Source organism: Archocentrus centrarchus, chromosome 5 (genome assembly GCF_007364275.1).
Source record: "Archocentrus centrarchus isolate MPI-CPG fArcCen1 chromosome 5, fArcCen1, whole genome shotgun sequence".
Classification (NCBI taxonomy): domain Eukaryota; kingdom Metazoa; phylum Chordata; class Actinopteri; order Cichliformes; family Cichlidae; genus Archocentrus; species Archocentrus centrarchus.
In genome coordinates, this window is record NC_044350.1 from 759,312 (window position 1) to 1,047,669 (window position 288,358).

General features: G+C 39.9%; 5 protein-coding genes and 1 pseudogene across 8 annotated transcripts in view; all 6 read left to right on the forward strand.

Annotated features, from left to right (window-relative positions):
- Positions 1–20,886: 20,886 nt before the first annotated feature.
- On the forward strand, positions 20,887–141,301 carry nfasca (neurofascin homolog (chicken) a). 3 transcript variants are annotated; one of them, XM_030729716.1, is made up of 36 exons: positions 20,887–20,970; positions 21,104–21,175; positions 44,284–44,354; positions 52,316–52,490; positions 63,639–63,656; positions 65,597–65,702; positions 70,887–71,083; positions 72,043–72,165; positions 73,671–73,841; positions 74,271–74,318; positions 80,320–80,431; positions 80,683–80,867; positions 80,944–81,075; positions 81,307–81,450; positions 84,445–84,556; positions 84,719–84,885; positions 86,750–86,897; positions 94,005–94,129; positions 95,785–95,823; positions 96,172–96,273; positions 96,688–96,885; positions 97,225–97,295; positions 98,566–98,788; positions 98,970–99,085; positions 99,258–99,468; positions 100,036–100,158; positions 101,100–101,273; positions 102,810–102,836; positions 107,219–107,449; positions 108,053–108,175; positions 114,927–115,076; positions 116,591–116,719; positions 121,040–121,075; positions 121,736–121,805; positions 123,634–123,675; positions 134,915–141,301. In XM_030729716.1, exons 4-36 carry the CDS (start codon positions 52,397–52,399, stop codon positions 135,141–135,143), a joined length of 4,176 nt encoding a protein of 1,391 aa, XP_030585576.1. In that variant the 5' UTR covers positions 20,887–20,970; positions 21,104–21,175; positions 44,284–44,354; positions 52,316–52,396; the 3' UTR covers positions 135,144–141,301. The 3 variants fall into 3 exon arrangements, with proteins under 3 accessions (XP_030585576.1, XP_030585574.1, XP_030585575.1); XM_030729714.1 differs by lacking the exons at positions 102,810–102,836; positions 107,219–107,449; positions 108,053–108,175; ... (1 more) ...; positions 121,040–121,075; positions 123,634–123,675; XM_030729715.1 differs by lacking the exons at positions 95,785–95,823; positions 102,810–102,836; positions 107,219–107,449; ... (2 more) ...; positions 121,040–121,075; positions 123,634–123,675.
- Positions 141,302–152,963: 11,662 nt separating this feature from the next.
- cntn2 (contactin 2) lies at positions 152,964–230,304 on the forward strand. The gene is made up of 23 exons (XM_030729641.1): positions 152,964–153,240; positions 186,683–186,753; positions 189,116–189,257; positions 189,438–189,610; positions 189,832–189,927; positions 190,363–190,575; positions 193,168–193,270; positions 193,513–193,694; positions 193,803–193,939; positions 199,170–199,299; positions 200,737–200,887; positions 205,829–205,956; positions 207,727–207,902; positions 209,224–209,344; positions 210,799–210,957; positions 212,809–212,958; positions 214,365–214,435; positions 216,986–217,220; positions 219,091–219,206; positions 219,788–219,974; positions 220,953–221,065; positions 221,873–222,041; positions 227,052–230,304. Exons 2-23 carry the CDS (start codon positions 186,693–186,695, stop codon positions 227,159–227,161), a joined length of 3,123 nt encoding a protein of 1,040 aa, XP_030585501.1. The 5' UTR covers positions 152,964–153,240; positions 186,683–186,692; the 3' UTR covers positions 227,162–230,304.
- Positions 230,305–235,170: 4,866 nt separating this feature from the next.
- On the forward strand, positions 235,171–235,286 carry LOC115781049 (uncharacterized; annotated as a pseudogene).
- A 1,199-nt stretch (positions 235,287–236,485) lies between these two features.
- On the forward strand, positions 236,486–241,054 carry LOC115780293 (acidic mammalian chitinase-like). The gene is made up of 11 exons (XM_030729409.1): positions 236,486–236,504; positions 236,629–236,658; positions 236,752–236,956; positions 237,254–237,310; positions 237,417–237,582; positions 238,555–238,679; positions 238,897–239,020; positions 240,055–240,237; positions 240,377–240,493; positions 240,611–240,737; positions 240,846–241,054. The coding sequence occupies exons 1-11, from the start codon at positions 236,486–236,488 to the stop codon at positions 241,052–241,054; spliced, it is 1,362 nt and encodes a 453-aa protein (XP_030585269.1).
- Positions 241,055–263,634: 22,580 nt separating this feature from the next.
- LOC115780296 (acidic mammalian chitinase-like) lies at positions 263,635–278,183 on the forward strand. Its single transcript, XM_030729415.1, has 11 exons — positions 263,635–263,653; positions 264,700–264,729; positions 264,813–265,017; positions 269,855–269,911; positions 270,024–270,189; positions 274,110–274,234; positions 275,117–275,240; positions 276,743–276,925; positions 277,089–277,205; positions 277,742–277,868; positions 277,975–278,183. Exons 1-11 carry the CDS (start codon positions 263,635–263,637, stop codon positions 278,181–278,183), a joined length of 1,362 nt encoding a protein of 453 aa, XP_030585275.1.
- Positions 278,184–286,002: 7,819 nt separating this feature from the next.
- LOC115780182 (acidic mammalian chitinase-like) overlaps positions 286,003–288,358 on the forward strand; it is a 2,961-nt gene continuing 605 nt past the window's right edge. The window contains exons 1-10 of one of the 2 annotated variants that reach the window (XM_030729225.1): positions 286,003–286,027; positions 286,119–286,145; positions 286,249–286,453; positions 286,585–286,641; positions 286,833–286,998; positions 287,101–287,225; positions 287,338–287,461; positions 287,552–287,734; positions 287,852–287,968; positions 288,064–288,205. In XM_030729225.1, coding sequence (XP_030585085.1) covers positions 286,003–286,027; positions 286,119–286,145; positions 286,249–286,453; positions 286,585–286,641; positions 286,833–286,998; positions 287,101–287,225; positions 287,338–287,461; positions 287,552–287,734; positions 287,852–287,968; positions 288,064–288,205 — 1,171 coding nt within the window. The remainder of the gene's footprint in view (positions 286,028–286,118; positions 286,146–286,248; positions 286,454–286,584; positions 286,642–286,832; positions 286,999–287,100; positions 287,226–287,337; positions 287,462–287,551; positions 287,735–287,851; positions 287,969–288,063; positions 288,206–288,358) is intronic. The other variant, XM_030729224.1, reaches the window with a different exon arrangement.

Here is a 288,358-nt window from a genome sequence, read left to right on the forward strand (position 1 = left end):
ATTGCTTCATGGTACGAGAGGACCATTTCCTGCTTTTCCTCTGTTACCACAAGAGCAACCTTGATGATAATGTGGTGGAGTACCGGTTAAAGGATCACATCTTTGGAAATAGCCCATCGCCATTTGTGGCCACTGAAGAGGGAGAGTATGGAATGGAAGCAAGGCAGTTTGTTGAGAGAAACTTTTATCTTGACAATGGTCTGGATTCCCTCCCAACAGAAAAGGAAGCAATTTCTCTTCTTCGGAACACTCAAGACATGCAAGCCCTCTCCAACTTGCATCTTCATAAAATATTGTCAACAGAACAGTGGTTATAAGAGCCTTTCCAGAAGACTAAAGGGGTGAAACACCTGGATCTCAACATGGATTTCCCCCCATGCAGAGATCACTAGGAGTGACTTGGGCCATCTCTGAAGACTTGTTCACCTTCCAAGTGTCAGTGGCAGAGAAGCCCTATACTAGGCAAGGTGTCCTGTCTACCATCAACAACTGTTTGACCCACTAGGATTTGGGCCTGTGGATTGTTGGTGGAAAACAACGAGTTAGCAGCATCATTTGTCACTATGTCAGATGCCGACAACTACGTGGGACAATTGAGACTCAGAAGATGTCGGACTTACCTGTTGACTGCCTCAGTACCAACCCACCCTTCTCCTTTGTAGGTTTGGATGCCTTTGGACCATGGATAGTCATGACACGTCAGACTAGAGGAGCATTAGTGAGCAGCAAATGGTGGGCAGTGCTTTTTACATGTATGAGCACTACGGCCATACATATCTGGTTCTTCTCTATTAGAGGACCAGCCAAACAAATAAGCTCTGATTGTACGAATTTTGTGGGGGCCTGTAAAGAGTTGCAGATAGATTGTCTGCCGAGTGATAAGGGAGTGCTTCCTCCGCCCCTAAGTGAATTTGATGCAAAGGATCTCTACTGCAAGCAGTGGAGGCAGGTACAGTCTCACCAACACCTTTGTTGGAGGACAGAGTAGCTTCCTACCCTACAGAGATGCAAGAAATGGCAAAAGGAATAATGTAATCTTCACCAGGGGGACATTGTCATACTGAAAGACAGCAAAGTCAGAAGAAACGAATGGCCCATGGGCAATATAGTCAAGATGTTTCCAGGTGCAGATGGGTGAGTTAGGAAGGAGGAAGTAAGACAACAAGGGAGGGTTCATGAAAGACCTCAGAGAGGGTGAAGTCTTACTCTTCTCCCCAGAGGCTGATTAAAGTTTAGTTTCTCCCTGCCATGTATCGTTAGTGGTGGTATCCCTTCAGATACCAGGTGGGAAGCGTTTTGTCCTGAGGAAAGGGAGGTTTATTTCATTTTGTGGCCACTAGGTGGTGCTTATTCTATTTTTGAATTATTTCTATTATTTGAATCCTGCTCATGGTTTTAGTTTGTTCATATTTAAGTCCATGAGTTTTTAGTTTATTTTAATTTCCTTGTGTTTGTATACTGTTTTCAAGTCTTAGTCTATGTAGTAGGTCTTGTTACTTCCTGCTTTGTGGTTTAGTTTTTCTTCCCCATGTTATGTTATTTGATTTGGTTCAGCTGTGTCTCCCAGATGTCTCCACTCTGTCCTAGTCAACCCTGTGTATATTTACAGTCAATATCTCCCTTTGTTCTTTGTCAGACTGTCTATTTTTCCAGCCTGGTAGCACTTACTGTTGTTCTCCATGTTACTTTGGATTCTGCAGTAGCTCTTCTGTTTTGGGTTTTTAATGACTTCCTGCTCCACTTGAATAAAGATTAATTTTTTGCTTATCAATTTCAGTTTTATTTTGTCAGTACTACTGTAATCCATCACATTTTAATTGATCCTAAAACAAACAAAAAGATTCTACTGCTGCTGTAAGACCACTTCAACACTACATAATTTTTCACCTGAAACTATACTTACAAATTATAGACTGATAGTTTTACAGTGACAACTCTTAAACAGTTAGGACACACTTCCTGTGCCTCAAAATTGAATTCTGTTAATAAATCACAACAGAAAACGTAACTACTTGTTATGAAACTAAAGGTACAAAAATGGCTTTTAAGGAGCCATAGAAAAAGAACAAAAATAAAATAAAATAAAAACATATGTCAACTTAAAGCACTCAGAGAGCGCAAACCTCCGCCAAGGCCATAGGGTCACTGACACTGTAATACATGTATCTAAATACTGTGAAATAATCTTTCATCTTTCCCAGACAACAATAACCCCCTATCCCGCAATAGTGAAGAATCCTTAAAAAAATTCCTGGATCCAGATCGTGATCCGGATCACCGCTAAAATTTAATCACTTCTTCCTCTTGTCATTTCCAACCACTCCACAAAATTTCATCGAAATCCGTTCATAACTTTTGGAGTAATCCTGCTGACAAACAGACAAACAAACCAATGCGACCGAAAACATAACCTCCTTGGCGGAGGTAATTAAACCGTAAATTTAGAGACACACTAAACATGCCAAGTTTCTCTGGTGCTGCAGACACCTGAAAATGTTTGGACACTTGTAGACAGCAAGGTTATATTTCAGTCCAGGTGCAGTTGACAACATGTAGTTTCGATTTGCTGTGAAACACAATGAAACATTTTTTTTCACTACTGGTAGCATGAGAGGGTACAGGCAAGTCATTTGGATTACACAGGTAATCCAGCTCAACCAGGATGGCACATCCATAGGTGCAGTTGCAAAAAGGTTTGCTGTCTCTGAGCATAGTCTCAAGTGTGTGGTAGAGATACCAGGAAAGAGGCTATTACACAAGGAGAGCAGGACAGGCCTGTAGAAGGGCATCAGTCGCAGGACCAGTGTCTGTCTTGTTTATCTAATTAGGAACAGAACAAACACGGCCAGTCCTTAAGTGGGGCTCACTCACAGCCAGCACCATGCAGTTTTCCCAGAGAATACCAGAACTGGCTGGTCTCCAATAGGCGTCCAATTCTCCTTACTGAGAACACATAAGTTTCATGGAAAGATGGCCTTCTGTTTTTAATCTTTTGCTGGAATTTCTCTTGAAGAGAGAATTGAATTAAATACAGAGAATTGTAATAAGTAACTGAAAAATAATTGTTTGTTCACAGGTGCGGGAAGGTTTTTCATGTTTTACATTAGACATGTTAATTCAATGTAATTGTTGTAATTGTTATTGATATTTCACATTTAATTTACTTTTCTTTTGTCACAGAACTGACTTCAGTAATAGAAAATTCAGTGGGATGGTGTTTGTTCTCTCTGACACTTTTGCATTGCTGGTGTATTGTTCTGGCAGATTTCAATCATTATTGTCTAGCAGCTTTAAAATTGAAACCTTGTTTAGTTCACTTCCTTTAATGTTATTTGACTACAGCTTCCAAATCAAACATGCAGTAGTCTATATTCATTTGCACAGCCTGTCACTCATGATTAAAAAGCCATTATCATTACAGGAACTTGTGAATAATTGCTGGATTATCATCAGTCATAAGAGAGTGAGACCTGAAGCACGCATGATGATTAATTAAAGCAGATAAGCAGTATCTATGGGGATTTGTATGTTTGAGAGAGATGGTGCTTGCTAATTGGTTAAGGTGTATGTAAACATGTGTGTATGGCTACAGGTGTTTCCCAGAAGTGGGTGTGTGTGTACTTTTTGCATGGATATGAAAGATGTACTTAACATTCCATATTAACTTGAACATTTGTTCAAAAACAGCAGAAACTGGACTGTGATATGCTTGGTTTTGTTAAAAATTATTAATCTCAAAGCAGCTGTGTTACTTCAATTCACCCCAGGCACCTTCAGAGGTCTTCTACTGTTAATACTTGACACCTGGGAACTGTTTTGCCAGTGCATAAAGGACCAGTAGCAAATAAAGCAGGTTTTCATGTTTTGGCCCAACAGTATCAAATACATGTAAGCTACTGAAACAAAAGTTCAGTAGCTTAAAGGTCCCGATCATCACTGCCTATCAAAAACAGCTGTCTAGCATTCCTGAGAATGGGTTGTGCAGTCATAGTTTAGCAGCTGCAGCAGACATGCAATAATAATCATACTGATATAGTGCAGATATGGTATTAAGATCAGCACGTGGCTTATGAATTGTGGTTCACTTTTTTATTGTTCATTTGAACCAATAAATCTGGTACTAAAAGGATAGTCTCTGGAGCTTGAAAAAGGCGACTGGACTTCTTTTTGTTTCTTGAAGACGTTTCACCTCTCATCCGAAAGGCTTCTTCAGTTCTCAACCAAACCCACGCCCCCTTCACACCTGGGCACATGTGTTCAAGCACATGATCAATAGAGGGTCATAACCACCTCCAGGGGACTACGCCCACAGGGGTTTAAATACCTGGGTCTCTCCACCATTTGGTTGAGAACTGAAGAAGCCTTTCGGATGAGAGGTGAAACGTCTTCAAGAAACAAAAAGAAGTCCAGTCGCCTTTTTCAAGCTCCAGAGACTACTATGACCTGGATAACTGAGAATCTACACAGACATACTAAAAGGATAGAGAATTTTGCAGAAATATAACTTAATCTAAAGACAGGATAAATTTGTATGTACCTTAGCACATTCATGTGCAAAACTGTGAGACTGTTATTGATTAGCACAGATGCTCAACATGGCATCTAAGCCACAGATGGTCAGTCAAGCCATCTTTTGTTTTTGCATTGTCTTGGCATGTCATTAGACATGCAGGAACCTTGTACATATTTCATGTTTGTGTCTATGTGACTCATGGGTACTGCTGACCAGCTGCTACCAGAAGCTATTGTCTCCACATGCCAGGACTATACATGGCTGTGTGTTTGAACATGATGAAAGCATTTTAAGTGTGTATGTGTGTTGTACTCGTATCATATAAAAATGTAGGGCTTTTGCATGTGAATGTGGAATTTCCTTTCAATTAACCATCACCAAAATCAGTGCTCCTCTGTACTGTGTACTATCTTTGTATGTGTTTTTACAAAGAGGGACGTGGGAAGAAGGCTTAAAGGGCCAAATGAGTCTCTGTTTGGCCCTTGTGGCCCCACCAGTTCATTAACTGAAGAAATTGACAGCACCGGTCGGGACACATGTGATGACAGCCTTTGTTTGACTTGACAACCAGTGAAGAAGTGTTTAAGGCCTGCTGGACAAACAGACCACTGATGATATGCTGTCACACTCTGGTCTGCTGTGTACTCGGTTATCCCCCTCCCCCCTTATCTTTCAGTTCTCCAGGATTTCATGACATTGTTTTTGGATTTCAGCAACTGCCAGCACTCGGTTGTTAATGGTCACCTGTTTTACCGGGTGTTTACCACAAGGACAGTAATTACACCTGTTTCACCTGTTGCCACAATTTTTTGATTGGTTGATCTGCATTTTTCCATCAATAGAAAAAGGGTGTGTTGTGTGGGGGTTTTTTGTGGGTTTTTCATTTTCTTTCTGTTCTGCTGTTGTTACTTTTTGCAGTTATAATTTTATTGTAAGATCCTTTTATGCTTCCTTAATTAACTAATGTTGTCAAAGTAAGATAGAGTTTAGCCAAGTTTGTTACTGATATATATATATATATATATATACAGTATTTTTCGGACTATACGTCGCTCCGGAGTATAGGTCGCACCAGCCAAAAAATGCATAATAAAGAAGAAAAAAACATATATAGGTCGCACTGGACTATAAGTCGCACTTTTTTTTGGGGGGGGGGGGGGTTGATAGAATCCGAGACCCAGAGCAGAAATTCCATCTTGAACGGCAATTTAAAATAATAATGGATTAAAGAACAGGACGAACACGGTTACGCCTACGTTATGCTAACGTAGCACATTCAGCTACATGACGCACAACGAACACGTGTTCGGTATGTTAACGTAAAATTAAGTTATTCAGATAACCATAGCATAAAGAACATACTAACAAGTTAACCAAACCATCAATCCATTGAATTCTTCATCCTCGGTGTCACTTCTAAACAATTCCGTACACTCTGTAGACGAAGCGCCGCTTCCTCTTCTGTGTCGCGTTAGTCAGACTCGTCGTCAGCTGCAGTTCCAATTATTCCAGCCTTTCTGAATCCCAACAGGATGGTTTGGTTGTCACTGAAGCCCATGTTTTCTTGATCCATCCAGTGACTTCCAGGAAAGTTGGGTGGCGCATTCTCCCAGTTGCCGTTAAGCTGTGCTCTCCATCCATCATCCACTGCGCCCTCAGATTACGCAAGACTGCCTTAAAGCTCCGGTTCACGGAGATGTCAAGTGGCTGGAGTATTTTGGTTCATGTGTTATAAATGTCACATATACGTCGCTCCGGAGTATAGATCGCACCCCCAGCCAAACTATGAAAAAAAGTGCGACTTATACTCCGGAAAATACGGTATATATATATATATATATATATATATATATATATATATATATATATATATATATATAAATATGTGTGTGTGTGTGTGTGTGTGTGTGTGTGTGTGTGTGTGTGTGTGTGTGAACGTGTGTTCAATAAAGTTAAAAAAAATCATTTAAAAAAGACAACAAACCACCAAATCACAACAGTCACCTCAAGGCACTTTATATTGTAAGGTATACAATAATTACAGAGAGAACCCAACAGTCAAAATGTCCTGCTTTGAGCAGCACTTGGCAACAGTGGGAAGGAAAAACTCCCCTTTTAACAGGAAGAAACCTCCAGCAGAACCAGGCTCAGGGAGGGGCAGTCATCTGCTACATTTGGGCTGAGGGGAGAGAGACAGGACAAAAGACATGCTGTGGAAGAGAGCCAGAGATTAATAATAACAATTGATTAAATGAGTGGTTTACAACATAAGTGAAAAGAGTTTAATGAAAAAGAAACACTCTATATGCATATCTATATGGGAACCCCCCAGCAGCCTAGGGCTATTGCAGCATAACTAAGGGGTGGTCCAAGATCACCTGATCCAGCCCTAACTATAAGCTCGATCAAAAAGGTAAGTTTTAAGTTTAATCTTAAAAATAGAGAGGGTATCAGTCTCCCAAATCCAAGCTGGTTCCACAGAAGAGGGGCCTGAAAGCTGAAGGCTCTGCCTCCCATTCTACTTTTAAATATCCTAGGAACCACAAGTAAGCCAGCAGTCTGAGAGCAATGTTCTCTATTGATGTGATATGATCCTATGAGGTCTGTAAGATAAGATGGGGTCTGATCAGACCTTATATGTAAGAAGAAAGATTTAAAATTTAATTCAGCATTCTGGGTAAGCTGAAGGCTTTTCAGGGCGCTTTTAGGACAGCCTGATAGTAGTGACTTACAACAGTCCAGCTTAGAAGTAATAAATATATTAATTAGCTTTTCAGCATTACTCTGAGACAGGATGTTTCTCATTAAGCATATGCAAAAAAAACCAGTCCTATACATTTTTTTAATATGTGCATTGAAGGACTGGTCAAAAATGACTCCAACATTCCACAGTGTTACTGGAGTCCAACGTAATGCCTTCTAAAGTATCTGGTTGGACACTCTGTTTCTAAGATTTGTGGGGCTGAATACAATAACTTCAGTTTTATCTGAAATGCTTTCTAATAATACTACTTAAGGGGAGCATGTGTAGTGTAAATGAAATTGGTCCTAACACAGAACCCTGTGGAACTCCATAATTAACCTAAGTGTGTGAGGAACACTTCCCATTTACATGAACAAATTGCAGTCTGTTAGATAGATATGGTTCAAACCACTGTGCAGTACCCTAAGGCATGCACTAATCTCTGTAATAAAATGTTATGGTCAACAGTATCAAAAGCTGCACTGAGATCTAGCAGGACAAGCACAGAGATTAATCCACTGTCAGAGGCTGTAAGAAGATAATTTCAACCTTCACTAATGCTGTTTCTGTACTGTGATAAATTCTGAAATAACTGTTATTTCTATTATTCACAGTTGTGTCATAATTTAGCAAGTATTCAAAATATTGCTAAATATTCAAACAATCTAATATGGAGTAAGTGTCAGAAATTTGAATATCCCACATACAATTTAAACCCTCTCTTATCTTTCCAAACAGGTGGAAATACATGTAAAAATTTCTTGTTTGTATTTTGAGCCATTTTCTCCGTGCTGTATGTTGCTGATGGTTTGTGTAGTGTTGAAAGGAAAGTGAAAATGAAAGCAGATGTCTCGTCTGCCTCCAAGTTGTTTTCACTTATCCACCTTCTATGAAAGTGCAGGATTAAATCTAATTGTTCTGTGTATGTCTTTGTGTCTAGGACTGAGCATGAGTGGTAGCCATGGTTACAATTGCTCAATTACCAGTGTGTCTTGTTTACCTTCAGACAGCCTCTCTCTTCCTCAGCAACAGCTGCTCCCTCACCACTCTACTTTACACTTTGGTGTTTTCATTCAGATGGGCTTTGATGGCTTTGTGTGCTTTACTCCTCCTTTCTTTCTTTTTTATTTTTAAGAAAAACCTGTAGGAAGATTAAAAATGCTTTTCTTTATTACATTATATACATTAACCATATCAGCATAATTAATTTAAGCAGAACATACATGTATCTTGCTGTTATGTGACTTCAAACCCATATGTTGTTCACAAAACAACACAGAAAACGAATCAAATGTTTAAAATGAGAAAACGATCCATCTAGAAAAGAAAAGCTCATTTTAAATTTGATGGCAGCAAGATGTCTCAAATTTGGGACAGGGCCATGTTTACCACTGTGTAGCATCCATTTACTTTTAACAGCAGTCCATAAACATCTGGGAACTGAGACCAGTTGATGGACTTTTGGGAGAGGAATGTTATTCCATTTCTGTCTAATATAATATTCTAGCTGCTCATTTTTTTTCATATTTTCTAGGTCTTCATTAGTTAGTTAAATAGTTTTCATTTTGCTTTCAATTGGTGAAAGGTCTGGACTGCAGGCACCTGAGTCTTCTACTACAAAGTCATGCTGTTGTAATGGATGCAGTATGTGGTTTAGCATTGTCTTGCTGAAATGTGTGAGGCCTACCAGGAAAAAAATAAATGTCATCTGGATGGGAGCATATGCTGATGTAAAACCTGTATATCCACCTTTTAACACTGCACACCTAGAAAGGCACCATCAAACTGCCAGTTCCATACACACTGCTGCACCCCAATACCATCAGAGATGCAGGTTTTGATAACAAGCCAGGTGGCCCCTCTTTGCTTTAGTTCAAGCGTGCAGTGTACACGTTTTCAGAAAGAATTTAAAATTCTGATTCATCTGACACAGAATAGTTTTGCTGCTGCATCTGTCCCTTTTTAAATAGGTTATGGCCTAGAGAAGGCAGTGGGGATTCTGGATCATGCTCACATATGGCTTCTTCTTTGAATGTAAGACTCTTATCTTGCATTTGTGGATGGCATGGTGAACTATTTTCAGACATTGAACATGGAAAGTGCTACCAAACCCATGCAGTAACTTCCACGACTGCTGCAATCCAGTGTGGATTTTCAGCCTTGTGCTTTTGCACAGAGATTTCTCCAGATTCTGACACTTTTGTTGATATTATGAAGAGTAGATGAGTTTTTTTAAAGTTTGTGCAATTTTAGGTTGAGGAACATTAATCTGAAATTAAAAAAATTGTGGATGCTATTTTTTTGCAGATTGGTGAACCATCTTTACTTCTGGAAAAACTCTAAGATGCTCTTTTTATAAGAAGTTACTGACCTGCTGCCAATTAACCATATTAGTTGCTAAATGTTTCATTTTAGCACCACTTACTTTTCCACGCTTTTGTTATTCCAACCCAACTTTTGACATGTTTTTGCCATCAACTTCAGAATGAGCTAGCACTTTTCATGAAATAGTCTATTTAGATATTTAATATTTTTTTGTTCTATTGTGAAGAAAATATGGGTCTGGGATTTATAAATCACTGTATTCTGTTTTATTTACATTTTACATAATGTCCCAACTCTTTTCAATTTGGGGTTGTAATTCACACTACCTGAAGTTCCAGGCAGAGATTTTTATTTAATTATTACCTTTTTAAGTAGCCTTTTTAATTACTGCCACCTTGAAGGCCTGTGGGGTACGTAGCCAGCTAATAAAGACAGATTGATCATATTTAAGATTGAAGCATCAATTAATGGAAGGACTTCTTTGAGCAGTCTAGTAGGAATGGGATCTAATAAACACATTAATGGTTTGGAGGAAGTAACTATTGAAGTTAACTCGAAAGATCGAAAGATCAATTGGAACGAGAGAGTCTAAACCAGGGGTGCCCAAACTCCCAGCCAGCAGCTGCTTCTGGTCCTTGAATTGATGTCAAAAATAACATATAATTTGGCCCTTTAAGTTACTTTTTGACATTTTGCTTAACCCTCTTAATTGGAGGGGAAGGCGGAATGTCAAAAAAGTAACTTAAAGGGCCAAATTGTATGTTATTTTTGACATCAATTCGCGGACTGGAAGTAGGGGCAGGGCCAGGAGTGGCCCGCGGGCCGGGAGTTTGGGCACCCCTGGTCTAAACACATACCAGCAGTGCTGAAAGCAGCTGAATATTATAACCCTAGCAGGGCCTGCTGTGTTTTTGACCTAGTAGGTATGTCTTACTCTTTCTCCAGCTTTACTGCATTAACTGTTTTGGAATTACAGGCATTTTTATATATAGTACCCTGTAGTAATTGGACAATTGAAAGACAGTTGAAAGTTCCATGGTCAGGTAAGGCCTGCTTCCTTATTGTACTATAACAAGTTAAACAGATAAAACATCTGAAGTTGATTCCAAGTGTTAAACTTGAATTTGGTACCTGTTCACTGGAACTCTCAATACTGGGTACAAAGAATTGTTGATACAAGTGAAGAAGGCCTTAATTAGGCTGAAAAGTCAAAGGATTGGCCAAATCAACAATCTGGTACATTCAAGATCAAGAAGGTCAGGTGACAGTTTGTCAGAAAACATCTAAAAGAGTCTGCAAAGTTCTGGAAAAATGGCTTTAGACAGATGAATCCACTTGTCGCACAATGATGGGAAACAAAAAGTATAGCGAAGGAAAGGAACAGCTTGTGCATTCCACATCATCTGGCAAGCATTTTGGGGGAAATGGTATGGCATCAATAATTTGTGGATGGTAGGAACCACATCACTATCGTTTAGTGATGCGACTACTGATCGAAGCAGCAGGTTCAGTTCTGATGTGTATAGGGCTGTATGAGACCCTATGAGCGGAAAATCAAGGGCACGTGGCCAGTGGCTTAGTTTGTGTTTATGTGCTGGATGACAATGCAGGGTACACAGCCTTCTAAGATTTGCTGGGTGGGGTGCTTGAGGGTGTTCCATCTGTGGACTCTTGCTGGGAGACTTTAATGCTCATGTGACAGTGAGACATGGATTGGAATGCGATTGGAAGGAATGGCCAAACCCAACTGGTGTTCTGTTATTGGACTTTTGTGCAAATCACAGTTTGTCCGCCATGTTCCAAAATAAGAGTGCCCGTAAGTGCACGTGGTACCAGGACACCCTAGGTTGCAGGTCAATGATCAATAAATCTGCGGCTGCATGTTCTTGACACTCAGGTTAAGAGAGGAGTTGAGCTGTCAACTGATCACCACCTGGTGGTGAGTTGGATAAGATGGTGGGGAGGATGCTGCACAGACCTGCCACACCTAAATGTATTTTGAGGGTGCGCTGGGAATGCCTGGCAGAGGCCACGGTCCATGAGATCTTCAACTCCTACCTCTGGCATAGTTTTGACATCATTCCAAGAGAGTCCGAATGGGCCATGTTTCACACCTCCATTGTTAAGGCTGCTGCACGGAGCTGTGCCTGCAAGGAGGGTGGTGTCTGTCATGGTGGAAATCCTCAAATCAGATGGTGGATACTCAAAGTGAAGGGAGACATTAAGCTGATTGAGGAGTCCAATCAGGTTTGGTTAGCCCAGGGGTCAGCAACCTGCGGCTCCTGCGGCACAGCTTAAGCTGTGGCTTTGTGCGGCTTGCGGAAGTAAATTATAAGTATCCAATTGAAGTGCATTTTATTTTTGTCAGTTCGTTTTTTGTTGTAGTTCTAAATTGGAACACTATTGTGATCTTGAAATATTAAAATAATACTAAAATAATACTGTGGCCCAGGAATCGGAAAAACGACTCCTCTGGGGTCATTCCGGGCTCCGGGGAAACGTCTCTTCGCTTCCTCCGGTGTCTCGTCCTCCGTGGCTGCGGCGACGGCTGAGGAAGGGAGGGGCCAGTGAGCGGAGTGACGGGTGAGCGATGGTGAGGGGGACTGTTCCGAAACGCTGGGCCCCCCAGCGCCAGACGAGTGCCGTTGTAGCAGCCAGAGCTTGCGGGGTCTTTAGTATGGTCGCGTTGTTCTGTCATGGCCGGGGAGGAAACGGGCGAGGATGGACCAACACGAGGGACTCCAGAGAATGGCATAACTCAAAAATGTTTATTGGGACCGGGAGAAATGAAATACAAAAACCTTTTGGGAGGGAGACGAAGGGAGCACAGGAAGCACAGGAGACACTGGAACACGGGGACACGTAGGTACACAACATCACATGCAGGCTGGGGTGACTGTCTCCGCGGCGTTATACCGCTCTGCTCCCGCGGCGATTCTCTCCGATGCTGCCGGAAGCTTGGGCTTCCTCCGTCAGCAGCCGGCAGCGGTGATGCGGAAGTGGTGGGAGGCCAGGGACCCCTGTGGCCCAGGAATCGGACAAACGACTCCTCTGGGGTCATTAACCACACTGGCAAAATAATACAGGAAGTGATAAACCAAGGAACACGCAGACAAGTCACAACACTGGGAACAAGACATCAAACATACTGGGAGGACAAGCACAGGAAATAAACTATAAACACAAAACGCTGGGCAAACGGCCCAGGACATGACAGTTGTGTTGTCAGTGTTTTTGTTTTTTTGAGAAACTGGGGGCTGCATAATCTTAATGTTGCAATGCTTTGTATTCACATGCATCTTCCTAAATATGTTTCTATTGCAAGTCTATTTTTAGTGGCTAACAAAAAATATTTTGATGGAGCCCCTTGACGGGTGATGGGGGGGCAACGGTGACTAGTGTTAATGGCGGCACTGGCAAACTGTGGTTATAGTGATTTGTTCCAATAGCTGACAGTTGAAATTCTCAGCCCAGTGAGCATGAAACACACACACACACACACACACACACACACACACGCACACACACACACACACACACACACACACACACACACACACACACATGGGTGTAGAGAGCAATGGAGGCGTGGAAAAACGTGTTAGCCACGATACACTTGGTGTTAAAGGTCGTTTTTCCAAATGACAGAAATCCGTTCCAGTGACAGAGAACTTTATTGCTGCTAATGTGCACTGTTGCCAACTCCTCAGCAAGGAAAGTAGCTATTGGCTATCCTAAAAGTCACTATATGACATCATCACCTAATTTGCATAATTAGTCATTTGCATGTAGTTGTAATCCAGGCTGTAGGAGAGAAGAATAACATCTTTGGAGAGAAAAAAGGGAAGGAAAAACACCCTAAATATGTTTATAACTGCAAATTAACTTTATGAAATAACTTAATGACTTTAATGCTTTGCCTAGACCTACATTACATAAATCAGTTTTGTCCTTTATTATTTAATGTTAGAATGTCAAATTAAAACACTTATGTGGGGTGTGATTGCTAGGTCTAGCTCTATATTCAACCCTCATCCTTTACTTTTATATCAATTTTTATGTCAAGATTAATTTGACATGAATTTGAAAATAAGTATTTTTCCATATACATGACTTCCGTGACACTCCGACCACTGTTTTTTAATGAGTCATGCAACAGAGTGTGTGTGTGTGTGTGTGTGTGTGTGTGTGTGTGTGTGTGTGTGTGTGTGTGTGTGTGTGTGTGTGTGTGTGTGTGTGTGTGTTGGGGATGGGGATTAGAATATGAAACTCTGTCAGTGCCCAGGGTGAGATCTGCCCCCATAACTGTTTACAGAACATCGTTGTGCATCTGTGTCTGTGTGAGTGTATGTGTGTAGGGGTCAACAGCAGAGTTATTAAAGCATTCCCTTCACCCACCCCCCACCCTCCCGGCATACAGTGCAAAGAGTCCAGTTGTTGTCTGTAGCTAAGGTTACTTTTCCTTCGCTCCTTAGTCACTGCCAAGTTGTGTTCTGTTTTTGCAATATAAAAGGCAAGAATTTGAAATTGAATATTTTTATTCAGACACTTTTTTTTGTTGATGAAAGCAACAAAAACGTACAGGGCTTGGGACTGGGAGATTCAAATCATGTGTGTATAAGAGGGGGCCTCAAGTGTGCTTGCCTCTGTGTCTGTCTGTCTTTTTGTTTGTCTGCTGCAGATATGAGCAGAGATCAACTGACTGCAATCCATCTGGGCACGCGTGTGTGTGTGTGTGTGTGTGTGTGTGTGTGTGTGTGTGTGTGTGTGTGTGTGTGTGTGTGTGTGTGTGTGTGTGGTTGGCTGAATGTCTTGGTGCGTCTTTTAAGAAACAGCAGTGGGGGAAGATGATATTCTATTGTTGTCAGGGCATATTTTTAATGATATGCGAGGGTCATTTACATGTCACTGCTAGCAGCGGTAGGGATGGGGGCTTATTGATTGTTTTGGGGTGTGGCGGCAGACAGACGGGAGCTGTAAATACAGGCTGAGGTCAGGAGGCCAAGCCTAGACAGACACACACAAACACTAAAACACACAGCCCTCAGGTCAGTTTAAACTTCATTGGAGGGTAGGGGAGTTGGGTGGGGGGTTTAACAAACCCTGAAGAGCCCACCTTCTCTTTTGTCCAATGCGATCCCTCTTCCTCTCTCTGATCTCTCGTCATGTTGAGATTGTGTGCTCTAGTTTGCTTCTTCTGTTCCATTAGATACGTACTGTACTAATTTAGAATTTGCTAATAAAATGATCCAAAGGAAGGACAGCACCATGGTGGACTGGTTAGCACTGTCATCTTATGGTATTTTTCTTGTGATGTTCTAGCGTTTGGCAGTGTGGTGGTGCAGTGGTTAGTACTGTTACCTTACAGCAAGAAGACCCTGGGTTTCCACCTTGGCTGGAACCTTTCCATGTGGAGTTTGTATACTCTCCCTGTGTTTGTGTGGGTTTTCACTGGGTGTTTTGGCGTCCTCCCACAGTCCAAAGACATTAACTTAGTGTGGCTAAGTTAATTTGATATTCTAAATTATCCATAGGTGTAAATGGTTGTCTGTCTCTCTGGGTTAGCTCTGTGCTGTGACAGGCTGGCGAGCTGTCCGGGGTGTACCTTACCTCTTGCCCTATGACAGCTGGGATAGACTCCAGCCCCCCCGCAACTCTGAAAAGGATAAGTGGAAGGAAATGGATGGGTCATTTTAAATTTTCAGCAGTTGTTAGCACAAATGGGAGACTCCGCTTGTCCTGTGGTGGACTAGTGACGTGTGTAGGGTGTCTTTCATCAATGAAAGTAGACAGATATGAAACCAAATGACGGGAGAAATTTTTGTAGTTTTTTGGTGTATGAGCCAGGTTACGGTTTCACCAATTTTATTCTAGAATTTATTGTAGGGGACTGTGCACATTAACAGATATTGACATTAGCATCATTATTAATAGCAGTGTTTTTGTCTGTAGTCAAAAATGAGCAAAAGCATTTATGACACAGAGTTACAATGAAATTAAGAGAAATGTAAGGCACGCAAGACTTTTTCTAGTGCTTATTAAGAAGCCAGTTATTACTAGCACAGTATACAAAGTAATATTAAGTAAAATTAATAATGTGTGCATCTCTGAGTAGATCCCACATTTAAAGTGACAAGAGATAACTTGCAAATCTAGCTTTTCTAGATGGTATTACAGCTGGCACAGAGGTCACAAAGACACCACATTAGGTTTTTCTGAGAGTTGCCAAGCAAGAAGCAACAATACAGCACACTAAAGCCACAGAAGAAACATGGCAGCTCACTGGATAGGTAAAATTGTTTTTTAATGGGTAATAACTTATTTTGTAGACAGTTGATGTAAATAAGTTATTACAGCTGGGGCTGGTGTCAGCGAGTTGATTAATCTAATTTAGCGAGGAGAAAATTACTGCCCAGTGGCAGGCAATGAAAGAAAGATTTATAAACAATCATAAATCGTGGTAAATATTGTTGTCACCAACATTGCTGATAAACATTTGCCTGGATAAAGTAATGCATTAAAGTTTATTCACATTCCATTTAAGGGGCATCTATACAGACTCGTAGCTAACAGTGAATTACTTGCAGACATTGCAGGCTCTAAATGCATTTACCTACCTATTATATGACAGTCAATAGTAACCTTGACTCTCATTGATAGTAACTTCCACCACTGACCTCAAACCTGAGTCAGCATTTCATCCATTATTGCTTGAAGTCACTAATGTCACAGACCTTTTGTGGTCTCTGGTTGCCACATCACTGCTAGTGGCTTTCTGTGTGAACGCCCCTTAAGTCACCTACTGTATATTCACATTGTTATTTCATTCTATTGAGGTAGCTGCATGTAATGTTGGCTAACATAATTTTAGTTGCTAATTTATCGTTAAACTACTAATGTTATTTGGCCAATTCTACAATGAAATAACTACAGTAATGTTATCTATAGTCAAAACAATCATAAAGACAAAATACTTAAAACAGGGATAATACTGATAGTATACATAAAACAACAGACAGGGAAACTGGCACTAACTGAAAGATGAGACAGAGGGAGACAGTGAGGGAAACACAAACGAATGGGAATCTATGATAGAAATAAAAAATCAAGACATTAATCAAAATTAGGGCTGCAACGATTCATCGATTAACTCGATTAATTCGATTCTAAAAAATTATCGAACCAAATTTACTGTGTCGATGCTTCGTGTAAGCATCAAAATATTTTTTATACTTTAATCCCTTATTAGTGACCTGCAGTAGAAACTTATTTTCGAGAATGCTTGTGAATACAAAGCATTACAACATTACTCACACATGCGCCATGGCTCCCACAGCCACTAGTTTTTCAAAAACACTCATAGCAGGCAGTGGTTTTAACTGCACAAGTGCAAAGAGGCGAAGCTGTGACGGTGAGCTCAAGTAGTGCAAAAGGAAACGTTTTTCCAGCGTCCAAAACAGCAGCTTTTTCTTTTAGTAACCACCATTAAATCTGTGAAACAGCTGGAGGTCCTTCATCAACCACCTGATCAGCAAGTGTTAAGGTGAAGAAAAGAGAATTTTGTAGCTGTTTGTTCACAAGGCGAAAAAGTGCAGTATGGAGCTTAAAATATGCAGATAAACTATTAATAAAAAAAAGTATTTCTTATCCAATTACTCGATTAATCGATGGAATAATTGATAGAATACTCGATTACTAAATAATCGATTTATGCAGCCCTAATCAAAACACAGGATTGTAGAGCTGAAACTCTTCACTACAAAGTAAACACATTAAGTAAAGTAAAAATATGACTTAAGATCATCATAAGAATAACAATAAACAAGAGACAAAACCTTAATTAGATAACCAAAAAATAAAATAAAATAAAATAAAAAAATAACCAAATCCAGAGGCCATAACCCAGAGTAAGGATAAAGTAGGGACTGGCCTTATTCCAGGAAGCATGTTCAACAAACTCTGAGTTTAAAAGCCTACTCAGTTTTAAGTTTGCCACAACACTCAGAGTTGACCAACTCTGAGATCGGCAACTGTGATTTTCCCGTTCCAGAACAGCTGATCAGAGTTAGTTCAATCCGCTCTGAGTATGTTCACCCTGAGTTAGTATGTGTGCGAGTAACGAAAGAAATCCATCATCAATGGACTGCCGACACCAGGATTCACCATGGCAACGGGTAAATAAAGAGTGGAGCCTCCATTTAATCTGATGGATGGAGGATCGCAAGTCAGTGTGGAGCATGACGAGTCACTTTAATCACCTTGACACACTCTTTCATCATCACAGACAGAATAAAAGTTTGTTATAAAATGTATAATTTCTTTAATAATGTCTGCTGTCATCATTTACACAACTTGAAACTTCATCAGATGAAGCTGAATCCTAAATAGGCCCAAGCCGAAGGGAACGTTGAGGAGCCTATAGGATACCTTAGGCAAAAGGCTCAGAAATGCACAACAAAGGTCAATGTCACGCAGTATGCGGTCAGAATTGACCACGGACCCCATGAGGACGTGGGTCAGGTCGAATGGTTTCCGACATAATATGAGGGTGACTGGAAAAACACCTTATTGAAATCATTAGCATTCTTCATTCTTCTTCTTCTTCTTCTTTCTTCTTCTTATTTTTTTTACATTTGATTTATAAAATCTAATAATTCAGCTGCAGCCTGACGGACAAAATGCAGGAGACAGAAAGTGAAGATAAACATGTGGAGAAAGAGCTCAGACTGAGTTTACTGACCGACCTGTGTGTTAGAGACTGAGACAGCAGCAGACCCCGGGGGTGGAGCTGACCTCACGTCAGTTTTCATTTAATAAAAACTGTTTTTGCTGCGGTTTATGACAGTTTAGTTTATGACCATTTAATTGTTTAAATAATTATTCAGTAAAAATGGAATCTATTGATGGAATAGCAAACTCACTGTATTCATTTTTTAATTGGAGAAGTTCATGATTTCTGGCATTTCTGGATAAAAGTGCTTCTGCTTTAATGTTTCTAATCTGATCTAAGATCAGCTTCACTAATAGATGATGGCTCTCTGACAGCCACAGCAGAGATGTTTCACTGAGTTACTGTTAAAGGTCAGAGGTCAGTCATAGTTTCATATTTAGCTGAAAACATTCAGAGCAGCTTTCCAAGTCTGTAATGAATGTAAAGTTTTACCAATAAAAGCAAACATGTTATAATGAATGTCTCATCTTTATAAGTTTGAAATATTTCAGTACAGTTTGGGAGGATGAGACATTTTAATTAAAGAATGCAGATCGTGTCAGGAAAATGAATCCATTATGAACAGATCCAGACTGGATGAGCTGGGAAATGACTGGAGCCTGAACTGGATCTGGACCTTATCTGGTCTGAATCAGTGATCCTGATCTGTTTGGATCCTCCTGCTGTGAAGGTGGACTCCGACACAGTTTGCGGATCCGTTATAGAGCCCGTGATCACCGATTGAGGTGATTCTCAGTGGAAAATATGTTGAGATTCATATTTCAGACATCATAACTTTCAAAATGTTGATTTAAGTCACTTTAAATCCGTTCAGTTCAGTTTTCAAGTCTTAAAATCATTTCAGCCTCATCTTCACTCAAACATCATCTCCAGGATGCAGACATTTTTCCATCCACAGTGTGTTCAGTGTCTAAAGCTTCATCCAGATCAGTGTGATGTAACAGTGATGCTGCAGTAACTACAGTAAATGTTTCAGAGGAACTGACTGACAGTCTGACAGCTGCAGCTGCTTCATTATAAATCTGTGACATCATCGCTGTCTCCGTCCTTACAGCCTGTTGACGAGTGAACGACTGTAAAAGCTTCACATACAAAAATAACAAACTAACGTCTAACTGGGATTTCAGAGCTTGTAGAAACATAAACGTCTGCAGATGAATTCACTCCTCTCATCCTCTGACAGCCACTTCATGAACAAGCAAATGAATTGCAGTGTCAGACAGGTGGAGCAGAAGGGGAGGAGTCAGAGAGACATTCAGAGTTTGTTGGGTAAAACCTGCTCCCAGAGTTGGAGTTAGCTCTCTTTCTGGAACTGAAAACCCGAGTTTCCCTCATTTTAGGGTTAACAAACCCAGAGTTGTAGCTAAACCTGCTTCCTGGAAACGGGTTTCCAATCTCAGAGTTGGTCAACTCAGAGTATGTTTTTAAACTCAGAGTTTGTTGAACCTGCTTCCTGGAATAGGGCCCAGCTCTAAAAAACAAACAAACAAACAAACAAACAAACAAACAAACAAACAAACAAACAAACAAACAAACAAACAAACAAACAAACAAACAAACAAACAAACACATTCTGATCTGACTCAGACCAAGACAGCAGGAACACATTTCAGTGATAATAGGTTAGCATTCTTTAACGGTAGTGTTCAGTGCTTTTATCTGCATCTTTCCATATATTTTTGCTGGTTTTCCTTCCAACCACACTCACATGTTCTTATTGACCTTTCTTTGAGCCGTATTTCATCCATGAGAAAACTCAGCCTACAGCTGAAGGGGGTCCTTGCCTGCACTGTATGCATGGGCAACTGTGTGTGTGTGTGTGTGTGTGTGTGTGTGTGTGTGTGTGTGTGTGTGTGTGTGTGTGTGTGTGTGTGTGTGTGTGTGTGTGTGCGTGCGCATGTGTGCATTAATGCATGATGGGCCCTGTGTTTTCTGTGACCAGTGTGCGTTTTGTGTGTGAATTGTGTTCATGCATGGCTTACCTGTCTGTTCCAGCTTTCATAGGTTATTTGTAAGACAGTTGGTAGAACCAAATTTTTTATTTTGTCAAACTGATCTTTGGTGTCTTCTATTTTCCTGTTGAAAAACAAAATGAAACCTAAAGATAAACAGAAAACCTTAAAGACAATACAAAATTGCCTGTTTTATTAATAGTTTACCATAAACAATTTATTCTTACGATGCTGCTTGATCGAAGCTTGAAGAAAGTGCAAAATATTAATTCTCTTGCAACACTGGCTGCCAATTTCCCCATCTTTCATTCACAGTAAATCAACATTATCAGGTGTCATCAGTCTCAAGTCAGATTTGGTAACTTAAAGTTGACCAGAAGTTGCATATTAATAAACAGAATATCAGGCTGGGACATTCACAACACAGAGTGAAACACAGAGCCTCAGATCTGTGTGTGTGTGTGTGTGTGTGTGTGTGTGTGTGTGTGTGTGTGTGTGTGTGTGTGTGTCTGTGTGTGTGTGTGTGTGTGTGTGTGTCAGGCTCATTAATAATGTATGAGGTGGGATGGGAGAAGGAGAGGGGGCGGTGACAGATGGGGAATCAGTGTGTGTGTGTAAGACAGAGAGGGAGAGAGAAACTGCACGCTCAGAGAGAATGAGAGAAAGGAATAGTGCGAGAAAGAAGTAAATAGATTGAAAGAGATGGGTAGAGTACAGCGTTTTCCCCCATTTTAAAAATAGTAGCATCTGTTATCTTTGTGCCTTTACTCTGTATTTGACTGACAATTGATTAGTCTTTGTTTTCTCTGCTGCCTCTTTTTTCCTCTTGGATGCTGAAGGATTGATGAAGATGGAGATAGAACACAGTCACCCAGCACTGCTGTACACCTGGACACAAGAACTGCACTGAGGTACCCATATATGTCTGTACTGTTGTGTGTTTGTGCAGGTGAGATAAACCAAGTTTCTTTCAGATGTTCAGTTTTACATAGTTTAGTAATAATTTAAAAAAGATCAGAATATCATAGTCATAACAACCATTGTGAAATAAATGGTCTTCTACATCGTGTAGACAATAACCCATATTTAATCATGAGCTTTATAGAAAGACAAATCTTTGCTGAGAGCTGTACTGTAGTACTACTATTACTATTTCAAAGACAGTGGTCTATTTTACACTTGTGGATGAACTGCTCTGCTCTGCTTTTGAGTCTGCTCTCACCTCTTCATTAATTATCACTCTGAAAACAGAAATGTCTAAAATATTGAGCTTGCATCCTGTGTGCAAGTGAATGCTGAAATGAAACTTGAATTCTTTCTTGAGTCTTTCTTTTTGCATAGCAAGAGCCTAGGTAGCCTAGCGTAGCAAAGAAAATTTTTGTCCAGTAGACATTATTATTCCACATTGTTTGATATTGTTTCATTTTATTTTTTAAAGGGTGTTTATTTTTAAATGTTGGATAGTAGTTGTTTAAATGATTATTCAGGCTGATGAAGTTGAAATGAGGAGAGAACTATGTTGGTACAGGGGTCTGTGCTGCTTGACCCCACACACACACACACACACACACACACACACACACACACACACACACACACACACACACACACACACACAAACACACGCACACACACCATCTGTTAATTAGAGTTAATTAGAAAAATATCGATTATGTCTTGTGTACATGTTACCTCATTAGCCACAATTACGCTTAGAGCTTCCTGCCTGTCTGGCTTTTTATCTTCCTTTCTAATTTTCTTCCTTGTTTTTTTTATACTTAAACATATTTACCGAGATCTGTCTCAGTTACACAAGGTATGCTTTGATGTGAAAGCCTGGTGTGGTCACTGCTGCAGGCTTTCATCAGGAATTTAATGTGACATTGGCATGACTTATGCCAGTTCTTACCTGGCTACTATTTGACTTTAACTAGTACTGAAGCACTATTTAGATTAAGTATGCTTCATGAACACTGCTGCAAATATTGCAGCTGACCAGTAAGCTAGATCATATTCATCCAACAGATCACTTCTCAAGATGAAAATTTGCAATATAGAATGCAGAAACCCGTGACTATTCACAATTTTGTCAAGCGCTTGTGTTTGTTGACAATAAAGGCTTTCTGATTTTGACTATCATATTCTATGTCATGGATGCGTACTGTCAGAGATTAAGTGTACTGGACAATTGCTTCATCACCGAATGGCTAGCACCAGTCTTTATTGCTAAAAGTCTGCTCTGGATAAGGTCAGTTAACCTGATATTAGATAGAAATGTAATCTGGAATGTCCGTTTCCATTTGCAGGTATGACATTGTATCCACTTGAAGTGGTAGCTTTGAATTTTCCAAACGAATCAATACAGTGCTTTATATCCAACACCATTTTTGTCATCATACATATAAGTAACATTTAGTTGTGAACTCTTTTCATTCCTGATTAGCCGGAACAACTTTTCTATGTAGTTGAATTGTGATTGATTTATTTCTAATACAGAGTGCTGATGCATAGGAGTATGGAATCAGTGCAACTCCACTGTATGAAGGACTACTTCTTAGTGCTTAGTGTTTGAATGTAATAAAACACAAACACAGCCTTTGTCTCATACTCATGACCCTAGGTTTGATAACCCCCAAATTCAACTAATCATCTGGATTTTTCATGATTTGCTGTTGCACTTTAGTTGAATACTAATAATTTTTGGAGGCCGGGTTGGTTGAACACTGGTTGGTACTCTACTGGAGTTTCCAGATTCCTAACAGGTAAAAGCTATTCAGGAAGGTTCTTTATAATCGTACCCCCCACCCCCACCCCCGTTCCGATCATATCCGCAATCTTGTCCTTTTGGTTACCTTGGTTACCCGCCGCTTCACACTTAGCTGTGAACCTGTGTGAGCTGGAGGCCACCATCTGAGCTGGAAGCTCCTCCACTTGGGGAACTCGTTCCTAACCCGGAATGGGCACTCCACCCTTTTCCAGCTGAAGCCCACAGCCTCTGACTTGGAGGTGCTAATTCTCATTCCCACCACTTCACAACTGGCTGCTCCAGTGTGAGCTAGAGGGCACTAACTGATGAACCAGCAGAACCACATCATCCACAAAAGGCAGAGATAAGATTCTGAGGCCACCAAAACGGAAGCCTTCTGCCCCTTGGCTCACTTAGAAATTCTATCCATGAAAATTATGAACAGAATCAGTTAAAAAGGGCAGCCCTGGTGGAGTCCAACAGCCACCAGAAACGAGTCTGACTTATTGCTGGCAATGTGGAGAAAGAGCTGGTCCACCGTTTCACGACCAGAATGAAAATTGCTGAAATCCTCTGAAATCCAAGGTTCAACTAACAGATGAGCTCACCTTTCCAGCACCCTGGCATAGACCTTCCTGCGGAAGCTGAAGAGTGTGATCCTCTGATAGTTGGAGCACACCCTCTGCTTCCCCTTCTTGAATATGAGTACCACCACCCCTGTCTGGCAATCTAGCAACACCACCCCAGATCTCCGTGTGACATTGCAGAGGTGTGTCGACCAAGACAGCCCTACAACATCCAGACCCCTCGTCCCAACTCTGCTTCCTCTACAGAAGGTGTGTAAGTGCAATTAAGGAGGTCCTCAAAGTGTTCCTTCCACTGCACAACTATATCCTCAGTTGAAGTCAGCAGCACATCTCCCACACTATATACCATGTGAGTAAAGCACCGTGTTCCACTCCTGAGTTGCCTGAATCACTTTGAGGCAGTCTGAAAGTCTTTTTTCATGGCCTCACTGAACTCCTTCCACACCTGAGGTTGTGCTTCAGCCATTGCCCAAGCTGCATTCCACTTGGCTTACCAAGCCTGATATTCTCCTTCTTCGGGCGTGATGGCTCCCTTCACCTCCGGTGTCCACCATCTGGTTTGGGCATTACCACCACAACAGGCACCAACCACCTTGCAGCTGCAGCTCCAGCTCAGTGCAGCAGCCTCAGCAGTGGAGGTGTGAAACATGGTCCATTCAGACTCATTGTCCTCAGCCTCCCTCGGAATCCTGTCAAAGTTCTGCCAGACTTGGGAATTGAAGATCCCACAGACAGGAGCACCCTCATTACACGTTTAGGGGTGGCAGGTCTGTCCAGCATCCTCCCTGACCACCTTATCCAGCTCACCACCAGGTGGTGATCAGTGGTGATCAGCTGACATCTCAGCTTCTCTCTTCACCTGAGTGTCCAGAACATGCAGCCGCAGATCTGATGATACAATTACAAAATTGATCATCAATATGATTCTTTACACTGGTATAACAAATGTTTATAACATTTGTTATATTCAAAATTGATCCATTAAGAAGAGGTGTTCTGCTTTTTTTGAATCATAACTTCCCTTTATCTTATAGCTTGACTGCATTGCACTGGGTGTGACTGAGTGTGTGTGTGTGTGTGCGTGTGTCCACCTGCATGTGGACGTTCTAAGTGGCTGTGGTGATGCAGTGAAAACACTGTGCCTTTGTCATGTGACTCACACATTGGACAGCTCTCTCACAGATGTTTATTTTCTGTGTTTTTGTGTGACATATGCAAGTGGGAGGATTATTGCGTTAATATATTCCAAGTGTTTATTTATTATTTGCAGGTGTGTGTAGGTGTGTTTGTTCAGCTATTATTGTGAGGATTAGTGTTTTTAACCTGAAGAGTGAGGACTTTTGCCAAGTGAGAACATTTGGGGCCTGTGTGTGTGTGTGTGTGTGTGTGTGTGTGTGTGTGTGTGTGTGTGTGTGTGTGTGTGTGTGTGTGTGTGTGTGTGTGTCTTTTGTGATTTGGATACATGTTTTTGAGGGATGGAGGGTGGACAGTGTGTGGGAGTGGCAGAGAATCAAATGCGCACACAGACACACACACACACACATAAACAGATACAGTACTTCCTTTGTTCGGGAGCATTGCTGAAGACGAGGTTAATGCACCCAGAAAAGAGAAAAAGAGAGAAAGTCTAATGGACAATGACGGGCCTTTCACTGCAAATATTTGGTTGGGAGGTCTCATACTAACCATCCCATCCCCCTTCTCTCTTTCTTCTCTCTCTTCCTCTCTTTCCACCCCCTCTTTCTCTGGGCAAAGGGAAAAGATCAGAACAAATTGTCACAATGTGATCTGCCCACAAAAGAACAATGCTCAAGGGCATGCATCTGATGCCAATCATGCTTTTAATGGGATGCAGAAAAAATGCTTTGAATGAAATTTAAAGTTGCTGTGTAGTAATATAAACCTTGTTTCACTTTAGTAGTGTAGGCTCTTGTTCTTTGTACATCACAAACAAGATACATTCCATTTAGGCAATGTAATGAGTCTTTGTTGCATTATCTAACAGAAGCCTATGCAAGAAAGAAGGCTAATTTCTGCTGCTCCCCTGTCACATTGGTCACCACAACGGGTAACGCCACATTTTGAAATTCTTTTATTTGGCAGTTTTGCAACAGATGAAACCCCAGAAGCGATTTGTATTTCCACCTGGATTTGAAACCGCAACCTTTCACTGGAGCCACTGACAGAAAGTATTTCCTTATTTAACTAATACTAAAGACAAGACACAAGTCCTGCATGATAAAATGCAGTGAGATGTAGTATGTCTTTACTATTAAAAAAAAAAGCATCACTGTCAGTATCAATCATGAGCTATAGGCTAAAAAACAAACAAACAAACAAACAAACAAAAAAACAGATAAACATTTAAAAAGTTAAAAAGGTAAGCCCTTTCTGTCAACAAAAAGATTTCCAGTTTTCTCACTGGGAAGGGCTTTTTAACAAATGGCATGTGGTGAACTGCCCCTTTACAACCTTACAGTTTTATTATGGGGGATACTATTAGAACTAGAACTGGTTTATATTAAAAATACAATAGATTTTAATACTATGTCAGTGTGAGCACATAAAGTAGGAAAGAAACAAACAGATGTAACATTAGCTAAATGCTTACGGCATTCCCTGTTGTTGTGGGAACATCGTTTTTGAAAATGAACCATTATCCACTTAATCCTCAGTTCCTCTGATACCAGAAGTTCAAGATTTGGACCTATGAAAATTAAGTGAAAGAGGCAGTTAAGTTGTGCTTCTTGTACAACCCCAATTCCAAAAACAATGTATGTTTACTGTGTAAAATGCAAGTAAAAACAATGCAATGATTTACAGTTCTCATAAACCCATATTTTATTCACAATAAAATAGAAAATATATCCAATGTTTAAACTGGGACATTTACTGCTTTCTAAAAAATATAGCTATAGTCTCAAGAAGTTGGAGCAGGGTCACATTTACCCACCCATTACATCACAGTATGCTTGAATAATTAATAGATGTTTATGTTCTATACTTCTGCCGAATTGGCACCATATTTCTTGTGCTGATCACATACAGGTGTTAAGGTAGACGGCTACTGTTTCTGTCTAGTTGCTGGTAGACCTCTCAGCTTCAAGGCTAAGGGAAACACATGCTTACTTACTCTGTTGCTCTCTCTCTCTCTCTCTCTCTCTCTGACACACACACACACACACACGCACACACACACACACACACACACGCACACACACACACACACACAGCATTAGCATAAGCGCTGCTACTTGTTCCTCTACAGTGCAGATTGGGTCTTTCAACAGCTGGTGCACTCACTTGTTCACTTAAATACTGTGTACAGCGTATCTAGAAGAGGAGTGATTAGTTTTACCAAGCAGGAGTTGTTGGGTACACACTGTCTTTTCAGCATTTTGCTTTTAAAGCTGTAACAGGTTCATTTCATTTTATCACATTACTGGCTAGTTTATATGTATTAACAGTGTAATACATGGTGGAATTACAGATGTGCTGCCCGTAAGATAGGTGGTTAACTGACATTACTACACACACCTTTGTTTTGTTTTTTAAAAGGGTTGTTTGTGGCATTTAGTGTTTCATAGACAGGATAGTGGAGAAAGTAGACAGGAAAGCAGGGAAATAGTGTGGGGGAATGACACACAGGAAACCACCTGGGGCAGGCTCGAACCAAGGCATAAGGGTCACCTGCTAACTAGGTGAGCCATAGTGGCACCCAGACCTTTGTCTGTTTGAGTGAGTGACATGAAGCCACTGGAATAGTTTTGTGCCTTATAAAGAAACACTTTCAAGGCGCAACATTCAAAAAGAGTGCTGTGGAGTAACAAGCAATAAACTATCAAAACAGCAGTACTGCTGGGAGTGTATCCTGCCAGGTTATGGCTGTGTGCTGCTTAATGTATTTGAATGCGGCCTCTGAGCTTTTGCTGAACATTTTCTATTTCAAAAATATGAACAATATAACAGTATAGTCTACTGTTTTTTTTTTCTCCTTATCCTCCTATTTTCATATTTTTCATATTTCTACTTAAATACCAAGCCAAGCCCCAGACTATTTAGCTCGGCTACTTCTTAAACACACTGCCACGCACTGCCTTCACTCAAAATCTTTTAGTTGTCTCCCGTATAAGACTGAAAATTAGGGGGAACTGAACTTTTCAAGCAGTGGCACCAAAGCACTGGGACAGTTTACCACTTCAGCTCCATTTAGCTGACTGTGGACAAAAATGGTTAAAAAACCTTTTTGTTTAATCAGGCTTTCTATTGACATTCTTTTTTATCTATATTTTTTTTAAATTGTGTTTTAAGATGGTTCTTTTTTTGATATTGTATTTTAATTGTCACTCAGCACTTTCTGACTTTTATTTTAGCTTTGGCAGATACCAAAAATTGCTGTTTGGCAGACGATCATTTTGGCACAACACCGGCAGATGTTGAATGTAACTAATAAAGTAACTTGTAATCTAACTTAGTTACTTCTAAAATTAAGTAATCAGTAAAGCAACTAAGTTACTTTTTAAAAGAGTAATCAGAAATCAGATTACATTTTCAAGGTAACTATGCCACTCGAACTGGAAATAAGTGTGTGTAACTCTGATAAACAATTTGGGCTGAGTCTTGTGGGGACAGGGATGAGGTCTTTGGAAATCTGCAACAAGACTGAGCAGCACTACAAACTCCATGGTGCCTTCTTCACGTTGCCTTCCAGAAAGCGGGACATTTGAAGACTACCCAAAAAACTGGTGTCTAGATTACCATGTGCATTCCTTAAATTTAAGGTTTTCCAACTTGCTGTTTGATGTTGGTTTGTTTTTTTGCTGTTGAAACTGGTAATTCCCCCTGAGGAAAGTCCATGCTCTTACTATTGTCCCAACATAACAAGAGTGATATTCTGATGTCAGAGTTTTCATGAATGTAGCTCTACAAAGCTGTCAGCCTGGAAACTGTTTTCTCTGACTGATTGGACCATTCCATCAAGTGGAAATTTTGCATATTTTTAAGTTGCACTTTATTATAAATTCTGCATGATGTCACAGAATTTGCAGATGTCTTAACACAAATTTTATTGATATACTCTGAGTTGCATACTTTTAAAAATGGGATTTTAACAGTAATCTAAAAATCAGACAAATATGTTATAAAAAATTATATTAAAGATATAACAATGGCATTCACTGAGAAATTTTAAAAGACAGGCAGAGTGGGTTCTTATTACAAGATGATTAATCATACAGGATTATTAAGAGGTGACTAAAATTTCACTGTAATGCAAATAATGCATGACAGCTGAACAACAAATTCTAAAATGATAAAAGCAAAAATCCCTCATTTTTACATCATCCAACAGTTCGTGAAAATACAATCAGGAGGATTGTTTTTATGACAGTGTTCTGTAAATACTTTGTCAATGATTCCTTCAAAGAGGACCAGGTATTGTGTTACACTCACACTGGGCATGATTTGGGGGGATTTGGAAGTTATTGTCCTGTGGGGGTGGAAAATTTGAATGATCACCTATTGTGCGACAAAAGAATCTGCAGTAATGCTAACGATAGTTGGGGCTCTCTTACCTGTGTGCAAAGGTAGTTTCTTGCCCTTAAACATTACTGTATCTTTTTACCAGCGATGTGCAGTATTCGTTTATTAATTACACTTTTGAAACACCCCTTTCAGAGCAGGCTTTTTATATTTAAAAAGAATAACACACAGTGGTTTGAGGCAGGCAGTTTACTGCATTTTAAAATTATGCACTTCATACATTATTTCTAAAGCTAGTATTACAACATCTATGCACTACCTTTTATACATCATGTTATCAATGTGTTTATCTTGAGTCTCAACAGCAGAAGCGCCAGGAAATTTCCACTATCCTAGACGAAAACAATGAACATCCATGAATATATCAGGAAGATGGCCACAAAGGATCATGTGCTTAGTAAGTACCTCAGGCAGCAGAAACCTGAGAAAGACAGGAAGGACAGGCTTCTGCACGGCATGTACCACCGGCAGATAGAAGAAGTGGCTGACATAGAAAAATCCTACCAATGCTGGACAAGGCTGGACTGACAGACAGCACAGAGGCACCAATCATGGCAGCACAGGAACAAGCTCTAAGCACAAGATTGATAGAGTCTGGGGTCTACCACACCAGGCAAGACCCCAGGTGCAAGGCTGTGCAGAGATGCCCCTGAGACAATCCAGCACATAACAGCAGGGTGCAAGATGCTAGCAGGAAGGGCATACATGGAATGCAATAACCAAGTGGCTGGCATAGTATACAGGAACATCTGTGCCGAGTATGACCTGGAAGTCTCGAGGTCAAAATGGGACACGCCCCCACAGGTGGTTGAGAACAACAGAGCTAAGATCCTGTGGGACTTCCAGATACAAACTTGTGATGGCTAACCAACCAGACATTGTAGTGGTGGACAAACAGAGGAAGAAGGTGGTAGTAAAACACATTGCAATACCAAGTGACGGCAAGAAGGAACACGAGAAGCTCGATAAATACCAAGGGCTCAGAGAGGAGCTGGAAAGGATGTGGAAGATGAAGGTAACAGTGGTCCCCGTGGTAATCGAAACACTCGGGGCAGTGACCCCCAAACTGGGAGAGTGGCTCCAGCAGATTCCTGGAGTGACATCAGAGTGCAGAGGCCTGTCCTTCCATGAGATAGATATATATATATGCAGCTTTTTGCAGCTTCTACTACCTTGGAACAGCAATGTTAATTCTGACTTGAAGTCATTCACAAGAGATGTGTTTGACAAATTATTGGCCAACAAGTCATTTACAAAAGTTTAAACACCAAAAATCACTTTTTGGTACAACCCATTCAGTCCAGTGAGGTGTTCCGGGCATGTCCCACTGGGAGGAGGCCCTGGGGTAGTCCCAGGACACGCTGGAGAGATTATATCTCTCGGCTGGCCTGGGAATGCCTTGGGGTCCCTCTGGATGAGCTGGTGGAGGTGGCTGGGGAGAGGGAAATCTGGGCTTCTCCGCTTGGGCTGCTGCACCCATGACTCAGCCCTGATGATCGATGGATGGACGTTCAGTCCTGCAGTAATTATTCATGTTTTATCTAAATATAGCCCACTACATCAATCACATCTGGGTGGCTGTGGCCAAGGAGGTAGCACAGGTCATCTACTGATCGGAAGGTCTGTGGTTCGATCTGTTGCTGCTCCAGTCTGTATGTGAAAGTATCCCTGGGCAAGATGCTGAACCTGGAGTTCACACTGGAGCGTGATTGTGTATGAATGTTAAATAGAAAGTGCTCATGTGGAGTAGATATCAGTCCAAGCTCATGTTACAAGCAAAATATGTGTGAACGAGTGTATCTAGGCAACCCAGCATGCTGCAATAGTGGTTTATGTTTATTTCTATAGGGTCAAAATGATGTCCTCGGTAGTTCTAGATACAAGTGGTCCTAATTTTTTTTCACTCCACCCCCCAAAATTCCCTATTTGATGAATAAGCCCACTTTAGGAAAAGGCATGAAATATGAAATGATGGGATCTATTTTCACAGAGTTACATGACTGTCAAAATGCCAATCCCTGATGGTTCTAATGTTAAGAAAAACCAAGGAGAGTTTCAGACAGTTCCTGGATTTTAAGACACAGTTGCCCATAAATTTTGCATGGTTTATTTCCTACATTCAGGTTGAGGGGTCACATGATGATACTCTACAAGCTGATGTCATTTTGACTACACAATCACAAGAAATTATATAGATCATGTATAAAATACAGATCAGTCATTAATGATGTCTTGATTGCATAGTTAAAAAACACAATTTCTTTTTATCCTCCAAATGTCTCACAGTGTCTATACAGCAAATAAGACAAATATACTGTGATCAAAAAATATATTATATACTCTTATTAAAGATCTTTAGAGCGTTTGTAAAGTAGTAATAGTTGTAAAATAGTGGTTTCAAATACTAAGGACAAAACACAAAAACAGTTACATTAACTAATCAAGTTGGTTTTTCCTTCTTGTCTGCAGGTAAAAGGAAAGCTCTCATTTCACACTGCATCATTAAGAGATGACAAAAGTGTAGAAATGATGTGCATCAGTGAACAACAAGCAGTAAAATGGGAAAAGCAACAGTTCCTCATTTTATGTCACCCTGTCTGGAAAATCCAAAACAAGTCATTTTAAAGTATCATTTTGATGCTAGCAGACTCAAAATAATTTCTGTCCATTTTTCTCTCTAATTGAAAATCATGTCTGTGTGTCTTCATTGTCATTGCACAATACAGTGAAATTTTGTTGGAGCCATCCTCCAGGTGCTGAAATAATAAATACAAGATAGAAATAAGAAATATAAATAAAATAAAAAAGGATCTGGTATTTACAGTGAGCAGTATGATGCAATATTTACAGTAAGCAGCAGTATAAATGGTCATAAATGGTTTATTTACAACTGAGTGCAGTGTGCTAAAGTGGCTCAATGGATGTGCAAGTGGATGTGGAGCTATAGTCTGTTGGGTCTGATATTGTCAGTGTTCTGTAATGTGACAGCTCTGTGGTAAAAGTTGTCTTGAGGTTCGGGTGTACATAGCACCTTGCAGAAGGCAGGGGAGTGAAGAGGCAGTGTCCGGGATGTGCGCTGTCCCTGATTGTGGCTGTAATCATGGCTGTGCAGCCTGGTGCAGCGGGTCCTGTATATGTCCTCTAGTCTGGGAAGCTGGGTGCCGGTGATCCTCTCGGCAGTTTTGATGATATGATGGAGAGCTTTCCTGTTGTCTGCTGTGCAGCCAGAGTACCATACTGAGATACAGTATGTGAGGTCAGACGTGATGGCTGACCTGTAGAAGCTCAGCAGCAGCTGTTGTGGGAGTCACGCTCTCTTCAAGCACCTCAGGAAGTGAAGCCTCTGGAGACCTTTCTTGACTGTTGCTGTGGTGTTGACTTGATACTTGATACTTGATATGTGAGCTACATGCAGTTTTTCCACCAGTACATTGCACCCTGTCTTGCCTGGAGAGAGGTATTTTCAGGGCATATTAGCACAACAAACACTCTTTGATAAACTGCCCATTAAAGAATGGCTTACTGTTTTTTATGACTGGTGCAGAGCAGGAATGCATAGCTGAACCTTTGCTTGCAACAACCAAACTTTTTGGATGTTGCTTTTTACCAAGCTTTTATCATAGCACAGGCACGTAGAATTAGGCAGGCACCAATATCAAATAACGTCTTTGAGTGTAGATGAAGTCTAGAAAAATGGACAAATTTTTTTAACCAACTGGATGGAAAGCTTCAAGACTTCATGAGCCTTCATCTGGCTATCACTACTCAAAAGACAAGACGTAAACTCAAAAACAGCTTTATTGCTGAGCACTTACTAAATGCAAATTAAAGGAGCAAATATTTCAAAACTCAGACTCTTTGAGATAAACACACTACAAGGTAGAACGCAACAAAGGATGAGGGGAGACTGAGGATTATGAGAGAACAGGAAACAGGTGGGAGAGCAGCTAAAACCAATCTCAGAAGTAGAACATTAGAGAAGAGAGTTTCAAAATAAGTAACACTGCGACCAGGACTAAGATATACAGACTTGACACAGAGACATATTATAAGCAAACATGGAGACAAGCTTGGAGGAACAGAATGGGAAGACAAAAGGGGATTAACAACCTATCAATGAAAGCAGTCATGGAACTAAAGGTACGGACTACAGGAACATCATAAGTGTCAGGAATGTAAAACATAAACAGAAGGCTATGGAACTCAAATATAAATCCCATCTCAAAATGCCAAATGAACCTAAAAGACCTAAAAGACCAAACAGCAAGAATTACCACAAGGAACTCATATAAGAAGACATGTAAACTAAAAAAAAAAAAAAAATAGAAAACTAGATGTTAAGAATACAAAATGCAGAACTATAATACAAAGATAGACAAACAAGACAAACCCTAAACATCCCCAAAAAACTCAAACCCCTGAGTCCAAGACCCTGGGACCATGACACCCATTGACCTCAGGATGGCTGGTCAGAGGCTACCAGATGTGGCCTGTGGGCCATACAATTTCCAGGTCTGGTTTAATGTAATGAAAAGAAAGTCTTTTTCTCTCTTTCTACTATCATTTTAATGCAAATACATATGCCATATGTGTCTGAGTATGAAATGTGCTAATACAGTTCTTTTAAACCACTGTAAATTATTTAGCAATGTGCTTAATATCATTTCAATTATATGCAGCCTTAAGTCAGTCTTAAGTTGCCCGTACATGCTTTTACTGTGCAGTATTAGCTCCAAATGATCAAAAGAGATTTAACAATATAAAGCTGAAAGGTCTGCATTAAAAGACACATTTTAGACTAATGCCCATCCAAACAAGATTTTTCATACCCAAGACAAAATGTTTTAAGAAACAAGCTGGATAGTGAATAAATGTAGAGATAAAGCTGCACATTTATTTTAATGCAGTTCAGAGAACAGAAAATTGCTTGAAAACAGGTCAGGCATAGCAAAGGCACAACTTTCGATGGGGCAGCTGGGGCAGTGTCCCAGGGCCCAGAGGGTACAGGGGGCTCAGTCAACATGACTAACAAATAGACCCCTTCCTCCACATGCATGCATTTGTTTGCTGCATAAAATTAAAGTTGGAGAAGTTATAAAACTTCCACTATGTATTTAAGTCATGGTTCTATCTTGTGAAGCAAAGCCTAATGTTATTTATGCATACATTTTCCTTAAGTATAGAATAAGATAGAGTTCCGATGGGTGAGGAGTTTGCCTTTGCATTTTTGTAACAGACTGAAACTTTGTTACCACTTATAGCTTGAAAATATGCTTTCAGATTATGAACTCACATAGTTCGTGTGATACATCTACAAGCTGGTTCACTGGAAATGATTGTTGAATGACAAATTCTATAATTAAGTGTGCTTGGCTGGTGACACTATCCAGTCAATCTGTGAGGACCTGTGGTTAATGGGCTTCTCTCATTTGTTTCACACTTATAGACACTATAGTTGTCTTTATTTTCTTTAGCAAGACTCAATGAGTTTTGGGTTTGTGGTAGTATAGTTGAAGAAAATGGTGTGAGTATAAGCTTGAATAAATATGTCCATTGCCCTAACCTGAGTGCAGTTGCTGGCCATGGTGCTCATTAGGAGCTAGAATTATGCTATTGATATTATTGATTACAGCTATATCATATTATTTTTGTCCTCACAGTGTGTGTGTGTGTGTGTGTGTGTATGTGTGTGTGTGTTTCCCGTGATAGAATTCTTCATAGTATTATTATAAAAATAGAATAATAATATCAAGAGTAAAATAGAATAATAAAAACACAAACAGAATAATAAAAACACTCATTCTTTCAAAAGCATGCACTGACACACGCAGACACACAGAGCATCATCTCTCCTAATCCTCTTCTATGTGTCTACTCAAACACACAGAGACACACCTAAAACCACACACCTTTTAACCACTCCATCAGAGGAGTGAATACTGCACACTGACATTTCAGTCATTTTAACACCGTGGTCCCGGTGGATGGTTGGGTTTTAGAAGCTAACTCACGCTCTCTCTCACACACTCACTCACAGACACATTTGATCTCACAGAGACATACATCTTCACAGCAATCTGTTGTTGGTTCAAAAAAAAGCCAGAGGACTTGTGGTTTTCAACCATAAATTCAGATATTTCATACGTTTCGAATTATAATTTGATTAACTGTTATCTCACACTACAAAGCAAATGAAAAGGGGCAGAGCTGGAGAGCAGGGAGATTTCTGTTCACGGGGTGCCCATACTGTAGGTGGACACATGCATCTGGGAATGGACTTAAAGTCATTTGCGAGCGAAAGAAGGAGAGGAAGGAAAGAACCAAATGGGGAGGGGGTTGGTGAGGGGTGGTGTGTGTGTGTGTGTGTGTGTGTGGGGGGGGGGGGGGGGGGGGGGTCCTGAGAAAATTAAATTTGGTAATGCATAATTATGCCAGAGAAAATTGGAAATGACAGCTGTGTGCATTTGTGTGTGTGCGTGTGTGTGTGTGTTAGTATGAGGCTGCAGAACAGACTAGTTATAGTAAAATGACTTTAATAGCCGTGGTGACCTCAAGGCAGATGGGCACATGCTGGCAAATGAAGCCCGGTGGACACACACACAAACACAGATGAGTCATTGGGCTATTTTAGTTCTCCTGTTTTATTCTCATTTAATGCTCATTTTAAAAGATTGTAGTAAAGTGCCATAGCTCTGGAGCTCACTAATTTCCAAGTCCACCAGTCTGAAGTTTTAACAACACAAAAAGCACTTTATCACAAGTAACCACCATAGATAGTATAAAGGATGGATGTAGCTAATGTGACATCACCCACTGTTTTCTGCAGTCCCATTAAGAAGCCTTGAGATCTTGAGATGACCAATATGAGGAAGGGCGGGTCTGATTGTGAACTCATACACTCATTGAATATTGACTTCACTGACTTCTGACTGATAAGTTGATAGCCAATGTGCATGTTGTTTCATACCAGAGATAATCCTCTATTTTGAAATATGGTATGACCAAAATTTACAAAATAGACTCCATTTTTATTCAGTAGGACCCTAGACGAGTGACTGAGCATTTCCAGAGGTCAAGACAGATAGCTGTTTTCCCATAGATGTTTATAATGCTAGAAGTCTTTTTGCAATCACAACTGTCACTATCTGATGGCCTTCAGATATAATGCATGTTTTAGATACTTTAGACACTGACGTCTAATCTTCAAATGCTTTGAGAGCACAAAGATGAAAGAAAAAAATGGGTGAGCCACTTTGGCAGAAGACGAAAAGGTGGAGAGTGAAGGGAAAAGACATTTAGAGTGAAACTGCCCTTTAAAACAAACACAAATGCTATGCCCTGCATAAAGCAGCTGCAAGAAGGAAGGCCTACAGATGACCTCAGTAGGAAACACACACACACACACACACACACACACACACACACACACACACACACACACACACACACACACACACACACACACACACACACACACACACACACAGATCTGAGGCTTTGATAATAGCAAACACACCTCCAGCCCCACACTCCCTGTGGGGTTGGTCTCCCCATTCACCTCCTCCTCCTTATCTTCATCCCTTCTTACCCTCACTACCCCATCCCTCTCATCTGTTATTCCTACCCCCTACCTCCTTCATTCCTTCCTCCTCTAGTGGGACTGTTGCTAAGGAGCCCTGGTGACCAGACGCTTTTCTCATTGGACAAGGAGGAGAGAGGAAAAGAGGTAGTTGAAAAAGGCAGACAAGTGGAGGAAAGGGGGCAGTGTTTGTGTTAGTGAGATATGAGTGGGGGTTGGGGTGTTTCTGGAGAGATGATGGTTGGAGGAGGAGCACAAAGTGAGATCCAGATGTGGTAATGAGGTTGCATGGTGAACTGACATAGCCACAGTGGGTGATGGAGACAGAATACATGGATTAATGGACAGAGGGTAAAAAAATAAAAACAGTAGAGAAAAGGAGAAGTAAGAAGTATAGAAATAATTCGTTGTAAAAACTGAAGCAGTGAAGTGTTAAACAGAGAGACTGTAGTGAGCAGAGAGATCCTCTAAGCAGAGAACAAAAGGCTGACAGAATAAAGGAAGAGAGAGGTAGAGGTAATTTAGTACAAGATGGGGACTGTGAGTGTTGGTGGGGAGGCAAGAGAGATACTTAATGAGCGATAGAGAAAATGAAAGCATGAGGGTCAGGCAGCACCCTTTCATTTATTTTGGCTGGGACAAAGGAACATTATGTCTTGACACACACGTTTTTGTATTACTACACATCCTGCCATTGACGGCTCATTTCCTGCCCTTAAAATAGGACTGATTCTAATTTTGGACCCAAACCTCATTCTTTAAAGGACTACACACCGATTTCTGTATGTTTATTCCCATTTTGAGCACATGTTTTACAGAGCCTACAGTATGTTTGGTTTTTCGACAGGTGCTTCAGACAAATGTAGCAGTAGCACCATTTAGGGGACTTTTGGAGTAGGTTTGTGCAATTCATTTGGTCCCTTGGTATGATGGTTTCATTTGGTTTAAAATAAAAATAATCACAAATGACCACAGTGACCACAATTTAGTGATAATTAGATGATTCTACAGCTAAATCAGGTCTCATGTAAACATAATTACTTTAGAAATGCTGATTTTTTAAAAAATGTTTGCGTTATTATTTCTCTGTGTGTTGTTCTTCATGGCCAAATAAAAAAATGAGGCTTATTTAAAAAAAAAAAAAAAAAATATATATATATATATATATATATATAATGGTACATTAATCAGTACATGAAGCCTCTATTCCTGCTCACTGTCAACATGATGAATTTACCATCACTGACAAATGTAATATTATATATATATATCTAACAGTTGTTCCAGTCACATTTACATTATATATTTCACTCTGAACTCCTGTACACAACAACATGATGTCATTTATGCTGATGTTTTATGCTGACCTGCTGATTTTAGCAAAGACCAGGCAGACTCACAAACCGATTTTGTCAGGCTGTGTCACGTCATAATCAGAAGTCATTTATAAATGCAGGTTTTTGTTCTTTCCTAAACATATCCACTGCTCATCAGCACATACCCACTCAGTCATGCAGGTACACAGGCTATACTTAAAATCAATTCCTCAGTGTTGAATGTATTTGGGTGACTGCCAGCTCCCAGTGGGTGGGTGTGATTTTCATTGTGAAAAGTGTGCCTGGAGAGATCACTAAATGGCCTCTTTGTATTGCCATGAACACGTTATATCATGACAAACGTGAAAGAGGATGTCTTTAGAGTGATTTGGCTGTCAGCAGGAGGTCTTCAATATTTCAGATGAAGGCTGAAGGATGTTGATTCTTTGTTAAATACAACAAAGCCTCACTGCAAACAGCAGTGCCCTGAATCCAAAGTATTACCAAACAGCAGACGATGATCTGCTTCTGTTCAGTTCAGTTTAATGCAATTCGGTTTCATTTATGTAGCGCCAGATTACAATAACAGTCGCTTTAAGGTGAGTTATATTATAAGGTAGAGACCCTGCAATAATACAGAGAAATCCCCAACAATCAGACAACCCCCGGCCACATGCACCAAGCTAAAATGATTTTCTGGCTAGAATTCTGGTATGTCTGTCTTTTATGCAATGTTACTCATCCAGAATAGTCTGGAAAATTTCAAGCCGTACAGTGCAGGCAACAGCTGTGATTGACACGTGCGGCGATGTGGCAGTGATTTAGGGAGCGCTTGACTGCATTTTGCATTGTGTTTGGCAAAGCATACATTTTCATTATTGGCTGATCATGCTCATTTAATTTTGGGAAGCTAAAATTGTGTTTGAGATTAAAATTCAATTAATTGTCCAGCCTTAGTGGTGTGAATATGTCATCTGCTGCCCCAGGTACATGGTCTGCCAAAAAATGGCCACTTATGTTAAAATGTTATTAGTTGGGAGTGAGAATGCATTGCATTATCATCCATGACCTTGGCCGTATGTGGACTAACTATGGGATGAGCTGTGCTTTAATATTTCTATGGCCTTTTTCCTCATTTCCTTGTGTCATAAGGCTGTGGCATCACAAGAACAGTGACATCATGAAAACAGTTGCAGTGATTTCAGTTAAATCTGTTGTTGATGCACTGCATCAAAAAAAAACCAAAACAAAAACAAAAAAACAAAAAAAAAACCCAGAACAAAACAAAACAAAGCAAAAAATAAACAAATTAAAAACAAAAACCCTGGTACAGCTCTGTGACCAGACTGCAGCAGCCTCATGGGACAGCAAGAAGTGTGTATTTGTGTACAGTATTTGTGTGAGCATGGCATCTTTGATGTCCAGTCTATCACTCACTGCTCCCTGCCGATCTGTATCAGGTCTAGCACTCACCAGTTCACTAATGACTATCCTAAAGGTGTGTGTGTTTTTGTGTGGGTGTTTGTCTCTGCACATGCATATTTCCTCCCTTCCCCCACCTTGCTCTTTACCCTCCAGCTATGTCCTCTGAACTCGCTCTATATTTATGTGCCACACACATGGAAATAAAGAGGTCAGCAATAAATGGCTTGTAGAAACACAGGAAGGTCATTGGTCACATGCTAGAGAGGTTGTGACATCATTTCTTTGCTGTGGCTAACCTGTAAAATGGCAGCCTAACAATCCCTCTGTTGAGATGATAGCTGGGTTGGTGGGAGAGATGTTGGGTTCATGATTGTGTTCAATAACATGCAAAGTGACATTTATGAATTTGGACAGTGATTTATTTATGTATTTTTCTAAATTTTGTCTTTTTCTGTATTCTATAACCAAGAAGAATTTCAGCTCTGGGTTGCATCATCAGATTTCTTATGCTTCTCAACAGCACAAACTAGATTAGTCTAAAAACATGTTTATGTTGTTTTATGGCTATTTATGATCCTTTCCTAAACCTAAGCAAGTAGTTTTGGCAACTAAAACCACTACTGAAAAAGAATTCCATAACCAAAAACACAAATAATAAGTGAACTCCATCCAGAAACCATAAACATGGGTCTCTGGGTTGAAAGTGTTGTGTTTACCTCATATCCCACCTTCAAAGCCAGATTTTGTCAGTGGTTATACTGTATTCAATAAAGGTGATAGCTTTGCAAATGTGATAACGGTTATGTATGGTTGGGAGTTCAATATTCTGTCCCTCAGATATTAGTATGTGTTATAAAAAATATGTAGAAAAAAATCTAAGCTATGCTTTAAGTAACAGACTTTCTGTGTAAAAGCCAAACATCTTCTTTAAAAGCCAAATTTTCAAGCATGTAGTACAGCTTTGCTCTATACAGGCAGTAAACCTTTTTTAATTCGAAAGGTAGAAACCTGCAGCTTGCAATGCTGTGTAATCATCACTGTAAATATACTTTGTGATAACAGTTTTTTTGTGGGAAAGTGTGATGATGTATTTATGTGCAAGTGAGAGGCTCTGAAGCTAGACAGGAATTATCTGCTGAACAGTGTTGTGTTAATGAGATCAAATTAGATCTAAAACACACACAAAAGCTCAGTTTAATTTTACCAGCCACTGTCAGACCTGCTGAATCACTAAATCACTTAAAAAGAACCTGTATTTTTCTAAATTGTGAAGTAGGCCAAAAGACCTCAAAAAACAACTCATCATGCCACAATCTAAACTCAAGAACAGCTGAGAAACAAAGTCATTAATATCTATCAGTCTGGAAAGTGTTACAAAACCATTTCTAAGGCTTTGGGACTCCCATGAATCACAGTGACAGCCATTATCCACAAATAAAGAAAACTTGGAACAGGGGTGAACCTTACCAGGATTGCTGGCCTATCAAAATTACTTCAAGATGGTCTCAGTGACATCTAATGGACAATAATCTGTCCATTAATGAGACAAGAGTTAAACATTATGAAAGGGTGAGACCCATTACATCTGGTGTAAAACTAACACAGCATTCGATAAAAAAAGAACATCATACCAGGAGTAAAACAGAGTGATGGTAGTTTGATTGTCTAAGCCTGCTTTTCTGACCTTCTGTAGAAGAAGAGAAGGGGGTAAACAAAACAGGGTCAGACTGCAAAGCCAGGCCTCTTTAACAAGCACAACTTCCAGGGAAAGTAAGATGCAGGAAACAAAGATGGAGGCTGGAGGAGGTGTAGAGGGTGAACGTGTGGTTGCCAGGCGATACATTTGTGTATCTGGATGCCATGTTTGTCAGGAACTGTGGCTTGATGTTGCAGAATGACCTAGTTTCAATCAAAAGAGAGAAAAAAACGGATAGGAGAAAGAGTGGGAGAGGAGAGAAGATAAAGTGGGGATGCAGCTAGAAGACAAGCAGATTCACTGGTCATATTTTAGAGAAACACAAAAAGCAATAGCAGGAAGGCAAGACAAGGAGAGACAGAACAAAAGAGGGGGTGAGGAATGAAAAAGGTGTCCCGGAGGGTCAATACTGTGTGTGTGTGTGTGTGTGTGTGTGTGTGTGTGTGTGTGTGTGTGTGTGTGTGTGTGTGTGTGTGTGTGTGTGTGTGCGCGCGCGTGCGTGTGTGTGTGTGTATTTTCACTCCGACACAAAGCACCCTGAAGCTCCATGCCAGATAAAGCAATCACAGAGTTCCTGGAGTGATGTGAGGTCAAACTTAAAATACCTGGATGCAATCCTGTAAGATAGCATTTTCCCAAATCCAGACTGGGGGCTGGTTCCACTGAAGACAGGCCTGAAAGCTGGAGGCTCTACCTCCAAGTCTACTTTTAAATACCCTAGGAACCACAAGTAAGCCTGCAGTCTGAGAGTGAAGTGCTTTATTGGGGTCATATGGTACCATGAGATTGGTTAACAGGGAGCCAACGAAGAGAAACCAACATGGGAGAAATCTGCTCTCTAATCACTGTCAGTACCAAGGTTATTGTCATTAATGAAAACGAACAAAATAATGTAAACTGACGCTGAAAAACGTTTTTGTTAACTAAAATAAATAAAAAACTATAATTAAAAGGATAAAATGATAACCAAATGAAACTGTATTGTGGGTTTACAAAACTAACTAAAATGACCTGAAATTATAGCTAAAATTACCTTTGTTTTCCTGTTTGTCAGTTTATTTAAAAACATTGTGAGTTGATATAAAATCTCTTTTAGCAGTTTTTCTCTCTTGCAGTGAGGTGTCATCCGGCATCCGGCACCTCACTGTGTGTGTGTGTGTGTGTGTGTGTGTGTGTGTGTGTGTGTGTGTGTATCTGCTCACTGCGTCGGTCTGCAAAATAATGGCACCAGTAAAAGTTGGGAAAAAGTGGCAGCGTCTCAAACGGGATTTCTTTGCGAGACAGATAGAAGCGAGTGTCTTTTTGTGGATGATGGTGAAATGTGCAGAACACCTCTCAACGGGAAAAACTCCACCAACTTCAAAGTCCACCTGAGAAGCGCGCACAAGATGGCTAACCTGAGTGCACCTCTCGAGAAATGTAACTACAATTTAACAATTAACCTGTTCAACACGGACGTAAAGGAAGGAACAAAGGCCGTAGGTACAGTCATAGTCATGGTACTTATGGCATTAATCTTGGAAACTACACAGAACTTAAATGTACTTACACATACACATACTTACAGCCTTAGGCATGGGCTGTATTATAAAGGGTTACTAATAATACCAACTGAAGGCCATTTTGCACTTCAAATCACTGGACTCTTGACATTGTAATTACAGAGATCCCCCACCTATTGCGGGGGTTACAATCCAGAGACCCCTGCGATGGGTGAAAATCCACGAAGCAGTGGCATTATATTTACTATATATTTATTGTATTATTTATATATATTTAAGGGTTTATAAACCCTTCCCACACTCTTACTACAACTTGAATGATGAAGATGATAAATTAAGGAGCTGTGCAGTACTGATGCCGATGACGTATCTTCACCCTTGTCCGTAACTTCTATTTCCGCTAAAGGCGTAGGCGTAACTTATCATAGTTATGGGGTGTTACAGAAATAACTATAAACCGCGAAATCCCATAATATAGTGAAAACGCTGCGAATCAGAGTTAGTAACATATTTTTTTTAAATACGTGATACAGTGAACTGCTATAGTGAGGGACTAATGCACCTGTCAAAGGTTCTGAATGGTCTTTTGTTTTTTTTTGGTTTTTTCACTTCTCTGGAAACAGGAATCTTTTTCTTTTTCCACACAGAGTTTCCAGAGTTTCTCTGGGTGTTCCACCCTGCACAATTTTGGTCATCTAGAGAAGGCTGCCTGCAGCTATTAAGAAAGCAAAAGTAGCTGTGCAATCAAACCTTTATTTCTTTCTTTTTTTTACTTAGTTGTAGAAAGACTTGCATACTTCAAGTGAGTCTTATTGGGAAGCAATACTATTGTGGAGTCAACATTTACATAATAATGATATATTGAGGCAATCACTAAGTGATGAATAATGATTTTTTTCAAGTCCAACAAATGTACAACACTGTAATGTAGTGCATCATAGTATTGTTATACTACAATGTACAATACTGTAATGTAGTGCATCATAGTATTGTAATACTACAATGTACAATACTGTAATGTAGTCTAGTGTGTGGGCGTGTGTGTGTGTGTATGTTTTATTTTATTGACTGGAACATAGCCCAAGCTGTATTGGAGATTACAGAACATGTTTGTGTGTGTTCCCATATTCCCCTGTTTGTATTCCCACAGTGCCTTTTCCAGAGTCCTCCAGGCCGTTTGTGTGTGTTTTTGTGTATTCTATGTGGGTTTCTCAAGAAGAAACATAAAGAAAGAGGGAAAGAACAAGGGCAGTGGCTGGTGTACAGAGGAACTTTCTGAAAGCACAAACACACGGGTTGAGAAACAGCACTGCTGCAGACAGTCCTTAGGCATACGTGTGTGTGTGTGTGTGTGTGTGTGTGTGTGTGTGTGTGTGTGTGTGTGTGTGTGTGTGTGTGTGTGTGTGTGTGTGTGTGTGTGTCTGACTTGTGATGTCTCTTCAAACATTGTAGATTGAGTGTCTGAGTCTGTTTAGTTACAAGATTGCTTATATGATTCAGTCGGCATTCCTCTGATATGACGAAGGATGTTGCTGTGTAAGAAGTGGAGATGCAAAGCTCTCTGTGTAAACTGATAAACTGTATGTGAACATTTAGATTAATTCTTGCTCTCTTTGTTTCTCACCAGGTCTAGGATTAGGGTTAAAAGTGGTCACCACAGAGTAGGTGGACAGAAGAAATTTCTCCCCATACGTGAACGTAAGTCAGTGTGACTGTGTTTAATCAGTATTGTATCTTTGCTATTAGAACTCACAAGAATACACTGTGCAGACCACTGGTAAACTATACCATTAGTCACAGCATGAGAGGTCAACTCCATCCATTTAAAACCTGACTTCTGTGTTTGGTGGATTTACACTGCTCTCATCATGCATATATGAATCACTTCAAGTGCTGCTGTCTTTTTTAATTTTATTTTTAAGATCACTCTTTGAATGCCCCATTCTATGCATGAATAGTGAATCCTTTATTTAGGTTGCATTTATACAGAGAACTGATAGAGAAAACTGTTCATGTGGTTGGGGAAATAAAGAATGCTAAAAAAAGAAAATTAAAGTAACACTTTTTAATCAGAGTTTAGCATCAAGTCGATTAAACTTCTAGGATATTGATCTGGTCAGTTAGGTACCAAAGGGGGTTGTTAATCACTTTCAGCTGCTTAGGTGTTAATGAAATTAACAACAGGTGCACCAGAGGGGCAAGAATGAGACAACAGGAAAGGTTGTACAGGTGGAGGCAACTGACATTTTTTCCCTCCTCATCTTTTCTGTTTTTTCACTTGTTTCACCAGCAGTGTCACTGCTGGTAACATTAGGACCCTACAGAGTTAGCACAGGTAGTCCAAGTCCTCCAGGTTGGACATCAATATGTGTCACTGCCAAAAGGTTTGCCATATCTCTCAGCACAGCCTTAAGATCATAGAGGAGATTCCAGGAGACAGGCAGTTACAGGCAGGGGTCATCAACTACATTTGTCCAAGGGCCGGAATTTTACTGGGCAGGCACTGTGAGGGCCAGATGCTCTCAAAACATAAAATAATTGTATCCTAAGTAATGTATTATCATTTGATATATCAGTTTTCCTTTCAAATTTATATTATTTTTAATGATGTGCAAGTCATGCACTTGCATGTTCTTCTCTGTTATGTGTGCAGTTGTGCTCATTATAGATATGATGAGCACGGGAAACAATAAAATGTAAAACTTTATCTCTGCACAATCTACTTTTCAGAATCCGTTTTTGTTGTAGATTTTTTTTAATGAATATAGAAACATGAAGGGTTCAGATGCAAAGCCCTCTAAATCTGCCTGGACACTTAACAGCACATAACAGCAGGGTGAAAGATGCTAGCAGGCAGGGCATACATGGAACACCATGTGGCTGGCATAGTATTCAGGAACATCTGTGCTGAGTATGACCTGGAAGTCCCGAGGTCAAAATGAGATACGCCCCCATGGGTGGTTGAGAATGACAGAGCCAAGACCCTGGGGGACTTCTAGATACAGTCAAACTTGTGATGGCTAACCAACTGGACATCGTAGTGGTGGACAAGGAGAGGAATGAAGCTGTAGTGATAGACGTAGCAATACAAAGTGAAGGCAACATCAAGAAGAAGGAACGAGAAGCTCGATAAACACCAAGGGCTTAGAGAAGAGCTAGAGAGGATGTGGAAGATGAAGGTAACAGTGGTCCCCATGGTAATCGGAAACACTTGGGGCAGTGACCCCCAAACTGGGAGAATAGCTCCAGCAGATTCCTGGAAGAACATCTGAGATTTCTGTCCAGAAGAGTGCAATACTGGGAACAGCTAAGAGGACCTGAGCTTGGAGGACTGTGTGTGTGTGTGTGTGTGTGTGTGTGGGTGGGTGTGTGTGTGTGTGTGTGTGGGTGGGTGTGTGTGTCATGTAATTTTAGGTATCTATTAATCTATTCAAATATTAATCTAAGACACTTCCAATCGTTCTGATCTGAGAGAAGAAGAAAGACATGAAAGTGACTTGTGGCGTTGTGGAGATGTATAACTCTACTTGTGTTCATTATGAACTGATTTCTATAATTGATATAATCAGCTCACTTTAAAAAAAATATCTTGATTGCCTGCAAGCATCTCGTATTGTAACTTCCCCGAGGGCTCTGAAAGGGAAACTCATGCAAATATATATTTAATAAGGTCAGCTGTAAAAATAGCTGTGTCCACTGGCCAGATTTACTAATGCTCTGCACCAGAAGACAACACTCTAATGGTATTAAAAAAAACTACTTAATGAAGAGGCACAATGTCAGCTTGTGGGTTGAAAAACATGGACTCAGGAGTTAATCATACAAATGTGATTTACTAAAATTTGTAGCATGCAGTTTAAGTTTAAAGCTAAAGAAAAGTATGTCTTATTTTGGTTGTGGGATTTCTGATAGTTGGAGTGTATTTGAAATGAGAAGGGGAAATGTTATCAGTAAGAGTCCATAATTTGATGAGTGGATGGCTAAAAGCTGTGAGCGTGATGCTGAAACTGTGACTTTGTCCTGTAACTCTTGACTCGGTCCTGAGCTGAGTGCAGAGTCCATTCCTGCTCTTCAGTAATAATACTTTTATTGAAACCAAACTGAACTGAACTTTGTTTCAGGCTTTCAGCTGCATTTCTGCGTGCAGATTGATACATAATTAAAATGTCTCTGCATGTCTTTTTCAGCATTGCACATACAGATGACAAAGGTGATTTTCATGTAGTTTTTTCTTTTTTTTTTTTTTTTTCACTGAAATGTCAAAATACAGCTGTTAATATGAACCTTTTATCATTGTCAGTACATCCAGCCTCACACAGCCTGCAGGGAAAAAACAATAGCAGTGCGTACATACAGTCAAAGTGTGTCCAGACTTTTGACTCGTACTGTATATGTACATAGGCACATTAACAGTATCGTCATTAACATACAAACAATTCAGGACCCGATGGTAAATAATGTTTTGTGTATTTCTACAGATCATACAGGTCAGCTGTTACAGATTTCAGGTTTGTATGGTGTAATAGTTAGATAATAGATAAATCCACCTGAGTCTCAGTCCTCAGGACATCACACAATCCTCAGCAATTTCAAGGAGTTCACCTTTATAGAAAACAATATTGATTCTTCTTCAGCCTCCTCAGATTTATCTTAACTGTCATGCTGTTTTCAGAAAGAAATGTGTGCAATCTGTGCCTACACTGTATTATTTTTACTAGGACATATTTTGCTCCCTCACATTCCCTTATCAGGTGTTCTAGTTTCTCAGACACTAATTTCCTCTGCTCTTGGTAGGTAATTAATGCACACTGTTAGTATATCACCCAAAGAACTTTGTCCCATTCCCATGGGCACACTTTGCTAATTTGCCCTGTGGCTTTCACTCCCACACTGCCCTTCTTTGGTAAACCTTCACAGTAGTTTTTTAATGCTTTTTGTGCTGGCCCTTGCCCTAGATATCATGATGACAGCTTTGACCAATCATTTTGTCTTTATTATCTTTATTAAATGAAATACTCTTAAAGTGACTACTGAATTCCAATCGATTAACTTAACTGTGAATATTTTATTTTCTGTCTTGTAAGAAAAAGTAGCAGAACAATGCTCGATTACACCCTGGGAGCACTCTACACCTCTGCACAGTTCCTAATCCTTTGTCTTGGATTCCTGTATATTCAGCTTGAGCACATCCGTATGTACTATCATTTAGAATGCACTGCAGAGTGCTGAAAGGTGGTGAGAAACACCAGCTTATTTCAGGGGTTTCACTCCCAGGTCCTGTTGACCCAAGAACATTTTCAGGGGAAAACAGTGAACTTCTGTTGTGTTTTGGCCATTCTTTTACACAACAACAGAATGTTTTGAGCCCCTGAAAATGTCACAATTTGAAAACGAGTGGCACGTTTTTGAAATGCTCCGGTCTCCATCTCTGTGTAATCAGGGAAAACACTAGTTTTATATAATGGGGGGTACTGGTATATGCCTACTATGGTTGTGACTCCTATACACACATTGCCAACTTGTGGGCTGGCATGGACACTACAGCACTTTTGACGTCTCATGCAGGACGTCCCATCTGCACACATTATTTGTTGAAAACAAAAATGGAAAAGCTATACAGTTTCCATCAGATCGTTCTCATGTAAACAGGGCCTCACTGACATGTTGTCTCTCTTTCCTTCCTCTTGATTTTTCTCTATTCATAACTTGTCTGCTGGGAATAGATCTGCAGTTCAAAGCCAGTTCCTGTCTCAAGGCTCATAATTGGACCAAGTGCTATGCTCCAAATCCTTTTCCCCGACCCTTCTTTTCTCCTATTTAGTGGCAAAAGTTCAATAATTAACAGAAATAAGGTGATGAGGGTCACATGTCTCAACAGCTGGGCAGCAGAGATATTTGTTCATCTGTGTGTGTGTGCATGCGTGCGCATGTGCTTTTGCTGAGGGGGGAGAGGGTGTGCTAGGGTGTGTCTTGATCCATATGTAACTACGTGTTTCTCTGTGCATTCACATCCACACATGGTACGTTTGTTTGTATGATTGGCATCTCATGCCAGCCAGTGTTGGGCCTTTTATCTCCTCAGGGGCAGATTAACTATTTAGCTGAATAGGGTTGGACTGGAATACCACCATATGGTTTATGCATGATATGTGTGTGTAGTAGGTGTTTGTAGGTTTGGGATGAAATGTGAGTACTGCCTTTAGGCCAAAAAGCTGTTGTGTGCCCTCTGTTGTGAATTCACCCTGTTATTTCAGTGTTGCTGATGTTAAACTGTCTCTCTAGTCCACAGCATAAGCACTGTAATCAGCCTTACATATGCCTTATATATGGCATGTAACCCATATGAGATACTGCTAAACACTTGCAGACTGATATTTATGGTAGGAAATGCCAAAAAACAAAAACAATATTATTATTAAAGCCTTGAATATTTCTTTGCATTACTAATAATAACGTGTTATTTAATTTGAGTTATTATCAGCTGTATAAGTGAGAGTGCGCTCTATTTGCTATTCAAGTTCAGATACTTTTCATAAAAACAAGTTGTAAGAGTATTTTCTAACACTTGATGGCACATCTTATATCACTGTTTAACATTCTGAAAATGATCCATAATCCTTACAGCAGCTATTTATGAAGTCATCAGCTGCCTTTGACTGTGGGAACTGTCGAAAGTTTAATCAGCATTAAAGATGTTTGCACATTTATAGTGTGTTTAACTTAAATGGTTGAACTCCATTGATATGTTTAGTAGGAATTCATGATGGCAGTGTGTTAATCCTGAAATTTGTTATATGATAATTTCAGTGTAATAACTGTTATTGGTTACACATTGTAGGTGTTATACAATAGGTGTGAATAGTTCCTGTCTGTGTTAGCCTTGCAATAAAGAACCTGTCTAACTGGAAAAGAAAGGTTTTCAGTTCTTACCGTTACTAGAAAACTGTTGTTATTTTACCTCATTTCTCAGACAGTGTCTTCTTTTAAAGATAAAACTCATGCTTTATTTTATAATATGTTAATGATATCAGTCGTTGGTTTTGTCATGCTCAGGGCTTGGTAGTTGTGGTAATTTTTTATTATTATATAAATAATGGACATATTTACTATGATATCACCCACTGGTTTTGGACTCCATATTTTGAAGACATAAACCAGAAGGCTTCTGGTACCAACAATCTTGTCCCTTTCTGAACCGATAAATACAGATTCATGTGCATTTAGAAAGAGTATGAAAAATAAATTTTAGACTCAGTCCAGCAACTGTTAAAAATCACTTTATAAAAGCGATGCTGTGGTTAAAGGGTTGCTAATTTAAATCAGGGATTTTCCAAAGTTTACTATCAAGAGAAATTTTTGAAATGCAAAATACATCTAAGCCTTCTAAGCCTTCTAATAATATAAATATAAATCATTTAGCACATGTATCTACTTTGCAATGGGCTGGTTATGATCATTTGAAACTTTAACTTACAGTATATTAATATCATGTTTGGTTGCATTTATAAAATTACTGAACAAAACAATAAAAATTAGTTTACTTTGTTATTTTTTTAAAAAACAAAACAGAATAATAAAAGTGGAGGAAAAAAAGTGATATTGATAAAGGATTTTTAAGACCAAAAGCGATATTTGATTACAGTGATCCCTCACCTATCGCGGGGTTACGTCCCAGAGCACCCCGGATAGGTGAAAATCTGCAAAGTAGCAGTGTTATATTTATTTTATTGTTTATAAATCTTTCCCACACTCTTATAAACATGAAAATTTCACAAAAATAACACCACAGAGCTACACTACACGCAGAGATCAGACATTGGTGGGAAGTGGACAAGGAGAGATGCTGAATGGTTGGGTGCAGTGTGGGAGAGCAAACAGGCTGATGCTACGGTCACTGAGCCAATCGGCGCCCAGGATACAGAACACAGTGCTGTGGTTGGTTGCCTTTAATTCCATCAGCCAATGGTGTGCTGTGTACAGTCTCACATTGGCAAACATGTGCAAGCGGTAGTGGCGTACAGCACTGCGTATTCATTGTGTACAGTACGGTATTCATCCACAAAAATAAATACCCAGAACTCTGCGATATAGGGAAAACGCCGCGATACAGTGAAGCTGCAGTAAGTGAACCACGATATAGCGAGGGACGACTGTATTAGAATTTGATATTCAGCTATATCAGCTCAGTTCTTTTTTCTTTTGGACACATGCAACCTAAACAAATTTCTCTAATAACTGTAATGTGCAGGTATTTATTTACTCATCAGCTTGTTGTACTGTAGCTTTCCAACTGGGACTTTTCAGGGTGCCCACTGGTGAACAAACACTAAGATGGTTGAAGGGTGTTTCTCCCTTCTCTTCTTTTATTTTTAATTTTTACTTATTGGCTGTTATAAATGCAGATACAGACGGAATGGCAAATAGCTAATATTGGCTGATAAAGCTAAGTGGTAATATGTGGAATTGTTGCCCAGTCCTATAATATAAGAAAACAATGACTTACAGCAATGAAAAAAGAAAACAAAGGAGAAAAAAAAACACTCAATAAAAATAATGATTGTTCATTTCCATATTTCTGTTCATTTATTTTTCAAAGCCATAGGGAACCACTGGAGATGGGCAAAAAAACCCTTATGCGGCTCTCTGGAAGGACGGGTTCATGACTTCTCACTTGATACCTGGTTTAGGTTAAAATTCAGGGCCAGTCAGAAGTTTGGACACTAGTGTGTCCAAACTTCTGACTGGCCCTGTAAGTTTTCTGGGGCATTTCCTGAAATGACTGATGGTGTCTCACCATTGTGAGATCCTCTAATAAAACTTGATGATGCGTCTTGCAGCACTGTCTGCAAAAACCCAACCTGTTCAGTTTTTAGAGAAATGGAAAAGCTTCTCAGAAATGTAAAACATCAAACACTTTTCTAAATCCAGTGGATGACACACACTGTTTGCCAGTGTAGGTGTCAGTGTCCTGTGCTTGTTTATTGTGACAGATATCATGATTTTCATTCTCACTGAATCATAAAATCTCCTTAATGTTTATTACTTTATTCAAATAATTATACTGTTTTTGCAGAATTAAGTGCTATTGTTTTGACCAAATTCAGTGCATTTTAAAATAAACGAGTTAAATTCCATTTATCAATTCACATATAAGACCTGCAAGCCACAGTGATTCAAGAATTCTATCTGTACAATAATATGCTAAGCAGTGATGTGTAATTTTTTTCCCAGTCCTATGAAATAAGAAGTCAAATGGTCCTAAACCCAAAACACCCCTTAAACCTGAAAACAGAATTGGTGAGAAGATAATGTTGAAATGATCCCATACCTCATCAGCATCATTTCGGAGCAGCTTATCTGAACTACTCCACATTTTGCCTTGTAAACAAAGTCTGGGTCTTGCTGTGATAAGAGCCTGATCTCACTTAAAGAATAAGTGCTACAGAGCTTCTACTTGGCTTTGCTTCTAGGTTGCTCCCTCTAGGGAGCCACATGGGGACTCAGCTGTGAATGTAGGCCAGAGACAACACACACTCCTTCATGCCAGAATGCATATATGCAGCTACATACTCACCCCACACACACAAGTGTGTATACTGTCAGTCTACTGCACTGTCTTCATCCTTACCATCTGTCTCTCTTTGTCTCTGCGTTCACAGGTCATCAGCACGGCTGCCAGGACAACAGTCTAGCCAATCAGACGTGCTGAGGGGAAAAGTCAGCCAATTGGAGAGATAGAGATGTTGTGGCAGGGCAAGAATGCAGCCATGACTCTTACGTCATTACTGCTGCTACTGTGGCGGGAAGCAGCACCCATTGAAGTCCCACAAGACCGTAAGTCACCCAACAATCATAACATACACTTGAACTCAAGTGGTTACAGAAAATGGTGATATCAGTGCTGCATCAAAAACTATACCAACTACAGAGATGGTTGCTGCAGCTCCAAACTACACTTTTAGAGGAGTTATTGGATATGCCTGATGTGGTGTCAGGGCCCTGTTTTAGCGCACACAGTTAGAAACTCTTTAAGCTATATACTGCTGATGTAACCTGACACTGAACAAAGACGTTGTTCCAGTTTGCCTTATCAAATTAAAAGTCATGGATTGTGGCCTTTTTCATAAAGGGCAGATCATTTTTCAACTGACTGCTGAAAGTGAGGCACGCATTAGAAGTATGTAATGCAGTTAATTTTGCTGGCCTTTTGATAGTGACATCATGGCGATATACAAAAGGCTCTGGTCTCACTCAAAGACTGGATAATCTGAGTGTAGGGTATGAGTTTCTGCATTTGCTGCTCTATACCTGTATGAGTACATTTGATCCAGTGTTTTTGAACATTTATCCCGACTTACAGGTTCTATGGTATCTTTCTCTGGCAGTTAACAGTTGCAGAATCTTTTAAAACAAATAATACTGTGATAAGCTCAATAATGAACAGACAACCTGACAGTTCTACCACACAATGTTGTGGCCAGAGGTGCACTGAAGTGTATTTGACAAGTCAGTTTCTTCATTTTAGTCAATTCTTTGGGTGAAGAGTGAGAACATCCTTTGAAAGGGAGGGTTTGAGCTTTTTGGGAGACATTTTTAGAAATTCCTTTGTCAAGTCAATTTATCCCATTTTTTTCCCGAAAGATTATTTTTTAACAGAAACCCTGTCAAAACCAAAATTAACTGATCTGGATCCCAGTTTAGAACACTCCAGCAAGCTCCAGTACATCCTCTTTCAAGTCTAACATTTTATAAATCAGGACCTAATAAAAAAATCATCTGGTCCTTAGCAGGTCTAAGAAAATTAAAATTCAAACTCATATGAACAAGAACACATGACACATTGTACGATCTCATTATTTACTTAACAAAAATTAAGACAGAATGCAGAAGCATTGTGTGAAAGATTAAGTAGACCCTTACTGCTGCCACAGGAGTTAAGAGGGTCAAAGAGCAGCCAGGTGTTGGCAAACAAATACATTTGGTGAACTGATCTTCAGTAAGTTTGACCACCTCTATAAAAGTGGAGGTTCTGGCAATTTGCTGGTCTGGAGCATTTAGATCTGTGTTATATAACTCAGGAGCAAAGGCATCAGCAATGATCTTGGACAAGCAATCGTTGCTGCCCATCAATCTGGGAAGAGTTATAATGCAATTTCCAAACAATTCAAAGTCCATTACTCACTTACAGAGAGAAACATTATTCACAAGTGGAAAGCACTTAAAACTGTTACCAAACCTCCCAGGAGGTTGTCAATGCTTAGAGAAACAAACAAACAAAAAACAACAACAACAACAACAACAACAAAAACACACACCTCAGACTCTACAGGCCTCAGTTTGCACATTAAATGTTAAAGTTCTTGACAGTACAATTAGATGTTGCATGTTGCATGTTTGGAATGGTTACCAGGAAAAGAGAACGAGAATAACAACAGAGCTGAAACAGTTCTGAAACAAGGTCCTTTAGACTGATGAGTCCAACGTGGAGAAGTTTGGCCAAAATGCCCCCGTTGGTGAAAACCAAACACAATTTATCAGCACTAACACCTCAGCGGTCCAACACGGTGGTGGTGGAGGACTGATGATTTGGCTTGTTTTCTAGTCACAGGACCTCGGCATCTTGTAATCATTAAGTCAACCATGAACTCCTCTGTATACCATCGTATTCTAGAATTAAATGTGAGGCTCTCTGTGTGACAGCTCAAGCTTGTCCAAAATTAGATCATATAACATCACAATGAGCCCAAGAACACCAGCAAATCTACGACAGCTGTGGAGGGATCCTAAGAGAGCTGTGCATAAATGAATGTCCACAAATGTCAATGAACTGAAGCAACATTGTAAGGAAGCAAGAAAGCCAAAATTTCTCCAGAAAAATGTGAGGGACTGATAGTCATATAGCCTCCTGAGACCCTGCGTCCACATATGGGAACATTACAGTTTGGCTTTGCTGCACCTTATATTTCATTGTGCTCAATAGTATTTTATACTTTAAGTCATGTTGTTTTTGTTGTGTTATGCTATAAAATAAGCCCAGTGTCCACATCTGAGCACATCTTTTTTTCTCACAAAAGCATGTAACAAAATACAACTTCCTGTTCAAAGAGGAAGCTTAGTATACATACATTTCAGGTTCATTTAATCACAAATATCTAGGAGAAATTGAAAATGCATCGAAAACTGGAGCTCGGGTCGTTAAAACAACGATTGCTTGAAATTATGCAAACTAATGAATCGTGTGCTGCACATAGTTTTTCACACAAAGTTTCTGCAGTTTGGTTTAGTTTTTTTTAAATAAATAATGACAAAGTACAATCTGTTGTGTGTTTTTTTTTACACCTGAGGTTACATTTAAATTATTTTAGAACCTGGTAAATCCAGATGATTTTTTTTTTCATTATGTCCTCATACATAAAACCTTAGACGTGACATGGGTGTATTTTATTTTCCATGACTAAAGAAATTTGTATTTGGTTTTTTCTTTGTTGTAACAATGCGTCTTGGCAATAAATCATATACACATACTAAACTCTGCTGCTCAACCAAAAAATATGTTTTCCTTTCAAAGGTAGCTCCATTTAAGGGGAAATAAACAGGCTTTCCAAAGTATATGATTATTGAAAAGAAGCATTGTTACAACAAAGAAATACACACAAATTTCTTTTTGTTGCACAGACATACACACTACATAATTAATTGAATGTGTCATCAATTAAATAAAATATCAATTGATTTTATTTAAAACATATTCAGTTATTTCACTATATAAATAATTATTTCATAGTTCCTTTGCTGCAGTGTATGATGAATTTATTTTATCTGCCAACCTTAACCATCAAAGTCAGGACGAGTGGCTAAAACTGATCTAGTCAAAATCTTTGCTTTGGTCTAGAGTCAGTTCTTTTAGTGTGTGTTTCTCAGTACTGAGTACAGAGAGTTTGTATTGACATACTTGCTAGTTCCTACATGACAAGTACATTTGTGAGTCCAGACTTCTGAGGACAGGTGGACAGCTCAGAGTGAGGCAGCAGCATACTTGATGACTTCAGGTCAGCTTTCCTCCCTTTTACCCTCATGATTAGTATTTACAGTGAAAATAGCACATAAGATTTAAATTTAAATTAGATATACAGTTTTATAAACCAAGATGTTCAGCCATGAAAGGTCCATTAATGGGATGTTATTTTTGAAAGGTCAGGTGGTAAACAACTGTACACCAGTATATTAAATTGAATATTACTGATGATTCAACAGACTGTTCAGTGGATCACTCTTAAAAACATTATGCATTTGAAAAAATATTTTCCCCCTTCCCGAGTTCTTATTTTGTTGCATATTTGTCACGCTTAAATATTTCAAATCATCAAACTAATTTTAATATTAGACAAACATTACCCAAGTAAATACATAAATGATCATTTCATTTATTAAGGGGAAAAAGTTATCCAAACCTTCCTGGCCTTGTGGGAACAAAGTAATTGCCTCGCTAAACCTAAAAACTGATTGTGCCATCTTTGGCAGCAACAACTGCAATCAAGTGTTTGCAGTAACTAGCAATGAGTTACATCACTGCAGAGGAATTCTGACCCACTGTTCTTTGTAGCTGTTTTAATTCAGCTACATTGGAGGGTTTTTGAACATAAACATCCTGTTTAACATCATGCCAAAGCAAAAGCCAACTTTGATTAGGCCTTTTCAAAAGCATTTTGTTTCTTTGAGCCATTCAGAGGTGGACTTGCTGGTATGATTCGGATCATTGTCCTGCTGCATAATTCAAGTGCACTTGAGCTTCAGGATACAGTATGAACTGATGACCAGACATTCTCCTTCAGGATTTTCTGGTGCAGATCAGAATTCATGGTTCCATCAATTACAGCACGTCTTCCAGGTCCTGAAGCAGCACAGCAGGCCCAGGCCATGATGCTCTTTTTATGATAATCTGTGTTAGTTTTATGCAGATTTAATGGGACACAAAGCTTTTTTAAAAAAGTTAAACTTTTGTCTTGTCAGTCTACAGAATATTTTCCTAAAAGTCTTAAGGATCATCAAGATGTGTTTTGACAGGCCTTTGTGTTCTTTTTGCTTGAAACTCTCCCAAGGGTGCCATTTTTGCCCAATCTCGTTCTTATTGTTGAATCATGAACATTGAAATAAGCAAGGTCTACCGTTCTTTAGGTGTTTATCTGGGTTATTTTATGACCTGTATGAGTTACTGATGCACTCAGTGATAGCCTGGCCAATCCTGGGAAGGTTCACCACTGTTTCTCCATTTGTGGATAATGTCTCTGGAGTCCCAAAGCCTTAGAAATAACTTTGTAACCCTTTCCAGACTGACAGATGTCACATGAGTTTGTTTCTCAAATTGTGGCATGATTGCATGGCATTGTGTTGCATTTTGAGATCTTTTAGCCTACTTCACTTTGTCTGACAGGTTCTATTTAAGTGATTTCCTGATTCAGCAGGTTTTGCAGTAATCAGGCCTGGGTCTGGCTAGTGAAAGTGAATGCTGTTTTCCAAAAAATGTGGATAATTAGAGTTAATTAATGATTTAACAATTGTTTTTTCACATAGGGCCAGGTTTTTCCCCTTAGTAAAAGGTTTGTGTTCCTGTGTGTCAGTGTCGAAAGCGTTTAAATCACAGTCTGGCAGGTCGATATAACTGTTAAATATTTATATCTAAAGGTGTTTAGTACAATTACAGGATAGCACAAGGAAGGAACAGAAGTTACTGATGAGAAATTATTTACATTTGAGCCCAGCTTTCTGTCTTAAGAGTCTAGAAACTAAATAAATGTGCTCTATGCTTTTCTTCCCACTTAAACATATTCTGTGTATTTCTTTGGTAAAATGGTGTAATAGTGTGCTGTCTTTCTCTCCCTCACTGTTTGTCCTTTCCCGGCACGGGAACTCCTTACAGGTGAGTCCTTATCCACTATTCCTCAGTTTCACTATATTTTACCAGAGTTCTCTCTCTTATATTTGTAATAATTAATATTCTAGATACTTTAGCAAATAAATGCTTTACAGCACGCCTGTCTGCTATAACAGGGGTTCTCCACTAATGAGGTAACAAAGTAGAAAAATTTTTAATACAAATGAAGCACTTTCTGAAGAGAGTGCAGCTGCACAAGCTATAAAGAGTTCTGGTCAAAAGGAAGAAGGAAAATTTGTCAGCACTAAAAAGAAAAAAAATCTAAAAAAAAAAGTAGCTGTCAAGATATTTATCAAATGCATTTTTTTATGCATGTTATTTATTGTCTTGAAATTTATATTTAAAAATAAAAGTGCTGTAGTGGCTTGCTGTGTGGCAGGCAGGATAAGACCCCAAGATGCAGAGTCATAGACAGAACTAAACTTAAAGCTGGTTTATTAGGGAAATTACTAGAAAATAATAAATACAGCTATACTGAAGCTGGACAGGTGCCAGAACTAAATACAAAACAATGGAGCAGGGTGACACAGAGAGGAAACACTGACAACGATGACGCAACAAAGAACTGGCACAGCCTAAGGACTTAAATACAGACAAAAGATAAGGAGAGGATCAAGAACAGGTGGAGACACAGCTGGGAATAATTAAGCAGGACAAAACCATATGCTGCCACTTCACCAGCTGACAATCTGGGCCATTTTTCCACAGGCCACCTTAGGAATTCTGGTCTGTTCTGCCATGTGGAATCTTCATTTAATTCCTCAGGAGAGTCTCCTCTTGTGATGATGTCAACAATGTTTGATTCCCCAGGAATCCACCACTAGTCATTTACTGATCCGGTCTTCTGGATTTCACCAACCCGGCTTACGAAGGAGGTCTGGTATCCGTACCTGTCCCTTTGGATAGCTCCTAGCACTGTTTGGCTGTCTACCTGCTCAACCTCCAACCTTCCATCCTTTCTGATCCAGTGGAGTCAGCTTTACTTTAGATTCAGCTAATCAGATTTCCACGCCTTGCCTGGTGGACCATCTCAGATAAATCACAGCTCCATAAGTATTATCACTCCCATCTGAGAAGGTGATTCCCCAGGGTTTTCCTATCCAGCCGACTGGTGTGAGACTCCGATGGAACTTAATTTCTCCTAACGCCACATATTCCTCAGAAAGTTTGATAGCCTCTGCTCTGAGGTTTCCCAGGTTTCACTTGTCAGCTTTCCAATGCCTGTTTCTTGGAATGCTTTCCTCACAACAATTTCCCCCTTCTGCTTGGCAGGTGTTACTAAGCTGACTGGGTCATAAAGTCCAGCTTCTTAGTTGAGTTGAGGAGTGAGGAGGGATCTGCTGTCCATGGATAGTTTGCATCCCAGTGCGGAGAACTTATGTGAGCATCTTCTTTTACATAAGTCAATTCTCATTTTATAATTTCAAACTCTTTCTCCTCTGCCAGAGTCATTTCTTTCCCTCCATGTTTCCACGCTGATACCCTTCAAACTTCACAGCTCCCAGACTGCCCCAATACTTTTCCACTTCCACCATTCAAGAAATTCATGGTTGGTCGCAGTTGTCAACTTCCCATCAGTCACATTATAATATGATTTCTTCATATTTAACATCAGCTGTGCTCATAGAGAGAGCAAAATGGGTCTTTGACTCATGTGCCATCACCTCCACATCTTCAAAATGCCCTGGGTGTGCTCCTCCCACTGTTTTCCCGAATGGACTTTCCCATTAAACAAAGTCAAAAGAATTATCTCTACTGGGGAGCAATTCTTCCATCTCTGTGGCTCATGAGGGGTTCAGCCTCTTCTGGCCTCCTCAGTTCCTCCAGTTGGACCTCTGGGAAAAACCTTTGCTGCGTTTTAGGTTCAATGACTATGTGCACTTTGGCAATTTCATCCAAATAATAGCATATAAATTAATGAGCTACCAGTTTGCCATCAGTTGTCTTAATCCTGACCTTGAGGAGGTATTGTTCAGTGCTGACATTCAGGGACATTCCACCCACACCATGCACACCTACGTTCACCTTCTCACTGCGTAGCCTCAGTCCAGTGACGTGCGGTGAGGGTCGTGACTGGTGAGGCACTGACGTCATCACATCAGATTTACAAACATATAGCTTATTCACCATTTGATTGGCAACAGTTGTTTTGTTTAACATTAACATAGTCTGAAGCAAACCTTTTAGCTCCGGTGTTGGTCTTCCTTTAATTATTATCTTCTGCTTCGATTGAAAGTCCAGTTTAGAAAATTCTTTCAGTTGAGTTATGTAATCTTCCATGTTGAACATAAGGCCAAGCAACAGGAAAAACTAACTGGCCTTGCTAACTGTTTATGGTAGCTTGCCGCCGAGGAGTCGTAGAGTCCCTGGGATCACCAGCGCCCCCTACCATGAGGCACGAGAACTGCGTGCCTCACCTAGTGTCTCTTCGCAGCAGTTTCATGATCGCTCAACACAAGAATGCATTACACACATACAGTTGTTAATGAAAAAAACAAAAAAAAAAAACTGTGCATTATATACACCAGCTAAAATATGGAAATTTAGTTCATATAGTAAAAGTGTTAGAACATTTTAATAGCCACATGCAAAGGGAAAGTAATCCGGTCTCACTGCATAGCATGCCAGCACAGTTAGTAGTCATTGGCAATGAATATACTGAGCCGCACCACGGATTGCGCAATCCGTGGTGCGGCTCGCCGGGCTGGTGCCTCACCGTTCGTCTCTTAGTATTTGACCGGCAAATGCGAAAATTCAGCGATTTTGAAAAAACTAATCTAAAAATGGTGTAGTTAAATCGAAAAGAACTTTAAAATACAAATCACTGAATGAATATAACCATTTAATTTATTTTTTAATTTTATATTTCCACGATGACAGGTGAGGCCGTGCCTCACCTGCCTCCCCTGACTGCACGTCACTGCCTCAGTCTGTCCGCAGCCATGTGTGTGATGTAGTTTGTCAGATGCAAGGTCAATCAAAGTGGCAATTTTCTGACCTGCATTGGCAGTTACCTCCAACAGCATCATGGTTTGTACTGGCATTTGTCATCCTTGCTGTCTTGTTATGAAAGCTTTTTTTGCATCTCTCTGCCATCTCTGGAGAAAGCTCAGACAAAAAGTCCTCCTGTTCAGATGTCAGCTGAAATTTTCCTTTGATACTTTCCCCAATCTCCTCTTCACTTTCCTTCTTGCTGTCACCTTTTTGGCAGAGGAAAGTAATGATGATTGGAAGTGCCATCTTTTTTGCAGTCTTTATTTTTGCATAAGAATGCGTCTCCTCAAAACCTCTCTCCATCATGGTGTCCAAGGCACCGACCACAAGCTCCCAGCCTTTTTTAATGCAGCTCTCTTCTCATGAAGCTTTAATGCCTTCAGTGTTTTTGCAGAAGATCTTATCAACTTGTCTTCCTTCACCACATACAGTGGTAAGCAAAAGTTTGGGCACCCCTGATAATTTTCATGATTTTCCTTTACAAATCATTGGTTGTTTGGATCAGCAATTTCAGTTAAATATATCATATAGCAGACAAAGTTTATAGGATTTACAGAAAGAGTGCAATAATTATTTAAACAAAATTAAGCAGGTGCATAAGTTTGGGCACCCCAACAGAAAAATTACATCAGTATTTAGTAGATCCTCCTTTTGCAGAAATAACAGCCTCTAAACGCTTCCTATAGCTTCCAATGAGAGGGTTAACCAGAATCCAGACTTTCTTATAATTGGATTCACCTGAGTATGTAGGTCAAGGGTCAGTGAGCTTACAAAACCAGTTTTCTGTTCCAATAATTAGTGCTAAAGGCATTCAATTCAATAAAATGACAAGGGTGCCCAAACTTATGCACCTGCCTAATTTTGTTTAAATAACTATTGCACACTTTCTGTAACTCCTATAAACTTCATTTCACTTCTCAGATATCACTGTGTTCATCTGTTATTTGATATATTTAACTGAAATTGCTGATCCGAACAACCAATGATTTATAAAGGAAAATCATGAAAATTATCAGGGGTGCCCAAACCTTTGCATACCACTGTATACTACACACATGGTTTTGTAGAGGCATTTTTTTTTTTCATGTTTCTTTCCAGGATGATGCTCTGGTCTTTCTGTCTTCTCAACCACTTTAAGCTGCTCGAGCCTCTCAAGAATCTCCTCCTGGTTTTTCAGGAACTTCAGCAGGACATCAAAGCAGTGATCTGATGTGACATTATTGCCTGGATCCACATGAAGATTAACAAGTCTCTCTACACAGTTAGATAATTTGATCGCCAGTGGATTCTTTATTGCACCAGAATTTCCCAGATCTGTGAGGTTGGCCAGAGCTTTCTCCACAATAATGCTCCACAATAATGCTCCATCCCTTCCACCAGTCACTTCTGCAGCCTGTGTGTCCACTGGAATCCACTACACCAAGAAAAATTCAGCTTGTCTAAGCTCAAGTTTGCTGTTGATTTCTCTTAGATTTTTAATTCTTCCATCTACAGTAGGTCCCTTCTCTCCTCACCAGGGATCCACTGCTCCCAGGATGACATAGCTGTACGAGCGTCGTGCATCCTCCTTTTCAGGAAAGTCAGATGCACCTCATAGGCCTCAAGATGTTCCACGGGTAGGTGACTTGCCACCTCACAGCTTTTTTCTGCTTCCAAGATTGCAACAGTGAGCTTATACTGACCATACCGCGACCACAGGTTCTGTTGGACAGTCTCTTTTAACTCTTTCAGTCTTGACTCAACATCATCTGCAGTCTTCTGAATGTCGCCCTCTAGGACCTCTCCAAGGAGGCTGAGACCATTTTTTGGTCTCAGCCAGTAGTTCCAACCTGTAGTCATCACTGGCTTCAATAACCCTCTTGAAATAATCAAGGAGCCTATTATATCCTTTCAGCTCTGCTTCAACCATGGTGCTTGCCCCTTTATCCAGGAAATTGGCTTGTCTGGTGAAGCTGCTCTTTGCAATGGTTTGCTCCCTTTTGAGCTGTTTTATGGTTTTTCTCACGGCATCTTCAGCCACGTTGGCCTCATGGACCGGACAGCTTCACCTCTGCGTCTTCACCTAGACGTCTGAAGCCTTTTATCTTCTCATCTCCTGCTGCAAAGCCTGGTTTTCAACTGTCAAGTTCTTTAACAAATTCCCCTGTTTCAGTGCCAGCCGTAACTCAAACCGGCTTGGATTCCACAGAGGACGCTGGCCAACTCAGCTTGATTATATTTTCTTTATTTGTCCCAAACATGTATTTCAACATTTAAGGGAAGTTAATGGGGCAGGTTGAAAACCTAAAGAAGGGAAACACAAATTCACATAAAATGTATTTCTTAATAAACCACAAAGCAATATCATCACGAGTATCTTTAAATTTATTACAGATTTTTATACTTTTAAATAATATTTAAACAGTTTTTTTCTACCTAAGAATATTTGTGATTTTTTTTTTTTATCCTTACAGTTTTTGAAGTTTTTAGAACCTAATCATAAATCTATTTATTCAAAAGTTTTAAACTAATGGATTTCATATTAAAACAAGCATGTATGTCAGTTACTGGACCAAACAGCTGACAACACAATCAATCCAAGTTGAGCAATTAGTTCAGCACTGGAAATCAAACAAATTCACACCTACCAGTGGCGTCTCTGGGTCTCCTAGAACTGTGAAACACAGCTCTGTCCTCTCTGCTGCATTCTGCCATGATGGCTAGGCAAAGAAACTTACACACTCAGGAGGGTTAAATTACTTCCCTCCTCCTCTGCCTAGGCCTGAGGCCTGCAAGCTCATACCAAGCCATCCAAACTATAAGCTAATAAAAATATGAATATTCATATGAATATGAATATTTACCACTGTTAAATGTTTTTATTAACAAAGTCAAACTATTTGCTGATGACCTACTCAAAATGAGCTGAGTGGGTCAGTTTGGAACCACTGAGCCATATGTGATAACAGTTTTAACATAGTATGATGTGTGTATTTGTCTCTAATAATGATTAAAAATCACACCACAACTTGTGTATCCTTATGTTTGTCTCTCTTTGGCTTTACTTGGACTAACAGCAAAGATCCAGCAAGACCGTAAGTGTTGTTAACATATCATTGCTAACTCTTTTGTCCCGACATTCAGTACCTAATTTCAGAACAATAACCAGTGTATTGCACATGAGACATAATAAAGGAAGTGGGTAGTCGAGGACATGGGATAAGCTGATGGGTTCAGGCGAAAGGGCACAGAATGGCTTTCACCAAAACCACCTGTACTGTAAAATATTCTTAAGGTCTTTATAGCAACATGATGGATCTATAGGCATATAATAATGTTTGTTCCTTCAGTGGATGTGATTAGCTGACAGAGCTTCTACCAAAGCTAGTGTCTATAAAGCAGGATTTCTTTTTGGCCTGACCAGGCCACAGAGCTTTCTTTTACAGCATTGCATGGCTCCTTTAATCTAGCAGGCAGCTGGCCCTCTGAAGTGGTTGTTATCTTGTGTTATGTGTACAGTATGTGTGAGTGTCTGTGATTCAAAGCCCTGCAGGGCTCAGTAAGCAAGAAATGTAAAAGGGTATAGAAATGTTGGCAGCATGGTGTGCCTTCAGTGTTGAGGGGGGTTTGCTTAAGTGGGCCATTAAAAATGAACAGCAGAGAGAATACAACTGAAAAGCTGGAAACTGTGATCTCTTTCTTTATCAGTATGTAGAGCAAGTTTAGAGCAATATACTATATAAGGCAGGCTGATAATGGTCTTTCATTAAGTTGAAAACCAAAAGGCATAGAGCACTCTAACCATTAATGGATGTCAGTAAATATATGTATGGCTAAATGTGTGCGGTTACAAATATTTCCCACCAAATACAAAATTTTCTCCTGTTTGGTAAAAACATTTAGCAAAAATGGATTTCTCAACCATTCTGAAAAATATACCTACACTATATTGCCAAAAGTTTTCAGTTGTCTGCCTTTGCATGCATATGAACTTGAGCGACATTCAATTCTTAATGCATAGGGTTTAATATTCAAGATTCTTTATTGTCATTTCCAAAGTCAATAAAGAGGACTCTGGCGTAGGTGTCTTCATCCTCCAGTTGGGACAGGATGAGGTGGTGTGTGGCATCCACACACACACCTTGCGCCTCAGCACCTGCTCTATCATCTTATGTGGCCTACCACTTAGTGGCTGAGTTGCTGAGTTTTTTAATACCGCTAGCTAGCAGTTGACTTATTGTGCAGGTGTCATCCTATCATGGTACCACTCTGGAACTCCCGAGCTCCCGTGAGCGACCCACTCCTTCACAAATGTTTGTAGAAGCAGTCTGCATGCCTCGTGCCTCAGTGCTTTATTTAAAGTGGTCTAAAGTGGTTTATACACTTTAGACCATGGAAGTGACTGGAACCCCTGAATTCAGTGATTTGGATTGATGAGTGAATACTTTTGGCAATATAGTGAATATGTGCAAGACAGTGAGACTGCATTACCTGTGCCCAACAAACTTCAAACGGAGTGCCAGAAAAAGGGTAAAGAAAACACTAAGAGTTCAACTACTGCATGCTTGATTTTTTTTTATTTATATTGAAATAACAGAAAAGTTAAAAAAAATTATGTCTGAGAAAGATTACAGCAAATACACAACTTTGGTTATATTTTAGGCACTCTGACCACAGGTCATTAGTTATAAGAAAACTGTTTTCAACAAATGCTTTTGAGTAGCTATTCATAACTAACTGTTTAAGAAATAAACAGCTTTATTTCTTGGTCAGTTGGTAATAATTCAGCATTGTATAGAAAAACAGTGTACATGCACAGCACAGCAAAGCATCATATAGTCACTGACCCAGGAAGTCCAGCTGTAAACTTGAATGGATCTATATAATGGACATTTTGGGGCACTTTGCTTTCTGTCCTAAATGTTTTACCCCTCATACACACATGAAAACCTCATTGTTTTTATGTGTGGATGCATTATCTATGCACCATGTTATTTTATATCACCCTCTTTTCATCTCTCCCCTTCTCCCACAGTGAAGCAGCCCCCCACTATAACGAAACAGTCAGCAAAGAACTACATTGTCGACCCCAGAGATAACATCATCATCGAGTGCGAGGCCAAGGGCAACCCAGTGCCAATGTAAGCTCTTGCCACTCACTCACTGTCTCTCTCTGCCCCCCCCCCCCCCCCCCCCCCCCACACACACCCACACACACGCACACACAGTATCCAGTATTCATTCACCAAGTGCAATATTCACTATCTTCATTATTATATGTATACACTTATTTTATTTTTTACAACGTATATATTTTTATACTTTCTCTTATTTTCTGTATTTTTATACATTTTATTTTCTGTATATTTTTAGATTATATTAGATTATCATATTTTTATTTAGAAAGTTTGACGTTATATTGGCACTGAACAGGAGCGGCCCTCCAATCTCATTGTACATCCTGTATAATGACAAAAAAGGCATTCTATTCTACACACACACACACACACACACACACACACACACACACACACACACACACACACACACACACACACACACACACACACACACACAAAACAAACAAAAAGAAAGTCTTTATGACCTTCTAAGTCTCTGCTATCATTATGCAGGAATTTTGGCCCACTTGTCCTAATAATGTTGCTGTGTTACAACATTTCATTGTTTCAGTGTTCAGTGTTGTCTGAGGTTTGCGGGCATTCGTTGTACAGCTCTCTTAAGATCTGGCCACAGTATTTCAATTTGCTTGAGGTCTGGACTTTGAACAGCCCTTTTTACAGCTGTTCTATTGTAGATTTGCTGTTGTGCTTGGGTCATTGTCCTAATGTGTGGACTCAGTTTTAGCCAAGCTCAAGCTGTCGACAGATGGCCTTACCTTTGACTTTAGGTTCATGTTCAACACAATGACTGCAAGGTGCTGAGGTCCTGTGGCTACAAAATAAGCCTAAATCATCACCCCTCATAACTTTTATAATTCTATATTGCATAATTGTTCAGTCTTTTAATAATTGTACTGACATAACCTTTAAAATTGAACATGTTAACTGAGGCCCATAAGGTCTGAGATGTAGCCCTCGGTTTTTCTGCAGTTTCTCTGAGCGTTGCATGATCTGACCTTGGGGTGAATTTGCTGGAACACCCAATTCTGGGAAGTTTGGCAGCTGGCTTCAATGTTTTCTGCTTGCAAATAATCTTCTTCACTATAGAAAAATGAACTTCAAATTGTTTGGAAATGGCCTCATAACCCTTCTCAGATTGATGAGCAGCAACAGTTGCTTCTGTAACTGTTTAGTTGATAGTTAAATGGCTGACATTAACAGTCATCCACTCAGCTATCATACCTCACCTCTTGATAACAAAATTCTTGCAGATATTTCACACAAATGTTTGATAAACTTGCTGTAAGAGTTATGTAATGAACTTAGAGGCTGCAGACTCTGCGCCAATGCCATTCACTTGCAAATTAATCAGGAAAATACATCACAGCTGAGCACAAAGCAGCTTTGTCAGGTTCTGATCGAGGGCACCATTGAGACATTTTTCTGCCATTATCTCCATCTTCCCATTCGCTATCATTCAGTGTTTTCAGTTAAGCTAATTGTTTTCCTCTGTCTTTGTATCCTTGATGTGTCCCTGCCCTCACTTCTCTTTGTCTGTGGCTGTGTGAGTTATGAGCAGTGACAGTGCCTCTCAGATCCACTTCTTTGCTTCCTCCTCTGTCTGTCTCTCTGTATTTCACACACACAGTAACCCATTTTCACCTTATCCAAACCTTTCTTCAGTCCAAACCTTTCTTCAGTGCCCCATAGCTCTTAAGTTGCCCTCTAACAATCCTAAAAGCTCAGCAGCCATATTTACATGGACACAAGTAACCAGAATAAAAATGCCAATTGGAAGATTCTGACCCAGTCACACTCCTTTGGATCAAAATATCCTTCCAATTGAGACAGGTGGGTTATAGTGATCATTAACAGTGTAAATGTAAACACTTATTGTGATATTCCTGGTGAAATTAGCCTTAAGCCCTAAGATTGGTTGTAGTGGCTCAGTGTAGGGAAAAGAAATCACAACTATCTATTATGAGCTCCAGTTGATTTTCCTTGTGTACAGGCTGTGATCAGCTTGCCTGTGCTGCTGCTCTGAGGTTTACTACTCTGTGTGGATTTATACAACTGAATTCAACAACATGTAAGCGGATATTTCACAAGTTATCTTGGAAGATTCCCATCCCCTACAGTGCCAGTAGACTATTTATACCGTCTTTACACTGACAGTATACGGTTAGTATGAAGGTTGAATTCAATCTAAGCATCGTGATCTTAAATTCAAATTCATCTCTGCTGCACTTGATGTAACTAACTCTGACCATGAACACCACAGCCAATGTGCTCCAACACAGAGCTTTAGTGTAAATTCATCACAGTGCAGGAAGCTATCCTGTTTATCTTGCACTAAACAAAAAACTTCCTTCAAATGCAATAAACCTAAAGTAATGAGCGCATGTAAACACAGCTACGACCCTCTACAGTCTCAGTCTGACAAGTGCTGTACTTCCATTGCATCCATCACTGACTGGCTGTCTGCAGCTGCTCTAAACCCAATCAAACATGGATATCCTGTGATATGGTTTACGTTTACTCTCTTTCCTATAGATTAACAGCACAAGAAAAGCATATTTTATGTAAGGATTCTTTTTTACTACTACTATTTTATGGCCCGTGGAAAGAATCTGTTTCCTAATCTGCTTTTTCTGCTTTTGATGCTGCTTGTTCTGTACCTCCTTTCAGAGGCCAGTAGGCTGAACAAGTGGTGGCCAGGATGGAAGTGCTCTCTGATCATGCTCTTTGCTCTGGACAGACATTAAGAGCTTGCAATCTCATACAGAGAGGGTAAAGGACAGCCTATAGTCTTTTCAGCTGACGTTATCACCCTCTGCGCTGTCTTCTTGTCAGCCACTGTATAGTCAGCGTACCAAACAGTAATGGCATATATCAGCACACTCTCAACCATAGAGCAGTAAAAGGTCACCAGCAGCCTATCCTCCCGCTTATTCCTCCTTAAAGCCCTCAAGAAGGGGCAGATAGTGCGTTAGCTGACCACAAAAGATCCTCAGAGATGTGAGCTGCAAGAAATTTAAAGGTGGAGACCCTCTACATGGATTCTCCATTGATGTGGAGAGGGCTGGGGTCAGCTGAAGTCCACTTCCTTGGTTTTTTTGGTGTTGATTAAGGCTGTTCCTGGTACAGTCACTGCACCTCATCCCTGCAGGCTGATTCATCCCCTCTAATTATGAGGAGTACAGTCATATGCTTATATGGCATATAGGAGCAGGCTCAGCACACAGCCCTGAGGAGAGCCAGCGCTGACTGCGAGGGTAGGGGAGGTGTGGGTATTGACCTTAACAGTCTGTGGGTGGTCTGTAAGAAAGTTTGTAATCCAGGCACAGGTGGCAGGTAAGAAGTTCAGGGCAGCCAGCATGCCCACTAGAACAAGCTGGCTGAATTTAAATAAATATAAAAATATATTTACATTTTTCTCTGGTATACCTCTCTCATTGTCCCTCTATTGCTCTGAAGCAGAAGAATAAAAAAATAATTTCCATCTCTTTAATTCTTCCTTATTTTGTAATAACAGAGATGTGTTTACACGCTTAAAGGAATAACTAACAACCAAGTCACATGTACACACACACACACACACACACACACACACACACACACACACACACACACACACACACACACACACACACACACACACACACACACACAAATGCCAACAGATATACCAGTGGTTACATCACTGGGGTCATGACTAGCTGAGAACAGTAGTACATTGTTTATTTGGAGCTAGACTGGCTTAATGTAAGACACACACACACACACACACACACACTCAGATTCTTGTGTAAACACACATACTTACACAACCTCACAAAAAGGCACTCAGAGCTACTATATGCAGCCTCTGGTACTGGTTCTCCTCTTCCTGAGACTGGCATTGTGTTCAAGTAATGCAAGTTGACTATTCATGCTCATGAAACGTTCAACAAATGGGATCATTCACTGATTCACTTGCAATCAGTCTCACTACACGACACACATCAAAACACGCACAGCTCTGGTCCCCAGTGCTTCAGTAGTGGCTCGTTGTTCAGTACACTATGCTGTACCACAAACAGGTCAATCTCAACTGTTACTGAAAAATACAGGAAGCATCTTTTGTAAAGCTCCACCCCTCACTGATAATAGAGTCAGCTGAAGTAAACATATTCAGTGTTCTTCTGTAACCACAGAGACCTTTGGAAACGGTACGTGAACTAGATTAGGTTACAGTGTCATTACAAGCACATGTAGAGTGTGTTCTGGATTTTTTTATCGTCATTGATATGGTCATTGGTGTGGTCATTGGTGTGAATTTGTTTTCAATTCTTTTTCATTATGCAGAGAGCTGATGTTCATTCATGGTTATTTTTGGATGGTTGTTTTCCTGCTTGAAACTGCTTTCAGTCCACTGCATTGATTAAAGTTATATATAAGTTATATATAAGTATATTAATGCTATATAGAGCTCTTTCACATTAAGAGTCTTACTGCCATTGTTTGTATTGATAACAAATAAGAATATAGGGAATAATATTCGGGGATTCTAAATTATGTTATTTTGGAGTTCTGACCTTGTCTTCAAGGTTAAATAAGGTCAAACTTTCATAAAATGATTTTTCTTTAAAACTATGCTTTAAAATCTACTGCCTTTGTTTGTATTGGCAGCCTTTAGGAAATGATGCTGGCTTATGGGGATCCTAAATATCACATTATAGTTTGCATCCAAATATCATATTACATTTGACCTCTGACCTCATTTTTACAGTTCACATCTGTCTTCCTTTCAACATTGTATCTTTAAAGAATGTATTGCCAAGAGAAAGAGAATAAATCTACATGAATAAAAAATAATACAAAATAATTATACCAAAAATTATGTAAAGTATATTAAAATGGGTTTCAACAGGGCAAATAACAAAAGTCTCCTCTTTGCAGTTGTTTTTACTTCACTAAAAACTTCTTAAAGTCTCCTTCCAAAAACAAATAAAACAAAATGAACGTATACACAATACAGTACTGTTCCCTTCAAAGTGAATGCTCCTAAGAGTGAGCTGCCTTGAAGGAAGTTTGCACTCTTTGAGTGCTTCTTGTTGTTCGATACAAATAAATGTTTGGTCTTTTGTATCAGTCGTAAGGGTCTGCTCTTGGAAATAACAAGGTTACAAGACTAACTGTTTGATTTCTTGAACTGTATCTCAGGTTTTCATGGCGAAGGAACGGGAAGTTTTTCAATATTGGGAAAGATCCAAGGGTGATGATGCGAAAACGCTCAGGAACCCTGGAGATCAGCTTCCGCAGCGGAGGTCGACCAGAGGATTACGAAGGAGAATACCAGTGTTTTGCCAGCAATGACTTTGGAGTGGCTCTTTCCAACAAAATTCTGCTCCGGGTCTCCAGTAAGACCACAGAACACACAAAGTAGTATTTATTTATTATTCATTCATTTATTATAGTCAGATGGATCTCACCCCTGGAAACATTGGAGTCATACCTTTGTTCATCACCCTTATAGGTTGAAAACTATATTCCCCATCTCCCTGGTGGCCGCTTCATTAGTTACACCTTGAATCCCTTTTCCCGTCTGTAGAGACCATTTAAATACAGTAAACTCACGTTTGAGATTCTTTGTAACATTGTGCATTATCCTGCTGGAAGCAGCCATTAGAAGATGAAGTAATGGACAGTCAGAAACAATCCTCAGCTAGGCTGAACTGCTGATACAAGGCATGCTTTCAGTTCTGATGCTACCATCCAAATGCTGCAGCAAAAATTCAGAGACTGATCAGACCAAGCAACATTTTTCCAATCTTCTGTTGTCCAGTATTGGTGAGCCTGTGTAGCCTCAGTTTCCTGTAGCCTATCTGCTTTAGGGTTTGATGCGTTGTGCAGAGATGCTCTTCTGCATGCCTTGGTTGTAACGAGAGATTATTGAGTTACTGTTGACTTCCAAACAGCTCAAAGCACTTTGGTCATTGTCCTGTAACCTCTGACAGAAGTCATTTTTGCCCAGACATCTGCTGCTCACTGGATATTTTCTGTTTTTGGACCATTCTCTGTAAACCCTAGTGATGGACAGTTTGAACTTCAGCAGGTCATCTTGATCATGTCTACATACATAAATGCTTTGAGTTGCTGCCATGTGATGGGCTTAGATATTTGCTTTAACATGAAGTTGAACAGGTATACCTAATGAAGTGTGCATGCTTGTGGTACATCATCAAAGTAAAGTGTGTCTCATTTAAACTTATGACCGTAGAAAAGGACAAAAGTTTTCTTTTTGGTTGGTTGAAATGCTGCTGTTAACATTTCCTGACCCCCCCTCCCACCCCCCCACCCCCTCTTCCCAATCCTCCAGAGGCTCCTCTGTGGCCTAAGGAGGTGCTGGAGCCAGTATCTGTAACTGAAGGCTCCCCACTGGTTCTACCCTGCAACCCCCCACCAGGCCTGCCTCCTCCGTTCACCTTCTGGATGGACAGCAGTAAGCTCCAAATACACACAAACATGTTCTCAAACACTTAATTTCTTCTTGTCAATGTGGAGAAATTAGGACCCTTACCACATTTTATTAACGCAGTTTTCTTTAATCTGAAAGATTAAAGCAAACACGTCACTGTTAGGGATGATGTGTTTGCTTTGCTGAGTTTCTTTAACACAGTCAGCTTGAATAACTTCATTCCAGAAAGAAAGAAAAAAAATACTACTGATTGTATTGTGTATTTTATTTGCTTTAGGTCCACTTACACTGTAGTTTGGAGATACCCCTTATTTCCCTCTTTTCATTGGTGTCTCTAGTGACCTTTAATCGTGTGTTTAGTGTTTGTGCTCTTGTTTCTGTTTCTCTCTCAGTAGTTTGACAGAGATGGTTTTTTCCTTGGCTGGTTTTTTCTTATTCCCAATAACTGTGTGTGCATGTGTGTGTGTGTGTATGCATCATAACAGCTGAGACAGCAGGCCTCATCTCCAGCCAGAAGCTGTTTTACAGACAAACAGAGACAAGTAGCAATTTAGTCAAACACTCCTAGTGTTTATCCAATCAAGTCTTTAATTTCAATTTACTGTATTTAAGATTTAAACTGACAAACAGTCGGGATATTTTGTCAAACTTAGTTGTAACAAAGATTTTCTACAATCTCAGAAAAATAACAAATAAATGGCTGTTCACCTGAAAAGAACTACCTCCTTCACTGCACAGCCTGTGGCACAAACACAGTCATAAATACTCAGATAAACAACATCAAGTCATGTCAGCGTGTCACGTAGCCCAGACACTGTGACACAGTGATGCATGGATTAAAACTACTGGCCCAGTTGCAGTTTGGTCCTGAGGCACATGTTAACACTCAGATGGCTTTTGACAGTTTATACACTTGCAGTGGATGATGCTCATCTGCGTGGGTGTACTTGAGTGTAACATATGTCTGTAGTGACACATTAGCAGGATTAACATGAGCAGTGATGAACTGAGTTATGTAAAAATAGGCACAGCAAGCTGTCACCTTGAAGGGATTTTTACTTCTGCATTTGTAGACCTGGATTTCCCAGAGATCAGTTGGTGTGTCGTACTAATACTTCCTCAAGATACCATTTATGTGCTAAGGATGTATAGTAGGTACTATAGATGAATAATTTACAGTACAACTAGAGTACATCATGCCAAGCAGACTCTACACTGCCATGAAAATTTGATCACATTTTGCTCAACAAAAACTAATTGAAAAGACAACTTTGCCAGATGTCACAGCAGCTTTGAGAGATTTAGTTTAATAGTCCCACCTGGTTGGCTGACATAGTGCTTCAGTGGTTCAGTAGTACCTCTATGGTGGTAATTGCTGAGATCCTGAGACAACATAGCATTGAATTTCTATGAAGTTATTGAACTTGCAGTTGATATATTTAAAAAAAAAAGACTAAACTAGCTGATGTGGTTTCATTACCTGTCTCTTATTCTCATTCCTGATTTCTTTCTGTCCTTGTGTCCTTGAGGTATGAATCCAATCCCTCAGGATAAAAGAGTGTCCATGGGTCTCAATGGAGATCTGTACTTCTCCAACGTTTTGGCCCAAGATGCACACACAGACTACAGCTGCAAAGCTCGCTTTCTGTTCACACACACCATACAAGAGAAGAACCCCTACAAACTCAAAGTTCAGACAAGTAAGTAGGCAACACACACACACACACACACACACACACACACACACACACACACACACACACACACACACACACACACACACACACACACCTGAAAATTGTGATTAAGCAGTCATGAATAAGTAAATAGTGCTGTAATATCATTTAAACTGCTGTGCCCTGTTCTCTCTTGCTTTGTTTGTTCTGAACACATACCACTCCAACTCAAATAGGATATGACATCTAGAGGTGATGGTTTGACATGACAGGCGATGCATGAAACATAACCTCTGATGATTTCCTCACGTTGCCACAAAAAGAAAAGCCTGTGAAATGTTGGGTCTTTCTTTTAAAGGTTTTGTTTAATTCTCAGAGTCACTATGTTGTCAGGCTGTGTGAATGTGTTTTTATGCAGACTGATGTGCCACTGTGTGTGCCTGTTGTTTCCAGAGGAGCCATACAATGACACATCTTACAATACCTCTGCCCCCTATGGTGGTGAGTTTCTTCCTGTCGAGACAGTTCTGCTTCCTGTTCGCCTCCTAAGGGTGTAACATGGCTGCCATAATAACCTCAGTGAAGCTCAGTCTAACCTCCTAACTGCTCTTTATGTGTGTACACTTTGTTTGGTTTCATATTAATGAGTTCAGCTTGTTTTATTGTGGTTCAAGGCTTCGCTGTTTTTAAAAAATGTTTCCTAGGATGTGAGCTGCAACATCAAAACACAACTACAAATAGTAAATAACACCCATTATCTTGTAGTGACGAATGCCAAAATCTGGGCTATGGGCTGTAAATATAATTTAATAGTTGGTTGTTGTAGTCAGCTTTTTATTGTGGAAGAATTAAGTGAGTAAAGGCCAGTGGATGGATCATCTCAGAAACAGCAGGGGCTGTGGGGTGCACCTAGTAGGCAAAAGTGATTTGTACCTGATGACAGGTACAAAGCTACATAGGTAATCTGCATGAGAGAGGGGGAAAAAAAGAAACAAAAACCCCACACATACACCGAGCAAATAATTTCATTTCACAGGCGCATGTATTAATTCCTCATGCGTAAATTCGAAACCTGCACGCCGAGAACTCGGCAGACACACACACAAAGAAGCCGTCGTGCATGTGTGCTGCTACAGTTTAACACTCTCACAGTAACTGTCATGGGCCACATTAGAGCTGTTTTAAACTGTATTTGTTTACAACTGGAAGATAAAGTTTGCAGAATTATCAGCAGTTTTTGTTTGCTGTGCAGCTGCAGAGATACTGACAACTGTCACTGGATTACTTTAATGCTGAATAAATCTTTAAAACTCCAGGATTCAAAGACAAGATCTGAAACCTCTGCACTCCGGTCCCGTTAATCTGTTCAGCATCACAAACCTTTTTATGGTTTTAAAGAAACAAAAAATCTAAACCAGTATCCTTGTGGAAAAGGGAAAATTTTCCATAATCAATTGAGTAAACCAAATTTTGTACTAGGTATGCCACGTTTTTATGGTTTGCAGTTATCTCTGTGCAGCCTATCAGCAGATTAACTTTAGTTCTGTCTGTTGTAGAACCATAACTCTAGTCTCCTGCCCTGACCCTGCAAACCACAGGGAAACACCACACATCTGTTATCTGTTGTCATGTCTTGTACAATTGTCTTTAATTTTTCTTTATTTTAGGTTGATAATTTTATATAGTTGCTTACTTATAAATGTTAATAGTGTTCATAAAGACACTAGCAAGAACAATACTAAAGAGCTGCTTCTAATAGGTACTTAGATCTGTGGTTATTAGTAAAATTACTATTCACTGTTTCCACAAACAGTGAACAAATTCTCTGATCTAATGCTGATTACCAACTTCTTACAGTTGTGGAAGACATATCCTAATCTTTTATAAGCATGCCAATACTATAGTATATGTATATTCTGTAAAAATAAAACTTTACTGAAGTAAATTTACACATATTCTGCATTAAAATATACTTCAAACTCAACTAATTGTTGAGTCATTAAAGAGTACACCACAGCTGGAGCTAATTCAGACCCTAGTTTATTAGTTTCTTTTATATTAATCTAATTCTGCTAAATAGGATTAGAGCTTAAAATGGGGTTCAAAGTAAAATATTTGCCTTTGTATATTTTTATGAATAAATCAAAAATCACTAAGAAAGATTTACCCATGCACTCCCATTCATACAAGCACTTCCATATTTACTAAGCTAAGTGCTTTTTGATTAACTGTCATTCACACACATTCATACTCCGACGGGACGGTCGGAGAGCAACTTGGGGTTAAGTATCTTGCCCAAGGATACATTGGCATGTAGCCTGGAGTAGCCAGGAATCGAACCGCTGACCTTCTGATCAGTAGGTGACCTGCTCTACCTACTGAGCTACAGCCACCCCTGATAAATGAAGACTATATAAAAGTCATTTTGGCAAAATGGGATTGCACCTTTTACCTTGTAACAGGAATGTTGACTTGATATCATTCATAACAGATATGTTTGACATACGTTTCACAGGCTAAAAAGTCATTTACAACAGTTTAAATATAGCCAATTATTTTTGGCAAATACCAGAAATCCCTTTTTGGAAGAGGATCACTTTTTGGCACAGCACCAGCAATGACCTTGGCCACTTACGTAGGTTATCTACACAGGCTCAGCACAGAAGACTAAATCACCGGCAAGAGCATGAAACTGTAGCAGTGCACGCAAAGCAGACGCTCACATGTGCGATGGCTTCTTTGTACATGTGGCTGCTGAATTCTGTGCACAGGTTGTTGAATTTACATGGGTGGACTTTCTCCAAATCGTCATTTTGAGTCAGGATGGAAGACAAAGCCAGGGTAACGATGTGAAGGGTGTCTCAAAAATGTACAGACTGACATACATTGGTTCCCAAGGATTAGAGACATCGGAGCAGTTCGATGCATGATGTTAGTGAGATGACTTCCATTTATAGCTGTAACCTGGAGAGTTGGTGAGCAAGCCCTGTGTCTGCCCCACAGTCCACTAATGTTTGGAGACACTGAATTGACTTCATGACAGGTTTTAGCTGGAATCAGTCTTGGTAGGGATGAGTCACAAGACATTTGGGCCACCAGCATCCCCACCTTTACTTGCAGGCCCTGTCTTTTGGCCACCAGGGGAAAGTGTCAATGAAGTGACCCTTTTGACCAGAATACAAGCACTTACCAGCCGGGATTCTTCTTCACCTTTCAGCAGGTGACAGGCACACCCTTCCTGGTTGCATGGGCTCTGATTCTGTATTACTTGTCGCCCTTCCTTTTCTTCCAGCCACTTCCGGGGAAACTCCACCAGAAGTAGAAACAGGAGTTGTACGTGTTCATTCGGCAGCACTTGTGAATGTGGTCATCCATCCTAATACACAAAGATCTTTAGGGGATCTCATATAGTCATTCAAACCATGTAGCTCCACAGAGAGCCTTGTCTTCCCAACCAGCCTCCTCAGCCAAAATCCAAAAATTCGCTGCATAATCCACCACACTCCTCTCCCCCTGTCCTAAAGAGAACAGCGTATGAGGTGCAGCATCTGGGTTTGTCTCTTTATCAAACACACTCCTAAACTTGTTTATAAATTCAGCATATGACAAATCCTTATTGCAGTTACCCTTACATCAGCCTGAACCCATCTAGACTCAAAGAGTTTGCACAAAGGAAAGCCAAGTTAGTTAAGGGCAAGCAAACTCTAACAGAGTAACGTGCAAAACACAGGAGCCAAATAGGACTACCACACTAAGTGCAACAATCTGGTGTCAACTGAGAGCTTTCTTCAGCCTTGTAGCAGGCAAGTAACAACCAATTCCACGCATGTGGGTTAATATCCAACAGCTTCCAGGTGTGTCAGCCAGAAGGACGGAAAAATCCAGAGGAATACCACCTCTGAAGCAGATGGACAGAGTAAGACCACACACGTGCACACGTGACAGGAGGGCAAGAAAGAGTAAACAAAAGAGGAGAAACAGACAGAAAATGGTAGATTGGCACAGGAAAACCAGGGGACCATAACACCTCCCTACTTTGTTCTTTCTACACCCCAGTGGAAGTAGAAATTATGCCTCCTTTTGTAGGCAGATGTTATAATGTTTTGTGTCAGTCTGAGTTCAGATTGAGAAAATTATACATAAAATAAATCTTGGCTCATTGTGCAACATAAAAAAACAAGTGTTGTGTTGTGTGCCTTCTGAAGTTTTATTATACTGTTAGAGAAACAATCACATTAAGATTAGATTAGATTAGATTAGATTAGATTAGATTAGATTAGATTAGATTAGATTAGATTAGAATAGAATAAACTTTATTCACCCCTTTAGAAAGATTCCATCAGGGAAAGTTAAGTTCCAGTAGCAGCTTTTACAGATAAAATAGGCACACAAACACAGCAGACGTCATGATAAATAAGCATATGAATAAATAAATAAATAATAAAACAGACAAGTATTTCTTTGTTATGTAGTGTTGTGGTCGGGCTCAGGCTGCTGCTCTTTCCTCCCCTCTGTCCTCTTGTTACCCCTCCTCCCCCCAAGGAGGAGTTGTACAGTCTGATTAGGGACAAAGGAGTTTTTCATCCTGTTAGTCTGAAACTTTGGAAGGAGCAGTCTGTCACTGAGCAGGCTCCTCTGGTTGCTGATTACAGTGTGCAGAGAGTGAGTTGCATCATCCATAATGTCCAGTAGTTTGTACATACTCCTCATCTCTGCCACTGTCACCAGAGTATCCAATTTTACACCACGATGTAAAACAGGACACTTGTTATGACATTTAAACTAATAATCCAAAATATATGTAGTATCTTATCAGGCCATTATCAACATTTTCAACAAAAAATTTTAACAAGTCAAAAAACATACTCAAAAGTGAAATATTACTGTGTGAGATACCAGCAGAACTATAATATTTTGTACACTCATACAGCAGAAATAAGTATTTGTTTAGTGATCTGTTTAGTATTTGTTCGATCACATATAATGATTCGCACAGTCATGTTTATTCATTATATTCTCATATAATGAATAAACATCGTCATTCATATTCAAATTACCCTTAATTCAAGTAGAGTGCACACAGAGAATTGAATCTATATATTAATTATGCAGCCCAGTGGAGGGAGGAGCAAAGCCAAGGGGTAGATGGGACATATTCCTGAAGGAGAAGATGTTCGAGTGAGAGCCCAGGGTGGTGGCTTTGAGACCTCGTGGGACTGAAGACGCAGATGAAGGAACAGAAATTAATCACATGATGAATATTCAGTGTGGAATCACGCTATGATTGTTAATCGTCATATATGTCTGAAAGTGAGGTTTGCTGCCTCCTACTTGCCTCCTACACGCACTCACACACACACACACACACACACACACACACACACACACACACACACACACACACACACACACACACACACACATACACACACACTTCATTGTGTCTAAGGCATCCTGAGAACTCCTGCTAACTACATCAGCTGGGGTGCTAGGTTTGCCATATTCTCACCTACTCCTGTCTTTTTGTCAACCTCTGTAGAAACTAATAGCTTTAATCCCGTACAGATTTGTATCACAAAGATGGCTGAAGCTAAACTAATTCCACTTACTTCTCAGCAGGCTGCATCTCTTTGCTCACTGGATTTTACAGCACGCTGGGATAGGATCAAACTGGAAACGTGTCCTCTAAAAGTCTTAGCACTGATTCGGCCAAATGTGCCTGTATAATAAGATTAAGAACTAAAAGTGATTTCAGATTGTAATCAGTTATCACATGTGAAATCATGTTTCACTCTGAAAGTCAAACATTAAAATGATACAGATATTTGCTACAAACAAAAAAATGCACATGCTAGTTTGCTCACATCCCAGCCTGCTTAGTTGAACTGGTAGTTTAGTTAATTTATTCTCAAATGTCTGTTCACAGTTTGTTTGTTACTAAAAGGTTGAGCAATATAGAAGAAAAAGGGGAGCTATACATCAGATATGAATTTACTTACAGATCCTTTTCAGTTCCTCCTCATCTCTAGTTATTATTCAATATACAAATTATTAGTCAACTTCAGACAGCAGCAACTATAGTGTAAAGCTGTAGCCAAGCTGGAAAATTTAACATCCAGCTGAAGACTATCGTATCAATGATACAACAGTAAAAATGCTTAACTAATCTTATTGCAGCAGAAAAAGTGGGCAAGTTTTATTTAAGGTTTTCATGGTCAGCTGTTCACTTGGTGAACACAAAGATCAGTGACCCTGCTGTTTTTTCTGAATCTCTTAACGTTTTCCATTGAAAGAAGCCAGAGAGTGTTACATTTGTTTACAGGTTACTTTGGCCTCAGTGACTGCACAGAGAGCCAAAAACCCACATGGATATTACGATAATGGTGCTAGACTGATGTAACAACAAGGATGCTAAACCCATCTGAGGAAGCATGTCATGCTACAAAGATAAATTAATATTTTTTTGTGTGTGCATTAATCTGTCCTCATGCCTCATCTTCAGACCGTAAAGTAGCAGAGTCCACACCGACCTTCCTTTCACCATCAGGGAGTGAGAGCTCCAAAATGGTGCTGCGAGATGAGGAGCTGCTGCTGGAGTGTATTGCTGCTGGACTGTGAGCTCTCTCTCTCTCTCACACACACACACACACACACACACACACACACACACACACACACAACACACACACACACACACACACACACACACACACACACACACACACACACACACAAAAGATTGCATAAAATATTGATAGGATTAATTAACATCATTTGTCTTGCTTGTATGGAATGAAAAGTGCATAGTGGAACATGAATTTGAAACTTAAGGCCAACCCTTTGTCTTTCCTCCCTCCTCCTTCAGTCCAACACCTACCATCAAGTGGTTTAAGAAAGGTGGTGAGCTGCCAAGGCAGAAGGTGAAGTTTGAGAACTTCAACAAGACCCTGAAGATTATTAGTGTGTCAGAGGAGGATGCTGGGGAGTATGTGTGCATGGCAAACAACCACATAGGCACCATACGCCACTCCATCTTTGTTCAGGTTAAAGGTGAGTAGGCAATATTGGCCATGTGTTTCTACAAATAAATGAACTTGTACTAACATGCTCTCCTTGTATCAAACAGCGGCCCCTTACTGGTTAGACAAGGCTTCAGACCTGGTGCTAGCCCCAGATGAGAATGGCCGCCTGGTGTGCCGGGCCAACGGCAACCCTAAACCTCACATCCAGTGGCTTGTCAATGGACAGCCTATTGAGAGTATGTAATTTTTCTTTATTACTGTTACAGAATACCAACTGTATTTTGTCATAAATTAAGTGGAGCAAAACTGAAGTTATAAACGTAAAACTTCAAATCAGATCAAATCAAATTTCTCCAGTATACACAGTGGCTATCATCATTCTTTTCTATCATCATTTTTCTTTTGTTGTCTAATTGTCTACATCATCTAACCCTTTTCTTCTTCCTTTCTCCTCCTCCCAACTGCAGGCTCTCCCGCCAATCCAAACAGACAGGTGCTCGAAGACACCATCATCTTCCGCTCGGTGCAGATTGGAAGCAGTGCTGTCTACCAGTGTAACGCCTCCAACGAGCACGGCTATCTGTTGGCCAATGCCTTTGTCAACGTTCTCGGTGAGACACTGAAGGGGGAGCTTGATTTTAGAATGTAAACAGAACAATAAAGCTATTAGCAATTTGTCCAGAGTGTGCTGTGGCTCACTGGTATCTGGACTATTTTTTTGTTTGTTTGTTTGTTTTAAATCTTAGCTTAACGTGACCACTTTTGGGCTGTTAAGGTATCAGCTGCTGCTAGCAAGCTTGGTTAACAAGCTGAATCCGTAAGCACGAACCTCTGGGCTCTTCTACACAACAAGCTGTAGTATTTCTCCGATAAAAAGTTACCTATGTGTTATGGCATCTTTTTGACAGTGTGCACAGAATTTACAAATATGGGTTATTCAGTTCAATTAAATTTTGTTTATATAGCACCACATCACAACAAACAGTTGCCTCAAGGCACTTTATATTGTAAAACCTTTCAATAATTATAGATCAAAGCCAACAGTCAAAACAACCCCCTATGAGCAGCACTTGGCGACAATGGGAAGGAAAAACTCCCTTTTTAACAGGAAGAAACCTTCAGCAGAACCAGGCTCAGGGAGGGGCAGCCATCTGTGGTAACTGGTTGGGGCTGAGGGGAGAGAGACAGGACAAAAGACACACTGTGGAAGAAAGCCAGAGATGAATAATAACTAATGATTAAATGTAGGGTGGGGTATAAACAGCGAAAAAGAGCCAAGGCCTATTGTAGCATAACTAAGGGATGGCTCAGGGTCACCTGATCCAGCCCTAACTATAAGTGTTATAAAAAAGGAACATTTTAAGCCTAATCTTAAAAACAGAGAGGGTGTCTGTCTCCTGAATCCAAACTGGGAGCTGGTTCCACAGAAAAAGGCCTGAAAGCTGAAGGCTCTGCCTCCCATTCTACTCTTGAGTATCCTAGGAACCACAAGTAAGCCAGCAGTCCGAGAGAAAATTGCTCTATTGGGGTGATACGGTAATATGAGGTTTTTGAGATAAGATGGGGCCTGATTATTCAAGACCTTATATGTGAGGAGAAGGATTTTAAATTCTATTCTAGATTTAACAGGGAGCCAATGAAGAGAAGGCAATATGGGAGAAATCTGCTCTCTCTTTCTAGTCCCTGTCAGTACTCTAGCTGCAGCATTTTGGATCAGCTGAAGGCTTTTCAGGGAGCTTTTAGGGCATCCTTTATAATTTTAGAAATATTGCACAAATGTAAAAAAGCAATCCTACATATTTGTTTAATATGTGCGTTGAAGGGCATATCCTTGCCAAAACTGACTCCAAGATTTCTCACAGTGTTACTGGAGGCCAAAGTAATGCCATCCAGAGTAAGTATCTGGTTAGACACCATGTTTCTAAGATTTGTGAGGCAGAGTACAAGAACTTCAGTTTTATCTGAATTTAGAAGCAGGAAATTAGAGGTCATCTAGGCCCTTAGACATTCCTGCAGTTTAACTAATTGATGTGTCATCTGGCTTCATGGATAGATGAAGCTGGGTATCATCTGCATAACAATGAAAATTTATGCAATGCGTTGTAATAATACTGCCTAAGGGAAGCATGTATAGTATAAATAAAGAATGGAATGTTACCTTTTATATTCTGTAGCCCTGTCCTGCTACCTCTGAGCAAAGTAACTAGCCTCCTGAAAACACTGACCCCTTTACATGGGGGTTTACTTTGGATTTTTTTAAAGGTACATTTTGCAAGCTGGGGAACTATCATCAGTAAGTACAAATACTTAACAGCCTGACTTCTTCTATAGTTCACTAAGTTGCCGACTCAACTTAGTGAGCTGTAGTGATGGCCTCTTTCTGACATCAAAGCCCCCATTTTACTGATGGCTTAAAGTGCTCTCTGTTACTATTAGCATGGGGGTAGGTAGTTCCTCAATGTTTGATTTGGCAGATTTTTATGCCAGATGTCCTTCGTGACACAACCACAAGGGATTTGTATCTCCTCCTGGAATCAAACCAGGGACGTTTTTGCTTGTTAGGCAAAAGTTTAAAGTGCTGCACTATGGAGCCATTCACTGATAACGAAATATAAATTATCACTTGAAAAGAATCTTTGTTGGTTTTATAACTACAGAATATCTGATAAGATCACCACACACAGTTGTTCTGTGATTTTTTTTTATATATATGTAAAATTATCACTTAGACTTAGACATTATTATTTGTACCCACACCAGCCAAACAAACAATTCCAGATTTAAAAAAACACAAGGCAAACATATCTCATTTCACTACCAAGGGACTATTTCTTTAAACCAAGGTATCTTTTTTCTGTTAATGAGTCAGGTTCCATGTGTATGTTGGTTTATCCATGGGGGGGGGGGGTACTTTTTGTTCTCTATGGAAACTCAAATGTTGCTTCTCAGTTTAAGTCCACATGATAGCTCACATCACCTTCATCTGGGCCTCCTTCAGCGGGTTTTTATTTTGATTTATCAAGATAAATTAGCCTGTTGTCACAAGAAAACAATTTATTATTAATTATTCAATGAAAATTTGTTTTTTTTAATCTTACAATAACAAAAAGTAACCTGCTACTGTTTGTCTCAAGATAACTGCATTAAAAACAATTTAGTAGAGCAAATTATCAGTCACAGCCCTCTGATTCAGATTTCACAACTAAAAGCCTAATGATTGGTTGAATATAATATAATTGTCAGTATTTTTTACTGACAATTTCTAAATAGGAATAAGTGATTTCGAAAAGTCGCCAGGCTGTCAGGGGGAATGCACTTTAAACCACTTCAACATTGCCTTTATCCTTTAGCATAACTTTAACTGTTGCTTGATGAAAATTACTTGCACTACAAATACAGAGCATGCATTTTTTTGAAGGTAAAATGTATCCACCTTACACAGGAACTTGCTGTGAAACAGAAATATTGATTTCAAATTTCGAGTTTTGTTAAAAGAATTATCATTGTGTCTGTTTGATTAAATTGTTAAAAAAATAAAAGCTCTTGTAAGTCTGTGTAAGCGATAAAGTGTTGTGGAGGTGTAATCCACTGTCCTTTTCCTGTAGACATGCCTCCGAGGATGCTGGGCCCCAAAAATAAGCTAATAAAAGTCATTGAGAACAACCGCACCTTCCTAGACTGCCCGTTCTTTGGTTCTCCTTTACCGGAGCTGCGCTGGTGAGCATCTAAAGTTATTTTTTGTTGAATCAGGAAATCTTCTTACAACCTTCATCCATGTTTTCTGATAAACCGCCTTTGAACAAGACAGTTTGTTGCAGTCAGCCTCAATATTCTATATTTTCAGTTGTTAGTCATGTTTATATGCTTTGTTATGTGTAGGTTTAAGAACGGACAGGGCAGTGGGCTGGATGGAGGCCAATACCGCGTTTACATCAATGGTACCCTGGAGATAAAGCGAGCCCGAGCAGAGGATGAGGGAACCTACACCTGTGTGGCCAGCAGCATCATGGGCACAGCTGAAAATCAAGTTCGCTTAGAGGTCAAAGGTTAGACATTACATCACATGCAGCACACAGTAATATGAAGTGTCCTGTCAAGACTAAAAAAGCAGACATTCTTAAAAAAAATGAATCATTTATCTTTCACACACTGACAGTTGATATGAACTCAGCCTTGTTACCATTTAATAAGACATCCTGTGCAGCCTACATGATTCCCAGACATCTGCTTAAGCAGGTTTATGATTTCATACATGGATGCATGTGTGTGTAAATTAAATTATCTGAATTATTTCCTTTTCTTGTGCTAGATACCTTGGATTGGGGGGTTATATGCAAATCTCTTGCAGCTTTTATTAAAGTGCCTCATCGTACACTTTTATTTAACCTGCATTGCTTCTTAGAATAAGAAGCATAATAAAACTGTTGGAAAAAGAAAAAAGAGAATATAGTATAAACATGCATGTAGTCTTCTTAAATGAACTTTTATTAGGAATGAATGGCTAAAAAGATGAATTGTGTGTGTTTGGGTTAGTTAGCCTTTACTGGGACTTGATTGTGTGACATCTCTGTTTAGGTTCTCAGTCGTCCAGGTCATGATAGTCTTGAAGAGCTTGAAAAAAAGATGACGGGACTTCTTGAAGGTTTTTGAAGATGCTTCACCTCTCATCTGAGAGGCTTCTCCACCTCTTAAAACCAAAGTGTGGAGAGACCCAGATATTTAAACCCTTGTGGGGCTCGACTCACTATTGATAATCTGCATTGTCACCTTTTTCAAGGTGGTTGGATGGATGAATTCTTGCACTGGAGCGGGTAGCTGAAACCTTCATCCTGATTTGCTCTGCTTCAGGTTGTGTTAGTTTATTTATCCTTATTGTTGTTTCTGTGGGTGTGATGAGATCCACTGTGGGCAGCTGTTATGAAATTGAGCCCTTTGGCTAAGGGTAAAGGGCTAAGAAGAAAGTCATCTGTTGCCTACAACAACTTGAAAGAGCCCCTCATACCCACCCCACAATTTATCGCCTTTACCCCGGGGTATGCTACACCATGTATATAGACATGTAGATTCCACAGATTCACAAAGGAGTCACACTCAGACCAGCTGTTAACAGTAAGCAACATACAATATTAACAAGCACTTTGCCACAATCTAAATTCCACTTGTTGGTAACCCATCACATCCAAAACTCCACTGACTTCACTAATAAGGTCACAGTCTTATGCTGAATCTAGATGAAACCATAGTGTCCTTTGATGTGGTTTCACTTTTCAGTTGTATACCTATGACAGATGCAGTGGAGAGAGAAAACGACTATAGAAAGACAGCTTCTCACAGAACCAGCTTTACCTATGATCAGATTTACACACTGTCAGACCTCTGCCTTATTGCCACATATTTCAAGTGCAATGAGGTTTCTACAGACAAATGCATGGATGTGCCATGGGCTGTCCAGTGTCGCCCACTGTAGCCAACCTTTACATGGAGGAAGTGGAAATCAAAGCTCTTGTTCCTTCAAAGGAATAGCACCTAGCCACTGGTACAGATATAAGGATGACAGCCACTCCATGAACACATAATAGAACCACCTCATCGGGACAACCCTTGGTGGTAATGACCCACACGTTTTTTTTTCACACCTTGGCTCATGTGATGCTGCACATGATCAATAGTGGGTCAATGACAACCCCCACTGGGGTTCAAATCTATGGGACTCTCCACCTTTTGGTTTTAGAAGTGAAGAAGCCTCTTGGATGAGAGGTGTAACATCTTCAAAAACCTTCAAGAAGTCCAGTCATCTTTTTTTCAAGCTCTTAAGACAACTGTGTGACACTCCAGAACTTCCAGTTGTATTCTTGGATTCCTCTAGGTGATTTATCTAATCTATTCCTCTGCATCCTAACGTTCACCCAGAGCCGACTCGCATAGTTCGGGCCCCCGAACACCAGTCAGCTGTCAGGGGCTCTACAGCTCACTTCAATTGTAAGGTGAAGTCAGATCCCAGTCTTCCTGTCAGTGTGTCCTGGATGAAGGATGACAAGCCTCTCTATATGGGATGGAGGTAATGACCCCTGATTTTGGCCTTTTTTAACAACTCTGAATCTAATGTTTTATAGCGGGCCTATTGTGCTTTTCCTTACATATTCTAAAATATGTAATATTACATTGTCATATCTTTCTTTTAATCATGGCCAAAATAATAAGGTAAATATATGTAAACATATGTCCCTTTGCTCAGGCTTCAGACTGTTCTGAATGCTTAGTTTCCAAGGTTTTTTTTTTTTTAAACTATGTTTGGGCACAGTAGGCCCACAAAGTATAGGCAGTGCAACTGATAAACACTGGATGCAGAAACAGCCGGAATTTTGCCAATCAGATGAAAACTGGCTCCGAGAGGGAGGAGAATAAAGAACCAACAGCTAAAACACCTGGTTTCAAACAGGGGATGATAATGTAAGTAGTATAAAATATATTAGAATCATCCAGCGCTTCACTAAGAGAATACTACAATAGAACACTGAGCTGGAAATGAGCATAATATGTCCACTTCAAAACAATCAACCCTTATCTAAACTATTAATTTGTTACTAAATCATTCCCACGTTCTCACACTTTTCCCACCTACCAGGAATACGTGGAAGATGGGAGAATGTTTTTTAGACAAGAGGTTTACTTTTGTTCATGCATATTTTTTTTAAATAACCTGTCATTCATTTCAAAGATGAAAGTAATGGCTGGTTTCAGTGGCTCAGTTACAGTTGAAACTTGTCTGTCCTGTAGGGAAGTGCCCTTTCAGTTTCTGCCTTCTAACTACAGTGACTTTTCATGATTCGTCTTCTTCTGTAATCCTCACAGAGCAATCATTTTAGAACCATTGTTTCTCATATACAGTTACCGTATTTTTCGGACTATACGTCGCTCCGGAGTATAGGTCGCACCAGCCAAAAAATGCATAATAAAGAAGAAAAAAACATATATAGGTCGCACTGGACTATAAGTCGCACTTTTTTTTGGGGGGGGGGGGGGGGGGGGTTGATAGAATCTGAGACCCAGAGCAGAAATTCCATCTTGAACGGCAATTTAAAATAATAATGGATTAAAGAACAGGACGAACACGGTTACGCCTACGTTATGCTAACGTAGCACATTCAGCTACATGACGCACAACGAACACGTGTTCGGTATGTTAACGTAACATTAAGTTATTCAGATAACCATAGCATAAAGAACATACTAACAAGTTAACCAAACCATCAATCCATTGAATTCTTCATCCTCGGTGTCACTTCTAAACAATTCCGTACACTCCGTAGACGAAGCGCCGCTTCCTCTTCTGTGTCGCGTTAGTCAGACTCGTCGTCAGCTGCAGTTCCAATTATTCCAGCCTTTCTGAATCCCAACAGGATGGTTTGGTTGTCACTGAAGCCCATGTTTTCTTGATCCATCCAATGACTTCCAGGAAAGTTGGGTGGCGCATTCTCCCAGTTGCCGTTAAGCTGTGCTCTCCGTCCATCATCCACTGCGCCCACAGGTTACGCAAGACTGCCTTAAAGCTGCAGTTCACGGAGATGTCAAGTGGCTGGAGTATTTTGGTTCATGTGTTATAAATGTCACATATACGTCGCTCCGGAGTATAGGTCGCACCCCCAGCCAAACTATGAAAAAAAGTGCGACTTATACTCCGGAAAATACGGTAAGTCCATAAGTTTTTGGACAGTGACACTATCTATTCTACACATTCTATTCTATTCTATTCTATTCTATTCTATTTTGCAATTTTACCTTTGTGCACCACCACAGATTTTAAATCAAACAATCAGGTTGCTATTGAAGATGTTACTGCCCTTGTAGGCTTTCTGTGTGTTGTGTGAGTGTGTCCTGTTTCTCCTGCTGATTTATCTGCCACTCATTTATACTGAGCACCAGCTGGTTGCACTCAGCAACTATCCTACAGAATAAAAACTATTGAAGAGTTACTCAGTCTTTTAGTGTGGTGGCTTGTTTTTAATTTGTGTGTTGTGAATTACCAGTGAGTAGCTAGTGCTTTGTGTTAATAGAAGTATTTTTCTTTGGTCTTTTTTCCCAAAAATATTTCAGTTTGATGTTTATTATAGTGACCTAGCTGTCTCTTTGGAGTAACCCCTTTTTAATACTATTATTTTGAAAATAGCTCTTTGACTGTTTTCACCAAGATTTTTTGTTACACACCTACCTAGGCTAGGGGATGTGGAGAGTAACAGTTCAGGGGCATGAATTTTTGTTAAATTGCACTAGCCACTGCTTTGAATATTGTTTATTGTTTAGCTCGGTGAAGCTTTCTTTAGCTTTTCACAGATAGCACAGGTGAGTGTGTGGCTGGACTGTTACCACTATTTCTCCAGGCACTTTTGTTTTTGCCTGTATTTATTTATTTTTTTGAGTAGTCCTTGTTGGGGGTAGGTAGTTCAGGGCTTTGGCCACTGAAGATAATTTGAATCTGATTAAAAAACAGTTCTGGGCAAAGTTGTGTTCATTTGTTGTATGTGCATGTAACAACACCCTGTTCCATATTTAGTGAATGGGGGTCAAGTGTCTCAGCTGGGTCATTAGTCTAATTAGGTTGGATGGCCTTGATGGGTTTGCAGTGCTTTGTTTGGTCTGTAATTGTAATATGAGGAACTCGTGACTTTGTCCCATTTTGCCCACTCCCTGCAGACTTCTCTTGACTCTAATCTGGATGCAGGTGTATATAGCAGGTCTTTAGAGAGGATGTTCCAGCTCTCTAGAGGAGTTAGAGTTTAGTTAGGCAGATATGGCTGAGGAGCTGGAATTGAAAAGGTTAAAGGTGGAGATGGCAATCAGGTTACAGCAGCTTGAATTGCAGCAAGGTTCTGTTACTAAGAATAGGCATCTAGTTCAGTTTTGTTGTAAGGCTGAGACTTGCTTTGAGGTTTTAGCAGATGGCTACCACACTGCATTGGCCACTGTGGGCCATTCTGTTGCAGTTTAAATTGTAAGTAAAGCTCAAGAAGTTTGTCCTCAGCAAGAGGGGAATACAATCTTAAACAGTATTAAACAGTATTAAAGAGAGAAGAATGCCATCTTGCTAGGATGTGAACATATCCCACAGGCTTATAGTGTTTTTGAATCCTAGAGACACAAAGCTAGTCCCTAGTTTTTTGATCAATGGTGCAAGGCTCACAAAGCTATAGATTTGTGAAGTAATGCTAGTGGAGGAGTTTCAGAACTGTGCCTAAAGGCATCAAAATTTACCCAAGTGAAAGGTAACCACTCTAGCAGATAAGTTTATCCTGGCACGCAAATGATTTTTATTAAGCAGACCTCTCTCCCTCAGATGCCCCAGAAAAGATAGGTGGTGGGCAGGCTAACTATAGTCCTCTTGACAATGACTCTTTAAGACCCAAAGCAGAAAAACTGGTCTGGTCACTTAGTGACAGATTTTAAGAATTTAAAAAATAAGCACCAAACATGTTCCTCCAACCAGCCAAAAGATGTTAGCTTGGTAACAACTGAGTCCTCGTCAGCTTTCTGTGTGCCAAAGGACCATATGAATGTTTTAAACCCTTTATCTCGACAGGGTTTGTCAGTAATGGCTGAGGATCAATGCCCAGCTACTACACTACATGATGCAAGCGGTTCAGTCCCTCATTCTTTCCAGTCTGCTTGTACTGTAGTGAGCGGTTGGTGCCTGCACCCATATCAGTCAAACATAGCCACTGGAATTCTCCCGGTAGGTGTATTTAAAACACTTCCAGTGAAGGGTGTTGACTTTATTATGGGTAATAATATTGTAGATATGCTCATTTGTGCCTCTGACTGTGCTGCAACACCAGTCAGTAGTTGCTGTCAGTGTTCTAGCAAGAGCCAAGGTTCATACTGTAGGTCTCGTTTGGGCTTGTTTCAACCTTGTCTAACAGGTGGCTCTCCCACTGTCAGCTGGAATATTATTTGCCCCAAAAGGCTGGACATAAGATGGACGATGTAGCTTCAGAGGTGAGACATATTTAAAACATGAGGCTCTTCTCCTGGCTGAGAAACATCAATCTTAACCTATATGCTCTGCTGTTGCCATAGTCACAGCAGGCCCAGACCCAATTTTATGGTCTATGGTGAGTGGTTTATGGACTAAAACAAAGACGTTAGATTCAACTCATTGTCATTGTGCGCACAAGGCACACAACGAAGTGATCGTTCCAGATCACTCATCCAGAGACGAGCATCTGCGGTCATGCAGCCAGAGACCGGCGCTACCATTAGGCAATGTGGTTTAAGTGTCTTGCCCAAGGACACAACGCAGTGCAGGGCCAGGTGCTCCAACCTGCAACCTTCCGGCTGCAAGGCGAGCGCCTACCCACTGCGCCACTGCCACTTGAAAAGGTATATGAACTTGGAAAATGGTTTAAATCTGATTTTAAAAATCATTCTCCTACTGATTCAGCTGTATGTATAAAAATCTGCAAACAGTTAATAAAGTACATTTCAATTCAATTTATTTATATAGCGCCAAGTCACAACAAACAGTCGCCTCAAAGAGCTTTGTATTGTGGGTAAAGACCCTAGAATAATAGAGAGTTAACCCCCTTTGTTAAACCCCTTAGTAGTAATAGACCTGCGGCATTGGTGATTTATGACCAACAGGTGGGTGACAGGTGGGGGTCAAAGGTCATGCGCGTACATGAGCGTCCTCGTGCGTGTGATCGTGCGTGATCAAATGATTTATGTTCGGCAGCTGTATGTGTGTGAGTGGAGGAGAGTCAGGACAAGGGCAAACCCATCCACACTGTTTGTGAAAGATGTTTAAATAAACTCTTTCTTTAACAGGTGATATGAGCATCAAAGACTGTAATTCTCCACAGGCAATTGTACCATCTGTTTTTAACTAAAAGACAATGCACACTTTAGCTGACTGGCATAAAAACAGACCAACACCTGTTGAAACCCTGCTGAAATCATGGTTCCCACACTCTCTCTCCCACTTTCTCTCATTACAAGATGACTTCATCAAAAGGACAAACCCATCCACACTGTTTGTGAAGATGATTAAATAAACTCTTTCTTTAACAGGGTGCAATTCTCCACACATGCACACAGTCTTAAACCAAGATACAAGCAAGAGGGACCTTGCCAGTAACCAAGAAGCTGCGATGTTCAGAAGAGGTGAAGTTGCCAAGGGAAACAAGAGGACATTTATAGATGCAAAAAAAGCTGAGGTTAAATTTAGAGGACAAATATGTGCACAAATCCAATTTTGTGTTAGAGTAGTGCAGCTGATTACTCCTGAATGTTACTGTACTCAAGCCTACTCTGACTATTTTGTTATCCTCATAACTCATTCCACTGTTACATAACAGTGCTGTGGGTCTTTTTTAACTTATAAAGACTGCAGCCTTCATTATTTATACCCTTTCATAGCACAGATCTATCTGAGATATAGGTCTACATGGGTTTGTGAATTAAAATAGGACAAACTTCCTGCATTCAGAAGGAAGTGCAGCATGAATGCACCTAACTGTCATCAAAAGAGCCACTTTCAGAGGGATAAAGCCTATTTTCCAGTCAAAGCATCCATTCCTCTATAGCTCAGCATCATTAATGGAACAGCAGGACCAAGAGCGGTGCTTTAGAGTCATTACCTATTCTACCATCACACCATTATTATTATTATTTTTTTTTTAAAAAAGAAATGAGATGATATACAGAATACAGCTTGCTTCGCATAATTTTGTGTAAAATATGCTTACCTGAATCCATTTAAAAAGACAGAGAGAGTAGCGTTTGCTCTGGAGTCTGTGGAAAAAAAAAATGAGGAAAAGGGCTCAGCGTTCATCTTCACAATGAGGTCTTCGCCATGCTTGCTTTATAAAACACAACCCTTTTTTATATGACTGAGTGTGTGTCCTGTTTGTTTGTTTGAAACCCTCCCCTCAGTCCTTTTTTTAACCACCACCTGTTCGCTCTGGAAAAGTACTGCGTCCTGCCCTGTGTATGTTATCATTATATCCTGATTGTTAAATCAAATTAAAAAATAACCACATAACTTTTCTTTTTTTTTTAAGAAACTAACGAGCTCGGAAAAACGTGAAAGCAGCAACCCACCCAGCTGTAAACAAGACGGTCGCTGTCGCTGGTTGTGACGTTGTAAAAAGGCGCCACATTGCCTGATGGGAAATGTAGTGATACCCGTATTTTTTTAATTTATTTTTGCGCTGCATCGACTTTAAGTAAAAAAAAAAAAAACGTTGCTGTAATTATTTACGTGTGGAAATAAAGCACGGATCCGGAACGATTTCATCAGCTGAATTCTGCATCAACTTTTAGTTAAAAACAGATTGTACAATTGCATGTGTGGAGAATTACACCCTGTTAAAGAAAGAGTTTATTTAAACATCTTCACAAACAGTGTGGATGGGTTTGTCCTTTTGATGAAGTCATCTTGTAATCAGTGAGAGTGGGAGAGAGAGTGTGGGAAAACACGAATCCAGCAGGGTTTCAACAGGTGACGGTCTGTTTTTATGCCAGTCAGCTAAAGTGTGCATTGTCATATAGTTAAAAAACAGATGGTACAATTGCCTGTGGAGAATTACAGCCTTTGATGCTCATATCACCTGTTAAAGAAAGAGTTTATTTAAGCATAACCACAAACAGTGTGGATGGGTTTGTCCTGACTCTCCTCCTCCACTGATACACATACAGCTGCCGATCATAAATCATTCGATCACGCACGATCACACGCACGCGCACGAGGACGCTCATGTACGCGCATGACCTTTGACCCCCACCTGTCACCCACCTGTTGGTCATAAATCACTAATGCCGCAGGTCTATTACTACTCCCCTTGAATTAAAGTTGAAAGTCTGCACTTTAATCAAATCTTGATTGTTTGATTTAAAATCCATTGTGGTGGTGAGTAGAGGCACTTCATTTATTTTTTAACAAAACAAAAAACAACCAAAAAAACAAATGTGTCCAAAAAACTAAATGTATGGACCTAAATATATTTGTATGGTGGCTACCTTAAGAGAACCTTTAGAAACTGCCAGCATACAGGCTGATACAAGAGTTGATTTTGTTTCTGTATAAATCTGAAAAAGGAAAGTGTCAGTGCTACTACTATGCTGTGGTATAATGTATAGCAACCAGTCCTTTCCGTGTTTGTCTGTCTCCCAGGTTGAAGAAGGATGATGAGTCTCTGACAATCCCGAATGTCAACGAGGGTGATGAGGGAACTTATACCTGCACTGTTAAATCTGAGATAGACCAGGACTCGGCCTCTGCTCGCCTCATTGTGTTAGGTACACTAGCATACAAAGCAAGACTGAAACAGATCGCACACTGCAGCTGAAGTTTCAGCATCAGTGGAATATTACGTCATTAAAACTCGTTAAAGTATTAAAGAATGTATTGTTTCACTGTCACTGTTACATTAGCCTAAATGTATTCTAAAATAATAGTAATGTTATACTCTTACACTGTGTGTGCCATCATCATCCAGTGAGCAGCATATGCATATACATTCACTGCCTGCTTTGTTTAGGTATACCTGTTCAGCTGCTTATGAATGGAATTTCTTTAAACCTAAACAATAGGAGAGTAATAGTGGTGTTCAGAAGTGGTAGCTAAGATACTGAAAGAAGAATACCAGTACTACAAAACTGTTCTCTCTTATACAGTGAGGTGCTTTTAGACAAGCTGTCTTTGATTTAGTCTTTGAGATTTGTGTGTTTTATTTTTAAATGTAGATTATACTGAAACTACCTTCAGTTTTTCTTGACTATATGTTATTTGCCAGCTCTGTACCTCCAAATGGAAATCATGCATGTCTTCCTGATGCTGTAGTTTACTAAATTCTGATGTAGTTTAGCTCTAACACGACTTGCTCCTACTGAAGCACATAGAGATTGTGTTGTTTTGTATAGAAAGTGCTCTAGTGAAGATACTGACTCAGTTTGAGCATCCTGTGTCACCACTGGTTTGACATTTGGGTTTTTTTGACCCGCTGTTTACAGAATCTGCTGCTAAAAAAGCAATAGAAAAGACTGCAATGATTTGCAAATCATTTGAAGTCTATATTTAATCCACTATAATGCTAGGAACATGTCTTCTTTTAACAACACCCTTTAAGTGTTTGGGAACAAAAGACACCAATAATTTTAAAAAGCCACATTAATTCTTATTGAAACAGTCAGACTGTTTTAACACCAGGACCTGTAAACTAAAGAGACATGTTCTTTACATGCACAGTACGGTTCATAATCTTGCTGAAATAAGCAAGGCCTTCCCTGAAAAATGTTTGAATGGCAGCATATGTTGCATCAAACCCTGTATATATTGTTAGCATTATTGGGCAAGATGTGCAAATAGCTCATGCCACTGTGGAGTAATGCACCCCCAAATTATCACAGATGATAGCTTTAAACTGTCGTCTGATAAATAGCTGGAAGGCACCTCACCTATTTAGCCTGAACGGTCCAGCATCCATGATTTCCAAAAAAAGCTCAGGACAGTTTGCCCCTTTACCTCAGTCCATCTTAAATGAACTTTGAACTGAGTGTTATTTTTTATTTGTTTGTTTGTTTTTTGTGTGTTTGTATGTGTTTTTTTTCTTTGCATGTTGTGCTTTAAATTATTTTAAAAAATAACCATATTCTATTTTTATTTACACTTTACTCAGTAACCCGACTTTTTTGGTATTGGGTTTTAAAAAAAGAAATAACATAAAAAAAGGGCATTCTTCTGTGACCTGAATATTGTCATCAGTGTGAACCTCTTCATTTGGAAAACTAGTGATTACATGATTGTCTCTAACTGGAGCTAAATTAGTCTACCCTACTATGTGTGCTAAATGACATGTTAATAGTAATGTTCCCTTGCTGTTGATAGGCTTGTAGACTAATCTGCAAACTCTAACCTTTATACCCACTTCCTGCTCCTTGACCCTGCCCCACAGAGGAGGTCAACCCCTCAGTCTCTAGTGCCTTGCCTCCAGGTAATACATGGCTCAGTTGGAAGTCTGTCGTTTTTGTTTTTTAATCGCTGTCTTATTTATTTTCTTATTCTTTTACTTTTTATTCTTTGCTTGTATTTTAACGGATGTATGAAAACTTTATGATGGAAATGTTATGTGTGCCAAAGTGTTTATGTCTGAGAGGACACGGCTCTGGAATTGATTGTCACATGCATGCAGTGATCCTGGCAATTTATTTCATGTTAAGAATTTAAATATGAAAAAAAATGGCAATATAGGTGGAAGTGGTTTCTCAACATGAATGCGGTTGTGTGTAAGCGTGCGTGTGTGTGTTTGACACAAGCAAAGCCATTCCATATCTCACTGCAGACCGTCCAGACCCCCCGATGGATCTGGACCTGTCAGACCCAGCAGCACGCAGTGTTCGCCTCACTTGGATCCCTGGAAGCGACCACAGGAGCCCAATCACAGGTGAGTATGCATGTATTCCTTATGAACCTGTACTCTCTCATCTGGCCATTATGGAAGGATTGCATGATTTTCTCAAAAACACTGGGGAGACTTTGTAAGCACGTCAGAGCTGCTGAAAGTATTAGTTAATTTCATGTCACCAAGCTCAGATGAGAAATTATTCTAAAATCAAAATAAATTATGTAAATTATTGCCAGCCAGAATTATACACCATCTGATTTGCCTGTTACGCATAAAATTATAACTGTATCAGTATTTATAGGAAAGTTTGTAAAATTGATGCAATTGAGCCATTAAAGAAACTGAGGAGGTGGAGGTGAAATGGCATGCAGCCAGAACAAATAGATTTACAAATATGAAACAGGTTTTACTTTGTTTTGTTTCTTTTCTCATTACAGTTCTGTTTTTCCTCAGAATTCTTGGTCCAGTTTGAAGAGGACCGCTGGGAGCCGGGTAGGTGGCAGAACCTGTCTTCTTACCCCGGAGACCTCAACTCTGTCATCCTGCAGCTTGCCCCCTTTGTCAACTACCAGTTCAGGGTCATCGCCATCAACTCAGTAGGTCAGAGTGACCCCAGCAGCTCCTCACCCCGATACAAGACAAGCGGAGCTGGTAAGAAGCACCACATGCACTCATCTGACTGTCGAGCTGTTTCAGTTGGCTAATTTTAGTAGTTTACATGTTTTCACATCGGGTACAATTTAATGTGTTGTTTGTGGAAATGTGTGTTCACTACTTTTAAAAAAATGTTAGTAAGATATTATACAGTGTATGCAGTTACAGTTTGTAAAAATAAGTATGACTTTATAAAAGGTTTGGCTCATTTTTGAATCTGTCCTTCTGCTTTCTAACCAGTTAACTTCAGACCCAAATCCTTGCCTGTTTGTTGACACTGATTCTATTTAACCTAAGCGTTTCGCATATTTAGCCTAACTGTTATGTTGATACAAGCCCCAGATGCCATCCCCAGAGGTCTACGAGGTTGGGGCTCCAGAAAGGACAATATGGAAATCACCTGGGAGGTAAGATATGCACAAGATATACACATATTGTATGGGAAATTTAGCAGTAATCTATATTGTAAACATGGTAATGAAATAATAAAACTGAAAATCACCTGAATATAGCAGATGTGTAGTTCAGGTCCTATTGTGATCTCAAGAGCCTGAGAGAAAATTTGAAATCTCTGTAGACATGCAAATGTGGAAATAGCTTTTTGGAAACCTTTACCAAATGCAGCATCTTTATAGATGTCTCATTAAAGATTCGTAGTGGAAAAGAATAATATACAGTAGTGTGCAAAAGTCTTGCACCCCTCAGTTATTTATATTTTGCTTCCATGGAGCTAGATTTATAAACTTATAATTTTTTAAGGTGGTCTTGAGCAATAGTTCTCCAGGCTCTAGTTATTCTTTGGACATTTCACTCACTTTCAGTGCAATGGTCATGACAAATGTTTTTTGACTGGTGGTTAGTACTGTTGACTGATGGCAACAAGGTCCTGGGTTCAAATCCAGGTTATGGCCTTTCTGTCTGGAGTTTGCATGCTCTCCCCATGCCTGTGGGGGTTTTCTCCAGTACTCCAGCTTCCTCCCACAGTCCAAAGACATGCACGAGGATATGAATCATTCAAGTATTAAAAACGGACCTACCTCAATGGATGAACCAGTGTTGTGTCTGCACATAGGAGGCAACTTGGCAAAGAATCAATTTTAAATTGTTTCTTTGGGCATTTTGTTACTAGTAGTTTGTCACAAAAACATAATTTATTCATATCTACAAAACATGCCAAGGATAACAGTTTTATGAGGATAAAATCATATTTTTGCACCAACAAACTGATTCCCAAAAAATTGGCTTATCTTAACATGGTATACAGAGGTTCCTTAAAAAGATGATGAAACTGGACAAGAGGAGGACAAAAGAGGAATAGTCAGGTCCTAAACACTATCTACAACAGATGAACAGTAAATGTTAAAATCAGATCCTTAAGAAATAGGAAAAAAATCCAGCAATAACCTGACCCTGAAAAAAATGTATGTAACTTAACGTAATATTAAATTCAATACATATAACCTTCTGTGTCAGATGTAAAGCTTGGCAAATCCTCACATTCATACTCCTAGTTATGTTTAAAGTAAATGTTTTAAAAAAAAAATATTACTATATCAACACCAATCTATTGTAAAAGTGTAATGATCTCCGAATAGTTATGGTTCATTGTTTGCCATATCAATATCTGCTTTCGAGTTTGTGTAAATTCAGGGTGATCTTTCTGTTTGCTTTTTCCAGCCCCTCCTTGATCTGGAGAGAAATGGTCCAAACCTGCATTACATCGTGTCATGGAGACGAAAGGATTCCGGAGAGGAGTGGAATAACGTCACCACAGTCGGGGCTAAGCATGTGGTCCACAACACAGAAACCTATGTGCCTTATGAGATTAAAATCCAGGCCAGGAATGAGTTTGGAGCAGGACCAGAGTCTAATGTGGTAATTGGATACTCTGGAGAGGACAGTAAGTGCATCCTCAATAGTTAGCAGTTTCTGAAAAATAACACCAATATTCCTAAGAGTAACTTGATATTTTGTATGGATGCTTCTGAGGCTGGATAAAAGTGAAAACTTAACAGTTTAACCTATGAATCATTTTGTTTAGCACTTTTTCACACATTTTGTCTATACTTTCATGTGTTCAGAGCCCACTGATGCTCCCACTGAACTGCGGGTATCAAAGGTTGACAGCACCAAAGCTAACATCCACTGGACACCTGTGGACCTGAACTCTGTCCAGGGAGAGTTCAGGGAGTACAGAGTAAGATTGTGTTTGGTTTTGTAATGAGAGCCAACTGCAGAGTTGGTCTAAAAATACATTAACTATAATTTATCTTCCATGATCAATTTTGGACAATTTATCTTGTTTATTCTCCGTTGCCCCCTCTGCACATCTTACTCATTAACTCTGTTCTTCCCATTGTACTTCCCAGTTATACTACTGGCGTGAGTCTAGTCAGGTTCCAGGTCTGGTGGTCAGTAAGGAGAAGAAGACCAAAGGTTTCTACAGCACCACAGTCAAAGCATTTGGCATCCTTAGTGACCTGGTGCCCTACTCTAAATACAAGATGTTCATGGTTGTGGCCAACAATCGCTTCGAGAGTCCACCCAGCAACACAGTTGCATTTACCACCACGGAGGGAGGTGAGGATGCTTCCCACCCAAGCTAAACAGGTTATGTCATGTAGATGTACTGTAACAAAACAGCCAAGTATTGGTTCAAGCTCAGGGTTTTGTTTTATTATTTGAGTACCCTCCAGGTCAGTGTGAAAATTAATAATAAACATTGCTTAAATACTGTACTTTTGGATTTATTTGACTGCCAGTTAACTATAAAAGGTCACTGATACAGCTGTTAGGCTACTTAAAAATGTAACTGAACAGTAATGCGTGTGAAACTTTATGATATTCTGGACCTTTGAGGAAGTTTTCTCTAACTGGACCTCTTTTACTTTTAATTCAATATCCCTGGTCTAGTTGTAGCAAGGAAACAAAAAATTGCTTTGAGGCCATTATGTCCTCTCGAGGAAATATGTTGAGAAATTTTGGCACTTTTGGAATGAATATCTGTGGAGCTAAAGACTTACTGGAAGAAGGCTCATCACTGGTGTTTCATTTTTCCAACCTTAACTTTTGGTGATGGTGAAAGCAACCTGGACAAAACAGGTCTCTTCTTCAGTTTCTTCACTTTTGCTGTGCATAACTGTGTAGTTCCAGATGCTCCAAGATTCTTCAGGATTAATCGCAGAAGTTTGGACACAATCCACTTGGAATGGGACAAACCTTTAGAGCCCAATGGCATTCTGATTGGATACCAGCTCATATACCAAACAGGTAAACTGATCTGATTTGCCAAACTCATACACAGTATATAAAAAATGGATATATTGTCACTAAGTGTAACCATTGTTTAATTCCATAAACCTGTATCCTTTCTAAAGGACTCCTACAGTCAACCCTGTTTATCACTTAATTCAAACCTCAGTAAACATGTTTTTAAAGAGTTTATAGTTTTAATGTATAATTTCAAATTTTCTTCAATACACTGTACTGTGCATTTTTAAATTATGGTCCTATTTGGAGTAAAACAGACAAGGATCCCGGGTCTGATTTAGGGTGATTGAGTCTCACACTATTGTAGCTTGTCAAGGTGATTACTTTGTAACATACGGCCTGAAAAACACAAAATGAGCATGCCCAAAATTCCAATCTAAAAACTTCAATCGAGTGTTCACAAATAAAGCGGGACTTCAAAATCAACTACTCAGCTCTTGAATTTAGACAGACTTTAAGCCAGAAAGCAGGTGTTAACTTATAAGTGTTTATGGGCCCTATAAACCTAGTTATTGCTTTGCTTTGTAGTATTTCTTAAAGTATATTGTATTGGGACCACACAGCTTTACAACAGAGATGCATTATGGCAGCAACATGACTGAGTACTGTTGGGCATGCTGAAATGGAAACTGTTTAATGCTTTACAAATTTGGAAGTGACAGTAAAGCTGAAAGTACTCATAATGTCATAGTAGTCAGCCTCTGTGTTGTGAAAGTACTGCACACAACTGTGTTATGTAAAATAGGTCAATGCCAAATTGGGATTTATCTCTGAATAGTCTAATCAACTTTATTGACAGTTATGGTAATTACAGAAAGGACTGTGAAATAATGATGGTTAAAGGGGCTGTTTACCAAACATTCATGCTACAAATAGAAACTAATACTGCTATTTGCATGCAATTATGATGATGATTATGATGTGTGTCTGTGTGCATGTAGTCAATGGTTCCAAGGTGAGTCGTCCAGAGATGGAGACTTTCCTTCCTAATGTGACAAAGTTTATCCTTCGCCTGCCGGACCCATCCTCCCGCTACAAGTTCTTTCTGTCAGCACTCACACAGGTGGGAATGGGGGAGGTCTATGCTGAGGAGTCTCCACACTTCACTAATGAGGGTGAGTGTTTCGATATGTGACTGTTTGTTTGCCAAAAGAAACAAATCTGAACTCTCCATTGAAAGTAAGGGTTGTACTTATTACTGTAATCCTAATTTCACATTTCTTACAGCACATCTGATCAAATACTGATAAAGACAACCAAGAGCAAGTGGATAATGTAGGTGCTTGACTGTAGGTCAAGAACTTCTGAAGCTCTTTCATAGCTTCCACTATTAATGTCAGTTAATTGTTTTGGTTCAAATAAGCCAAGAATGCCTTCAGCATGAATTGGAGTATTAATAGCTGCCAATATATGTGTATTCATGGCTGCTACAGAGCTCAACAGTTCTTTAAAAAAATAGGAATACATTGATGTTGCACTGAGTAACTATACTATAAGTTTTTGGACAGTGACACAATTGTTTTTTTTAATTTGATTCTGTACACCACCGCAGTGAATTTTAAATCAAACAATCAAGATATGAAGACTTTAAGCTTTAACTGAAGGGTGTTAACAAAAGTATTGTATTAACTGTTTAGGAATTGCAGCCATTTTTAATTAACTGGTAAGCTGCCAATCATACTCACAAGACCACTAATGTGTATTAATGCACTGCTGAAAATAGTCCCCAACAAATCTTCTACTTCCTCTAATGTGAGTAAGAGCCTATATGTCCTGAATGGAACATGACATTTAACTCAAAAAGTACCATGAAAAAGTAGTTAATATAAAATAGTTTATACTGGTCAAATTTTAGTGATTTTTTTTGTTTTTAAAGAACCCAACATATTAAGTTTTGACAGGTTAATTTTAGAAACAGTGTCTTATTTCTTCATTTTACTTAGTAGAGCGTGTGCTTACATACAGCATTTCTAGCATTTAGTTTCCCTATAGAACACAGGACTTTGAGCCTTTACTTGACCCTACTGTATTGTGCCTTTTGCAACATTTCAGTCTTTTTCTCTGTCTGGGAACTAGGTTGCTTCAGTAACCTGTCTGCATTGTGAGTGTCTGGTTTTGTGAATCACTGGTGTGTGTGTGTGTGTGTGTGTGTGTGTGTGTGTGTGTGTGTGTGTGTGTGTGTGTGTGTGTGTGTGTGTGTGTGTGTGTGTGTGCGTGTGTGTGTGCGTGTGTGTGTCAGAGAGAGAGCAACACAGACAGAGACACTGAAAGTAAAAGCGGCTGTAAGCCCTTCAGGAAACAGTAAATAGGAGAGAAGAGAAGCTGTGAGATGGAGCTAGTGTGCAGCCACTCAAGTTATCTCCTTTTGTCCTTTCTGTAACACACTGGGTGACAACAGTAAGGCGATGATGTTGTCATGATGTTGCCTCATCCAAAAGGGTGTTTGAAAGGTCAGTTAGAAAAAAAAAAAACTGTCACTCCAAAACTATTTAAAAAACTAACAAAAAAACATAATCAAACAAACAAACAAAGGCGCACTTAAAGCTGGTGTTAGCTTTAAGTGCACCTCTGTTGAAGCAGCCTTCCTGTTGCTGTCCTTGCTGCCCATCTTACAAATCTCCTCTCTCTCCGTTCTCTTTTTTTATTGGCAGAAAACATTGCTGACACTACTGATCTAGGTAATGGGGAACAAGAAGTGCAGCATCTGTCACCTTCTCCCAGCCCCATTCTCCTTATCTTTTCATCCAAATACTAACAGCAGTGCAGTCCACCTTCATTCCCCTCTTCTATTATCAGTTCTACCACCCTCTGCAGCTCACACTGGTGGGCTACAGAGTGAGCTGAAAAACATAAAGTGTTATCCCCACCAGAGTGAGATATTTTACAAACATTGCATCAGAAAAATACAATTATATAACTAATTAATGAGCTTTGAAATTAAACATTTTGCCAAAGTAATATAAACATTAGGGATAAGGAACTGAAGTCATAGGTGAACACTGAATACCTGCTGGACTGAACTGCTGTCTGTTTTGTCCATATGCCTGTCTGCCTCTCCTCATCTCTCCATTGTTCTGAGCGTAAAGCTGCTGCATGCTCTCAGGGATTGAATAAACTTCCTTGACACTTGTTTTCTCTGGGATTCACATGTTCAGCTACTGGACTATGCTGTCATGTTCTGCTAGATCAATACATCCTCCCTTATAGCTTATGCAGAATCTTCCTTCGGGCAGACTGTACATGTCAACCTTTAATCCCAATCCCTGATGGCACACCTCCGCAATACAGTTTCACTGCATCGCTGCTTTATTCTGTCTGCTTTAGGACACAAGTTCACCTTGTGTTGTAGCTAATGGTTTCTCACTCATTGTCACTGGATACAATGTCATGATGACACTGCTGCTTTTGGTGTGTGGGGAATAAGGGAAGACGCATGTCCTTGAAGGTCAAGACTGGATGATGGGTCTTGGTGCATGCTGGGTGGGACAAACAAACTTCATTAGCAGTTGGCCTCACTGGCTTGAATGTATTGAGTCAGAGCTTTTTCAAAAGTCACGTCATTCTGTCATCTGTATCCATTGCGTCTGCTCTTTGGATCAATAGCATGTTCTGGGATTACAGGTAAGGTTGTTAGAATCTTTTGGCTGAACAGGCCTGCACTGATACTTCACTCATGGTGCTTTGAGAGCATGCCTGGACTCAAGCCTGGTAATACAGTACAAGCATGCTGGCTGAAGTTTGGGGTGGTGCTTGGTTGAAATGTATATGGTGGAAGCATCAGTAGTGGGTCCCTTCACTGTCTGGATATAATCTCTATATATACGTTCTAGGTACAGTGGCATCATTTCAAGTAAAATTAACTGGGAAAGAAAAAGAATTCCAACCTGAGGTGGACCTGATTTCCACAAAGGTGCTCTATAGTGTGGCAAAAGTTGAAGATGAAATTAGTGAAACTGCTTTAGGACCGGGTATTTGAAAATGTTCTGTACCAGTGCCCGTACGACACCTAAGTTTTGCTACATATGGTAAAATTCTGCTAATACGTACGTTAAGAAGTATAAACATCTTATATGCTCAAAAGTTTTAACTACAGTCATGATTTTTTTCTCATCTAGAATGGGCCCCTCTTTGGCACACTTCACACATATGCATTATTAGTCCATGTAGATAGATAGATAGATAGATAGATAGATAGATAGATAGATAGATAGATAGATAGATAGATAGATAGATAGATAGATAGATAGATAGATAGATAGATAGATAGATAGATAGATAGATAGAGTACTTTACCTTACAATAAATAAATAAAGGCCATAACTCTGCTACCCTATATGACTGCTATTTCTGCCCATTTCATAAACAAAATGTTAATCTTATGACTGGCTCAATGGGCAGAACAAATAATAATGCTTAAATGAATAAAATCACTACAGAATGTTTTAAAAATATGATTCTGTTACACTGTGGGTAGATTTTCTCTGCAAGAAAAGCTTTTCACAAAGGAAGTTAGTTTTAAATATAGACTACTACAGTGGAGGGAATAATTATTTGATCCCCTGCTGAAAAAGTAAGTTTAATCACTTCCAAAAAAATAAAGTCTGATATTTTTATGGTAGTGCCATTTTAATAGAGAGACAGAATATCAACCAAAGATACAGAAAAAAGTTTTAAAGATTTAAATTGATTTGTATGTTATTGAGTGATACAAGTGATTGATCCCCAACCAAAACATGATTTAGTACTTGGTGGAGAAACCTTTCTTGACAAACACAGCAATACAATGTTTATTGTATTTGCTCACCAGGTTTGCACACATCTCAGGAGAGATTTTGGCTCACTCTTCTTCACAGAAACTCTCTAAATCCTTTAGGTTTCTTGGCTTCTGCTTGGCAACTTGAAGCTTCAGCTCCTTTCCCAGATTTTTTTTTTTTTGGGTGATGAATGGGAAGACCCATCCACCACCCATCTTTATTATTCTGGCTGAGGGGAAGGAGATTCTTGTCCAAGATTTTATGGTACATGGCCCCATCCATTGGTCCTTCAATGCGGTGAAGTCATCCTGTATCCTTAGAAGAAAAACAGGCCCAAAGCAAATTTCTATCTCTGTGCTTGACTCTCTACTCAGCATTTCTGTTCCTCCAAACACAGTGGATTGTGTTGATGCCAAAGAGCTTGATTTTGGTTTCATCACACCAAAGCACTTTCTCTGATTTTCTCTGAATCATTTATATGTTCACTGGCAAACTTAGGACTGAATGTGTCTTCTGGAGTAGGGGGGACATTGCAGGATTTCAGTGTGCTACCAGTGGTGTTCTTGGTGGCTGTGGTCCCAACCTTGGTCCCAGTCTGAGGGTGTTTGATGGTCATTTTTTTATTTCTTCCATTTCCGAATAATCGCACCAACAGTTATCACTTTCTCACCAACCTTCTTGCTGATGGACTTGTAGTCCTACAGTCTTGTCCCTGATGTCTTCCAGCAGTTCTTGCCTATGATGGTGCAGAGGTTGGATCACAAGAAAGTGATTCTGTGGACAGGTGTACTTTATACACATAAAATAATTGAGATCAGCAGTATTGATGGATTCTAATCTGTGTGCCACATGAACACACAGTCAATCTGTGGGAGCCAGAATTCTGGCTGGGTTGGAGAGGATTGAATACTTTCTTGACTCAATGACATGCAAATCATTTTATAACTGTTATGTAATGTGTTTTTCTTTCTGCATTTTTGATTGATATTCTGTCTTTCGCTCTCTATTAAAATGAAACTATCATTAAAAAATATATATATATCATAAAAAAAACTTGCAAATTCAGCAAGGCATCAAGTAATTATTTCTCCCACTTGTAAGTAGCAACTTGCTGAACAGGCATAGTTTCAGAAACTACATGATGTTGCTTAAAGCTTTTTCATTTCCAGTCTGATATCACTGCCATGGCTGCGGGTATCTGCCAGTACCGAGTACCAGTCCCATACCAGTATTAACTTATTATGTATTCCTTACTGTGAGGAAGAGACTGGGAATCATTCTTTATGTGTAAGGAATTATCAGTAAATCAGTGTTAAATTTGAGCCCCACTTTGTTAAATAAAGTGGTATAAAATATTCCAAAATATAAGTTTACTGAATTGGTATTTTAAAGCAAAATAAATGGCAACAGGCTCAAGATGACTACACTGAAAAATAAAAGCTGTATCAGTATGATTTAATTTATTTGCATTTGTTTTGCTTCAGCTCAAAGTGAGGCTATTGTATACTACTGTCTTTTTATGATTATGTTAATTTTTCCTTTTTCTGCACCTCCTCACATAAAGTACTGGTCAAAAGTTTGGACACACTCACCCACTGATATGAATAGGTGAGCCTGTCCAAACCTTTGAGTGATACTGTACATGTGTTGCATGTAAAAGCTGGCAAAAACATCTGTAGTGAAATAATATTAATGAAGTTGATAATCACACATTATCCGTAAGACTAACAATAACTTCCCAGCGAGTGTTAAATTGAACCAGTGTCCTTCAAGCATCTACGTTATATAACAAGAGAGCAAGAACAAAGCTAAAACAATCATATTATCTGAGCTTCTCGGTCATAAAAATTCACTTGACCACATTGATACAGTAAGTATGAAAAACCTGCAAACTGCTGAGCCTTTGCTAGCAGTTCCCTCCATGTTAGGTTAGCTCTGCTTTAGCTGATGCTGTTGTAAACACAGGATAACACAGATCTGAATTGGATTGTCCCAGAAAGCGACCCATCGATTTGGAAGAATCACAGTCTGAGACATGTAGTAATATCAAAATTTGTTCTCTTGATGGCAGTGACGTCTAAGCCTGCGCAGAGCGATGAAGTGTGTGGAGAGCTTAATGAAAGCTCTCAAATGAGGACTGTGATCATTTAATGACTTTAGCCTGGTGTGTGATGAGCTTGCAGGAAATTCATCTCAGGGATTCTTTGACTTTCTCCTTTGTGTGTGTTTCTCACTGTTTGGCTTTTTGTTTGATGTTCCTGCTACCATGTCTTTAACAGTCTGCTCTCTCCTCCCTCCTCTTGTAGTCAAGCATACCGACTCTTCTGTGGCTTCTGCTTTCACTCCTACTCCTCCTCCTCTTGTTCATCCTCCTCCTACTACCATCGCTCCTACAACCATTAGTACCTCAACTACTACCATTCCTACAACTACGACTTCGACTACTACTACCACTACCACTACTACTACTGAGGCAACCACTACCACCACCCTTCCTGTGCTGTTCACCACCAAGCGCATCGATCAGAATGTGTTGGGTACTTGCTATTGTCCCATTGTGGTTGTTGCTCTCTAGCTAGTATTTTAATTGAGCTGAATTGCCTTCGTCTGACAAAACAGTAAACTACATCAAAGTTGCATTCCCATAAGCTGTGCTGTATTTGCTGCACAAAAAGTAGGGAATTACTTCAGAATATTGGGATGTAGCCAGCAATTGTCCTGGTCAGTGAATGAGAATCTAAACTTTTTAACTTATTAACAGAAGGTGATAGCTTTAAATTTCTTTACATTTTCAGGTGTGCCCCTGCATTTAGAATAAGTAGGGTTTCCTATTCTTAGCATTGAAGTAATCAGAAGTAAGCATCTTAACTAATTTATTCATGAACTAAAAAAGTCCTTACATTTATTTTGGGGGTACATATTCAATCCATGAACATGTAGTACATTTAGTTTGGTTTTGAGAAAATCTTAATTGAAATCTATTGTCATTTTGTAGGAATACTTCCACAATGCTAGTACTATGCATGGGTCTGAATAGAGCCCTGTGGGTGGTTGTTGTAACTGTGCCCTCTCTGCCCCTTGCTTTCAACCTTTAATCCCTTGCCCCTTACCCCGTTCCCCACCCACCCCACCTTGTGTAGTGGCCTCTGGGCGAGAGATCTGGAATCTGACGGTGGAACCTAACAGTAACTACGCTAAAGTCAGCTGGACACACAACTTCCCGGCCAGCAACAGCGATTTTGTGCTAGAGTTCACACTGGACAGTAAGAAATCAGCCCAAACCCGCGCTGAGCTACTGAAACCTAAAGCATGACCTGAATGTACTTACTACAGACTAAAACCACAAGGGTGGTGAGATATTAATGGAGCTTCAAGGTGTTGCTAAAAAAAGTGTAGGTGGAGATGGAGGGCGCTATTTTCAGAGTGCAGGTAAAACTGGTCCCAATTTTATGAATCCTTTTGTACAATTCAGCCTGATGGCAAAGGATCTGACGTGTTACAACTTTAAAGCTCTCATCGGTATTTTCAAATGAAACATTAAAGAACATCATAGCATCTCTGAGGTTTCCTTGTGAATGGATACAGGACTCCCAGTTCGGCTGTGTTTGGATTGTTCCCTGGGAGTCAAGTTATGAACAATTGCAAAACAGCTGGAACTTCATTTTGGGGAAATTAAATCACACAGCACCAGATTTGGCAAGTAAGGCAGGTGGTGAATGACAATTTTGCTAGTGTGTAGAAAACATGTGTTGGTTTGTCTGCTAACCGTAAGCCACCGTAAGCACTTCCTGTTTGAGAGTGCGTGTGCAAGTTTGAGGCCTATGGTAAGCTTTCACCTGTAGATGTCTAAAACTGGACTTCCTTTTTCTCTTTTTTATGAGTGCATTCTTTGAGCTTTTTAGTAACAACTCATAGATAATGTAGCTTGAAACAACCTGATAATGTATAATTTAAAATTTAGTAGAAGCGACGTAATCCATAGTTTGCAGCCGGCTATATTTCAGCAGTCTTAACAACTTTCTCCAGTGGCATTATATGAATGCTGCTCTTTATTCCCAGAAAATCTTATTAAATAAAAATGTAGTTTTCTAGCTGAAGTATTTTTTCAATTATCTGTAAATGAAAAACAGTCCTGTTAGTAGCAGAATTTTGATTTTAGTCACAACTAATTCATTTTTTTCGTATTCACCTCAGTGGCTTTTTTTTCCCCCACAAATGTCCTTGTTTAGGGCTTTTGCTGAAATGTAATCACGTTCCTGCTTTATTCCTGTCTCACAGTTAAGGTGATTATCAGAATAACCTTAACTTTGAGACCCTTTCAGGCAGCATTTGCTAAAATATGAATCAAGCAATGAAAGAAAAAATAATTTGATGTTTGGATATGAGCCATGTCAGAGATGATCAGGAAGCAGTAAGAGGGAAAGGAAAAATTAGAATGCAGTTTTTTTTAAAATGTGTGTTCGCAGCTCTTTTATCAAATACATAATAAGTAATACTGTCACTGTCATCGAGAATAAGCTTCAGCAGTAGCAGCATTCTTGCTCTGTTTTTTTTTATTCTTATCTTTTTTTTTTTTAATTTAAGGAGATGATATTTGCACCTAAATGCTGTCTTGTCAGTTTGTACTTTGTTTAAAAACAAAAAGCAGACACTACCAGAGTCTGTTGCTCTCTGTCTGTGTTACTTTGGGTTTTGTGTGTTTGAAATTGTTGCTCATTGTGTCCCTGCTAACTTGCATGTGCATGGTTTCATGGGTTCTACTGCCTGGCTTTGACTTGCTTGTGTTGGACCAGCACTCTGAATGGGCTGTTCAACTTTGAGCTGCTGTTTCAGTGTTGCTTTGTTGCCCAACAGTGTTGCCATAATCACTTGCTTTTACACTGGACTTTGTGTGAAGTGCTGTGTACTCTGACTTGTAAAACACCACCCACCTTTCTGGAATCTCAGAGCTGGTTAAAATTGGATAGTCCTGATTATACATCTCTGTTACTGTTGTCTGCCAATTCAGTAGGCTATAATCTTTGGAGGATGGAAAGTAGGGAGTATATATTTGTGTACTTGTGCTGTGGTTTTAATTATTAATGTCTGAGTGTGGAAAAGGGTGAAGAGGAGGTGATGAAATTGATCTTATGGAATCCACTCCTCTTATCCTATACCCTGCACTCCAAAGTAAAATCTGAAAGCTTTTGCTGTAAGGATGATTGGCAGGAATGTCCTGGAACTCCTCTCTACTCTGGTGGCAAAAGAAAACTCGGGTTAGTTGTCGTGAGGAAATAAGAAATGCTGTAAGAAGAAATATGCTAAGAGTCAGCATATGTATACATTTATAATTCATACATTTATACAAAGATACATTTTGTAATGTCCCAAAAACTGCTGAGCTGATATCTTAAAACTAGTTGCTTCAAGTACTAAAAGTGCAAAGAGTAGGTGCTTAAAATGACACAGAAGTTGATAGATTTTCCCAAACATAATTTTTTTTTCACGATAACTATTAAAAATCCTTTCACCACTATCTGGTTTTGCTATCAATCCTTAAATGATCCAGACTGATTATTTTAATGAATGCTGGGTACTGAAGAATTTGTCCAGCAAATTTTGTCAAGTCCTGTAATTGTTTGTGTCATTGATTTGCCTCACCTATAGAAAAAGAATCAACTGGTTTTTAAAACAGGGCAAATATTAAAAGTACATTATGTAATGCCACTGGTATTCTTTAAACAAATATCAGCTGTAATTGGCAACAAGATATGCCATAAGTATCTATGTACAGCATATTATTGCAGAGATCTCTATTAAAGATAGCATGATAACAAGCTAATGCTAGCTTGCACCCTTTCACCATTGTGCAAGTCAAGAAAGAATAGTGAGTCAGTGTAGCATCCAGTTGGCTCTCAGTCTGAGAGGAAGAAGTGGCAGTGCACAAAGATCGCATTTTTATGGAGTCCATCAGTCTATCAGCTGTCAGTCATGTTAAAAGACAGGCAGTCATGTAAGAAACAGTTGATGCAGCAATGACTTGAGCTCTGGCAAGAGAATCCAGAGCAGTGCTGACTGATATAAATCTTTACCAAACATTTTTTTTAATGTATTCATTATTGAAATATAATTAAAATGCCTGCAGTGACATCTGCAGGGAAGAGGGGGCAAGACAGTCTGTGTGAGTGTGGGACTGAGAGGAGGATAGTAAGTAAGTAAAAATGTATTTGTATAGCACATTTCAGTGGCAAGGCAGTTCACAGTGCTTTACATCACAAGAACATCAAACAGATGTGCAGTAAAAGCATTAAAAACATCAATCAATCAATTACAGTAAATTATCAAAACATCAGAATCATCACAAAAAAATAGTAGTCTGAAGTCCTCAAGGTGAGACCTCTTTTCTTGCTAAAATGGTGCTGTAAGGGAGTATGTCCTCCCTTACCAATCAATGGCTAGAATACAAGATTGACACAAAGTTTTACCAGTTTTCAGATTCCAGCATTTTGTAGAGTGAGATGAACTTGTGTAAAGTGATAGAGTAGCTTATTGTAATGTACATAATATTTCTAAATGCTAAAAAAATAGATTTTATTAAGACTTTTTCCAAAGAGTCCAAAAATCTTTGCATAATTAAATTTCTTTTTTTGTTGTTTTTTCAGTTAAGAAGTAGCTAGTTGCTGCAGCTAGCCACTGTTAGCTACAATCCAACAGTTAGCTTTTTGCAGCAGTTCTTATAGATTGCTAAATAAATTAAGAGATTGGATTTGGACCTGGGGGCACAGCAGAAAGAAAGGATGGAGAGTCCCACTCTGCTCATTCTCTCTGCCTGAACCTGCCACTGGATCTCCACACTTACAACAGCCAGCTGCATTTGCTGCAGCATGGAGGGGAATTTGTGTTTTTACCTTACGGTCATAGTCTGGCCTTACAACATCTAAAGAAGACACACTTTATTTGTGTCCTGTTCTGAAACTATTTACAGTTACATTAAACTTCATCCATATAAGTGAGATTGTTTTAAAACAATTTCCAAACAGATGCATTCTCTAAAAGAGTTTTATGTTTTTGAATAACTATTTACAAAATTATTTGGTCTAAATCACAGGACAACTTCATGGCATTCTTGATCTTCTATAAAATAAAACACTTTCTAAACTGCAAAGCTCTTGTTGCACTTCAGCAGCAGAATGCTGGTTCTCTCTTTTTAGTTTTACAGTGAAAAAATACTGACAACAAGTAAGAGGAACAAGCAAACAACACCTTCACTTGGTTGTGTTATGTGCTAGCAAACATACTGGACCGACACTCACCGATTAATCAGTAACACTGATCGGCACTACCTAGTCGTGTCACCACTCATTAGAAACCTCTCATTGTAGGCTGAGAGTTTGTAGTTTATTTGCCCTACTACTCTGGAATAACAACCAGAGAACACAAAACACTGTTTTGACTGGTGAAGGTAGGATACTGATTTCAAGCATTTGTGACTGTATGAATTAGCTTTTGAAGGAAAATAAAATTCATCTTTCTGAAAACAATTCAGATGACATTTTAATGAGTTGCGGCCAGCTTGGGCAGACACCCTTAACATACAGTCTTCACTAGCATTCATCTCAACTACTCATCATTCTGGTTTACATGAAAATGCTAACATTAAGCATTACCTTATATTGATTCTGTTGTGTGGACTGGATGTGTGCACTGGGCACTTTCTGCTGAATCATTGGCATGCTGATATGGCAAACTAATTTGGACATACTGTATAGTATTCTTGTTTTCTTTTTTTTGAAATTGATCCACACTTTAGATATTTTTTTTATCCTTTTCTCTGATGTTTCTCCCCACTCTTTTCTCTTTCTTCCTCCATCAGCCATCAGCTGAAGTCTGCTACATTTAATGTAGCATAAATACGCTGTGCGACAGTAATGGTGCGCCTTGTGAAACAAAGTCCCCACTGAGAAGTATGTAGAAGCATAAATGAAATGAAGCATCGCAGCAAATAATTTAATCGAGGATTGTTTACCATTCGAGTTGCTTGATGAATTATTGCAGCCTGATCTCTTTTTTATTTTTTTAGCCCAGCACCAAAGCAAAACAATGGACTGAAGGAATCTTGTGGTGCTGAGCCAATAGATTATCATGCAGTGTGATTGTTCGATGGTTTCTATGGTGTAACAGTGTCTGCTGATGGTAGACAAAAATGTTCTCATGTCCTTACATCCTATGAATTCAAAGACAGGCTAATGAGTAAAAGTAGCTCTAATTGTGGATTTGAAGTGGTCACAGAAAAGAGCAACCCTTCAAGATATTCTGCATGTTGCACCTTCAAAATCAGGCCCTTATTTCCTGTTTTCTAATTCCATATAAAAATATATAAAACAATAACTTCCAACATACAAGAGGGCAAACAATCTATCAAACAAGAAAATAAAGGGAAAAAAATCTCTCATTTGCTCACACTATATTTCTGTTGTAGTAAATGGGTAAAATTTAATCCTACTAAAATAGGAAACATAAAACTTATAAAACCGTTTCCTTGCTATAGCCATTTTTATGCAGGATAGTACTTATTTTCAACAAATAACTGTTCTGTTCATGAAATTATGGAAAATGTGTTTCAAGGATCAGCAAAGCACACTATGTAGGCAAGAAACTGTATTGCTTCCAGTGTGAGAGATCACTGCAGTAGGCTAAAAGTAGTTACAGTGTCAAACGATGTTTACCTACTAAATAGGTAAAAGTTCTTTTTTATGTTATATTATTTTTAAGTTTTAATTATTTTAATTATTTTGGTTAACTGTACGCACCAAAAGTACTTGGTTAAGTTTAGCAAAAGGTTTGGTTAAAGTACAACATTTACATAATCTTTTTGTTTTTTCTTTTCACACCTGCTTTAATAAATATGTGGTACAGGCATGGAATATAAATACAGCTTAAATAAAATTTTATATCCATATACAGAAAGGAAAGATGTGACACTTGGACACCATTTCACAAATTACCATAAGACTACACTGTAGGGTTAGTGTAGGCTTGCAGCGTCCCGTGGTACTGATTGCAAAAAGCTCTGTGGTTTAAAAAGCAAAACTGTTTAAGAAACTTAGAAGACACTATGCATTAAAAATAGAGACTAAAATATTTCTCAAAATCAACCTTGGCCTTTCTCATTGACTACTTTTATAAAACAGCATGTGTTCTCTTGTGTCGGCATTAGCTGTTTTCTTTGGCTAGTGTGAGAACTGGTATAGCATGGCTTTGGAATGACTTCTGTTGAATGACGTTCACCTTGTGAAATGGTTGATAGCATGGTGCATGATGTCACCTCATGCTGCCCTATCCTTTCACTGCCTCTTCAGAGTCTTCCTCATAGCTTGGCCATGACAGACACGTCTTTCCGCTGGAAAGATGCAGACTGTTGTCACTGCTTTTTGTTTTGACCTTAGAGAGATAAAAGGGTGGTCTGGTGAATCAATGAGACAAGCAATGTTTTGCCACCTTAGCCCCTGATGTTGCCCAAGAACAAAAAGTTCTGTAATGACTTATTTCAAGTCTACCTGGAGAAAACATGATGTTGGCCAGATGGCCAGACTTGAGAAATGGTTTTGCTTGAAAGAGAGAGTAGTCCTTGTGCCTCTCTTTTCCACCACTAGCCATTTTTTGATCAGGGTTCTCCAGAGAGTTTAGCCATTAAGAGAAAATATACTCTTAGGACCATGAAAGAAGAATGTCTAAATTAAGTAAAAGAGTAAGAGTTCCAACTGTTCCTTTAATTATTATGGCCAAACATATTAAACTAGGTCATCCATATGCTTCAAAAATGTAAAGAGATGAATGAATCTTCACTGTTGCTATGGGCACAGCATTGTTATCGGTCTCAATTCACTGCAGTAATCTAACTGTCAGAAAAATCAAACCAAAACCGAGTCTCCCTACAAAGCTTTGTGATTCTGTGGCCATTGCTAGTATGCACAGTGTTAGTGAAAGAAGGCCACACCCCTGGAGTGTGATTGGCCTCTTTGTTGTGTCTCCAAGGTAACAAGACGAAGAAAATTGTAAAGATGAGTGAACAGCCCCCCATTACTGTGGTGGATCTGATCCCAGGCGTCGTATATCACCTGAGGGTTTACTCCCATGAATTCAACAGCGTCAGCAGCAAACCTGTCACCTTTAAGACCAAAGCAGGTGAGGCCACACCTGTCCATGTGGAACAATGGTTAGAGCCAGCTGGGCTACTCTGGTTCTTTGGCACTAGTAGTATCTACAGTAACTAAGTCAAAGCAGGGTGAGTTGTCATGGTTTGTTTTATTGATATCTTGCTTTTTTTCCAGCAGTAAACTCTAATCAGTCATGAGAGTGCAACCTTTCTACATGTGAACTGCCCACAATTTAGACGGGTTGTCTTTAGGAATGGGATCTATATGACAGGAAGTAAAGGTTATATTGACATACTCTCGCTTTACCTGAATAAACTTTTTTTTTTACTTGATTTATTACTGGCCTACTGTATGTACAGTATGCCAGTGCTGCTGGCATTTTCTACTGTTTTCTACTAAAATCTCTAATATAGCTGATTGAAGTAAAGAGTGTATGAAGGCCTGCAAAGCAAAAATAAATAAACTGATACAGTGCTACACTCAAAAGACATGAATTTTAACCCTGACACATCCAGCTCTGTAGTAAAACAACTGTTATTGCACTTCAAATTTAAGATGCACTATCACCACTATTAGTGACTTTAGCAAACTATTATCTGTTGACAATGACAGTGTTTTGTTTTTTTTGGGGGGGGGGGGGGGGGGGGGGGGGGTTGGTAACTAGAGGCCAAGACATTGTTTTATTTTTGTTTGCTTTTTGTTTGTTCGTTTTTTGATAACTGGTGTTTTTAGCGAACAAAATAAGTAGTTTGACTTTAAAGAGACATATTTATTCTTGTGTCTTTGTTTCCTTCTGGAGGTATGAATTGATTAAGACTACTGTAATGACTAAAGAGAACTGGCAGCTCAATATCTTCCCTTCCGAATGACATGAACGTGACATAATTCATGCCGTTGATCTTAATAAAGTATTGGATACAATATGTCAACAAGCAGCAAAAAACCTTGCTGATTTTTCAGCCAAGTTTGTGGCTTATTTGGTGAGCAGCTGTGAAAGTTCTTTGGCAAAAACAGGAAATGGCAAAACTATTGAGTGATTTTTTATTAATAAAAAGAAATTCTTTTCAACATATTGTGGCAAAATTGTAATGCAGAGAAAATTAAATTAAAAAAAGCTGTTGCCTACCTATATAATTGCTGATATCAGATGGTGAGGGTCTGACATCAGCTGGCATTTAAAAAATTTCTATTTCACACTAACAGCAACTTTAAATGTTACTGACATATTGGACTTCTTGTCCACATTTTTTGGGTATTTGCAGCTGTCAAACAGGGTATTTTTTAAGGTTGTGCCAATACTTCCCTGATGTGTTGAAAGACAACACAAATGTCCTTGCCATGGACAGGATCCTTTTTACTACATCATCCTGGATATTTCCTTGGGGAAAATATTGACATATTAGTTCCTGCTGTGTACCCTGAGATGGGAACAGTCTTGTGTGTTAGCTTTGACACATGGTGTTCCAGAAAAATGCTCACTCTGTGTGCACTCTTTTCTCTCTTTCTGTGTCCTGCCCTATGTGTGTCTGTGTATGAATCCAGCCTACATAGACCAGGTAGACATAGCCACGCAGGGCTGGTTCATTGGCTTGATGTGTGCCATCGCCCTCATCATACTTATCCTCCTCATCGTCTGTTTCATCAAGAGGAGTCGTGGGGGCAAATACCCAGGTAAAGTCAAAAATGCTGTTTCTAAAATATTCTCATGTAAATGACAAACATGTAAATATTACTTTTCATTGGGGACCTCAGTCTGAGACTGCACTAATGGGGATACCATGAAGGCAGATGGCATCAATAATGAGCAGATTAACAGTCTTAAGACTATGAAATGTCTTTGTTAATGGAAGGCTACCACAAGGAATGTTTGAGAAGGGTACAACTCATCCCCAAGGTAACACATAAATTTAGCAGTGTAGGCCCAGTCGATTACGTGTAAGCAGATGGAACGAGGGACATTCGGATGATTGGGATGTCTGAGCTCAGGGTCAGATTCATGTTGTTGGGCCTGATGAACCACTAATTCAGTCTCCCACGCCTCAACTCAGACTACATATCTGGGTCACAGGGGCTTTCATCAGCAGAGATTTTTTTGGACGAGAACATCTGGTTTAATGTTTCAAGAATCAGGTATGCATGTGATAGTGAAACTGAACCTTCAGAAAACAATAACCAGTGAGCCTGGCAGGAGTTAACCTTTTACTTGACTAAATATAAAGCAAGATTTTTGTGATCAGTCCATACTGTAAAAGGTTGCATGAACTGCTCTAACCAATGTCTTTATTAGTCTAACGTTAGTTTGACTGCTAGCAAATCATGGTTCTCTACAACATGATTCCAGGTCAGGTGGGGTTAAACAACAGGAGACAAAAGACATATGGGTGTAACATCTGTGTCTGAGCAATGGGAATTGTTGGTCCCCATTCCAGTGGCTGACGCATCAACTTCCACATTAAACTGAAGGGCCAGATCAAGTTGTACCAGCACAATAGCAAAGGCGAACTGTTCTTTTAACTCTTCCGGTGACCAGGTGAATGGCACTTTGGGGGACGAATCTCATGGAAAAACTGACAAATCCAAGAAAATATTGCAAAGTGTTTCCTGGTGGGAGGCGTGGGGCAATTGACTTTTTCCAGATCAGTCTTCAGCTGTCCCCTGAATCTCAGGAAAGATACTGAGGAGACATGAAATCTACATTTTTCTGCTTTTACATAGATTTTTATATATGCTTGATGCCCTTCCTGGTGCAACCAAAGAAAACTGTGCCCAATCTATCATTCTTTTTGCTGTGGATTGTGAAGACCAATACATTTTATCCATTCACTTAAACACTGAGGTCCAAATTGTGAATATGATAACTCTCATGAGTTTTCATATTCAAGAGAGTAAGAACTAAATTACCTCATTCTTATGAGGTAATGTAGATTTTCGAATTGATAACATAGCTGCATCTACTAAAAATCTTAAGATGAGTTCAAATCTCAGGGACCTCAACCTCAAGTTTTCTGAGAACCTTGTGAATACAATAACTCGGTAATGATGGGCCCTAGGACCTTCAAACTGAAAACATAGATGCATTTACTAAAAATTCTGGACAACTTCAAATCTAAATGGTCAAGTTAAAGGCTTGGAAGGATATATTTTTATGTTCCTGCATACACTAATAAGCATGTCAGTTATAATCAACAGTATAGTTAAACAAAGTTGAACACCTAGTGAAAGATATGAAAAAAACACTAACACTGTTTGGTCATTTCAAGTCCATAAAGCACAAAGCATAGACTAATCAAATACATTGCCCCAAATATGCTAAGAACCTTCATTGTTTTTCAACCTGAAAAAACTTCTTCAGTATTCTTTTGCAGTGAAAACCATGCTGTATGTTTGAGGTAAAATATCACACAGCTAATATACTAATAATTTGTCTTTTAATTTTATGACTATCCAGCAAAAATAGCATAAAAAAGTGTTTCATTTACAAATAATCAGGCCTTATGAGATGGATAAAATGGCTATAAGAATTTGCTGGATGTAGATGTAATAGCTCATCTGATTAGTCACTCTAGTAACGTAGCTTTCAATGTTATGTCCATGGCAGATAACATATACTGTAAAAGCTAACATGTTATTGGGTTGAGTAGAATATTAGTCAAAAAAACCCCATGATTATAAAGGAATGTCCAACTATACTTTTTACCATAATAATGCCAATCAAAGAAAGTGGGTTATATTTATTATGATTTTAGCATTTCTTTTATGGTTCTTACAGGTACTTACTAAAGAGTCTACTGCCATGAGGCTGAGGAGCAGCACTGGTGGCCACCAGTATTTTTAAATGATGATTTCATTTATTAAGGGAAAAAAGATATCCCAACCTGCCTGGCCCTGTGTGGAAAAGTAATTGTTGCTCTCACACCCCCACACCCCCACCCCTATGTTAAATCCAACTCAACCAGTCGCAATGGATAGCAGCCTCTCCATGTGCCTGGTTCTGCCAGCGGTTGCTTTCTGTTAAAAGGGAGACAACCATTCACACTCATGGGCAATTTAGAGTGACCAATTAACCTAACCCCAGTAACTGCATGTCTTTGGACTGTGGGAGGAAACCCACGCAGACACGGGGAGAACATGCAAACTCCACACAGAGAGGTCCTGGCCAAGGGGGAATTGAACCCAGACCTTCTAGATGTCATCCAGGAGGTCACAAAATAACCTAGAACAACATCTAAAGAACAGTATCAGTTAAGGTCAGTGTTCTTGATTCAACAATAATAATATCTATGAGAGAGCTCCAAGCACCAATCACTGCTGACCAAAAAAAGAACACAAAGATTAATCTCAGATTTGCCAAAAAAAAAGAAAAAAAAAAAACATCTTGATGATCCTCAAGACTTTTGGGAAAATATTCTGTAAACTGATGAGAAAAGTTTTTTTTGCAAAGTTTGCGTCCAATTACATCTGACATAAAACTAACACAGCATTTCATAAAAAGAACATCATACCAAAAATCAAACATGGTGGTAGTAGTGTAATGGTCTGGGGCTGCTTTGCTGCTTCAGGACATGGATGACTAAATAAATAATGGAACCATGAATTCTGCTGTACCAGAAAATCCTGGAGGAGAATGTCCAGCCATCAGTTTCTGTTCTGAAGCTCAAGCGTACTTTGGTTTATGCAGCAGGACAATGATTCAAAATACACCAGCAAGTCCAACTCGGAGTGGCTAAAAAAAAACATAAAAGGTTTTTTGACTATGCTGCTGAAAAAAGATTTTGTTTTTTGTGTGCTTTTGTTTTTTTTGTTTGTTTGTTTTTTGTTTTTTTTAGAAGGAAACGCATATTAGTCTTGTTTGTTTAAATATTTGTTTTGATAACTGAAAATAAACCCTAAGAAAACACTTCCCACAGGAAACAGGTTGGGCAGTCAGGATGGGTGGCAGTGTTTTCCAACAGTCTTTGGGGTGCCTTTCACATATGATATCCATGTTCCACAAGGCCTCTGCAGAAACTCACACAAGGTGATTGAGGTAGTCTTGTAAGAAGTCATTTACAAAATTGTAAATGTCAGAAGGCCATAAACAAATACTCAGTGTTCAGTAGTGTTTACTCTGACAAGATCATGAGCATTTCTTAGCTCTAATTTCGGGAAGTAGGTTTCCCCATGTAGAGATTCAAATGCTAGGCTGATTAGTGAGAAAATGTATTTGTTTTAACTGTTGCTTTAAACATTTGAGATCGCTGCAAGGATGAAGAGTTTTAGCTTTACTTACTACTGCGTGCGTACTAGTGATACTAGTGTGGAGGCAGTGAGAGATCCTTGTTCTTGGTTCTCTTCAGAGTCATGTATTGGCTGAGGAGAAGGAACGGAGAGCTCAGAAGTGTGAGTCGGAACAGACTGCAAACAGATAGCTGGAGTAACTTTTGCCTGGCTAACTATTCTTCCAGCTGACCAATCAGTATGTGGATGATGCATCTTTAACTAAGAATGAACAAACACAATGGGAGACCAAAAAGCACAATGAGCTGAAGTTACTCAAGTTGATTTTCTAAGATGGCAAACTGTGTCATCTTGGGTGGATTCATGAACCGGTCCTTAAGTATAAAGTGAGCTGGTGAGATGATGAACAGCAGGTGCATGGGCCAAATCCTCAGCAAGCACTGAGAGGTGGACACATGCAGCAGACCAGTATAAATGTCAGCATCTGTTTTTAACCAAAAAAATAAATTGCAGGTCATCACAGTCCTAAAGAAAAATAGCAATTGGCTGCTGATTGCCTGGTCAAGATTCATGACAACAAAAATTTATCACAAATCTGATGATTGATAATTCAGAATCTGAAACCAGAGTTTAGAATTATTATTGTATTTTCTTGCTTTTTAAACATTTTTAATGCATGACTTATACAGATCTACAATGTTTTAAAACGTAATAGTTGAGAATAACTAAAATTAGAGTATTTTTTTAATGTTTTACAGTTTCTGTAATGTCTAGGTGGTGGGTACATGGCTGGTTTCACAAAATGTCTAGGTAGGTGCCAGACTGTGAAATGCCCAGTGACAAACTAAGTCATTATAACAGACCTGTGACCAACAGAAAAAGACTGAGAGGTGTTCAGTCAAACATGCAGAGACTAAACCATGTTTTCAATACTTACAGAAGTACTGACAAAAACTCAACCCAACATAATACAACTGCTACTAAAACGGGCTTGAGTGTCCCTTTAAAAAAAAAAAAAATTAAATGTGCACTGTGTTCCAAATGCATGCTTCAATAGCAGTTCATAAAAAGAAAAGAAAAGAACAATTGAACACATTTTAGACATTTAAATTGGCAGCAACTGAATTGAACATTTCAGTGAGTTCCTTGCACCATGTTTTTGTACATCAATGGCCAAAACAGGATACAATCTACATTTGTTTGTTTAAAGGCATCAGTTCATTTGCTTTATATATATTGTGCATATGCAGAGGATAAGTATAGGAGGGGAACACAGTGTAAATTTGGTATGTGAAAACTGAAAACAACTAAATAACCAGATGAGGACTAACTAAATTATTGTATTTTCAAACCAACTGCAGAACCCCCCCTCCCCAACATGTAGATGATTTTTTTTTGCATGTCAAGTTTAGCTCTACCACCAGGGAAGCTCACAGCTGAAAATGTTACTTTATTATCTTCTCTTGTCAGTGCGTGATAAAAAAGAGCTCCCTTTGGACCCAGTGGATCAGAAAGACCAGGATGGATCCTTTGATTACCAGTAAGTATAAATGGGTTGCTCTCCATTATACCTGACATGGAATTATTTATTGTATCACTATGTTTGATCACTAACCTCTGAGATCATGTAAAGGTAATCAGCAGCTAACATATTACAGCAGTTTGCATAAGTGCCCGGCTGTGGCCATTCTGTGATGAGCTTATAGGTATAGGTTTTTATACGTACAGATTTATATGTTTAAATTTACATAGTGTGACTATAACATTTAAGCAAAAATTTATTCAAGACTACATTATAGCCTTAAAACTATAAAATTACAAAGCCCTGCTGCTTAATGGCACTACATGAAAGCCAAATAAAACGTTTTTTGTTTTTTTTTAATATTTAAATTGGAATGGCATCCATTTCTAGCTCTTGTATTTATTAGTTTTTTGAAAGGACAGACGTAGTCTCTTTAGAAATCCTCTAATTATTGTGCCAGCATTTTAATCAACAAGTCATGCAAGGACAGAGGATGTTTCAGGTCAGGTTTTCAGGTCAGATGAAGGAACTGTACAGTGGGCTCAGTCTTCATTGAGTATACAGTAGGTGCTTATGTGGTGAACAGCATGAAGAGATGGACAGGGTGAACTGGTGAAATGAGCTTCTTCTCACTTGATTCTCTTCCAAAAGAAACTGTTTTAGCTCCTTTCCCTTAAAGTCAGCTTGCTTCCAATTAGCTAGGCCTCTTAAACAGGAGACTTAAACAGCAGGTGGGTGGAGCTTCACCACAGCAAAGCACTCTTTCTGAAATATTTTCTATTTAAGAGTAGAAAAAAATGGTCTTAAACTGAGAGTTTGGAGAAAAGATCACAAGTATTACTTTTGCTCAGCCAATGCTTTATGATGACTTAAAATTAAGGTCTAATGTTGGTGACATAGGTGAGCTTAATATTTCACAGTGGTAACAACAGAACTATTGAAACTAAATCCTACTAGTATAATTTAATGTATGATTACTGACTATGTACTGTGTACTATATAAACTGTTCAGTATAATGATAAGGATATATGGTAAGTGACATGTCTTTTGCTCCTTCCAGGTTCCACTGACCTCTGTGGCCTCATTGTTCATTATGAAGAATTAAACTGTCTTTTTTCCTTTGCCAACAGTCCATTTATACTAAAAACATGTTAAAATTAACCTGCTTTCTAAATGTGGAATGGACATATTCTAACTATGCTGTGTGAGAGTGGCATCTTAACTTTAACCTTTAATTGCAGATACTCTAGCATCAGGAAAAAAATCTTCTGAATTTCATTATTGACCTTGGATCTTACAGATAAAGACAACTGTAAAATACACACAAAAGCAAGGATACTGTCTTGCCTGGAATTAAATGTAATTAAAATTGTATATGTAATACTGTATTGTGTCATTATGTTGCCCTACTTTGATGTATAGGACTTTTGCTAGAAGTTTAAAATTACAATTGGTACATTGTTTGCTTTTGGAACTAAACACTCTGTGTGAATATGCAGGATAGTTTCAGAAGAGGTGCAATGAGCATTTATTATCACCCCAGCATGCTATTGTGCTTAACACTGTGCATTTCATCCACTTCCAAAACCTGCTTTTGGGATTAATGAACAGTGAGACTCTTAAAATTAGGGTCACTGTACCTCTCTGATTCTGGTCCAGACTCCATCCCTGGTGCTAAAACCTCAAGTCCACTTAGCTTTGTGTGTTTTTGTGCACCCTAATCCATGCATGTATAATGTGGAACTTGTCCTCTTTCCTTCCTCTCTCTTTCTTTCCCTCCACTTCCTATTCCTTACCATCTACTGTGGTTCCTCACATCTTTTCCCCTCTCTTTCCCCAATGCTGAAATGGGTCATCTGTCCCTGACAGGAACGAAAACGAGAACAGGTACTTTGGTTTTCGGCACGGTATTTCTCTTAGCCTGAGCATGTCGGGGGGAGCTGGTGTTTCCTCTGGGGGTGGGGGGTAGAACAAGGCAGGATAAGGTGTAGCTTGTTTGGAAACACAGGACAACATGCCTGTATTGTTGGCTTTTTGATCAGTCTGCAAACAGTGTGCAGTTTAAATTCACAATGTGAAAAATATCACTCCAGCTGGATTGCTTTAGATTTTAATGCACTATTTAACCTTCTCAAAGGTCCTAAAAGCAAAAGGGACAACTGAATTTCTTTTCTTTAGAATTACGTGGTGAAATTCTAAATCTATTGCTCCATCAATGATAATAAGCCATTCTTTCCCAGAGGCACGAAAACAGGCCAAAGCTATGATACTACCAACATCATGTTTCTGAGTAGGAATAAGGTTCTGATGATGGAATGCAGATTTTCCTTTTTCCAAGCAGAACATTTGCTAAACTTTTCTTGACTTTGAGCTGAGGAATTGAAATGACTATCAGAGTGTGTAATACTATTGATCGATATATGGTAATAAATAATTTAAAGGGTTATCCAGGCAACCAGAAACTGAAATGTCCACCAGCAACCAACTTTCCACTACAAAGCAATGTGCAACAAATGAATTGCTCCTAGTATGGACACAACTTAACAATGCCCTTGTATATTCATTTGTACACAGTGTATCTGACTGTGGATTGGTGGATTCCAGACTCTTTCCGTGTTGCACCTTTTTCCAATCTTGGTGATCATGGAATGGATTGGAACTTTTCTATTCTTACTGACCATTTAAAACACTTAACCTAAGATGCATGTCTTTGGACTGTGGGAACAAGCTGCTGTACCCACAAAGGCACAAGGAGAACATGCTAACTCCACACAGAAAGGCCCCAGTCGGAGATCAAACCAAAATCCTTCTTGCTATAAGGCAACAGTGATACCCAAGTTATCTATATATCTTTAAAAAAGACCTCCGAAATCTATTATCTTTCTGTCATGATTCATATCCTTGTGTTGTGAAGAACAGAATTTGATATAGCCTTCTCTTTAAAAAAGAAAAGCTGCAAACTCACACCTGAGTGTCATCTTGATTGAAAAGGACCAATTCACCATAAAAATTTACTGCTAATCCTCAAAGTTCATATACTTTTACCCCTCATGGGTTATTTTTCTCAATGAATGAATTACAGTATATTATATATAAAATAAGTAAGTTTAATATGCTAATTAGTTTGTTTAATCAGGTTGCATTTTTTTTTATTTTTAAAAGGTTAAATTAAAGGTTTCCTCATTTGTGTGAGGTGGCATACTGTAACCAAATCCAAAATCTTTTCCTAATCTAACAAAGTAGTTTTAACTATCTAAACTTAACCAGCAGGTGTAAGTGAAAGTAAAAAGCCAAGAAAAATGTAACTTAACAATAATTGGGGAAAAAAGCAAAACCAAGCACAAAACAAAACTGCCCAAACATGATACAGAAGTCAGTCTTCTGCAAGTTGTGCCACTGCCAGGCCTCAAACCTCATTACAGAAAGTTTGTAGGTTACTAAAACAGGGCTGTCATCTCTCAGTTGTCAATATTGCTGTCTTCAATGCATCAAAACAACACACATGCAAGAATGAAACAGTCCACAAGTCATCACCCATTGGTTTGTGGGCTGTTATTTTGAAGCCTTTAGTTTTGCATTTTGATCCATTTAACCATCTTCCAAGTGAATGCCACAAGATATCATTCCTGGAATCTGGTGGAACCATTCTCCCAGTTTGGGGCTCACTGCCCCAAGTGTTCCGATTACCACAGGGACCAATGTTACGTTCATCTTCCAGATCCTTTCTAGGTCTTCTCTGAGCCCTTGATATTTGTCAAGCTGTGTTCTGCTTGATGTTGCCATCACTTGGTATTGCAGTGTCTATCACTACGGCCTTCTTCCTTTGTCTGTCTACCACTATGATATCCGTATAAATGGGCGTATCCCATTTTGACCTTGGGTCATACTTGGCACAAATATTCATGTGTGCCCTGCATATTGCACCCTACTGTTATGTGCTGGATTGTCTCAGGAGCATCTCTGCACAGCCTGCACCTGGGGTCTCGCCTGGTGTGATAGACCCCAGCCTCTATCGATCTTGTGCTCAGAGCTTGTTCCTGTGCTGCCACGATTAGTGCCTCTGTGCTGTCTGGCAGTCCAGCTTTGTCCATCCATTGGTAAGGATTTTTCTATATCAGCCACTTCTTATATCTGGCAGTGGTACATGCCGTGCAGAGGCCTGTTCTTCCATGATGGTTCCTGTTCTTTCTTCTCTTCTGTCTCAGGCTTCTGCTTCCTGAGGTGCTCACTAAGCACATGATCCTTTGTGGCCATCTTCTTGATGTATTCATGGATCTTCGTTGTTTCATCTAGGACAGTGGTTCTGACACTCACTAGACCTCGGCCACCATCCTTCCGCTTAACATACAGTCTCAGGGTGCTGGATTTAGGGTGAAACCCTCCATGCATGGTAAGGAGCTTTCTTGTCTTGACATCAATGGCTTCTATTTCCTCCTTTGGCCAGCTTATTATCCCAGCGGGGTATCTGACAACTGGCAGGGTGTGGATGTTGATTGTCCAGATCTCGTTCTTCCCATTCAGCTGACTCTTGCCTTACTCTCTGGAGGTACTCAACAGTTGCAGCTTTCCTAGTAGCCTCTTCATGATTCCCATTTGCCTGTGAGATTCCAAGGTACTTGAAGCTGTCTTCAGTGTCTGCAATGTTGCCTTCTGGTAGTGCAGTCCCCTCAGTTCTGCCTTACCTTCCCTCTCTTTGTTACCATCGGACTACACTTCTCCTGTCCGAATGACATTTCGGTGTCATTGCTGTACATCCTAGTAGCATGGTTCAGTGAATCGATATCTGGTTCACCCCTGGCATACAGCTTGATGTAATCCATGCAGAGGAGGTGGCTGATGTTTGCTCCATTCCATAGTCAGTATCCATAGTCAATCTTGTTGAACCTGAACACCCTCAGCCAGAGGGGGTTCAGGCTTATCTAGAACAGCAGTGGGGACCGAGCATCTCCTTGGTAAATCCCACGCTTGATGGTGACTTGTGCAATTGGCTTGAAGTCGGCCTCTAGTGTTGTTCGCCACATTCCCATTGAGCTCCTGATGAAAGCTCTTACAGTCCTGTTGATCCTGAAAGGTTCTAGGCATCCCAGAATTCATGTGTGTGGCACTGAGTCATAGGCTTTCCTGTAATCAATCCAGGCGGTGCCCATGTTGGTCAGTCTAGTCTTACAGTCTCAAGTGACTGCTCTATCTACCAGTAGCTGGTGTTTTGCTCCCCTGGTATCTCTGCTAATTCCTTTCTGGACCCCGCTAATGTATTAAGTCACATGCCTGCTCATCTTAGCTGCTATGATGCCTGACAGGAGTTTCCATGTTGTACTGAGGCAGGTTATGGGCCGGTAGTTGGATGGGACCAGTCACTTCTGGGGATTCTTGGGGATCAGGACCATTCAGCCTTTAGTCAGCCATTCTGGGTACATCTTAGTCTTTAGCAGCTGGTTCATTTGTGCTACCAGGTACTCATGGAGTGCAGTTAGCTTGTCTGCGACTATGATGGTTCCTGGAGCCTGTTCAGGAAGGTCGCTGTGGTCTGATCTTATATTCACTAGCTGCTGAGAATTGGTGTTATGTGTTGCATCCTTCTTCCATAAGCTCTTCCAGTATTGTTCCATCTCCAGCTTTGGTGTGGATGCTGTTCTCATATTGTTCCCCTGCCATCAAGAGTGCACCTTGGTTCAGTGGAGAACATCTGGTTTATTCTCCTGGCTTCTATCTCTCTGATATACCTCTTCAGATGGTTAACCAATGCTGTGAGTCTTTGCTAAGGCCTCAGGTATGGACAGCCTGTTGTATTTCTTAGGCACCACTTTCTTCATCGCACCTTTCTGCAACTCTGATAGCTGGATAACTTCCCTCTGTGCTGCCTTGGTCTTAACCTCTAGTCATATTTTCCATGGAGGGTATTGCTTCTCGTGGCAGCTATTCATCTTATCGTCAAGCATCTCAATGATCACTGTTGCCGTGGTATAAATCAGTTGATTTGTTTCAGTGATGGTTGAAATAGGGATTGTCAGTAATGCTGGATTTGCATCTTCTAGTAGACTTTCAGATGGTACTTCACATAGTCTTGGTAGTCAGCCTCTGGGGATCCAGGTTTCTAGCTTAGCCATGATGTTATCTTTCATGTCAACTGCTCTGGTATTCAATGTACTAGTTGTCATTGGGGCTTGGCACCCAATCTTGGAGTGTGGGCATCATGATATCTCTCCCCGACCTGTCGTCCTGGCCACCCCTTGCCATAGCATTTGTGTTGTATCTTGTCAATCTCTAGTTGCGATAGCAGTTGCTTCTTTCAGATGTTGGAACACTGTGCTATGAGTTGTTTCAATGTCAGTCTGTATGTTGAGTGTTAAAGAATCCACAGGCCCCACATCCTCTTCATGTCACCCCTTTCACTGGGATAATATGTGTAGTAGCATTCCAACAGTTCCTGATTCTCTTCTCATGTCTATTTATGCCATGTCCTTCCAGTTCCAGTAGCCCACTTATCGTCAGTATGCCCTATTTTCTCAACACCTGACGTGGACCTTGTTAATCCGGTCAACGTCCAAGCCAGTATGGCTTTAGTCATGGATCTCTCGCTCATATCCCAAGGTAGGCATGTTTTCATTGTACTGTAAAGTTGGGCTTTCTTTTGGAGCCAGTCTCAAGCGACCATTAGAAGAATTGCAGTTTTGGACCCCAGAGGTTGAACATATACCATGGCACTCTTCAAAAGTTTTATCTTTTATTATATGGCTTGAAGCTGTCTTTTATTTTTCTTAGTTTCTTAAATGTAAGAAAAAGGAACTATCCTCCCCATAAGCACATAAGGATCTTCATGGGTCAGCTGTTCCCAACAATACATAGACCCATAGTGATCCCAGAAGCCAAAGTCGATAGCATGGGAGACAGTAACCCTTTCAGAGGCTAAAGATGTGTCAAGTTTTTTAAAAGTTCCTACAGCTTCTGCCCAAACTTGAAAAAGCCTGGCTCTGCACAAAAGTATGCTGGGACAACTCAAATCAGTTTTAAGTGCTTTATTGTCTTTTGTGGTTGTTGTAAGCATTAGGTGAGTAGCAAATGAGCAAGTTGATTAATGTATGAGTAGGGCTGAGTAGGTTGATAACCTTTGAACAGACAAAATGTACATTAAACATCACAAATTGTAACAAATTCACTGCAACCTGAGAAAGATTTTACTGTTTTAAACTATGTTGTTGACAAAGGTGCTACTTTTAGCAAGGTGAACATTTATTTATCTGAAAGATTTTTCTTAAATTGTGTGGTCCATTGCTCAATTTTAACTTTAATTACACATTTAAATATTTATAGCATTTTAATCAAATAAACATGTTCTTCAGCTTAAATGTTATCTGTGTTGTCCATGAATTAATGTTCAATGCCAATCAATTAACGAGCTACTTTTAAGTAAAATTTCATCAATATTGTCATTTTCTTTTAACTTGTATTCAATGCAAGCAGTAAACACATTACAAAATATTCTTTAAATAAACAAACTTTAACTTTGTCCTATGTTCATCCAAAGAATATTGTCTACTTAAATAAACATTTTACCATACCAGTGGTGTCTTTTGTGGGAGCTGTGAGCTGCAGGTCTTTGTCCTTGGTTTGAGTGAAAGAGTGAGATGCACAGGTGAATGGAATTACCTGCTGAGAGCTGAGAGTGAGGCAGGGAATGGAGCAACAGGAGCGCTTACTTCTGTGTGAGGTGCACTGTGGCCGGGTGGGCAGTGAACTCATTTTGAATTTTACCCTGGTTTGTCTTGACACTTCCCACTTTAGCTCCTGGTTCTTGAACCCAAGGAGGTCACACCTGAACCATCTTCTACAGTTTGACTCTCTCTTAGTGCAGGTTCCCTTGTTATTCTACTGGTAGTAGGACAATTATACGCCTGATGTCTTTGTGAAGAATCGTAGAAGGTATCTTGGTTGCAAGTTTATTCGCTTCTTTGCTTGCTTGTCCTCCAGACTTCACAGTAGGCACAGGGTATCTTGTGAAGCTTTTTGCACATCTCTTACAATTCATTTCCTGTCATTGTTCACACTGACCACTCTTGCAAGCTTGTATTGACCCCTTAATGTGCCAATTGATGTCTCCAACAGCTACATTTCACTCTCTTGAATGCCATTTACTTCTGATGAATAAATTTGTTCCAGCAAACTGACTCCACTTTTTCCAAAATCTATCCACCTCAGTTTGAATTAGTCTCAGTCTCACCTTTCAAACCCAAAACTGCAGCTGTCACCTCTTGGACTAGCCCTCCCAAGCATAAGAGAGTTTGGAGTTATCTAAGTTATGAGTCCTCACAGCTTTGAGTTCTGGCATCTATAGGTCTCTCATTTGCCAGGTTAGCTGCCATGTACTTGTGGTCACTTGTGTCTCATATGCATCTTAATTCACAGCTGAGACATTTATTGTGTGTAGGCAGTGAAACCATTTGAATTTTACCCTGGTTTGTCTTGACAATGTGAGAAGTTTGCTTTTTATTTTGTGTATTTGTCAGTAAACCTTGCGCCCTGACCTTTCCCCCAACCCAAAAAAGAAAAATTTACCACGTAGCTATAGTACCAAGATAAAATGACACCTTGGGAACTACACACAGCTGAACTAAATCAGATGACCACACATGTGGAAGTAAACTAAGAAAAAGGCATTAAGACACACAACTATCAAAATAATACAAGAAGCCACTAAACATGGAATCACTAATGGGGTTACGGAGACTTACTGTATCTATACATAGAAAAAATAAAATAAAATAAAATGAAAGAATAAACATAACACTAACTGGAACTAAATCTACAAAGTTTCAAACACAGTAAGCAACCTAAGAATAAAGTTGACAATAATCAACAGAACAGAAGCTGTCCAAAAACACAAAACACTGGGCAAAGACCCAGGACCATAACAGCTTGTAGGTCAAAAAATTCAAAACCACCTTAACAGCAAATACTGACATATTGGCAATATCAAATATGATCACCTCTATCCCATATAATAAAGGGGCTCTATATTAACCCTTTATTTACCAACTTCAAAAGTGCCGCCATTCGAGGCAACAGTTACCATAATAACCATATGTTGGGTGTGAAGTGCGCTTGCTCAGACGTCTTAGGGGAGATATGCTCGGCATTAACCAGCTGTTCACAGCAAGTAAGGGCAGGTAACAGGTGTATTGGCAGCAATTGCCCGCTGTTAGAGGGTTAAAAGGGGTACAATATAAATAAATAGCTAACATTAATTTCCATAGGTTTAATTTCACATCCAGTAAGTTGGAACTAATACAAAAGATCATCAGTCACTGTTTGCACACTTGGGTGGTGATATCATAATGTAAAAGTCTCCAACAGTTTCTTTTTATTTATACCTTGAAACTCTTACAGTCTTGATCTTGTGTTTTAAAATCTTCTCAGCTTGTTAGATGTCAGTCTGCTAAGAAAGAGTTGCTTATTTCCTTCCCGCTTTACTCTGAAAGGGTTTTTTTTATGGTATTTGCTTTGGTCCTTTGTGTTTGTTTGTTTGTTTGTTTTTTAAACATGTTTGGTTGCTAAAATGTATCCAGGTATATATGTGTAGTTCTAGAAGTCTTTTGGCATGGAGCATGGCAGTTCTGAGAAGCTACTGTGTAGATTCTGTCCTCTCGGGGGGAATCTGAATACACAGCATACAGCCATAAGCAGGAAAGGAAATGAGAATATCTTACTTTTGCATCCTTCAAATTCATTTTCTGCTGTCATGCTACTGGCATGATGTGAGAAAAGAAAGCTCCTGCTAGCATAGAGCCCTTTATCACTGTGCATGAAGTTCTCCTGCCCCTTAAAATCTGTTAGGATACATGTATCTATACGAATGAAATGAAACCAAGCATGCAATAGAGATTGCTGCTCAGATCTCATGTCTGAATATGGCTACTGTTTAGCATGTAAAATCAAGTGTCATAGTTGAATTCAGGACAGTATTTATCTTTGACATATGGCATAGAAACATTTAACAGTATTCCCCAAAAACCCTCTTTGTCTGATCATTTCTTAATAATATTTCAATTTGCAATAGTGGATTACACCGCAGTGGGGAATAAATTTTATCGCAGTAGAAATCTTTCTGAAATTGGTGTAACTAAGTTCAAGGATATAATTCCTCCGCTGTTATTTTCAATGCCATGTGCCAGCACTCCCAATCCTCACTGACTACAACTCTGAATACTGTGGCTCCTCTGAAAATGAAAGCCTCAAATCACAAGTGCTTGACTCCGTGGTATATCTCACAAATGTGGAGCTTGAAGCAGATAACCCGTATGCTGGAGAGGATATGGCATCTCACTAATTTAAAAGACCTTCATTCAGTTTGTTGCTCTATTTAAAAAAAAAAAAAGCCCTCCGTAATGCTAGGACATTTTAGTATTCATCACTGAGAAAATAAAAACAAGCACAGCACTGTAGACAAGCTGCCAGAGTCAGAATGGTTGAGCCTATTTCTGTAACCTTGAACTGTAATGACTTCATGAACTTCTTCAAAAATTAAATTTTAACCTCTAGAGAAAAAATATTCATAACCATCTTACAGATCTATCATTCTGTACAGCCGCTTTCAATACTACAGATTTTTTTAATTTACTCTTGTCAATTGAGCTTTCTGAACATCAGTTATTTCCCCCAAGCCATCAATGTATCTATTAGACATCATTCCTACAAGACTATTCAAAGAAGTCCTACCCATAATTAATTCTTCTATCTTAAATATGATCAATCTGTGTCTATTAATGGGCTTTGTATCACAGGCCTTTAAGGTGGCCTTAAATAACCATTAATTAAAAAATCCATCACTTGACTCAGCTGTCTTAGCTAATTATAGGCCAAAGTCCAAGCTTCCACTTATCTCAAAAATTCTTGTTGTAGGAGTTGTAAAGCAGTTAACTGATAATTTGCAGAGGAATGGTTTATTTGAAGTTTCAATCAGGATTCAGAATGAATCACAGTACAGAAACAGCATTAGTGAAGGTTATAAATGATCTTCTTATGGCCTCTGACGGAGGCTTCATCTCTGTGCTTGTGCTATTATACCTCAGTGCAGCTTTTGATACCGTTGACCATAATATTACATTACAGAGATTAGCGCATGCCATATGTATTAAAGGTACTGTGCTGCAGTGGTTTAAATCATGTCTTTCTAACAGACTCCAGTGTGTTTATGTAAATAGGGAGTCTGCTTCACATACAAAGGTTAATTATGGAGTTCCACAGGGTTCTGTGCTAGGACCAATTCTATTTGCATTATACATGCTTCCCTTAAGCAGTATTATAAAGCATAGCAGAGACTTTCATTGCTATGCAGATGATGCCAGCTATGAAGCCAGATGACACACACCACTACAGGAATGTTTTAAAGACAAATACCTGGATGACCTCTAATTTTCTGCTTCTAAATTCAGATAAAACTGAAGTTATTGTACTCGGCCCTCAATAATCTTAGAAACATGGTGTCTAACCAGATACTTATTTTGGATGGCATTATCTTGCCCTCCAGTAACACTGTGAGGAAGCTTGGAGTCAATGGAGGACTTCACTCTCAGACTGTTGGCTTACTTGTAGTTCCTAGGGTTTTTAAAAGTAGAATAGGAGGCATAGCCTTCAGCTTTCAGGCCGCTCTTCTGTGGAACCAGCTCCCAGTTCGAATTTGGGAGACAGACACCCTTTATACTTTTGCGATTAGGTTTAAAACTTTATTTTTTGGCAACGCTTTTAGTCAGGGCTTGATCAGATGACCCTGAACCCTCCCTTAGTTATGCTGCAATAGGCCTAGTCTGCTGGGTGCCTCCCATGATGAACTGAGTGTTTCTTTTTCACTCACCTCTTTTCACTATGTATGTCATTGACATACTAAGACTAGAGTTCACTGTCTGAGACATGTAGTATGAAGCAGGATTTGGGTTTATCCAAGTAACTTCAAGGTTTTCAGTATAGTGCTCCCTCACATATCGCGGGGGTCTCTGGAACGTAAAATCCACAAAGCAGCGGTGTTTTATTTAATTTATTATTTATATATATTTTAAAGCTTTCTAAACCCTTCCCACACTCCTATAAACCTTTCCCACTCTTTTATTAACCTTTCCGACACTATTATAAACACTTCATATGCTGTTAAACATGAAAATTACACAAAAACACAATACCACAGAGATACACTACATGCAGCAATCAGACGTCGTTGTGAAGTGGAAAATGAGAGATGCTGGATCTTGTCAGAAATGGTCTCAAAGGAATGGCGGTGGTCAATAAAGCATTTTTAAGGAAGGGAAATTTGGGGGGAAAACATGAGGTATGGCAAATTACAAAAGAACTGGGCTGAAAATCAGTGGCAATAGCTCTTCTGGAGTGATGAGTCTAAATTTGAAATTTATGTCACAAATCCTCATCAGTATGTATGGGGGAGGTCAGGAGAGAGTACAACAGCAAGTGTCTACAGATATCTGTAAAACACGGTGGAGACTGTCATAGTTTGGGTTTGCGTTTCAGCTAATGGTGTTGAGGATCTTGCCAAAATTGATGTAATTATGAACACAGAAAAATACTGTCAGATTTTGATCCACCATACAATACCATATGGAAAGCTTCTGGTTGGCAACAGCTTCATTTTTCAGCATAACAATGATCCCAAACACACTGCCTATGCCTGTTTGTAAAAGTAAACCTAGATAGAAAAACATACAATGGAACACTATCAGTCATGGGTTGACCTCTCCAGAGCCTGGACTTCAACATTTCTGAAGCTAATGCTAAAAGCAGTCTGCTGCATGAGAACTGGACATATTCCAAAACAGAAGCACACCTAATTTTGGAGGAAAAACTGCATGGGAGTACTGCAAAAGGATGGGAGTGCTCTTAAGTGAAGATTTAAAAATATTCAAACCTATACTTCAAGAAAAGCGTGACAGAAATTAATTGTTCAAATAAAAAATGTTTTCCTTACAAGTCATTTCACAAAGAAGCTAATTTCTTTCCCTGTAATCCCCTAAATCTTTAATTTTCCCCTTTTACTGTGTTACAGGGTCCAGATCTCCACCTGATGCTGTAATGAGAGCTGGCAGCCATTTTAACCTCTAACATTCCTATTTTGTTACCTTTGTAGCAGTGATGAGGACAACAAACCTCTGCAGGGCAGCCAGACTTCACTGGATGGCAACGTGAAGGAAAGTGATGACAGTCTGGTCGACTACGGTGAGGGAGGAGATGGGCAGTTTAATGAGGACGGTTCTTTCATCGGCCAGTACACAGTGAAGAAGGACAAGGATGAGACAGAGGGCAATGAAAGCTCCGAGGCCACCTCGCCTGTCAATGCCATCTACTCACTGGCATAGCGCCTCAACAGTGCATGGGGGGAACTTAGTGGCACCCTCTAATTTGAGAGTGCTATGATAGTACCAGACACAAATACACACACACAATTTTATGAGTATATGAAACACATTATACACAGTGAAACAGCAGTGGGACCTGTCTGGAGACTGTCTAGGCTCTCCTCTGCAGATAAAGTGGAGGAAGGTGACAGTGGAATTAGACCTCAAGCCTTTAATTTATGTTTCCGATTCTAAGAATATGGCCCTTTAGAGGACACATTTGGAGAAAGTGGACAGTGCACATTTTCCTTTGCTCTCTGCCTGCCCTTTACCCACACAGACTTGAAGTGTGCCTTCAGGGCGGCCTTCAGCATTTGGAGGCCTTAAATGTTCTTTAGAGGTTTTTTGGTTTATTTTTGACCCCGCTATACTTCTGATCACCCACCCTCAACCCTCACCTGGCATACCTCTGTGTAGCAACCCAGTAAAGTAGTCACAGAGGTTAAATTCACATATACACTGGCCCCATCCTGTAACATATCAGCTTCTAACCATCAGGATGCCGGCAGATATGTTTATCATATTGATATTTAAGCAATGAAAGATTTTAGTTTTTTCCACAGCTGAAAGAGTCATTGCATCTTAATGAATGCTGTACACAGTCCTGGCACACATTTTAGTGCCCTGCAAATCTATGCACACTCTGTCATCGCCTCTGTATGATTTTGGGTTTCATCTGGTTAGTAAAAGTACACATTCTGGGTTTCTTTTTTAGTACTTGAAGAATCAGCCCTGTGGTTTTATTCAGTTTTCCTTGAACTTTGTTGTAGGCATGTATTTTTTTTTCCCCCTCTTTGCCAGCGTTGCAGTGCAGATGTTTAAAATGGCCTTGATGAGAAAAAAAATTAATGTATTGAGCTCTGTTATAGTATGATATTAATGAACCCAATCTTATAAAAGATTTAACAAAAATATTATTTTGGAGCATGGTAGTAAACTTCTCTTAGTGCAAGAGAAATTTGATAGCAAAAGAAGAGAAAAGCTAGTTTTGCTTGAGAAACACAAGTGCACTACAACCCAGTAAATTCCCTAGTTAGCATGTGGGCTAGTGCTACATTCATGTCTAATGGGAACACCACAAAGCAAAGTTATGACATCATCACAACATGAATGGTCAGTTACAATCACGTTTTGAGATCAACAGTATCCTAATATTGCAGGAACAACTTTAACATGGCAACAGCAGATAAACACTTCTCTGCAGCTGTGTGGCTTCTGTAATTCTGTTAACTTTGTGTTATGTACAAGCAGGTAGATTGAAAGTATGTTTTATAATCAAGGTAAACACACAGGGGTCACATAGTGGACATATTACCATTGAAAGAGAATATTCTTCTACTATTTGTGTGCATGTATTTAATCAAAGAGGACTCCAGAATTTGGAAATCTGGGGACTAAAACCTAAATGTCCTGTTTAGTGTTGTGCTCTAGTAAGCTAGGATGTGTAACAATGTCAGGTTGAAAGTTAACATCGACATTTTCTCCCATGGGACATGAACGTAGCACAAAAAGTCATGATCCATAAGCTGTATTCTGAATAAACTTTGTTTTTTCACATACAGTATACTTGACAGTTAGATTGTGATTTCAGTCTTCAATCAGCCAATGTGCAGACATTAGCTAGTACCATATTGTGCACACCTAGCTCTAGTTCTGTTATTGGAATATCCTCAGATGTCCTGCTCAATCTGAAACAGCTCACATGGACACATCATCCACCCACCCATCCATCCATTCGTCCATAATCTCCTGCTTATCCAATTCAGATTCACAGGTTTGTTCAATTTAAGTTATGTCCTAATCAGTGTGATCGTGTTCTCCATGGACTTTACTGGAAATTGCACTGCCTCTAAAACTCTCTGAGTTTAGTTTGAACCCACCTTCCTAGAAGAATCCTGGCCTTTTTTATTCTTTATTTTCTTTATAAACTCAATCAATTTGTAATCATTACAAAAATAAATTTGCAATGATTACAAAACATTCTTAGAATACCTGAATTAAATTTATACACAGAATTCACATCCATCCATCCATCCATCCATCCATCCATCCATCCATCTTCTTCCACTTATCCTTTGCAGGGTCGCAGGGGAGGTGAAACCAAACTTATCAGCTTCATTTTCTATTTTTGCCATGGAAGAAAGAAAAAAATTATTTTGAAGGATGTTCACTGAGTATTTCACTTGCTCTGCAAGCAGATCTGTCATGTTATCTTCTGTTACAAGACTGACTGGCTTTTTTTTGGTTTGTTTTTCTATAAATGTTCACTCGATACTCATATTTCTATTTATTACATCATATTAATATATTAGTCCTTAATTTAATTAACTTAATTGTTATGTACACACTTTGTTATGTACACACCAACCTAATTATGTGTCCAGAAATAGCTAAACTACAGATGCCTCTAGAATCAATAATTGTTCATCCTGAGAGGCACAACAGTATGTTCAAGATATTTTGTAGCAGCTACCTTTTCCACTGTAAACCATACACAAAAAATATACCTGTTATCAACAAAAAAAAGGTCACATTTCTCTGTCTATTGTGCTTCTTGTAATCATGTTGTATTACTATTACTGTGTTGTTATTCAGATTTAAGTAGCATAACCTTTCTGCCATTCAGAGAAAGAATCAATGCATATTCATTATTTGGTATTTATTTTGTACTGAAAGAAAATCCTACGTTTGTAAATACTTAAAACTTGACCCCCACCCCACCCCAACTCCCTCGTTCCCTCTACAAAATGTGTTTTATCAGAAAAGGAAAAAAAAAAACAAAGAATCACAAATCTGTATCCACCAAGGAACTGTAATGGTGCATCTCCAGTCTGGCAATCTATCACCTTTGTTTATGTAGCTTTGACTAATATTTGCACTCTGAAGAAGAGCCATCCTTCGCCCAATATTACCCTTTTCTTTGACACTGTAATATATGGTACTGGCTGTGGCAAGTCTGTCAGGTTTGCTGATGGCTTGGTTTCTGTGTTGTGAAAGAGAAATATGTCAGATTCTATTATGTAAATAAGAAATAAGAGCTCCTGCAGTATACTGCCTGTAGCATTTGATGCATACAAACTGCTAAAGGGCCTAAGAACATGCATTTGCTAAGGTACTGGTCCCCTCCTTTGCACTGATAGACACTGCATACACATGCCTGTGGTTACACAGCTGTGTCCCATTACATGGGTCAACAAGTGAAGGTTAAATCTGCTTCTCCTTTTCCTGCACTGCCCCCCCACCCCACCCCACCCCACCCCCCATTGTGACCCTCCTGCATTCAGGTGCTCTTTGTCAACTTGTAAAATTCATGTATCCACCAAAATCACCACCAGGACGTCCTAAAGTAGGGGAAACCATCACTTTCTGAAATAAACTGGTGCCTTTGGAGCTATAGCCCAAATACTGAGTAGAAAAAATTCTGGCTATTATAATTATGTATATAAGTAATATACAATATTATTTACTGCTTCCTGTCCCTGTAGGAAAATTCCTTTTCTGAATTTAATCCAGTAACTTAAGTATCAAATAGTAGGTAAAACCTGATGTCGGATATTAGACCACCACAACCATCCAAAACTGTCACTTCTGATACACACTTGTGTTAAAAAAGAACAACAAAAAAAGTTTTCCAAACATTCCTGATGCCATCAAGGGAGGATATCCTGTTGAAGTCACTTGTAATTCCATCTGATCTATAAACATACACTGCAAAATGATAGTGTTTTACTAGATTACTAGCTTCCCTGTGAGAAACGCCAAAGGGACATTAGTATTTTTCAGTTTTTTCCATCATGATAGATGGTCAACACTAGGCATTTAGTAAAAGAACAACACTGCTACATTTGGCAAAACTGAGATTTAAATTGTAGATTCTTACGTGTAGAAGCAGGTGTCAGTAACATTTGGCTCCATTCGTTGACAGCTATCACTCTAGTACTGCCTAGGTGGACTTTGTGCAGTGTTAGTATAATGGCATTACCAGGACGTAAACAAACTTCCCATACTGTAGGTGGGCTACTGTACAATGTTACCTTCAAAATGTTCTAAATTCAGGACTGCTGGACTTTAACCATTCTGAAGTGAAAAATATAAAACAAAACAAAAAACTTCAGCTCTTCAGTTCTTCATAGCTGGGTGAACTACCATATTTTCTCAAATATTGACTGGGGCTGTTATTTACCGCGTCTGCAAAAGGTTTCAGGCTTGTATAAGACGGAGGTCTTGCTTTCTGATTCCTTCTGATTCCCACTGTTGGTGGTTATAGTTTAGCGTAATGGCATGTTCCTCTCTGGTCAGTTAAAAGTACTGCATTAGGCTGCACGAACAAGCTCAACACATCATGTAACTAAATAAATGTCAGTTGAGTAAAACATCGTTATTTATGGAATGGGAAACCCTTCAATTTTGTCAGTGCTTTCATTGTGAAATATTAGTGGGCCTACTGTATGCAAAAAGAGCTGGATGACATTAAAGAGCCTCAAAGTGAAGTAGATCAGAATCCAGCTTTGTTTACAAACCGCATACAGTACCAGTCAAACATTTAGACACACTGTGTCTAAATGTTTGACTGGTACTGTACATCTGTTGAAAATATTTTCTTAAAACAAAATGTAGTTAGTCAGTAGCAGTATTTCACAGGCCAACCAGAGGGTTATGCACCCTATTTTTATTTTACCTTTAGTTGTGTCTCTGTCCATTACTGCACACAATCATATTTGTGGAAATATGGTATGTAATTGTTTTGTGTTTTCATGACAGTAAGTCTTCTGCATGTTTATTCTATCTTTCCAGTGATTTAGCTTCAGCATTTATCCTAGGCTGTCTCTATCCCCCTTTGTCCTACATCTAAGATGTTCCAATATTGTAGTCATCCTTGTTATGATGCAGCAGTATACCACTTGAAGTTGACAGTACCTGAAGCTTGCATTACCATCTCCTTAGCAGGATCCATATTAACATCTGGAAGCTCATACCCAGTGTGCCAGGTTAAAAACAACTGTAAAGATTTTCATAAAAAATATGATTATTTGCATCCGACAATAGGTCCACTCGCTCTGAAAAAGTGATAAGTTGACCTACATCTCCTTAATGTTAATTACTACACAGTCAGTTACTAAAATCAGTAGAGAAGGCTGCTTTATTTACTCAATTTGATTTAAGATAGATCTTGTAGATCCATTGTGGAATTTCAGTGTATATTCTTGTCATTGATAATCTGATATTTTTAACTCCTTTCAAGACAAACCTCTTCTAAAACACAGAACCTCCCAGCCATTTATTATCTCTTCCAAGCACTCCCTTCTGTTTTTCTACAGAATGTTAATTACAGTATCCTCTGAGTTTTTAATCAGCAGGGTGATTCATCTGATACCTACCTTTGCAGTGCATTAACTGTACCTCTGGTGTGATAACTGTGATAAGAGGTGTTGATAAGCAGGAGATTGCTACTGAAACAGAAGCAAACAGGAGGACAAAGCACTGACAGATCAAATATTTGGTTGAAAATCAGATCAGAATTTTATCACTGGAATTGGAAGTACAGTATTTTCTTCAAGTTCTGTTCTAAAGCTCTTTACACCCTGCTGCTCAAAAAGCCACTCTCCACACCTCTCCCACCCTACTGACCATCCACCTACCTCCACTGGTGGATCACAGTTGGGAAACTGGCAATATAACAAAGGAAATAGATACAAATATTTGCTGAAACACAGTGCTTTTGTTCCTTTTGTCTGACCCAAGCTGCTGCTGCTGCTTCTTTTCTTCTTTTTTTACTGTTTTTATGAGGGACGAAAAAAGTCAATTTGCAGTTTTACAGACTTCTGTTTACCTTCATTTTAAAATGCTGCAAAGTGTCAAAATTTACTGGTGCACATTTGCAACTGCATTTTTTCACGATCGATCATACTGTGTCATACTGGCATCTTCTTGTTTTACCATGTGTATCAGAGCAGCTTGTCAAAAGTCTTGCTTCAACATGCAGCGTAACAGCTTTTGTAAGGTACATTTACTCAACAGGAAATGGCTTAAATATATTCACCATGTATGCGTGTATGATGAGATGTTGCAACTTCTGCTAGTGGCGCCTTCTTTATAGTAAAGCTATCTCTTTTTCTCTACTTCCCGACTGCTGGTCTTTCTGTTCATCTCGAATTTGTTGTCATCCTTGTCTCTGAGCCTGTGTGCAGGTATAGATTTAAAAAAGTAGAATTCCTGATTGAAAAATTGATGATCACAATTTATTGTATGAAGGGTAGAAAACATCTAATTTTCCCACATACATCATCCAGTAATCTTTGTCTAAATTTGAGAGGCTCCTTGTGGAGAACTGGACTATAGCTGGTTTCTGCTTTGCTTTTCTTGTGCACATTCATATTGTTACCATGCTAGCTCCTCTAGTGGCCACTTGAGGTTGGCTCTAAAAGAATGCTATTAATTCCCATGTTAAAATGGCCAGCTTTACAGCATTAAAGGGCATAATTACAGCCTGCCACAAAAATTTTTTAAAATGTTTTCACCTTAGAACTTGTGGTCATTTCAGCCTCCAAAGACGATAGCAGCCACAATTTCAAAATAGAGGATTCCTGAAACCAGTGGGTGACATCACAGTGGCTACATTCATATTCAATTTTCACTTAACTTTGTTAGAAACACAAGGCCATAAAAAATAAGTCTACAAATCCCTTGCAGCAGATATCATTTGCCCATCTTCATTTCCTTTTGGTGCCAAGTTTTCTTTGTTAAAAAAAAAGATAAAACTATTGATAGCTGTAGAGACCTCAAATATTTAAAGCAACAGTTAAATGCATTCTCTCACTAATCAGCTCAGCACTTGAATCTCAATCACCTTGTACAGTCTTACCCAGATACCCCGTGGAATATGGATACCATGCAAAAGCTACCCAAAAGACTGTTGTAAAACATTATCACTCACGCTGACGGCCTGTTTCCTGTGGGAACTATTTTTTTAGGTGTTATTTTCACTTATCAAAACAAATTAAATAAACAAAATACCAATGTATTTTTTAAGAGTGAAAGACAACATTTATTAAGTTATATGTGAATTCTCACCAGTCTCAACAGCCCATTTTCACAATACTTGACTAGCCTTTTTAATTTGTTTGTAAAATTTAACCGTTTTGTGTTTTGCTTGTGTTTTAACAGCAGTTGTAAAGTTGTTTTGTGTTCAGCACACAAGTGAAGACATTTGACTTTCCATCAGGTTTTATTTAATGCCGCCAGAGAGAATATCATGTCCTCGTCATGCAGTTGACTACATTCAGTGCTAGAAACAGAAGAACTGGAAGTCTGAGATCAGCATCTTTCTTAAACACCAAACTGAGTTACTGTTTATGCTCCTGAACATAAAGGGCAGCATGGAAGAGGACAATGGTAATCTACATATAATGATAACAATTACATTGATATTTAATCCCTTTGACATTTTGTCTTTAACTTTCTTAGTAACAGCTGAAACTTTCACTGACGGTACATAATGTGGTAGTTTAGCCTTTCTATTTTTTTCATCAGCTAAATCTGGAGGTACTACTACAAATTTACTCTAATATTATATGTGTGTCAGCTGTCTCAAACTGAGGTATTTAACTGTGTTAAACAATTTGTAACTTTCACAAGCTGCCTGTAATACTGAAACTGTGAATTTCAGTTTTCACATTTCAAATAATTTTCCTCCACTCAGTCACACACCCACTGAGGAACAAACTCTGGTTATTGGTGAATCTCTTTTGAGAAATGTGAAGCTAGCAGTACCAGCAACCACAATCGTATGTCTTCCAGGGGCCAGAGCAGGCGATGTAGAAGGAAATTTGAAACTGCTGGCTAAGGCTAAACGTAGATTTGGAGAAATAAGAATTCACATCAGCAGTAATGACACCCTGTTAATGTGAATTGGTGTGTAACTTTGCCATAATAATGTCAGACTGTGTAGTTTTTGCTAGACCCTTCCCCAATTGGACTAGGAGTGAAATGTATAGCTCCATGTTCTCCTTAAATTATTGGCTGTCTGAGTGGTGTCCAAAAACTGAGGCGGTCATTATAGATAACTAGAAACCTTCCTAGGGAAAACCTGGTCTGGTTAGGAGAGATGGCATCTATCCCTCTTGGGATGGAACAGCTCTCATTTCTTGAAATCTGGCTGAATTTATTAACCCCCACCCCCAAAACCTGACTATCCCGGGTTGATACCAGTCTCACACGTCTATCGGCAGCTCTTATTGTCAACCCTCCAAAACTCCATCACCAATGAGACAGCACCACCAAAAACCAGCAAAAAACAATTCAAGCATAAAAATTCACAAAGAAAAAACATAACATCCTCCACTGCACTAAAAAAGCAAAACAGTTAAAGTAGATTGTTGAACATTATGTCTCTCTTCTAAGTAGCAATCTGCCACTCCAGCATATTAATTAACCAAAGACCCACATAAAGTTTTAATTCATTTGAAAGCTGACTCTTAGCCTTGTACACACAAATTCAAAAACCTGTTGTCTATCATCCACCTGGCCCTGACTCAGAGTTTCTGTCTGATTTCTCAGACTTTTTATCTGATTTTGTGCTCAGTTCAGATCAAATAATTATAGTGGGGGATTTTAACATCCATGTAGATGCTGAAAATGACAGCCACAACACGGCATTTAATCTATTAATTTTGGCTTCTCTCAAAATGTAAATGAGCCCACCCACCACTTTAATCATACTCTGGAGCTTGACTGTCACATGGCAGACAAACTGCAGACTTAACAGCATTCTTTGAAAAACCCTTCCTGTCTCATCATTTCTTAATAATATGTACATTTACTCTAATGGATTACACAGCAGTGGGGAATAAATTTCATTACAGCAGAAGTCTTTCTGAAAATGCTTTAACTAAGTTCAAGGATCTAATTCATCCATTATTATCCTCTTCAATGCCAGGTGCCAACACAGTGCAGAGCAGCTAACTAAACTCTGCTCCCAGTGAGGTCATCAATAGTTTTACATCCTCACTGCATACAACTTTGGATACTGTGGCTCCTCTGAAAAGGAAAGCCTCAAATCAAAAGTGCTTGACTCCCTGGTAAAACTCACAAATGCACAGCTTATAGCAGATAACCTGTAAGCTGGAGAGGGAGTGGTGTCTCACTCATTTAGAAGATCTTCATTTTAGTTCAGACTACTTTATTGCCATTTAGACACTGCATCAAAAATGCATTGCAGAATGAAATTATGTTGCATCAGGTCACAGTAAAAATCAATAAATAAAAACACCATTAACTAAAGGAATAAAATGCTGGTCTATGGCATTACACTGTATTGCACTGGAGTATTACACAAATATTGTACAGTAAGTAGTAAATACTGTGGATAAAAATGGCTCAAGATTTACTAGTGTTCAACAGTCTGATGGTGGCTGGAGAAAAGCTGTCATGAAATCTTGTGGTTCTACATGTCAGGCTGTGGTATCTTCTACCTGAGGGCAGGAGAGAGAACAATCCATGAGCGTGGTTCTTTGTGATACTTGTTACTCCTGACAAGCAGCGTTGTTTTGCCAGATCTCCAAAGGGTGGCAGTGTGACCCCAATAACCTTCTCAGCATTTAGCCTGGAAAAAAACACCTCCGCAAAGCTAGGACATCTCAAGAAAATAAGAACAATCCTAGGTTTCTTTTCAGCACTGTAGCCAGGCTGTCAAAGAGTCAGAGATCCACTGAGTCAAGTATTCCTTTAACCTTAATGAATTTTTTCAGAAATAAAATTTTACCCATTAGCAAAAAAATATTCATAACCATCTCACAGATATATCTTTGTGTACAGCTACTTTCAGTACTGCTGGTATTTATTTAGAGTCAAGACTGCTCAAAGAAGTCCTACAGTACAATTAACTGATGCTTCTATCTTAAATATGATCAATATATCTTTCTTAACTGGCTACATACCACAGGCTTTTAAGGTGGCCTTAATTAAACCATTACTTAAAAGCTATCACTTGACCCAGCTGCCTTATAGGCCAATCTCCAACCTTCCTTCTATCTCAAAAATTCTTGAAAGAGTAGTTGTCATTTCATTTCATTTTCTGTCATTTTCAACATCTACATGGAAGTTAAAATCACCCACTATAATTATTTTATCTGAACTGAGCACTAAATCTGATAAAAAGAAATCATACAGAAACTCTGAGTAAGGGCCAGGTAGATGATAGACAATAACAAATAAAACCGTTTTTTTAAATTCCCAATTAGGGTAGACAAGGCTACAGCCAGGGTGCATAGTGTCTACGGAAATTTTCCTGACCCAGCAAAGAACATGGGAGCTACTGTAGCGATGTCTTCGACGGTGGGCAGAGGGCTGCCAATAACTTTTTCTGCCATCCTGGTTACTCTCTGCAGAGCCTTCCTGTCTACTGCTGTGTGCAAACCACACCATAATGCCGTGTATCAATACTGACTCCATGGTGGCCCTGTAAAAAGACATAAGCAGTTTCTCCACCAGCTGACACCTCCGCAGCACCCACAGAAAGTGGAGCCTTTGCTGAACCTTTTTGATGAGCATAGATGTGTTGGCTGTCCAGGTCAGGTCATCTGATATTTGTGTCGAGGTTGTTCTTGGTACACCACTCTTTCAGCGCCTGTATGTCCTCCCTATAAGCTGACTCATCACCCCCCATGATCAGTCCGACTACTGTAGTGTCGTCAGCAAACTTGATGATGGAGTTCGAGGCGTGAAAGTGGGCACAGTCATGCATGTAGAGTCTGTACAGGAGCGGGCTCAGTGGGGAAGCCAGTGCTGAGTGAAAGTCCAGGATCCAGGAGCAGATTTGGGGGGAGAAATTGAGGGTGCTCAACTTCTCAATCAGGATGTCTGGGATGATGGCATTGAACGCTCAGCTATAGTTGACAAACAGAAACCTGACATAAGTACAACTTACACATCTGCCCTTGGTCTGGTCCACTGTTAGCCAAGATTATAGCACTATATATGATACATAAATTATATGTTTTTGCCTCTTTAATCTCTTTGTATGCGATAAGCCCCAGTGATGGAGATACGCCAGTAGGATTGTCTCTTATGTGTTATCGGTCCTCCATTTAGGTTCAGAACATTTGATGTTTGACGGCGTATTGACCAGAAATGCAAACTTTTCTCAGACACGTTAAACCTAAAGTAACGAGTCTGTTTTGAAAATGTAAGAAGTAGAAAGTACAGATATTTGTGTAAAAATGTAGGGAGTAAAAGTAAAAAGCAGTCAGAAAAATAAATACTCAAGTAAAGTACAGATACCTGAAAAATCTACTTAAGTACAGTAATGAAGTATTTGTACTTCATTACTTCCCACCTCTGATGCTACTTGAATAACTGTGAAGCATTTAGGTGGGCTCTTATCTGGGGTTTCTGAGGCTGGTAACTCTGATGAACTTATCCTGTGCAACAGAGGAAACTCTTGGTCTTCCTTTCCTGCAGAAATGAGAGCCAGTTTTATCACGTTTCCTCTCCAGCTCAGTCTCTGTCTAGCCAATTCCTTTTCACCTTCCTTAGTGTCCAGCCGTACATATAACTCACTATACTGATGAGGACAAAATTATTAGCCCTCCTATTAAATTTTAAGTTTTTAAAGGTTTAAAAGCTCTGAAAGAAGAAAACTAGTTAGAGATGTATCTAAAGACTGCAGAACAACTACCAAGACAACAGTGAATGACTTAGGTAAGTCAGGAATTGCAGTCTCAAATAAGACAATCACTAGAACCGTGCACAGGAATGACTGCGAGGTTGCAGTTTTGTTATATATATTTTTTTACATTGTGTCATTTTTTTACACACCTCCTAAGACCTAAGAGACTCCCTAAGAGTATATATGAGTTCTCTAAATCGGCCTTCAGAATGCCATCGCAACATCTGCAACAGCCCACTAGAGTCTTAGCTCCAGCTCTAGGATGAAAGCACCTCTCAGGTTTCTTAGCAGGCTTTTAGCTGTCTTTAACATTGACACTATTGATCGTGCTGCTCTGACCAACAGATTGACTCAGCGCAGCCTTAGAGGAGAGCTGGGTCTGGCCTGGCTGCCATTCAGGACTTGGGAGCTGGATTTACTTTGAAACATGAACATTGGATAACCTGGGAGTCAATTTAAGGTGCCAGTGGCAGTGTTGAGTATCATGTAAGGGAAGAAAATCTATGCAAAGGGACATTTTTTCTTTTGTATACGGATAAAACAGGAGACTTTCTGGCATGCAGGAAAAACATAGCAGCAATGGTACTCTTATCAGTGACTGTGGTGTTTAAATGTTAGATATTGTTCATTCTGACTTACTAGAGAACCATTGTTCAGGTTGAAACTTTGTGGAAAACATCATACTGGATAAAAAAGTTAAAACATCCTATAGTGGCTGATTTTAGGATCTCAGGAATCTTTCTTTCTTTCTTTCAGCATTAAACAGAGTTATGGGTTTTCATAAAATTCCCCAAAGTGCCCTGATAACATTGAATTTGTTAGTCTTCATCATTTCACAAATGTTCAGATATTTTGTATGCTCTCTGTAAACAAACTAACTACCAATGGTGGGAAACAGGCCAGCTTTACGTCTCAAAGCCAAAGAATATCAGTCAAGCTCATATAATAACCAAAGAGATAGTTAAATTATGCAAACAATCAGTTGGTTTTCAGATTTCATGTCATAAACAGCTGTGTGTGGAAGGCAGGGTTGGACCCAAGATGCAGGACTCAGAAGACAGGAAGTGAATTCACAAAGCAGGTTTAAGGCTGACTTTTTAAACAGAACACTCGGGAAAGGAAGGAGCCTGGAACTTGCAAGCTAGGAATCTAGGAGTCAAAGAATGCACATGGAACACACGGCCCATACAGTTCTAAGGGACAATATGACTCAATGATTTTGAGTTTCAGATGGAAGGGTGGGACACATATTATGCAGAACAACAATGGCATCTCAGCCACTGTGTTCAAGATGGGAGGGCAACATGGTGGCTTCCACAAACTGGTGCCTGCTTCATTGTAATTTTAATGGATTACTTCTAAGTTCATAACAATAGATCAATTTGTTGGAAGACATAATTACATACTAATCAATGTAAACTTAGGAGGAAATTTGTGTTTGGTCAATTATTTCAGAATTTACACAGAATAAATTGCAGTGATGATTACTTTGTTGGAACAATGCTTCTTGGCAATAAATCATACAGTTGGAAAGCCTGTTTATTTCCCCGTAAATGCTACGTTGTGCCCAGGAAAAACTTACCAAATCTTCTCTGCCAATGCCAGACAGCTTATTCTGGCTATTCTGGGAGCCCAGGCTTGTCATCAGAGAAGGTAATCTTAATATTGATATAGAGATGATATTCTGCAGCCAGTGGCAACATCTCCACAGTCTGGGACCAAACAAGATGACAGTGCTCGCCCCCACAAAGTAGGAATTATCAGAGACTACCTCCAGAATTTGGGAGTGGAGAGGATAGAATAGCCTGCCTGCAGTTCTGGGATCAGATTTGGTGTGTTGTTTGTACCAACAGACCAACACAACCACATTGGCTGAGTTGTGACAAATCCTGGATGAGGAGGTGCCAGGCTGTTGTGGCTGTGTATGGTTTACATGCTGCTGAGGTATTGTTAAGTTACCTATATATATACTATCTGTCATGTCTGGCAGATCTTGCAAGCAGAACTGTGATCTGAATGCACTGTTGTGCCAAACATATTTGCTCTTTCAGGATGAGCTCCATAGGTTCTCTATAGGCTCCTCTTGTCAGCTTGTCTCTTTCCTTTATTTATTTGTGTTATTTTTACATATATTTGCACCAGAGTTGACAGGCTGAGGAAAAAAAAAAGACAAAAGCAAAAAGGAGAGAGAGAGCGAGAGAAAGATAAAAAAATAATAATTATTAATCTCTGGCTCTCTTCTACAGCACGTCTTTTGTCCTGTCTCTCTCCCCTCAGCCCCAACCGGTCATGGCAGATGACTGCCCCTCCCTGAGCCTGGTTCTGCTGGAGGTTTCTTCCTGTTAAAAGGGAGTTTTGCTTCCCACTGTCGCCAAGTGCTGCTCATAGGGGGGTCGTTTGGACTGTTGGGTTTTCTCTGTATTATTGTAGGGTCTTTACCTACAATACAAAGTGCCTTGCGGTATCTGTTTGATGTGATTTGGCGCAATATAAATAAAATTGAATTGAACTGAATTGAATAACATTTTACACACGTGTGTGTGTGTGTGTGTGTGTGTGTGTGTGTGTGTGTGTGTGTGTGTGTGTGTGTGTGTGTGTGTGTGTGTGTGTGTGTGTGTGTTACATTCTGGACTGGAAGATGGACAGAGGCTTTTGACCCACTAGAGTTTAAGATCAGCCATTCCAATAGTGCTGCAAGTACCTGCATTTAAAGAAACTTCAAGTTTTATTAATGTAATTAATATTTATTTGAACATCCAAAATAAAACTTCAACAGAAAAAATATGAGCTAAGATTCAAGACAATACGCATACCTTATAGAGAACAGAAGCATGCACCCCATCACCCAACATACAGTTCAAGTTTTGTGGCAAGGCAGGGGGTGGGGCGTGGGGGACTCTCCTTCTCCTTCCCGACCCCCAGTGAAACGGGTGTGGTGAAAGGCAGCACCTGCCGCCACTGTGATTTACTTTCAGAAGCGCCCTTAACAAAAGGAGACGGAAACTGCCGCCGATCCATCTGAAAGATGACGCAGATGCGTCAAGCTCACAGACGCGGAGCGCAAAAAATACCGGAAGTAATTCGAACTGGCCTTCAAAGTAAGAGGCTTTGGCCCATCGTTTGGTTTTGGGGGCCTTATCGAAAACTTTCTTTCTACAAAGACACAGTTTCTGTGGTTTTGCCTCTGTATACTAAGAAGGAGTATTCGGGCCACATTCAGAAAAAAAATCGTGCATTTTGAGACTAGAGTCAAAATTTTATACCCTCTACAAAATGCCTTGGGTAGATGAAACAACTTGATCAGCTGTCTCTGGAGCTTGAAAAAGGCGACTGGACTTCTTTTTGTTTCTTGAAGACGTTTCACCTCTCATCCGCAAGGCTTCTTCAGTTCTCAACCAAATGGTGGAGAGACCCAGGTATTTAAACCCCTGTGGGCGTAGTCCCCTGGAGGTGGTTATGACCCTCTATTGATCATGTGCTTGAACACATGTGCCCAGGTGTGAAGGGGGCGTGGGTCATATTTCGTGGGTCAACGTCTTCAAGAAACAAAAAGAAGTCCAGTCGCCTTTTTCAAGCTCCAGAGACTACTATGACCTGGATAACTGAGAATCTACACAGACAACTTGATCAGCTGTCTTATTGTATCTTGTGATCCTACATGTCTGTACTGCACGAAGGTGTAACCTTCGATATACTTGAGTCTGTCCGTTTCCAGTTTGTGTGGGTTTTTTTCTGAGCAGATGCAGCTTGCTGCACTCTCTCTTTAACGTCCTCATAATTATCACATCATTATCACTATCAGACAAATAATTTACTAAAACTGATTCTAAAGTATAGTTTCACTAACTCATATACACAGGACAGTTTGGAGAGGGTATAGCAGAAGTTGTGTGGCAGTTGTTTGACTTGAAACGACAACTTTAATCTCCACATTTGAACTTTTTTCTCGAAATAGCATTTCAGCTTTTTTTCTTGAAATTTGAACTTTATTCTCAAAATGCACAATTTAATTTTTTTTTCTCAGTGTGGCCCTAATACGCCTTCATGGTATACACCACGTGACCAAAGGGCAGACTTTCAGCTTTAACTCAAGGGGTTTTCTAAAAATTTAGCATGAACTGTTTAAGAATTATAGTCATTTTTACACACAGTCTCCCATTTTCCAAGGTTCATAAGTAATCAGATAAACATTAACATAAATTTTTTAATAGTTGGGTGAAAAAACCTGTAGCTAATGTTTGCCTAATTAAGCTCCATGAACCCACAGACATAACAAAATATTATTGTAGTGTTCCTCAAACAGACTGCAGCAAAAAGATTGTAACAGTTTACTTGCTGTTTATTTGGAGCCGAGCACAGGCTACTGTCAGCCGTAGCTAACTCTCAAACATTATCTGTTTGTTCTGTGAAATGCTGTCCAATCAGCTCTGCAGCATTTGAGCAAAGTAAGTAAAGTCATCAGTAAATTTTAATGGCCCAGTTCCACTGGTAGCCATACATACCTATTCCATAACACTGCCTCCACCATTTTAGACGTATAATGTGGTATGCTTTGGTTCAGCAGCTGTTTCCCTCGTTCTCCATAATTTTGTCTTCCTATTATTCTGGTACACGTTAACCTTGATTTCATCTGCTCTGCTGTCACTGCTCTGAGATCAGTTACAATCTGCACTTTGTGTGGAAACACAACCTGGATTAGCGATAAATGAGCTTCAGTGATTTATCATTGTAACAGATAAGTTTCCTCTTGCTAACCACCTTTGAAAATGAGTGATATAGAGAAGATGGAGTGTGAAAAAGTTGTTAATAACTCCTTTAGTACATTATCAGGGAACACTGACAATGATGGACAGGGGATGGCAGCTCTTATCGTGTCTGATCTAATAAAACAGGCAAGATGACAGGTGCAGGCTCAGCCAGCACTTTCAGATTAGTATCTGTGAGAAATCACTTGGCTGACTGAAGTGAATTTAATACAAAATGTTACAATAATGAAGTCAATGTAGTACAAACTAGTTTAACTAGTTTTAAATAGTTTAAAATGAACTAGTTTAGTTTTCATTAATTTAAAAATATATAATACATTAATATATTTTAATATCCCTGTAGATATTGACAGTTAACCATGTCACAGTCTGCTTAAGCTTTTTAATTTGCTGATTTTTTTGTTATTAATATATTTTTATATACTGTTTTTGGTTTTAACCTGTGTTTCTGAGCTGTGTTTTTTTTTAACGAAACAGGAAACTGTCTGTTTGCCTTTCTGTAAAAGTCACAGCACCAATACTGAGAAAAGAAACATAACATCCATCTAGGCTACATGTCGGGTACAGTACTGGGGAACTTTAATGGTAAAACACATCTGTGCACCGTTCATTTTTTTTTTTTTTTCTTTTAACACAAATTACATAGTTGGTCATAGTCAGAAATGCTGGAAAACCCTTGGCAGCTGATGAGAAAACACCTGGAATGAGTTGCAGGACGATTGTAATATTTTTTTTTATTTCAGAGCTTACAACTCACATCACTTTTATGCTAAGATTCTTAGATTTTCCTATGTTTTAATTTTATTAATTTTTATTAATTTTATTAATTGCATTTTTAAAATTTTCACAAAATATCCCAATTTGTCCACTAGCAATATTTGTGTTCAGCTATATCTCAGGCTTAATGAAAGAGACTCTTTTGTTATAACTTGCCTTCTGTGTACTGGCCAGCACTACGACATTTTCCAAAATAACTTGATTATGGCTTTTAAATCACTGTCGGCTATTGCTGGAAAATGTGCACTAGGCTAAAAGAAGTGATCACAGTGATCATGTTTTTCTCACTCACTGTCTTGGCATACTGAAAAAAGGAGCAAGCTCATTGTCGTCATGTCAATAGTTTGACGTCAATATGACTGCCATAAAATAGTCGTTTTTTCAAGAAAGAGAAATTCTTTTATAAAAATACATATTTCATATTCTTCAGCATTAAATATGTATGCAGTCATTTGATTACATTTTAAATAAAGTTATCGTAGCTTTGCCAACCTGTCTGCTGTGGGAGACCGGAAGTGCTATTGTAGTTTCGCGTGCTTGACCGTGGTGAGAAGACGCCAGAAGGTGAAGAAAGAAGGAACGTAAAAGGGAGGAACAAATTAGAACAGGAATAATAAAGGGAGAGGCGGAGGCTGGCCCATCACTGACTCACTGAAATTTTATAACGTAGAAGAGGAGAACAGAAGGACGGGAAGGAAGGAACTGAGGACCGTAACAAAGCTGTGTGACACGATCCCGGGTCGCTAAAATACGTTGTTGATTTCAGCGACGTTAGCAGCATCACTTCCACCTCCTGCGCACCATCCGCATCTCTGCTGCTGGGGGAGAAGACTATCCGCATCTCAGCAAGGTAAACAAACCAAAATCTCACATTACGCACCTTTAGTGTAATCTTTTCTCCTTTCTTTTTTAAATTATATTTTCCCACTCTTTAGCTTAATAAGCGCTGGCAGACCTAACAGTTGGTGCGGTTTTTTTGGGACGCTGAAAGGTGGTGTCGCTCTTTGGCCGGGCGGGTATCCTTTTTTTTTTTTTTGTCTGATGCAGCATAGGTGCTGACAGATGTACTTGTGAAAAATCGTTGACAAAGCACGCTTCTTCCATGTTAGGTGGCCAACATTAGAACAGACTTCTTGCAAAATCTGCAAGTTTAATGTCGCTTTACAAGCGTACACACCTCACAACGTGACTTAGATCATTTGATTGTGTTTCTCACTGGTCGACTTCATTATCGATTGTGTTGGTTAGCTACATTTCACGGTATGCCTGTATAAAATACTGAAGAATAGGGTAGTAATTGAGATTTTACTGAATTATATTTCTTTATCCACGACTGATTCAGGAATATTATTCTGTACGTGCACAGTTTGCTGGTTGTCAGAGCTGATTCTTCTGTTCTTGTTAGTTTGGAAACATGTTCATGTAATAATATTTAATGATTCAATAGTGTGCTTAGTGTGGCAAAGGAGCTTTTCTGTGGCTTGTAAAATGCAGTTTGCTGTAGACTGAAAACATTTGGGTTTGACATTAAAATATGAATATGAGACAAAAGATCAACATCTCAGCTTTTATTTCCAGGTATTTTCTGGATCTAACACACAGTTCAGAAGATAGGACCTTTTATCTAAAGCCACCAATTTGTTTGTGAGCATAAGTATCGGAATAGATGACAGATGCATTTTGTTGCCCAGCTGTGTCCTGTTACATTGATCATTCAAACACTAAATAGCGCTGAACTCAGTTTCAGATTTGTGTCTTTCCTGTGCAGACTGCATTTATAGTTAGAGGAGTAACCAACATGAAAACCAGAGAACTGTTTTTGAGTGAAAGATGGCAATCAGTCAGAGCCGTTGTACAAACATTGGCCATAGCCAGTACAAAGAAGAAGAAAGTCGACACTGGTGTTCTAAGTAACAGATGTCACACAGGTAGACCAAGGAAAACAAGATGACAGATGGGGACAGAAACATTGTAATTGCTGTAAAGAAGGATCTTAAAACAACTGTTAGTGACATCAGCAACAACCTCCAGAGGGCAGGAGTGAAGGTATCACAATGTGCTGTTTGCAGAAGAACGGGAAGGCTGGAATTTGCCAAGAAGTACAGAGACAAGCCTCAGACATTCAGAAAAGTTTTGATGGAAAGGCTTAAGTTTGGAGAAAGAAAGGATCTTTTCATGATCCCAAATAAAGAAGCTCATCTGTGAAACAGTGGCGATAACGTCATGACTTGGGTTTGCTTAGCTTGTTCTGGGATGGGCTTATTATTGATGATGTCATGCATGATGGCAGAAACACACACAACACACTACCTCCTGTGGCTCAGGAGGTAGCACGGGTCATCTGCTAATCAGAAGGTCAGTGGTTCAATTCCTGGCTGCTGCAGTCTGCATTCTAAAGGACCCTTGGGCAAGATGTTGAGCTCCTGATGTGTGAATGTGTGTGGAAAGCTTTTAGATGTAGAAAAAAAAGTGGTCGGGTAAATGCAAACGTGGTATAAAGCGTTTTGAATGCTTGACTAGAAAAGCGGTGTAGTAAGAACTTGTTCATTAAGATTTTGTCTGTCAATTTAAAGAAAGATGCAACCAAACTGAATGGGAATCAGAATCAGAATCAGAAGGTTTTTATTGCCATATGGGTGAACAGGTTCACAGCATTAGGAAATTGCTGCGGTACTTCGTGCTTACAGAAAAAACAAATAAGTATAAAAACTATAAGACAATATACAAGTATACAAATTGCAAATATACAGAGATATTAGAGCTATAACTATAACACAATATTACAAAATTACAAAATATACAGTGCAGAGACTAATTAAAAGATAAAAGAATGTAAACTATATTCCACTAATATGTACATCAGTGCAATCAGACAGGTGCATAGACATAGGGTCATCAGCGTTTGTGGAGGGTGGTGGTAACAGTCTTAGGGTTATTGTTCATGAGTCCAACAGCAGAGGGGAAGAAACTGTTCTTATGGCGGGAGGTTCTGGTCCGTATGGACCGTAGCCTCCTGCCTGAGGGGAGAGGGTCAAAAAGTCTGTGCCCAGGGTGAGAGTGGTCGGCTGTGATCCGACCTGCACGCCCCAGTGTCCTGGAGGTGTACAGGTCCTGGAGAGATGGGAGGTTACAGCCAATCACCTTCTCAGCAGGAGAGCCTTCATCAAGCAGCAAGATACTGACTCAAAACTAGGCCTGCAACTAAAGATTATTTTGGTAGTCGCCTAATCTGTCAATCACTCTTCGTGGTCTTTTTTTTTCTTTTTTTGGCTGCAAATATATTTCAGGGTTCTAGCCAGCGGTTGATTACCCGTGCTGAGGTCATCTTGCACCGGGCTCAGAATTTCACTGGTTTGTTACCTGAACAAGTGGGCGCACACCCCGCACACTGCAGTATAGTATTATTTCCCCCTCAATTTGCAGTCTACCACCAGCCACGGCCAGTTTCGCTCACAATGTGCATACGTGATGCAACCAGTATGAAACCAAAAGCCGTAGTAGAGGAAAAAAGGGAGCTCAAAGAACAATTTTTGGGCTTCCTATTAAACATAAAATCCCTGGAGCTTGTCTTGTTTCTTGTCTTCGTAAACTCACACTGATGTTTTACTTAAGGAATGTTGACTAACCATAGCTGCAGGTAAATGTGCATCTTTTTTTTTCAGAGCATCACAACACAGACTGTAGGGATCCACACTACCTATTGTCATTAGGTCACATGATCCAATCAGATTCATGTGCCTTCAGTGACCCATAGGACCAACCATTATCACAGAATATTACATACATAATATTATCCAACTGGTCACCATCATGGAATTAACAAGCTGTCACGGTATTTAGCGTTTAGCAATAGCAAACTAATGCTAAATAGCCCCACCTGGCTAGAACCCTGTATTTGTCCCTCTGTTTATTTATTTATTTTTTACACTTTGCTCATTCGCTCATGTCCATTCCAATAGTTTCAGCAATCTTCCTCCAGGAACTTGTGAGTCCTTATATTGATGCTTTGATTATTATTCCTGATTCTTATTTTCTCACTGAGAAATTCAAAAACTGCACTGAAAAGTAGCCGGAAATGCATGAGAGGTCTCAACAGTGATGAACTGGTTGCGAGTTGCATGGACCCGATGTGTAATTATATTTCTCAAGAGATTGCTGCATAGGTTCAGAGGGGTTTCCGTAGCCGTCTTGTGTGCGCTTCTCAGGAGGACTTTAAGGTTGGTGGGGTTTTTCCTCTTAAGGAGTATTCCACACATTTTGTCATCATCCACAACAAGACACTGGCTTCTATCTGTATTCAAAGAAATCCCATATGGGTCTATGCCGCTTTCTCCCAACTTTTGCTATTTTGCGGACTGGCGCAGTGAGCAGACACACACAGTGAGGTGCCGTATGACGCCCCCAGCTAAAACTGCTAGAGTGGAAAAGAAAAAATTCATATCAGTCCACAAAGCTTTTAAATAAACTGATAAACACAAAAACAAAGGCCATTTTTTTGTATAATTTCAGTATATTTTAGTTAGTTTTCTAAACACGCAATACAGGTTCAGTTAGTTATTGTTTTTTCCTCTTAATTACTTTTTTTTTTTATTTCAGTTAACGAAAATGTTTTTTCAATTTCAGTTTTTGCTGTTTTGTTTGTTTTCATTAACAATAATAACCTTGTCTAAGACAACCTCCACATCTGCTTTTGGTTCTATAAGGAAATTTGTGTGTAACCAGTGTTAATTTCGTTGACGAACTATTTTCAGTGACGAAATGAATTGACACTTTCGTCAATGAATGAAAACAAGACGAAAATACTTGGTGGGGATGACATCCAATCAGAACGTATTTAATTTTGTGACAGGGCCGGACAAGTTAGGAAAACAACCAATCAAAATCACAGTTGCACAAATTTGATCTAAATCTGAGACGGCCACACTAACCTGTGAATTTTTAAGGCAGAGCAGGCCTACTCATCAATATTTTATTGTTATGCTCAATAAACAAGGTCAGGTAAATAAAGATGTTCTTTGTTCAATATGTTCAATATGTTTCTATTGTGTTTCAAGCATTAACAATATTCCATAACTTTTAATAAATGTTTAATTTCGTGTAAGTGTGTAAAATGACTAATTCAAGGGAACTGAAAAAAAAAAAGCATTTACACCTTACACCAGGGCGCTTCAACTCCAGGCCTCGAAAGCCCCCGTCCTGCAGGTTTTATATGTGTCCCTGATCCAACACGCCTGAGTCAAATGGCTGAATTACCTCCTCAGGATGCAGTCAAGTTCTTCAGAGTCCTGCTAATGACTTCTATATTTGACTCAGGTGTGTTGAAGCAGAGACACATCTAAAACCTGCAGGACAGGGGCTCTCGAGGCCTGGAGTTGAAGAGCTCTGCCTTACACCCTTTATATTTTAGTCGACTGAATCAACTGTAGATTTAGTCAACTGTATTCTTACACCAATTAAAACTAGACAAAAACTATTCAGATGACGAAATTATGACTAAAACTGAATTACATTTTTGTCAAAAAACTGACTTAAACTAAATCAAAATTTGCTGTCGAAATTAAAATTAACAATTTTTTTTTCAAATTTTCTTTTAAATTGTGTCAATTTATTAGTTTAGACTGTAATGGATTAATGAAGAAATGTTTGCTGGGAATAGTTTTGGTGATTTGCAAAATGTCAAATTGACTGTAGAGTTTTATCCATCCATCTATCCGTCTATAATTCATTTATACTTCAGAAAGTGAAAGTTTTTAAGCATGAAAGCAGTCAAAAGAATTTAAAACTATACAAGTCAATTTTTGTGATGAAAACGCCATATCATGGTGACACTGCACCGTGTTTATATACACCCAGCTTGCCAAAAACTCTACATATTTAAATTTACAATAATGGATTACACAGCATCCATCCATCCATCCATCCTCATCTGCTTATCCTGTACATGGTCATGAATTTCATTACAGTAGAAGTCTTTCTGAAATTGGCGTAACTAAGTTTAAGGATATATTTCCCACTGTAATCTTCATTTTCAGCAACCTAAACTCTTCTCTACTCCCATAGAGGTCGATTATCTTGTTAATAGTGTTACAGCCTCCCTGTGTATGATTCTGCATACTGTGGCTTCTCTGAAAAAGAAAGCCTCAAATCAGAAGTGCTTGAATCCTTGGTATAACTCACAAACGTGGAGCTTAAAGCAGATAACCCGTATGCTGGAGAGGAAATGGTATCTCACTTCATTTAGCTTTGAAAAAGAGGTTGTTGCTCTATTAAAAAAAAAAAAAAGGAAAAAAAAAACCTTCAGAAAAGCTAGTACGTCTTACTATTTGTCACTAATACATGAAAATAAGAATAACCCCAGGTTTGTTTTCAGTACTGTCCACAATGACAGAGTCAGAGCTTTGTTGAGTGTAGTGTTCTTCTAGCCTTAATTAGTAATGACTTCATGAATTTCTTCACAAATACAATTTTAACATTAGAAAAAAAAATATTCATTACCATCTCAAAGACATATCATTATTAGTATTTCAATACTACTGATATTTATTTAGGCTCTTACTCTCAAATGGATCTTTCTGAGTTAACTTCAAAAGTTACTCCCCAAAGCCATCGATGTGTCTGTTAGACCCCATTCATACAAAACTGTGCAAAGAAGTCCTACCCTTAATCAATCCTTCAATCTTAAATATGATCAGTCTATCTCTATTAATGTGCTACATACCATAGGCATTTTAAGGTGGCAGTAATTAAACTATTGCTTAAAAAGCTGTCATTTGACCCAGCTGTCTTAGCTAATTAAAGGGCAAGCTCCAAGCTTCCTTTATCTCTAAAATACATTCACTAATGCTGTTTCTTTACTGTGATGAATTCTGAAACATGAGTGAAACTCTTCAAATAAACCCTTCCTCTGCAGATGATCAGTTAGCTGTTTTCCAACTACAGTACCAGTCAAAAGTGTGGACACACTCACCCATTCACATGAATGTGTGTGTCGTGATTGTGTCCAAACTTTTTAGATATCTTATACATGGTATCTAACCAGACACTCATTCCAGATGGCCTCCAGTAATACTGTGAGGGATCTTGCAATCATTTTTGACCAGGATATGTTCTTGAATACCCATATTAAACAAATATGTAGGACTGCTTTCTTGCATTTGCCCAGTATCTCTAAAATTAGAAACAGCCTGTCTGAGAGTGATGCTGGAAAAACTAGTTCATGCATGTATTACTTCTGGACTATTGTAATTCATTATTATCAGGTTGTCCTGAAAGCTCCCTGAAAAGCCTTCAGTTGATCCAAAATGCTGCAGCAAGAGAACTGACAGGGACTACAAAGAGAGAGCATACATATTAAAAAAGAAAGACTGAAATACCACATTGTCATAAGTATTCAGACCCTTTGCTCATTATTGAGTAGAAGCACCCTTTTGAGCTAGTACAGCCATGAGTTTTCTTGGGAATGATGCAACAAGTTTTTCAGACCTGGATTTGGGGATCCTCTTCCATTCTTCCTTGCAGATCCTCTTCAGTTCCATCAGGTTGGACGGTGAACATTGGTGGACAGCCATTTTCAGGTCGCTCCAGAGATGCTCAATTGGGTTTAGGTCAGGGCTCTGGCTGGGCCAGTCAAGAATGGTCACAGAGTTGTTCCGAAGCCACTCCTTTTTTATTTTAGCTGTGTGCTTAGGGTCATTGTTTTGTTGGAAGGTGAACCTTTGGCCCAGTCTGACGTCCTGAGCACTCTGGAAGAGGTTTTTTTTCCAGGATATCTCTGTACTTGGCCACATTCATCTTTCCTTCAGTTGCAACCAGTCGTCCTGCCCCTGCAGCTGAAAAACACCCCCACAGAATGATGCTGCCACCACCATGTTTCACTGTTGGGATTGTATTGGGCAGGTGATGAGCAGTGCCTGGTTTTCTCCACACATACCGCTTGGAATTAACACCAAAAAATTCAATCTTTGTCTCATCAGATCAGAGAATATTATTTCTCATAGTCTGGGAGTCCTTCATGTGTTGTTTGGCAAACTCTATGCAGGCTTTCATATGTCTTGCAATGAGGAGAGGCTTCCATCAGACCACTCTGCCATAAAGCCCCGACTGATGGAGGGCTGCAGTGATAGTGTAACACTGTTCAGTGCACTGTAACACTGCACTATGTCAGGAAAGGTCAGAATTAGGAAAAGGTCCTCTAAACCAAAGCATTGTATGAAGCACAGACAGGGACAGCTGTGGCAGAGGAGATTCAAGGCATCCTGGAGGAGTTTGGTGTAAAAGTGATGGTTGTGGCAGCCACTGTGGATAATGCAGCAAACATCGATGTAGCTGTGAAAAAGCTGAACATTATCAAGTTTCCATGTTTTGGGCACACACTAAACCTTGGAGCTCAGAAGCTGTACAACTGCAGTACAGTTTCCATTGTCACTGTGTGTGTGTATATGCCTTTCAGAGCTGCCCCAGCACATGCTCCTCTTAAAGCATGTAGAAAACAATCTCCCTGTGTTTTGCTCTCTTCACCATGTGTTTGCAGAGCTGCAGTAGTGTCTGTGACACATACAGTAACTTGCTTTATAATGGGTGAATCATTATCATTATCTGTGGATTAGTGCAATGTATACCTATTACAAAATAGGCCCACTGCACATTGTATAGCTTCTACGGACATGATTGTGTTTTCTGTTGCATTTTCCATCCATCCATCCATTCTCTTCCGCTTATCCGGCGCCGGGTCGCGGGGGCAGGAGCCTAAGCAAAGAAGCCCAGGCTTCCCTCTCCCCAGCCACCTCCTCCAGCTCATCCGGAGGGACCCCAAGGCGTTCCCAGGCCAGCCGAGAGATATAATCCCTCCAGCGTGTCCTGGGTCTACCATGGGGCCTCTTCCCGGTGGGACATGCCCGGAACACCTCACCTAAGAGGCGGCCAGGAGGCATCCTAATCAGATGCCCGAGCCACCTCAACTGGCTCCTTTCGATGTGGAGGAGCAGCGGCTCTACTCTGAGCCCCTCCCGGATGGCCGCACCTCTCGCCTTATCTCTAAGGGAGAGACCAGCCACCCTTCGAAGGAAACTCATTTCTGCCGCTTGTATTCGCGATTTTATTCTTTCGGTCACTACCCAAAGCTCGTGGCCATAGGTGAGGGTAGGAACGTAGATCGACCAGTAAATCGAGAGCTTCGCTTTTACACTAAGCTCTCTCTTCACCACGACGGACCGGTGCAGCGTCCGCATCACTGCAGAAGCAGCCCCGATCCGTCTGTCGATCTCCCGCTCCCTTCTCCCATCACTCGTGAACAAGACCTCGAGATACTTGAACTCCTCCACATGGGGTAAGAACTCGTTCCTGAGCCGGAGAGAGCACTCCACCTTTTTCCGGCTGAGGACCATGGCCTCAGAGTTAGAGGTGCTGATTCTCATACCGGCCGCTTCACACTCGGCTGCGAACCGTTCCACTGCGAGCTGGAGGCCACCCCCTGATGAAGCCAACAGAACCGCATCATCCGCAAAAAGCAGAGATGAGACTGTGAGGCCACCGAGGAAGAAGCCTTTCTGGCTACGCCTAGAAATTCTGTCCATAAAAATTATGAACAGAATCGGTGACAAAGGGCAGCCCTGACGGAGTCCAACACCCACAGGAAACAAATCCGACTTATTACCAGCTATACGGACCAAGCTCTCACTGCGGTTGTACAAAGACTGAATGGCCCGCAACAATGGGCCAGACACCCCATACTCCCGCAGGACCTCCCAAAGGACACCCCGAGGGACGCGGTCGAATGCCTTCTCCAAGTCCACAAAGCACATGTAGACTGGTTGGGCAAACTCCCACGCACACTCGAATATCCATGAGAGGATAAAGAGCTGGTCTAGCGTTCTGCGACCAGGTTGAAAACCGCATTGTTCCTCCTGGATCCGAGGTTCGACTAACGGACGGACCCTCCTTTCCAGCACCCTGGCATAGACCTTACCGGGGAGGCTGAGGAGTGTGATCCCCCGAAAGTTGGAGCACACCCTCCGGTCTCCCTTCTTAAAGATGGGGACCACCACCCCGGTCTGCCAATCCATTGGCACTGCCCCAGATCTCCACGCGATGTTGCAGAGGCGTGTCAACCAAGACAGCCCTACAACATCCAGAGCCTTCAGGAACTCAGGGCGAATCTCATCCACCCCAGGGGCCCTGCCACCAAGGAGTTGTTTAACTACCTCAGTGACCTCACCCCCAGTGATGGTCAAGTCATCTCCCTCGTCCCCAGACTGTGCTTCCACTACAGAAGACGTGTCAGTGGGATTCAGGAGGTCCTCGAAGTATTCCTTCCACCGTCCGACTATAGCCTCAGTTGAAGTCAGCAGCACCCCACCCACACTATAAACCGTGTGAGTGGAGCACTGCTTTCCCCTCCTGAGTCGCCTGACGGTTTGCCAGAATTGCTTCGATGCCGTCCGAAAGTCTTTTTCCATAGCCTCACCGTAATCCTCCCACACCCAAGTTTTTGCTTCGGCCACTGCCCGAGCTGCATTCCGCTTGGCCTGCCGATACCTGTCAGCTGCCTCCGGAGTCCCACAGGCTAACCAAGCCCGATAGGACTCTTTCTTCAACTTGGTGGCTCCCTTCACCTCCGGTGACCACCATCTGGTTCGGGGGTTACCACCACGACAGGCACCAACCACCTTGCAGCCACAGCTCTGAGCAGCAGCCTCAACAATGGAGGTGCGGAACATGGTCCATTCGGACTCAATGTCCTCAGCCTCCCTCGGAATGCTGTCGAAGTTCTGCCGGAGGTGGGAGTTGAAGATCTCCCGGACTGGGGCTTCTGCCAGGCGTTCCCAGCGCACCCTCACAATACGTTTAGGTGTGCCAGGTCTGTCCAGCATCTTCCCCCGCCACCTGATCCAACTCACCACCAGGTGGTGATCAGTTGACAGCTCAGCTCCTCTCTTCACCCGAGTGTCCAGAACATACGGCCGCAGATCTGATGATACGATTACAAAATCGATCATCGACCTGCGACCTAGGGTGTCCTGGTGCCATGTGCACTTATGGACATCCTTATGTTCGAACATGGTGTTCGTTATGGACAAACTGTGGTTTGCACAGAAGTCCAATAACAAAACACCATTCGGGTTCAGATCGGGCAGGCCGTTCCTCCCAATCACGCCACTCCAGGTCTCACTGTCATTGCCCACGTGAGCCTTGAAGTCTCCCAGCAAGACTATGGAGTCCCCAGATGGAGCACCCTCCAGCACCCCACCCAGCCACTCCAAAAATGGTGGGTACTCTGAACTGTCATTCAGCGCATAAGCGCAAACAACAGTCAGGACCTGTTCCCCAGCTCGAAGGCGCAGGGAAACTACCCTCTTGTCCACCGGTGTAAACTCCGACGTACAGGCAGCAAGCCGGGGGGATACAAGAATACCCACCCCAGCTCGCCGCCTCTCACCGAGGGCAACTCCAGACTGGAACAGAGTCCAGCCCTTCTCCAGGAGACTGGTTCCAGAGCCCAGGCCATGCGTTGAGGTGAGCCCAACTATATCTAGCTGGTATCTCTCAACCTCACGCACTAGCTCAGGCTCCTTCCCCACCAGAGAGGTGACATTCCATGTCCCAATAGCCAGTTTCGATAGCCGGGGATCGGTCCGCCAGGGCCTCCGCCCTCGGCCACCGCCCGACACACACTGCACCCGACCCCTACGACACCTCCTGCAGGTGGTGGGCCTACAGGAGGGTGTTGCATTTTTATCTTTGTTTTTATTATGTGTAGTACGGCTGCTGCAATACAGAAACTTTCCCTATGGGGATGAATACAGTTATCTATCTATCTATCTATCTATCTATCTATCTGTCTATCTGTCTATCTATCTGTCTATCTGTCTATCTATCTGTCTATCTGTCTATCTATCTGTCTATCTGTCTGTCTGTCTGTCTGTCTATCTGTCTATCTGTCTATCTGTCTATCTATCTACCTTTTACCAGCATAGTGTTAGTTTTTTTTAATTTGTGATTTTATGGGATGTCTTTTATATTTTGTGATATTCGCAATGCTTCTGCTGCAGGAATGTCAGGGCTCAGGATTCAGACAGACACTTATTATCCTCAGCATGAACAAAGTATTGAAGTTGCACAACAGCACTTCTAACTAAATGCCCTAAATGTCACTTAACCAGATTGAAATGGCACAGTGCTCACATCGTTCATTATTGCTGCGGCTGTCATGTCATTAACTGAAACTGATCACGGCTTTTATTACTTCTGTGGCTTCATCCATAATTTTCTCATAACATTATTTAGTTAGTCTTTTAGGAAAAAAGGGAGATGGAGGAAGCATCTATTCATTGAATGTCTGGATTGGACCTGTGCACTGTGGTCTTTCTTTTATTAAACCTACACAACTAGTACCAAGAATACACCTGCCCACACAGTGTCTGCATAGCAATTCTGAGTCATGTATGATCGTACAGTACCAGTCAAAAGTTTGGACACACTCACCCATTCATATAAATGGGTAAGTTTGCCCAAACCTTTGACTGTATAATATAATACAGTATGGTATAGTAGTGTTTTAAGATACAAGTTGGAGCCTATCCCAACTGTCATATGGTACCTTGGAAAGATTGCTAGTCTATTGCAGGGCTAACACAGAAAACGGACAATCATTCACACTCACGTTCACAACTGTTGCCAATTTAGAATTATCAATTAACCTAACCAATGCATGTCTGTGAGAGGAAGCCAGAGTACCTGGACAGTACCATGCAAACATGGGAAGAACATGCAAACTCCACACAGAAGGGTCCCAGCCAGCCAGGATCTTCTTCCTCTAAGGCAGTGGATCTCAAATCCAGGCCTTGTGGCCCAGTGTTCTGCAGTGTCTGCTTCAACACACCTGAGTCAAATATAGAAGTCATTAGCAGGACTCTGGAGAACTTGACTGCATACTGAGAAGATAATTCAGCCATTTGATTCAGGAATGTTGGATCAGGGACACATCTAATACCTGCAGGACACTGGGCCACGAGGCCTGAATTTGAGAATCATGGCTCTAAGGTAACAGTGCTAAACACCGCACCACCATGCTATATCAGTATTAACATAGTTTTACAATTTGTAAATGGTAAATGGACTAGTTCTTATATAGCACTTTTCTACTCTGTCTGAGCACTCAAAGCACTTATATGCTTATACAATTGTCACAATAAACACCTTGTTCGAACATAAGAGATTTGCTCAGAGTTGAAGGCTCTGGATTGTAGGGCTGTCTTGGGTGACACACTTTTGGAACATCGCGTGGAGATCTGGGGCGTTGACACTGGATTGGCAGACCAGGGTGGTGGTCCCCATCTTTAAAAAGGGAGATTGGAGGGTGTGCTCAATCTATCAAAGATCACACTCCTCAGCCTCCCCGGTAAGGTTTATGCCAGGGTGCTGAAAAGGAGGGTTTATCCATTAGTCAAACCTCAGATTCAAGAGGAAGAATGCGGTTTTTGTTCTGGTCATGGAACGCTGGACCAGCTCTTCATCCTCTTAAGAACATTTGAATATGTGTGGGAGTTTGCCCATCCAGTCTACATGTGCTTTGTGGACTTGGAGAAGACATTTAACCACGTCCCTTGGGGTATCCTGTAGGGCAGCCATCACCAATAGGCGGACCTCGGTCCGGATCCGGACCGAAATTATGTCTCAAGCGGACCTGAACCTAATACCAAAACAGAAATAACCACTTAATTAAAATCTTGTTGAGCGCTTTCTGGTTTACCGGCGCAGCTTTTACAGTCCTTATGGTAGTAGTGAAGCATCCAAGGAAACCCACTGACCAATTGCATGCAAGTTTGGCTATACCACGTGATACCACCAAGCTGGTTCCTGCTGGCTGGTAAACTTTGTAACAAACAGGGTTATTATAGTCAACGAAAACTAAATAATGAAAACTGAAACAGAAAAAAACATTTTCATTAACTGAAATAAATAAAATCTATAATTAAAAGCAAAAAACAGTATTGTGAGTTTACAAAACTAACTAAAACTAACAGAAATTATAGATAAAATTACCTTTGTTTTCATAATTTTATTAAAAAAAAAACCCTTGTGGATTGATATGAAATCATTTTTTCCACTCTAACAGTTTAAGCTGGGAGCGCCATCGGGCAACTGTGTGCGTGCTCACCGCATCGGTCCGCAAATTAATGACAGCGGCCTGCCAAGTACCGCACTGATCCTTCAGCGTAACCTGACGTACGCCTCCGGAGAAATCGAACTACATGTCGGGTCCACACAGCACACAAGGTTGTGATTAACCTGTTCAGTCCTTGTGCGTTTCTGGCTACTTTTTGCTGCAGTGTTTGAATTCATCAGTGAGAGAATAACAATCAGGAATAATAATCAAAGCATCAATATAAGGACTCACAAATGTCAGCAGATTCCTGCACTGACGCTGAAGTTTGTTGGAGAGTTTATTGAGTTTTGGAGTTCATGTTTTTCTTTATGTTTCTCCTTGTTGATGTTCATGTGTTTCCTTAATATTACACACATTAAACAGGTAATGTTGCTATTTTGTGAACAGTTGGTTGTTGAAAACTAAACGAAAACTAAGCATGAAACCAAATATAAAAACTAATGCTCTGAAAACTAACAAAAAAATCTACAAACAGCACTCTCACATAGTTCCCCTTACCAGTGTCTATGTGCGAAAGGGTCTTGTGAAGGAGGAAGGTTATGGTTATGGATCTGTCTGTGGATCTGTCTGGCCAGTATGCGAACTGTAGTGGGTCGAGGGTGGTGGGCAGTGAGGAGGCGATGAATGTCTTGATGAGTCTCTCAAAACATTTCATCACCACAGAGGTGAGCGCTATGGGTCTGAAGTCATTGGGGCTGCTGGGGTGTGGTTTCTTTGGGGCAGGGACTATAATGGACTTTTTGAAGCAGGTGGGAATCACACACAGTTTCAGTGAGAGGTTGAATATCAGTGTAAACACAGGTGCCAGCTGGTCAGCGCAGGTCTTAAGGACACGTCCGCTAATACCGTCTGGTCCAGCCGCTTTCCTGGTGTTTACACTTCTAAATACCCTCCTCACATCGCGCTCCACCACAGTGAGTGTCTCCGCCCCTCCGGCTGGGAGCGCAGCAGGCTGTCGGCTTTCCGACTCGAAGCGTGCAAAGAAGTTGTTGAGTTCATCAGCCAGAGAAGCGTCGGCACTCATCGGGTGTGTGTGTGGTGCTTTGTAGTCTGTGATGGTGCGTAGTCCCTGCCACAGTCCCCTGGGGTCAGACTGTTGTAGTTGCTGTTCCAGTCTGCGGCCGTAGCGATGTTTGGCCTCTTTCACCGCTCTGCGGATGTTGTATGACGCAGCCTTGTAGTCCTCCATGTTCCCAGAGGCGAGGCCGGAGTTGTAGGCAGCGGTGCGGGACCTCAGAGCGTCGCGGACAGATTTATCCACCCACGGCTTCTGGTTGGGAAAAGTCCTGATGGTCCTCCTAAGCGAAGTGTCATCAACAACTTTCTATCAAAATAAAACAGGAAGTGACACAAACAAGACAAACCGCAAAGCAGACATATAGAAGGGCTGGCACACAAAGGGAATATAAACATGACTAAACAGAATCTAATAGGACAAAACACAAAATGCCAGACATGAGGCCCAGGACCATGACAGTGGTAGCCTCCAGCTCATGGTGGAATGGTTCGCAGCTGAATGTGAAGCAGCTGGCATGACACCATGGCCTCTAAATCTGAGGCCATGTTCCTCAGCTGGAAATGGGTGGAGTGTCCACTTGGCTCAAAGACGAGTTGCTGCCCCAGATGGAGGAGTTTAAGTATCTCAGGTCTTGTCCACGAGTGACAGGAGAAGGAAGCGGAAGATTGACAGATGGATCGGAGCTGCATCTGCAGTGATGCGGACGCTGCACTGGTCTGTTGTGGTGAAGAGGGAGCTGAGTGTGAAAGCGAAGTCCCTACGCTCACCTATGGTCATGAGCTTTGGGTTTTGACCGAAAGGTTGAGTTCACAAATACAAGCAGCAGAAACGAGCTACCTTCGAAGGGTTGCCCCCTGGGCACCTCTTGGTTGAGATGTTCTGGCCATGTCCTCCCAGGAGGCCATGGGGCAGACCCAGGACACGCTGGAGCAGGGGTCTCAAACTCGTGGTCCGCAGGCCGCATCCAGCCATGCCCCCTACTTCCAGACATCAAATCACGGACCGGAAGTAGGGGGCTTGGCCGGATGCGGCCTGCGGACCATGAGTGTGCGTTGTGCTCACTCACAGATTGCTATCAACACAGTTTGCTAGAGAGTGCCGCTATTAGCACTAGTGCTCATTCGGTATTGAGGAGCTCCATCAAAAATTCTTTTGGTTAAACCCAGATTAGCGACTAAACAGAGACCTGCAATAGAAATGTATTTTGGAGGGCACTTCTGAATAAAAATGATTACAACGTTCAGCTCATACACCCCAAGTTTTTCAACAAAAACACAGATAACACAATAACAGCAGTTGTCTTACATGCAGTCTGTCTGCATACACATGCCAAGCGCAAAGAGGCGGAGTTATTATTGAGATGTGAGCTTAGGTGTAGCGAAAGGAAATGTTTTTCTAGCATCCAAAGCAGCAGTGATTGTTCCTGTAACCAGCGTTAAAACCTTTACTAGAAACAGCTGGAGGAGCCCTTCATCAGTGTCAACATGAACAAAATAGAACTTTGTAGTTGCTCTATCCAGCTGTTGTATAAGGTGAAGGGGCAATGGAGAGGAGCTCCTCCTCAAGTCCACTGTCATCTCCACAGTTTTGAGCATGGTCAACTCAACCCCCCGTCTGTATGCAGACTCATCTCTGTTTCAGATGACTGTATCCCATCTGCAAAATATTAGTGCATGTGTTGATGTATGTAAGTAAATGAGATGAAATAGCTGGGGACATGACTGTGTGAGAACTAGAGTGCTATGAAAATTGAGGGGACAGATGTGACATGTCAACAGTGGCTATCCACGCCTTCCCTCCAAAGCTCTCAATGTCTAAGGTGCAGATAAACTTCAGGGGAGATAGCAGTGAAGGGGTGAGTGGGGCCACTTGAGCAGCCCACCAACTCACCAACCTCTGGGTAACACACCTGTCCCCCAAAGTCCAGATCTAGCAAGTTCTCCCTTTTCCAGTGATTCCAGAAGTTATGTAGAAGATGCTGGCGGCATTTCTATCTTTGTGTTAGTTCCTCTCTTGTTGAACTGCGTGTGTGGCTGTCAGTATGGATGGGCTTAGGTGGTAAGGAGTAGAGTTGGTTTCCAATCACAAAGTGAGCTGGGGTGACAGGCTGAAGCTCATGAGGTTCGTTCAGCAAAAGTAAGAGGGCATGAGTTTATTATCGCTCCTGTTTTTGGCTAATAAATCTTTCCAATAAAAAGTTCCATGAAGCTCTTCCCATCACTTTTCTCAAACATGTCTTAACTGATGTCACCAGTCTCTCCCAATTTGCCTCCATGTGATGCCCATTTCTGTGAAATACTTCAAGAGCTCCAGCTCCTTGATGGCTCCCAGGTTCTTGAGCTCTTGATCAGCTTATTTGAAGGTGTGGGTGTTATCTGAATAGAATGTTCTGCAGAGGCCTCGCCAGGATATAAATCTCTTGAATGCCAGGAGAAACATCTTTGTTGGCATGTCAGACACCAGCTCCAGGTGGACTGCACACCTCACAGCACAGTGTCTATAATCTGCAGCCCGACACATTACTCTATTGAAGGTATTTATATTAAATTCATATTTATCATCCAGGAGCCTTTTGCTGATGTGTGGACTTCCTTCTCTTTTTGTTTGCTCATTTTTGGCCTGGCACCCAGTTTTCATGTGTTTTGATTGTGTGTGTCCTTATCACTGAAAAACAGTGTTATCTATGCGTTTTCTGCTTGCATTTCTTGGTTGTAAGATACAGAGGGCCTGCAAAGTCCACTCCGACAGTCTAGAAGGGAGGTGATTGTGTAGTCTGCTCTCGTGGCGGGGCACTGTTGTCTGTGGCTTTGACTCTGAATCTTTTACAAGTATTGCAGGCTGCTATGATTTTCTTGGCCATTTGCCGGGTTCATGGAATTAAATAATTGTCTCTAAATTGTATTAAAGTGTCTCTCATGCCCGAATGAAACACTTGTTCATGACAGTGTCTAATCAACATTTCTGAGAGACTGTGGTTTGAAGGCAGGCTGTATGGCTACCGCTCACTAAAGCTCATGTCTGAGTGTTGAATTCTTTCTCCCAGACAGACAGCCGTCTTTGGGAGATATAATCTAGCAGCTCCTCATCCCAGCTGAGACCTCTTACCCACATGTCCTGGAAGAGACATGCTTATTGTGAACGGTGTCAGAAATCCCACGGATCGAACAGTTTGGATAAAGAGAGCAGAACATTCCTTTCATGTTCTCTTTGTCTTTAAAAATGTTCATGAGGTGCTTCAGATTAAAAACAAAGTCATCATGGCCTCCACTATAGGCCGAGCACCTTTAAAACACAGCCATGTGTTTCAGGTCCTTGGGAAAGGTCAGTGTCACCTTGCTGCCACTTGATCTTCATTTCAGGAGAGTTTGTAGTCCATTTACAGAGGTTCATGCATCAGACATGATTTCCCTTACACTTGTTGTCATTACATAAGCTTCTTTTTTGTTTGAGCTGGCAATAAAATCTCTGAGATACAGAGAATCTTTAATAGTGTTGATGGCCTGTGAATGACTTGCTTGGTATTTCTCTAGGTGATTTCTGATCCTGGCTGTAGCAGAAATGGACTTGATGACACACCAAACACCACACAAATCATTCTCAGCACACATAGTTTTGTGTTTTCAGCATCAGGAGGACCAGTGAACCGCAGGAACCTCAACACACACCCCTGTTTTCTTCTGTGATGCGAATGCTATGTTATACAGCCTGTACCTGACAAGGACGGTGAGGAGGTCTGGGTTCAGGTTTGGTCCAGTGAGCAGACAGTCATTGAGAGATGGGCAGCCATTTTTGTATGCAGAGGCATCAAAAATTACTTTCAACTTGGTTGCTGCCTTGTCCTTTCTTATCAGAGCATGGTGAAAAGTAAGTAGTGTTTGGCATTGTTACCTTTAGCTCCAGCTGTGACTTTAGTCTGTGGGACGTCTTCACATACATTCACATCATCATATCTTTAAAGCAGTTTCACAACAGCTTTTAGTTTTCTTTTCAGGCTTTCAGATCTTTTGGGGGAAATTCCCAGATAGCCCAGAAGTTCTGGTTGGTCATGTTGCCATGGCAATTTAACTTCATATTGGCCTTCTTTGTAGGTGACTGTTGAAGTGTTCTTGAGCCTCGTGGTCCTCTTCCCATTCTTCAGCTTTGCTACAGATGCCCAAAGACTTTTTTTCCCAGAGTGCATGCAGCTGGTTTGAAACCTGTGTGGTCTCTTCTGTGCAGATCTTAATGCATGAAGTTTCACTCATGCTTAATCCTTTATTTACCACGGGCCTACCGGTGTTTATTTTCATTCACCTTATTTACTTTGTTTATACTACACTCTGTAGTTAATGATTAATTGTTATTAATCTCTGGCTCTCTTCCACAGCATGTCTTTTGTCCTGTCTCTCTCCCCTCAGCCCCAACTGGCCGCGGCAGATGACTGCCCCTCCCTGAGCCTGGTTCTGCTGGAGGTTTCTGTTAGAGGGGAGTTTTTCCTTCCCACTGTCACCAAATACTTGCTCATAGGGGGTCATTTTGACTGTTGGGTTGTCTCTGTATTATTGTAGGGTAATACATAGTCCCTTGAGGCAACCGTTTGTTGTGATTTGGCGCTATATAAATAAAATTGAATTCAATTCCATTCAATTCACGGACTTCCGGCAACATATTACCATAACCCTTTGTTGGGTGTGAGGCACAATTTCTCAGCTTTCAGAAACTGTTCAAATTTTTCTGATAGGACAAAAGCATAATTATGGTAATTCAAAGTATGTGTGATAAGATGTTTCAGTGGTGATACGCTTGATGTTAACCAGCTGTTCAAGGGTAGATAACAGGTAAGGGCAGGTAACAGGTGTATCAGTGATGATCACCTGTTGTTATTAAAGGCTTAACAGCGACACTGGGCCATATGCTGTCTCAGTGGCAACTAATGTGTCTGACAGTCTCTTGACTTTACCAGCTACCATTTTCCAGTAGTGATCAGTACCTATCAGTGCTGACAGTTTCAGGGCCTTGTCAGTTTTTTCTTAGACATCTGCTGACATTAGTCCTCTTCTTTTCAGTTGTTCCTGGATTTTCTTTCCTTGTACCTGAATGACTTCAGAGCTAACTTGAGGTGTTTCAACAGCTTCAATCTCAGTAGTTAATTTTTTAATGCATATGTTCTGAAGAATCAACTTTATAACATTACACTCTGTCGCTACTGGAGTGTCACTGTCAAAGATGTGAAGCTCTAAAATCTCTTTCCTCACAACAGGTAATCCTGAGGCTTTCACCCACTTCTCCAGGACAAAGCTCCACTGACTTCCTCCATGTGACAAGGTGCTTTGGTTGTTTCCTTTGTTCCCTGCGCCAATACAATCACTGTTTGCAGGAGAACTGTGTTCTGCTTTACTGCACTTGTCTTCACTGTATGTGGGGCCACAGATGAGACTACAACTGCACTTGTCTCTTGAGCACAATCATCTCCGTGCCAAAGAGGTCATCCATCACCAGCCTAAATGATTACTGCCCTGTGGCCCTCACTTTGGTAATCATGAAGTGCTTTGAGAGACTGGTTCATCAGCACATCAACGGCGAGCATATGGAGAGGGTCCACATCTTCAGGTTTCTTGGTGTCCTCATCTCTGCTGCTCTCTCTTGGACAGATAACATCACAGCTGTTATCAAGAAGGCTCAGCAGTGACTACACGTCCCCAGGGGTCCTCAGAAAGAACAACTTGGACTCGAACCTGCTGCTGACCTTCTACCACTTACCAGTTGAGAGCCTGCTGATATACTGTATCACAGTATGGTACAGCAGCTGCACTGAGGCAGACAGGGGGAGGCTTCAGAGGGTAGTTAAGACTGTACAATTCAATTTAATTTTATTTATATAGCGCCAAATCACAACAAATAGTCGCCTCAAGGCGCTTTATATTGTAAGGTAAAGACCCTACAATAATAAGGTTGTTGGCTGCCCTCTCCCCTCCCTGATGGACATCTACACCTCCTGCTGCCTCAGCAGAGCCAAAAACATAATCAAGGGCAACTCACACCCAGGCTTTGAAATGTTTGACCTGCTGACCTCTGGTAGGCACTACAGGTGCATCAAAGCCAGAACAGACTTATAAACAGTTGGTTTGCCAAAGCAATAACCACCCTGATTTCACACACTCACCCAGTCTAACTGTGCAATACCTACATCTCTGTGCAATATTTATATCATTCATACTGAACAATATCTTGTCATCCCTATAATGTGCAATATTAATTCACCAAAGTGCAATACTCACCCATCTTCATGTTTATAAGTATATACTTATCTATTTTTTTATACATTCTCTTCTATTTTATATTTTTAGGAAGTGTGACTTTCTACAGCATGGCCCTGAACAGGAGTGGTCCTCCATTCTCATTGTACATTCCATATAATGACAAATAAAGGCATTCTATTCTGTTCTATTCTATTTCACCTTAGTAACACATTGTGGGGTGGTGTCTTTGTTAGCACACACTGCATGAGCTCCCCTTAGTTTTGCAAAATTCGATCATGTGTCACTGTCCCAAGCATATGAAACACCATCCCATTTTTTTCAGCTTTTCTTTTCTGATGTTGAGTATTTGATGTTGAGTATGTTATCTATACAGATTTGTGACTTTTTGTGATGAGCTGTCACAGAATATACATCCTGCAAGCTGTAGGTGTAAAGCATAGCCACTGATGGTAGACTTGCACTTCGAAAAAATTTCCACTTGCTGGATTAGGTTTGTATCTATGCTGGTTAGGAGACTGGTTCAGTCTTCTGGCCCCTTACCTTGGTTTGGTGCATGGCATCCTCTCTGCTTTCAACTCCTTGTTTAAGAAGGGCTAGGAGCTCTGGCACCTTCAGCTTATGTTCTGAACTTATCTCACGTGTTTTTGACATGTGTTCACTCACAATCAGGTCCTATCGTCCAAACCTCTCTTGCAGCATGTCTATTGCAGCATTGTAATTGCCTTCTGTTATCTTTAACCCTGTGATGGCTCTGGATGCTTGACCCATTAAATAAGACTTTCAGTTTTACTCTGTTTATAATTATCATAGATCGCAGTCTGAAACTGGTCCCAGAATTCTTGCCACATTGATATGTCACCATCGTATTTGTTTATGTATAACTTGGGTAACTTTACTGCTGCTCTGCCGGTCAGTCTGCATGCAGGGAGGTGGGTGTATGGGTGTATGGGTGCTCATGTTGCTCAGCCGCAGGGATCTGTGATTGCCCATGGCTGCTGTGTCACTTTCAGTTAGTCTAGTTGATACTCCTGATACTCCACAGTCTTTACCATGTCTGCCTCCAGCTCATCTGACGCCATGATACCAATATCTCACTGACTCCAGGACTCTTGCTTGTCTTAATATTATAAAAAAAAAAAAAAAAATGTCTGTATCTTTTTCTCTCTACTGCCAGCAGACAGCGAGCAACTGTCTGTGTTAGTCAATGGTGAGACATTAGATGTGGTTGAACAATTTAAATATCTTGGAGTAGTTTTTGATTACAATCTAAATTTCAAGCAGCATGTAAAGAGAATTTCACTTATAATCAAACTGAATTTTTTAAACTACAGACATATAAGACCTTCACTGATGACAGACTCTGCAAAGGTTTTTATGCATGCCGTGATATTTAGTCAAAGCTTATTGTTATATTACATGGTCCCATACTTCAAAGGCCATTTTGAAGCCCTTAAAGTCTCTTTTTAAGAAAACACTGACATTTTTTGACTTTAAGCCTTTACAGTATCATCCATTTTGGAGTTTGATAGTTATCAGATTTTTATGGATGCTTGCCTTATTTTTAAAGTTTAAATGGACTCGCTCCTCAACAAAACAAGTAATACAGTAAGCATTCCATAGTGATGGTAATGTACGGTGGCGCCGGACTAAATTTGGCCAAATGGTGGTGTCCATTAGAGGCACGCAGTCGTGGAACACACTGACAGCTTATATCAGGAACTGTGGCACCTAATCTAGTTTTAAAAATTCTTTAAAACATTGGTAGAAGACCGACTGGAGGTGCACTCATATGTAGATTACTCTGTCTATTTTGTTAGGATATCCTATCTTTATTGTAACTTTTGTTATTTGTGTTATGTGTTACATAGGTGGTGTTTGTATTATTTTCTGCTCTTTGTTTTGTTGAATGCTTCTTGTCCTTAACCTGCCTGAGAACAACGGATGAAAACTAGCTTTTGTGCTAAGTCCGGCATATTTGCATTGATGCCTATTGCTGACATGTTGATTAATATGCATTGTCCAGCTAATTGCCAAGAGATTAACTTCATTCACCAATAACATGGACATTAGTGCCTTTATTTGGTCATAACTCACATCATCCTTGGATAATTTCTCAGGAGTTTTGTTGTGAAGGCTATTAGAACGCAACACTTCTTTTAGTCACTGTAGCTGCTCCGTCATTGTCCTGGTTGGTTTTGGTTGTTAGCTTGTTGCAACAATTGATAATGGTTCTCATCTGCACTTATTAGTCTACCTGTGTCCCAGGCTTTGGCACCAAAAAATGTGGGAACTTAACTGCAGTTACTAATGAAATGAAATGAAGCTGGACATCATTATTTCTTTTATGTTTACTGAATAAAAGAAAACAGCCACATTAGTACACAAAACTCTATTCTCCCATTTTTTTTCTTAACACTAATCTGATTCTTTTTCTCATCATAATGCACATGTAACACAAACACCACCTTGTGGACTGAAGTGCAATAGCATGTAAATCAAATCATGTTTTTACTTAACTTATCCTTTCCTTTAACCATTATAATAAAAATTGTGAAATGTAAGTTATGAATTAATAATGAACTAAGGATACAACCTGTTTCCTCGATTGATCATGATTAATCATTAGCACATATAATACTGTATATACAATCCATTTATGCTCATAGGTTTTGATCATATTGTGAACACAAGTAAATCATGCATACCCCTCTAAAGATCATGTAAACTATATCCTGCTTATGAGTACTGCATGTTGAAAAGCCTTATTGTGCATGTTTTAGAGGAAGAAATGACAATGAACCTGTTCCCATAGGTATTCGTCAGATCACTTGGCCACTGTGTGATTTTGTATAAATGTGGATTGCACTTGCATAGAAAGCGGCTCTCTGTTTAACATGGTAAGAAGTGGCCAAGGGTTTATAGAGCCACCACTGTTCCCCAATGATTACACACACACACACACACACACACACACACACACACACACACACACACACACACAGATAATAGATGTTTCTCTACGTCCTGATGAAGTCACTCACACTGTGCATGAAGTCACCCTGTTCCCAGGCACCACACTCGTTAATGGGAGTCTAATAGTTGGGTCCTGGTGCAGCAGGAAATTTTTATCCAAGCTTCTAGCAGTGACCTTGGTGCTGGATCACAATTACTTACTATGCACTGCGGCCTTAAGTCTCATCTAGATCAGGCATGTCCAATGTGTGGCCTGCTGGCACAAGCAATGAATACAACTCAGCATGCAGTTCCTCTTTTTTAACTCATAGAGGCAGTGGCGTGTAACAGATGTCTGCCAACTGCTTCAAAACCTTAAACAGAAGATTGAATGATTATAATCATTCATTGATGACATCACAGCTCAGCTCCAGTGTTTCTATTGCCTTCCAGTTTAAATTTACTGACTGCTTGGCTTTAAAAACGTCTTCTCTGAATAAAAACATGAAACGTGTATACACAGCTCTGCTGCTTACTTTGCAAAAACAGGCCAGATGTTAAAATTGTGTTATTTTCATTCCAGAAGACTTCCACCACTTACAACAGACAGATGTTTAGAATACAGTCAAATAAATATTAACATTTTAAAACATATAATTTGATCATTTCTGGAGCAGGCTTGTCATCAGTCTTCACCATCTCCATGAACAGCATCAACATGCCGCTATGATGTTCCCATTCCCAGTGAAAAGGCTCTCGTGCTCTCTTCCTGAGAAAAATATTTTTAATATCAGTTGTATCGATTTTCTCAGCAACAAATGAAGCACTGAAATAACTAAACATCAGCCATTAGAGATCATCTGAATGAATTATATCTGTGTTTAACTTCCACTCAGCGGCAAAAGCATGCGGGAGTTTTGAAAATGATGTGCCGGCCGTCAGGCATTCTCCCCGGGTATAGCGAGCCTCGTCCAGCCCAGCAAGCGGGAGCTGATGTTAGAGCACTCGGACGAACCTCTACGAAAATGTTGGAGCACTTTTGCAATCAAGCAGTATCTTGATAAACTGAGCAGATATTTGATGTTTACACATCTACATTCTCTCCTGAAAACACCGTAAAAGTGTTTTGTGTCACAGGAGCAGTAATATTTCAAAATTTAGTCACAGTTTTTTGAGTTTCATTTGAAATGCATTCTGGGATACTACCGATGCAGACTCGATAGAAGGGGCGGAGCAAGAACACATCCGGGTATTTTGAGCGAACTTGCCTTTATGCAAACTTTGATTTGTAACAGTACTTGGGCTGAGAGTGATGATGTTTCACAAGTACACAAGTCCAAAATCCTTCACCAAAGCCCTGTTTTGTGTACATACAGCACTCCCTTCGTATGTCTGGACTTCTTTCAGCACCGAGGGGACACCACCCCCCAGACCTCGCTTCATACAAAGCTACAACTTTTCCAGAGACACTTTTCACAAATGGAGCTCTGCACCACATGCGTCCCAGCATTGTGGGAGGTCATGGTTATCAGTACGGTGTGCAAACAAAGCAGTATGCAGCAGTCATTTCATCTTGTGCCCGTCAGTTCAGTGACCATTTTGTAGAGATTTTGATGCTAGACTTGTTCTTGCTGTTGACCCCGATGGTGCTCCACCTCACTTGCAGGTGGAGCTGGCTCAATTTCAGTGTGACAACCTACACCAGCATCTCTCTCTCTTGTGCTTTTTAACCAGTGTCGTGCCAAAAATTGATTTTTGGTATTTGCCAAAAAATGATTGGCTGTATTTGAACTGGTGTAAATTACTTTTTGGCCCATAATCTGTCAACCATATCTCTCATGAATGATATCATTTGAGAAAGAAAGAACACTCCTGTCACAAGGCAGAAGCTGCACTCACATTTTGGCAAAGTGACTTTTATATATTCTTTATCAGGTAAAAACTATTTTTTTCAGATCTTCCCAAGAAGGCAGCAGAAATTGCAACAAATATAACATCATAGATCTATAAAGATATTTAAAGAAGACAAAAACAACTGGACTAATAATAATGTAGATACAATAATATATATATTTTTAAAGATACTTGCAAAACAGGTCATTTCTTTATTTTATTTAGAAGTCCTTCATAAATCCTGTTGACTACAGTCTATTTACCAATATAAGTAGAGACATTATACATCAAAAACACAACAAAGCAAAACATTGGAAATCGCTTTTTGGCAAATGATCCTTTTTTTGTACAACACTGGTAGGTGGATGAGATCAAGAAAATGTTCAGCTTGTTTGGCTCCACATATTTGTGTGCACAAATTTTCTCTGTTCTGAAGAAGAACTGCTTGAGATCAAGACTAACTCCCACTTACGTGACATTTTATGCATGTCTACCACTGCTCTGGAGCCAGACCTGGCCTGTGTACCTGTGTGCCCTTGCTTGGTTATCAGAAATACACAGTAGTATTTTACAGTGTTTTTGTATGTTTTAAATTTTTGCTGCAAATTCAGAGCGCTTTAATGCTCTGATGTGTTTTTCTGAACGCTTACATTTGGTCACTTCATGTTTGTTTCCTGCATGGAAATTAAAGTATTAAATAGCAGAATATTTCTATGCATCTTTTATTCTTTAAAACAATACCATCAGGGACTGTTGGCCCTCGGGTACTTTCACACTGTCAAATCTGGCCCTCCTTGAAAAAGTTTGGACACCCCTGATCTAGAAAGATACATAGATAGATACTTTATTGATCCCACAAGGGAAATTATTGTGTTACAGCAGCAGGAGAATAGTACAGTCTATAATAAATAAACAACAAAGTGAACATGCGGTTTTTGTCCTGGTTGCGGAACGCTGGAGCAGCTCTTTATCCTCTTGAGAATATTCAATTGTGTGTGGGAGTTTGCCCATCCAGTCTACATGTGTTTTGTGGACTTGGAGAAGGCATTTGACCACGTCCCTTGGGGTATCCTGTAGGGGGTGCTGGGGGAGTATGGGGTGGCTGGCCCATTGTTGTAGACCATTCAGTCCCTGTACAGCCGCAGAGAGAGTTTGTTCCATACAGCTGGCAATAAATGGACTAGTTCTTATATAGTGCTTTTCTACTCTGTCTGAGCACTCAAAGTGCTTATACAACACAGCATGGGTGTGAATGGGAAAATGTAAACACGTTGTATAAGTGCTTTGAGTGCTCAGACAGAGTAGAAAAGCGCTATATAAGAACTAGTCCATTTACCCATTCATACAAGCACTTCCATATGTACAGTGGCTTGCAAAAGTATTCATACCCCTTGAACTTTTCCATATTTTGTCACATTACAACCACAAACATAAATATTTCACTGGAATTTAATGTGAAAGACCAACACAAAGTGGTATACAATTGTAAAGTGGAAAGAAAATTATACATGATTCAAAACATTTTTTACAAATAAAAAACTGAAAAGTGCAGTGTGCACAAGTATTCAGCCCCCCTGAGTCAATACTTTGTGGAACAACCTTTTGCTGCAATTACAGCTGCAAGTCTTTTAGGGTATGTCTCCACCAGCTTTGCACATCTAGTGACTGAATTTTTGCCCATTCTTCTTTGCAAAACAGCTCAAGCTCAGTCAGATTAGATGGAGAGCGTTTGTGAACAGCAGTTTTCAGATCTTGCCACAAATTCTCGATTGGGTTTAGTTCTGGACTTTGACTGAGCCATTCTAACACATGAATATGTTTTGTTTTAAACCGTTCCATTGTAGCCCTGGCTTTATGTTTAGGGTTGTTGTCCTGCTGGAAGGTAAACCTCTGTCCCAGTCTCAAGTCTTTTGCAGACTCCAACAGGTTTTCTTCCAAGATTGCCCTCTATTTGGCTCCATCCATCTTCCCATCAAGTCTGACCAACTTCTGAAGAGAAGCAGCCCCAGAGCATGCTGCCACCACCATATTTGACAGTGGGGATGTGATGTGCAGTGTTAATTCTCCACCACACATAGCGTTTTGCATTTTGGCCAAAAAGTTCAATTTTGGTCTCATCTGACCAAAGCACCTTGTTCCACATGTTTGCTGTGTCCCCAGCATGGCTTCAGGCAAACTGAAAACGGGACTTTTTATGATTTTCTTTTAGCAACGGCTTTCTTCTTGCCACTCTTCCATGAAGACCACATTTGTGCAGTGCACGACTAATAGTTGTCCTGTGGACAGATTCCCCCACCTGAGCTGTGGATCTCTGCATTTCGTCCACAGTCACCATGGGCCTCTTGGCTGCATCTCTGATCAGTGCTCTCCTTGTTCGGCCTGTAAGTTTAGGTGGACGGCCTTGTCTTGGTAGGTTTACAGTTGTGCCATACTCTTTCCATTTCCAGATGATGGATTGACCAGTGCTCTGTGAGAGTCTGCTGTGTTCTTTGGACTTCATGATGCTGTTTGTAAAGGTGGATGCACCTTGGTGGCAAGCAGATTTGTCCTCCGTTAGAATGAATAACAATAATGAGGGGCTGACTCGGCTGGCTACAATCTCGACAGGCTGGTCCGGTCAGAACCGATGGCTCTGTCTGAAATGAACCCACTGTCCACTCTGTAGTTGTTGTGATTGTCCACTTATTTATTTACAGCAGGTTTAATCCACGAATATACATCCATACGATAATTGTGGGGAGTGAGGAATAAGATGGAGTTAACTATGTGAAATTGAGTGAGATGATGCAAGATGGAGTGAGGTGGTGTGGTTTCTGTTGGATGGAAAGAACATAAAGTTGCATATAATTGCCTGAACAACATAACTGGACATAAACAATATAACAAGTAGCAGCAGGCACGTTCTCAATCTAAGGGACTATCAACAAAGGACAAGCTCACTATTTGAAGAACAGATGGGTACATACTTTATACTTACACCAATTTAGGGACGGTCCCTTACTGGCCGCATAGCAGAGACTACTTCGCTACAGCCGCATTACATCATGAACAAACTATCAATTAACTACAGTACAGTGGATTATCCTCATTACATTAGCTCACAGCAGGGTTATTATAGTTAACGAAAACGAACGAAATAACGAAAACTGAAATTGAAAAAACATTGTCGTTAACTGAAATAAATAAAAACTATAATTAAAAGGAAAAAACGATAACTAATTAAAACTGAATTGTGAGTTTACAAAACTAACTAAAACTAACTGAAATAATCGATAAACTTACTTTCATTTACTTGTTTTTTTGGGGGGGTTTTTAAGCCTTGTGGATTGATATGAAATCATTGTTTCCGCTCTCCGAGTTTAAGCTGGGAGCGCCACAGGACAACTGTGTGAGTGCGCATGTGCGTGCGCTCACCGCGCTGGTCCGCAAAGTAATGGCTGCGGTCTGCCGAGTCCCGTATGGAGGTTCTTTGAGTACAAACACCTGCACACGACCACAAGGTAATTAACACACACAATCCAGCTACACAAGCATAAATGCGGACATGAGGTCGGCAACTTCTGTAGGTTGTGTACAGAGGCCGCAAAGACCCTGCAGGTTTAATTAGCGAGCATCTAACCAAGCTAGCTCCAAAACAGAAGCAGCTTCAGGTGGTGAGAACATCAGGATGCAGCTGGATTTGAGCTTTGACTCCTTCAAAGAGTTTGTTTTTGTTTAACACCACATGTAGCTGTTATTAATCTGCTGCACTGATGCTGAAGTTTATTGTGGAGTTTATTGTAGAATTTATTGAGTTTGGGAGTTCATGTTTTTCTTTGTTTCTCCCTGATTATGCTCATGTGTGTCCTTAATATTACACAAATTTAGCATGTCTTGTGAACAGTTGGTTGTTGACTATATTTCTTTAAACTGTATCTTTTGTCAAGTTTTCATTACACAATAGTCACTTTTGCGCCTTGAATCTTGCACCTGATTAGGTATGAAAATACTAAAACTAATACTGAAACTAACTGAAACTAACTAAAACTAAGCATGAAACCAAAAATAAAAACTAATAAAAACGAGCAAAACCACTCTGAAAACTAATTAAAACTAACTGAATTAGAGAAAAAAAAGTAAAAACTAACTAAAACTAAACTATAATGTAAAATCCAAAACTATTATAACCCTGGCTCACAGTGACTAACAGCAACATACAACAACCAAGGTGTGTGCCACGGGCTAACTAATGCATACGAAATGATATCAACGAGAATGGAACTGAATATCAACAACAAAGGAACCGACAGGGTAAATAAACAGCACTTACAGTCTCATGGACGCATACCACTAACCCAGCATGAAAAGGGGAGAAAGAAAGTCCACACAGGAAATAAACATCTGCTGAGCGTCTCTGCGAACAGCTCCGACTGACTTCCGCTCCTCTCACATCCGCCTGATGAGGAGACGGACTCAGAATCTTCTGATTGGTGCAGGGGGATGGGCCGATTTAACGTTGGTTGGGGGTAGTACTGACGCTCTTTAGTCCACAGCATGTAAGGTAATGGCCGACTGGATGGCCTTTTGTACACTGTTTATTCCCCAATATCCTCTTAACCAGCCTCTGAGGCTATCACAGAGCAGCTGTATTTGTACTGAGATTAGATTACACTAGTTTTATTTTAGTCTAGTTGTAGTCAACGAAATTATCGTAAGAATATAGTCGACTAAATCTACAGTCGATTTAGTCGACTAAAATATAGTGTCAAATGTAAATGCTTTTTCTTCAGTTCTCTTGAATTAGTCATTATACACACATACACTAAATTAAACATTTATTAAAAGTTATGGAATATTATTAATAATATTAACATTAGCATTTCACCTGCTTCCCACACACCTGATCATTAACACCACCTTACTGAGATAATATGAGCGTTTTACAGCAGCTCTGAAAGGTACAGGGCAGTGTTCAGGACTGAGATTAGGAAAGGCTAATCCAACACAAACGCTAAACTGGGAAAAACACTTTACCCTGCAGGACAAAATGCTTACCTTTGCATGGAGATCTGGGTGACTGGTTTGCAGATGTTGTTTAAGATTTGTTGTGTTTTTACCCGAGCTAGTTGCCCCACATGGTTTACACATCGTTTTGTTTGTCATGTCAAACGACAAATGTGTCCATACATTGGCTCTTCTCTTTCTCCCTGCTGACATTGTTTACATAACTTAGTTCTATCGGAAATAAAGACAAATCACAGGCTAGTTTGTCCTTCCTGGGTTTAGAGCAAATTTGCGCAACTGTAACTAAATTCTGATTGGATGTTTTCCTAACTTGTCCCGCCCTGTCACAAAATTAAATAAGTTCTGATTGGATTTCGTCCCCGCCAAGCATTTTCGTCTCGTTTTCATTCGTTGACAAAAGTGTCAATTAATTTCGTTATCGTTTTTATCCTTTTAGGTAGTTTTTATTTAGGGTCGTCGACGAAAACTATGACGAAAATATTTCGTCAACGAAATTAACACTTGGACAAGGTGGTTATTGCTTTGGTGAAGAACCTGTTTTTAAGTCTGTTTGTTCTGGCTTTCTTGCACCTGTAGCGCCTACCAGAGGTCAGCGGGTCAAACAGTTCAAACATAAACCCCACTTTTGAATAGCGCCATTTTGGCAACATCTCCAACTAGTATTACTTACTAAAATTGCTAACTCTGTTTCGTGGAGTTTTCACTATGTTTTGCGGTATATAGGTATTTCTGTAACACCCCATAACTATGTTCATCACTCGGACAAAGAGATACGTCACGCCTACCTCTTTAGCGGAAATGGAAATTATAGCCGGGGGCGAAGGTACTGCACCACCTTCATCGCTATCAGTACCGCACTGCTACATTATTCATCATCTTCATCATTCAAGTTGTAATAAGAACATGAGAAAGAAGAGTCTGTAAAGCCTTAAAATATATATAAATAACAAAATAAATATATAATGAACACAATGCAGATTTTTACATATCGCGGGGGTCTCTGGAACGTAACCTCCGCAATAGGTGAAGTATCATGGATACAAATAAAACATTTTCATTGGACTCTATGCAGTCCTGCAAAAACCCAAGTATACGCTATATTTCATTATTTCATAAAATTACTTTTTGAAGCAATAACTTGAAGTTATTCTTTTCTGTATGTCTTAATCAGTCTTTTGCATTGTGGAGGAATTCTGTCCCACTTTTCTTTACAATATATCACTGAAGCTTGTGGGCCTTCGTTTATGCATAGCTTAGTTACATATGGAAGTGCTTGTATGAATTGTATTGTCTAAGTGTTTTTAATGCTCAGAGTAGAGTATAGTAGTAGAGTATAAGAACTAGCCCATTTACATTTTAACAGCTTCTTTTCCACAGCTGTGTTTTACATTGTCACAGTTGCTACGTGACATGAGCTACGTTGAGGTGAGGGCAGGCAACGCTGATATGAAGGCTAAACGGTCCAATTTCACAGTCGCTCGCTTCAGGTCTTTTGTGGTCTTCATGGGTTGCGACGGACCCAGTCTACGTAGGCCGGGTTCTTCGAAGGATGTGGCCCTTGAATTTGGACACAGCTTATGTAAATATGTCTATAGTCAGCACCCCAGTAATTTTCTCACATGACCAAAAACAGCCAATTGCAAAATTCCCCAGTATTAGCCAATCAGAAAGTTGGATACCGCTTCTATTTTTGTGCCTGTAGTACCACAGAGTATACTCTAGGGGGAGCTTCAGAGCACTAGCACTCACTTTTCTGAGTGCTTTTTTAAAGACTTTTTCTGAAATTTATATAGCTCATTCTTTGGGACTAAATGAGGCTATCCTAAGCATTTTCTGTCCCTCTTCTTCTTCTTTTCCCTTTGATAATTATAACATTATAAAAAAGGGGCTAATGATGTATCAGAAGAATACTGGGTGATGTTCCCGAGGCCTCTCTCCAAAAAAAAAGAAAAAGAACAAAAATGATTTCTACCTGCAGCTCTGGTTAAAATAAATTTTTCAAACATCCAGGAAATTTTTAGGGATGGATGTTGTTTTGATTGAATTTAAAGCAATGATTTACAGCAGGAGTGTCAAACTGCATCACAGAATTTGCAAAAATTGAAACCAGTCTAAGTCAGAGGCCAACCACAGTTGAACAGTATAAAAATTAAAATATTTTAATCAGCAATATGAATTTGAATGGACATAATACAGCAAATTTTCCACAACATATTTAATAAAATATAATATTTTTCTTCAGAAATGACATCAAGGAAAATTAGAACATTTCAAGCTGATGAAAATTTGCAAAAAAATTTATCACACGGAAGTGCAATGAGCTGCCTGAGGATATCTGTCAGTTCATGGAAAGTACAAAAGAAATGAAATAAGAGAAACTAAATCGCTTGTTGTTTCTTGTTTCTGGACTTTTTAATGATATCACATCAAAAAAGAAACTTTTTGATATCATCAAAAAATGTGATATTTTTTGATATCACATCCCAAAAATTCTTTTTTGGATTTAATATCTTTTTTGAGTTTTCTTTTTTGAGTTTGACACATGATTTACAGTATATTCTGACAGCACTGTGGTGCAGTGGTTAGCAGTGTTAGTCTCAGAGCAAGGAGGTCCTGGGTTAAAATCCACCAGCTGGCTGCGACCTTTCTGTGTGGAGTTTGCATTTTCTCCCTGTGCATACATGGGATCTCCTCTAGTTACTATGGCTTTCTTCTATAGTCCAAAAGCATACTTGTTAGATTAATTGGTGATTTTAAATATGCAAGAGTTTTGGTTTTCTGTCTCTGTCTTACCCCTATGATGGACTGTCTTTGCTCTGTCTATCACCCTGTCTTTTACCCTATACTGTAATAGCCGGGATAGTCCGCCCACCTGACAAGAAAATGGATGAAATTTAGATTCCTACTGTTGAGGTTTTCATTAAAGCAGTCTTGTTAGCTTTTCTGCATATGCACACATTAGATAGCTACTCTTCCTGTCTAATAAGGTTTCCCTTCTACTCCAAATCTGTTTATGGTCCAGCTGGATCCAGATGATGGGGCTTTTGCTGTGTTTCCTGACCCTCGGCTCAGTGGCCCTGAAGCACACTGCTGGTAAGTTCCACTTTGAAAAATCACATTTTATCTCATGGTTATGACCAAATTATTACCAGAATAGCTAGTATAAAAGGTTTGCCAATAAATGATGACAGGATTCACTGAAGATTTGCAGTGACAAATTAGTAATTGAAAGACGTGGACAGTTTTTGAGGCTGACCTAATAACCTACAGCTGGTATTTGGACAGTGATACAGTTTTTACAAAATGAGAGTTGATTGCAGTGTAGATTTTTGGCTTTAATTCAAAGGATTTAACAACAATACTGCCTTAACTTTTAGGACAGCTAAAGTATATTGTTTCTCTCTGGTTTGCTTTTGCAGTATGTTTTAGGTCATTATCTATTTGCTCTGTGAAGTGCTGTACAATCAATTTTACAGCATTTGGCTTAATCTCAGAGAGTATAGCCCTCCACACTTAGGAATCAATTCTGCTACTTCTTCTAGCAGTCACATGATCAGAAAACAACAGTAATCCAGTTCCACTGGCAGCCATACCTGTCTGTGTGATACCTTTGCCTCCACCATGTTTGAGAGATATGCTATGCTTCAGATCATGAAGCATACCACCATACTTACTGCATCATTTTGTCTTCCCATCATTCTGATATTCGTTAATCTTGGCTTCATCCGTCCAAAGATTTTTTTCTTCTGAACTGTGCAGGCCTTTATATATATATATATATATATATATATATATTCTTTTTCTTTACGGAAAGTCTAATCTGGTCTTTCTCTTCTGAAGTGTAACCAGTGGTTTGCACTTTGTTGTGAGCTCTCTGTATTTACATTCTTGAAGTCATCGCTTCATTATAGACAAGAGTTTTTCAATCTGTGGGACGTCATGACAGGTGGGGCATGAATGACCTGGGAGAAAAGTCATGTGAAACAAATGTTGACCATTGGATGAATACTCATGGTGAAACAAGGAAACACAGCGACTAGCAAAACTCTGCAGCGTCAGCATTACATACAGCCATACGGCTGCTTTGCCACCGCTTTGTCACCAAATTGCCAGATTTGGTCGGTAGGTGCCCAGCGGACTGCTTCACTGTAGCAGTGTGACCTGCACTGCTACAGTGCGGGTCAGCACATACTAGAAATTTCCCTTGCATAGAGTTGAGATTGGAGCTAAAAATAAACCATCTTTACCTTTAATCATTTTACAAATTTTCTGTCAATGTCAAATTAATGAATTATTAATTAATTTTTTCAATCCAAAATTCCAGTTATACATCATTTCACCCCTTGGAAACTATTTTTGAAAACTTTCCCATTGCAATTTTTTCTAATATTGCTATATCAAAATAAAGATTTTGAAGCTTTCTTTAAAATCAAACAGGTCCCAAAACCCCACCAGTTTTCTCCATACCGCGCCAGACCATTGAGACTCACCCCAGCTAGAATCCATCTGGGTGACTTACTTTGTCCTCATTTTGCTGTCAGTCATGTGACTGTGATGCTAGTTGCTGGTATAAACAAATCCATGTGCTCCATTCAGGATTTTCTTAATTTATATAATTGTCATTTTAAGGTGATTCCAGTCCATATGTGCTATTTTACCTAGCAGGTGTAATTTCAAGTTCACATTATGGTCATTTTATAACTTCATGAAAAAAAAAAAACAGATTTTGGCAATTTTGGACCATTTTTTTCTGTGGTCAAGAAGTGGATTGGAAACATTTTTGAACCATTATATCTTAATATTTGGGCTTCCTGTGGCCCTGAAATAAAAATTAGGCTAGCTAAGACTTCTCCAGTTTCCTTCCACAGTTCAAAGACATGCAGTTATTGGGGTTAGGTTAATTGGTGATTCTAAACTGCCAATAGGTGTGAATGTGAATGGTTGTCTGTCTCCCCCTGTACAGGCTGGCAACTTGTATAGCAGGGATCCTCAAATCCAGGCCTCGAGGTCCGGTGTCCTGCAGGTTTTAGATGTGTTCCTGATCCAACACACCTGAATCAAATGGCTGGATTACCTTCTCAGTATGCAGTAAAGCTCTCCAGAGTCCTGCTAATGACTTCTATATTTGACTCAGGTGTGTTGGATCAGGGACACGTCTAAAACCTGCAGGACACCGGCCCTCGAGGCCTGGATTTGAGGATCCCTGCTGTAGATGCTTGGGGCACTTTCCAACAAGCAAAAAGCAGATAAGGAAGCCATTTGTCCTGGTCCTTTCCATTTGCTGAGATAAATTTAGTATCCTCATGTGTGCACTTCATGAAAAGACCACCCTCCACCAATCAGAAATGGACCTATATAGCAAAGGATGCAGCTCATAGCTCCTTCACAAGAAAACATAAAAATATTTACCTATAAATGTTCATGTTATGTTACCATGACTTTTACATTGTTCCAGGTGGAGATGTGTGCGTGTCAGGTCATGACAGTGGACCAGTGTTTGAAGAACAGCCAAGCAGTTTAATTTACCCTGAAGGCCTGACTGAAGGCAAAGTGACCCTTAGCTGTCAGGCCAGAGCAAGTCCAGCTGCTTCTTACAGGTGGGTCAGATACACTCTCACTTCCTGTGAGGCTCACATCTTTAAAATACATAAGTGTGTTCTATACTTTCTACTCTGATTTCTATATTAAGCTGCTATGTTCTTTTGATTTTTTTTTTTTTTTTTTTTTTTTTTTTAATCTTTTGATCTTTTGATTTTTGCCTGCCATTTGTCATGCAGGTGGCTTGTGAATGGCACTGAGGTTCCTTTGGGTTTGGACCGATACACCCTGGTTGCTGGCACCTTGGTGATTAGCAGCCCCGAACCCACCCGGGACACAGGCTCGTACCAGTGTCTAGCCATCAACCGCTGTGGTACCATCATTAGCAGAGCTGCTAATCTCAAGTTTGGTTGTAAGTAAAAAATAACTGAACCACTTGACCTGTTTGAGCTGCCTGAATTGTTCACTATGGCAGAGAAGGCACCAGACAAAAGCACATACGTTTACAGTTTTTCGATGCATTTTAACTGCTACTTATTGAAATCCTGCTGCTTTTGTGATCTTTATGTGATTGTAATCTTTTTTTTTAGCATTTTCTGCTTTTTTTTTTTTTTACATTTGCTTGTTTTTTAGACCTCCGTGACTTCCCTCCAGACAGCAGGAGTCCTCAAACAGTTTATGAGGGTCAAGGAACATTCTTGGCCTGCCAGCCCCCTCCACATTACCCAGGTATCTCTTGTGTTTCTTGTGTTCTCACACATTCTCGAAAACCAGAAATTGTCGAGTATATAATTTTTTAGGCAGCTGTAAGATTAAAAAAAAAAAAAAAGAAAACAGTTAAGTACTATGAAGAAGTGGTGCTCTTGCTGGAAAACGATTTTTGCTTTTCTACCCCTGTTGGGTTTCCTTTCATTGAGAAAAAAAAAAATCTGCTAGAGCCAGCCAGAGGTAAAAAGGTGGTTGACTGGTCAGAGCTTTAAATGGGCACAATTATTAGTCTATTTTGGAGGAAGCATGAATATGAAATTTAAATATGTACATCTTCCTACATATGTAAATATGTTACTGAAATGCAGAGTTTTACTTTCAGCTGAATGTACTGACAGAATTGAATTGAATTGAAAAGCTTAAAGTAATTCACATTGTACTTTTTTTCTTCTCTAGCTTTGTCTTACCGCTGGTTAATCAACGAGTTTCCCAACTTCATCAGAAAGGATGATGGGCGCTGGTTTGTGTCACAGGTCACAGGAAACCTGTATGCGGCAAAAGCTGAACTCAATGACACTGCAAACTACTTCTGCTTCACAACGATCAACATGGAAATCAGTACAAAGAGCACCTTCAGCAAAGCCAACCAGCTCACTGTACTGCCCGATGGTATGAAAGCTTTACAGTTCCACTACTTTTCTACTAGCAGCCTTATTCAGACTTTCAAATTAGCTCAACTTATGGCAGTAAACATTTCTGAATACCAGACCTAATATAGCCACTAAATACAATAAACCACAAAATACAATACAGTCAACACAACTATATGAAATGATCTTGGCAGGTATAGCACAAAGTAGTTCTGTTGCCTAAACCCGACCATACTGTAACGGAAAGATATTGAAAAATAAAATAACACTGACTTCTGTGAGCATTACTGTTTTAAAGTGTTTCTGCCAGAAAATGTCTCCCATTGCTGTCTTTTGCAAAGCCATGAGATCACAACAAGCTGACTAGTCAGCTTCAGTGATACTCCTGGAACAACATTATTTATATTATTTAATTATGAATAATTATGACGTCAAAAAAGCTAACAGTGATAAATCACTGTAAGGCTACATGGACAGGTCAGCAGTCTACCACAGGGTAACTATAACTCTGTGATAGTTTTATCGGTTTCAGTTCAACACTGCACACAAGACACATAAAATTCATGCAAATATTTCATGCATTAAAAATATTTTTCACACTCACCTGTACTTAATGCAGCCATTCACACAGCTGTGTAATTTTGCAGAACAAATTTGCGGCATTTATTTTTTAGGCTCAAACTTGACTTTTTTCAGATTTTTCACACGCAAATAGAGATTTGACCAATCAGATCACAGCATTTGGTAACAAGTGGGTTCATAGCTGAAAAACTTGCACCGGTAGAGAATATACAATGACATGGAAATAGTAAAATAATATTATTTTACCTCAGACACACACAGCTACATGCTGATCCAGGTCAATAGACTCTATGAAATGATTTCTCTGCCTCCTTAGATGTAGTCCCAGTTCTGCCAACAAGAGCTCAAACTCCCCCACCGATATCGTGACATATGTACAAAAGTGGTTGTGATACATCTTCAGCTGTCATGATCCTGGGCCTATCACCCAGCTTTTTCAGTTCTGGACTTTCAATTTCTGTTTTGTCTCTGTTTGATTTTTGGTTATTGTGGGTTTTGCAGTTTTGGTACCTTTTGTTTTATATTCCTGATTTGTTTCTTGACATTTATATTCCTAGAGTTTTGCGTCTTCTTTAGTTCTGTCCTTGGGTTCTGTTCATATTATTCTGTGTGTTCCTGCCTGCCTCGTATTCTGTGTCATTCTGCATCTCTGTGCCCCGTGTCTATCTTGTCTCTGTCTCTCTCCTATTCTTCGTGCCCTTTGTTCCCTGCCTGTTTGTTTGTTATTCCCTTTTACCTCTTTGGATGTTCAGAGTGTTGAGAGTGTAGAGCAGCTCGAAACATCATGCCAAAATCTGTGGCAGTCACCCAGACCTCCCCAACACCTGCACCCTCCAAAACAGCAGCAATCAGGGACTCTCTGCTCCTCCAGCTCCAGAATACCGTACATAATCCCCCTGATACAGGATGCCACAGGAGCACTCCTTTTTTGAAGAAAATTATTAAAACTTTGTAAACTGGTCAACAGTGTAAGACACATTTCAAAAAAATATCTCACAGTATATCATTGATTCAGAAGCTAAACATGACACAACAAAAGCAAAATAAACAGTAAAAAAATTACCAGTATATGGTAATGTCAGATTTGCTAATTAAACATCACTGTCAGTAAAGGGTTTAAAACACTGGTCACATTTTGAGGTTTAAAAATAACTGCTTGTCCAAAAAAGATTCCACCAGGTCACAATCAGCATTGTCTCTTATAAAGGATGACCTCTTTAGTGTGTGAGATGAGGAGTTCTGAAGTCTGCATAAACACAGAAAGCATACTGTAGTAGCTTAAAAATAATAATTGGTCATTATTACAAAGTTTTTATAGTGAATTTACTTTTGTAGCTATTACAATTACATCTGTAGAAACTAAATTTAATGATCTGGTCAAAGAAAAACAAAAAGTTCAGTAACAAGTTGCACAGATTTTTTTGAGTTTACTCAACTTCTTTAAAAAGTGTGACCAAACTCAGTACTTCACATTGCCATTTACTTGGCTAGAACCCTCAAGGTGTATGAATATGTATTATATCTTTACTAAACCAGGTGTGACTAAAATTATTTGGATAAAAGTTTAGGGCAAGGCCTCCAAATTAGGGCAAAATAGTTGCAAAAGGTAAGAAAATATATGCACAAGGGTTTTCTATTTTGAAATGGGGCTGTAATGTTATCCTGACTTCTAAATTTATATTATATTTTCATTAATCACAGGAGGATATCTCACCCCTAGGGCACGGGTGCAGTTCAGCCTTCACATTAAAGTTGTGTGATTAGTTTGCCTGATTACTGAACAGCACAAGATTGTTATCAATTAACTGAAGGCTGAAGCGAATGAGATTCAGAGACAGCTGCGGGGTGTCTCCTTCCAAAAGCCTTCCCTGCTGCCTTTTCATAAGTAACCGTACTGGCAAACCCCAAGAATACTGGTCAGAACCTTCCAGCTTAGAGTCTGTAATTTCACAAAACCGAAGCGAGGCTACTGGCACAGAAATCAGTTTCATTAAGATAATTTAATCTAAGATTTAATCTTTCATTCCAGCCAATCCCAGGAAGTCAGCTCCAACCATTAAAGTGCGATTCCCAGCAGATACCTACGCCCTTGCTGGACACACCGCCCAGTTAGAGTGCTTCGCTTATGGAAAGTAAGTGCCCCTCTTAGAAATTTTATTGTATGTCTTCACATTTTGCATAATGAATCTATATATTTTAGAATCGGGCTAAGAGGCTGTTCAACTGTAGCAGTACAAGTGTTTTTGCTTCCTCAAACCTCCAAACTTTTATCACCCTCTGGTCTCTGCTATCTTTGATTTAACAAAAAACTGAGCCTTTACTTTCCTCCACTTTCTATCCATCAGTTCTCTGTCTTTGTTTTTTTATTTTAAAGTCCAGTTCCAAAATTGCGGTGGAGGAAGGTGGATGGTTTAATGCCATCCAAGGCGAGCCCCACTGTGGCAGGTCCCACCCTTACCCTTCCTGAACTCACCTTTGATGATGAGGGCATTTACGAGTGTGAAGCCTACAACTCAGAAGGAAGTGACACATACCAGGGACGCATCAATGTCCAAGGTGATTTTTTTTTTCAGTGATGTGTTATTTCACTTTAATGCACTTCTGTTCATTTTATATCTTTTATATTTGGCTTTTTCCTGCCTTTCTTCTCCTGCACCACACCAGCTCAGCCAGAATGGTTGCAGGTGATGAGTGACTCAGAAGTTGAAATCAGCTCAGATCTTCACTGGAGCTGTGTAGCTGCAGGAAAACCTCGACCCTCTGTACGCTGGCTACGTAATGGGCAGCCACTTAGTACACAGGTAACACACACACACACACACACACACACACACACGTATGTATTCTAGCACTTCTTCTGTTTACCATTACACTTAAAAAAGGTCAGGAAGCAAGACAGGTTTTACAGTCTTGTTTTTTTGTTCTCTCAGGCTGTTCTCTCTGTAATTTTCTCTGATCTCCTCCCCAGTCGGACCACTGGTGACATGTTTAACCACATGTTCTCCTTAATACAGTACGCTGGCTGTAATGCTGTAGTAGGCGCGGTTGGATCTAAAAGCAGCACTCAGGAAACAGGACTTGACTAAACACTTATCTTTATTTAAAGGCAGCACCTGACTTAATACCCAGGAGGTTAGGAACCAACAAACTAAGAATTATAACTCAAAGATTAAATGGGAAACCAAAAACTCACACCGCATGCAGGGTGCCATAAATGACACAACAAAGTACTGAGGAGGATGCAGACAATATATACAAGAGGTAACAAGGGGAGAGAGGAAACAGCTGGGGAGAACAGGTGAACTGAATAACAATAATGAGACAAGGGGAATCCAAACTGAACAGAATACACATGGAACAAGGGGCTGGCATAATACAACAGGACGTGAGTAAACAGGGAAATAGGAACACAGACGTGACAATACAGAGAGGCAGGCACACTGAGAAACACAGGTAAGGGAAACTAAACACAGGCTGTGTCCAAATTCAGGGGCCGTATCCTTCGAAGGCCACATTTGTAGGCCAATTACATCACAGCGAGGAGACGATGGCTGTCCAAATTCGAAGACTTCTCCAAATGCGGTCAACAAATGCGTCCTTCGTTTCTCAAATTTGAAGGATGGGTCCAGTGTATCCTTCGTGGTCTCCAATATCCCATGATTCATTGCCCATCAAAAGTCAAACACAACAATAGAGGATAGCGGCGAAAAAGTTTGAAATATGACTGTTTCTGTGACACAAAATAAACTTTTAAGATGTTTTTAGGCGAGAATGTAAATGGGTAAACCTCAAATAACAACTCATTTTATCAAGCTATTGCTTAATTGCAAAAAGTGCTCTGATGTTTTCGGAGATGTCTGGTGCTGCTGCTCGTTGCTAGCTCTCAGCTGACCGTGCTATTGAGGCTCGCTATACTCGGAGAGAACGCCCACTCCCAGCGCATCATTTTCAAAACTCCCACTGGCTTTCACCACTGCGTGGAAGTTATACACAGATATAACTCACTCAGGTGATCTCTAATGGCTGATTTATTTCAGTGTTTCATTTGTTCCTGAGCAAATCAGTTTGGCTGAAATTAAAGTTAGGCATCATAACTGGATAGTTTTATTCAACATTAATGTCTCACTAGAAAGCTGTTAATATAGTTGGAAATTAATGATTCGCTCAGCTGTATTCCTAGATGTTGAAAGGTGTTATGCTTGTTTTAACAGCTTATTTTGAATTAAAGAATTAAAATGAAACCACAAAAGGAGCAAAAGTTCAGTTACATTATAACAGCTGCTTTTCCACAGCTGTGCTTCGCACTGTCACGGTTGCTAGGTGACATGAGCTACACTGAGGTATAGTCAGGCTACACTGATATGAAGGCTAGACCGTCCAATTTCACAGCCACTCACTTCCGGCCATTGCGGTCTTCGTGGGCGGCGAAGGACCCACTCTATGTAGGACGGGGTCCTTGGAAGGATGCGGCCCCTGAATTTGGACACAGCCACAGAATCCGAGAAAAGAGAATAGGAGACAGAGGGACAAAGCAAACACAGAAATGCAGAGACTGACCTGGAGGACTTGAGGGAACAAGGAATCAAATATAAAATATAGCCGCAAGCACCTATTGCCATGTGTCCCCAATTATGGATTCAGGCTGGTTTAGTACATAAGTGATTAAATTTTGAGGCAAATTGAATTTTGCGGTGAAACACAAAAATGAAGGCCAAATTCCGCGTGTTGCTACAGCAACACCATTTAATATTCAATGAAACATCCACAACTTTTGATTCCCCACTTGTCTAGAGGATCCTGACCAATTTTGGTGTCACTTGGTTCAACGCCATAGGACGAGTTTGCTGAGATGCGAGCTGTGTAAAAATGCTGCACTTTCAAAATTTCAATCTAAGGTAGCTGACTTCCTGTTTGGTCTTCGACATCGCCATTATATTTTTTTGTTTGTCTTCACAAGAGCTCTGTGTGTACCAAATTTTGTGGTTCTATGACTAACTTTATGTTCACCGTCCCCATATGGGGGAAATTTTTATTTATTTTTTTAATAAATGTTCAGGGTGGTCAAATTTGCTATCATTTAGTCAGAATAACTTGTCACAATGAAGGACATGAATGACAGTGACCCTCATATATAGGTTTTCAGAAAGCATTCGACCTGAACAACAACAACGAGTTATTTAACCCTTTAACGCCCAGTGATCGCTGCTGAAGCGCTGGTTACCTGCCCTTACAAGCTGCAAACAGCTGGTTAAGTTGCGTATTGCCAGCAAGTCAGCTGATGGCTGTTATCGTAACTCTGCAACCCTTTTGAGTTTTAAGGAACCCTTTCAAATGGTTCCTTAAAACTCAAAAATTGCACTTCACAGCCCTGTAGGGGTATTAACGGTATTTGTTGCCGGAAGTCCGTGAACAGTGGCAATTTTGAAGTACGTTGCGTCACAGCTGACACCTTCGCCGTTAACCACCTCAGGGACATCACCCCCAGTGATGGGCGAGTCATCCCCCTCATCCCCAGTCTCTGCTTCCAATACAGAAGGTGTGTCAGTGGGATTAAGGAAGTCTTTGAAGTATTCATTCCACTGCCCAATTATAGCCTCAGTTGAAGGCAGCAGCACCCCACCCGCACTATAGACCATGTGAGTAGAGCACCGCTTTCCCCTCCTGAGTCGCCTGACGGTTTGCCAGAATCACTTCAAGGCTGTCCAAAAGTCTTTTTCCTTGGCCTCACGAAACTCTTCCCACACTCGAGTTTTTGCTTCAGCCACCGCCCAAGCTACTTGTCCTGCCATGATCCGTCAGCTGCCTCCAGAGTCCCACAGGCTAACCAAGCCTGATAGGATTCGTTCAGCTTGATGGCTCCCTTCACCTCTGGTGACTACCATTTGATTCGGGGATAACCAACACAACAGGCACCAACCATCTTGTAGCCGGAGCTGTGAGCAGCAGCCTCAACAATGGAGTTTTATTCATATAAGAAGACTGTTGACAAAAATCAACTAGTTAAACTACAGGCTTGTCTTAAAGGCATAAAGGCATGGATGACCTCTAATTTCCTACTTCTAAATTCAGATAAAATTGGGGTTATTCTACCTGGTCCTGAAAATCCTAGAAACATGGTGTCTGACCAGATACTTAGTGTCTGTGGCATTACCTTGGCCTCCAGTAACGTGTGCACATTCAACAAATATGTAGGATTGCTTTCATTAATTTGTGCAATATTGCTAAATTTAGAAATGTCCTGTCTCCAGAGTGATGCTGAAAAGCTAGTTCATGCATTTATTACTTGTAGGGTGGACTATTGTTATTGTTTATCAGGTCACTCTAGAAGCTCTCTGAAAAGCCTTCAGTTCATTTACAATGCTGAAGGGACAGTACTAAATAGGACTAGAAAGAGAGAGCACATTTCGCCTATTTCCCTGTTAAATTCTAAATTGAATTTAAAATACTTCAAAATTTTGAATAATCAGGCCTCATCATATTTTAACAACCTCATAGTACCTTGTTATCCAATCAGAGCACTTTGCTCTCAGACTGCAGACTGCCCTGTGGTTCCTAGAGTTTTTAAATGTAGGAAGGTGGGAGGCGGAGTCTTCAGCTATCAGACCCCTCTAATTTGGAGCCAGTTTGGATTCTGGAGACAGACAGCCTCCATCTACCATTCACAGCAAGTATCTGATAAAACAACCATGTTTCTAAGCTTTTTAGGGCCAAGTACATTAACTTCAGTTTTATCTGAATTTAGAAGTAGGAAATTAGAGGTCATCCAGGCCTTTATGTCTTTAAGATATTCTTGCAGTTTAACTAAGTGGTGTGTATATCTGGCTTCTGGCTTCATGGATATATAAAGCTGGTTACCGCGTGCATAGTAATGACAGTGTATGCAATGCTTTCAAATAATACTTCCTAAGGGAAGCAAGTGTAGTGTAAACAAAATTGGTCCTAGCACAGAACCCTGTGGAACGCCATAATTAACCTTCATGTGTGAAGAAGACTCCCCATTTACATGAACAAATTGGAGTCTATTGGATAGATAGTTACTGCAGCACAGTACTTTTAATACCTATGTTATGCTCTTTGTAATAAAAATATTAAATATTATTAAAAATATTATGCTCAACAGTATCAAATGCTGCACTGAGATCTGGCAGGAAAAGCACAGAGATGAGGCCACTGTCAGAGGCTATACGATCATTTGTAACCTTCACCAATGCTGTTGAAACTCTTCAAATAAACCATTCCTCTCCAGATGTTAGCTGTTTTACAACTACTCTTTCAAGAATTTTTTAGATAAAAGGAAGGTTGGAGATTGACCTATAATTAGCTATGACAGGCTGTTGAAGTGACAGTTTCTTAAGTAATGGTTTAATTACTGCCACCTTAAAGGCCTGTGCTATATAGCCAATTAATAAAAAGAGAGTGATCATATTTAAGATTGAAGCATTAATTAATGATAGGACTGCTTTGACCAGTCTTGTAGGAATGGAGTCTAATAGATGCATTGATGGCTTGGATGATTTAACTATTGACTTCATCCAAGCCATCAATACTAAGTTAATAGTAACTATTAACTTAGATCAAATGGAGAGAGAGTCTAAATATCAGTAGTACTGAAAGTAGCTGATATGTTTTTGAGCTGGTTATGAATAATTTATTCTCCAATCTTATTTGTGAAGAAATTCATAAAGTCATTACTAGTTAATATGTGGCTCAACAGAGCCTACAGTGGCTACAGCACTGAAAAGAAACCTGGATTTATTCTTATTTTCTTCAATCAGTGATGAATGAAATAAGGAAAGTTATCTTAAGTTGTTTCATTTGATGATTCAACTAAAGAGCACACCTGGGTGTTAAGTGTGAATATGGCTTTCCCCTTTATTGTTTGAAGTAATATTTTAATGATTTCTGTAAACTATGAACTGTGTAATGCAGCCTGCTTTGTTTTACATGTCACAGATCCTTTTGTGTTTTCCTTAACTCTTGCTTCACCTTTTTTTAAAAAAATCTTTTTTCTACCTATCTTTGGATCTCCAGGACCGTGTGGAGGTGAATGGAGTTCATCTTAGAGTCAGTAACCTGGCTCTTGAGGATTCTGGGATGTACCAATGTGTGGCTGAAAACAAGCATGGCACCATCTACTCGACTGCTGAACTGAGGGTCCAAGGTAGATGGAGGCTTTTCACTCAGTGGTTCCTTTTGATATTGACATAGAAAGAGAAAGAGAGAAGATATTAAAATGAGATTTTTTTTTTAAGAAAACTTTTTCTTAAATTAAAAATAACATACATACAGCCTAAAATAGAGCATAAAATAAAATAGCTTTTACTCCGTCTTCTTGAAAGGCTTTCTTACATTAGTAGGAGACGGGAAAGAATGGCACTGGTAATGGCGACAGGTGGCAGTAGTTGTGTGCGTTCTGTTTGTGTGTTTTGTGTATTTCTTATTTTAGATTGTTTTTAATGTTATGGGTGTGAATGGTAGAAAGCAACAATCATGACTTATGCTTGTTTTGTGCACTTTGATCCTTTTGACACATTTGTGTCAGTTTTTGGGTGGACTCTGTGTGAACCAAGTAGATTTGCAGTGTAGCTGGGATTTCCTCCTCTTCCTGCGAGACTCAGCAGTTTTGCACTTTTATGCACTTTTAATTTCATCTGCTGGTTCGGACGTTAAGAACAGGAATAAACTGCTGGGAATCATAAAGGTGTGCAGGAAAATTGCTGGCATAGCTCTTAGCAACCTCACTGACTTACATAAGGTGAGTTCAGTAAAAAAGGCCAGATTGATCCTGGCAGATTCAGACCACCCACTGCACCGGAAGTTTAGGTTGCTTCCTTCTGGATGCAGATATTGACTACCAAGATTTAGGACCAATAGATTGAGGGACTCTTTTGTCCCAGCCACGATTATGTTTCTAAATGATTTGTTGTGATTTCATGTATGTTGTCGTGGTGTATCTGTTTTTATGTTTCTTTCTTTACTACTAGCTGTGGAAAAAATTGCCTTTAGGGGACAATAAAGAGCTTTAAATTGAATTTAACTGAATTGATTGAGACAAAAACGAGTTCTCACAATATTGTATGTATGTAAAACAAACAGCGGGAAATGGAAGCAGCTACAAAGTTTGCGTTTCATCACACTGGAGCTTGTTGATCTCCACATTAAACTATAACAGAATCGTCTACTGCTTTTATGTTAAACTGAAAATTGAAGGCTGCATGGGCTTAATGTTATAATTTTTATTCACAGGCTTGCTCCTTCAGTATATTTCTACTACAGGTCTACTTTTACTCATTAATGTGGGTGAAACGCTCATGGTTATATGGTGAGCTATACAGAGATGTGGATTAAATGAATTGTCAAAGCAAAAAATTTGCACCAGTGATTTTTTTTGTTTAATTTTGATTAATCGTTGCAGCCCTGTATTCTGCTTTTAGCTATGTATTTATCATTCCTACGGACCATATAACAAAAGCATCCCATTATATCTAAAAACCTATAAATTTTCTTTGGATTGATCAGACAGAAGATTGACAATATTTACCATGATGCACCACTCTTTTATGTTCCCCATCCTTGTATGTCTCTTGTGTCCTTTCAGTTCAGGCTCCAGATTTCAGGTTGAATCCAGTAAGGAAGCTGATTCCAGCAGCTAGAGGGGGGCAGGTAATGATTGAGTGTCGCCCTCGAGCTGCCCCGAAGCCCAGTCTGTTCTGGAGTCGTGGAACAGAGTTGCTCACCAACAGCAGCAGGTAATCCACTAACTGAGCCCCTTGTTACATAGATTTTCGTGTTGTAAGTAAGTAAGTAAGTAAAACTTTATTTATATAGTGCCAACAACACATTTTATCATAAAAAGTCTTAAATGTGTAGAGTGGCTCCATGCTGTAATGGTTTACACATTCACTTAACAAGTGAAAAATTCTCCAGTTCGATCCTGGGGTTGGGTGAGGAAGTGCAACTAGCATAAAAATCAATACCTTGTGTGGTGGATAAGGGAGCAGCAGAGCAGCAGCGGAGCTACAGTTAGGTCTATACGTTTTTAGGTACCGTATTTTTTGGACTATACGTCGCTCCGGAGTATAGGTCGCACCAGCCAAAAAATGCATAATAAAGAAGAAAAAAACATATATAGGTCGCACCGGACTTTTTTTTGGGGGGGGGGGGGGGGTTGCTAGAATCCGAGACCCAGAGCAGAAATTCCATCTTGAACGGCAATTTAAAATAATAATGGATTAAAGAACAGGACAAACACGGTTACGCCTACGTTATGCTAACATAACACATTCAGCTACATGACGCACAACGAACACGTGTTCGGTATGTTAACGTAACATTAAGTTATTCAGATAACCATAGCATAAAGAACATACTAACAAGTTAACCAAACCATCAATCCATTGAATTCTTCATCCTCGGTGTCACTTCTAAACAACTCCGTACACTCCGTAGACGAAGCGCCGCTTCCTCTTCTGTGTCGCGTTAGTCAGACTCGTCGTCAGCTGCAGTTCCAATTATTCCAGCCTTTCTGAATCCCAACAGGATGGTTTGTCACTGAAGCCCATGTTTTCTTGATCCATCCAATGACTTCCAGGAAAGTTGGGTGGCGCATTCTCCCAGTTGCCGTTAAGCTGTGCTCTCCATCCATCATCCACTGGTTACGCAAGACTGCCTTAAAGCTCCGGATCACGGAGATGTCAAGTGGCTGGAGTATTTTGGTTCATGTGTTATAAATGTCACATATACGTCGCTCCGGAGTATAGGTCGCACCCCCAGCCAAACTATGAAAAAAAGTGCGACTTATACTCCGGAAAATACGGTAATTACCCCCTTATTAGTTCCTCTGTTGATTAAAACAATCAGCAGAACTGATCTAATACTAAGCAATCCTGTGTCCGTCTGTCATTCGTCAGCTTTTTGCTAAATTCGCTACTCCTCAGTCATTTTTATACAGTACCAATCAAAGGTTTGGACACACTTACCCATGTGTTCAAACTTTTCACTGGTACTGTATAACAGTCCTAAGTGAAATGATGATCCTAAGCAAGCTAGATTTGATTAAACAGTTGTAGAGAGATTTGAAACAAGAAATATTGAATCCAAACATTTAGCAATCACTGCAATGGAAGAGTGGTTAAAAATCACCACAGCTGGTGGATAATTCAAGGTGGATAAGCAAAATGTATGACACAATATTTTTTGTGACAGGAACAATACCAGTGATATTTTTCACCAGTGGTTCTCGTTTATACAGTAACAGTCAAAAGTTTGGACACACTTCCTCATTCATATGAATGACTAAGTGTTCCAAACTTTTGACTCATACTTCATGTCCTGCATGAAACAACATGGTAAGAATATTTTGTAGTCCATTTTCAAGGCACTGCAATTATAATATGGCAGACATCAGTCTGTCAACACATTTGTTAAGGAGTCTAGTAGGGCTGCAACTGTTCCTCGAGTAACTCGAGTAATTCAATTATAGAAAATCCTCGACACAAATTTGTTGCTTCGATGCTTTGTTTAAACTCTGCAGTGCTCAGGTGTCTCCATGTAAGCGGAGTGTTTCACCCACATTAGCAGCATTAAAGTTCTCCGTCGCTGTGAAGGATTTGTCATTTGGAATAATGACCTTTAACACCAAGTGGATGTCAGCATGTTTTTCCACATCTCCATTGCTCTCTACACCTGTATGTGTTTTGCTTGCTGTGCTGAGAATTTCAGCTGTAGCTACCGGAAGAGATTGCTGTCAGCACTTTGCTAGCAGGCGCCACCATAAGCACTAGCGATCGATCAGTACAGGAAATCCCCGGTCCCCTGTCACCCGTTTGGTACAGAGGGGCTCTGTCAAAATGTTTTTTATGCTTTAATCCATGATTAGTGACTAAAAATAGACATGCAATAGAAACGTATTTAGAAGTGCACTTGTGAATACAAAGAAATACAACATTAAGCTCATGCAGCCCTCTGTTTTTCAACAAAAACACTGATAACACAACAACAGCAGTTGTTTTACATGCAGTCTGTCTGCACACATGCAGCAAGCGCAAAGAGGCAGAGCCATTACTGAGATGGTGAGCTCAGGTGGAACGACAGGAAACTTTTTTCCAGCATCCAAAGCTGCAGCGCTTGTTCCTGTAACCACCATTAAAACCTTTACTGGGAAACAGCTGTAGGAGCCCTTCATCAATCAATTCATCTACAAGTGTTAACGTGAAGAAAAGAGAACTTTGTAGCTGCTCCATCCACTGCTGTTTGATTCACACAGTGAAAAACTGCAGTAAATCTACAGAAGTTAAAATTATGTAGTATACTTGTAGTGCACTTTCTTTAATTTCTTTACCACACAGTTGTTTTTGTCTGTTCTAGGATGTGGTTACCAAAAAGTATGTGTAGAAATGTTAAATTTATTATATTCTCACTAGTTGTAGTAGGATATCCCCATCGTTGATGAGTGTAGTCTTTTCATTTCTCACCCATGGTTATTCTATATACAATACGAGTACGGTTGCCACTTGTCCCATGAAACACGGAATCGTCCTTTATTTGGGAATTAAATGTCATGTCCCATATTGAACTGATACGGGACGCAATTTGTTCCGTATTTTTAAAAATGTCCCACACTCATCTCTGTCACACCCACATCAACACTAAATGTTACAATTAAGCACAAAATAAAATACAGGAAATACTAAGGCCAGCAAAATTGTCATGGATCATCTTAGGACCCCCCACACCCATGCCTTTTAAAAATGTCCACTACTACACGAAATGCCACCACATCCCCAGAAATGAAAACGTATGCAAAGATACAGACGTGAGTGGGAAGACACACATCCATGGCTGAACAGTGTCAGTGGGGATGAGTTCAAGGAAAACTGTAACATTTTTTGGCGAGTATGTTCAGTGTGCACGGCGGGCTGTCTGATATAAGGCAGCATGGATCAGGAGAGCAACACCGAACACTGATATAACATTATGTTACTATTGATTCTGTTTCCTATTGTGCTTTAGTAGACTAGTTTGGATTGATTGATTGTTTAGGGTGTTGAGTCTGAATGCTCATTAACTGAATATAAAGTAGTATTGTGTATATATATATATATATATATATATATGGCCATTGAAAGAACAAATCATACCAGTAGATTAACAGTAAACGTCTAATTCTTGTTACTTTGGCAAAATCACGTCCCACCAAAAAAGTGCAAATTCCATTTGAATATTCATTTTAAAAATTCATAAAACATAACTGGGGGATTTTGGCACAAATATTATAGTTTTTAGTTAGTGATTTATATGATTTTATGATATTCCCACAAAATAACCCACAGAATTATTTGTCCCAAGACAAGAGTCTATAATTTTGATTTGATGAAAAACTGTTTAAAAGTCTTTTTAAAATATGAAATATCTCAGAAAGATGAAAGAGAAAAAATGAAAATTCAAGCTAAAAGCTTGACTTTGATGGTGCTAGTGCTACTGTCATGCGGCAAATCATACAGTATATCATTTACTAAGTTAATTGTGCAATAGCTTGTGTGCAAGTTGTGTGTCATTGCACTTTGATATATCCATCCATCCATCCATCCATCCATTCTCTACCCTATCTATCCTGTTCAGGGTCGGTGGGGCAGTCGGCAGCCTGTTGCAGGGCTAACACAGAGACACAGACGATCATTCACACTCACATTCACACTTACGTACAATTTTAGAATCCCCAATTAACCTAACCCCAGTAACTGCATATCTTTGGGCTGTGAGAGGAAACCCACGCAGAAACAGGGAGAACATGCAAACTCCACACAGAGTTTCTAGCTTTGAGGTCTTTAAATAGGGATGCATGCAATGTAGCCTTATTTAACAGTACTTTACATGAAGCAATCTTTTGCAATAAAGTCTTCATTGCTAAAAACGTATTTAATTTTATGTATGACTAATTGTTTTCTTTATCACCCCTTTACAAAAAAACACAACATAAAATGTGAGTCGGGTGACTTGGGTCATGTTGGTCATGGCCCTGAGAAGCCGTGGTGGGTGTCCCTTATTTTCATGTGTGAAAGGTGGCAACCCTAAATACGAGTCAAAAGTTTGGACATACTTATTCATATGAATGGGTAACTGTGTCCAAACTTTACCTGGAGTGGCTAAATGAGTGTGATGTGCTAACTACACTCATAAAGTCACTCTGCGCCAGATTCTAGCTGTGGGCTCAAGATCTACACGTCCTGGGATGAGATTTGTTCCTCTGACTATTGTACATAGTCTGTATTAGCATGATGTACCTTGTAAGTATAAGCTGTTGGTGATTGGTTTCAGACTGGACACATTTGAAGCTATAGTGGAGAGGTTGTTGCTGATCAAACTATTCCATTGAGCTACATATCATTCTACTTACTTATTTGTTACATTTAACTTAAATGTACCTACTGTAGCAAATGACTATCTTGATTTTGGCATAAGTTAATGAGTCACCTTATCTGATCTTATCAAAGTTTGGCAAATAGTCAAAAGGTTTTAGGCTGCAACAACAAACTGGGGGATGACTTACAGAACGATCCAAACCCTTCCACAAAAACTACCTGTATGGTGTTCAGATTCTGTCAAGAATTTATCAACAGTGATTATATTTGAAGTTTATGATGTTGTATTTAATTGCATTAAGGGTTATATTATATGGTGTTTGTTCTCAGAATCACAGTAACTCCAGATGGCATCTTATGGATCCACAATATCAGCAGGGCAGATGAAGGGAAGTACACCTGCTTTGCTGAAAACTACCTTGGCAAAGCCAACAGCACTGGACACTTGTCTGTGAGAGGTACACTCACTCATATGTATACTGAAAACAACACAGTCATCTAGCCTTGTGACAACAAAGTAACTAACAGCCTCATGTGTCATGTCAATCAGCTGTAATCTTGGCATTCATTGGTTCTCAAAGTTGAGATGTTTAACGTGGTACTTTGCATTGCTTGTTTTTTCATATTACAATGCTACAAGTCTATGAATTTTATTTCATTTTATTTATTTTATAATTGATATTTTCTTATCTTTGGTCATCACACCACTGCTAGTGTCTTCCTGCGTGTCAGATTTTCAAGTATGAAACTTATCATCGTAAACTAGTAGTGGCCCTGAACTGTTGATTCTTGAAGTCCTATTGATATCCTATATCAAGCAAGAACAAAAAAACAGCAATTCTTTTCCTCAGTCATCACCCACAGTGTTGTTAAGAAAAGAGTAACCGTGTAACTGTGGTAAACATTCTCCTGTACCAACTTATCAGATTCAAAATGAGAATCCATCCATCCATCCATCCATCCATTTTCTTCAACTTATCTGGGGCCGGGTCGTGGGGGCAGCAGCCTAGGCAGAGAAGCCCAGACCTCCCTCTCCCCAGCCAGCTCATGGGGAGGACTCCAAGACGTTCCCAGGCCAGCCAAGAGATCTCTGCAGCGTGTCCTGGGTCTGCCCCGGGGCCTCCTGCCGATAGGACGTGCCTGAACCACCTCAACTGGTTCCTTTCAATGTAGAGGAGCAGCGGCTCTACTTTGAGCCCCTCCTGAATGGCAGCACTTCTCACTCTATTTCTAAGGGAGAGGCCAGCCACCCTTCGGTGAAAGCTCATTTCTGCGCCTTGTATTCATGATTTCATTCTTTCGGTCACTACCCAAAGCTCATGACCTCAGGTGAGGGTAGGGAACTTTGCTTACACGCTCAGCTCCCTCTTTACCAAGACAGACCGGTGCAGCATCCACATCACTGCAGATGCAGCCCCAATCCGTCTGTGAATCTCCCGCTCCCTTCTCCCATCGCTTGTGAACAAGATCCTGCTTAAACTGTTGCGTAGAACATAAGGACAGTGAGTGCAAGCAAGGGAGAGAAAAAGCAGCATCATCATCATCTTCAGACCTTTTCAGTCACATTGACTCACTTGACCTCGAGTTTGCAGTTGAATTAAAAACAAAATACACAGACAAATGCTGTTGGTGCAGCCAGTGGGAAATACCTCTAAGCTGCTGTTACTTTGCTTGTTAGCTTCATCCTGCTGTGTTAGCTGTGTTAGCTCTCCCTCTAGCTGTTGCTGGTGTGTCGTGTTGTAAATAACATAAAGCCGAATTTAATGGATTAGCTCTAGATCACCTCTTCACCAATACCCACTCCAGCTGTTTGAATCGGGATCAGACTAATCTCCAATCCAAATATCACATACATACACAAAATATTTAAAGCTACATGTCTTTTGCTGTGTTGATTCAAGAGATCCATCATATTGTATCATGTTACTAGTTCTAGAGTTGGTTGCTGTGTTTTTTTTTTTCTGTTTTGAACTGAGCATCCCTCGTTTCTTTTTTTTTTTTTTACTAAGCAAAGCTAACTGCATGGAATCACTGGGGCCTGTTAAAGCTAGCTCCTGTCTGTCTTTCCCTTGTAAGAATGTTTTGAATCCTTTAGCATAAGAACGGTACACAAGAACATGTATGAGTACATCTTCAAAATGTCAGACTTCTTTATGTTTTATCTTGGAATCTTGAGACATTTATCCAGCATCCTGCTAGTTTTCATCTAAAATATTTACCCCTCACAGATGCCACCAAGATCACACTAGCACCTTCTAATGCAGACATCAATCAGGGGGAGAATGTGACGCTCCAGTGCCATGCTTCCCATGATGCAACTATGGACCTGACCTTCACGTGGTCCCTCAATGGGGTCCCTTTGGACCTGGAGAACTCTGTTGGGCTTTACCATCGAGTGGATGGGGTGAGTTCTGTGATGTGTGGTGGAGAAAAGGTTGGGATGATACTGGGGCAACTGTAACTCAGATGTTCGAGTAAGGCATCTACCCATTGAAAGGTCAGTTGATTGAGCCCCAGCTCCTCCCCTCCATAAGTCAAAGTATCCTTTGGCAAGATACTGAAACCTGAGTTCCCCCTGATGTATCCATCAAAGTGTGAGTGTGTCTGTGAATGTTAGATAAAACCATGAATGTGTGTGATTGGGTGAATGTGACGTGTGGGATAAAGAGCTTTGAGTGCTCAATTTGAGTAGAAAGGCACAATATTAGTCTACTCTTTGTGTGCAGGCTTGGAAGCCTGGCGAAAATTCTAGTAGGTGACTTGGTGACTTTGATCATTTATTCTTAAGACTGTGATGCCTGCTTTTGAGCTTCATCAAGGATTCACATCATCAAACAACACAAATAGCACCTCAAATTTCAGCTTTGACCTGTTATTATTATTAGTAATAAAATGGTGGTGGCTTTACTGAGGAAAATAGATGCAAAAGGGATTTGTGTGCCTTTATGCAGGTATTTCTTTCCACCAAGCTGGAAAATTAAGCTGATTTTGCTTTGAAAGCAGTTTAGACTTTTCCACAGCAACAGATGTTACAGATCATTTATTTGGCTAGTTTAGTTTGATTCATTACAGAGATAAACTTATATTTTTCTTGTCAGCAAATTCCATTTAGACTGCAACTTGTCAGTCTCTCAAAACTTCCCTACACTGTAAACACCTTTAAAAAAAAGTTAAATATTCTGTTTTGTAAAAAACATTTTCCGTATTTTAATTACAGAAACTTTTTACATGACTGTAAATCAAAATACAGTTGTCTTAGTTTTAAATCTTCATTAAATATTGTGTATTTTTTTGAATAGTTTATATTAAATACATGTGTAAACAGTATTCCAATACAATTAATTGGGCTTAAAATTGCAAAAAAAAAAAAAAAAAATTATTTTGTGTTTTTACATAAATTACAGATTTACATTTTGTTTTACAATGACAACTATTGAACAATTAGGACACACATACTCCCTGTGCCTCAACATATTCATTCTTTCTAAAAATTTCTGCAGTTTCATTCTCTTTCATTTTTAGGAGAATCATTTAGTGTATTTTAGCAGTTTTGAAAATATTTCAACAATTTAAACAATTCAACTCAAACCATTCAGCTGACACCATTCAATTTCACCATTCGTTTTCTTCAGGACATGCATTCTTTAATTTTCTCTGTATTATACCAAGAATGACCGAACACCATTTCAACTCATTTCATTTGTTCTCTGTGTGTGTCCTTTCAGAAGGAAAACATTGGTGACCTGTTGATTGTGAAAGCTCAGCTGAGTCAGGCAGGGATATACATCTGCACAGCACAGACTGTGGTGGATAGTGCCTCAGCTTCAGCTAAACTAGTGGTTCGAGGTAAGACAAGTTAGAGCTGTCATCTGATTTCATATTCTTAATGGTCCTGCATAGATCCTATATCATGATGTTAGTGAACACTTGTTTTAAACCAATGCCAGTTGCTGGTCATGCTCAGAATATAGTCAGTATTGTCAGCCTCCTTCTGAGCATGCACTCATGTGATGTTTAGTTTGAGGCCAGATAAAAGAAACACTTATTTAGACTTTTTAGGGGGTTTTTTGGTGGTTGGTATACCGAGTTTTTAAGTAAGCACTGCCTGATAAGACAACTTCTGGGCAAAGAGAATTGCATGCTACCTTTATACTTTATTGAGAGCAAAACTGTTTTTTAATTGAGTTATTTAATGTAATGAAAAAGTAATAACTGGTAAAATTGGTACAAATTGTTTTGAACCATTTTAACCACATTTTGTGGAACTCATCTAAGTATTCTCATATGAAATGAAAAAGTTGAACTGGTCACATGAATCTTTTTAAAAATAGCACTTTATTCTGTGCACTTAAGTATTTTATCTACCTTTAATTCAGAATCCTAATTAACCTTGAGTTTGCATTCAATATAGGGAACTATAAGGTTTCTAAAAGAACCAGTTTGCTATGTTTGCGTGTACTATGTGGTATAGTAGAAATGTAAGGTACACCAGAAGAAAAGCATGAATATTCACTCATTCTGAAAATTCATTCCTTATAAACCCTATATCCATAGGTATTTCTTATATACTAATGAAATAGTGCAAAAGTGTGAATGGTTCATCCATGGAGATGACAACAAGAAGATAAGCCCAAGATATTTGTCCTGTTTTGCAGTCCTAATGATAGTGATCAAAATGCACCAGAATTTATTGGCTTTTTCTTAATCAGCTGAATCTGAATACTACTCAGCTCTGCAGAGCTTTGTAATGAGTTTCAGCTCATTGGTTAGCTGTTTGCCTTTATGTTAGACTTTTACAGCTGTTTTTGGATATGAAAGGATGTGATAAGCTGTTGGACAAGAGTAATCACATAGGCATGCAGTAAAAAGTGTATGTCTAGAAAGTGGAAGTCACTTCCACTTTCTGCACATAGACTTTTTAGAGTCCAGTCACAGAAAAGTAGGTGAACATAGCGGAACATTTCAGAGGTGGAAAAAGAGGTGCATTTTGACTACATTTCCAAAGTAATTAAGGGTTCACAAAACTTACTGGGAGAGGTAAGTACCAGTTTAAGTTTTTAAGTAGTGCCTTGAAATATAAAACTATAAATCCTCTGAGGTAAATTTTACCACAATACTATGTATTGTGTATGAATGTACTGGTGTTAATGTAATGATTTGTCGTCTGTATAGGCATAGGCAACAAAATTCACATTTTGTCATGTGAATTATTGAATGTACACTATCTCGTACTACTTAAGCTGGTGGATACAAACTGAGCTATGGGGATTCTTTCATTTACTTTTCTCTGTTTTGTCCAGGCCCACCTGGACCTCCTGGAGGTTTATTGGTTAAGAATGTAGCTGAGACATCAGTGGAACTCAGGTGGAGTCGTGGCTATGATAACCACAGTCCTATTGGCAAATATGTCATCATGGGCCGATCTTCTTTCTCATCTGAATGGAAGAAGATGAGGACAGGTGAGTGTGTGTCTGTCTGTCTGTCAGTGGCTAAAACAAAAAATGTTGAATCAACTTCAGATTCAGACTGATTTTTTTTATTGACTGTTTTGAGAAGAGATTTGAAACCAGTGGTAGATTTAGCAAACCTACTTTTAGCAGTAAGTAATTGTAGAGTTTGCAGCACTAAAATGACTTATTTCAGTGAGCAGAGAGGTTTTCATGTGGCTCAGGTTTTTAGTCACATTCCTGCACAGAGATTCATCCAGACTGAAAAAAGTGACGCCCAAGTCATTTATTTGAAATGAATTTTTAGATTGGTGCAATGGAAAATCAGGATTTTTGGTTTGAAACTGTTAATTTTACTTTATCTAAAATTAAAAGCCACCATGGTTTCACCTTAAGAAAGAAATCCTACTTCTAAAGCATATCTTTGCTTTGTATTGAATTTTAAAGGGCACATATCATGCTTTTAAATCCTTCCTTTTAAATCATTCACTTGTGGTCTATATAAAGTAGAACTGCAATGCTTTGGTCTGAATTCCTCATTATTGTAGCTCCACAGACCCCTCGTTTACCCCTGTTCTGAGGCGCGTTTTAGAGCAGCTCATTTTGGTGCGGCCATTTTTGTAGTTTGATGGCAGAGATATAATTATCTACTGACAGAGAAACTTTTGATTTCCAAGTTTATTAAATATTTCCACAAAAGAAGACTTGTCATCCAGCCTTACATGTTCGAGCCAGAGTCTGACCCAGAGCAGGAGAATGAAAATGATGAACCTGCAGAACCACGCCTTCAAATGAACGCATCGCAATGATGTGTTATTACTGTATTTACACCCTCTCCATCCATACCAACTACCTACAATATGGAGCGTAGTTTAACTATAGTGTCCAGGCATTGGAAACTACTATTTAACACCCACAAAAGGATACTCATACTCGCTGTACACAATTAAAGATGTGCAATAATTTGATTAAGTATATAGTATTTGGACTACAAAATTGCTATGAGGAAAAAACTGGCGGATTCATGAAATAGCCGGAAGTCCGTGACCTTGTTTAGCAGTTACAAAGCAAATACTGTGATGTAATAGCAAGAAAACATAATAGGGAATAGAGAAAAGTGAAAAATATGACCCAATAAGAATATAAAGCAGCACCAGGGCAGAATAAATTAAAATTGTCTGCACTCCTAGACACTCAAAGTACACAAAAAATGTATATAAGGGCTAAAAAAGTGGAATTTGGATGATATGTCCCCTTTAAGTTGAGGAAAAACGTGATTTATTTATTTATTTTAGCTTTATTGAGGAACATTTTGAATTACGACATAAGAAACCATTTCCAATTAAGTGTAATTATAAATTGTATTTTATTAATCTGACTTAAAAGTTTAAGTTGAAAGAACCTAACAAAATTGCTTGTTACAAAGTTAGAGTCTTTTAGTTAAGTAAGTCCAAAGAACAAATGTTCTTAGAATTACAAATGTTCTTAGAATTCACTCAAACTGTCAGGTTTTCACAAAGTGAAAGATTGAGTTTATGTTCTCTGGAATAAATTCTCTTTTTAGTTCATTTCAATGTAAATTCATGATTCTGGGAAAATAAATGTTTTTGACTGATTTTAAATACAATTTACAGTTTCAGTGAAATCAGAATTATAACTTGACAAAAACTAATAAATTTAGCTGTAACAAATTAGAGTAATTTTTTTAAGTATGTTCAAAATATATTTTTTTCAGTGCATAATAAAAACTACAGAGTACAACAAGGCTTCTGTTTGCATTTATTCAGTAAGCAGTACACACACCAAACTCACAAACAATGCAAATCCATTTAAATAAACCCATATCTGCTCACTATACACCAGATCCAGTGAACATTGAAGGAAATGCAGAGTCAGCTCGTGTGATAGGACTGATGCCCTGGATGGATTATGAATTCCAGGTAATTGCCAGCAACATCCTTGGCAGTGGAGAGCCTAGCATGCCCTCCCACATCATCCGGACACTGCAAGCAGGTAAGGTGCTAGTGCTGGGTGGTTTAGACAGTTATTAATGAACCAGGTTTGCTCACCATCCACTTTATTATTTGCTAGAACTGGTTTGGTTTTTGCCTTCAGAGTGTCTTAATTCAACAAGGTGCTAGAAAAATTCCTCAGAGATTTTGGCCCATATTAACATGATAACATCAAGCCATGAGGCAAATCTCCTGTTCCACCATGAATGTTCAAACCAGTTTAGGAATGATTTGAGCACTGTGACATGGCGTGTTATCACTGCTGGAAGCAGCCATCAGAAGGTGGGTACATTTTAGGCATAAAGGGGTGGACATGGTCAGGTAGGCTGTGGCATTTAAACAATGCTTAATTGATACTCAGGACCCCAGGATGCGCCAGGAAAATATTCCCCAAACCATTACACTACCACCACCACTAGCCCGAATCATTGATACAAGGTAGACTGGATCCATACTTTCATGTTGTTTACACCAAATTCTGGCTCTGTCATCCAAAATAGAAATCACAACTCATCAGTAAATTCAAAGATGCTCTTCTGCATACATTGGGTGTAATGAGTGGCTATTTGAGTTACAGTTGCATTCCTTTCACAGGGTTTTAGCCAACATTTGATATCCCTCTGGGCTGGGCTGAAAATTTCACTGGTTTACTATCAGAACAGTTCACTGTTACTATCATTAGCAAGCAGGCTCTACTATTAGCACTAGCAAGAGGTTGTCTGATACTCGGAGGCGGGGATCCCATTAGATCAGCAGTTTTCTGCAATATGTCTGGAACCATCAAGACACATTCAGAGTTACTTAAATTACCCTTCTTTCTCATTCTGGTGCTCAGTTTGAACATCACCAGGTTGTCTTGACAATGCCTAGATGCCTAAATGCATGGAGATGCTGCCATATGATTTTTGATTGGCTGAGCAGGTAGTTGTGTTAACGACCAGTTGAACAGGTGTAATAATGAAGTGGCTGGTGAGTCTATATTCTTGATTTCAGTCCTAACATCCTATAAAGTACTCACATCTACACTACCAACAATGCACTGGCACTAACATCTATGTAGGAAATTCATATTTATTATACTAGTAGCAGCTAAAGTAGCCTGGAACTTTCAGCAGAGATGAGCAGAAAGCTTCAGAAGTCACTTGTTTTTAACTTAAAACCAGGAGATTTTTTTACTTTTCAAACTTGTATCTGTCTGACAAAATGAGCTAAACAAAGTACTGGTAAGTAGTAAGTATTAATAGATCAAAAAATGGTGTGTAGGTGTACTGTCTCTTAAAAGTAGTATAATCATTTCCAAAGCCGGCCAGTGATTTTTTTTTTTCCTACTTATACTATTTTCCCTTGTGGTTTCTTGCAGTTCATATTATGTAAATCGTCAGGTGTCTTTATCTTTTTTGCCCTTAGCTCCCACAGTGGCCCCAAGTGGACTTGGAGGAGGAGGAGGAGATCACAATGAACTCATTATTACTTGGACGGTGAGTCGAAAGGTCCAAATGAGTTTATGTACAGTAGCAGTCCAAAGTTTGGAATGAATGGGTGGGTGTGTCCAAACTTTGGACTGATACTGTATTTATTTTCTATACAGACTTCTATACAGACAAAACTTACTTTTGGTTTTGTCATACTTTTGTTTTTTTCAGTTTTTTTATTTGTAAAAAATGTTTTGAATCATGTATAATTTTCTCTCCACTTCACAATTGTATACCGCTTTGTGTTGGTCTTTCACATTAAATTCCAGTGAAATATATTTATGTTTGTGGTTGTAATGTGACAAAATATGGAAAAAATATGGAAAAGTTCAAGGGGTATGAATACTTTTGCAAGCCATATATATATATATATATATATATATATATATATATATATATATATATATATATATATATATATATATATATATACTGCGATGCAGTATGATGAAGGTAATTCTAACATGTGACGTCAGTACTCACTTAAAGTATTGTAGGTGGTGGGAATTGTTGATGTTGCCAGAAACCTTTGAATAGTGAACATGTGGGCAATAGCATACTCCACAGTTCAGGTCATTTAACTTATATAGTACCAATTCCTAAAAGCAGTGGCCTCAAGGCACGTTTTATTGTAAGGTAAAGACCCTACACTATTATGTTCTCCCTGAAATACCTCAATGCATTACAAACAAACAAACAAAAACAATCCCTGGGAATTTATTTCTCACTTCCAACATGAAGCAATGTTTATACATTGATATACCTTAAAGCAGTGTTTCCCAACCTTTTTAAGCCACAGTACACATTTCACATTAGAAAAATCACAAGGCACACACCAAACAAAAATGTCACAAAAAGTTTATATATTGAAATAGAATGAGTATCAGTTTACTCCATTTACTTACCCAGTGTGAAATCTAGACCAGTTTGGGGGCACTACTAGTTGTAGAGGGCAGTACAACTAGCGTCCAGTGGAAGAGAATGTTATTGTTCTGCCTGTCACTACATGCCGCTCGCTTAGAGTACCAATCAGGTGAAACTGGATAATCTTCCATGGCACACCTGATGATTTCTCAGAGCACACTTTTGTGCCGCAGGACAGTAGTTGGGAAACACTGCATTAAAGAAAGATTCAACTTTACTGTAATTGACTTAAGTGGATGCCTGAAACAGCTAAAACAGTCAGAGCATTTGCACTCTTAAAAAAAAGGTTAAATGTCTCTCCAAGTGCACAGTCACATCACCAATCTAATTTAAAAATCAGTTCATCAATCAGAACTCCTTCTGTTTTCTCCCACTGGATGATGATGGAGGATCTCTCTACACACATAATTTCAAAATTTGCAGAAGTCCAAGCATGAAATTATGTGTGAAATTGTGCACTTGTGTTTGCCCAGACAGTCCCAGACACCTCCTTCTTGCAAGTGTTGGTGGTATGTAGAGATGCAAGATGAAACTGTAGCGAAGCTGATTCAATTTATTTTGAATCTCATAATAATAATAATAATAATAATAATATGAATTTAATGCATCAATAGTCATTGTCTTTAAGAATAGATTGAGATTAGTTAAACAATGCCCCTTGAGTAATATACAATACAATTTTTAAAAGATTAAAGTATGTTAGTTTTAAGCATTGCTGTTGACCTCAGTATTTTTTTTACATGTTCACTACTGTGCAGATGTTTCAGACACTAAAAGTGAACTAAGGATATTTTTATTCATTCACTAATCTGCAACATGCAAAGTACAGTTTTTCAAGGTACATAACAGAAAGGCTGTGAAAGCATCTTTTTCTGTGGACTGGGATGTGTCACAGTCTCTGTATATAGTTTACAACTAATCAGATGCCTCTGCTTGGATTTTGTCATGAGTGTGACTAAACATCTTAAATGATAAATTATTTCCACAGTGCTTTAACTATACTTCTATTTGAAGCAAAAAGTCATAAATCTTACTATTTATACATGCATACTGATCACACTAAGGATCATCAGAGGCATTGACAACAGTCATATTGAAATTGGTGATGTTCTAGTAATTCCATTTTATGTAATTAAAGACATAATCCACAGCATTTGGCTCTGTGCAAAAATCAATGATGCAGATCAAGCCAATTTCTTCCTAGCTTACAGACTTTTTCTTTGTAAATCTACTTTGTGTTTACTAAGACAGAGGTGCTGTTAAGTTGGAAGATCTAACTCCTGAGTCCACTTCTGTGAAACCTTTGGCTATGTTTGTATACTGGAATAATTTTAGCAAGAGATCTTTTGGCAATCATATGTGTACATACTGTATGAATATTAATATAATAAATTATTTCAGAAATGTTTTCATTGAGACTACTGCAAAAAGTCTGACATAATATGAAGGCAGAAACAACCCAAATGCAGACGCCTCAGGCAGACAGATGTAAAGAAAAGGCAAACCTTTATTTAGGTTGGAGGCAAAGTCCAGAAACTCTGAATCCATAAGAACAGGACCAGAACAACGGGGAGCATGAATTTGTGTGAATTTGTCTTTTTCTGCTTCTTAATTTATTTCTGAATCCTCCAGCCCATGGCCAGAGAATACCAGAATGGTGACAGCTTTGGCTACATCTTGGCATTCAGAAAGAAGGACACATCATCATGGACAACTATGCGAATTCCCCACGTAGAGTCCTCACGATACGTTTACTACAACAGCAGTCTGGTGCCGTACACTCCTTTTGAAGTGAAGATCAAAGCTTATAACCGTAAAGGAGAAGGTCCATTTAGCCAGATTGCTGTGGTTCATTCTGCAGAGGAAGGTGAGTCACTGTGACATTCAACCAGTACTTTAACGATTTCCATTTCTACATGTTTCATCTTTGTTGGTATGCCGTTGTCCAACCTAACCAAGGAACTGCTATTTTACGTAAATGACTACTCTAACTGCCATGGTAACTTAGCATCACTGTGTTTTGTACAAGCCTGGAATTAGTTTGTGGTGGTTGACACATAAATGACATTTAAACATTGAGTTTGTAGCAAAACAACACGTATTAACAAATAATGCAATTAGGAAATCAGTAAGAAAACTAATGCTATACACTCAAAAAAATGAACTCTCACTATTTTTGGTTTTAAGAATCCTCTTTAGTTGGCTTCTCCTAAAAGTCTTGGACAATTTTGAATTTTGGTCACCTTGACCTTGCGGTCAAGGTCAGAGGTCAAGTTTACTGAAAATCTTGTGAAAGCAATAGCTCAAGAAAGAGGTCACACAGGATTTTTTTTTCAGCCATGACATAGGTGTATTTACTCAGGAAAGATAATATATAGGCTTCTCATGCTGATGGCTGCATAGTGACAGTCTCTGAAACTTTGGAATTTGTAAACCTTGATAAAATTCAGTATTTTTTTATTTTATTTTACAGGTTTTTCAGTGGTGCAGTATAATATGTAGCTATACCAGCACCACTGTTTCAGTCTTTTGACAAAATGACATTCAGTCTTTTCTCACTTTGTACTCAATGAATTTTCATGATATTAACCCTTCTGCCGTCAGATTGCTGTAAGTATATGGATTTTCAGGCCAGGGCACAATTTGATAGCAGAAGTGTTAAAAGATGTTCCACTCTTGTTGTTTCATTTTTTATTTTTTTGCCTTTTATGTAAACATGGCACGTCAGCAGAAGCAAAGCTTTTTTTGGCCTAGTAATAAAATAACAGTCCTAATTTCCATATTGGGTTGGAAGGACATATTTTTATTTTCCTGCATGTATTGATAAACATGTCAGTTACTATCAACAGTGTCATTCAAATCTTGAATTCCTGGAGAAAGAAACAGAAAAATCACTGCTTGGTTATTTGAAGTCCACAATGCCCTGTGGTTTTTATATATATATATATATATATATAAAACAAAACATGAATTTGCAAAGAAGTAAATGGATAATATGCTAAAAACCTTCATCATTTTTTTTTCCATGGCATACATAAAAGCTAACATGTTATGGAGTTGGTCATAAAGGAATGTCCAGTTAGAGTTCTATTCGTTTCAATTCCATTTTATTTATATAGCACCAAATCACAGCAAATAGTTGCCTCAAGGCACTTTATATTGTAAGGTAAAGACCATTCTTACATAATAATGCTAATCACAGCAATTGGCACTATCATCAGTGGTTTATATTTATTATAAGCATTTCTTTTTCCTGGTTCTTACTTAGCCATTTGCTTTTGAATTGATATGGTGAATAAAGTCACTGAGGCTCATATGCACTCCATTTAAAGTAAATATCAAGTCTCTTGTTTTCATTTAGGTGACTGTAACTTATAACTCATGAAAATCATATATCCAGTATCTGAGATTATTAGATTTCATAAGACCAGTCAGAAAAATTAGAAAATGATTTATAACACAGAAATTAAAATAGATTACCTTGTTAACAGCCTTCAGCTTCTCTGTATTCTTGGATTGGGTGTTTCTCATCCTCCTCTTGACATGGGGTTCAGGCCTCATGCACTGGCTGACTAATCAAGCACAGTAATAACGTGGTCAGTAAGCAATTCTAATTTTTTCAGATGCACTAGCAAAATGGACATGGCTGTCATTATGTACCTGTAACATATCATAAGACAGTGGAGATAGTTTGTTGCACATTCTTAACCTCTTCATCTCTGACTGACTCCTGAAAGAGCCAACTGTGGGACCTTCAAGCATCAATGCCACGGCGCTGTCCGCCTTTGAGATTCAGGTTTCATGGGAGCCTGTCCACCAGCTCAGTGCCAATGGCATTCTGAGAGGATATGAGGTGATGAGCTGCATGAGTTCACAAATGTTTGCAAAACAGCATAGTCTGTAAAAATAAAATATATGTTGACAGTATCAAAAACATAGTAAAGTCACAAAAACTTGTCTCACAGGTGATTTTGTAATGTATGTATGGAGGACCAACAAATAATTATATGCCAAATATAAAGATGCAGAAAAATACCAAAAGAAATAAACATTTCACTATTTGCAGCTAAATTAACTTACATTTGATGGCACACATATTTAATTTACTGCTAATTACAGTAACAACAGTCCAACCTGACACACTACATACACACTCATAATATGTGTCCTCATTAAAAAGTAAATATTTCTGCTTGACGGCCTGTTTTTAAAGTGGATTATCTAAGTGGCTCAGTTATTGAGTAATCTCCTGCAGTAGGCAGCCATTTCTGTTTTGTCCCTCGTATCAGAAATGTATCATGAGATTTGAAACTACAGACACAGAAAACTGTTGGAACATAAATAAGGAGAAAATACAAAGAGAAAATAATAAATATATAAGTTCACATACAGTGTTTCAGATCTGTACGCTTGTTTCGGACATCATGTTATTAGATCCGGTACTGGCGACAACATGAACGAGAAGCAGCAGCGGACCGAGTAAGGACAGCAGGGATGGAACCAACAGCCAGGGTGTCTGGACTTCGACCCAGCACTCGATACCACGTTGCTGTTCTGGCATACAACAGTGCCGGCACAGGACCACCCTCACCACGCACCACCATCACCACCAGGAAACCACGTATGGCTACACACTTACACACAGTCTGCCCCTTATTAAACAGACACATCAGATAATCAGTTGAGAGTTGCTCTTCATCAAAAATGACTTTCTCACTTGGCTGGAAGTAGTAGGATTGTGGCCTGATATGTGAAAACATTTATTTTTTGTACTTCAGTTATAATATGTAATCTTTTACATTCTTTAGATTAAATGAATTATTTTAATCCCTTTTTTTTGTTTGTTTTAATGTTGGTGATTATGGCTTATAGGTCATGAAAATCAAAAATCTAGTATATCAGATTAATAGAATATTTCCAAAGATCAATCAGAAAAGGATTTCCAATACAGAAGTGTCCAAATTCAGAAAAATATGTTCATTTATACACTCAGTACTGGGATAGGTCTCCTTTACCATGAATTCATGCAGCAGTGTGGCATCGCATGGAGGCGATCAGGTTATGGTGCTGCTGAGGCGTTACTGAAGACCAGAGTGCTCTTGATAACACCCTATAGATTTTCTATGGGTTTCAGGTCAGGTGAGTTGGCTGGCCAATAAGGCATAGTAATAACATGATAAGCGAACCATTCTACATGAGGTTTTTTGAGATGCACTAATAATTTGTTATACTCACTGAGTCAAGTTAGAAGGTTGGCAAGCGAGCAATACAGACTGCCTGAAGTGAGAGCAAACACCTTTGAAGCTTTAGTTGAGCACTCAAAACACTATATATATATATATATATATATATATATATATATATACATATATATATATATATATATATGTATATATATGTATATATGTATATCTGCATTGAGAGGAGTAAGAATGACATTCCTGCTGGGAGAATTGCGCCAAAGTGATCAAGAAAAACTGTAATTGCAGTACTGCATTTCAAAATGACTATTGTTATTCAGTGTGCATGATTTCCACTTAAATGTATCGTCTGTTATCAGTTTTAACTGATTCTTTTAAAATGTGTTTTTTCTTCTCAGCTCCCAATCGTCCTCCAGGCAATGTGTCATGGAAGACTCATGGCTCGTGGGTAACGGTGAGGTGGGACCATGTGATGGCTATGCACAATGAATCAGCTGTGCTTGGCTACAAAGTAAGTACTAAATTTAAGTAAGATAAGATAACATGAGATGTATGTTATTTAACCCAAATTTGTGAAATTCATTTGCTCTAGTAGAAAAAAATAAGTTAAGCACAACAAACATTTAACAAATAGCTTAAATAGCTCAAATGTATTTAGCTGAATAAAGTATATTCTGACAAAACAAATATCTTTAAAAAATCCTTAATCTAGCTTACACTTACAAAAATTAGGACTTGAGACTTAAAAGACAGCTCTGAGACTTCAATTTGGAAGAGTAAATAATAATAATAATAAAAAGTAGAAGAATTACCAGGCAAGCCTTGGATAACAGCTTCCCTCAGCTGTTAGCTTTGTGATTGGTACTTAGCTTTGACAATATGAGAATCACTATTAACACTGGGGGGTAAATAGTTTAGATGTTTTAATATTTTAATATCCACCATTTAGTGATTTTGAAGATTTTCATGTCTGCTTATGAGGGCATGAACCTGACTTGGATTAAGTGCCTTCTTTTTGATTAAGTACTGCTCCTGGCTGATGTTTTGCTTGATAAGGTGCATCATGAAACAGATAATCTCTTTCTGTAGTTATGTAAGTTAATAAAAAGGCTGTAAAACAAACTCAAAGATCATGTTTATAAGCCCTGTATCAGGTTATAGATGAGAAAAACATAATTATGCAAAGATAAATGCCATACTGGCAGATCAAGCTGAATTTATTAAAGAAATAGATTATTGAATACGGTAAACACTATAAAAAGACATTTTATGTTTTGATGTTGCACTTTGTTCTGAATCTTTAGTGTTCTGTTGCCAGGTTCTGTACAAACATGAAGACCAGGCAGCTTTGAAGTTTCTGGACAAGGGAAAGACATCACTGAGCCTGCCACTTCCGAAGGACAACGGTTACATTGTGTTGGAGATTTGGTCATGGGGCGAGGGTGGGGACGGGCCGGCACATGAGATTATTGTGTCCCGGGATTCAGGTGAAAAATTTGGAAACACAAATCAGATATTTCTGTTTCACAGAGGTGTTTTTGAAAAACATGACAATAGTTAAATAAATGTGAAAATAATGAAAGGACAAACCATTTTACCAGCTGGCAGGGTTAAATTAAGTCAGCTTTGTTTTAAATGAATTACAGCTGTACTGACCTCAGTTCCATGATAAAACACCCCTACTGTTCTACATGGAAATGTTTCACTCTGGCACTAGGCCAAACAATATTTGTATGCTTAACAGCTGATGTGCTAGTATCATTCAGTGGTGCTTGAATGTTTGTGGAAATCTCTGTAAGTCTGCAAATATATTACCTAATTTTTGTTTTATTTTTGTATGATAATGACTTTATGACTGAATAATACAGTAACTAATGTACAGTTAGAGCTATAACTTGTTGTACAAAAATAATTTTTGAAGTTTTGCCTGTGGCCAGAACATCCTATTTCTTTGCCTTGAGAAACTCTTGGGTTGCTTTTGCATTTGTACTGTGACGTACTATCTGATCAGTTTTACAGTATCTGGCTGAATTTGACAAAAATGGCCTCATCACTTGCACTGACATTGGGCCTCATATTTAAAATTGCAGTGGTAAGATATAAAATATAAATTCAAAACTTTGAATCCGCTTGAGATATGTCTGTCATGAAATTTAAAAAAAGTGTACAGGCTTCTCCTGCCCATAAAATTGGCAGTCAATTGTCCAGTTCATTTTGAGCCTGTTAAAATTGGGGAATATATATAAAAATGGCTGTAATTCCTAAACAGTTGATGCACAACCCTTTCAATTGAAACTGAAAGTCTGGGCTTCAATCATGTGTCGACTGTTTGACTTAAAATCCACTGTGATGTTGAGTAGAGACAAAACTACAAAAATTGCCTTTGTCCATTAAATTATAACTATAGGTTGTGGAGTGGAATTCTTGTCATTTATATAGAGCTTTCCTAGAGTTAGGACCACTGAAAACCCTTTACAGAAACCATATTCACCTTTTTGCACATATAGTTCTACAATACGTTCATGCACTATTTTACACACGTAAGCCATTAATAATAAATAGCTATAGAAGGTGAAGAAAAGCAACCCCTGTTTAGAGACGGAAATCTATCCAAGGTCATGTTATCTCAGAGATAGGAGACAGGAACAATAGAACATTTATAATGTTAATCATAAACATGTCAACAATATCTGCATCAGGTAGTGGATAGGGAGAATTTTACTGCACCTGGTTATAAAGGGAGGATGAGAAGGAACAGCTTTATTTATTTTTTTTTTATTTTAATTGTGTGCGTACGTGTGTGCATGTGTGTGCCTGTGTGTGTGTGTTTGCTTGTTTGTTACTATGAAAATAATATTAGAGGACATTTTCTGTTGTAGCACTTTTATGTTATCACTTCAGTAAGAACATTTTTTTAACCTTTCATAGCTGTAATTTTAACTATGGTTACTGTTCATATAACTATCCATCCCTCCATTTTCTTCTGCTTATTTGGGACCGGGTTACGGAGCCAGCAGCCTTAGCAAAGAAGCTGTCTCCCCAGTCAAATCCTCCAGCTTATCCGGGGGGGGACCCCGAGGCATTCACAGGCCAGCCGAGAGATGTAATCTCTCCAGCATGTCCTGGGTCTGCCCCCAGGGCTCCTCCCGGTAGGACATGCCTGGAACACCTCACCCAACAGGCAACCATGAGGCATCCTAGTCAACCACCTCAACTGGCTCCTTTTGATTTGGAGGAGCAGCACCTGTACTCTGAGCCCCTCTCAGATGACTGCACTCCTCACCCTATCTCTAAGGGAGAGGCCAGCCACCCTTCAAAGGAAGCTCATTTGTGTTGCTTGTATTCGTGATCTCGTTATTTCGGTCACTACCCAAAGCTCGTGACCATAGGTACATAGATCAACCGGTAAAGAGACAGCTTCACTTTCACACTAAGCTCTCTCTTCATCACAACAGACCGGTGCAGCGTCCGCATCACTGCAGACGCAGCTCCAAACCATCTGTCGATCTCCTGCTCAACTTGTCCCTGTGCCAGAGTGAGTACTCCACCGTTTCCTGGCTGAGGACCGTGGCCTTAGACTTAGGTACCGTTTACACGAGACCGTTTTCATTTTGAAACGGCGTCGTTTTGCTGCGTTTCGGCCTTGCGTTTACACGACAACGGAGTGAAAACGATGTGTTTCGGAAACGGGGTCCAGAGTGGAGCGTTTCAGAAACGCACCGGCTTGCGTTCTCGTGTAAACCCTTGAAACCGGGGTGATTTGAAAACGCTCGACTCGCACATGCGCACTATGGTTGCAACGGCCACAGTTTTTCGCGCACGCGCAAACTGATAAACAGCACTCGTGGATTCACGAGTGCTTCTTATGCTTTTCTTGTGTTTTTACCGTTTTGTAATTCAGCGTTGTGTGCACCAGCGATCCAACCTCATCGTCAGTCCACACAAAACCTCTCACATTGGCCGTTTTGTAAGTAAAGAACAATTTGCCGCACTACCTACTGTGTCACTCCACGCTTGCGCGTCTTGCATAAACAAACTTTGCAAAGAGAAAACCAACGCCAACTTGTGGCCTGGCATGGGAACTACATCGTTTTCATCATTTCACATGTCATCGTGTAAACGCAGATCGTTTCTGAAACGCTGTCGTGTAAACGAAAGGCTGAAACGCATCAAAACAACACCGTTTCCAGTGAAAACGGCTTCGTGTAAACGGGGCCTTAGAGGTGCTAATTCTCATGCCAGCCCGCTTCACACTCGGCTGTGAACCATTCCATTGTGAGCTGGAGGCCACCACTTGATGGAGCCAACAGGATGTCATCATTCACAAAAAGCAGGAATGAGATTTTGAGGCCACCAAGGCAGAAGCCTTCTGCCACTTGGCTACGCCTAGAAATTCTGTCCATAAAAATTATGAACAGAATCGGTAACACAGGGCAGCCCTGGTGATGTCCAAGACCCACAGGAAACCAGTCTGACTTATGGCTGGCAATACAGACCAAGTTCTTGCTATGGTTGTACAGGGGCTGATTGGCCCACAACAGTGGGGCCAGACACTCAATACTCCTGCAGCACCCCCACATGATACCTTGAGGGATGCAGTCAAATGCCATTTCTGAGTCCACAAAACACATGTAGACTGGAAGTGCAAACTCCCACACACACTGGAATATCCTTGAGAGAATAAAGAGCTGGTCCAGTGTTCCACAATCAGGATGAAAACTGCATTGTACCTCTTGAATGTGAGGTTCAATTAACAAACAGAGCCTCCTTTCCAGCGCTCTGGCATAGACCTTAGTGGGGAGGCTGAGGAGTGCGATCCCCCAATAGTTGGAACACACCCTCCAGTCCCCCAGGTGGCCTGCCACCAAGGACTTGTCAGGCGTGTCAGTGGGATTTAGGAGGTCCTCAAAGTATTCCTTCCACCACCCAACTACAGCCTCAGTTGAAGTCAGCAACGCCCCACCCATAGTATAACTCGTGTGAGTAGAGCAACACTTTCCTCTCATGAGTCGCCTGATGGTTTGCTAGAATCACTTCGAGGCCATCCGAAAGTCTTTTTCCATGGCCTTACTGAACTCCTCTCACGTCCAAGTTTTTGTCTCAGCGACTGTCCAGGCTGCTTCCGCTTGGTCTGCCGGTAACCATCAGCTGCCTCCAGAGTCCCACAGGCTAACCAAGCCCAGTAGCACTCCTTCTTCTGCTTGATGGCATCCTTCACCTCCAGTGACCACTATCTGGTTTGAGGATTACCGCCACGACAGGCTCCAACCTCCTTGCAGCCACAGCTCTGAGCACAGATGGTCCAGAACATGGTCCATTTGGATTGAATGTCCTCAGCCTCCCTTGGAATGCTATCAAAGTTCTGCTGGAGGTTGGAGTTGAGGATCTCGCAAACTGGGGCCTGCCATGCATTCCCAGCACAACCTCACCATATGTTTAGGCACACCTGGTCTGTCCAGCATTCTCCTCCTCCACCTTATCCAACTCACCACCAGGTGGTGATCAGTTGACAGCTCGGCTCCTCTCTTCATCCAAGTGTCCAGAATATACGGCCGCAGATCTGGTGAGACAATTACAAAATCAATCATCAACCTGTGACCTAGGGTGTCCTGGTGCCACATACACTTATAGACATCCCTTTGTTCGAACATGCTGTTCATTATGGACAAACTGTGGTTTGCACAGAAGTCCAATAACAACACACCACTTGGAATCAGATCAGGCAGACTGTTCCTCCCAATATCACCCCTCCAGGTCTCACTGTCATTGCACACATGAGCAAGTCTCTCAGTAGGGCAATGGAGTCACCAGATGGAGCACCCTCAAGCACCCCACCCAGGTGCAAACAACAGTCGGGACTCGTTCACCAGCCTGAAGGCCTCTCGTCCACCGGTGAAAACGCCAACATACAGGCAGCAAGCCGAGGGGATACAAAAATACCCACCCCAGCTTACCTCCTCTCACCGAGAGCAACTCCAGACTGGAACAGAGTCCAGGCCATGCGTTGAGGTGAGCCAGACTATATCTAGCCGGTATCTCTCAACCTCACGCACTAGCTCAGGCTCCTTCCCCAGCAGAGAGGTGACGTTCCATGTCCCAGTAACCAGTCTCAGTAACAGGCGATCGGTCTGCCAGGTCCTCCGCCTTTGGCCATTGCCTGACACATATTGCACCCAACCCCTATGGTGCCTCCTGCAAGTGGTGGATCTACAGGAGGGAGGGCCCATGCCGCATCTTTGGACACCGTGGCCAGGTATCACGGGCTAATGCCCGGCCACCACACGCTGTTCCTTGAGCTTCCTCCCCAGGCCTGGCTACAGGGTGGGGCCGGCAGGGTAAACAGTTCCCTTGTTGTATTTTCCATAAGGAGTCATTGGAATTCATCTTCTCATCTCATATAAATAAAGAAGTCAATACTGTCTTAACATATACAAGAATTGTAAACTGTTACATTTTAAAACAAACTGTTAAGTTGTTCGAAACTGTCTGTCTTGTAGGGACTGGCATGATGGTACAGAAGGATGGCTCCGCCACACTGTCCCGTCCCCCTGTCCACCTCCTCTGTGGCTTGGCTCTGCTCACTTTTGCGTTGATGTCAGTCCTGTGATCTCAGCCAGTCTGGACTTTTTATTGTCAGTGGCTTGAAACTAATGTTCTCCTGTAAGGATGGGTGGGTGTTGTGCAGGGATGGGAGAGATGGGAATTTAGTTTTCATTTTTTATAGTAAGGAACTTTTTAAAAAATATCTGAATGAAATGTTTAAGGCAGTATTGTATTTGTGCACTGCTGTCAGTATAGACCATGCCTTATTGGGACATCTGTGACTGACATGTCACATAAGCGCGTCCTGGAAACTGTAGCTGGCAAGACTTCAGGTGTATAGTACTCATAGAATCAGCAGTGTATGTAACCTGTCTACATACAGTGCAGCCATACATGTGATGGAGGTTTGTCTGTTCACACTGAGGGCAGCTTGCCTCTTTTGAGCAGTTGTGTCGTAAGAGCTGTAACGGCATTAATATCATGCATTCACTTGGGATTCACAAATCTCTTCTAACTGCAATTGTGATAAAAATTAAAAAGAGACTGATACCTAAATTTAATTTCTAAAGTCAAAAGCAGCTCTTCTAAAGACTAGGAAGACTAAAACTGCCACATACGGATAACAAAAGACAGAATTCAGGTTTAAACCTTTAATATACTTCTACCACAAAGTAAAGTTCACATATCCAAAATATGACCTGATGCTTTTGTTGCTTACAGTGTGAACACACAATAAAAAGGCCTTCCTTGAGGTTATGAAGAATTGCTTTGCTAGTGTCTCTGTGATTGTGTGTGTTTCTTTTCCTCAGCTGTAAATATAGCAAGCTACAGAACTATGTCACTGGTCCAGATGATTGTTAACATTTTTATGTTTTGTTTAATTTCAGGGAAGCAAACTTTGATTGTATTTAATTCTTTGTTGATTTTATTTTTCTTTTTTTGTGCCTACTTATGTGAATAATTCTGTCAGCGTTGGGAAAATGTATGTTTAAAGTTTTTGGTTTTACTGCAGCTGCTTTTATGCTGATAGGCTGAGAAAAGAAGTCCTTGGCAGCAGGGGTGAATGACCAGAACAACACAAAAGCGCTGATCACCAAAGTTATCAAAGTGCAGTTTACAGTTCAGTTATATATTGTCTTCATTGTAATCCTGTCAGTCTATCAGCTCTTGTGTAACAAATCTGGCTCACCACACTTTACAGGAAGGATGTGACCTCTGTAATTCTTACAGTACATCAAGTGCTTAAAATGTGTGTCTTTGTTGATGTCTATTTATTTATTTATTGTTCTTGATGTACTCAGAACTGTTTTCTATCAGCAGGTTTATTTTTGATAGTCTGAAGGGTAGCTGATGCTTTGAGTTTAAATTACTGTCGAAGAGATAGGAGTGACATGGTTTTGGTTTTCTTTAACTACCCACGAAACATCCCAGTACTTTAAATTTGGTTTTTACTCTGCTGTTTTGTTTTTATTTTACATCTGTGACAAAACTCACTCTCAATGCCTGCAGCACTTAATGTGTTGTTCATAATTTATACAGACTGTTCTTAAGTCAGTAAGAGGCAGTCGTGGTGGTGGCGCACATGCGTATTAAGGTTGCGACTTCTATACCCATACCGGCAACTTGTGGCCTGGCAATGGGAACTGCACAGTCTTGCGATTCTGTGTGAACGGGAATAGTTTTTAAAACGTTTCCATCTTTTTTTCCACCTTTCTTTCCATTTTTCAAAAACAGAAAAAGTCACAGTTTCCACTCGATCATTCTTGTGTAAATGGGGCCTTAGTATAAACAAAGAATTCAACTACAGCCTCATGCCTCTACAAAAATACATTTTAGCCACTCAAACATGATTTGTCAGTATTATTTAGAATTAGCAAACTACAAATGTACAGTTTATAGTCCAAGTAAAATAAAAATGTTTACAGTATAAATTGGAAAGGTTACAGTGCCAAAAAATTAGGCCAAGGGAAAGCTCAGTGGTTAATTAAATGCAGTCCAACTTTTCATACTATACTATGAAAAGCTTATTGTCGTGACTCGTGAGTATAATAATAAACCCTGGTCAAAGTTATAGGACAGTCATTCTTAAAATAGTGCACTGATTAGGAATCAAAGAGAAATCCTCTGTATAAAAATCCAGTGTTCTGCAGACCCATCCATCCAACATTTCTAAATCTGTGTCGCTGGAATTCCTCCTTTGGTCACATCAAAATGACTACAGCCTCTAGAGGAAAATGTACCTCATATTTAAGCATAAGCGGTATAGCTTTACAATAATTCTGTGCATAACACCCATGTCATCACACATTGTCACTGACTCAAATTAGCCAAATTAACAGTTCCTTTTACATTGTTTGGTTTATTTTGTTGTATTTCAATGTGTGAATGGTCTGGACAACCAAAACACTTGGTCGTACTTTGGTATTTGTTTTACTTTTCAGATGGTTGTATGATAAACCAGTTGATTCTATGATGATATGCTTCATTTGACAAGGAAAATGTAACATTTTAAACATTTTATCCTCTTATTTTACATCCAAATGGGATTCATCATTTAACTTATGTTAAGCTGGGTGTGGTGAACATATATATGGTAAATCTAAGAAAATATAATTTTCTGTCTGTATGTAGATAGCTGTAGCTAGGTATTATCATTAGTGCTCATGTGTTCATTGAAAAATTAAGTTTAAATTCAGGTAAGACTAGACCAATTGTGAACATACTGTTATTTTGAGCCAACAAATATCAAAAAAATGAATTTGTGATGTCAGTATTATTTCAAGCCTGAATTCGAACATCTGTCACTGTCTTACATTCAGCTATATCAAGCATCATGCCACTGCTTTATCTCTGCACCAATGGAAATGCTTTTAGACCCATTTTAATGATGTCCTTGTTTGTGTTCTTGTGCTTTCCTGTGTATGCTTTTTTTTTGTTCCAATACTTTCAGTGTTCATTGCTGAGCCCTAAAATCATAACCCCATATCTAGGTATCCAGTCACGAAATGAAAGTGGCTGACCATTTAGGTTTACTGATGGACTGACTTTTTGCATTACTTTCTTACAGTGGCAGTTCAAATGGCTGAGCTGAAGTGTGCTGGACAATGTTGCCTTTGAGCTTTTTCAAAATTGTGATTGAGAGGAAATGTGAGTGGAGAGTGGAGGTTACATGTATATATGAATTTAAATAAACACACTGGGATTGTATTTCGATAATATGTGCACTTATTGCATTTCCAGTTCTGGCTGAATAATAAGGAATTTTGAGGTGTCACACCCAAACTGTTAGGTAAACCATAGATCATAGGAGTTCAGTGCTTTGACAAGTTAAAAAAAAAATCAAGGGATGTGGCCACCCTGCCTGGGACCGGGTTAAAATGGCCCCAACTGTGGAACCAGGCCCAGTTGCTCATGGGAGAGCACTTAAGAGGGCAGCTACATTATAAATAATGTAGCTCTTAATAAAAACAACAACAAAAACTTTACATCCATCGATCCAGTCTCTTCAGCTTATCCTTTACAGGGTCGCTAGGGGCTGGAGTCTATCCCTGTCACAAGGCGAGAAGCACGGTACATCCTGTACAGGTCGCCAGCCTGTCGCAGGGCTAGCACAGAGAGACAACCATTAACACTCACATTTGCACCTATGGGAAACTTAGAATCACCAATTAACCTAACCCCACTAACTGCATGTCTTTGGCATGTGGGAATAAATTGGAGTACTAGGAGAAATCCCACGCAGACATGGGGCGAACATGCAAACTCGACATAGAGAGGCCTGGCCAAGGTGGATTTGCACCCAGGCCTTCTTGCTGTGAGGCAACAGTGCTAACCACATCAATAAAATATAAGTTAACATACACATACACACAGTTAATAACTGGAAGGATTTGAGTCTGTTTTTGAATGTAGACACAGTTGTAATTGATGTTAGGTCATTGGGCAGTTTGTTCCAAAGAACCAGACAACAGTAACTGAAAGCACCCTCTGCACATTTAGATCTAGTTCTGAGAACAGATGTTATCTGCAGCCTAAAGCAAATAATGTGTCAACAAAAAGGTTTTCACTCTCTTTTTGAATTATAAAATTTACTCTAATGGATTACACAGCAGTGGGGAATAAGTTTTATTACAGTAGAAGTCTTTCTGAAAATGCAGTTACTAAGTTCAAGGATATAATTCCTCCACTATTGTGGTCTTCGGTGCCATGTGCCAACACAGTGCAGAGCAGCTACCTAAACTCACCTCCCAGTGAGGTAAGATTATCTCGTCAATAGTTTTGCATCCTCGCTGCATAGAACTCTGGATAATGTGGCTCCTCTGAAAAAGAAAGCTTCAAATCAGAAGTGTCTGACTCTGTGGTATAACTCACAAATGTGCAACTTACTGTAAAGCAGATAACCCATAACCTGGAGAGAAAGTTGTGTCTCATTTAGAAGATCTTCATTTAGCCTGGAAAAATATAGCTCTATAAAATTTTTTGGTGTAAAGCTAGAACATCTTACTATTCATTAGTGATTGAAGAAAATAAGAACAACCCCAGGTCTCTTTTCAGCACTGTGGCCAGGCTGACAAAGAGTCAGAGCTCTGTTAATCTGAGTATTCCTGTAAGCTTAACTTTTAACCATTAAACCAAAAAAATTACAAATTATATCTCACAGACATATCATTACATACAGCTACTTTCAGTACTACTAATATTTAGACTCTTTCTCTCCAGTTTACTTAACTTTACATCCTCCGAGCCATCAACATGTCTTAGACCCGATTCCTACGAGACTACTCAAAGAAGTCCTTCCATTAATTAATGTTTGATCTTAAATATGATAAGTGTGCAGCAAGCAGAGGTCTCTGCTACACAGTCAGTGAGTGAAGGCTGAAATCTAGAGATGTCCATTAGGTGGAAAAAGGCTGTCTTGATGACAGATTTGATATGAGTCTGGAATGATGGGGGTTTGGTACTGAGACAGAGTTGTGTGTCATCAGCATAGGAATGGAAGCAGAGACCATGGTGTTGGATGATCTGACCAAGAGAGAGCATGTAGATGATGAAGCACAAAACCAAGCACACCTTGAGACACACCATGGTTAATTGGAGCAGAGGTGGAGCGGGAGCCTCCCACAGTAGCAAACTGTGTTCAGTTGGAGAAGTAAGACTGAAACCAGGAGAGGACAGTACCAGTGAGACAGAGATAGCTGGACACACATGAAAGAAAGATGGTATGAGAAATGGTGTGAAAGGCAGCAGAAAGGTACAGGAGGCTGAGGTTGCTGATGTGGCCAGTCAACAGCAATAAGAAGGTCATTTTGATAGCAGTCTTGGTGCTGAGACGTGCTTTGAAGCCATATTGTAAAGGTTCATAGAGGTCATGGTTAGACATATGCTGCTGGAGTTGGGTGGCCACTGCTCTTTCCAAGATTTTACTGAGGAAAGGAAGGTCGGAGATAGGCTGGTAAGTCATCATGGGACAAGAAATGGCTTCTTGAGAATTGGAGTCACTGAAGAAGTTTTGAAGCTAGACGATACCACTCCTGACTCCAGAGAAGAGTTAATGATGTCAGCTACAAGGGGCACATAGCAGGTACACATATCTTGACCAACGTTGTCTGCATGGGGTCCATGGGGTGCAGATGGAGGCTTTAGCCTGCAAGATCCACTTTGTAACCTGGGAAGAATTTACAGAGGACAAGGAGCACTGAGGTAGGTGTGGAGCAGGGGGGATTAAAATTCTGCAGCAGATGTACAAGTCCATGAATTTGAGGCAGAGGTCGTGGACACTTGAATGATGACGTGAATCAGTGGTGATGGTGGAGAGCAGCAATCTGGGATGTCTTTGCTGTTGGTGAAGGAGTAATAGTGAGGCCTGCCAAAGAGCAGCTTTATAGGACTTTACATGGTCTTTATAAGCCTGTAGGTGGAGTGTGAGGCCAGAGCTTTTGTAGAGCCTCTCAAGTCAAGTCTGTAGAACCCTGAGTTCCATCGTAAACCATCAGGCAGAGCATATGAAAGAGAAAGTCTGGGTTTGGAGGGAGGCAAGGGAGTAAAAGCTACTGGATAGGGCGGCGTTATAGTGGTCATCAAGCCCATCAATCATATGATATTGGGGGGGGGGGTCTGAAGCCAAATTGGTTGCTGTCAGGTTGTTCAGGGCAGATGCACTAATAGTCTTGATGTTCCTGTATGTAACGGTACATTTGGTACACAGCCTAGGCAGAGGAACAGGAACAGAAAAACAGAAAGCAAAGTGGTCAGAGACAGCAAGGTCCAGGCAGATTGGAAGGAGTTATGCCTTTAGAGCCAACCAGATCCAGTGTGTGGCCTCTGATGTGAGTAGGACCTTTATTGTGCCGCGTGAAATTAAAGCAGTCCAACAGAGACAGGTATTCGCTAGTGAACAAACAGCTATTGGAGTCAACATGAATATTGAAGTCACCAAGTAGGAGTGTGGATGGAGATATGGAGCAGATAGAGAGCAGAAGCTCAGAGAGGTCAGACATGAAGCCAGTAGAGACTTTAGTGGGGTGGTAGATAAAGACAAGCTGGAGCTGTGAAAGGTAGCCAGAGATTAATAACAACTAATCATTAAATGCAGAGTGGTGTATAAACACATAGAAAGTGAAAAGAGTTTAGATGATCCAACCCTAAGTCTGAACCTGATTAAAAATTAAAGTTTTAAGCCTAGTCCTAAAAATAGAGAGGGTGTCTACCTCCCAAATCCAAATTGGGATCTGGTTTAACAGAAGAGGGGCCTGAAAGCTGAAGGCTCTGCCTCCCATTCTACTCTTAAATATCCTAGGAACCACAAGTAAGCCAGCAGTCTGAGAGTGAAATGCTCTGTTGGGGTGATATGGTACTATGAGGTCTTTAAGATTAGACGGGGTCTGATTATTCAAGACCTTGTATGTGAGCAGAAGGATTTCAAATTCAATTCTGTATTTAACAGGGAATCAGTGAAGACAAGTCAATATAACAGCCTGTAAGAACACAATTGTAGTATTTGGAATTTGGCTCCCAGACAGCCTTGGATGGCTGGCTCTCTAAATCGTCTCCTGGAGATGTTATGTAAACAGATGCTCTTCGCCCTCGCCCCGTGTTGTGACCTGTATGAACTGGTATCCTGGCCCATCTTATCATGAACATTATCATGAACTGCATGTCGAGGGAGATGGCTTGCCACCACAGTATCCTGACTTACTCGTCTCCCCTGGCAGCCCCTCCCCTAACCACCCTAGTGCTCTCCAGGCTTTAAATGTGCTATTGCTTTGCTGAGGTGTTTTTTTGTAACCTCGTAAGGTGTTCATAATGAACACAGTATGAGATTATTTTTTTGAACCTACCTATCCTACTGTATCTCTTTCTGTTTTCTTGCTCAAGGTAGCGCCAGTACAATGGCTGCATGACCTCAGACACTTGTCTCCCCTGTTTGTTCTGTTGTTTGTATTTCTTGGATGGGTGTTCTGTTAACTATAATTTCCCCATTGTGGGATCAATAAAGTATCATCAATATGGGAGAAATATGCTCTCTCTCTAATCCCTGATTCAAAAGCAATGTCTGAATTTTCATTAGTTGACTTTCCATAAATTTTTAGTTATTATTACCTTTGTCAGTTTCAAGTTATTACAGCGACCATTGTGGGTTTTCTTTCTTTAATGGAAGGGTACCAACAATTTTGTCCATGTCTGTAGTCATGTGGTGGAAAGAATGCCTCAAGGATCTCCTCAGTCCTACTAAGAAGTAGTAAACACAGAGTCTGGGGACAAGAATGATAACGTGCCCATCACTGGGACTGAGGTCACTGAAGCTTTAATCAGCTTTACTTCAGCCAGTTAATACAATTGCATTGCATTAACTGGTTCAGAAATGTGTTCAAACTACTTGGATAAACTAACAATTATAAAAAATTATTAAAATAGTTAGCTTTGCCTGAAGTCTGTAACCAGTGAACGTTCTGCACATGTTATGTCATTATAAGTTATTATTATATAGTTCACTGTTATTCTCATCCTATAACAGCTGGGATATGTGCTAGTACCCCTACAATCCTGAATTGGATAAGTAGAAGAAAATGGCTGGCTTACAGCACCACCCTGAACCCGCCTGATCTCGTCTGGTCTCTGAAGCTAAACAGGGTCGGGCCTGGTTAGTACTTGAATGTGAGACCACCTGGGAATACCAGGTGCTGTTTGTGGGGTGGCTGTGGCTCAGGAGCTAAAGCAGGTCACCTATTAATCGGAAGGTTGACAGTTTGATTCCGGGCTGCATGCCAAAGTATCCTTGGGCAAGATACTGAACCCCAAGTTGCTCTCAGATGCAAGCGTTGGACTATGAATGTGTGTGAAAGGTTAGACAGTAAAAGCACTTAGCTTAGTTTCATATGGAAGTGCTTGTATGAATGGGTGAATGCAATGTTTTGTATGAGTGCTCAGATAGAGCAGAAAAGTGCTATATAAATGGTAAATGGACTAGTTCTTATATAGCACTCAAAGAGCTTAGACAACATGCTTACATTTACCCCATTCACACCCATTCATACAAGCACTTCCATGATTAACTAAGTGCTTTTATTATCTAACATTCACACACCTACGCTTGCGTCAGAGAGCAACTTGGGGTTAAGTGTCTTGCTCAAGGATACATTGGCATGCAGCCTGGAGTAGCCAGGAATCGAACCGCCGACCTTCTGATCAGTAGGTGACCTGCTCTACCTCCTGAGCTACAGCCACCATTAATTTACTGTTATTAATTAATAACAGTCTGATTACACTTATCACTGTAATGTCAGCTGCTAATCTGATTGCTTAGTTCAAAGTCAAATTCTTCAACGGGTTTACCAGGTCTTGCCTGGAAGGGGGGTTATAAGGAATGTCAGCTAGACTTCCACCACCCGGAGCCTTTATCACCTGCACTTTGACACCTTCGATTAGTCACAAATGAGAAAGATATAAATCTGTCCAACTCTGTCGAGCTCTGAAGTCTACTTCAGTGGTTCTTGCAGGAAGGTAATGAAATAATTTGTGTTGTACACAACTAGCATTTTGCTGGAATGGGGAGAGTTGTGGTTACATTATAGTGCACTTACTAATAGCTACACATAGGCCTAAAATTAAGAATTCACTGAGTTTTTAGATTGCTTAGATTGTTTTAATAAGTATTTTGTTTTAGCATTCAGTACGACATCAAAACAGTGTTTGAAACCTTTTCAATTTTCAGTTGTCAAAACCTGTAATATTTTACTGAGGTAGTGTTCAGCTGACTAAATAAGGAGAAATTGTAGTAGCAGCTACAAAATGTCTGATTTTGTTTGCTATACCATTTAATGACACTGATTTATGATCGTTCAGAGGCTCATTTCTACAGAAAGAAAAAGTGGAATCTCCAGACAGCAACATGGCAAAACTCGTTGTAGGTAAATAACATTCAATCATTCATTCATTTTCCTTAGAGAATCATTGTAAGACTATTATTATTACTGTAATTATGAATTGAATGTATTGTTACTTTTTTCATGATTTCTTCCTTCTTTATTTCAGCTCTGGGAATTCTATTCGCTCTACACATTGGTAAATATCTGCGTTCAGTGATACTTTTCTTGCCATTAATATGATCAAAGTTTCAGAACAAACCCAAAGTGTCTTTGTTCTGTCTGCCCTCAGCTTCATCCACTAAACTGGTGTGCCATATGACTAACTGGGCCCAGTACAGACCAAGCGCTGGCAAATTCACACCAGACAACGTCGACCCCTTCCTGTGCACCCATGTCATCTATGCTTTGGCCACCATTAACAGCTTCAACCAGATCAGCCCCATCGAGTGGAACGATGAGCAGCTGTACGGCAGCCTCAACAGCCTCAAGAATGTGTGAGTTTACGCAATCATACTAAGTCAGGCTGGGCACCAATAGTCAGATTAACAACAATAATTACTATTGTTTAACATTAGCCTGCAACTGCTTTTAAATCCAAAAACATGTTTCAGTGCTTCCATTATAGTTTTTTCTTATTCTTAGTAGCTTTTAGAAGATTTAGACAAGAACTATGTGTAGCTTTGAATTCTTTCCCAACAGTTCTTAATGATTTAGAAAAGAAAAATAGGATCATGGATCATTCTTTAATAATTTAAGGTTGTGTCTGTGTGTCTGTCTCTCCCCACTACCAGCAACCCTGCACTGAAGACTCTGCTGTCTGTTGGAGGAACAGTTAATGGAGTGAGCCCGTGAGTTCCATCTACACCAGTTTTTAATATATTTACTTCAAATACCTTCCTTTATTACTTTAATGTAGAACAGATGTCACAGTTCTTTTTCCATGCATCTCATCAGATTCATTGCCATGGTTGCCAAACCTGAGAGTCGTGCAATCTTCATCAAGTCTGTCATCAATTTCCTGCGCACCCATAACTTTGACGGGCTAAACCTGGCCTGGGAATATCCTGGACACAATGGTAGCTCAGAGGGGGACAAGGAGAAGTTCACTCTGTTGGTCACGGTAAGCACGGCTCACAATGGCCTTAAATTTTAAATACAATTTTGAATCTATGTTTTTTTCTTTATGATTTAAGTCTTTTGGTTGGATTCTTGGTCTCCAGTGTCTAGCCCGAAATAAGGCCATACTGGATGTCTTGTTTCTTTTAATGCATTACATTAGCATAGTACTACTGACAAATCTAAAACCGCACCCTACCAAAAGGGGTGAAAGGAAAAAGAGAGCTAGTAAAAAGGTAAAAAAAGAATAAAAAATTGAAAAATAGCCACAAATATCCATCCTTCCACTTATCCTTTTCAGGGTCACAGAGTGGCTGGAATCCATCCCAGCTGACATAGGGCGAGAAGCAGGGTATACGTTGTACAGTTTGCCAGCCTGTCGCAGGGCTAACACAGAGAGAGAGACAGGCAACCATTTACACTCACATTCACACCTATGAGCAATTTAGAATCACCAGTTAACCTAACCCCAGTAACTCCATGTCTTTGGACAGCGTAACTTGTTCCTGATAGCCTGACTAGTGTGTAGGCATCCTGCATAGGTGATAATCCAACAAATCTCGACTTACTGGATATTTTAATATTGATATCTTTTAAATCTTAATAATTTTTTCCTTTTATGTATTCATTTAACTTATTATAACAACACAGTTTTGCACAACTACAATATATGCACACCCATCTACAGATTACAATGTAACACCTGCTGAAAAAGTCTTGTCAAACTTTTTGTTTAATTTTATCCATCTGCACCCTGTAGTACACATAGATGGATGAAAGGATGGATGTACCCTACCCTGTTTTCTTTCGCTTTTCTTCTTCAGTCTCTTTTTCCCTATGTCAGCATTCTTTTTTAAATATATACATTAATTGTATTTATGTAAATGTTGACATTTGTTTCCTCAAAAAAACAAAATAGCCTTTCTCATTATTTTCTCTGACTGGATCTAAGTTGCTTTTGTTGTTGTGACTATAGGAACTGGCCAAGGCTTTTGAGGATGATGCCAAAGACAATAAGAGAACTCAGCTGCTGCTGTCAGCCAATGTTGCTGCAATCCGTCAGACCATTGACAGAGCATACGAGGTCAACAAGATTGCACCGTAAGTTTGATTTCAGCACGTGTGTAAATTTTCACCAAAGTAAGGCAGCCAAAAGGTTTATTTGCACCAGTATTGAAATAGATATACCTGCATTACTTATTTCAAATGACATAGTGCTCAATTTTACATTTCCTGTTTGGCCAAAAAAAAGGTCCCATATGTTCTGTGTCTTCCGCCAATGAACAAATGTGTTGTACAACACCTTCTAACTCAACAGCAACTTTGACTTTATCAACATCATGACCTATGACTTCCATGGACACTGGGAGGCAGTAACTGGACACAACAGCCCTCTGTATGATAGCTCTGTGGACTCTGGCTCCCAAATTCATTACAATATAGTAAGAACTACACCATCACATCTACAGCTGTCTTTCAGTGTGTTCTTTTGAATGGTTTCAGTATTGCTGTGAACAGGGTGAGATTTGTGAGAAAAAAAAAGTAGAGCTGAAATGTTTGGTTTTTTCTTCATAAAAATAATTCAGGAACCCCAGCAGTCCTATATACTGTGAAGCCTGTTAGACTATTTATTACTAATGTCAGTGTAACATTTCGTCCCCTTAGAATTATAAGGTTCTATATGCATTCTGACCTGTTTTGAGATATTAAATAACAAAACCTTATAATACCAAGTTAAAGCTTGATTTTGCAAATAGAACCTTTTCGTTTTATGAATAAAATGGCCAAAGTTGTATATAACTGAAAAAAATCTCTTACATATTGTTGAACAGAGGTCAACAAATAAGAAAATGACAATAAGTCAATTTTGTCAAAAATGTCAGAACCTTATAATTTTAAAGGGACAATTTATAGAATGTTTATGTGAACTTCCTTCATTATTATGCTCTCCAATGTCATGTGCCAACAGACTGCAGAGTAGGTACTAAAACTCTGCTCCCAGTGAGGTAGATTATCTTGTCAGTAGTTTTACATCCTCACTGTGTACGATTTTGGATACTGTGGTGGCTCCTCTGAAAAGGAAAGCCTCAAATCAGAAGTGTCTGACTCACAAACGGGCAGCTTAAAGCAGATAACATGTAAGCTGGACAGGAAATGGGATCTCACTTATGTAGAAGATGTTAATTTAGCCTGGAAAAAGAGTTTGTTGCTCTATAAAAAGCCTTCCATAAAGCTAGGAAATCTTACTCTTCATCACTAATTGAAGAAAATAAGGACAACCCCAGGTTTCTTTTCAGCACTGTAGCCAGAGGAGCTGAGGACTCTTTTAAGAGACATAGCCATCCTAGTAAAGCCATGTTTCTTTCCCGTACTGAATGTAGTCAGCTAAATTTGCTTTTGAGTTGGTATGCAAATACTGGCAGACAATTGCCGAACTGATTCTGAAAAAGATTATATTCCTCTCCCTTTTTTGTAGAACTCCTCTGTATCCCATTGGCTATCTCTGGGAGCACCATCTGAAAAGCTGCTTCTAGGTTTCCCCACCTATGGAAGGACCTACCGTCTTAGCACTGGTGCAACTGGCCTGGGAGCACCAGCTAACGGCCCTGCAGATGCTGGACCCTACACTCGCACTGCTGGAATCTGGGCTTTCTATGAGGTACAACATTAAAAGCTCAACTTAGTTTGTGCTAAATGTCTGCTATTACTGTCACCCATGAGTACACTTAACAAGGAGTATCTCAATCCCAAAACCTGTGTTGTTTGATGTAGCTCTGTCAATATTTCCCTTTTAACAGATCTGTGACTTCATTAATACTGCCACTGTTGACTGGATCTCTGAGCAAGAGGTTCCATATGCCACCTATGGCAGTGCCTGGCTGGGCTATGATGACCAGCGCAGCTATTCTTCCAAGGTAAACAATTTATATGTGCCTCAAAAAAAAAACTAGTTATTCTATTTGTTTTGTTCTATTGACTGGTTCCTATTATTAAGATAATCATTTGTTTTACCAATGTGGCTTTTTGTGCAGGTCCAGTGGATGACTGCCCACAGTTTGGGAGGTGCTCATGTGTGGACTATGGATATGGATGACTTCAGTGGATCCTTCTGCTCAGCTGGAGCTTATCCTCTGATAAACCACCTCAGGATGTCAATGGGTAAATACTATAAATCAGCTAACTTCACTACCTTAGATTTGATTAAAAAGAAAAAAAGGTTTAGTCACTTTCTGCGTATAACTTATTTTTCTCTGTCACATGATGAAGGCTTTGGCCCAAAGCCTACAACCACTCCACGCCCCACCACAACGAAGGACCCTCTTGCTGACTTCTGCCGTGGCCGTCCTGATGGCTTGTATGAGAACCCAGCTGACAAAACCACCTACTTCCAGTGCTACCAGGGAAACACCTACCTGCACCGCTGCCAGCCTGGTCTCATCTACTGGGACTCCTGCAAGTGCTGCAACTGGCCCTGAGCCACAGAAGCAGGAACTACAGAACAGAACATTTCATATCATAAGCACAAAGTTCATAAATATATAATGCAGTCATTTATGTTTCAGTGAAATCTTGTCAGAGCTTACACCGATGACTATAATTGTCCAGGGTTGCAACAGGAACAGAGACTAAATAAATAAGAATATTACTTTTTGTAGTTCATTCACTACTTTCTTTCTTTCTTCATCAAAATAAATAAAATCTATGTTGTTCTGAAGATTGAAGCTTGAATATTTATACTTACTGTTACTGTACTCTTTTATTTTGTTTTATAGAAAAACAAGACAATTTTATCCGCTTTCTAAAGCAGTGAAATTTTGTTTGCATGATTATATGCTTTTTAAACTGTGCCTTACTACATTCTACCTAATTCAGTTACTCAAATTTCAAGTGACAGTTTGTTTTCATTACGGCTGTAGCTCAGGAGGTAGAGCAGGTCACCTACTAATCGGAAGGTTGGTGGTTTGATTCCTGGCTGCTCCAGGCTGCATGCCAAAGTATCCTTGGCCAAGATACTAAACCCCAAGTTGCTCTCTGATGCAAGTGTTGGAGTATGAATGTGTGAATGTTAGGCAATTAAAAAAAGTGCAGGTGTGAATGGGTAAATGTGTTGTATAAGCACTTTGAGTGCTCAGATAATGTAGAAAAGCGCTATATAAGAACTAGTCTATTTACCATTTACACATCATTTAAATCAAATGAGGCAGCACAGTTGTGTGGTGTTGTGGTAGTTAGCACTGTGGCCACACAGCAAGCAGGTCCTTGATTAGAATGACATTTCTGTGTGGAGTTTACATATCCTTCAGCATGGGTTCTCTCCATGTTCTCTAGTCCTTACCCCACAGTCTAAAGACATGTATGGGTTAGGTTAATTGGTGATTCTAAATTGGCTGTAGGTACGAATGGTTGTCTGTCTGTCTGGTGACCTGTCCAGGGTGTACCCTGCCTCTCAGTCTCAGTCTGAAGAAGGGCAATCTGTGGTCCGAAACATCATTCACTATCAAGGTTTGTTTGGAATAAATATTTTTCAGGAGCTTTGCCAGAGTGCGGACCCTTTTCTCTTTTTCTTGTACCCTGCCTCTCACCCTATGGCAGCCGGAATGGGCATCCCTGAATTGTATAAGTGGGAGGAGCTAGATGGATGGATGGATGGATGGATGGATGGATGGACAGAGTCCATTTAAGCAACTGAAAAACTCATGTTCTTGTTACGGCGCATGTGTGGAGGTGGGAGAGGACCCAAATGCAGGACTCAGAGGCAGGCAGTTGTGAATGAACAAATGCGAGCCTTAATGGCAGCTGAGAATATGAACTAATAAACAAGCCAAGGCAAGACGAGAAACTGAGGACAATATAAACTGGGAAATAGTAACACTAGGGAGATGGGAGCACTGGAAGCAAAGGAACAAGCACTGCCACATCTGACAATGAGACTCTGATAAGGGGAACACTGAGACAATAAATACACAGAAGGATAATCATGGAACAGGTGAAGGAGAACAGGTGAACACAATCACAAAATGAGACAAGGAAATAAAACTAATCACAGAGAACAAGAGACAAAGACTGACAAAGTAAAACAAAACTACTGAACATAGAGACAGAAATGCAGACTTCCCACAGGAAGTTAGACACACAAAGGAGGAACGTAAACTAAGCATCAAAACTGAGAACATGATTAAACACACTTCAATGGAAACAAAGGGCAAGAAACCAAAACCAGGAATCACAAATGAGAACAGTTAGTCTTCAAAAGTCCATGAAACTCAAAATCACGAGGTTTCAGACCTTGGTCCATGACAGTTCTCTAACAAACAGATTAGTTAAGAAATATACAGTAGAATTTTTAATGATTAACACTTCCCTTGGCAGAACATTGTGCTTATCAGCCACTCATGATTCGTTAATGATTCAAGACTCCCAAGAATATTTTGTTCTGTGATGGTGGGGTTAGAATTAAAGTGTACTAGCTTCAAGCATTGCTGTTTCCCACAGAATATGTTATATTACACTACTATGCAAATGTTTCATGCACAAAAGTAAAGCGAGGATGTTTTTTTGTATTCATCCATTAAGGTGCAAAGTTTAGTTCATTAGAGGAAGGCTGTGAAGGCATCTGTCTCACAGTCTCTTTACGTAAATTCTAATCAATTAGACACTTCTCTGTTTAGATTGTTTGATGTCATTCTTAACATCTTAGGTGCTTAAATTATTTGCACCTAATTATTTGGGCTTCCACTTGAATTTATAGATGGATATTGATCACATAAAGCATCATCAAAGGTCATCTAAGGCACTGACTACTGTCATGTTGAAATTGTTGACTTCCTGACATGCCTTCTTAATTCTTTTTATCCTAGCTTCAACAACTCTTTCTTCCTGATATGGCTCATCAACTTTATCCCTCTATAATTACTACAACTTTGCACCTAACCCTTGTTCTTGAAAATTGGTACAAATACACTTCTTCTCTATTCCTTGGGAATCCTTTCACTCTGGATTGTGCTTAACAATCTGGTTAAAAAGTCCACTTCCCTCTTTTCTACACATCTCCATATTTCCACAAGTATGCCATCAAGACCAACCATATTTCCACTCTTCATCTTCTTCATAGCTGCCAGCACTTCCTCCTCACTAATCCTTTGCACTTCCTGATTCACTATCTTTCCTCCATTGGTTCTCCTCTCACTCTCATTTTCTTCATTCATCAATTTCTCAAAATACTCCTTCCGTTTTCACAGCGCATTCCCTTCACTCTTTAGTATATTTCCATCTCTGTCCTTAACCACCCTAACCTGCTGAACATCCTTTCCAACTCAATCTGGATTAGCTGTCTATTAGCTGTGTCCAAATTCCGCATCCTTCCAAGGACCTGGCCTTCCTAGACTGTGTCCTTTGCAGCCCATGAAGACCACAAAGGCCAGAAGTGAGCGGCTGTGAAATTGGATGGTCTAGCGTTAATATCAGCATCACCTGTCCTCACCTCAGTGTAGCTCATGTTGCCTAGCAACCGTGACAATGCAAAGCACAGCTGTGGAAAAGAAGCTGTTAAAATGGAGCCGAACTTTTGCTCCTTTTTGTGGTTTAATTTTAATTCTTTAATTATACAGCTGAGCGAATGATTCATTTCTAAATATATTAACAGCTCTTTAGTGAGACATTAATATTCAATGAAACTATCCAGTTATGATGCTTAACTTAAATTTCAGCGTGCAGCAGGTAATGATCACTGAAAGAGGACCTGTATCACGATTTGTTAAACTTCATGACTGAGCATGTTTGATTATATATCAAAGTAGATAACCTGTCCCAGGCTCTGTCACTATAGTCAGTTTCACCCCTCCTCTGTTGAATACAGTCTATTTACCAATATAGTGAAGATATTACACATCAGCAACACACAGAACATCACTTTTTGGCAGCTTTTAACAAGCTTTCCATTATGTAAGAGTTTTTCCTGTATAGTGTATTGTCATTAAGATTTTTTCCAGTCTACAATGTTAAATTGGATTATCAATAAACATTTATGAAAGCTCTTGGCACGTAAAACAATATCAAATTACTGCCCCAGATTTTGAAAATGCGATTCAGAAAGAGTTACAGAATTTTGTACCTGGGATTTAAGTAAAATCTGTCTTCCCCATAAACAGGACAAGCTTAATGGTCTGACATCTGCAGGGTAATTTATGCTAACCATTTCAAATACATCACTTCTAGCTACTACATAGGCATAGAAATGTTCATCAAAACCTTCAACTGATAAAACTCAGTATCCCTTCTTTCTCACATTGTGGTTACTAATTGCATACTAATTGCGTACTAATATACATACTAATTCACCAAACAGGCGTTCACCTCTTGTCATAGTTAAGAGGAACGACAGTGTCTGGTTGATCTGCCCAAACACACTGACTGTGGGTACGACATGGATTGTGCTTAGAGTGTCAAGATCAGCATGTTTTGTATGCAGGTTTTCAAGATGCAGCTCACCATGTTCCAATGATCGTACAATGACAGGAAAAGTATTTGGTATTGATATTTGTCTCTCTAGTGGCTTCCCAAATTTCTAGTTGTACACACTCTGCATTTGAGTCTTATAAGCCAGTGTTTTTGATTTGTTTTTAAAGTTACAGACTACATGAGCTTGATGTTTCAAAGGACAGTGTTTACTTTCAAACCTCTTGCACATAACTTCACAAGTGGCCCAAACTTTATCATCATTCTGCCATAGAGAATCATAAAATGGTGCATGGGAATAAGTGGTCTGTCTGGATAACATAAGATATAAGATTGCAAATGTTGTTAATTCCACATGAACATTATTGCACTTGCTTAGTGTAGGTGAATGATAAGATGTTAATTATTCTGCTGTGGGTCAGTGCTGGGTGTAGAGCCTGACAGCAGCAGCAGCAAGGAAGGACCTAGAATAATGCTCTCTTACACACTTCAGATGAAGCAGTTGCTCACTGAAGGAGCTGAAAAGCTAATTTATGCATTTATTACTTCTAGACTGGACTATTGTAATTTATTATTTTCAGGTCGTCCTAAAAGCTCCCTGAAAAACCTGCTGCTGATCCAAAATGCTGCAGCTAGAGTACTGACAGGGACTAGAAAGAGAGAGCAGATTTCTCCCATATTGGCTTCTCTTCATTGGCTCCCTGTTAAATCTAGAATAGAATTTAAAATCCTTCTCCTCACATACAAGGTCTTGAATAATCAGGCCCCATCTTATCTCAAAGACCTCATAGTACTATACCATCCTAATAGACTGCTGGCGTACTTGTGGTTCCTAGGATACTTAAGAGTAGAATGGGAGGCAGAGCCTTCAGCTTTCAGGCGCCTCTTCTGTGTAACCAGCTCCCAGTTTGGATTTGGGAGGGAGACACCATCTCCATTTTTAAAATTAGGCTTAAAACTTTTCTTTTTGATCAAGCTTATAGTTAGGGCTGGACCAGGTGACCCTGAACCTTCCCTTAGTTATGCTGCTATAGGCCTAGGCTGCTGGGGGGTTCCCATAATGCACTGTTTCTTTTCATTCACCTTACTTACTCTGTTTATACTCCACTCTGCATTTAATCATTAATTATTATTAATCTCTGGCTCTCTTCCACAGCATGTCTTTTGTCCTGTCTCTCTCCCCTCAGCTCCAAGTGGTCACAGCAGATGACTGCCCCTCCCTGAGCCTGGTTCTGTTGGAGGTTTCTTCCTGTTAAAAGGGAGTTTTGCTTCCCACTGTCGCCAAGTGCTGCTCATAGGGGGTCGTTTTGACTTTGGGTTTTTCTCTGTATTATTGTAAGGTCTTTACCCACAATACAAAGCTTCTTGTGGCAACTGTTTGTTGTGATTTGGAACTATATAAATAAAACTGAATTGAATTGAATTGAAGTCTCTCTGGAGTCACTGCGCTGCAGTGTCAAAGATTTAACCACATTTTCAAAGCGGGTTAAATAACTGCAGATAAGGGTTTTAATAATAAAATAAAACAGGATTAACACCGGAAATGTAATCTAAGTCATGTTATTACACTCTGAGCCTGAGGGACAGTAGGTGGCAGTATGCACCAAGGTCTGTAGCAACAAATAGCTGTTTTTGCACCGTCCCATGAAGCTCAACCAACCAACCAACTTTATTTATAAAGCACTTTAAAAGAGCCAGATCAGATACAAAATGCTGTATATCAAATGAATACAAATATCAAACAAAGAACCAGCAATTATTAATTATTAAACAATAATACATTAAAATAAGTAAGATCAGTGTCTCATGCTCAGTTAAACGCCAAAGATTATAAATGTGTTTTAAGATAAGTTTAAAAAATGGACAATGTAGGTCTAATGCACAAAGGAAATTCATTCTATAACCTATAGGGACAGTGCTTAGACCCAGGAGCAATTGGGTCTAAGCACCAACTGTTCTGTGTTTTTTCATTATAATGAAGAAAATTTAGGGCCATCAAAAATGTGATCAAAACATACAAAAAGTGATTAAATTGAGAAGCTATCCATCTGCTTAATTGGTGCATAGATCTGGCTATCATCAGTGTAGCGATGATGTCCAGATCTAAGTAGACTGATGGTAGTGAAAGGTGTTTCCTAAGAATGGATCCCAATGGAAGCAGATAAAGTGAAAAAGAAAGGGCCCTAAAATTGAGCATTGTGGAAACTCAAAATAAGCAGTGGTGCAGAGGAGGAATCAGAGCCAGCAAAGCTTACAGAAATAATACTGCCAACTAAATAAGACTTAAACCATTCCAGAGCAGTGCCACGACTACCCACAAGATACTGTAAATGGGATATTAGGATATCATGGTCAACTGTATTGTAGTGGCTATTTCTCCACACAAATCAAATGGATACTGAGACATCGTCTAGGACTAGAGCTTTTGCAGGTCAAAAGATAAGACAAACTCCATGCCACATGGTGCATTTGGGTCGGTTGATTCACCACATTCCATCGAACTTACAGACATAAGAGTGTTAACCAGCAGCCTCTCTGTCACCTGGTAAAAACCATATGCGCCAGTGCCTGCATGACCCGTTCCACTAAACCTACTTATGCCAAATAATTGCACACCTGATTGGCCAAAAACACAAAAGTAAACTCTAATTTTCCAAAGTAAAATAAACCACAAATTATCCTTATGTAAAAACACATATAGCATTTGAATACGAAAATAAAAAATAAACCACAAATAGCTCCAACAACCCATCCCCTAATTGTACATGTGCTAACACACAATTACTTTTAGGGTAAGCATGTAGGAGCTATTTCTATGTCCTACATAACCTACACTACAAATCTCCAGGAGGAGACAGAGCTTGGTTACAGGTCGCTCCAATATACTGTTCTTGGTCTGGACGTCACAGAATGAACCAACCTCCTGGAGCTGTGGCATCAGCAATGATGACTATGTCTCCTGAACAGAAGCTCCTCTTTGGTCTTTCTGTCTTTCCTGAATCACAAGTAGATAGTCCGATGTCCATCTCTTCCAAAAGAGCTCAGCAATATACTGCACTTGTCTCCATCTCCTTTTGATGTACAAGTCAGTAACTCAAACAAACTTGTTGCCAAAATAGGCTTCACCCATTCACACATATTCATACAAACAAACAATAAAATCATGATTGTACTGCTCTATTAACATGCTTTCCAAGTATTCAGAAGATATGTGGTTTGCTGTTACAACAGTGCAGCCTGTTTGGACAGAATTACCTCTGTTTGTGCTGTAATCTGGGATGGCTGTGGCTCAGGAAATAGAGCAGGTCATCTACTAATTGGAAGATTGTTGATTTGATCCCTGGTTGCTACAGTCTGCATGCTAAAGTGTCCTTGGGCATGATATTAAAACCCACAGTTGCTCCCAAAGTATTTATTGGAGTGTAGATTTGACTGCACAAATGCAAGTGTGTTGTATAAAGTGCTTTCAGTGCTCAAGGAGAGTAATAAAAGCACTATACTGTATAAGAACTAGTCCATTTACTTGGTGTTGCCTTTGAGAAACCTGAAGCTAGATACAGCAGCAACCATTGTTGATTGTCATCCAGGAGCCAGAGTGTTGGGAAATATTTTTATCACCCAATGTGGATATTTAAAGTTGTTATTTCTACTTCTGTTTATTTGCAACTAAACTGCTTTCTACACTGTAATAAAATGCATATTGTGTGTCTAAAAGTAGTAGGAAGATTTGAGGCCTGTTTGTATTGCTCTTATTTGTGTTCAGGGCCCCAGAAGCTCTGCTACCCCTCCCTAGCAGTCTGCTGTGGCCAAGCAGGCCCTCTCAGATCATCCCCAAAGCATACTCGTCTTCTGCTCTAGCCCCGTGATGAACCTGTTGCTCATTCAAATTCATGCTTAGGGGTCTGAGCTCATAAAACTGCACCTTTTTGAGTTCATGTACAGGACACCAGTCATCCTGTTTGCCCATTTTTCGATTTTTACTGGTAATAGGGATAAATCTGTCCAGTAGACCTAGCCATAGGATACCTTGCTTATGTAGCACAGCCAAAGATTTTGGAAATGCAAATCAAGAAAGTGTAAATCTGTCTAAGCAACAAGTCTAGGGGCAAATTGGGCCCCACTTTCTCCCCCATATCTGGTCTATGTAAGTGTGGGCAGTTGTAAATCCTTCTCCAGGAGTACCATAGGATGGCCATAAGGAGGTTGTTTCTGACATTTATTGTGATGAATTTTTCTTACTGTCTTGTTGATGTATTGAAGATGCTCCGGGATGTTTGTGCCTTTTTAGATAATGTCAGTAGAATTAATGACAGTTTCTAATGTATGCTTGCAAAGTGCAGACTCAGCACAAATCTTAGACAAAGAAAGGGAAAGAGTATAAATACCACGGTTAGGAGAGAAAGAGAAGAGAAGATGTAGCGACTGTCTTTGTCCGTGTTGTCTGTTTTTCTAGCAACTACTAAGGCACAACCTCCTGGGAGGGCTTCTTGCTTTTACTTTTTGCTTTTTGTCCTCTGTTTTTTGTGTTTGTATATTTCTAAGTACTAGTAACTTTTTGCAACAGAGCTTGCTCATCCCCATGGATCATTTGGACAGTTTGATTTTATTTGGACTCGTACTTAATCTCAGCACGGGCTCTCCTCGGTCGGAGGGTGTGATGAGGAAGCCGGGGCATGATCAACAGGTTCTTTCTTCTTTTCTGTTACTCTGTGTGTGTATCTCAGTCTTCACTATGCTACTGTCTGTGTCTTTTTAACTATTTGTGTGCTACTAAGATGTCTAATTGGAACCTGTTCAACAATGGGATTTGTTGGTAACTATGGTTTTAATTGGGTTTTAATTTGCAGTCAAAAAGGAACATGGAGACCCCTAAAATGTATCCTACAAGAGCAGATGACAGAGAAGGAAATCTGAAACTGCTGGCTAAGGTTAAATGTAGATTTTGTGATATAATAATTCAGGTAAGGATTAATGACACCCAGTAAAATCAATTGGAGGTCTCTAAAGTTAATACTGAATTGGTGTGTAACTCTGCCAAAACAGCGTTGGACTCTCTGGGCCCCTCCCATCAGCTCCTGGTCCCACTGTTTAGCCCCCCGTTCTCCTTAAATTGGTGGTTGAGTGGTTTCCCAAAAAGATGTAGTCTTTGTAGATAATTTGGAAACTTTCTGGGGACATGCCAGTCTTGTTAGGAGAGATGGTATCCATCCCTCTGTGGATGGTGCAGACCACCAAAAAACAAACCAAAAATCAGCCAAAAATTTAAGCAGAGAAATTCACAAAGAAAGAACAATATAACATCCCTAACTGTACCTAAGAGTAAAACAGTTAAATGTGGATTACTGAACATTATGTCTCTCTCTTCTAACATCCCTATTAGTAAATGATTTTATAATTGATTAGTATATTGATTTATTCTGCCTCTGGTTATAGAGGGATGAATACGTTAGTGGGGAATCTTGGAGTCATGACCAGGATATGTCTTTCAATGCACGCTGTAGCATGCCCCCCGAACAAGGATGAGACTTTACTGATGGTTTGTGGCGTTTTTATTGAGCTACGACCTTTCACCATAGCCGTGTCAAACAACAACCAACCAACCAACCAACCAACCAACGTAAGAGCTGAAAACACAAAGTGCAGTCTTACATTTATGCATACAAATAGAGAACAAGCAAAAAATGTTCCCATATTTTAACTTATAAATTAGTTCACCTTTTGCCTCTTCGGAGGGGCTGCAAGTGAGAAGATAACTGAAGATACAAGCAGGATAAACCGTGTCTCTGTCCGTTGCATTGCAGAGTAAACAAGCTACATTCACATTCAGCTCACTGCGCTAAACAGGAAGTGCACTTCAAAATAAAAGCTTATACATGGAAGCCTGCAAATTTACAACATTTTCAAGTGGAAAAACTACAATCACTTTGCTGCAATAAAACATGCTTGTGGTTACTTACACTCCCACCAAAATTATGAATGTTTGTTGGTTTACATCCGAACAACAACAAATAATTTTCAACAAGAGATAACCATTTCTACTTATTAACTTATGAACACTCTAATATCAAGATTAGCTTTTGTACTGGACGCTCTACAATAGAAAGCTTATTAGAACGTTGCCCTTTGTTATTCAGTCTCTTGTCTCCAAAGAAGATTTTTACTCTTCTCACGAGTCCATCCTTGCCACTAAAGGTCTCTAAGACTCTGGCAAGTCTCCATTCACCTCTGGGTGACAGTTCATCAATGTCCAACACAACATCACCTACTTTCAGGTTTCTTTTTGGTGAGTGCCAGCGCTGCCTGGCGATAATGTTGTGTAGATACTCGCGCCTCCACCTGCACCAGAACTGCTCTGCCAGAAACTGCACACGACGCCATCTCTTTGCTCCGTAGAGGTCCTCCTTTGGGAAAGCACCAGGTGGGGGCAGTGCTGCGCTGGATTTCATGTGGAGCAGATGGTTAGGGGTAAGGGGTTCTAAGCTGTCAGGATCGTTAAGGTTATCAACTGTCAGTGGGCGGCTATTGACTATGGCCATAGCTTCATAGAATAAAGTCCTTAATGAAGCATCATTAAGTCTACCATGGGCGAGTGACAGAGTTGTATTCAGTACACTTCTGACAGTCTTTATCTGGCGTTCCCACACTCCGCCTGCATGACTGGAGTGAGGTGCATTCATCACAAAGTCGCACTGTTTTTGGGACAAATAAGTGCTCAGTCTTTGGGTGTCTAGTCCATTTAGGGCTGCTTTAAGCTCATTTTGTGCGCCAACAAAGTTTGTTCCCTGATCACACTGGATTTGACGGACTGAACCCCTAATAGCAATGAAACACCTTAATGCGTTTATGAATGTGTCAGTGGATAGGTCGTCTAATAACTCAATGTGAATGGCACGGGAGCAAAAGCAAGTAAATATTAGTCCATACCGTTTATGTTGTTTTCTTCCTTCTATGGTAACAAACGGGCCAAAACAGTCCATACCGCAGTATGTGAAGGGAGGAGATGGCTCTAAGCGTTCAGCAGGTAAGTCACTCATTCTTTGGCCCTCTGGAGCCCTGCGGAGTCTGCAACAGATGATACACTGACGGATGAAAGATGCAACTGTTCTGCTCATACCTGGGATCCAGTAACCAGTAGATCTGATTTCGTTTATGGTGAAGCCTTTTCCTTGATGCTTTACTTTCTCATGACAGTGAGATATTATGAGTTTGGTCACATGATGCTCTTTTGGGATAACAATAGGATGTTTGAAAGAGTCTTTGGTGGATGAAAGTCTCCCTCCCACCTTGAGTAGACCATCCTTGTCCACAAAAACATGGAACAGTTTGTTGTGATGTGGGAGCTGACTGCCTTTGCTTAACAGCTTTATCTCCTTTCCATATGTTTGTTTTTGTACATCCTGGAGAATGACATGTGCCGCTCTTTCTTGTTCACTCACTGTTGTAGGTGCATTTGATTTGACCTTTCTGACCCTTCTTGAGAGACGTGCTACAGCTTTGACTGCTTTAGACCATGACGAGAACTTTGACAGACGTTCTGCAAGGCTGAATGTCTCTGTAACTTTAGTTAACATTGTCTGTGTTTTTCGGACCTCTGGATCTCCAATGGACAGATCTAGCTCTATACTTGGTATTGTGGGCAGGTCCCTCTCCCAGAGAAAGGAAGGACCAGTGAACCAGTCAGATGAGAGAAGTTCAGTGACAGTTTTACCCCTAGATGCACTATCGGCTGGGTTCTCTGCTGATGGCACATAAAACCATTGCTGAGGGGTTGTGCATTGCTGAATCTTTTGGACTCTATTTGCCACAAAGGTGTGGAAACGACGTGCATCATTGTTTATATAGCCCAAAACTACCTTTGAATCAGTCCAAAAATACTCTTTGCCTTGAGCATAACAGAGTTCCTCTCTTAGCATGTTACTGACTGCCGTTGATACTACAGCTGCTGTGAGCTCAAGTCTGGGTGTTGTGGTCAGCTTGGTAGGAGAAACCCGGGCTTTAGCTATCACGAGTGAGCAGTGGATCTCCTCTTTCTCATTTATGGCTCTTAAATAGGTGCATTGTCCATAACCACTTGTACTCGCATCTGAAAAGTGGTGCAACTCTATTCCTTTAATGTCTCTAAAACTAGCTGGGAGGTAACAGCGAGTTATGTTTACTTTGTCTAGATTGGCAAAGTCATGTTGCCAGCTCTCCCACCTTGGCCTCAGTGCTTCTGGCAGGGGGTCGTCCCAGTTGATACCTTGGTGGCACATTTCCTGCAGGATCTGTTTTCCGATTAGCACGTATGGCGCCAGGAAGCCAAGGGGATCGTAGATGGATGCGACAGTTGATAGGATGCCTCGGCGTGTTGGTGGCTGATCCTTTAAAGTGTTGTCAAACTTGAAACAGTCCTTCACGATACTCCATTGAATGCCTAAGGCCCTTTCTTGTGGCATGTCTTTGAATGTTAAGTCTTTTGTTTTGGTCTCTATTGCACATTCTGATGATGGGATGCTTTGTAGGACAGCAGGGTTGTTTGAAATAAATTTGTGTAGACGGAGCCCTCCTTGTGCACATATTTCTGTAGCCTCTTGTGCAAGCTGTATTGCCCTTTCAACTGTGTTTGTGCTTGTCACTCCATCGTCTACATAAAAGTCTTTCTCCATAAACTCAGATCCCACGGGGTGTGTGTGACAATGTTCTTTTGCTAAGTACTTTAGTCCATAATTTGCACAGCCTGGGGATGATGCTGCACCAAAAAGATGTACCTTCATTCTGTAAACCTGTGGCTGTGTCTCTGTGTTGCCATTTTTCCACCACAGAAAACGCAGGTAGTCTCTGTCACACTGCTGGACATGAAACTGATGGAACATCTTTTCTATATCGCACATGAGAGCAATAGGATGTTGTCTAAACCGTAGGAGGATGCCTGTTAGATTATTGATTAGGTCTGGCCCTTGAAGAAGATGATCATTTAGACTTGTACCATTGTGTTTGGCTGAACAATCGAATACAACACGCAGTTTAGTGGGCTTTTTGGGATGATAAATCCCGTGATGGGGTATGTACCATTGTTCACCTTGTTTTCCTTCGTTGTGTACTTCTTCGACGTCACCCCTTTCAATAATGTCTTTCATGTAGGTTATGTAGTCTCTTTTGTATTTCTCGTCTTTATTGAACTTTCGCTTTAAGTGTTCAAGTCTGATTTCAGCAAGCCTTCTGTTGTCAGGTAAGTGTGGCCTTTGTTTGAATGGTAGAGGCATCTCACAGTGTCCTTGTTCGTTTTTCCTTATTCCTTCCTTGAGCTTGTCCAAAAAGATGAGATCCTCTTGCGAGACAGTTTTGTCGCTTGCTTTTGTGTCCTTAAAATCTGACTCTAGCACATTAATCACATCCATGGGAGTTACAGGGGGTAGTTCCTTCACTGTGACTCTATGACACAAACTTGACTTGGTTTCACTGAGCTCAAATGTGGAGCCTCCAACAATGCTCCACCCTAGGTCCGTGAGGATTGCATAGGGCTCATTGCCTTCTCCTAGTAGAACTTGTCTTGGGGCTAGAGATCTGGGACAGTTAAATCCGATAAGGAGTCCAACATCACAACTTAAATGAGGTGGTATCTTATCAGAGATTTCTGTCAGGTGGGGCCATTGTTTTGCTGTGTCACTGGTGGGTATATTGTCATAGTTAATTGGTATAAAGTCCTTGGTGTATGAGGGGGGAAGATCGATGCGAACGTCTGAGTCATAACCTCTCACACACAATCCAGATACTCTGTGACTCTTAACAATAGAATGGACACCCAGCATAGTAGATAGCTTTAACTTTACAGGGTGAGTGTCTGCTTGTAGCTGGTTGCTTACTTCTTCACTGACAAATGTGCTGTCACTTTGTGTGTCTAAAAGTGCGTACACTAATTGCTCGTTAGTAGGGCTCTGAACCGTGGACACCCATACAGGAACAATCATGGATGTGCCATTTGACTGACCCACCTTAGTAACATTGAGAGCTGTGACTGCCGTAGTTTCTTGTGGAGTGCTAGGAGCTGCGTTGACAGGGCTTGGAAACCTTTCATTGGCATTGTGATTGTCATTGTGCAGACAAGTGGGATGCCTTCCCTTGCAAATGTCACATGTGTGTCTGTGGCGACAATCTTTGGCATTATGACCCACCTTTAAACATCCATAGCACAACTTGTTGTCCTTAACATATGTGCGCTTCTCCTCTAAGGGCCTTTCTGAGAAGTTTGGACACTTGAACAGCTGGTGGTTTTCATCTTTGCAAAACATGCAGGGCACCTTTAATTTAGTGTTGGGTGTCCTTCCCTTACTGTTTTGTACCATAGTTTGCGTCGTGAAGACATGAGTGGATCTGTTTGGTTTAAAGTCCTTTGTGGTCCTTTTCTCGTAGGATGAACTGCATGAATGAAGAGCATATGAAGAAGTGACAGGGTTGCACGCGATTTCTGCCTCAACTGCCACAAATTGTGCAAAGTCCTTGAACAAAGGAAAATCTTTGCCGTCCATAAGTGCAACTGTGACCTGACGATTCCAACGGGCTGCCAGCCAATCTGGAACTTTCTGCAACAACTTTTGGTTCTCCTCACAGTCACTTAGAATCTCTAGACCTTTCACATGGGGCATGGCTTGGAGACATGCATTTAGAAAGTCTGAAAATGTCCTTAGTCCTTCCGCATCCTTTGAACTTATTTTAGGCCATTTTGACAATTTGTCTCTAAAAGCTCGTTGGACAACAAAGGGCTGACCATAACGTTGGTCAAGCTTTTGCCATGCATCCTTATATGCCTCTTCATCACTGCGATAAAATATGCCCTCTAGACATTTTTGTGCCGAGCCTGTGACATACCTTTTTAGCAAGTGGAGTTTATCAGCAGGTGAGATTCCTTTGCAGTCCACAAGTGAAGTGAACGATGCCTTCCATTCTATGTAGGTAATTGGATCTCCACTGAAAACTGTGGGCATTGGCATTGGGATTCTGTTTATGGCTATACTGTTTTGAATTGCTTGGGCTAACTGGGAAATGTCTGTAGGGGGTGTTTGAGTGAAGACTTGATGGTTCGGATCGTTTGCAGCGGGGATTGACACGTTGTTTCGTGGCATTGATGAGCGAGGTAAGCCACTAGAGGGTGCTGGTGCTTCATGAAAGGATTGATGGTCAACAGAGAAAAGCATATTATCATTTTGCATTTGCTGATTGTCCATATCCACGTTCATTTCTCTGTCATAGGTCTCAAGTTTCGCACGAGCAGCTTGCATTTCCTTTTCTGCCTTCAAACGCTCAAGCTCTGATTTTTGTACCTCCAATTCCTTTCTGTGTTGCTCCTCTATGTCTCTTATTTTTTCCTTTTGTCTAATTTCCTCTTGCACGATTTTATATTCCGCTTCCTTTGCAGCTAACTCTGCAGCTGCATCAATCCTTTTAGCTGCGATGCTTGAAGTATCAGACTGTTTGCCAACACTTAACTGAGAGGCAGTACCGTAGATAGAGCGGGCGTATTGGTGTGTCAGGAGCTGATGAAGACGTTGCCTTTCTGTAGCCGAATCAAAGTCATCTATTGCTACTATACGTTCATTAAGTATTTTCATAATGTCCTTATTTACTGCTTCACAAGAGTCCATTCTGCGTCTAGTGTCAGGAGATGGCGTACTACGCTCCCTTATTTCACTGTACACTTTCATCATGTCCTGCAATTTCTTTTCAATATCATCTGCCATAGCACATAACGCTTGCTCGGATAAATCAGTTTTGAGGCTCTCCCTGGATGTTCTGATTAGTACTTTCCATTGATCATAGAGGCTTTGTAGTTTTCTGTCCTTTTTAATCAGTTCGTCTTTATTATATGCTAGCATTTTCTCCGTTAGCACGCTAGGCCGCTCTGAATGCCTGGGCAGTGTTAACTGAGCCGCCGTTTCGTTAAGCTCAGCTAATTGTCTCTCTTTGTGTTCAATGTTGTCCTTTAATTCTTGCCGTGACATACTCTCTGTATCTCCTTTGTGTAATAAACTTCTCGATTCATTTATTTCTGTTTGTAGCTTAAGTGTGTGCTCTTCGATGCCGTCCATTTTCCTTGTTATTGTAGCTCACCTTCTCCTTTAGCCTTAGCTTGTTAGCCTTTAACCGTAGCTGCTCCAGCTCGCTGCCTGTGCCGTTGCCGTTGTCCTTAGCCTTCATGGGCAGCTCGATGTAGCACGCTGAGGTGAAGCTCTTACTGTAGCATGCCCCCCGAACAAGGATGAGACTTTACTGATGGTTTGTGGCGTTTTTATTGAGCTACGACCTTTCACCATAGCCGTGTCAAACAACAACCAACCAACCAACCAACCAACCAACGTAAGAGCTGAAAACACAAAGTGCAGTCTTACATTTATGCATACAAATAGAGAACAAGCAAAAAATGTTCCCATATTTTAACTTATAAATTAGTTCACCTTTTGCCTCTTCGGAGGGGCTGCAAGTGAGAAGATAACTGAAGATACAAGCAGGATAAACCGTGTCTCTGTCCGTTGCATTGCAGAGTAAACAAGCTACATTCACATTCAGCTCACTGCGCTAAACAGGAAGTGCACTTCAAAATAAAAGCTTATACACGGAAGCCTGCAAATTTACAACATTTTCAAGTGGAAAAACTACAATCACTTTGCTGCAATAAAACATGCTTGTGGTTACTTACACACGCCTTAAACAAATATGTAGGACTGCTTTTTTGCATTTGTGATGCTGAAAAGCTAATTCATGCACTTTTTACTTCTAGATGGGACTAGTATAATTCCTTTCTGGTCATTACTACTATTTTTGGTCATTTGCCTGACATTCTCCTCAAACTGCCTCCTGGAACATAAACTTGCCTCTCCGTTAACAGGCATCACTTATCATCTTAATTACTGCTAACAAAGGATGATACATCTATGAACAGGAAAATAAACCTTAAAAATGTAGTCTAAATATTATACATACAACAATTAATGGTACAATTAAACAAAAACAAAGTTTCAAAATGCAATAACAGAATTTAAAAATTACACAGGGGGATAAATAGTTCACGTCTCATTTTAATATCCACCATTCAGGGCCTTGAAGATTTTTGTCTACTCGTGAAGGCATAGCTGGCTGTAGCTCGGGAGACAGAGCAGGTCACCTACTAATCAGAAGGTTGGCAGTTCTATTCCTGGCTGCTCCGGGCTGCATGCCTTATCCTTGGGCAAGATACTGAACCCCAAGTTGCTCTCTGACACAAGCGTTGGAGTATGAATGTGTGTGAATGCTAGACAATAAAAGCATCTAGCTTAGTTCCATATGGAAGTGCTAGTGTGAATGGGTAAATGTAAACGTGTTGTATAAGTGCTTTGAGTGCTCAGATAACGTAGAAAAACGCTATGTAAGGACTAGTTCATTTACCATAATTAATTAATTACTTTCTTTTTGATTAGTACTAGTGTAACTGGTTGATGTTTTTATTTTGACATGAAATTAAGGTTACATCCTGTAAGGTAAATAAACTAATAAAAAGGCTGTAAAACAAACTCAAGGATCATGTTTATAAGCCTTGTACCAGGCCATGGATGAACAAAATGTAATCACCAAAAGATAACTGTCACACCAGCAGTTCAAGTTCAGTTTATCAAACTGATAAGTAAACTTCTACTTCGAACACTGTAAAAAGGAATATCTTTTGATGTTACAGGTTATTGCGAACCTTTAGTGTTCTGTTTGTCACATTCTGTACAAAGACCAGACAGCTTTGAAGTTTCTGGATGAGGTGAGGACGTCACTGAGCCTGCTATTGCCAAAAGACAACAGTTATGTTGGAGATTTGGTTGTGGGGTGAGGAAAGAGATGGGCCAGCCCATGAGATTACACTGGTCAACAAAGATTTTGCTACCTGAAGAAAAATACCTGATATAAGGAATTTCAGGTATGCTGATTCCAAATCTATAATCAGAAATTCTCTAACACGTCAGGTTCTTGAGTTATGCACATGTCAATATTTAGCTAATGTATTGCTGTACTGGCGCTTCTCACACAAATGTAGAGTGTACTAAGATTTTCTAATTTTGAAATTAAACAGAATTTAGCAATAATTTGCGTGATTTTGAGGTGCTGAATCCAAATATGGTCATTAAAATCTAATCAACTAAAGTTAAACTGCCAATAGTGACTGTCAGTTGATAAAAACAAAGTTTTAGTGCTACATCAAGTGATGGAATGGTGTTTCTGGGGCAGTCCAAAGTGATGCCAAGCTTAAAGCTGGGATCTTTGATGGACCCCAAGTCCGTGAGCTTATTAGAGACAAAGACTTTCCATCTAAGCTCAGACCCCTTGAACTAAGAGCACGGGAATCATTTTTATTCAGGTGGTGCAGAATTTCTTGAGCAACCACGAAGCCACAAACTATGAAGAACTAGTTGACGACATGCTCATATAATTCAAACGCGTGGGTTGGAGAATGTCACTTAAGATTCACTTCCTTCACTCTCATCTTGACTTCTTTCCACCCAGTTTGGCTGATGTGAGCAATGAGCATGGTGAACGGTTCAATCAAGATATCTCTGAAATGGAGACCATGTATCAGGGGCGCTATGACGCAGACATGATGGGTGACTACTGCTGGTTTCTACAGCGTGAAACTTCCGTGAAGCACAAGAGCAAGTGTTTGTCACACTTTTGAACTGTTTAGACAGACTAATTGTGGACTGTATTAGTTTGAGATTCCTATATGATTGATTTTGGTATCTGTGTCTTTTTAAAAACAATTTTTTTGGCCTTTTCAGCTTCATTTGATAGTTTTCCACTAGAGATAGACAGGAAAGCAGGGAGGAGAAACGGGGGAAGACACGTGGCAAATGGTGACAGAATTCGAACCTGTGCCGGCCGCACAGCCAAGTGGCATACACGGTCGCCTGCTCACGCCCTGAGCTATCCTGGCACCCCATCTGTGTCTTTTTTTCACCAGTTATATGTTAACGGTGTAGTTTTCTGATAAAATCACTGATGTCGAGTTTGGCGATTGGCATTTATTGGCATAGTTACATAATTCAAGATCCTGACGTGCTAGAGAAATTCTGCTTGCATATTTGGAATCAGCATACCCAAATGAGTAAAAACTAGCTGTTTTTCTTCAGGTAGCAGATTTTTTTTGTTGACCAGTGTTATCATATCCTAGGATTCAGCTGGAAAATTTGGAAACACAAACTACATATTTCTCTGTTTGACAGAGATGTTTTCAAAAAAACAGGCCAATCTTTGAATAAAAGAACAAATAATTAAAGACAAAATTTTTACAAGCTGGTAGGTTTGAGTCAGCTTCGCTTTGGGTGGAGGTGGGGGCCATGGGGCCACGTTCTCGGCTCGTGCTGGGGGTCCGGGGGGCGGGGGGCTGATCATTGCCTCTGGCTCTCTGGGGCTCTTGCCTTTTGACCGTGGGAACTCAGTCTAGGGTCTCTCTCCTTCCTCCTCTGGGGTGTGCTTGCGGATGTCATTGAGATGTGTGGCCGCAGTTCTCCTGACTTCCTAGCGCCTGGGGGTGTGGTTGTGGCTTCTCACCCTCATTACTGGGTACAATTTTATTCATCATGACAGCGACACACATACATTAAAACATAATACAGCAAGAGCAAGTGTGTGTGTGTGTGTGTGTGTGTGTGCGTATGTTTATAATACCTTGTGGGGACAATTCTCCTGACATATACTACGTTGTGGGGACCAATTGCTCCTTGTGGGGACTGGAACCTTGTCCCCACAAGGGGAAACCCTGTTTTTGGGGCAGGGGTCAGAGTTAGGGCTAAGGTATGAATTGAGTTTAGGTTAGGGTTAGGGTTAGGTATGTGATGGTTAGGGTTAGGAAAAGGGTAAAGGTAAGGTTTAGGCTGTAGAAATGAATGGAAGTCAATGGAAATTCCCCACAAAGATAGCAAAACACACTTGTGTGTGTGTGTGTGTGTGTGTATACGTGTATGTATATATAAGTATAAATGTATATATGTATACCTAGGTCTGTCCCTTATTTGTTCTGCCCCCCCCTCCTCCTTCCTGCCTGTCAGACCTGGCAGTCATATTTTGTGAACAATAAACAAAATGAATGACAGAGAACTTATAGCGCTCTTCTTGAAAAAGCAAATATGTTTGGTACAATAATGCATTCGGATCATGATTCCATTTGCAAAAACTGCCAGACATGACAGGCTTTAAAAAATAAATAAATAAAAATAACTACGTCTTGCCTTATGTCTCATGTAAACTAACACCCATTTGGAACAATCCAGATATCATTCAGAAAAAGAAAATACTTAATTTTCTGTCATGGCATAGGACAGGGATAAAAAAAAAAAAAAAAAAAAATTATTCAAAACAGAAAATTTATCTAATTCCAAGAACTTATAGCAAAATATGGGACCAGCAATAGTTAATTTCTGAAATATCAGCAATTGAACTCTATCATACCGGGAAGATTCAATCTCAGCTAAATGTAGAAATGCCTTTGTAAGTTAATTTTAAAAAAATTAATTATTTGATTTCCCTACCAACTGCAAGATGGGAGCGAGATCTCTATCAACGCAGATCAAACCTTCTGGACAGAAATATGTTCAAAATCACTAAAATGACTACTTACAGCTTATACAATACATAACTCTCTATAGAACACACTATAAAGGACAAAGGATATTCCAAATGGGCCTTAGACACTCAAACACATGCCCCGCTGTACAGGCAACTCAGAATGAATTTGATTCTCTCTGGTTCCCACCATTACTTAGTGGGGGGTACTTTGCTGTGGTCTCATCTCCCAGTGTGCCTTATAGGTGGCTGGGGGTGGACTCTGGGGACTGCAGGTGTCTGATGGCTTCCTGGAACTGGAGATCTGTGGCTACCATCTTGTGGTGTCCGTGTGCTCACCCTGGTTGTTGGTGGGTGGGGCCTTGCGGAGGTGTAGAGTCTGGGGTGCTTGAGGTGAAATGGACTAATTCTTAGATAGCACTTTTCTACTCTGCCTGAGCACTCATACAACACGTTTACATTTACCCCATTCACACAAGCACTTTCATGATTAAGTAAGCTAAGTGCTTTTATCTAACATTCACACACATTCACACTCTAACGCTTGCGTCAGAGAGCAACTTCAGGTTAAGTATCTTGCCCAAGGATACATTGGCATGCAGCCTGGAGTAGCCAGGAATCAAACCGCTGACCTTCTGATCAGTAGGTGACCCGCTCTACCTCCTGAGCTACAGCCACCCCGAGGTGGGGGGTGCTGGGGCCTCTCTCTTCCTTCTGCTGGGGTGGGCATGCAATTGTCATTGAAATGTGTGGCCTTGAGTGTTATTGGGGGGGGGGCTGCAGTTTGTCTGGGTCTCCTTGGTCTTTCTCTATCTGCCTCTAGCTTCTGGGGGGGAATTGTGGCTTTCTGCCCTCATTATTAAGTATAATGAGGGCTTTCTGCCCTCATTATTCATGGCAGTGGAACAGTGGGTAGGTGCTCGCGTTGCAGCTAGAAGGTTGCAGGTTTGAGCCTCCGTCCCTGCGCTGCATTGTGTCCTTGGGCAAGACACTTAAACCACATTACCTAACGGTAGCGCCGGTCTCTGGCTGCATGACTGCAGATGCTCGTCTCTGGATGAGTGATCTGGAAAGAACATTTCGTTGTGTGCCTTGTGCACACAATGAGTTGAATCTAACATTGTGTGACAAAAACAGGCATTCACATTCTATTATTCACTCACGCACAAACACACAACACAACAACATTGTTGGTTTGTGTAGCCATGTTTTTTTCATATGTATTCAATTCAATTCAATTTAATTCAATTTTATTTATATAGTGCCAAATCACAACAAACAGTTGCCTCAAGGCGCTATATACAGTACGTGTGTGCTTTTTTCAGGTACTGTTTGTTTTTTGCATGTTCTCTTTTTTCCTTTTTTTTCCTTGCTTTTTCCCCCTTTTATGAACTCTGGCATTGCCATAATATATATCCACCTTATTTTTTCACTACTTCTACTATCATAATTTACTGTTATTGGGTCACAGGAATATAGTATATACTAATTACAGCTATCATTGCAATATCAGTTGCTTATCTGATTCTCAAATTCTTAACTGACTTTGCCAGGTCTTACCAGGAAAGGGGGTTATTAGACTCCCACCACCTTGAGCCCTTATCACCTGAACTTTGGCACTTTCTATTAGTCATGAATGAGTAAGATATAAATCTGACCAAGTCCAGCAACATCTGAAGTCTGCTTTAGTACTTCTTGTAGAAAGGTAATGAAATCAACATCATGTTTGGTTTGGTTAGATTGTAGTGCACGTCGTAGTAGCTACATGTAAGCCTAAAATTAAGGATTCTAAAAGATTGTGTATGTTTTGATAAGTAATTATTTAGAATATAGTAGGACATCAGAGTCTTGACTGAGTTGTGTCTGTTTAAAATTCAGTCTGTAAAATTTCACTTAGTGTTCAACTGATGAATTAAGGAGAATTTTTTTCTGCAGCAGCATGTAATACCAGATTTTCTTACTTGTGTATGTTATGCCATTGAATGAAATTGATTTATGATCATTCAGAAGCTCATTTCTACAAAAGGAAACCAGTGGAACAGACAGCAACATGGCAAAACTCCTCATAGGTAAATGCCATTCTTTCATTCATTAATTCAGTCATTCTTTCATGAATTTTACTTTGTTTATTTATCCTGAAATAAATTATTATTAGTAGTAGTAGTAATAATAATAATAATAATAATAATAATTATTATAATAGAGTTGATGAGTGAGACAGTATAATGATTTCATGTGCAATTTTATTTTGATAATTTTGACAGAAGTTACAATCACTGCGCTTTGTGATATGGACTGAATAGGTTTAGTACAGTGTAGAACGGGCAGCAGCCAGACTGCCAGAAGCTCTGGCAGTCTGACAAATCTGACTATAGGACTATGAAATTTCACCTCTCTGGTGAAATGATAAATGGTCTGGTTCTTATATCTACTCTAATTGAACACTCAAAGCACTTTTCCTAGCATGTCTCAGTCACCCCAGCATTTTTTTATTGCACGTTAGTAAAAAGAATCTGATTAGTAGATGACCTGCTCTACCTCCTGAGCTACAGCCGGGAAGGAAGGAGTTTGAGAGGTACATATTAAATACTGTCGGGCCAACATCAATGCACAGCTTGGGTTGTGCATTAATGTATCCTGGAGAAGGGCTGGATTATGTTCCACTCTGCCCCTTGGTGAGAGGCAGTGGGCACAGGTGGTTATACTTGTATTTTCTTATATCTTCCCAGTTCAGTGCTTGTAGGTTGGTGTTCACCTCGATGGACAAGAAGATTGTTTCCCTACACCTTTGAGTGGGGAAACAGGCCCTAACTGTAGTTTGTGTATATGTGTCAAACAACAGTTCTTGTAGTCCCAAGGTGAGGTTCTGCATTGGATGGGGACTCCATTTTTGCATTGGAGGACTTTTCCAGCATGCACCCTCTTCCTCCCCTCCGCCACTAAGTGCTTGTGCTCTTGCATATGTTATAAGGTCTTTATCTTACAATAATAAGTGCCTTGAAATGACTCTCAAAACCAAATTTAATTGAAAATTGGACTGAATTGAACCATTTTCTTCTATCCTCCTCTAGGATAAACTATGTATTCACCCAATTTTCCTATTTCTTTATTTCAGCTCTGGGCATTCTATTTATTCTACACATTGGTAAGTATCTGCATTCAGTGATCGAGTCTTCTTGCTACCAAGATGATCACTGTAATCAGTGTCCTTTCGCTGTCTTCCCTCAGCTTCGTCCACTAAGCTGGCATGCCATATGACTAACTGGGCCCAATACAGACCAGGCACTGGCAAATTCACACCAGACAACATCGACCCCTTCCTGTGCACCCATGTCATCTATGCTCTGGCCACCATTAACAGCTTCAACCAGATCAGCCCCATCGAGTGGAACGATGAGCAGCTGTACGGCAGCCTCAACAGCCTCAAGAATGTGTGAGTTTATGCAATCATATTCAAGCTGGACACCAATATTCAGATGTTTATTGTCAGTATTAAGTGTTAAAAATGGTAAATGGAGTGTTCTTGTAAAGTGCTTTTCTACATGCAAGCATATTCATATTCATGCAAGCACATTTTTTCTATGCCTGTTTTCTATCCAACATTTATACACATTCACACTCCGATGACCGAAGCAGCAAAGGCTCAATCATCAGCCTTATGATTAGTAGACCCACTCTACCTCCTGAGTTACAGCCACCCCAACCTCAACTGCAAACCAGGATTATTATAGTAAATGAAAACAAACAAAAAAACAAAAACTGAAATTGAAAAAAACATTTTCGTTCACTGAAATAAATAAAAACTATAATTAAAAGGAAAAAATGATAACTAACTAAAATTGTATTGTGAGTTTACAAAACTAACTGACATTATAGATAAAACAACCTTCGTGTTCTTGGTTGTCAGTTTATTTACCCTTGTGGATTAATATGAAATTATTTTTCCGCTCTCCAAGTTTAAGCTGGGAGCGCCATTGGGCAACTGTGTGTGTGCATGTGCATGTGTGTGCGTGTGTGTGTGCGTCAGCGTGCTCACCGCGCTGGTCCATAAAGTATTGGCAGCAGTCTGCCGAGAAAGCAGCAGAGTCCCATATGGCGTTTCTTTGAGTACGACATGAAGGAATGAAGAAAGTGGAAAAACAGGAACAAATATGTTTGCAGCCAAGAAACTGAGCACAAAAAATGAGGACCTGTTCCACACATGTAGATGTCGTTAGTCTGCTGCACTGATGCTGAAGTCTGTCGTTGAGTTTATTGAGTTTTGGAGTTCATGTTTTTCTTTATATTTCTCCCTGTTCATGCTCATGTGTGTCCTTAATATTACACACATTTAGCATGTAATGCTGTTGTCTTGTGAACAGTTGGTTGTTGAATACAATTTTTTAAACGGTGTCTTTTGTTCAGTTTGCATTACACAATAATCACTCTTGCACCTGATAAAGTATGAAAAACTAAAACTAAGCATTAAACCAAAAGTAAAAACTAATAAAAATTAGCAAAACCACTCTGAAAACGAACTAAAACTAACTGAATTAGAGAAAAAAAGTTAAACCAAACTAAAACTAAACTATAATGTAAAATCCAAAACTATTATAACCCTGCTGAGAACATGTTTAGCATGTTAAATGTTAAAGTTGACGACAGACAGGAATACTAGAAAAAGACTTAACAAGTATGGCTTGCAGGGACCTGCAAAGGATTAGTGTGACAAAAGAGGATGCTAGAGATAGGGTGAGATGGAAACAGATGATCTGCTGTGGCACCCCCTAAAGGGAACAGTCAAAAGAAGAAAAAGAGGTATGGCTTATTGTAAAATAAAGTGCTTAAATGGGTTGCCAGAAAAAAAGCCTCTTCTCTCTAAGAAGAACAGTAAATGGTCTAGTTCTTAGATAGTACTTTTCTACTCTGTCTGAGCACTCAAAGCACTTATACAACAAGTTTACATTTACCCCATTCAATTCAATTCAATTCAATTCAATTCAATTTTATTTATATAGCGCCAAATCACAACTAACTGTCGCCTCAAGGCGCTTTGTATTGTGGGTAAAGACCCTACAATAATACAGAGAAAACCCAACAGTCAAAACGACCCCCTATGAGCAGCACTTGGCGACAGTGGGAAGGAAAAACTCCCTTTTAACAGGAAGAAACCTCCAGCAGAACCAGGCTCAGGGAGGGGCAGTCATCTGCCGCGACCGGTTGGGCTGAGGGGAGAGAAAGACATGCTGTGGAAGAGAGCCAGAGATTAATATCAATTAATGATTAAATGCAGAGTGGAGTATAAACAAAGTAAATAAGGTGAATGAGAAACCGTGCATTATGTGAACCCCCCAGCAGACTAGGCCTATAGCAGCATAACTAAGGGATGGTTCAGGGTCACCTGATCCAGCCCTAACTATAAGCTTTATCATAAAGGAAAGTTTCAAGCCTAATCTTAAAAATAGAGAGGGTGTCTGTCTCCCAAATCCAAGCTGGAAGCTGGTTCCACAGAAGAGGCGCCTGAAAGCTGAAGGCTCTGCCTCCCATTCTACTCTTAAGTATCCTAGGAACCACAAGTAAGCCAGCAGTCTGAGAGCGAAGTGCTCTGTTGGGGTGATATGGTACTATGAGGTCTTTGAGATAAGATGGGGCCTGATTATTCAAGACCTTCTATGTGAGGAGAAGAATTTTAAATTCTATTCTAGATTTAACAGGGAGCCAATGAAGAGAAGCCAATATGGGAGAAATATGCTCTCTCTTTCTAGTCCCTGTCAGTACTCTAGCTGCAGCATTTTGGATCAGCTGAAGGCTTTTCAGGGAGCTTTTAGGACAGCCTGATAATAATGAATTACAATATTCCACCCTAGAAGTAATAAATGCATGAATGAGCTTTTCAGCATCAGTCTGAGAAAGGATGTTTCTAATTTTAGAAATATTGCGCAAATGCAAAAAAGCGGTCCTACATATTTGTTTAATATGTGCATTGAAGGACATATCCTGGTCAAAAATGACTCCAAGATTTCTCACAGTGTTACTGGAGGCCAAAGTAATGCCATCCAGAGTAAGTATCTGGTTAGACACCATGTTTCTAAGATTTGTGGGGCCGAGAACAAGAATTTCAGTTTTATCTGAATTTAGAAGCAGGAAATTAGAGGTCATCCAGGCCTTAATATCTTTAAGACATTCCTGCAGTTTAACTAATTGATGTGTGTCATCTGGCTTCATTGATAGGTAAAGCTGAGTATCATCTGCATAACAATGAAAATTGATGCAGTGCTTTCTAATAATACTGCCTAAGGGATTCACACCATCACTTCTATGATTAACTAAGTTACTCCAACACTCGCATCAGAGAGCAACTTGGGGTTGAGTATCTTACCCAAGGATACATTGGCATGAAGCCTGGACCAGCCAGGAATCGAACCGCCAACCTGCCGATCAGTAGGTGACCTGCGCTACCTCCTGTGCTACAGCCACCCTTAGAAAGCATGACTTAGGTTTGTAAAATTGCATCTGAACAAACTACAAGTTCTAGATCAGGGATCCTCAAATCCAGGCCTCGAGGTCCAGTGTCCTGCAGGTTTTAGAGGTATTCCTGATCCAGCACACCTGAGTCAAATATAGAAGTCATTAGCAGGACTCTGGAGAACTTGACTGCATACTGAGGAGGTCATTCAGCCATTTGAATCAGGTGTGTTGGATCAGGGACACATCTAAAACCTGCAGGACACTGGACCTCAAGGCCTGGATTTGAGGATCCCTGTTCTAGATCAATGTCCCTTGAACAGATGAGACAAAGTGGAGATATTTAGCCATAACGCACTGCTCGACATTTGGCAAAAACAAAACACAGCATATTAGCCCAAAAAGGTGGACCCACTGGACTTGGGTACCTGGCAGACATTGTGTGAACCACAAACTCCTTTGTAAAGCAAAATATAGTCAAACATGAGGCTGTCTGTTTAACAGCTAAAGCATGGCCAAAAGTGTACCATGTAACAGGACAATGATGCCAAGCACAGCAGCAAATCTGCAACAGAATGGCTGAAAAGGAAAAGAATTAAAGTGCTGCAATGACCCAGTCAAAGCTCAGACCTGAAAATGTTAAGAGTTAACTATTATGTGGCGTTAAGAGTTTTAAATGAGCAAATATATTAGCAATGTATAAATGGCAGCATGTGTGCATCGGTATTTATTAGGCATTTAATTACAAATACAAAATAGACATTCCCATTCACTCTCATCTATAAATGGTATATCACAATATTAATCATTATCACAACATGATATACCATCTACATACATCAAAAACTTTTATACACCTTTTATCACCTTACGGGTATGCAGAAATTTGACTATATAACCCCAGGACTGAGATCACGTCATTGGCTCCCATAAAGAATTACATTAAAAATCCTTCTGGTTAGTTCACAAATCTCTTGGCCCCCACTGCATCTCTGACATGCTCCCTGTAGCAGGAATCCAGTCAAACCTTTCAGGTCATTATGTGCAGCTCTTTTAAATGTTCCTAGAATCAGATCCAAGTATGCTGAGGGTGCTTTCAGTTCTTTGGAACAAACTGTCTGCTACTGAGATCAATAACATCTGTGCCAACATTCAAAAAGAGGGTCAAAACCATTGTGTTTACATAGGTCAGCACTAATATCTGTGGTTTTGGTTGTTTGTTTTTGCTGTTTTCACTGCACTAAGGCATTGCAAACCCACCCAGATTTTTAAGTTGTTATCTTCTGTTTTAAGCCCATTTTTGTATAATGAAATGTACTACATGAATGAAACTGCCACTGCCACCTGCACCTACTGCAACCAGCCAGGCCTTTTAACCTGTTTCAGTCCTTTCAGGTGGTTTGATCAGGATCAAGATAGCCCTGAGTGACACTGACCCTAGCCAAAAGCCAAACTAGTGAAAAAATATTCAGAAAAGATCAGGTAGGGAAAAAAAGCTCATTGGCTTCCACTTCTAAAACTATTTTTGTTTTGGGGTTCTCTTGTTGAATTAGAGAGAGAAAAAAAGAGGAAAAATTAAGTAAAACTAAACTATAATGTGATCAAGATTCTGTTAGGTAACAAGGAGCAAGTCTTCATATATCAAAAAGATTATATTTAAATATATAACCGTTTAACTGCATGGAATAAGCAATTAATAATAGTAAATTTTTCAGATAACCCATGAAGTGAATTGGTGAAATACGCAGCCAGCAGTCAGGCTGGAAGTAAGGTGTTCTTTAATTATTTAAGGTTATGCCTGTGTGTGTCTCCCTCTCCTTTACAAGCAACCCTGCACTGAAGACTCTGCTGTCTGTTGGAGGAACAGTCAATGGAGTGAGCCCGTAAGTTTCATCTACACCGGTTCACATTTAGAGTATATCCACTTCAAAAGCCTTCCTTTACTACTTTAATTTGGAGCAGATGTCACAGTTCTTTTTCTCTGCATCTCATCAGATTCATTGCCATGGTTGCCAAACCTGAGAGTCGTGCAGCCTTCATCAATCATGCCATCAGTTTCCTGCACACCCATAAATTTGATGGGCTCAACCTGGATTGGGAATATCCTGGACACAATGGCAGCCCACAGGAGGACAAGCAGAAGTTCACTCTGTTGGTCACGGTAAACACAGCTCACATTAGCTTTAAATTTTAAATACAAGGTTGAATCTAAGTGTTTTCTCTACCATTTAATTATTTTGGTTGGTTGTTGATAAACAAGAACACTATTACACTTGTCAGTCAGACACGGTCCATCCCCATTCAGCATATAATAAAAAAATGGCGCACAAGATTTTGTTAAATTAAATATACACACATGCAGTAAAAGAGGATTTCATAACTTAATTTTTTTATTGTTGCATTTATGTTTTACCAGTCTGTATGTCGATAACATACACCTAACAAAGATACACAGAATGACATGCTGGGAAAAAGTGGGGTTTTAGACAGGACTACTTCACATGGCTTACAATCCCATTACAGTACTGTACATTTGAACTGTTGTTTTGTCTGACATTAAACTTTTGATAATTATTTTCAATATTTACTAGATGAGATGTTAGATGTTGAATTTAAAATCATACAATGCTTTTATAAGGTGTTATTGATGCTTAAACACTACAAATGGATAACTTTATCCTTTTTGAGAGGTGGTTGCTAGAAAACATTATCATAATATCTAATATACAAAGAACTTTCAGGGGCCTAAGATGTATTTGTGTTCCAAGTTCAGTTGCTCAATATCTAATTGTGTAGGAGGAGTTTGCTGGCAGACAGACTGAGCTTTTATGCATTATAATAAGACAAACACAAATCCCTCAAAAAGGAGGGAATGGAAAAAGTAACCTAGAAGACAAAAAATGATAAGGAAGGTAAAAAAAAAAAGAAAAAAACACAAAAAAAGTTAGCATGACATGTGGCTGGTAGCATTCCTGAGGCCTTTTGTGTCTCACTCCAAACTTGTCATGTGACACATGATAATCCATCAGATCTCAACTTATCTTTTTAATAATTTTCTATCTACAAATCTATCCATTCTCTTCCGCTTATCCTTTTCAGGGTTGTGGGAGGGCTGGAGCCTATCCCAGCTGTCATAGGGCAATAGGTAGTGTACAAGTTATACAGGTCACAGCCCATCATAGGGCCAACACAGAGAGACAGACAAATATTTTACACTATGGGCAGTTTAGGATCACAATTAACCTAACCCCAGTAACTGTATGTCTTTGGACTGTGGGAGGAAACCGGAATGACTGGAGAAAACCCACGCAAACACAGGTAGAACACGCAAACCCCCCAAAAAATCCCAGCTCACCCCTAAGGGCAGTCTTTTTGCCCTTCAAGCTCAGGTCCTCTACCAGAGGCCTGGGAGCTTGAGGGTCTTGTGCAGTATCCCAGTATTGCACTCTTCTGGACATAGATCTCGGATGTTGTTCCAGGAATCTGCTGGAGCCACTCTCCCAGTTTGGGGGTCACTGCCCCGAATGTTCCGATTCCCACGGGGACCACTGTTACCTTCATCTTCCACATCCTTTCCAGCTCCTCTCTGAGCCCTTGGTATTTTTCGAGCTTTTCGTGTTCCTTCTTCTTGATGTTGCCATCACTTGGTATTGCAACATCTATCACCATGACCTTCCTTTGTTTGTCCACCACTACGATGTCCGGTTGGTTAGCCATCATAAGTTTGTCTGTCTGTATCTGGAAGTCCCACAGGATCTTAGCTCTGTTGTTCTCAACCACCCTTGGGGGCGTATCCCATTTTGACCTTGGGACTTCCAGGTCATACTCAGCACAGATGTTCCTGCATACTATGCCAGCCACTTGGTTATGGTGTTCCATGTATGTCCTGCCTGCTAGCATCTTGCACCCTGCTGTTATGTGCTGGATTGTCTCAGGGGGATCTCTGCATAGCCTGTATCTGGGGTCTTGCCTGGTGTGGTACACCCCAGCTTCTATCGATCTTGTGCTCAGAGCTTGCTCTTGTGCTGCCATGATTAGTGCCTCTGTGCTGTCTGTCAGTCCAGCCTTGTCCAGCCATTGGTAGGATTTCTCTATGTCAGCCACTTCTTCTATCTGCTGGTGGTACATCCCGTGCAGAGGCCTGTCCTTCCATGATGGTTCCTGTTCTTCTTCCACCTCGTCTTCTTCTTTCTCAGGTTTCTGCTGCCTGAGGTACTAACTAAGCACATGATCCTTTGTGGCCATCTTCCTGATGTATTCATGGATCTTCGTTGTTTCATCTAGGATAGTGGTTCTGACACTCACCAGTCCTTGGCTACCTTCCTTCCGCTTAGCCTGCAGTCTCAGGGTGCTGGATTTCAAGTGAAACCCTCCATGCATTGTAAGGAACTTTCTTGTCTTAACATCAGTGGCTTCTATTTCCTCCTTTGGCCAGCTTATTATCCCAGCAGGGTATCTGACAACTGGCAGGGTGTAGGTGTTGATAGCCTGGATCCTGTTCTTTCGATTCACTGTTCAGGACTTTCTTTACTCTCCGTAGGTACTTGGAGGTTGCAGATTTCCTCTTCATGGTTCCCATTTGTATGTGGGATTCCACACACAAATAGCTGTCTTAAATGTCTGCAAAGTTACCTTCTGGTAGTGCAACCCCCTCGTTCTGACTACCTTCCCTCTCTTTGTTATCATCCAACTACAGTTCTCCAGTCTGAATCTGTAGCCAGTCTTATTGATGATCTATGCAGAACAGTAGTGGGGACAGAGCATCTACTTGATAAATCCTGCACTTGATGGTGACTCATGCAATTGGCTTTTAGTCTAGTGTTGTTTTCCACATTCCCACTGAGTTATTGATAAAGGCTCTTCAGAGTCCTGCTTTATAGTTCTCGGTATTCCAGGACCCGGCATCGAGTCATAGGCTTTCTTGTAATCAATCCAGGCAGTGCATGGGCTGGTCAGACTGCTCTATCTACCAGTAGCTGGTGTTTTGCTCCCCTGGTATCTCTGTCAAGTCCTTTCTTGGCCCCGCTCATGTATTGTTCCACATGCTCATCTTAGCTGCTATGCAGGGTATTGGCCAATGGTTGGATGGGGCTGGTCCCTTCTGGGGGTCCTTGGAGACTGTCCTTCTTTCAGTCAGCCATTCTGGGTGTGTCTTAGCCTCTAGCAGCTGGTTAATTTGTGCTGCCAGGTGCTCATGGAGTGCAGCTACCTTTTTAACCAGTAGGTTAGATGTAAGATTCAGCTCATCGTCATTGTGCGCGCAAGGCGCACAACGAAATGATCGTTCCAGATCACTCACCCAGAGACGAGCATCTGCGGTCATGCGGCCAGAGACTGGTTTAAGTGTCTTGCTCAAGGACACAACACAGTGCAGGGACACGGGCTTGAACCAGCAACCCAAGGTGAGCGCCTACCCACTGCACCACTGCCACCAGGCCCTGACATGTGTATGTGCTGTCCAGCTCTTCATATGTGAGACTCTTACTTGGATATCTGTCACTGTGATACTTACTGGAGCCTGTTCAGTGAGGTCTCTGTGGTCTGCTCTTTGATCCACTAACCACTGAACATTGGTGTTGTGTGTTGCATCCTTCTCCAATATGCTCTTCCAGGACTTCTCTGTCTCCAACCTTGGTGGGGGTGCTGTTCTCATATTGTTCCCCTGCCACTGAGAGTCCACCTTGGATGATATATATAAAGTGACTTCTGCACATTCACACACTTACAGAAATGCATGAATAGTACAACTAAAGTATATGCCCACACAGCAAATACATACAGAAACACCTTTTGCAAAACTCTTGTCAAAGATTTTACTTTACTTTGTACGCTTGGTACAGATGGATGGATGGAAGGTAAATGTACTCTACCATGTTTTCTTTCACTTTTCTTCTTTACTATCTTTTCACTATGTCACAATTGTATTTTCTACCCCATCACTATATGTATTAATTGTATTAATGTAAATATTGTCACTATTTCCTCACAAAAACCAAAATATTCTTTCTCACTAGCCATTAACAATTATCATCCTTTTGCTCTCTGACTGGTTTTAAGTTGCTTTTGTTGTTGTGCCTATAGGAGCTGACCAAAGCCTTTGAGGATGATGCAAACGACAACAGGAGAACCAAGCTGCTGCTGTCAGCCAATGTTGCTGGAATACGTCAGACCATTGACAGAGCATACGAAGTCAACAATATTGCACCGTAAGGTTGAGTTTGTTTTATATATATATATATATATATATAAAAGTTAGGTATCCATAAGTACAGCCATGACCAGAGAATGACACAATTATTTATTTTTCACAAAGTTTGCTTCTTCAGTGCTATACTGATATACTGATTTCATCAGTTTCAAAAGTTTTCATTGACAATTACATATTTGCAGTGTTCGTCCTTCTTTTTCAGGACCTCTGCAATTTGTCCTGGCATGTTGTCAATCAATTTCTGAGCCAAATCCATGCTGATGGCAGCCCATTCTTGTATAATCAGTGCTTGGAGTTTGTCAGAATTAGTGGGTTTTTGTTTATCCACCCACCTCTTGTAGATTGACCACACATTTTCAATGGGATCTGGGGAGTCTTACTAGCAGCTATATTCTTGCCTGTGAAGGCTTTTTTTTTTTTTAAACTGTGGTTAACACAGGAATAACAGTGATTTCAAGCACCATTCTTCTTGTCTGCTATTCTAACTCAATCAGTGACTCAGTCAGTGATGGAGAATGGCTCCAGTCTTCTCCTCATCAAATGAGAGGACCACTGAAATGATGTTAGGTCCTTTTGTAGCACATCTAAAAGGCAGTGAAAATGATTTTTGGTGTATTAAGTTCCTCTTCATGGTAAAGATGGACTTAATTGCAATTCATCTGATCACGCTTCTTAAAATTCTGGAGTGTATGCAAATTACCATCATAAAAACTGAAGCAGCATACTTTGTGAAAACCAACATTTTTGTCATTCTCAAAGCTTTTGGCCATGACTGTATGCTTTTTGTAAATCAGTACTACATATTACAAATGACACAGAACCTCAGCAATTAAAAAAAAATGCTTATCTCAAAATAATTAATAAATTTAAAACCCAACAGACATTTTGACTTCATCAACATCATGACCTATGACTTCCATGGACACTGGGAGGCAGTAACTGGACACAACAGCCCTCTGTATGGTAGCTCTGTGGACCCTGTCTCACAAATTCACAATAATATAGTAAGAAACACACCAACACAGCTACAGCTGTCTATCAGAGTGTTCTGTTGAATGATTTCATAATCACAAATAATAAAATAATCAAGGCTCATTTAATTATTTATTATTTATTAGGGTTCTTCTGACTTACTGGCCATAGTGGTCTATACTTACTTCCCATAGTGGTATATATATATATGTGTGTGTGTGTGTGTGTGTGTGTGTGTGTGTGTGTGTGTGTGTGTGTGTGTGTGTGTGTGTGTGTGTGTGTGTGTGTGTGTGTCTGATCCACCACACCTGAATCAAGTGGCTGAATTACCTCCTCAGTATGCAGTCAAGTTCTCCAGAGTCCTGCTAATGACTTCTGTATTTGACTCAGGTGTGTTGAAGCAGAGATACATCTACAACCTGCAGGACACTGGGCCACGAGGCCTGGTTTGAGAACCACTGTATTAAAGTAAAGAGAGGCTCTCTCTCCCAAATTCAAACTGGGAGCTGGTTCCACTCAAGAGGGGCAAGCTGAAGGACTTGACTGCCATTCTACTTTTAGAAACTCTAGGAACCACAGTCTGCAGTCTAAGAGCAAAGAACTCTATTGGGGTGATATAAATAAGAGGGAGGCAGGTGGAATGGTCAACATACAAGGAATATAGCTAGTGAAGATAGATTAGTTTAATACCTGGTAGTGAGACCTGCTATGTTGTATGTTATAGAGCTGGTAACGCTGACAAAAAGACAGGAATCAGAACTGGATGTGGCAGAGTTGAAGATGTTAAGGTTTTCATTGGATGTGACCAGGATGGATAAGTTAAGAAATGAGTATATCCAAGGGACAGCTCAGGTTGAGCTTTTTGGAGACAAATTTAGAGATGGGGCTGAGATGGTTTGGACATGTGCAGAGGATGGGTGGGGGGATATATTGGGCAAAGAATGCTGAATATGGAGCTGCTGGGCAGGAGGAAGATCATGGAAAAGATTCATGGATGCAAAAGGTTGGTGTTACAGAAGAGGATGATAGGGTGAGATGGGGTCAGAAAAGTTGCTGGGGTGACCCCTAAAAGGAGCAGTCAGAAGAAGATATGAAACATTTAAGTGTGACAAATATGCAAAACATTTCAGTTCAATTCCTTTTTATTTATATATTGCCAAATCACAACAGTCACCTTAACTGCCATCTGCTTCAACCGGTTGGGGGTGAGTGTAGGGAGACAGGACAAAAGACATGTTGTGGAAGAGAACCAGTTTAATACTGATTAAATGCAGAGTGATGTATAAACAGAGGGACTAAGAAATGAGGAAGGGGGCAAATACTTTTCATGGCACTGTATGTTACAGTTTGTCAATCTAACTGATTTCTAGAGAAGATTCAAAGACATGCAGGTATCCTAATACAGGTATTTCTCTCAAATACCAACCTGGCCAAATTCTGAAAAGTTTGCTATTGATTCACGGTTGAAATGGAAAGACACTGGCAGAACTGATTTGAAAACAATAAATGAAGTTTCCTTTCTGTTTTTTTATAGAACTCCTCTGTATCCCATTGGGTATCTCTGGGAGCACCATCTGGAAAGCTGCTGGTAGGTTTTTCCACCTATGGAAGGACCTACCGTCTTAGCACTGGTGCAACTGGCCTGGGAGCACCAGCTAATGGCCCTGCAGATGCTGGACCCTACACTCGCACTGCTGGATTCTGGGCCTACTATGAGGTACAACATGTTCATTAAAGGCTCAGCTTAGTTTGTGCTAAAAGTCACCTATTACTGGCAGTCATGATTAACACTTGTGGGCAATCACATACAAATCAACAGAGTATCATCATCATAAATTCAGTGTGTAATGTATCTGTTTTTTTTTTCTTTTTTTAACCAGATCTGTGACTTCATTAATACTGCTACCCTTGGATGGATCTCTGAGCAAGAGGTTCCATATGCCACCTATGGCAGTGCCTGGTTGGGCTATGATGACCAGCGCAGCTATTCTTCCAAGGTAAACAATTTATATGTGCCTCAAGCAAGAGAATCATCTTTTTTTTTTTTTAAGCCTGTCATGTCTGGCAGTTTTCGCAATCGGAATATGATCCAAATGCTCTGATGTACCAAACATATTTGCTTTTCCAAGAATAGCTCTGTAAGTTTTCTAATAGGCTAGTCTTGTTAATGTTTGTATTTTAATTTTATTTTATTTATTTACACCAGTCCTGACAGGTAGAAAGGAAAGGGTAGGAAAAAAGAGTGAGAAAGAGAAAAGAAACAAAAAGAAAGAAGGAAGAAAAAAAACAAAGAGGAGAAAAGAATAATCAAAGAAGGATATACATACATACACACATACACATGCATATACATATACACACAAGAGCAAGAGAATCATCTGGTGTTTTTCCTTTTTGTTCTGTTCTATTGACTTGTACTATTATTATTATTATTATTATTATTATTATTATTATTATTATTATTATTATTATTATTATTATTATTATTATTATTATTACAAGCATTCTTGTTTCCAATGTGTCTGTTGTGCAGGTGCAGTGGTTGACTGCTAACAACTTGGGAGGTGCTCATGTTTGGACTATAGATATGGATGACTTCAGTGGATCCTTCTGCTCAGCTGGAGCTTATCCTCTCATCAACCACCTCAGGATGTCATTGGGTAAATACTATAAATCAGCCAACATCACTAACTTGGATTTGATAAAAACAAAATGTTTAATCTCTTCTGGTGTATAACTTTTATTTTTCAATATCTCATTATGCAGGTTTCACCCCAAAGCCTACAACCACTCCACGCCCCACCACCACCAGGGACCCAAGTACTAACTTCTGCCTTGGCCGTCCTGATGGGTTGTATGAGAACCCAGCTGACAAGACTACCTTCTTCCAGTGCTTCCAGGGAAACACCTACCTGCACCACTGCCAGCCTGGTCTCATCTTCTGGGACTCCTGCAAGTGCTGCAACTGGCCCTGAGCCACAGAAGCAGGAACTACAAAACACGAGTTCATGAATGTTCGTGACAGTTATGTTTCATAAAAAAAATCCTGTCACAGCTTATACTGATGAAGATGATTGTTCTAGGTTACAGCAGGAACAGAAATAAACCAATAAGAAGACTACTTTTTGCATCTGACTCACTGCTTTTTTGAACTGAATAAATAAATAGATTTCAAAATAAATGAAATCTAATAATCATGTTCTGATGATTGATGGGCCTACAGAAATGATCAAATTTCTACCAAATTTGATTATTTCAGTTTCAAGTGAAGATTACTGGTGTTTTCATAATGTGTATCCAGTCGATTCCTTCATTTTCTTAACTAATTATCCAACTCAGTTGCAGGCTTGGAGAGTATATATCAGTGAGTATTGGAATCATTACACAAAAAAGCAGAGGTAGCAAAAGTACAGACTTTCTTAGTAGAAGTACAGATATTTAAAGAATACTCTGGCAAACGTTAAAGTACTGATTCAACTTCTTTAATCAAGTAAAAGTGAAAAAGTACAGGCTCTGAACTGTACTCAAAGTAAGAAAATAAAAGTCGCTCACTGAAGGGCATTTATATCAGCTATCCATGTGTAAAGCTAACTAAACCCAGTGCTATATTTTTATAATAATAAAATACTATTACATGAAAATACAAGCATTATCCATCCATCTATTTTCTACTGCTTATCCTTCTAATGAATGTACACAGCTTGAATCTGTTATGTAGGGCACAAGCACTGAAAGGGAATTTTAAAAATAGTTCTATTTTCTGTTCCCTATATTTTAGAACAGTGACACTCCACACCTAAACACAAAAATGACTATAGTCAGGAGTCCAAGTGGAATTCAGCAGGTGGAGGTACCCTAATATGAGCTGTAGTGGCTCTGCATGGGGAAAAGAATCACAACTTTCTATTGTGAGTGCAGGTTGTTTTTTTTTTGTGTACAAGCTGTGATTAGCTGCTCTGAGGTTTACTGCTCTGTGCAGATGAACTGAATTCAACAAGATGTAACCCACTAGTTTAGAAGCTATCTTGGCTGATTTCCATCCCCTCCACTGACAATATACTGCTTATGATGTTGTTATTCTGGCAATATACAATTGGTATAAGGTTGGATTCAGTGAATGAATCTAAGAATCATGATCTTAAATTCAGATTCATCTCTGCTACACTTCATGTAACCTAACTCTGACCATGAACACAGACACTGTGCACCAGTCCAACACAGAGCTCTACTGTAAATACAGTACAGCAAACTAACCTGTTTATCCTGCACTAAAGTGCAGTATTTTCACACAACAAAGTTAGTATACTTCAGTTTGTTTTGCAGGACATTTCAAAATATAAGGATAACTTTACATGATATACAGAGGCAATATCTGATCAAAAAATGAGGCCATTACATGAAAGCTTTAAATTTCCAGTGTATCAGATGTCACTGAGCAGTCCTTATCTTTAAATTTAACCTCTCTTCTACCTCTTCTGTCCTCTTTTGTATATCTTTCTCCATCTCTGAGTGAATTTCTCTCTCATTCTGGGAAATACAGCAGCTGGACTTTTAGCTAGCAAACATGCTGATTGACAAAGTGTGTTCACTGGTATTTGTTGAACTGATAGAAACTTTGCATTTGAAATTACCTGCGACAACACATTACTCCATTTATTCTCACCCCTCTTCTCTAGCACTAGTTTGATGTTGAAATACTGTGACCACAGCTTACTGACACCTGTGCTCGGTCTTTAACACCTGAGTACAGCGCTATAAATGATATATAAATAAGATATGTTTTTGCCTCTTTCATCTCTTTGTATGTGATAAGCCCTAGTGCTGGAGGATACACAAATAAGATTGTATTTTGTGTGTTATAGTTCCCTCCATTTAGACGAAAGTGACTGGAAGTGACTGGAAATCTTAAACCTAAAGTAACAAACCTGTTTTGAAAATGTAAGGAATAAAAAGTACAGATATTTGTGTTAAATTGTAGAAAGTAAAAGCATAAAGTTGTCAAAAAAATAAATATCCAAGTAAAGTACAGATGCCTGAAAATTCTACTTAAGTACAGTAACAAAGTATTTGTACTTTGTTACTTCCCACCTCTGCAAAAAATGTCATTATCACTGATCCACCCGGATGCCCCTTTTGTTTAGTGTTCAAATATGAACACAAAGCTGAAAGCAGGTGGAAAACACTCCAAAGCTACAGGTATAGGTAGTAATGAAAGCTACAAGCCTGACTGCTCATCACTGCTTCTGTTAACTGTTGAAGATCAGGCTCTGCCTGCTTTGGTTGGGTTGGCATATTGCTCTTATTTCTTCATAACTGATTATTTTAGCCTGCTATTTTTGCAGATGATTGCAAATAGTTGATGTTCTGTTAGCAGCAGTTGTTTCAAGACTGGGTGTAGTTTAAACTTCACCGCCATGTTCGTGTCCTTTTGTGCATTGAGAATAAATGCACTGACCATATCGCCAACCCTGAAATGTTGTAGACCACTTTATCATTTTCCTCCTCTCTGCAAGCAAACTGAATTCAGCTAACTGTTATACAGACAACAACACAATTTCAATTCAATTAAATTTAATTTGAGTGCCAAATTACAACAGCAGTTACCTCAAGGCACTTTATATTGTAAGGTAAAAACCCTACAATAATATAAAGAAAACCCCACTTTGGAACACTGGATTAGAAAGAACAGGCTCAGGAACATAAACAGAAACATTAACACGTGCTCTGACAAGGACAAAGGAAGACTGAAAGACAAATGAAAGACTCAGTGCAGTAGATTAACAACACCTACATGTGGTGTATAACATCAGGAATCAAAGCTCAAATCCAGCTGCATCCTGATATTATCCATCACACAAAGCTGGTTCTCTGTCAGAGTGGCTTGACCTAGCTTGGTTAAATGCTTGCCTCAGCTGGGTCCTTGTGGGCCGACGTCGTGGCCACTTTATGCTTGTGTAGCTGGATTATGTGTGTTAATTACCTTATGCGTGCTGGTGTTTTATATGCGTTGGGACTTTCCCCCTCCTCGCTCTTTGTGCTCAATTTTTTTTTGGCTGCAAAAATATTTGTCCCTGTTTTTTCACTTGGTTCATTCCCTCGTATCCATTCCAATAGTTTCAGCAGTCTCCCTCCAGGAATTTGCAGACATTTGTGAGTCCATAAGTTGATGCTTTGATTATTATTCCTGGTTGTTATTCTCTCATTGATAAATTCAAACACTGCGGCGAAAAGTAGCCGGAAATACACAAGAGGGCTCAGCAGTGCTGAACAGGCCAATCACAATCTTTCAAGCTGTGTTTTTCCACAAATTTATTGTTCCATGTTTTGTTTGTTTATTGTATGCTGTTTTTTTTTTTCTTTTACAGGTGCAGTAGTTGATGGACTATTATGGTTTAATTACTTGTGCTCTGTCCTCTCTATCAATAAATAAATAAATATAAAAGGACAAACATTAACAAGAGGAGCCTATAGAGAATCTATAGAGCTCATCTTGGAAGAGCAAATATTTTTGGCACAACAGTGCATTCAGATCACAATTCTGTTTGCAAAATCTGCCAGCCAAAAAAAAAAAAAAAGATTGGGACTGTGTTTTCTGCTTGAAACTCAGGTGACTTAATATCTGAATTTTCTGTACATGATCCAGTAGATTCTAGGACTGAGCAGTCAATTCCTGACCTAGCTAACACAAGGCCTCAAATGACCTTTTGAGTTTGAGACTCCAACACAGGTTAAGAGTGAGCCTATTCTGGCATTGTGTTCCTGAGTTCTTTAAAGGTTAGGTTTTCTCTGACCAGTGAAGGTTTCTGCTTCACAGCTGGCATATGTAAAGTCTATATGTTCTTTTAAGAAGTCTGTTAATTCTAAAACTGTTTCGTGTTTGTTGATAAGATTGCTTTTTGTGTGTCTCAGCCAGCTCAGCCTGTTAATTGTGATCCTGTGCCACTTTAATCAGAGACTTTGATCTCTGCTCCTAAGTTACTTCATTCAGAGACTGTTGATTGTGTTTTCCACCCAACTCAGAATTATTACTGTTACTGAGCTGGTTTATTTAGAAAGTGTTTATTGACTGTTTGTTTTCCACAGCCAGCTAATTTTGAGACTGAGTGTAGGCTGTAGAAAAATTCTCCACAGCCTCCATCCCAGGAGACTGTTTACTGTACATGTGTACAGGTACCTCCAGAGACTGTTTATGTTTCATTGCCTGCATGGTCAGAGACTGTTTTTATAGAATTTATTGGATTTGGGAGTTCATTTTTTTCTTTATGTTTCTTCCTGTTGATGTTCATGTGTGTCCTTAATATTACAAACATTTAGCATGTAATGCTGCTGGCTTGTGAACAGTTGGCTGTTGAATAAAATTTTTTAAATGGTATCTTTTGTCGAATATTGGTTACACAAATGAACTAAAACTAAACTATAATGTAAAATCCAAAACTATTATAACCCTGAGTGACACTGACCCAAGCCAAAAGCCAAACTAGTGAAAAAATAGTCAGACAAGATGAAGAGGGAAAAAATCTCATTGGCTTCCACATCTAAAACTATTTGTGCTTTGGAGTTCTCTCATTGTTGCCCCTATAGTGCACCTGTTGTTAATTTAATTAACACCAAAGCAGCTGAAACTGCTTAACAACCCCCTCTACTACAGATCAATATCCTAGAGATTTAATTGATGTTATGCAATTCAAAAAGTGTTCCTTTATTTTTATTGATCAGTGTGCAACGGACCTGCATTTAACAACAACATCATAAGACCACTCCAAGATTTCAACAATTTTGTAATCATGGGTAAGAGCGATAGATAACAAATAACATGTTATCTTTATAATCATTGTCCAAACAGTTTTTCTTTTATGTTCTCTTTGGTCAGCAAAGGCTTTTTTTGTCATGCTGGTGATGTCTGTGAATGATTGTAGATGCACTTTGACACCAACAGCTGCAGAGTTACGTGCAGATCCTATGACAACATTATTGGGTTCTTAGAAACAGAAACACCAAGTGCAGACCCTAGGTATCAGATGTTAACTAAGACAGGTTCTACCTGTCACTACCTGAGGACAAAATATTTTCTTCTTTTTTTCACATTCTGATGCCAAGAATTGACCCCGATGTTGTCTATTTGTGCCCGAGAAAGATAATTATGAAACACTTCAGTGAACTAATTCACGTCAGTGTGTTATGTCTATCTTATCAGTAGAAAGATTAATCATTATTTGTCCTCCAGTGTGTTATCAGATGTGTAGCAATATTAAATAATTAAAAAAAAAAACTAATATGGTCAGGTTCAATGTTCTTCAGTTTTTCACAGCCAAAAAGAGATAAAGTTCAAGCTCAAAACCCTACAATGCATGGATATGTGGTGAACACTGAGGGAGAGAAAGTGATTAAAACACAACACAACTTTGAATTTACAAAGATCTATAATTTGTTGGACAAATACATAGTTTCTGTATTTTTACCTCTTCACACCACTATACACATTACCAAACTATATGTCCTTCGTTGAGATGCTCTGCTAGGCCTTTACTGCAGCCAACTTCAGCTGCTGCTTGATTGTGGGTCTCTCTGTGCATTCGGTTTTGGTTTTGAGTCATTATTGAATGATCAGTTTTGGCTGAATCAGAGCAGTACCACAGGACAATACTAGTGCCAGCCATACATGCCCATGCCATATATATATATATATATATATATATTTTTTTTTTTTTTTTGTTCAGAATTGGGCAGGCTATATCAGATTTTTTCTGTCAAAGTGAAATCTTATTCTTGAGTGTAACTACTGATTTGCACCTTGTTCTAAACTCCCTGTACTACCATTCATAAAGACGACTCTTCACTGTAGACAATGATATACTTAAATCTTGACTTTGGTAGATTTTTTTTAAACGTGGAAATAAATCTGTCATCATGCACTTTAATTGTCTTCTGTGGTCTTCCAGCCCTTTTGTTGTTGCTGAGCTGGCCAGTACATTCATTGGTTTTTAGAATTACCAGATTGTTGATTTGGCCACTCCAAGTCCCTTTGACAGGTTTAGTTGTTTTTTCAGCCTAATGATGGCCTCTCTCTCTTGCACTGGCATTCAACACTTTGACTCAACTTCAAATATTATGTCTGCTTTGTTTGTCATGAAATGGTAAATGAACTAGTTCTTATATAGCGCTTTTCTACACAGTATGAGCACTTATACAACATGTTTACATTCACCCATTCATACAAGCACTTCAGTGTTTACTAAGCTTAGTGCTTTTAATTAGCTAACACTCACACACATTCATTCTCCGACGGGACGGTCGGAGAGCAACTTCGGGTTAAGTATCTTGCCCAAGGATACATTGGCATGTAGCCCGGAGTAGCCAGGAATCGAACCGCTGACCTTCCGATCAGACCTGCTCTACCTACTGAGCTACAGCCACCCACAAATAACAATAACAAATAACAAATAAATAACAAGGACACAGACCTCACTTGTTCATGAAACTGCTTGTCAGTCGAATTTTCTTTTGAGATTCTAAAAATGGGGTCGAACATATAAAAGTGACTGTAACTTCAGCTAAACTGCAAAGTTATTGTAAAGCATCTTGACTTAAAGCTGAAAGTCTGCATTTCAATTATATATTGATGCTTGATTTAAAAATTCACTGTGGTGGTGTATAGAGGCAAAACTACACAAATTGTGTCTTTGTCCTACAAATTACAGACCTCACTGTGAAATCCTTCTTGTCACATACTGTACAAAGTCCTGAATGATTAGGCCACATCATATCTTAAAGGCCTCATTGTATCATATTTTCCCCAGAGAGGACTTTACTCTCAGACTGCAAGGTTACTTGTTTCATCCTAGAGGTGCCATAGGTAGAATGGGAGGCAGAACTTTGTTATCAGGTTTGTGTCCTGTGATACCAACTCTTAGTTAGGGTTCAGGAGACACCCTTTCTGTCTATATTCAAAATGGCGGGGACACATGGTTCCAGCTCCATGGTGGCTTCCACAAACTGGTTCCAGCTCCTATGTATTTTTAATCAATTTATTCTAAGTTTATGAGAATGCATCAATTTGATGGACGTAATTACACACTAATGTGTATTTATGAGTACAACATTCTGTTTCTGTTAAATAATCTAAAAACAATACTTACTGTAGCTTTAAAGACCCCTGTAGCTCACCATGTTGAGCAGGTAACCCATATACTTGTATCAAAACCTAAAATTTCAGTATACTTAATATTTCCTCAGGTAATGTTACCATGACAGCATAACAATATGATGTGTATCCAAAAACAAATAGAATATCAGGTGATAAATCATGCTCTAAGGACAATTTAACTGATCAATAATGATAATGTGATATGTCCAGTGACCTAAGGTACACCAGGGTCACATAAGTGAACAGAATGCCACACTGTAAATGATTGCCTACATGCAGCTAAATGCTTAACACTGTCTTATCAAAGCATGTCCTAATAATCAGTACATTTATTACCTGGAATTATGAAAGACTGCTATACCTTCTTTTTTTTCATAGCATAATCAGGTGTATAAAAGGCCAAACTTTGCTGCAGCTGTTTGGGTCTTTCATTTGGTCCCGAGGTGAGTGAACAAGACACACGGTCCCTCAAAGTCATCTAAATTGTGAATTTTGTGTGTGTGTGTGTGTGTGTGTGTGTGTGTGTGTGTGTGTGTGTGTGTGTGTGTGTGTGTGTGTGTGTGTGTGTGTGTGTGTGTGTGAAGGGGTTGCTGATTTGCTCATTTTCTTTCTTAGAGTCATCTAGTGAAATCTTGAGAAGTGAATTTAAGATGGCCAGGCTCACAATTCTAGCAGGTATTTTAAGAATTTGCTGGATGTATACATTTATTATATTACAGAAGTTTGTTTTTATGTTTGCTTAATCTTACATTCTAATTTTTCTTAGGCTTGTGCCTGCTGATAAGCCAGATGGGTAAGTTATCAAACTTTTTTGATAAACAATTGACATTTTGATCATCACTTGTTTATCATCACTGTTGCCCATGCTTCTTTAACATTCCTTTGCTCCTACACAGGATCTGCCAGCAGGATGGAGTGCTATTTCACCAACTGGTCCCAGTACAGGCCTGGAGATGGAAAGTTCTTGCCACAAAATGTGGATCCTTTCCTATGCACCACCCTCCTCTATGCCTTCTCCATCATTAACCACAACAATGAGCTGGTTACTTATGAATGGAATGACGAAGTCCTCTACAAATCTTTTAATGAACTGAAGGCCAAGTAAGTGAATACTCTTCCAACACAGAGATGACAGAATAGTACTTCTTGAGCTTGAAGTAGTTCTTTGTCCCTAAATGTCATATTTATCCATGAACGGATCATTATTACTCTGATTTTACTGCTGTTTCCAGGAATGCTCACCTGAAGACTCTCTTGGCTGTTGGTGGATGGAACTTTGGCTCAACACAGTAAATAATTTTTTAAACTACAAACAAAGAATTCTGTTTTACATCATGATATGGCGTGTAAAGCATCAGTCTGAAAAAAATGTAATTCTAAAATAAGTTTCCATTATAAAACACAGCAAAGAATCAATCTTCCTGCTAAACACATGAAGGTTCTTGGTTAACACCTAGTATATTACATTTTTTTATTGCAGGTTCTCCATCATGGTCTCTACTGCAGCTAATCGTCAGAAGTTCATCCAGTCTTCCATCAAATTTCTGAGGACTCATGGATTTGATGGCCTGGATCTGGACTGGGAGTACCCTGGATCCCGTGGAAGTCCTCCCGAGGACAAACAAAGGTTTACACTGCTCTGCAGGGTGAGTATAAAACTCCACTTTTCATTTACATTTCACAGCTGTTCTTTCGTTTACATCATACTAGACCTCATCATTACACTGTTATGTGGTGCAATTTTATAGGAACTTGTTGCTGCCTATGCAGCTGAGGCCAAAGCTACTGGCAATCCTCAGCTCATGCTAACTGCTGCCGTTTCTGCTGGAAAAGGAACCATCGATGCTGGATATGAGATTGCTGAGGTTGCCAAGTGAGTGTCCTGCTTTGTAAACCATCTTACTTCCACTACTGCTTTTAAAATCTGTGAGTTGTGCAATGGAAGGATTTTGAATTCACCTTTTCGGTTTATTTGCTTTTTCCAGAGAATTAGACTTTATCAATGTGATGACCTATGACTTCCATGGAACTTGGGAGCAGTTCACCGGACACAACAGCCCTCTGTACCGTGGATCTCAGGACTTTGGTGACCTTATCTATTTCAATACTGTATGTAAACACTGATAAGTGAAGTAAAAATTAATTTATGGGATAACTTCTTGCAAAATCATATTTCACTTTTTCTGTCAACTTTTATAGGACTATGCTATGAAATACTGGAGAGACAATGGCACCCCAGTGGAGAAGCTGAGGATGGGATTTGCAGCTTATGGTCGTACCTTCCGTCTGACATCATCAAACACTGGTGTTGGTGCCCCAGCTAGCGGCCCTGCATCAGCTGGTCCATACACCCGTGAAGCTGGATTCTGGTCCTACTATGAGGTACATTTCTAAAGTCTGGAGCATAATTATAGTATCATTTGCCTTGCTAGCTAATAATATGTATAAGATGACAAATTGTAAAGCTGCATAGAGCTTACCATGTTGTCTGTGGTACAGATCTGTACCTTTGTGAAAGGCATCACCATTAATTGGATTGAGGACCAGAAAGTCCCCTATGCCTTCAAAAACAATGAGTGGGTAGGATTTGACAACAGGGAGAGCTATGATACCAAAGTAAGTGGGACAGATTGTGTCATCTCTTCATCTTTAACATATTCATTTATGTACAAAATAGTTACATTGATGTCTGTTTATTTTTTCCCCAATAGGTACGTTACCTGAAAGAGCATAAGTTTGGTGGTGCCTTTGTCTGGGCCCTTGATTTGGATGACTTTGGGGGAAAATTCTGTGGGGAGGGTCACCACCCCCTGCTCTCTCATCTCAACAAGCTTCTTAATATTGGTATGCCCAAAGCACATTTATATAGATGATTTTTTTATATCATAAGGGCCATTGAATTTTAGATATGTGATATTCAGAATTACTGCAGTCAGTAATATAAACATCATGCATGTTCATTACTGTTTTTGAGCTAGTAAAATTGTTGTGAGAAGACTGTAATAA

Coding starts and splice junctions, on each gene's coding strand:
- nfasca (XM_030729716.1), top strand. CDS start 52,397: ATGTTGTGGCAGGGCAAGAATGCAGCCATGACTCTTACGTCATTACTG. Junction 80,868..80,943: donor CATCTTTGTTCAGGTTAAAG/GTGAGTAGGCAA, acceptor TGTATCAAACAG/CGGCCCCTTACTGGTTAGAC. Junction 121,076..121,735: donor TGGTTTCACAAAATGTCTAG/GTAGGTGCCAGA, acceptor TTCTCTTGTCAG/TGCGTGATAAAAAAGAGCTC.
- cntn2 (XM_030729641.1), top strand. CDS start 186,693: ATGATGGGGCTTTTGCTGTGTTTCCTGACCCTCGGCTCAGTGGCCCTG. Junction 205,957..207,726: donor TGGACACTTGTCTGTGAGAG/GTACACTCACTC, acceptor TACCCCTCACAG/ATGCCACCAAGATCACACTA. Junction 222,042..227,051: donor TATTGTGTCCCGGGATTCAG/GTGAAAAATTTG, acceptor TCTGTCTTGTAG/GGACTGGCATGATGGTACAG.
- LOC115780293 (XM_030729409.1), top strand. Junction 238,680..238,896: donor GAGGTCAACAAGATTGCACC/GTAAGTTTGATT, acceptor CTAACTCAACAG/CAACTTTGACTTTATCAACA. Junction 240,238..240,376: donor GAATCTGGGCTTTCTATGAG/GTACAACATTAA, acceptor CCCTTTTAACAG/ATCTGTGACTTCATTAATAC.
- LOC115780296 (XM_030729415.1), top strand. Junction 265,018..269,854: donor CTCAACAGCCTCAAGAATGT/GTGAGTTTATGC, acceptor CTCCTTTACAAG/CAACCCTGCACTGAAGACTC. Junction 277,206..277,741: donor AGCGCAGCTATTCTTCCAAG/GTAAACAATTTA, acceptor TCTGTTGTGCAG/GTGCAGTGGTTGACTGCTAA.